The sequence below is a fragment of the Sus scrofa genome, chromosome 1 (assembly GCF_000003025.6).
Source record: "Sus scrofa isolate TJ Tabasco breed Duroc chromosome 1, Sscrofa11.1, whole genome shotgun sequence".
Taxonomy (NCBI): domain Eukaryota; kingdom Metazoa; phylum Chordata; class Mammalia; order Artiodactyla; family Suidae; genus Sus; species Sus scrofa.
In genome coordinates this window covers 188,703,528-188,951,318 of record NC_010443.5, presented here as the reverse complement: position 1 = coordinate 188,951,318, position 247,791 = coordinate 188,703,528, and the positions used below count along the sequence as shown (strand labels likewise).

General features: G+C 38.5%; 1 protein-coding gene across 2 annotated transcripts; it reads left to right on the top strand.

Annotated features, from left to right (window-relative positions):
• On the top strand, window positions 25,464-247,059 carry RTN1 (reticulon 1). Of its 2 annotated transcripts, NM_001244640.1 has the most exon segments (9): window positions 25,464-25,704; window positions 127,534-128,307; window positions 138,111-138,842; window positions 236,088-236,295; window positions 239,096-239,234; window positions 240,637-240,706; window positions 241,218-241,264; window positions 241,350-241,408; window positions 246,185-247,059. In NM_001244640.1, coding segments are annotated over 9 exon segments (2,313 nt in total). In that variant the 3' UTR covers window positions 246,228-247,059.

Sequence of the window (247,791 nt, the reverse complement as noted above, 5' to 3'; positions counted from 1 at the left end):
TTCCCAATCCATGAACATGGAATATCTTTCCATTTCTTTACATCTTCTTTGATTTCTTTGATTAAAGTTTTATAGTTCTCGGCATATAGGTCCTTTACCTCTTTGGTCAGGTGTATTCCGAGGTATTTGATTTTGTGAGGTACAATTTTAAAAGGTATCGTATTTTTGTATTCCTTTTCTAATGTTTCATTGCTGGTATACAGAAATGCAACTGACTTCTGAATGTTAATCTTATATCCTGCCACTTTGGTGAGTTTATTAATCAGTTGAAGTAGTTTTGGGGTTGAGTCCTTAGGGTTTTCTAGGTATAGTATCATGTCATCTGCATACAGTGACAGTTTGATCTCTTCTCTTCCTATATGGATGCCTTTGATTTCTTTTGTTTGTCTAATTGCTGTGGCTAAGACTTCCAAAACTATGTTGAAGAGCAGTGGTGAGAGTGGGCATCCCTGTCTTGTTCCAGATTGGAGTGAGAAGGCTTTCAGTTTTTCCCCATTGAGTATTATATTTGCTGTGGGTTTATCCTAAATGGCTTTGATTATATTCAGGAATGTTCCCTCTATACCCACTTTGGCGAGGGTCTTGATCATGAATGGATGTTGGACTTTGTCAAATGCTTTTTCTGCGTCCATTGAGATGATCATATGATTTTTGACTTTTCTTTTGTTAATGTGGTGTATGATGCTGATTGATTTGCGTATGTTGAACCATCCTTGTGAACCTGGGATGAACCCAACCTGGTCATGGTGTATAATTTTTTTGGTATGTTGTTGGATTCAGTTGGCTAAGATTTTCTTGAGAATTTTTGCATCTATATTCATCAATGATATTGGCCGATAGTTTTCTTTTTTGGTGGTATCTCTGTCTGGTTTTGGAATGAGGGTGATGGTGGCCTCATAGAATGTCTTTGGGAGTATTCCTTCTTCTTCAACCTTTTGAAAGAGTTTAAGGAGGATGGGCACCAATTCCTCTTTATATGTTTGATAAAATTCACCTGTGAAGCCATCTGGTCCTGGACTTTTATTTGTAGGGAGTGATTTTATGACCTCTTCAATTTCATTTCTAGTGATCAGTCTGTTCAGTTGGTCTGTTTCTACTTGATTCAGTTTTGGCAGGCTGTAAGATTCTAGAAAATTGTCCATTTCTTCCAGATTGTCAAACTTGTTGCTGTATAGTTGTTCATAGTATTCTCTTATGGTTTTTTGTATTTCTGCTGTATCCGTTGTGATTTCTCCTTTTTCATTTATAATTTTGGTGATTTGGGTTCTTTCTCTCCTCTTTTTAGTGAGTCTGGCCAGGGGTTTGTCAATTTTGTTTACCTTTTCAAAGAACCAGCTCTTGGTTTTATTAATTTTCTCTATTGTTTTTTGAGTCTCTATTTTATTGATTTCTTCTTTGATCTCTATAATTTCCTTCCTTCTGCTGACTTTAGGACTTTTTTGTTCTTCTTTTTCTAATTCATTTAGGTGGAGGGTTAAGTTGTCTATTTGGGATCTTTCTTCTTTTTTGAGAAAGGCCTGGATTGCTATAAATTTCCCTCTGAGCACTGCTTTCGCAGCATCCCATAGATTTTGAGAGGTTGTGTCTTCATTATCATTTGTTTCAAGGTAGTTTTTAATTTCCTTCTTGATTTCCTCATTAACCCATTGGTTTTTTAGTAGCATGTTGTTTAGTCTCCATGTAGTAGGTTTTTTCTCTTTCCTTTTCCCATGGTTGGTTTCTAATTTCATGGCATTGTGGTCAGAGAAGATACTTGAGATAATTTCTATGCTCCTAAATTTATTGAGATTAGCTTTGTGTCCCAATATGTGGTCGCTTCTTGAGAATGTTCCATGAGCATTTGAGAAGAATGTGTATTCTGATTTTTTTGGATGTAGTGTCCTGAAGATATCAATTAAGTCTAACTTTTCTATTGTTTCCTTTAGGATCTCTGTTGCTTTATTGGTTTTCTGTCTAGAGGATCTGTCCATTGATGTGAGGGGGGTATTAAGGTCTCCTACTATGATTGTATTCTCATCAATATCTCCCTTTATGTCTGTTAATATTTGTTGTATGTATCTGGGTGCTCCTGTATTTGGGACATATATGTTGACGATAGTAACATCCTCTCCTTGGATGGATCCCTTAATCATTAAATAGTGTCCTTCTTTGTCTTTCTTTATGTCTTTTGTTTTAAAGTCTATTTTGTCTGATATGAGCGTTGCGACTCCTGCTTTTCTGTCATGTCTATTGGCGTGAAATATTTTCCCCCACCCTTTCATTTTCAATCTATATGTATCTTTTGTCCTAAGGTGAGTTTCTTATAGGCAGCATATTGAAGGTTTTTGCCTTTTTATCCACTCAGCCACTCTGTGTCTTTTGATTGGGGCAGTCAGTCCATTGACATTTAAGGTGATAATTGATAGATGATTATTTATTGCCATTTGAACCTCATGTTCCAGTTGATTCTATGGTTCTCCATTCTCCCTTTCTTTCTTTCTTTTTTTTTTTTTTTTTTTTTTTTTTTTTGGTTGGATGGTCTCCTGTTATTATCTGCTTGAGTGTATTTTTTTTTCATTTTTTGCAAATGCAATATTTGGTTTTGGCTTGTGGTTTCCCTGTTTTTTAAGTATGCTAACCCCTTCCCATAATTGTGTGTTTTAGCCATTTACTTCCTAACATATCTTGCCCACATTTTATGGTTTTGATGTCTCTTTTTTATTTTTTTCTTTTTAATTTTATTTTGTTTGAGGCATGTTCATGATTAAATCTGTATGCTGGCTTATTTGAGTGACTGCTCTCTGATTGCGGTTTCCTCAGTCCTAGTTCTTCGTTTTCTTCTTTTTTTTTTCTTTTCTTTTTTCTTCCCTTTCCTTCCTTTCTTTTTGGTTTAGAGAAGCCCTTTCAATATTTCCTTTAACCTGGGTTTTGTGTTGCTGTATTCTTTAAGTTTTTGTTTTTGGAAAAAATTTTTATTTCCCCTGCTATTTTAAATGATATTCTTGCTGGATAGAGTATTATAAGTTGCATATTTTTTCCTTTTAGCACTTTAAGTATCTCTTGCCGTTCCCTCCTGGCATGTAGTGTTTCTGTAGAGAAATCAGCTGATATTCTTACGGGGATTCCCTTGTAGGTAACATTCTGTTTTTCTCTTGCTGCCTTTAGGATCCTCTCTTTATCACTAACTTTTGCCATTTTTATTATGATGTGTCTTGGTGTGGGTCTATTTGGGTTCAGTTTGTTTGGGGCCCTCTGTGCTTCTTGTATCTTGAACCCAGTATCCTTTAGATTTGGGAAGTTTCCATCGATAATTTCTTCAAATATATTTTCCATCCCCTTATCTTTTTCTACTCCTTCTGGAATTCCTATTATGGGTAGATTGGCCTGCTTTATATTATCCCATAGGTGTCTTATAGTGCTTTCCAGTTTTTTGATTCGGTTTTCTGTCTGTTGACCAGATTGAGTGATTTCCATTATTCTATCTTCCATATCACTGATTCATTCTTCTGCATTATTCATTCTGGTTTTTACTGCCCCTCGTTCAGTTTGCATCTCTGCAAATGAATGTTCTAGTTTTTCTTGGCTCCTCCTTATATTTTCTAGTTCCTTTCTGAGGGTATCTGCATTACTGTTCATATCTTCTCTTAATTCCTTCAGTATTTTCACTATTTCTCTTTTGAACTCCAGGTCTGTCTGACTGCAGAGATCTGTTTCATTGTTGGCTGTTTTAGGTGAGTTCTCCTGTTGGTTTGACTGGGGGTGGTTTCTCAGCTTCTTCATCTTGCTTGTTGTTTTCTTTCTCCTGAGGGAGTTGTACTCTCCGTGATCGGGCAGTGTTTGCCTTGTCACTGCCGTGGAATATTTCCTGAGGGCTGGCGTTGTTGGTCAATCTGTTTTGAGGCAGTGTGGCTTTTCTGGAGTGTTGATGGGGCTAACAGTGTTTCTTTGAAGCAAAGGAGGACTTCCTGAGGGCAGACAGGACTGGGAGGTCCACCCCACGATGGTAGCAGATTTCACTTGGCCATGCAGAGCTTGCTCTGGTGTTTTTAGGCTGTGGGGTTCTTGCAGGGGGTTGGCGGTGTTGGGAAGCTGCTCTTCAGGAGTGCATCACCCCCTGGGGGCTGGAGAAACTATCTGGGTCACTGAGAACCTAAGAAGCTCTTCCCTAGGGCAGCCCAACATAGAAGGACGGCCTGAGAATATAGGCAGATCTTTTCACAGTCTGGCCGAGCTTGTTGCAGCTTTTCTGGGCCGCAGGGGGTCCTCCAGGGGGCTGGTGGTGCTGAGCAGCTATTCCGCGGGAGTGGGGCACCCCCTGGGGGCTTGGGCGGATAGCAGGGCTGCTGAAAACCCAAGAGGCTCCTCCCCGGGGCAGCCTCTGGAGCCGAGGATTTGGTGCCCAGCCCCCACCCAGGCATCTCAATTTTTGGTGACTGTGCCCGTAGTTCAGATGGTCCATTCGGTTCTTGATTGGCTTTTCCGTACTCCAACTTACTGCTACACTCTTCTCTGCATCTGGAGATTCCTCCGGTTCGTTTGATCTTTCCCCCGTGTAGGTGACTTTCCAGGGTGCGGGATCCCTTTCTCCTCCGCAGTTCCCTTTCAGGAGCGCCCGTCCCACTCAGATTCACCTTCTCTCACTCTCCTCTTTTCTCCCGTTCTGCCCAGTAATGTCACGAACTTCTTGCCGTTATTGGAGTTTCGGTTCCTCTGCCAGCGATTGGTTGCTGTTCTGTGCGAGTCATTTATTCTGTAGGTGTGCTTTTTTTGTTGTGTTTGTGGGAGAGGGCGAGTGTGTCCCCCTACTCCTCTGCCATCTTGTCCTCTCTCACATCTTAATATTGTTATGAAATCAGTTTTGACCTCACAAACCCTGAGAGTCACTGGCCACACATTGAGAACCACTAGTTTAGAACAATATTTGGCCCAGGAAGAAAAAAATCTGTAATATTCATAATTGAAAGTAAATGAATTTAGAAATCTAAGCCTAGATGTTACTCCATTAGTTACTGGGAAACAATTTTACAATAATTTCTTTACTACTTAAGTTGTAGAGGTAGAGATTAGTTTTAAAATTCTGAAAAATTCCACATGTGTTTGATATTGTTGAAATCAAGTAATATAAGGATAGATACACACATTGAGCAGAACCTTAAATAAACAGTCTTTGGAAATTGTCATTTGTGATGTTACAATTTCAACTAGTTACCATTGTCATCTCGCTTATAGAGTCAGCACTGTACCGCAGAAATAGCTCAAGGTTTGAATTCTAACTTCAGAATTGACTTGCTCTGTGAATTTGGGCCAGTTACTTCACTCCTCTACTAAGCCTCTAAGCCACAGTTTCCTCATTCATGAAAAGGGAATAAAAGTGCCTGTACTGCAGAATTGTGAGGATCAGAAGATGTGTGTGTATGTGGGTGTGGGTGTGTGTGTGTGAAGTCAGAGAGCTAATATCTCTGACTATAACGATTAAGCCCCCATCTCACAGTGTGGGGCAGATGTTGATGGACAGCTACATTGAATTCCACGTGAAAACGGGTGAGGGCAGTGGTGAACTGCATGAGTTGGGAGGCTTTGACAAACCTTAGCTGGAAATGGACTTACAAAGATCCTGCTGAAAGAACATCAGGCCAAATCCAAGCAAGGTGCAGCAGTGGCATCAAAGGAGCATGCATATCAAAATTACTATGAGTACAGTGACACAGAAGCCAGACCAAGGTGAGCCCAGGGATGAAGGCCAAAGAGTAAGGTACCACATCACCAGAGAGGGGAGTCAGATGAAGTCTGGGAACTGGAAATAAGTAAGGACCTGGAGAGGGTGCAAAGAATCGTGGGAGAGAAACATCAGGTCCTGGTTGAATTTAGTGGGGGATGAAACCCTTTGAGGTAGTGGCTTGGCCAGTCACACAGCCCCATCCTGATCTGAAAGACAACCTGCCCCAAAGTTGCCATAGAGAAAGGGAACAGGTGGGGGGCTTTAACCATGCTTGCACCCAGGAACCAGACGGATCCGGCCTGTGTGAAGTGAACATTTCCCCTACTTCAGGCTGTCTTCCCTCTTCATTTTGTAACAGAAGTGCTCTTTCCTGTGGAGAACTCATTCCATATAAAAAAGTAAGGCTGACCCCACCTAAGGTGACCAGTCTTCCAGGTTTGCCTGGAACTAAGGGAATTCCCTCGTACATAGACTCTCAGCTTTAAAATTGGAAGAATTCCAGGCAAACTGGGACAAGTCGGTTGCCCTGCCTTACATTATAACTAACTCTCATTCTAAAGGATCTCACACATTATCCAAGTCAGACTGGTGAAAGTCCTCCCCAGGGCATTCTCCTCAGAGAATCATCAAAGATGAGTCTGTTGCTCCTGGCTGGACTAAGTTGGTGGGATGAATGTTATGATCTGCCAATGGTCATTTCACCCACTACGGGGAGAATTTCTGTCTGAGGGATAAAGATGAATCCTGATCCATGATGATCATCTCAATTTAGTTGAGCCTGAAGCAAGTCTAACCGGTGGCATGAACTTATAAATTCTCTCTTCAGTACAGGAGAGATGTAGAACCAGTGAACGGACCTTTGGCTTAATCTTTGGACAATTGGATGCTATTCGTTGTTGCAACAACCTGTTTTTTTTCATTAATGGAAACATAGCCCTCTTCCAGGTAATGCTTTCAGGCTTTCTGTGTTTTAGTGGGTAAGAACTTCATTTCCTGTATCATATAACTTTGGGTGGTTGGATGGGGCAAGGTATTAGGAGTGGTAAATTTGTGGATTAGGTTTGCGAAAATGCTGAATCAGGGCTAAGTTAGGAAAGATGCTGTTACAACTATAATTTTCAAGTTTTAGTGGATGCAGTGTCCATTAGGATGCTGGTTTGATCTCTGGCCTCTCTTAGTGGGTTAAGGATCTGATATTGCTCTGAGCTGTGGTATAGATCACAGGTGCGGCTTAGATTTGGTGTTGCTGTGGCTGTGCCATAGGCCAGCAGCTGCAGCTCTGATTCAACTCTCTAGCCCAGAAACTTCTGTATGCCACAGTACAGCCCTAAAAAAAGAAAAGAAGAAGAAGAAGAAGAAGAAGAAGAAGAAGAAGAAGAAGAAGAAGAAGAGGAAGAGGAAGAGGAAGAGGAAGAGGAAGAGGAAGAGGAAGAAGAAGAAGAAGAAGAAGAATTTGAGGTGATTCTTCTTCTTCTTCTTCTTTTTTTTTTTTTTTTTTTTTTGACATACCCATGACATATGAAAGTTCCCTGGGCCAGGAATCAAAACCAAGCCACAGCTGCAACCTAGGCCATAGCTGCTACAATGCCGAATCCTTAACCCACTGCCAAACCTGTGCCACTGCAAAGACAACACTGGATTCTTTTTTTAATATATATATATATACATAAATATATATATATACATAAATATATATACATAAATATATATATATACATAAATATATATATAATGATTTTTTTTATTATAGCTGATTTACAGTGTTCTGTTGATTTTCTACTTTAAACACTGGATTCTTAATCCACTGCACTGCAGCAGACACTCATGAGGTACTTCTTAAACTGCATATTCCTGAGTCTATTTTCAGTAAATCCAGCTCTGTAGGTCTGGGGTAGGGCCCGGGAATAAACATGTTAAGCAAGAGTGTCAAGTGATTCTGACGTAGTTGGTCTCTAGAACATGTTTTGAGAAACATTCCTCTATAGCATGTTCAGAACAATATGCTGTGGGGAGGGAAGGCCCTGATAGTAGTGGATGAATTAGAATTGACTCAGTGTGGAACATCCTTGTGATTTTCAAATGCCTTTCAGCCTTGATTGATGCTTGGCTTATGTTTCTTAAGCAGCTTGGGAAGCTTGGAAGTCAGGATGGAAAAATATGGCAGGAAGAATATTTATACATATATCCCTCCCACATCTATCCCATAATAGTCCATAAATCCCAAAAGTACTAGAAACTGTTAGAGCTTGGTGGTCTGCCCCAATCATGCATATGATGGAATGTCTTGTGGGAAGATGATTCTGGAGAATTGACTTTTACAGTCTCATATTTGGGTTGATTCAACTCATAAAAGCCAATGTTACCAGCAGTAATTCAAAGTCATATGAGAGAATGGACCAGAACTCCCTGGAATTGTGTGACAATCATCCAGAATATTATTAAATACCAATCCATCATGTAAAGAATGGTGTTTCTCAGTTGGGGCACTGTCACAAACTGGTTGGAAGGAAATCTCAGAACACCTGAATTTGTACTTTCAGAGGGATAAACATACCCCAGCAGAAGTGGGGCTCCCAGCACCAGGATGGTAGCTCCCATGGTACTCTAAGTATACTGAAGTGTCGATACTTCTAGCATATCTCCGGAATACTTTGCTTGGTTGTTGGTTTTTGGACAGAGTTCAGGAGAGCCATAAACCTTACTGAGGAAGCAAAATGCCAGCTCTGAGACCACAAATTATGAGACCTATAAGAAAAAGTGCAATATATATATTACATGGGATTACAGTCTTTTTTTTGTTTGTTTTGGGGTTTTTTTTTGTTTTTTGTTTTTCAAGGCCACTCCTATGGCATATGGAAGTTCCCAGGCTAGGGGCTGAATAGGAGCTATAGCTGCCGGCCTACACCACAGCCACAGCAACACAGGATCTTTAACCGACTGAATGAGGCCAAGGATCAAACCCACATCTTCATGGATCCTAGTCAGGTTTGTTAACCTCTGAGCTATGAAGGGAACTCCTGCGATTACAGTCTTCTAACAGTAGTTATCAGGAGTAGGTAGTTCTCAAGGTTGGCCTCTCATGTTTTCAGTTCTAGAGGGGCAACCGAGTCTGCTGCAGTGTTTGGCTCCTGGGGATGCCATTCACACAGAATGCAGTGGGCATTCAGCTCCATGGAATTTTCAAAGTATAATAACATTTGGAGCAATATTGGGTAGAAATAGATGTGGTCTTTAGTTATCAGTCAAAATGTATAGTTTTCAAAACTTCTTAGGTTGGTAGAATTTGTTGAGGAACTATGGAGTGACTGAGGCAGGTGCTGGATTCCTTCCTGATGAGATTCGTCCTTTGGTAGGGGCCTTATTATATCAGAGCTAGATTTTTCCGCTCTCTCTCTCCAATGGGGGCTTATAAATGGCATAGTGGCTTCCCAGACCAAATTCAAAGTGGAGGGAAAGATGGAGTCAGTTTAGCCTAAGTATATCATTTAAGATGGTGCTCAAGAAGGCCAACAGGTTTGAAAAAAATTGTAGAGACATCTGAGCTGGTATTTAAGGGGCATTGAATCAGCTTCAACCTGTAGGCACAGTAATATGGATAGAATCACAGCTATATCCTCTTAGGTAGCAGCCCAAATGGACTGATTATTCAGACTTTCCTTAAACTCGTTATCTAGAGTGGCTTTATTCCAATCCAAATGAGTGAGTTAATTTAAATGAGCAATCTAGTCCAAGATTAAGCTATGGCTTTAATATTGCCACCAAAGCTTTCAGACCTAGCCACCACCTCTAGGTGTCCTTCAAAAACCACCCCAATTAAGCTATGGCTTCTCCCTAGCAGCCAAGAAGGAGACTGTATTAATAACTGGGGATTTTAATCTCTATCCCTCCCGGAGAGATGATTTATGAGGAAGCACAAATTTCAAGGCAGCTGTGCTGAAGTCTTTGGGTCAAAGATTTTAGATAAATCTAGAGCCATGCCAAGAGGTTGGAGGGAGTCTTCTGTTTCTTTCCATTTTCTTTGGAAGGCTGAGGAGGAAAATTATAGAAGAAACAAGAGAAAACGGTGGTAGATTTCAGTCTTCAAAATATTTAGGTATGCTGTGACCTTTTACAGGGCCATGGGCTGGGGGTGGTATTCTTCTGTGTATCTTAGGGGTTAATAGGCAGAGTAGGCATGGACTTACAGAACCTAAGAGGTTAACTTTATTTTTAAAATATTTTTTATTGAAGTGTAGTTGGTTTACAATGTTCCTTCAATTTTTGCTGTGTAGCAAAGTGATCTGGCCACCCATACACACCTATTCTTTTTTTTTTTTCCTTTTCTGTTTCCATCATGTTCTAACCCAAGAGAATGGACACAGGTCCCTGTGCTGTACAGCAGGAACCCATCACCCATCTGTTCTAAATGTAAAAGTCTGCATCTACCAACCCCAACTCCCAGTCCATCCCCCCCTCTCTCTGCTCCCCACTAGCAAACACAAGTCTGCTCTCTATGTCCATGATCTTTTTCTGTTTTGTAGATAGATAGATCATTTGTGCCAGATTTTAGACTCCACATATAAGTGATATTATATGATGTTTGTCTTTTTCTTTTTGACTCACTTCACTTAGCATGAGAGTCTCTAGTTCCATCTATGTTGCTGCAAATGGCATTAGTTTTTCCTTTTTATGTCCAAGTAGTATTCCACTGTATTTATGCACCATATCTTCTTAATCCATTCATCTGTCCTTGGATATTTAGGTTGTTTCCATGTTTTGGCTATTGTGAATAGTGATGCAGTGAGCATAGGGGTGAATGTCTCTTTTTCAATGAAGGATTTGTCTGGGTATATGCCCAGGAGTGGGATTGCTGGGTCATATGGTAGTTCTATATTTAGTTTTCTGGGGTGCCTCCATATTGCTTTCTATAATGGTTGTACCAATTTACATTCCCATCAACAGTGAAGGAGAGTTCCCTTTTCTCCACATCCTCTCCAGCATTTGTTTTTTGTTGACTTGTTAAAGATGGCCATTCTAACTGGTGTGAAGTGGTACCTCATTGTAGTTTCAATTTGTATTTCTCTAATAATTAGTGTTGAACATTTTTTCATGTGCCTGTTAGCCATCTGTGTATCTTCTTTGGATAAATGTCTATTTAGTTTTCTGCCTATTTTTCAGTTGGGTTGCTTGTTTTTTGTTGTTGCTGAGTTGTATGAGTTGTTTATATATTTTGGATATTAAACCTTTGTTGGTTGCATCATTTGCAAAGATTTTCTCCCATTCTGTGTGTTTTATTTTCATTTTTTAAATGGTTTCTTTTGCTGTGCAGAAGCTTTTGAGTTTAATTAGGTCCCATTGTTTTATTTTTGTCTTTATTGTCATTATTCTAGGAGGTGGATCAAAGATGATGTTGCTGTGATTTATGTCAAAGGGCATTCTGCTTATGTTTTCCTCTAGGAGTTTTATAGTATCTGGCCTTACGTTTAGGTCTTTAATCCATTTTGAGTTTATTTTTGTGTATGGTATTAGAGAATGTTCTAATTTCATTGATTTACATTCAGCTGTCCAGTTTTCCCAGCACCACTCACTGAAGAGACTATCTTTCCTCCACTGTACTTGCCTCCTTCATCATAGATTAGTTGACCATAGGTGCTTGGGTTTATTTCTGGGCTTTCTATCTTGTTCCACTGATTTATATTTTTGTGCAAGTACCATACTGTTCTGAAGACTATAGCTTTGTAGTATATTGACGTCAGGAAAACTGATTCTTCCAGTTTTGTTTTTTTCTTTTTAATATTGCTTTGGCTATTCGAGGTCTTTTGTGTTTCCATACAAATTTTAAGTATTTTGTTCTAGTTCTGTAAAGAATACTACTGGTAATTTGATAGAGATTGCATTGAATCTGTAGATTGCCTTAGGTTGTGTTGTATTTTGACTATATTCATTTTCCAATCCAAGATCGTGGTATATCTTTCCAAGAGGTTAACTTTAGAGCCTACAGGTGCCACAGCTGCATAAAGGCTTCTATCCCAGGGCTGACAGACATAGAGAACATAAATCCAAAGACTGGAAAGCTAGTACTCTGGTTCATCTGGGAAGTAAGGTGGAGACTTGCAAGGTGAAAGAGGCTGAAGTGAAACGACGGAAGGCTGAGTCCCCAGAAAGGGAGCCATATCTGAGGGAGACACCAGAACAAGCAGGGATGGAAAGCTGAAGTCTCAGCCACTTTATCTCCAGAAGGAAAGTGTGCATCAATGCCAGGACCCAGGGTATCAGAGCATCTAGAGGTGCCTGGTGGAGACCTTAGGTGGATATCTCAGGACTTATGTGGAGATGTGTCTCATGGAGGTGACAGCCTTGCTTATTCTAAATAATCCCCAATGTGTCTTCTTCTAGTGGGAATCTTCACACTTCATTTGTTTGTTTAGCCATAATATATTCATTATCTACTACATGAGAGGCAATTCTATAAAATATGCATATAAATAAATGAGAAAAAAATAGCTCAAGAACTTAATGATTGCCTCTTTAACACAATATATTGGAAAAAGTTCATTTTTACAGGACCAAAATAACTTTTAGTCAACACGTATCAGTCTTTACAATGCTCTTTCACAACGGCACTCTTGGCAGCAGGAGTCAGCCCAGTAATGTTGTTTCTCAGCATTTCATAACCAAGCAGGGGCATTTTTGCCTGTGGCTCTGCATCCTTTGATTTTTTTGTTTGTTTTTTTATTCAGCTTGTGATTATTTCACTTTTTTTGTTTGTGTCAGAGCACCTACTTAAAATCTTGGAGCTATTCGTGCTTTATATGTGTCTTGCTCAGGTGCAGTGTTATATGCACCCTTATTTCTAGGATAATTTAGTTTTCAGAAGCCCAACTTTCTACAACTGTGTGAAAAATGTATCCCATTAATGGTAGTTGGAATGCTGGCATTTAGACTTTAGATAAACCAGTATTTATTATTGGATCAAAGTAGTCATTTTTTTTTTTTTGCCTTTTTAGAGTCATACCTGCAGCAACATGGGATCTGAGCCATGTATGAGACCTACACCACAGCTCACGGCAATGCTGGATCCTTAGCCCACTGAGTGAGGCCAGGGATCGAACACATGTCCTCATGCCTACTTAGTTGGGTGTATTACCACTGAGCAGGAATTCTTGTATCAAAGTAGTCTTGAAGAGACACTAAAAACTTTCCCATTAGAATAATTTATAGCCATTTGTTGAGTGCTGACTATATGTCAGGCATTGTGCTGAAAACAAAATAATAGATAGTATTTATTAAGAACTCACTATACATCAGACACTATGCTAAATTCTTTATATTATCATGTCATTCAATCTTCACAACAGTTCTGTAGAAAATATACTATTATTCCAATTTTCCAGATAAGGAAGCTGAGGCACAGCTTACCTAAGGTTTCACAACTAGGCTATGGCAGAGCCAGTATCCAAATTCAAGGAGCAAGACTGCAGAGATCATGCTCTTAACCCTGAATGTATGATCCACTTCATGCAATCTTCACAGTAGTACTATGAGGTCTTCATTATGACTGCACTTGTACAGGTTATTATTTTTAATACAGGTATTAGAAAGTGAGGTTCTGGGGGAGTTATTTTCCTGAATTGGGTAGATTGGATAGTCACATATTGAACCCAGGAAGTCTGATGCCTCAAGGCCCTTATGCTTTTTCTTATTATACTGTGCTCCTAGTAAGTGATGCAATAGATATTCAAATCTGGCCTAATGTGAGAATCCCTAACCAATCCATTACTGTCCATCTGGAAATTCAGTCTCATGTGGTTTTGTTTGTTTGTCTGTTGATTTTGGTTAAGATTTGTACTAAGTGGGATAACTATTGTGGCCATTTAACATTTAGCTCTACCAGAGATATTGAAAAACTTTTAGAAATAGAATACTTTAAAATGCTTTGATGAAAGTTCAAGTTGATTATTCATTTGACAGTATTGCCTTCCAGAGAGAGAGAGCACATTAGGATGCTTTCAATAAAGAGCAGTCAGAAAGCTCTTTGTTAATTTTTGAATTCTCCATCTGAAGAATTAGAGTCTAGAAAAGCAATACAAATTGCAAATATTAGGCATACATGCAATCTTTCTTCTTCTGAAACCCTACTGTTGCCATCTTCATGCTTTGCAGATGACTCTGCCTTACACTTTACCACCTGACATGAACCCCCCTCATCTCCAGCTCCAACTTTTTCTCAATCGTCATTTCCCTTGTACCCTTTTTTTCCTATATCTGAAATAGAATTAGTTTCCTTACATTCTAATTTTTTTTTTGGCTGTGCCTATGGCAGGAGAAAATTCCTGGGCCAGGGATCAAACCTGAACCACTGCAGTGACAACACCAAGTCCTTAACTGCTAGGCCACCAGGGAAGTCTGCCTACATTCCAGATTTAACTCTTTCCTCCAGGGCCTATACCTTGTGTGGGGTCCTATGGAGAGACTAGACTGGCTATGGTATTTTTCTAGGCCATATGGAAGCTGGCAAAATTTAGATGTGGGTGTGAACTGTGGACCAAGAGGGAGGCCAGTGTATCAGAGGTTGGCATCAAGCATCTGCTTCAAGGAGAATCTTCAGGGCTCCAGGGAATCAGTCAGGATCCAAGGTAGTTGGGAACAGACCAGAAAGTGATGTTCTGCTCATCCAGAGGAAATGGCTTAGTATATAGGCAAGACAAAGAGAGGGGGCGGCTAGCTGTCTCTTTTGTGGCAGTAGGTACGGTAGGTAAGGAGAGTCAGGTGCTGATGCCATCTTAATGCACTGGCTGTCTTTCTTCAGTCTGCAGTTTTTTCCCTTCCCATTGTATCCTCCCCCTTAGCCTATACACTTTTTCCTGGGCTTTTCTAAAAGCCCGCACTTTCCTTTAATCCCTTTACTTCTTTAAGCAAGTATCACCTTTCTTCCCCATCACTCCTAGTGGTCAAATTTAGTGGCTGTTTCAGTTGTCATCATCGTCAGGCTCTCTGTGGGATTAAACACTGCTGAAGGTGCCCACACTTGAAACTCCTCCCTTGGATGTGATTCTCCCCCACTTTCCTAGATATTCTTTCTTTCTTCTTCTTAAATAAATATGTATTTCTTAAGGATGTGTTCTTGGCTGGCTTCTCAGCTCTCTATATACTGGCAGACTCATCCAACCCTATGACTTGGGTTGTTCTCTTTACCTAGATAACCCCTGAATCTCAATCACTAGCTTTGAACTGACATCCTTTTCAAATTTCTGTTTCTTAGATACCTTCACCTAAGTGTCACATCTGCACATTAAATTCTACTTGGCCAAACATTAACTAGGTATTTTTTTTTATAATCAGCTTTTCTTCCTGTGTTTAAAATTTTTCATTAGTGACATTTTGAATTATCTGTCCCCCCAAATTCTAGACCTTTTGGATCAATGTTTATTTTTCCTGCATTCAGTCAGGTACAAAATTCAGGTGACTGAAATATTTTTAATGCTTGTCTCCCCCATTTATATTATTATTTCATCTTTCCCTGTGCCTTTCATCAGAACAACTTTGATAGCCTGCTAGCCGGCCTTTTTACCATTAATTTTCTTCACTTCAAATCCATTTTAATTGATTATATTTTTTCCTGAATGATGTGTATTCCTATTGCATGTCTCATTAAAACTCTTATCTACAAAAAATAATAATCCAAACACCCTAACCTGGCATTCTAGGTCCTTCACAATCTGAGCTCAACCAATTTTTTATTTCTATTTCCCACTTTATGTACCTTTGCTCTAGAAATATATACTTAATAACTCTTCTCTGTAAGTGCCCTATAATTTCTTTCTTCCATGCCCTGGTTGTTCCTTAGAATAAAATAATATCTATTCATCAGCTCCTCATGTACAAATCCTATAACTTCCAAAGCCTACCTCAAATATCTCTTTTCCCAGGAAGCTTTTCTTAATATCTCCAGATGGCAATAGTGTTTATATCTTCTGATTGCCATAACACTTTATAAGAGACCTTTTCCTAATGCTAATCATCTTCTACTTTGGATTTTGATTATTCACAGGCACATTTTATTATCTCCATGCTGTGATTAGGAACATCTTGAAAAGCTGATTTAGAGAATTCTCTTGTGGTGCAGTGGGTTAAGGATCTGGCATTGTCACTGAAGAGGCTCAGGTTGCTGCTGTGGCTCTGGTTTGATTCTTTCCTGGTTCAGAAAAAAAATTGATGTATCTTTGTATTCCCAAAGTGTCTGGTACAAATATTTGAACAAAATTTATGGGACTAACCAAATATTTCATGTACTTCTTTATATTTCCCAGTATCCTCTGCCATTAGACTTGGAGCATATGACTAGTTCTGACCAATGTTTTATAAGAAGAAATATGTTAAACTTTCAGTATGAAGTATGTTGGAACAGATGAGAGTACTGCACTCTTTCTTCCCTTTTCCCCTTCTATGACAATTTGCAAGGACTGTGTTCCAAATGGTCTAGTGGCAAGTTGATGGAATTTCCATAAGCCTGAGCAATTATGTGAATCAGAGCTCCCCCTGAACTGAACTAGATGTGAGTCTAAGTAAGAGTTCTTTTGTGTTAAGCCACTGAAATTTCAGAGTTAATGTTACTGTAGCATAGCCTATCCTAACCTGACAAACAGAGGATGTGTTCAATAAATTTATAAATGAACAAATGAAGAGGATATCTACTGAATAAATTGTGTTACCAGAACTGTTCAAGAAGCTTGATTCACATTCTATAGGATATTCCAGTATCACGGTTGTCTGCACAGATTATAAGCAATCTACCATCTGATTACATTTTTTTCCTATGAGTATCTTAAAAATCCAGTTGGTAATTTACTATGTATGTAGTTTCATTTTTTTTTCAAGTATCAGAATTTGAAAAAAGGCATTAGACCTGCATTGCTCATTAAAGGGTATACATGAGGTTTTTCTGAGCAGTGAAGTATATAATCCTTACCTTCCTCTGGCTTACTGACAGCCTGTGGTGCTCCTTTAGGAACTGATCCCTAACATCTAAGACAAACTTGTATGTATAATTTACAAACAAAACTTAGTTGTATCTAAAGGATGCTGAAACTTTTAATATAACTTCTTTCTCAGATAATTTAGAAAAGAATAAAAAGTTTAAAGTGGAAAATAAGCATTTTCAAAATTGTAGAGATAACTCTGCTGCAATATTACAATGTACAGGGATTGTTGAGCATGTCCATAATTTGCGAAAATGTATTCAACCCTGGGGAAGTTAAAACATCTTCCTCTCTCTCTCTCTCTTTTTTCGTTTGGCTGCCCCTGCATCATGTGAAAGTTTCTGGGCCAGAGACTGAACTTATACCACAGCAGCGACCCAAGCTGCTGCAGTAACAATGCTTAATCCCTAACCCCCTGTGCCACAGGAGATCTCCCCTCTGACTCTTAACCCTGTGCAATTGCAACCCTGTGAGCTTTTCTCCCTAGGCAGTGTGACGTTTAGGCTCTAGTGTCTTCCTCTTATCAAAATCTAAGCTCAGCTTAATAAAGCTGTCTGACTACTCACTGTAAGATATTAATAATGTAAATACTGAGTTGCTTTTTGGGGGGATGCTGCCATTTACAGCAATATTAACCTTCCAAATTTATGAAGTCAAAATGTTGAATTTCCAGCACCAGTGACAAACTTGAGTAGGAGGAACATTTGGCAGTAAGATCTTTCTAAAGTCTCCAAAGTAAAGTTGCACAGGAAGCTACAATTCTGTTGAAGAATTATATTATTCCAGAGTATCATCTAGATGTTTCTGTTGATCAACTCTTTCTCTACATGAGATAGTTGGCTTATCATTTTAACAACAGAAAGCTAACCCCCTTGACTGATATTCTATAATGCTAAGTCTGTTTTAAAGAGACAGAGACCAGTGTTCTTTTTTTTTTTTTTGCTTATTTACTCAAATGAAGTAAGTGTTTCTGTCTCTTTACTATGCGTAGGTATCCTTGACCATATTTACACTAGAGACTTTTGTTTGGAACCTTCTACTTTCATCAGGGCCTTCACTTAGATTATATTCCCAGGTATGATAGGATTATCTTGATTTTTCACTGTCTTGTACCTGTAACCAAACAGGGCTTAGTGAGATAGATGACCAATGACAGAACAATTCATAAGTGCATATAAGCCACAGAGTTTGTATGGTGCTATCTGCTCTGTGACACCAGTGGTCAAACTTGTATCATGGTGTATATGGAATTATAAATACAACTTGGCTCTGAGCCCTTTTATCTCAGTATTCCTCTTAATTCCCTTGGCACTCTTTTTTTTTTCTTTTTACAGCCACACCTGTAGCATATGGAAGTTCCTGGGCTAGGGTCCAATCAGAACTGTAGCTACAGCTTACACCACAGCTATAGCAACACCAGATCCAAGCTGCGTCTGTGACCTACACCACAGCTCACGGCAATGTAGGATCCTTAACCCACTGAGTGAGGCCAGGGATTGAACCTGTCCTCACAGAGACAACATTAGGGTCCTTAACCCACTTAGCCACAATAGGAACTCATCCTGTGGCACTCTTATGGAAAAGTAAGTTTTAGGTCCCCACTTATAGTGGAGTATCTATCTAGTTTCTAAATTTGATAGAAAGACAGCTTTATGGATAAAGAGCTCCAATAAAAGAGAGAAAGAAAATAATTTCTCCTCAGACCAGGCCAGCCCCAAAGAAGCCCCAGGAACCAGGGATTTCCTAACATATTTGTCAGGGCCAAAGATGAAGACCTACCATCTGACAAGACTACAGACTCTTGGAAGATGGTATGACCCTCTTCCCCAAGAGAGCTTGGTACCATATAAATAAGGACAGAGCCCCTTAAATGGGAACTAACTCCATAAAGTATGAGTCAACCACTAATATGGGGTTGCAGTGATTAGTCTAAAGTTAGAGGAAAACTGGTTTTTGGCTAATGCTTATACTGAGCTGTCCAGGGTTCTGACTTAAGCATGGTACCTCAGTAACTTTCCAACCGTTGGGCTTGATGCTGGTGATTTTGCTTTAAATTCTGAATACTTTGGATGTAGTTTGTGATCACTAATCTTGACTGCCTCTGTAGTTTACTTTGAGCTCTATTGATCTGGGCTATTGTTAATGACATACTGCATACAAACTCAAAAATTGACTTTATTGTGTCAGGACTTTTGAGTTGGAGAGCATTAGGTATAGTATCAGAAGATTTAGACTTTAATAACAGATGCATTAGCCATGTGATTTTGAGGAAGTCTCTGAAGATTTTTCAGGACCTCTATTTTCTCATCATTCTTGAAAAATAAAATGTGAAAATTATCTGCAACACAAATGAAAAGAGTACAATTCAAAGAGCATTTACAAATATTTGAGGAGTTCCCATTGTGGATCAGTGGTAACAAGGCTGACTAGTATCCATGAGGATGCTGTTTCCATCCCTGGCCTCACTCAGTGGGCTAAGGATCCAGCGTTGCTGTGAGCTGTGGTGTAGGTTGCAGACGTGGCTCAGATCCCAGGTTGTTGTGTCTGTGGTATAGGCCGGCAGCTACAGCTCCAATTCAACCCCTAGCCTGGGAACTTCCATATGTCTGCCACAGGTGCAGCCCTAAGTAGATAAGTAAATAAATAAATAAATAAAATTAAAATATTTGAGAAAAAAATACCTGATTAGAAAAGTAAACATGGGACACAAAAGGAAATTCACAAAACAAGAAAGATGAATTATCCACAAGGTATGTAAAAATTGATTCAGAATGGACCAAAGACCTAAATATAAGATCCAAAACTGTAAAATCATTAGACAAAAATATAGCTGTAGATGTTTTATATTGAGTAAGCAATGGTTTCTTAGGTATGATACCAAAATCACAAGTAACAAAAGATAAAATAGATGAATTGAATATCATAAAAATTAAGCAATTTTGTTGTACAAAGAACACCATCAAGAAAATGAAGTTACAGTTCAAAGAATGGAAGAAAAGTATTTGCAAATCATAGATCTGATAAAGGACTTGTATCCAGAACATATAAAGAACTTTTACAACTCAATATTAAAAGAAGAATAACCCAGTTTAAAGATGGGCATGGGGAGTTCTCTTGTGGTGCGATGGGTTAAGCATTCAACGTTGCCAGTGCTGTAGCTTGTGTCACTGCTGTGGAGAGGGTTCCATCCCTGGCCTAGAAACTTCCACATGCCATGGGTGTGGCCAACTCCCTCCCTACCCCCAAACCAACCAACCAACAAAAAAACCCCACAGTGTGATACTACTTCACACCCATTAAGACAGCGTAATAAAAAAAGACAGATAATAACAAGTGTTGGCAAAGATGTGAAGAAATTGAAGCCCTCACACTGCTGGTGAGATTTTTAAATGGGGAAGTTGATTTTTGAAAACAATATAACAGTTCCTCAAATAATTAAACACAGAGTTCCCATATTACCCAGGATTCTAGTCCTAGTTATATATCCAAGATAAAAGAAAAACTGCCTACAAAAACTTATATGCAAACATTTATAGCAGCATTATTTATAATAACCCCAAAGTATTGATACATAGTATAACATGGATGAACCTTGAAAATCTTATGCTAAGGGGCACAGATTATATGATTTCATTCATAGGAAGTGTCTAGAATAGGCAAATTTATGGAATCAGAAAGCAGATTAGTGATTACCAAAGACTGGATATAAGATGATGGAGGTGGAGAGCGACTGTGAAAGGGGTATGAGGTTTCTTTTTCGAGTGATGAAAATGTTTTAAAATTGATTGCGGTGGAATTCCTGTTGTGGTGCAGTGGAAATGAATCTGACTAGTATCCATGAGGATGCAGGTTCGATCTCTGGCCTCGCTCAGTGGGTCAGGGATCCAGCATTGCCATGAGCTGTAGTGTAGGTTGCAGATGTGGCTCAGATCCCAGGTTGTTGTGGTTGTGGTGTAGGCTGTCAGCTGCAACTCTGATTCCACCCCTAGCCTGGGAACTTCCATATGCCACAGGTGTGGCCCTAAAAAGCAAAAACAAACCAACAAACAAATTTTGATTAATTAAATATTGATTGTACAAGCATGTGAAGATACTTACAACCATTTAATTATCTACTTTAAATTGTACCATTTGGAAATTATACCTCAATAAAGGTGTTACTTCAAAAAGAAATACAAATTATCAAGAAGCACATGGAAAAACTCCAAATTCACTCGTCATTAAATAATGAAAAATTAGTAATTACAATGAGATACCATATCTTTTATCAAATTTTGGAAATTAAAAGTTGTGTGTGTGTATTAAATGTGATTGTAAACTGAAAAGAACTATTTGAAGAAAACTTACCTTTATCATATATATATTTCAGTTTGCTTCTCAAGCTCAGAATTCTTAAAAGATGCTTTGTGAGTCCAAAACATGGAGAATTCAAGTTACGGATCTCTGAATTCATGTTTTTGCCCAAAGAAATTAAAAAAATAATCAGTTTCCTCAGATGTGCAAATTAAGTAAGAAAACCAAAACTGGGTTCAATGTAAAGTAATCAGCTCTTCTTCCCACCCCTACTGGAGGACATTAGAAGCATCTATGTTTTATCCCCTTGGATGGCAGATTAAGTAAGAGCAGCCACTCCCCATGGACAGAAGGAGCCTGGTGTGTTTCAAATGTGCTATGCGACATTTGTGAATGCATAGTGGGCTTCTGGAGAAAACACGGCTGTCTCAGGCACCAGCCTGTAGCCTCTATAAATCAGTTTTAATCTAAACATTCTTTCACTGCATTGTAAATTGGCGAACTCTTCCTTCTCAAACTCAAGAGCTTCTATACATTGTGGAAGAGTGAAAACTGTGTTGCAGAATGAGCTGGATGCTCCATAGACAAGTTAAGTCCTGAACCAACCCCACACATAATGATTTAGGAAAAATTTCAGGCTCCAGTGTGTCTCGCCTTGAGCCAAATACTTATCTTACTAAGTTAATGGGAGTATTTCCACAATAGCATTCTTTCCTAAAAAGGTTCAAAAGTGGAGCCTTGGCTTGGGTGCTATAAGTTTTTAAATAAACCAGAGGAGGAAAATAATTGGCATATTCTCCCAAGCCCCCTTCACTTTCCTGAATGTAGCCATTGCTTATCTTTCTGGACACTCTTTTTTTTTTTTTTTTAAACTGAATCTGAATGTGATATAAGACTCTTTCTCAACATAGTGCCCAAGCATTCATTGTTAATCTATCATCGAACTCTATTTGCCATTCCTGATTGAGGCTATTCCAAGTTGAACTATGTGTGCTTGCTTACATGTGTGTTTTACTACTACTACTTAGAAGAACTTTTGAAGTATATTTATCTTTATGTAAAGCTCGCCTTTCAGAATATAAGAACAACTAGTAGAAACAGATCATTAGTCACTCAATATAGGGAATCACTCCTTATCTAATTTGCTTTGAATGCCTGAAGTGGTTACTGTTGACTTTTGGCCTTTACAAATATAAATACCCAGGTAAAGCTCTTGCCACTAGAAACCACTTTCTAGAAATAATTTTGCATGTGCTACTATTTCTTAATTAATAACATGCATTACCTATGTCAGTTCATTTACTGCTCCCCACATCCTTTGCAGAAGATACTATGAAAATATGAAGTTTACAGTTGAGGAAATTGAAGCACAGAACAATTAAGTAACTTTCATATTGAGGCTGGGAAGGACTTCATGTTGGTTAAAGTTTTACTTGTGGTATTCTTTCTGCTTGTCCCCACACCCTTTTCCCCATGGTACAAGGTTTGGTCTAAGTTAAAAAGCTAGTGTTAAAATAAAGGCTCCTCACCACATTCCTTCTTTTGAAAAAATGAACAAAAACTTCTTTTCCAAAAAACAATAGCTTCAGACAAAACCTGACAGTTCTTTTGTCTCAACTCTTCTTGCTGTGAATCCTTTAAAAGTGCCAACCCCATTTTTCTTTGTCTCAAAAGCATTTTAGAGCAACTCATAACTTAGAGCATTTATGCAAGCCCGAATCCCATTACTGACTGTGTACCTATACTTCTTCTAATTGGTCAAGCTTTTTCAGTTCACAGGGGTGCAAGTGTAAAATAAATGATACTGGTATACACTGATAATTTCAAACCATAGCATAAACTTGAAATTTCTTCACCCAAATAGGTAATTATTTGTATAATACAGTGGTAAACATAATGAATAAAGATAGTTGTGAAAGTTACTAAAACTAAACAGTATGAACACCTCTTTTCAGCAGAGCAAAATAGAATCATTTATCAAAATAGAATTTAAATGGGAAATGGAAATTAAAATTTTCAATCAAAATAGAAAATTTCAGTTTTCTCTAACAATTAAAACTTAAGTATACTTAACTGGCTATTTCTTCCACACATTCACAATTAGAATATTTGATCAGTATCTGACAAAATAAGAAAAAGAAGTAGAATCATATCCCCAGACTCCTTATCAATTTAGGCATAAGGAAGCTGTGATGCCTTCATAGTTACTCTGGTTTTTTTTTTTTTAATGATGACTTTCAATAGTGTTTCTCAGAGAAACAAAGTAACATTCTCCGTATTATTCTGTAGGTAATTCCCTTACCATAACAATTCTCAAGTGTTCAGTACCCACTGATAACCACTTAATATTATATCATTAGTTTTCTATGTTCTTGGCATGTTATCAATAATGAAACTTGGGAGAAATTTCCATCTGGTGTTTCTGATGCTTTGAGGTGTTCTAAACAATAAATTTGAAAAAAAAAAAACCCCAAAACCTCACAAATGTTATGTTTTGAGTAAGCTCCATGGAAAGACATCAGTGTAATAGCTTTTCACCTTAAAGGTTTCTTAGACACTCTCATTTTCCCCATGGAAAGACTTTGAAAACCAATGATTCATGATAATCAAGAATTTTTTTTTTATTGTTGAAAGAGTTAATTTTACAAAATAGCTTTATTTGGAGTTCCGCCTGTGGCAAAGTGGAAATGAATCCGAATAGTATCCATGAGGATGCAGGTTCAATCCTGGCCTTGCTCAGCAGGTTGGGGATGTGGCTTCGCGATGAGCTGTGGTGTAGGTTGCAGATGTGGCTCTGATCCCGAGTTGCTGTGGTTGTGGGGTAGGCTGGCAGCTGTAGCTCTGTTTTGATCCCTAGCCTTGGAACTTTCATATGCTGTGGGTGCAGCCCTAAAAAGCAGAAAAAAAAAAGGCTTTATTTAAGTATAATAGAGGTACACTAAATTGCACATATTTACAATAAATGATTAGATGAATTTTGACATATGTATACACCTGTGAAGCTGTCACCACAATCAAGCCAATGAACATGTCCATCATAATTTTTGAAGATATCAATAATATAAAATTTTAGTGAACATCATATCCTCAGGGGTATCTGTTACTAGTAGGCCATATTTATTGAGCCTACACATTTCCTCTAATTTATTGTCACTGAACTTCAAAGGATTGGGCAAAATTAGGCTTTTAACTTTAAGCATTTTTGAGGAGCATCTGCATGGTGCTGAGGTTAATCTTTGACTATATAAATAATAGGTACAAAACTCTCAGTATGCTTGTGATAGCTTAGCAGTTCCACAAAGCCTCACAGTTATCTTACCCCTTTGCCCTACCTTTTCTAGAGAAGGAGCAGTGGATGGGCCTATTCCTCCACCCTGTACGTTGGACTATGTGTTATTTTTTTCCAACCACATTGTCTTATAGACAGTTTAGGAACCAATAAATACAAATCTTGTTTGAAAAAAATTCATCTAAATAAAGGAATAATGAATTATATAAGCCAATTCACTTCCCTCCTCTGAGTTTGTTATCTGTGAAATATATTCCATCTTATCAGAGAGAGCTGTAAAAGAAAGTAGGGTGAAAAAAGCAGCAAGCTTCCTGGAATGTCCATCTGCTCAAATAGAATAGACTACACAGACAGTTTATAATATGGATTTGGCTCAGGGTTTCTGAAAGGAAACCTATGATAGCCTATTCGCCCTGAATGCTGGTAGGAATGAAGTTTTTGTTTTTTTGTTTTTTGTGGAACCTCTCCTAATTGCTCTTTCCTGTACTCCATTATTTTCAGCTGTTTTGGGAACAGTTTAAGGATGCAGCATTTAACCTTGGGGTTGCAGATTCTCTTGTCTCCATCTGTCAACACCCATCTCCTCCCCTGCCCGCGAAGACCAGGACCCTCCACAGATAATACTGATCACCCTCAGAACTGTGGGCTTGAGGACTCCAGCTTCCTTTCTTATCCTCAGGTCCCAGGACACCAGTCCGGGTTTAACTTTATGAGTTGGGAGGGCAGCTTGTCTAATCAGTCACGCTTCAGCTGGGAACTGCTTCTCTCCGCTCAGCCGCTCTGATTCCTCCCCAAATAAGAGGAAGGTTCAAGCGTATTTAGCACATCCTCCAATCTGGGCCTACTATTACAGCCCGGCGGCTGGCGTGAGCCAAGGAAGACTCGGACCAAGCAGGCCTTTTTCACCTGCGTAATAACAGCTTTGGGAGTAGCGAAGCGACAGCAAGAGCGGCGGCGCCGCGGGGAGTAGGAGGAGGAGCGCAGGCAGCGGCCGCGGTGGGGCCGGGAGGAAGAGGAGGGGGGAGGAGGAGGAGCTGAAGCGCAGAGAGAGACAGGCAGCAGCTCTGCCAGAGTTGCAGCAGCGGCGGCGGCGGCACTGACACCGCAGCTTCCCCAAGCCCCGAGTCTCAACGGGAACAACAGTAGGGAGCGCCTGCCCGCCGGTCCAGCCACCGCACCTCGGCTCCGCCAAGCCGCCGTCGCCCAGCCGGGGGAACTGCCAGCCATGGCCGCGCCGCCCGATTCCCAAGACGAGTTGCTGCCTCTGACCAGCCCCGGGTCCCAGTGGCTCGGGGACCGGGGGGAGGGGGAGGACGAAGCTGTGACGCCGAAAGGGGCCCAGCCGGCGCCGCAAGCAGGGGAGCCTGGCTCTGGGTTGGGCGCCGGAGCCAGGGAAGCGTCGCAGCTGGAACTGGGCTCGGGCCCCGCCCGGCCGCCGCCCGTTGCCATGGAAACTGCATCCACAGGTAAGGCGGGCGGGTGAGGCTGCCCCGCTAATGGCGTCGGGGGCTCGGGTCCCCCAGCTAGTGTCCCTCTCTGCAGCTCGTCTGTGCACCTACCTCACGCTCTCTATGTTGAGCACCAACCTTAATTCTTCGCCAACCAGCGACTGTAAATATTAGCGGACTGGTAGGGGACAGAAATTTTTTTTCCAGAGGCTCGAAAGAAAACAAAATACTATTGATTTTTTATTTCATTATGATTATTTTTCTGGCTTTCAAAATTGTCTTCAGAAGCAAACCACAGCATCCTGGCTGCTGGCGCGCCCGTGTACAAGTTCCTTCCTTCTGGCAAGGGATTGGGGGCTGTAGGACCCGCATGGCCAGTGGCAATGATTTTGGGGGGGCGTGTTTGCGCACAAGGCGCGCGCCAGCGACTGAGGACGCTGACAACAAAGCGACCGGCAGGCCCGCTGCCCCTACACCTGGCCCCTAGACCAGAGCAGAGACGTGGCTTTATAGCTCTCTTAGCCTTTCCCTCCACAAATCGCCACACCCTACTCCCTCCCATTACCCTTCTCTTCCTCTAGCTCCCCTTCTCTCCCCGAACTAAATAGAAACTCCAAGGTGTGTCTAATTCAGGAGGGACAGTGTTGCAAAAGGGTTGGGAGTTGTGGTGGCCTCCGCCCAGAACCTTTCTTTTCTAATCGCCCGGAGGCTCCATTTCGCAGGGAGCTTTGAAACTTGCATCTAAAGAGTGGCCGGTCTGGCTGAGGTGTTAGCGGACTTAAGTGGTGGAGAGTGTAAGAGGCAGAGTTTACCATCAGTCTGAACCTGCTCGGGCGTTTGGAAATTGCCCTGAGGTGGTCCTCCCTTTGCCTGACTTTCCCTTTTGAGCTGGAGCGCGCGGGTGTCCAGCAGGAACCAGGAATCCTGGAGCATCCCGTCCATAGGATGCCTGAGGAGAGCTTTGGGGGAAGGGCTGCCGGCTTGGGTAGCTTTGTAATTCCAGGGGATGGAGTAGATGGTGCTGTGTTGTGCTGTTTCCCCAAGAAAGCTTTGCTGTGGTAGAATGAGAGTTGTGTAGTTTTGGAAATGTAGCTGTTGAAGGCAGGGTGCTAGTTGTTCCTGAAGAAGGGGAAGGGGTGCAGGACCTGGCATGCTGCTTTTGGCAACTGATTGGCTTTCCTAAGCCACTGCCTCTCTTAAGGGTCATGAGGAGTGCCTTAGGTAGTCTTATTTATGCTCTAGTACAAAAGATTTGAGCTGAGGAAGGAGGTTTAGGAAATGCATTAAATAAAACACATCAAAATTCTGAAGGAAAGAGAAAACGAAGGAACATATACAAGAAAAAAAAAAGACTCAACATCAGAAAACCAAATTTGTCATGTATTCGTTACTGTATGGGAGAGGGGAGGATTTAAGACTAAGAATGGCTGCCTAATCTCTCTCTCAACTTCACCTAAATGAAAACAAAACTCTTTATAATTGCAAAAGAAGATGACATAAGCTAATAGACAAAAGAAGGAGGTACTTTTTTTCCCGTTGGTTTACAATTACTATTCCTCACTGAGAATGTCGCATAGTACAGAACCTTTCATCACCATCACGGTAAATTATTTCTTTATAAACATTGTTCATCTCCCATGGGTGTCAACTAGGTGAACTAGGGAGTGGAAATTAAGTGCCCTCTGTTCAGTAACATACTGTCCATTAAAATGAGCTGTTATATATAAAATGCTTAGACAAACTGTGGCAAAATAGGCATTTGTAATGTTTAATGTTATTATCACTATTATTGTAGGAGTATTTTACTTTATTTAATAGGGATTTCCTATTCTAGGCAACAAATACAATACTAAGTTTGGATAGAAGGAGAATGAAGGGAGGGGAAAGGAATTTTTAAGTTTATAATTGCTATTGATGGAATTTCTCATATAGTTGTTGATTAATGTTTTAAATTTGTATGTTTCTTATTTTGTAGACTGGATGGCTGTTCTAAGAGGCCCAGATACCAGAAATGATATCTAAAGAAATAACTAGATCTTGAAAAATCCAAATAAAATCTAGGCCAGCTTCCTTGTCTGTTATTTTGGCAGTTCTGTTGCAATAAGCAGAGTTAGCAGGTGCATCTTCAACTTAATCAGAGACAAAATCCAGAGGAAGCTTATTAAGTGCAGGGCTTTACTTTTAAAAAGAATGGTGCTCTTTGGGATTCAAATCAGTCTAAGAAATACTTTAGACTTTGAGTGTGATACACTGTAAACAGGTTTTGTTTCTTCTTCAAATGGAATTATAAAATGTAAGACATATATTAATGTTTTAAAAACTTTTTTTTCTTCTGAAAAACACCACCAATCATGCCATCTGTAAAGAAATTCTGTTATTTATTTTTATACATCGATGATAATTAAAGTTCCTGAAGAAAGGTTTCCAAAATTATTTCTCAGTCATGTCCTGGAATGAATATATGTTTATACTTTATTAAATTTGTGCTGTAAAACTCCTTCAGTACTGTATTTCCAGGTATTCTCATTGCTTCTCTTGCTTTTGTGGAATGGAAATGTTCCTAACAGAAAGTAGCACTTTCTTCTAAAACCTGAATTTTTCATGTCTAAAGTTGATAATGGGCATGTGATATGATGTCTGTTGACAGGGGAACATTTAATACATCATGTGCAGGCTACAACATGTTAGATTGTTAGTCATGAATCAGTGCCATCATCTAATAACTTTATACAAAGGATGTTAAGAGAAACAGTTTTGTTTTTTCATGATCAGTTATTTTATTCCTGGAGACTATTCAAAAGGAACATACAATAACACAAGGATAGAAGAATGGCCCTTTGTTTAAAGGAAGAATTTAAAATAGAACATTTGAACAAAATGTAGTGGTAAAATGTTAACTCACTGGCCACTTTCGAAATTAGCTCATTGGAAGTTAACTCATTCATGCATGGAAGGCAAAATGAGAGAGTGGAGAATGATCTGGAGAAATTGGTCTATGTGATTTGCTTTAGTGATAGTGACTTATAATAATTTCATTAAATTTCTAGGTGATTGTGGAGAGGTATTTTCCCACTTTACTTGACCATAGTGCTCATAAATATATATTTTTCAAATGCTGAAGTTACTCTATTGGGAAAAAACTATTTTTAATTTATCGTGATTTAAATGCCTATCAGAATGTTTATATAATACTGTGTTTATTCTGTTTGATGTAATAAATGGTACCATCCACATTACCAATCTTCATCTAAAATCCATGGAGACAGGATTAACTCTCTAAAAATTTAAAAAAATTTTTAAAAATTTTGAGTCCTTCTGAGCAAGTCCCTTCAGAAGGTATAAATTTCAATCTTCTGTTTTCTTTCATCTTTTAAGAAAGCTACAGTTCTCTCAAAATGGGAAGGAACACTACTCTTGATTTTATAATATTTTACAGAATTTATAAGAAAAAATAGTTTCTAATGCACTTTATTTCTCTAGACATAGCCTGTGAATATAATCAGAAACATTTCTGGCAGTAACTGTAGTATGTGTCTTTTCATATAGGGAATTTAAATTAGGTTAAAATAAAATTTAGAAACACATACTCTAAAAATACATTGATAAATAAATTTTATCAAAGCTTTCAGCATAACTTCCTCTTCATGAGCTCACTGTTCCAGGAAACCCATCCTACTCATTGTCCAAATACACCCTAGACCTTCCTGCTCCCATCTCTTTTCTAGGATGTTCATCTAATTCTGACTCAGAGTTTGGAATAGAGTTGTGGATTATTTTGCTCATTATACTGTCTATCTTGCATAACCTGGATTATGGAAAGTTTTTATTATCTTGTGATTCAATTCAGTTTAGCAAACATTTACTGAATGCCTTCTTTGTGTAAGGATCTCTGCTAAACACAGGTTGTGATTTCCTAGAACATGTGCACTTTCTGTTTCACATTATGATTTAGTTTAGTTGAACAGTTCCTTTTGTGTCATTTTTCATTGTCCTCATTCCCAAGTCATTGCTGGAAGCTTGATGAGAAAGGTATTATAATGATCTAACTACATGGGCATAAGTTAGTTTTCTGAGGTCAACATCGGATAAATAAATACCAGCATAGCTTGCTCAAAGTGCATAGCTGGGGGAAACAAAATCTGTCTGTCTGTCTATCTATCTCTCTATCTGTCTGTCTAACTCATTCTGTCTTCTTCATAAAAATAATTGTGACTGAATAGTACTCAGTGATCCTTGGATTAGTTATTTGTGCTTTTATTTTAAAGTTAAAGGAAATTATTATTTCAGTGGTGACTAAGGGACATTTGAAAAGGCACTGTAAAATATAGGTGGCAGTGAAAATAAAAGACATATTTCAAAAGACTAAAATATCCACCCAGGGATGCACTCAATAAAAATCAAGAATATGGTCAAAAGATGAAGGACAAACAACCAGTTTTATTTGTTTAAATAACATTCAAGGGCAAAAAGAATAAAAAGAGCATGAACTGGAGAGACTCACTGCTTGTGGAAGATGCTCTAGTGACGGTAATGGAAAGAGAGGAAAGAGCTTCTCAATTCACATTTAACCTGTGTTATTTAAAATATACTGTGATCACTTTGAAATGTGTAGAAATATAAAATCACTGCGTTGTGTAACAGGAACTTACATAGTATTGTAGGTCAATTATACTTCAAAAAACAAATGTATAGGAAAAGAGATCAGATTTGTGGTTATCAGAGGGGAGTGGGGGAGAGGAGGGGAATTGGATGAAGGCAGTTAAAAGGTACATACTTCCTTTTAAGTAAGTACTCAGGTTGTAATGTATGATAGGATAAATATAATTAACTGTTGTATGTTATATATGAAAGTTGTTAAGAGGGTAAATCTTCAAGAGTTCTCATCACAAGGAAAACATTTTTCCTATTTCTTTAATTTAGTATCTAAATGAGATGATGAAAGTTCACTAAAGTTATTGTGGTAATCATTTTAAAATAAATAATTAAAATGGACAGTGATTCTTAAGTTGGAAGATCTAAGACATATAGGATGAGAGACTGGAAGCCTAGGATAGGTCAATAGTGGGTAAAATCCCATTTCACTTCTCTGATAAGATTGGCTCTTTGAAGCCAACTTTATTTTATTTTATTTTCTTATTTTTTGTGTGTGTTCTTGCCATTTCTTGGGCTGCTCCCGTGGCATATGGAGGTTCCCAGGCTAGGGGTCGAATCGGAGCTATAGCCGCCAGCGTACACCACAGCCATAGCAACTCGGGATCCGAGCCTCATCTGCAACCTACACACCACAGCTCAAGGCAACACCAGATCCTTAACCCACTGAGCAAGGCCAGGGATGGAACCCACAACCTCATGGATCCTAGTCGGATTTGTTAACCACTGAGCCACGACGGGAGCTCCTGAAGCCAACTTTATATCTTATGGTATAGAATGTATATGGTGAGCATTTTACATATGATTCCTAGTATCTCTTGAGAATAAGACTAATTCTAGAAAAGTTGAAATGAGGCATGATTTTCAAAAACAGGAAAATAATGGATATTTAAAACTTATAAGCCAATATATTTGTTGCTGAGTGCTGGTAGAATTTAAGAATGCATTATTATGCCAAATACCTATAAACCCTTAGAAAAGAATAAATTCCCATTGGTTAACTAAAAAATAATGCCCATAAAACACATTTTACTGTTTTTCATGTTCTGAATCACCAACATATGCACAGCACTTACTATGCCCAGGAACTCTAGAAGGCAGTCAACTCTAATTTTGCAAATGGCACAACGTTTCAAAAGGTGGTTGATAATGGTAGAGAGTAGCCTGCTATTTAAAAACCTTTATTTTAATGTTAACCCCAAAGTGAACTCTTTTCATTAAAATCATTTTTTACTTTAATTTAAAAAATTTTGTTTTGGGTACATGCACATGATATTACATTTTTAAAGGTACAAAAGGGTATACAGAGAAAAGGAAGTCTTCTTCACATACAGCCTTCCAACCAACCATTGTCTCTCTTCAGTGGCAACCATTGTTATCAAATTCAGAAAGAGAACACTATTTAATTCATTCGTGATTGTATTATTATTATTGAACCCCTGCTATATGCAAGGTATTATTCTAAGTCCTAAGGATACAGTATGGAAAAGGACAAATGAAAGGCTATCTTCCATAATATATCTATCTGTGTGTGTGTGTGTGTGTGTGTGTTTAGAAAGGGAAATAAAGAAGAGGGAGGGGAGACAGAGAATAAAGAATATATGTCAAGTTATGATAAATCCTATGGAGAAATTTAAAACAGCATAGTGGAGTGAGAGGGGTAGTCAAAAAAGACCTCTTTGATTAGGTAGCATTAAAGCAAAGACTTGGAGAAGTGACAGGTCATGCAGATGTCTGGGAGAAGATCAGTTTAGGTAGAAGATATAGTCTGTGCAAAGGCCCTGGGTAAGAGTAATCCCTGAAACAGAGGGAAGTGAAGTGGAGTGAGCAAGGGAAGAAGGGTAGGAGATGGGCTCAGAGTGCAGGGTGAGGGCTGATGGGCATATTAGGTCCTGTAAGCTATTTCAAGAATTTTGGATATTATTCTGAGTTTGATGGGAGCCACTGGAAGGTTTACAGTAGAGGAGAAACTTGTTTAGAGTACAGTTTTATTTTAAATTTAATGACTCACTGTGTTGAGAATCTAAAAAGGAGGGGTAGAGGGGGAGGGATGTGGAACAAGAATGGCCAACTAGGAAGCTATTGCAACAATCAAGCAAGAGATGAGAGTGGCTTGCACTGGGGTGATAGCATTGGAGGAGGTGAAAGTGGGTGGATTCTAGATTAAGTGTAAAGCTAACAGTGTATCCCTAATGGGTTTTTTATGGTTTGTGATAGAAAGGAGTCAAGGATGACACCATTTTTGGCTGAGCAAATGTTAAGAATGGAGTTCCTATTAGCTGGGAGTGGGAAGACTTTGGCAGGGGCCGGTTTTAGGGAGAAGCCGGGAGTTTGGTTTTGGGAATGTTAAGTCTGAAATGCTTGTGATATAGCTGAGCAGAGATATCAATTAGGCAGAGTAGACATTGTAAATTTTAGAGTTGTTGGCTTAGATATAAGATCACCAAGAAAGAAAGGGTTTTTTGACAGCAAAGAAGTCAAAGAGTCCTGAGATACTCAAATATTTAGAGTTTTAGGAGTTCCTGTCATGGCTCAGTGGTAACAAACCTTACTAGGATCCATGAGGACGCAGGTTTGATCCTGGTCTTACTCAGTGGTTTAAGGATCTGGTGTTGCTGTGAACTGTGGTGTAGGCTGGCAGTTGCAGCTCTGATTCTTCCCCTAGCCTGGGAGCCTGGGAACTTCCGTATGCTGCTGGTATGGCCCTTAAAACCAAAAAAAAAAAAAAAAAAAATTAGAGTTTTAGTGAAGGAAACTGAATAAAAGTGGCCTAGTGATGTAGAGAGAGTTGAAAACATGTGATTCTGGAAGGCAGAGAAATATATGTTAAGAGGGATGGGTTGCCTCTGTCAAATGCTGCTTACAGGTTGGTTAAGATGAGGACTGAGAATCAACCATTGGGTACAATGAGAAAGCCATGAATTTGATGAGACTGTTTCATTATGAAATGTTGGGGGGAAAACTTTGGTTGGAATGGGGTTTTAGGGAAAGTAGGAAAGGAAAAAAATAAGAGACTGTCTTTAGATATAACTCTTTTGAAGGAGGAAACTAGAAAAATAGGACATAACTATCTGGGGTTGGAATCAAGAGAAAGTTTTATGTATTTTTTACTATTGGGGAAATTAAAGCATGTTTGTATGGTGACACAAATGATTTAATAGGGATGGAAAATGGATGGTACAGGAGAGAGAAGGGGCATTTCCTGCAACTATGTCCCTGAGTAGGTGAGGGGAAATGGATGAGAACACAGTGGAGGATTGATGTGAGATAGACAAAAGGACAGTTCATGGATATGACTGAAGAAAAGACAGAGAAGGGGACACAGATGCAGGGGTGGGGCTGAGTAGGGGTGTAAGTTCAGTGAGAGAGGAAACAAGGTCAATAGCAGAGTGAAGGCAGGAGTGGAGTTAGGAGGGGAGAAGGTATACAAGTTTTATGTAGGAGATTGGAAGAGTGAAAGGTCTAGGGGAAATTGTAAGAATTCTGAGCATCCCTAGTGCTCATGCTTGGGACTGATGGCCATGAGCTTAAAGTGAGACCAGTTATCATGCATGTGATCTTTTTTTTCCATCCGTGTTGATTTGGAGTAGGTGGACAGTTGGATTGGTTTTTGTTTTTGTTTTTCTAGCAGGCATGACAAGTTGAGCAATGGAGTTAAGAATGAGTGCATAAATGAGTGAGAATACAGACGGGTCATGGAATCTGGGGAGGAGGGAAGGACAGAGGGGGATGAAGCACAGTGAAAAGGTGATGTGAGCAGTGGGTTGTACGTGCTGACAGGTTGAAGAACAGGAGCCAGGGTATTAGAGGAAGGGAGCTGGAAGGAGAGGATTCTAGATAGAGCATTTGAAATGGAGATTAAGGAAGGGGTACAGTTATTGAGGGCATTGGGAGACTGAGATAGAGTGGAGGACAAGGTCATAAGAGGAGTGGTGTGCAGAGAATGACAAGGCCAGCTGTGAAATAATCACCTGCATGGTCACTGAAATCATGAAGAAGAACCATAGTAGAGATTGAAGAGTACAGTGAACCAGTGCTGATGTGTTTAGGAAAGGGCATAGTGACCTGGGCCTCAAAGCTAGGTGATTTTAGAGGGGAGGGAAGAATAGGAGCCTGTGAAATGATAAATTTCTGACCATAGGTTCTGCATATTCTTTTTAATATGTTCATAACTTAGAAGATGCAACTTAAAATAGTTCATTGTGGGGAATGGGAACTTTGAGGGTTTGTACTGAACTAAATATAAGCTAGAGGTATAGTGAAATTACTAAAATATTTCATGTAGTTTTAGGACATATTAATAGACGTCTTGGGCACACATTGTATAAAGTAATAGTTCCCTAGATTCTGTTCTAGGCAGACCAAATTTGGAGTCTTGTACTAAGCAATGGGTGCCATGATTTGAGAGATACTATGGTGTGGTGAGCAAAAGGAGACTAGATCCATGTGGCTTCTAGAAAAAGTTTGTATTTGAGAAATGGTTGGAAAAAAAAGAATTTTGTCCGGAAGAGAATTAAAGGATATCTGAAAGTTAAATTCAAATATTAGAGAAAATGCTGATGAAGTAAAGACTTGACTGAGGTGATTTCACAGGGAAAAATTGAGACTGGTGGGTAAGTCAGAGAAACAGGTTTAGACTTAATGGAGAAAGTTCTAATAATTCAAATTGCCCAAAAAAGAGATAGATTGTCTCTCGGTTACTGATACTTAGGCAAAAGTGAGGTTGCTATTTATTGGAGGGGGGAACCAAGAAAGTATTTGTTGTACCAAGATCTTCATTCTTTCATAAGAGAAAGTAATACTCTTAACCTTATCTGTGGTTGTTAAAGTATATTTCTCAAAAGTAAATATCACACAAATGAAGCCAGAAAGTGTTCACCACAAAAATCACAGTTAGCTTCAGATTGGCTTCCTATAAAAATGAAGTCTCCGCAGAATTGCAGACTTCTTTAAATTCTTCTCTAATTCTCCATTGTTGAGAAAAACTCCATAATGTAACACACTTGCTTCTTGAGAACTACAAATTTTATCCAACTTGACGTTATTAACAAAAGTGTGAAACATGGTATTTGTAGGCATCTGTTTTATTTATTCTTTTTTCCTGAATTATATTTTCTATTTTTTACTGCAGACTCTAATTATATAAATTTTCAATATATTCTAAAATGTTTGGGAAAATCATTAACTAATTCTCTAATGCTCACATCATCATATGATTCTGCCCTTAGTCCTCTGCCTCACTCTCTGTATATTTATGTCAAATTATTCATTGTAAAACTATGTTTGCTGAGTTACTCAATGATTTACATTTTTAGCTGAAAGGTTCTGCATCCTAACTTCCATAACCAATCCCCAAATGGATTTTTTAATTCATCTACTGCATGAGATTGTTATAAAACCATCTAGAGACCAAATTCTTGCTTCCTGAATGTGGGGAATTTGTTGAGTATCTTGCATCCTTAAAAGTACCAAGAATTTTGTTTTATGCATAGCAAGTCTTCATTCTAAAAAACAAATCTTGGGAGTTCCCATTTTGGTTCAGTGGAAATGAATCTGACTAGGAACCATGATGTTGCAGGTTGCTCCTTGGCTTCGATCAGTGGGTTAAGGATCCAGTGTTGCCATGAACTGTGGTGTAGATCGCAGATGCGGCTCAGATCCTGTGTTGCTGTGGCTCTGGCTCTGGGCTCTGTAGGCTACAGCTCCAATTAGACCCCTAGCCTGGAAACCTCCATATGCCGTGGGTGCGGCCCTAAAAAGACAAAAAATAAAAATAAAATAAAATTAAAAAAACAACTCTTGGACAACAGAAAAGTGTGTGTATTCAAGTTACTGCTGATCTAGTTGATGTGCATAAGAATAAAAAGCAATGTCATATGAACAGTCTTGTGGTTGTCTAGGGGGAGGGGGAGCGAGTGGCATGGACTGGGAGTTTGGGGTTAGTAGATGCAAACTATTACACTTAGAGTGAATAAGCAATGAGGTCCTGCTGTAGAGCACAGGGCACTATATCCAACTCTTGGGATAGACCATGATGGAAGATATTGTAAGAAAGGGAATGTATATATATGTATGACTGGATTACTTTGCTGTATAGCAGAAATTGGCACAACATTGTAAATCAAGTATAATTTAATTAAAGACAAAAAATTTAAAAGAAACAAAAAAAGCAATGTTACATCTTCCTTTGACATGAATTTTTTTAACGGATCCTGAAAAAAATCAGGGCTTCTCAAAATATGGTTTGTAAACTACCTGCTTCACATGAAGCAATCCACAGACAACATGAAGCAAGCCACAGACTTAACTCAAAGCAAGAAGCCTGCCAAATGCATGTTAAAACTTTAAGAATCACTGATTTACTGACTGTCCTCCTAATGTTCAGCATTTTGTTGGGATCTATAGGGAATGGAAGAGCATGAGCTTTGTCCCCTTTCTCCATGCCTCCAAGCTTACTGTCTACTTGGGATATGTGACTAATTCACATAAAACAAAGGTAAACAACTCAAGCCAGAATACAACCTGATGCTTAGATAGATGGTATAAGCTAAAAGCGCTGTAGGGATTTCATAATTTTATGGGTTCCAGAGTACCTGGTCTCTTGAAAGAGGTAGAATATAACTTATAAGGATGGACAGAATAGAAAGAAGCAGAAGTGGCAAAAAGGCAGTTTTAGGAGAGGGGAGAGACATGGTGGTGATATGGAGATGAGCAATGACTAGGTCATTTTAACCCATCTCTTTGGGTGGGAGGAGACAGATTCAGGGCTTTGAAAGCTGTTCATGGGACTCTAGACTCCTTTTATATGGATTCTGGGACCTTTGAAGGAAAGTCCCAGAATCCATGTAAGAGGAGTGAGGAAAGTCATACAGGTGTCCCTCTCTATCTTTGGGTTCCATATCCACTGATATAAAGGGCCATTTTATATAAATGAGCAATCCATGGGTATTGGTATCCACACAGGGTCCCGAGACCAATTCCCAGAGAATACTGAGGAATGACTGTGTAAACCGTGTTAAGGAAGATTAGTCCAACAGTGACATACATGATGAACTCAACAGGGATGATCCTGAAACCTGCACTTTTGGTAAAAGCAGGCTGACTCTGTAACATCAGTTTCAGGACCTTGAGTAAATATCCTTGAGAATAAAGAGGAAGGTATCTGGGAAGAAAGAGGAGGAAAGATGAGCAGTTCACAGGAACATTCGATAGGACTTTGTGACAGGACAAGGGCGATGAAGGAAGGTATGAATTAGCTCTAAGGTTCTGTTCCTTTGGCTGGGAGAAGGATGTTTCTCTAGAGGGATGGGAGGGGAAACTGGTGGGAGAGGTGAGGATAATGCATTTGTATTTGTCATGTGAGGCTCAAAATGATGAAAAGCCATTTGAGTGAAATCTCCACTTGGCACTGTGGATAAAGGAATGGATTTTGGAGATGAACACAGGATTGTAGATACAGATTTAGAAAATTAGAAGAGAAGCCATAGAATAAATTAGTTTTTTGGAAAGATATTATATAGTATGGGAAGAACGAAAGGCCAAGAATAGAGCAAGTGCTCCTTATCTCTTACTAGCTGAAAGGCATTAGGCCAGTTATTGAACCTCCCTGAGCCTCAAATTCTGTGTAGGTGGAACTAGGTCTTGTAGAGTGCCTGGCCATCAGATGATAACTACCCTCATTATTATAGGATCATGATGGCATGGTATAGAATGAGCCTAGATGGAGAAAGCACATTTGTCTAGTCATGGTTTTGGCACCTAATATCCTGTCAACGAGGGCAAATCTGCTTTATGTCTCAGTGTCTTCATATATAAAATGAGCACGATACCCTTGTCCTGGCTACCTTACAAGGCTGTTAAGATAAAATGAGATAACATGAGGAGGTACGTGCAAGTTGCAAATGGCTATGCATCTGTAAGGAACTGCCAAGAGGAAGCCTGGTCAGCTGTGTCAGATGCAGGAGAGAGGCCTAGGAGAACAAAAAATGAGAAACTAGAAGTTCCTGTTGTGGCTCAGCGGTTAACGAACCCGACTAGCATCCATGACGAAGTGAGTTTGATCCCTGCCTTCGCTCAGTAGGCTAGGGATCCAGTGTTGCTGTGGTATAGGCCGGCGGCTACAGCTCCCATTGGAGCCTTGGCCTGGGAACCTCCATATGCCACAGGCGTGGCCCTAAAAATACAGGGAAAAGAAAGAGAAAATATTATGTCTCCTGGGCCCTAGGTGTTTTTTTAATAGAAAATGCGGTACTTAGCCAAATCTCAGTCAGACAGCAGCAGGGAATGGCAGGAGAGCAAGGGAGAATGGGGCTGGGGAGAAGTCGGTTCTGGCAAGCCACACTGAAAGACATTTGGCTACGAAGACTGCAGTGGGAGTGGTAACCCCCCTCTGTTCTACTTGTCCTAAAGAGTGATCTGTGACTGGAGCAGGGCTGAGGTGTTCTCACGGGGGCCAGCTGGAGTGAGGGAGGGCAGCAGGTGGGGTCTATTCTGAATCTCCTGATCTGTGGAAAGGCAGTGATCCTAGGAAGCTGCCCCCTGAATGTGTGGAAGTCTGGAAGAGGAAGCTTCTCTCACAAAGAGGCTATCACAGTGAAAGGCAGCACCTGTACCCTATCCTCACCTTTCACCCCAAGGTTAAATTAATGGCCCTCTGGGTTTGTAGGCTAGCTCTATATGTTTAAAAGTCTTCTGTAAGTAGGAGTTCTCCTTGTGGCTCAGCGGGAATGAACCTGACTAGAATGCATGAGGACACAGGTTCGATCCCTGACCTTGCTCAGTGGGTTAAGGATCTGGCATTCATTGCTGTGAGCTGTGGTGTAGGTCTCAGACACGGCTCGAATCATACATGGCTGTGGTGTAGGCCAGCAGCTACAGCTCTGATTCTACCCCTAGCCTGGGAACCTCCATATGCTGTGGGTATGACTCTAAAAAGACAAAAAAAAAAAAAGTTTTCCATAAATAGATTAACGGTTTTGGAAAGATGGAGTAGATGGCCATCTAAAATCATAGTAAATAAAATATTCTCTGATGTGAAAAATTAGTGTTTCTCAATTTCATAAAATGTAATACAATGTTTTAAAAAAGTACACTACTTTTATTATTTATTTATACACATCATCAAAGTAAAAACAAGGAGCTTCCTGTGCAAATGCAGCTTCAAAATCCTAAATCAACTGGTTTCTACTCCAACCAGATTGTAGCCCCTAAACACCATCATATATGGCAACTTTGGAGGTACTACTATTAATGTTATTAATTTGCTTAGCAAACCTTTTATTGAAGATAATACAAAGCTAAGTTCATTCCAGCATGTTTGCATTATCAGAATTGAACTTGTGTGAGTTTATTTTTAGATTGAATCCATGGCATTAGGGAAGTGTTCCTATTTCATTTTACCATAAATATGAGAAAGAATAAATGCCCAGTATTGTTTCTTAGAAATTGTATGATCTTTTAAAGGCCAAGAGTTCCCATTTATAATTTGGATGTCTGTATATCAGAAGTCTCAGAAATAAGAATTGATTTAATTTCTGTGAGTAATGTGGAGGAATTTTAAAATATTTTCTTTAAAGTAAGGTAATGCACTTTCTAGAAAAATGAGTCCCAGAAATATCCCTTCCTTAAGGTAAACATATATTAAGAGTAGGGATGATTTGCAGTGGGCAATCAAGACCATCTGTGTTACTTTTTTTAGTGTAGTAATCTCTGTGCTCAGTAGTTATCTAACTACTTTAATTTCCAGAAACATTGATTCTTAAAAGGATTCTTTATCAAAAGCTTTGCCATTATGCCAGATAGAGGACATCAAGGTCAACCTTTCACTGTCTAACTTAACACATAATGACTACCTTTGCACTGCGGTGGTTTGTGTGAAGATGTTTTTTGAATATTGAATTGATGTTGATATGTTCCATCATATAATCATATTGCTATGAATCTCGTGAAACATTATTTTCAGTTCATAAAAGGGAGAGTTGGTAATCAGTTGATCATAAGAGCCTAGAACTTCTTCTTTGTTTTTTTTTTTCCCCTTAAGAAGGGCCCTGTTCTGCAAGGAAGAAAAAATCAGTAGATGACTATGTATAAGTAAAATGGGATTTAATTTAGTTGATTTTCGTAGTGAAATGAAAATGGTCAACCTCATAGCCTTGTTTTAAAGTTGTAACAATAATAGTAAAGGAAATGTTTGCAAGAGGAAAAAATTACTTATGAGCTCACTTTCTTGTAAAATCTCACTCTTTCTGCACAACTCTTAGTGCCATCCTTTTATAGTAGTTTAAGAACTGAATGAGCTAGTATTTGCAGTTTTTGACACATAGGGAGGGCTGTATAAATGTTTGCTATTCTTCTTACTGTTAATAATTCCTTATCAATTTTCTTTATTTGCATAATTACTACTAACATTCCTTAAGTACTTTAGAATGGATGAAACACTAATGTCCTTTATGGAGTGATCCTCATTTTACAAATGTGGATTCTGAACAAGGCCAAAGCCTCATCTCTGGCTCCCAAATCTCATGCCCTCTTGTTGTACCACACTACCCTTCTGCCTTTGAAATCTAGTGAGAGGAAAAATAACACTTTTATAAAACAGTAAAGCCAGGACATGAGATTCAGCTTTATTTTTTCAGGGAGAGAAGAAAATAATAGGAGTCTCAGCTGGAAAGACTAGAGAAGAGAGGGGGCAACAGGGTTGGGAGGGGATGGTGATGGAGGAAGGAAGCTTGACTCCTAGAATGAACAGAGTTAGACAAAAGGGAAGGGAGTTGAGATGACATGAAAAAGGGAGAGAATTAAGGAACAGAGAAATACAAAAAAAACAACAACTGTATTTCTATTTCCATCTCTTTCTCTCTGTAAAGGAATGGATTTGTAAAAAAGGGGAAAAGAGAAGTAGGTAAGAAAGGTTTCCTAAATTCTAGAATCTGGAGTGAGTCCTGGTACTTGGTTTCACTCCCTTTGAAATTATAATTCACATCTTTTCAGTTGCTTAGACCCTTGACTCTCTAGTGACTTGTCTAAATGAGGAGACCCCAGCAGGCCTCTGGAGTTCAGGGGTAGGAGCTGTTCTCAGGGTGTTCTGTACAGGGCTGTCCAGAGCTTTCTCAGGCCCAGACCAGATGAAATCAGGCAGTGGACTGAGGCAGGCCTATGGGCCAAATGTTCCTTCCTCTGTCTGGGGATTTTCCCATGCACTCACGTTAACTTTATCTTATTTAGAGAAGAATTTAGCTCTGGGTTTTCCCTTAGATATGAGATTATTTGTACACTTTTTTTCCTATGCACAAAGAGACTGTGATTTGCAAATGCACTGGTCTGGATATGGATATCAAATGGTTAGTTGGTTTTTCTTTTACCATGCTCAAGTATAAAAATGTAAAAAGAGGAAATAGAGAAAAGTGAAGGAAGATAACATTTATTTAGCACCTAGTGCTAAGCAGGCAGGAACTATGACAAATACTTTATATACTTAGATTAGCTTAGGATCCACTGGCCTATTAATAGGTAGCAGAAGACTGCACTAATATTTAGTTAATCTGAGTAGTGGTGACAACTAACTTGCATAATTTTCCTTATTTGCTTCCAGCCAAGACCAGAAACCAGACATAGCTAAGGAGTCTTCTGGTGAGATCCTGCTAAGTTGATCAGAATTGGGGACCAGATATTGGGGTTCAAGTCCTGGTTGGTAACGCGTATGCATTTTCAGGAACGTTTATTTAAACCACACTCTTCTTGGGGCCTATTGAAGTAGTAAGCTATGAATCTGGGGGTCCTTCCTATCCTTGCATCAGTGATGATTTGCATACACATACTTTTTTGTATTGTATCAAGTATAAGAATGTTTCTTTCCCCTTGTCTAGTCTGCAGGTCCCTTGGTATAGGTGTTATGTCCCCAGTAGTCTCTACAATCCCTAGCAGAAAGTCAAGTGTATCAGCGTCAGAATTTCATTGTTTCATTTTTTTTTCTTTTTACGGCCACACCTGCAGCATTTGCAAGTTCCTGGGCTAGGGCTCATATCAGAGCTGCAGTTGCCTGCCTACACCACAGCCACAGCAAAACCTGATCTGAGCCTCATCTGTGACCTATGCTTCAGCTTGTGGCAACACAGGAGCCTTAACCCACTGAGCAAGGCCAGGAATTGAACCCTCATCATCACAGAGACATTGTGGGGTCCTTAACCCACTGAACCATAGCGGAAACTCCTGATAATTTATTTTGTCTTTGATTACATAAATGGTCATAACACCATATTGGGATCATAGAACATTTTCATAAACTTTCAAAGTTCACAGAATCAATGACTTCATAGACATTAGAAGTAGGATTTGGATTTTTTGTGCATAATCCATGTGACCAATATTAAATCAATGACAGTGTAAGTTCTTGCTCCTGTTTTTATAAATTATAAAAAATAATCAGGAGTTCCCGTCGTGGTGCAGTGGTTAACGAATCCGACTAGGAACCAGGAGGTTGCGGGTTCGGTCCCTGCCCTTGCTCAGTGGGTTAACGATCCGGCGTTGCCGTGAGCTGTGGTGTAGGTTGCAGACGCGGCTCGGATCCCATGTTGCTGTGGCTCTGGCGTAGGCCAGTGGCTACAGCTCCGATTCGACCCCTAGCCTGGGAACCTCCATATGCCGTGGGAGCGGCCCAAAGAAATAGCAAAAAGACAAAAAAAAAAAAAAAAAAAAAATCAGAAAAAAATTGTCTTATGTCATACCACTTTGAATTTCTTTTAAAAACTCTAGAGGAGTTCCTGTTGTGGCACAGTGGAAATGAATATGACTAGGAACCATGAGGTTTCGGGTTCAATCCCTGGCTTTGCTCAGTGGGTTAAGGATCCTGCATTGCTGTGAACTGTGGGATAGATCACAGACATGGCTCGGATCCCATGTTGCTGTGTCTGTGGTATAGACTGGCAGCAACAGTTCCCATTAGACCCCTAGCCTGGGAACCTCCATATGCCATGGGTGCAGCCCTAAAAGAAGACAAAAGACAAAAAACAATAAAAAATAAAATAAAAACTCTAGAATGTTAACTTAAAAAATAAAAACAATTCTTAACAGATTTGATTAAAACTATCTGATGATAATGAATTCTGTTAGCATTTTAAAAAGTTAATTGGATAGATGTCCTTAATAAGGCATTCAATTATCCTGAGAATTTACATAATATTATGCACTAGTTTGACATAATTGCCACTAGCAGTTCTTCCTTTTTAGCACCTGGCAACTCACCTGGCAGCTCTGCCCCCAAAAGTAGATGCTGCATTGAGGTGCAGACCATTACAAATTGGATCTTCATTTTCTGTTAGTAATAGGAATATTAATGGTGAATTAATTTTTCATTACTTTGTAGAGAACAAGACATTACAGTCTTTCCATTCAACTGTAGTCTCTTAAAGTCTGAGCAGTTACTTAAGATGAAAGAGGATCCAATGAAATGGAACTTAAAAGCAGGTTTGGGCCTGGTTAAAAATTTATTTCAGTAGCTCCCTGCAAAGACGGCCTGGCTAAAAGTCTTCATATGGGATTTGTAAATGAATTCAGGCACTGGGCCCACTTCCTGACTGCTGGGCTGGATGATCTGTGCCAGCTTCCTCCATCTCTACTCAGCCCTGCCTATGTATGTTGTTCTCTTTTCATATGGCAGGGAAGCCTGTGGTTCTTGAGTTAGAGCTGCTTGAAAGGGAATGTAGCATGAAATAGGGTATTCTCTGTTCCTGGAATGGTTCAGGGAGAGACTGCATGATTGCTTATCAGGGATGTTTAAAAGTAGGCTTATTCTTTTTTTTTTTTTTTTTTTTTTTTAATTTTCCCACTGTACAGCAAGGGGGTCATGTTATCCTTACATGTAACATTACAATTACAGTTTTTCCCCCACCCTTTCTTCTGTTGCAACATGAGTATCTAGACAAAGTTCTCAATGCTACTCAGCAGGATCTCCTTGTAAATCTATTCTAAGTTGTGTCTGATAAGCCCAAGCTCCTGATCCCTCCCACTCCCTCCCCCTCCCATCAGGCAACCACAAGTCTCTTCTCCAAAAGACAAAGACAAATACCATATGATATCACTTATAACTGGAATCTAATATCCAGCACAAATGAACATCTCCTCAGAAAAGAAAATCATGGACTTGGATAAAAGTAGGCTTATTCTTTAAATGAGAAGTTGGACTAGATTACTTCAAATAGCCTTTATACTCCTTTTGACTCAGGACTCCATGATTTTATGATAAAATCAGGGAAATGTTATATACTAAGCCCTGTGAATAACATTGTTAGGACACCTACATTTTTATGTTGGGGCTTTATACCTTTGGCTAAATCTTGTATTTGAGCAAAACACTTGCAATCCAAATTAGTAAGTAATTTTAACAAAACATTTTCCATTTATTATTTTTATGGCATGCTTAGGTAAAATGCCATTGATTAATAAAATGGAAACATTGATTAATCATTATGTTCTATAAAACACTATTGGTAGACAAAAATATTTTACAATGTAGTGTTTATGGAGGACAACGGTAAAGAGACAGGAACTGATTATCCATTATTATATATGACATGCCAGGTATTATGCTAAATAAAGCATCAATTATATTTTATTGTGAAATATGATGGAAGGAATGTACATGATGCTATGTTAAGCATCTTACTGGAAGGGAAGGTTAGAAAATTTTTTTACTGGAAGCAGTTCTGAAACTGAGATTTAAAGAATAAGACATGGGGAAGACTATTCAGAGAGAACAGCCCAACTTAAAACCATATTTCTCCCTTCTTGCTTTTTCAAAGAGGAACCCTTTACTTTTTGCCTCTCAGATTCTGGGTTTCTAGAACAATGATGAAGGGGTCCAGAGCTGTTTATTTGCATTTGTCTTTAAGCCTCTATTTGATTTCTGGTTCATAAGCAAAATTAGACTATGCAAAGTGGCTGCTCCTCTGAGAGTACATATGGCTTTCAGAACTGGACAAACTGTGCTTCTCATATAGGTATGCAGACACTTGGCTAAGGATCAAGGGCACTCAGAGATGGACTAGACAAAATCAATTTCCTCCAGTAGTAAGCCTTTTAAAACACTATTTTTGTTGTAAAATAAATGGCTGCACTGAGGAGAAAATTCACATGCAGTTTTCAAAATTGCGACTTTATTTATTTAGTTTTGCTTTCTAGGGCTGCACCTGAAGCACATGGAAGTTCCCAGACCAGGGGTCAAATTGGAACTGCAGCTGCTGGCCTACACCGCAGCCACAGCAATGCCAGATCAGAGCCGGGTCTTCGACCTACACTGCAGCTCATGGCAACACTGGATCCTTAACTCACTGCACGAGACCAGGGATCAAACCTGCATCCTTATGGATACTAGTCAGGTTCATTACCACTGAGCTACGACGGGAACTCCCAAAATTGAGACTTTAAATAAACTTCCTGCATCATATACCTAGGCTTCATCTATGAGCCCTTAGGATACATACTTGCTTTTCTTTTCCTATTGTGTGTACTTAGTTGGAAATATTTGAGAACTACTTGGCAGAAAGGTGCCTGAGTAGCTGTTCTTAGGTGAGTACTGAAACCCTCAGGAACAGGTAGCAGATGAATGGGGTGTGTGTGTGTGTGTGTGCGTGCATGTACCTGTGTATGTGCATGCACTGACTCCTGGAAATAGGTACCGAGATGAGAAGAATGTTGGGATTGGTGAGTAATGTCTGCTATGGGTGAAAAATGGGGAGGAAGAGAAGCGAAGTTGGGCCAGGATTTATGCTTTAGATCATTCTATTTTCTTCCTCATAAAAGCACCAGGGAACCATGAAGGTTAGGGGAGACATCACAGTTCTGATCCCAGTTCTTTCCTTCCATCATCCTTGTTATGCAATACTGCTGACCTTCTATTATATCCTAACCTAGTTAATGGCTTGTAGTAACCCACCCCGGCTGGTTATGTACTGACATCTTATTACAGAGAGTTATCAGTGTTTTTGCAGTTGTTCCAAGTTCAGATGTTTAAATATATAGGCTTCGTCAATGGTATGGTTATAGTTCCAATTGCTGTTCCTAATCTACAGCTTTGTATGATGCTGGAATTTAGGAGATTTTTTTTTTCTTCTCTGTTTTCTTTAGAATTGTCCATGGCAGTTGCCTGAACTAGCTTCTTTTTCTGGGTTTTGAAGGATGTCATAGGCTGGGAAATTGTGCAGGAGGACCTCTTAGGGAGAGAGTCCAGTGTTGTAAAGTTGACATGATGGGATAATGAGGGGTGGTTCCACCTGTGCCTGACCCTAATGGAGAAGGGAAGGGAGAATGGAGTGGTAGATAAGACTGGACTGTGAGAAACTTAAAGCTGTTGGATAGCATAGTAAGAGCCATAGATTTTATTCTTTTGACTGTAGAGAGTCATTTGAGGTTTTTTTCAGCGAGATAGGAGCTCTCTCAGATTGGTGTTAAGAAAGCACTCTGGCATGTGGAAGGTTGGAGTGGGAACAGGCAAGGAGTGGGAAGTGAGTTGAGAGGCTTCCACAGCAGTCCCGTGAGATATGGTAGGGCAGAAACTGTGGCGGTGGAGAGCAAGTTATGAAGTACAGATAGAACTTAGAGATGAAAAAGACTTAGGAATTATTTGTTTCTGGCTTGGACATGTGGGTGCATAGTAATGCTCTTAAGTGAAATATGGATACAGGAAGAGAGAATCAATGTAAAACACTTTCAAAGATAATAGCACTTCATTGCAAATGTAATGTACTAATATTAAAATTGTACATCACTGAGCTTATATTTAAGGTAATGGTCATCTGTAGGATTGATGATACACGTATGGAGAAACCCATTAGGAATCACAAAGCAAATGCTTTTATGAATACTATAAAAATGCAAACTAGGGATGCTTTGAATTTTTAGTTCTTAATTGATACAGGGAATCCACAGTGTCAAGGTCATGTATTAGGTGTTTACATTTAACTTGGGTTATAGATTTTACTTTATTAGAGCTTTATGATGTGGAGAAATGTTGACTAGTTCTACTGATTTTTTTTTTTTTTTTGGTCTGTGTAGGGCTGCACCAGGTGGCATATGGAGGTTCCCAAGCTAGGGGTCAAATCAGAGCTGTAGCCACTGGCCTACGCCAGAGCCATAGCAATGCCAGATCTGAGCTGCGTCTGCGACCTACACCACAGCTCATGGCAATGCTGGATCCTTAACCCACTGAGCAAAGCCAGGGATCGAACCTGCATCCTTATGGTTCCTAGTCAGATTCGTTTCCGCTGAGCCAAGATGGAATCTCCTCTACTGGTTGAATATAACTGGTTTGTACAATTGCATTCTTATAACCTCATTATCTAGCATCCATACAAAGTAACTGAAATTGTTAAGTCTTAGGAAACAAATGAAAGTTTGACAAGTTTTAATAAGATGCAAAAGAAACATCTTTGATAATATATTAACATATTTGATGATTTACTAAATAAAACAAAGAGGATTGGTTATTTATTCAATTTCCCCCGTGACTATCTTTTTGAAAATATTATTTATAATTGTGGAAAAATATACATAATATTTACCATCTTAACTATTTTTAAGTGTACAGTTCAATGGTATTAAGTACATTCACATTATTGTATAGTCATCACTACCATTTCTCTTTAGAACTCACTCTACCCAATAAATTCTAACTTCCTTTCCCCTCCTCTCCCCAGTCCCTGGCAACCACCATTCTATTTTCTATCTCTATAAATTTGACTATGCTAGGAGAGCTTATTACTTTTTGAGCAAGAGAAAATAACATAGTTTTCCTATAACCTGTTACTGGTTCTCTGGTTTGGCTCATATGTAAATGACTCATGATAAGAATAACCTTGGACAGGTTTTAAAGCATCATCGTGTATTGGGTTAAGAAAGTACCCAACACTGGTGATCTTTAGACAAGTCGTTCAGAGGCTGCCCAGCCTCAGTCAGGAGCTAAGGAAGAGTCAGCAGTCTCTTCTGAGAGGCTGCAGTCTCAGGAGCATAGTATCTGGGGTAGCTTTGCCTGAGTTTGAATCCTGGTTTAATACTTTCTAATCGTGCAATGTTGGCCAAGTCGATTGAACTCTGAGAGTCTCAGTTTCCTTCTTGGTAAATCAGTAGAACATGCCTTACAGTGTGTTGTTACAAGTAAAAGCATTTAGAGCAAAGCCTGGCATACAATAAGCATTTACTCGCTGTTAACTACTATCATTTCTCACGTGAGCTGTCACTCCAGATACCCTGTATTGTCAGTCTGAGCTGACCATGGATATGACTGAACCATGATTGTGGAACATTTTAAGACATTGCCAGTTTTTAAAGTCAGCTAAAACTGTTATATAAAATATAGTCTTGGTTAGTAAAGTTTCTAACGTTCTACTTTGGCCCTAATGTGTTTCTCCAGTCATGATAGTGGAAATATGAAGTAATGAACATTCTTGGCCTTAATATGGTGGCTTACAAAATTGAATATACTGTGCAGTCTTCAAAGACTGTGAATAAATGCATCACATACTAGAAGGATTGCTCAGGTTCCTCCATATCACAATAGAAACTGGGTATGAGAGAGAGAGAGTTGCTTTGTGTAAGGATTTTCCCCCTTCATTAGCTAGAATTTCCCTCGTCTTTCCCCAGAGCTTAAGTGGGAGAAACTAATTGCTCTAGTTGAAATATCAAGAGGTCTTCTCACCCCCTACCCCACTCTGTTAGAATTTCTCTTCCATTTTATATTCACAGATTCAGGGTTGTACTTTCTCTAAAAACAGAGGTTTTGACCTTTACTTACTCCCAGTATGTTCTAACTGACATGGTGAGGCAAGCAAGAATTGTATTAGCAACTCTGTATTCAGAACCTGGGGATAACAACTCACAAGTGAATACTTGATTCATTTTTCATGTTTGGAAGCTTTATGTTCCCTGAAGTCTCGCTATTATATCTCCATGGTCTAGAACAATGCTTGGCATATAAGAGTGTTCAGAACATGTACATTGAATGAATGAGGGAGGGAGGGAGTGAAAGAATGGCTAGTTCTCTTCTGTGGAGTCCTGGAGAGATTACAGGGAGACATCTAGAAGCAAAAAAAGTCTAAGCCCTAAAATTTCCAGGCACTTCAGTTAGTTCTTCTGTATTCAGAAGGTGTCATGTGCTTCATCACTGCACCTTGCTTCTTTCACTTCAGTGTTTTTCCATTTTAAAGCATGTTTTCTACATAATAATCACAAACTCCTCTTTTTCTTCTCAAATGAATAGCAAGTCCACTATTACAATCTCATTCACTTTCCTTCCCTAAAATTCTGTTTCTAAGACCTGCCTGATTGTGTTGTGAGAACACCCACAGGCTTTTTTTGTTCTTTTGCCCAGACAGGACTCACTCCTCCTTTGCTGAACCAGCCTGTATTCTTGCAGAGGCAGGGAGTAAGGGTGTCCCAGGAGGAGGCTGAGATTCTCAAAGCAGCTTTTTTTCATGGAGCAAATTAAGGACAAACACAAATCATTTTGGGATTTCGACCTAAATCTTAACCCATTTATTTTCTTAAAATAAATCTCTTTTTTTTCCCTAGTGCCTTTAAAATGTTTGTAAAAACAGCACTCTCCTGTAATCATTGCTTTCTAAATTGAAGACTTGAAAATAAATGACACTAGTGGCAAAACACCGATGTTATGCAGTTTATGAACGTTTTATGAAGTTTATCTAACCATTTATAGAACATAGATTCTACAAGTTTTGTGTTTCTTCCAATATCTTTAGTGACGTTTCACTCAGAATCTCTCTGCTCAAATCACGCATGCCTTCCTTTTTCAATCTGTTTTAGCTTGTCCTTCCAAGGGTGTGTAGAAACATTTGCTTAGTAGGCACTGAATAACAATAATAGCTATATTTATTAAACATCATCCAAGAGTCAGGCTCATTCAGTAATTTAACTTAATGATATCATTTAACCTCTCAAAAATACTGAAATGTAATTTATGCAGAAAAATAAACAAGTGTTATTTGTACAACTTAATGTATACACATCCGTGTAACCATCATGCAGATCAAGAGAGAATATTTCCATCATGCAGAAGGTTCTTTCATGCCTCTTCTCCCAGCCAACCCCCCTTTCTCAGAGGCAACCATTATTCTGGTTTTTATCAACACAAAATAGTTTTACCTGTCTTTGGACATCTGTGAAGGGAATGATGCTGTATCTGGCTTTTTTTGCTTGATAAGATGCTTTTGAGATTCATCCATGTTATCATCTGTAAGAGAGTTTGCTGTTTTTTTGCATTATTGTACAATAATCTGTAATATGAATAGATCACAATTTCTTCATTTGCTTGTTGATTGACATTTGGGTTCTGCCCTTGTTATTTGGCTATTATGAATACCTGCTCTGACCATTCTTGAAACATATCATTTTATGGATCTGTGGAAATATTTCTCCTGAGTGTGAACCTAGAAGTACATACTTCCAGGTATAGGGTAGGCCTGTATGCCTATATTTGGTTTTATTGGAAATTCCTAAACAGTTTTCCAAGGTAGTTATATCATTTTGCACTCTTATATGGATATGTGGAAGTTTTAGTTGTTCCACATCCTCAATCAGCATTTTTTTTCTTTTTTCTTTTTTGCTTTTTAGGGGCACAGTTGTGGCATATGGAAGTTCCCAGGCTAGGGGTTGGATCAGAGCTGCAGCTTTCGCCTACACCACAGCCACAGCAATGCCAGATCTGAGCTGCATCTGTAGCCTACACTGCAGCTCACAGCAATGCTGGATCCTTAACCCACTGAGAAAGGCCAGGGATCGAACCCACATTCTCGTGGATACTAGTTGGGTTTGCCCACTGAGTCACAATGGGAACTCTGTCAATCAGCATTTGTTCTGATCAGATTCTTTAACTTTAGACATTTTAGTAAATGTGTAGTAGAATCTTATTGTGGCTTTTTTTTTTTCACTGAAATGTATCAAGATATAATTTACATATAACAGAATACCCTCATTTTAAATATATAGTTTGATGAGTAAAACCTTATGACCACCACCCCAATCCATTTTTAAGTATAAATGTCTGTTGTTGCCAGTTATGTCAAGACATTTAATATGTTTCATATCATCTCTATCAACCCTTTGTAACTAATTCTGATTCTGTAGATAACTAAGCCCTAATGCCTTAAGATATTCATTGTTTGGATTTAGAATAGTGCAGGTTATGTACTATCTTTTGGAAATTTGAAAAAAAATATTGTTATTCAAATCATTTTTAAGTACTTAAATTTCTTGCACAGCTCTGGTTCTGAAAGGCTGTTCTGTATTTTTTTTTTTTTTTGGTCTACTTATTTTAATCATTCCTGAAAGAGGGATTTTAAAGTCTTCAATTATGATTGTAGATTTTTCTGTTTATTCCTAAAGTTTTCTCAGATTTTGCTTCATATAGTTGAAGCTTTGTTATTAGATGCATACACACTTATGATAAATTGACCCTTGCATAATTTTAAAACTATGCTGATACTCCTTATTTTGAAGGGTGCCTCCTCTACTTGCTTTCTTATGCTTATTGTTAGCATGTCTATCTTTGTCTACTCAACTTTTAATGTATCTTTATAAAGTATGTTTCTTATAGACAGTGTACCATTGAATCTGTTTTATCCAGTCTGACAATCTTATTTTTAACTAGAGTGTTTAGACACTTACTATTATGGTATTATTGATGTGGTTAGCCTTGTATCTGACACATTTTTTGGTTTGCTGTTTATTGGTCTCATCTGTTTTTTTTTTCTTTTGTTATTTTGTTTCTGCCTTTTTTTTGCATTAATAAAAATTTTATTACTGTCCGTTTTATTTCTCTTATTGTTTTTTTAGCTATTATTTTAATGGTTACTATCTAGCTAATCTCCTTAATTTATCAGATTCTACGTAGCATTTTAACCATTTAATCTTCTCATTTGCTCTATGATATATACATTATTATCCAGACATTTTAGATAGTTGAGGAAATAGGCCTCAAAAGAGTAACGAATAACCTATTTAAGGTCACATATAGGAAGAGGTAGATCAAAGACACCATATGAAGAATGCTAAATATAGTACTTAAATGGCTCTGATGATGGTTAGTTCAATGGGTCTATCTTTCCATATAGTTATTGTTTGTGCAAATTTTATTTATGAATGGCATTAAACAACTATTTGTGCTTATGACTTAGTGAAAGTTCCATGTGATTTGTCATCAGGTGTTTCTAATGAAAGAGATTAGTATTTGGGGCTGTAAGATTGGCTGCTTACTCATTAAAAATTTTCCTCAATCATGTGGAAATATTCTTAAGTTTCCGCTAGAGAGTAAGTCCATGGAAGAGGAATTACAGAAGAAAAATGGTGAATGTTCTGAAGGCCGGGCATGAAGACTATTTCAGTTTTTGGATTTGTTACAAGAGTGAAAGGCTGAGGAATTCCCTTCATGGTGCAGTGGTTAATGAACCCAACTAGGAACCATGAGGATGCGGGTTCAATCCCTGGCCTCGTTCAGTGGGTTAAAGAACTGGTGTTGCAGTGAGCTGTGGTGTAGGTTGCAGACGAAGCTCGGATCCTGCGTTGCTGTGGCTCTGGCATAGGCTGGCAGCTGTAGCTCCGATTGGACCCCTAGCCTGGGAACTTCCACGTGCCACAGGTGTGGCTCTTAAAAAAAAAAAAAAAAAAGAGTGAAAGGCTGAAGTAACATAAAAATTAATAGTACTAAGTGCTTTTCATATATTATCACATTTTTTGTTTCTTTTTATTACTTTGTATCCATTATTTGAACCTCTTCCCTTTTCTCACATTCTCTAGCTCCTGATAACCACTTTTCTACTCTCTGTTTCTATGAGTTTGTCTTTTTCAGATTCTGTGTATAAGTGAGATCCTGCAGTAATTGTCTTTCTGTGTCTGGCTTTTTTCACCTAGCATATTGTCCTCTGAGTTCATTCATGTTGTCACAAATGGCAGGTTTTCCTTATTTTTTAAGGCTGAATGATACTCCATTGTGTATATATGCCAAATCTTCTGAATCCATTTATCTCAGAGGACACGTTTTTCTATATCTTGGCTCCTGTGAATAATGCTGCAGTGAACATGAGAGTGCAGTTTTTTTTTTTTTTTTGAGATAGTATTATTTTCTCTGAGTATGGACCCAGAAATGAGATTGCTGTATCCAAGTATTATCACATTTAATCCTTACAGCCATCCATGGTAGGTACTTTTTAATCTTCAGGTCGCAGATGAAGAAATGAAGGCACAGAGAGGATAAGATGTGCCCAAGATCACACCTCTGGAAAAAGATAGAGCTAATCAGGCTGCCTTGAAAGCCTGTGTTCTTAACCACTAAGAAAGTTGAAGGTGGCAAGGAGAGAGAATGGTAGGTTTTCGGTTTGTGGCTCTTTTGGATTCTATTTTATGTAAGCCTCACAGCTTTTTGAAGTCAATAAATGCAGTTATTACTTTAACGATAGGGAAGTGGAGACAGTGGTTAGGTAAGCTCAGCAACATCCAACATTGTTGTCAGTGAGGTCTGATGAGTCCAGATTTACTCCTGTGATGAGGCTGGACCCATCCTGGAGTGGAGCAGTGTCAGAAGAAACAGAACCATATCACATGAAGCACAAAGCAAGCAGTGATTTTCAAAGGCTGAAAGTGGTAAAGTTTGGAAATGATTCTGGATAGCTATTTTGAAAAATTTGAGACAATTAAATAAAAGATTAATTGTAGAATACTAAGAATTCAGATAAGGAGAGATAATAGAGAGGAAAAGCTAAGCTTACAAGGGAGTGAAAAACCAGTTAAGAGGGTTTTTTTTTCCCTCCATTTCGAACACCAAAATCAGATTCTCAGTTATTATTTGTATGAATTGAGAATTCTACAGGGGAAATTCATTGTGTAAAATGAACTGTATGTATTAGGGAGGAAAAAAAGCTGAATTTTTCCTGTGAGTCAGATTGAATTTGTTAAATTTTTAGCCTTAATTTATGGAAAAAAATTCCTGTTGCAGGATTGGAATTAATAAAGGTTGAGTCACTGGGTTTATTTCCATTGATTTTCTTGTAATTATGTAAATTGATACTTTGCAAAACTACAATACATTTTGCTGTAGGTCTGAACTTCTGCCTTTTTTAATCTTGTAAAACCAAAGTAAAACAAGTGTTTTAGAAGGTGCTAAAGAATAACAGGTAGTTGATCTGTGTTCCTCAGGTAAATTGAATTTGGGTGGAAGGAGGAAGATTATCAACTCTTTGTATTTCTCTGAGTTGTTTCACAGGTTACATTAAGCATGTATTACTTTGGAATAGCAATAGTTACAGTAAAATGAAAGGAAATCATAATGTATTTTATGAGCTGAAGCTAAAGACAAACTAATACATGTTTTAAATATTTTTAGAGGATGAACAGGGTTCCTGTAGTGAAAATACTTTTGTAGTAATAGATACACAGAATGTTGGTTTCCAGTGTAGACCTAGTTTTGTCTGCATGTATTTGTTAGGAATGTGAAAATATGGTAGAAATCAAAAACAAAAACAAACCCCAAATATTATCTATTCAAATGAATTCACTTGATAATCTAATTCTATTGATCATTTTCAGTCTTTCTTTTTGAATCATATGAGGAATTTCAATGAGCAGTCTGGCAGATTTTGCCACTAAAAAAAAAAAGAGAGAGAGGGAGAGAGAGAAAGCCTCTCTTTATTTTTGTTGGGTGCTGTTTCCTTCTTTAGTAATATCTACTACACTACAAAATTGGTGGGAAGGGCTAAATAAATAAAACTGAACCATCGTAGAGGGTAATAGCAATATTTGTGACCGAGACAAGATTCACAGGCAATTTTCTATGTCAGAAGCACAGCTATGTTTTAGTGATCTCAATAAACTCAATCATATATGTCTGTAATGGCCAAAATGCTACATGTAATTTTTTTATGCACCCTCACAATTTTCACATGAAATCAAATCTTATTGTTCTGGTGACCAGTTATGTGCCCTGGAGAACTTTGATAAAAGAAGTAATCAATAGTTGTTTACACCCACACACATGACAAAATATTCATCATCATCTACTGTATACCAACTTATTTTTTCACTTTACTGGATATTTTTAACATCTTATGATAGTGCTAATTATTCTTCATCAGCATAAAGTCTACCTAGTATTCCATCCTATTCATGTCCTATAATACCAGGTTCATTATCATTGTAGATTTAGGATTTTTCCCTACTAAAATAAATATTCCTGGAATTTGAACATTATTGTATTTAAATCTTTGTGCACTTTTTTGGTTATTTCCTTTGAATGAGTTCTTGGAAGTGGAAGTTCTGAGCCAGAAGATGTGAATATCCTTAAGGCTTTTGATATAAATTGCCAAAGTTCCTTTCCGAAGGGTTGAACTAATGGGTATTTCCAACAGCACTATATGAGATTGTCTATTTATTCTTAAAGATTAGGTATAAGGTATTATCATTAAAATAATTTTATCAATTTATAGGTAAAAATGCAGCTATTTAATTTCTATTACCAATAAAGCCATATTTTTTGTTATGTTTATTGCCATCTGCATTTATTTATATATTCTTAGTTCAGACCTCTTTCTTGTATTTCTACTGAAGTGTTTCTCTTTATAAAAAAATCTTTATGTGTTAAGGACATTGACTTTTTCTGTTGCCTATATTTTATTAATATTTATCAGCTTTTTATTTGATGTTTTTATTTGATATTTGATATTTTACTGGTGATTTTGACATAAAGAAGTGTTATTCTGTGTGTGATCAAATCTATCATTTTCTTTATTTTTACGTTTAAAAATAATTTCTTTACCTTGAGATTAAATATATTCAATTTTTTTGTTTCTTTTAATGTTTCATTTTGTATGTTTCACCATTTAATCAATTTTGAATTTGTTTTGGTTAAGAAAACAAGTGGATGTAGAAACCCACCTTTATATCCAAGTTAAGCAGTTATCTCAGCATCATTTACTGATTATTTATTATCATCTTTTGATTTGAATTACTACCTTTACAATCTACGAATACTTGTTTTTTACTTCTATGAGTTTCTAAGCTTTCTGCTCTGTTATATTGATCTGCTTATTAGCACCTTAGTTCTGCACTATTTTAATTATTATAGCTTGGTTATGTATTATTATAAAATATAGTAAGGTGGTGTGATTTCCCCCTCAATTTTCTTTAATGTATACCTGGTCACATTGCCCTCTTATTCTTCTACATGACCCTTGGCATTTTTTTTCTTAGACTATAGATCATCCTTGATTTACGGAGGAGTTATATTGCAATAAACCCATAGTAAGTTGAAAATGACATGTCAAGAATTCATTTAACCTACTAAATATGGCAGCTTAGCCTCGCCTACTGTAAATGGGCTCAGAACACTAACATTAGCCTACAGTTGGGCAAAATCATCTAGCACAAGGCGCATTTTATAATAAAGCGTGGAATATCTCATTTAATTTATTGAATACTGTACTGAAAGTGGAGAACAGAGCAATTATATGGGCTCAGAATGGTTTTAAGTGTAGCGATAGTTTACCCTTGTGATCGCATTGCTGACCTGGAGCTGCGGCTCACTGCCCCGCCCAGCAAAACAAGAGAGGATTGTACTGCACATTGCTAGCCCAGGAAGAGATCAAAATTCAAAATCTGAAGTATGGTTTTTACTGAATGTGTTTCGCATCATTGTAAGTTTGAAAAATCGTTAAATTGCACCCTCCTAAGTCAGGGATAACCCATCCAAAAAAAAAAAGTCAATGAAAATTTTTTGATTGAAGTGGATATGTCTCTATTCAAATATTTTTTATGGTTTGTCAAGAGAATTTGACTTTCCTCCTTCTGTATATTCTGTACATTTCTGTGTGTTTTCCCTCTTCGCTTTCCTCTTTTTCATTTAGTACCTTTAAAGCTCTCCTATGATTGTGTCATCCCTGGGTTCACATTGACTTCTTGTCTCTGTAACCCACCTTTACCTAAATCCAAATGCTTATCCTCTTCCAATCCAGCTTTCAACCCCCGTTCTAATTTTATCACTCACGCTCCCCCAATACACCCCCTTTGCTCTGGATATACTGGACTTCTTGGCTTTCTTCAATGAGGAATTTGCCTTTCCTGTCTCCACCTCTTTATTCATATCATTTTCTCTGTCTGGAATGTCAACACTCCTGGTTTCATCAGTTTTTCCTGGTAGCAACAGATTGTAGCACACCCGGAGATGAAAACAAGAGAGTAAAACCCCTGGAAACCATGACTTAGGAAGAGTTCTAAGAGCTGACAAACTTTGGTGTGTTTCTTCTTGGAAGGTTTCTTAATGTCCCTAAGCCTCAGAGTCCTTATCTGTACAATGGGGACAACAATAGGACCCACCTCATAGGATTGTTGGAATGATTAAATGGGATGATGCCTATAACGTATTTGGCAGCATGCTTGGTACATGGTGAATGCAGAGAATGCTAAAAAAAAAAAAAAAAAGTTAAAGTTCTGATGTATGGGCAGAATAATGAATAACACCCATCCCTGAGGATGTCCACGTTCTAATGCATGAAAACTGTGAATGTTACCTTCTATGGCAAAAGGGACTTTGCAGATGTGATTAATAAGGACTTTGAGAGGGGAAGATGATCCTGTATTATACAAGTGGCCTAGTGGAATTGAAAGGGTCATTAGGGAGTCAGAGGCAGAGAAGATGTGATTATAGAAGCAGAGGTCAAAGTGATGGGATGAAGGAATTGAGGCAAGGATATGATTCTCTCCCAGAGCCTCCAGAAGGAACATGACCCCTGATGACACCTTGATTTTAGCCCAGTGAGACCCCTATCATAATAAAATGTATCATTTTATATTTGTGGTAATTTGTTGCTGCATTAATAGGAAACTAATACAATGCTGTGTAATTAATTTTGTCATCATCATCATCATCATAATTAAACCTTGAAAAAAACAATAGGATGTGAAGTTCCCATAGTGGCTCAGCAGAAACGAATCTGACTAGTATCCATGAGGACACATGTTTGATCCCTGGCCTCTCTTAGTGGGTTAAGGATCCAGCATTCCCTGAGCTGTGATGTAGATCAGAGGCGTGGCTCAGATCTGGCATTGCTGTGGCTGTGGTGTAGGCTGGTGGCCACAGCTCCGATTCAATCCCTAGCCTGGGAACCTCCATATGCTGTGAGTGCAGCCTTAAAGACACACACACAAAAAGTAATAGGGTGTGATCCAGTCTTGACATAACTAAAGAATTTTCATATGGGAGAGTTATTCATATGGGGGCAGAAGCAATGTCAATGGTTGGAAGTTCTAAGGACATTTTGAGACAGTTATAAAAAAGAAAACTTCCTAAGGTACAGTAAAAGCAAATTACTGATGTATTGGAGAAGTTCAAGCAGCCAAGACCTCTGTTGAGTTAGTTGTATGTGTATCCTGCAAAGGGTGGAATGACATTCTTTCATGCCTTCCCTTTCAGTTTATTTTCCATTATCTTGTCAGCAAAAGTAATCTCTCATGCACATTCTCTCAGCTTCATTCCCATTACTTTTGACTCAGGGTAATTATAAAATTCATTCATACTATGTGTATACTTATTTCACTCCTTTTTATTGCTGAGTCCATGTATGGATATACAATTTTTTTATCCATCTACTTTTTGATAGCCACTTAAATTGTTTCCAGTTTTTGGCTACTACAAATAAAGCTGCTATGAACATTACGAACAAGGCTTCATACAGATGTAAGCTTTCATTCTCTTGGGTAAATACCTGAGAGTAGACTGGCTGAATCATAAGGTAAGTACAATTTTAAGTTGTGATAAACTGACAAAATGTTTTTACAAAGTGTACTATTTTGCATTCCCACCATCTACGTATAAGAGTTCCAGTTCCTCTATGTCCTCATAATACTTGGCACTGTCAGTCTTTTTAATTTTGGTTATTCTAACATATGTGTAGTGGTATTTTATTGTGCTTTTAATTTTAATTTCCTTAGTGACTTCTGATGTTTAGCATCTTTTCTGTGCCTATTTTTCCATCCTCATATCTTCTTTTGTGAAGTATTTATTCAAATCTTCGCTCATATTATTATTTTTCTTATTGAGTTTTGAGTGTACTTTATATATTCTGCATGCAGTTCTTTCATCAGATATGATTTGTTTCTCACAGACTGTGGCTATCTTTTTACTTCTTCTTTTATTTTTGTTGTCTTTTGTCTTTTTTTAGGGCCATACCTGCAGCATATGGAGTTTCCCAGGCTAGCGGTCTAATCGGAGCTGTTGCTGCTGGCCTACGCCAGAGCCACAGCACCATGGGATCCGAGCCACGTCTGTGACCTACACCTTTACTATGTACCAGGTCTGATTCTAAGGGCCTTATATATATTAACTTATTTATTCATTACAGCCACTCTGTGAGCAGGGCCCATTACTATCCATTTGAACACTAAGGCACGGAGAGGTTAAGTACTTGCTGAGGTCACACCGCTAGTTAGGGACAGAGCTGCTGTTCAAATACAAGTGATCCAGCTCTGAATTAGAAAGGGGCTCAGAGATGATCTGGTGCATTCCTCTGATTTTAAAGATGAAGGAAAGGAGCCTGGAAGAGGGTAAATGATTTGCTCAGAGGCAGACAATCTCTAGGAGGGAGAGCTGAGGTTTGTCCTCAGGCACCTGTCACCCCATCCTGGGTTCTTTCCTGTGATGCTACCCCTGCTACCCTCTGTTGCCCAACTTGGGCTCCATAGTCCTCATTCAGCACTTTGCATTATAGCTGCCTGAGCCAGAGAACTCTCCAAGCTTCCTTGACTTTATGAGCAGACTCCATGGGTAAGAGAATTGGGTTGGTCTCATTGCAGCTTTCTGTTTGATCATTTCCTTAACAGCATACACTGAAGTCAGCACAAAACATCTTTAATGTTGGCACTGAAGATGTTAGGCTACTTTAAAATTCAGACTCTGATCCGATGTAGCTGAGAGTGCTTTCCAGCCAGCATTACTCACATTGATCCAGATTCCCTCTAATGCCTTCAGGAAGTCCTTCTCGTAAGAGCAGTCTGCTCTTGGCAGGCAGGCAGCTGAACCCGCAGAGAGGACCTCACACTTGCTCATTCTGTGGCTGACCAGTTTGGGTGACTGTATTCCTGTTAAATTCCTTTTAGAATTCCTCTGTTATAAGAAAATCACCTTAAGACCAAACATGTGCCCCAAATACCTGTAATTATCTTTCATAGAAAACTTTTCAAAAACCGGTGCCCAGTGATACAGTCTGTATTCTTGAGGACAGTTGTCATTACTGCTATTTGCCAATATGGTTGGTTTTCCTCTGGGCACATCTCTGCCCCTTAGAAGCTAAATATGGCTGCGTGATTTGCTTTGGCCAATTAAGCAAAGAGTTGTGTGTCTCTGCAGGGTGGAAGTTTTAAGAGCCAGGGCGTGGTTCACCACCTGTTATTTGTCCTGCTTCCTGGAGGCACAGAGGTGGAGCCTCCCTAAGCTTCTTGCTGGGTGAGGACCCCCAGAGCATAGCTAGCCTGCCTGAACATGTGGCATGAGCAAGAAATGAAATATTGGCTACCCCCTCACTCACATGTCTGCTTGTTTACTTGTTCTTTTCATACTGCAGTAACTTTAGATTTATAGAAGGTTACAAAAATTGTACCAAGAGGTTCCTTATACCCTTCACCCAGTTTTCTCCAATGATCCTATCTTACATAACTGTGAAGTGCTGCTATAAGTCATGTAGATTTGGGGGTTACCTCAGCATTATCTAATCTCAATGATAGTGTTTTTTTTTGTTTGTTTGTTTGTTTTTTTTGTCTTTTGTCCTTTTAGGGCCGCACCCACGGCATATGGAGGTTTCCAGGCTAGGGGTCCAATCAGAGCTGTAGCCGTCGGCCTACGCCAGAGCCACAGCAACACCAGATCCGAGCTGCGTCTGCGACCTACACCACAGCTCATGGCAACCCTGGATCCTTAACCCACTGAGCAAGGCCAGGGATCAAACCTGCAACCTCATGGTTCCTAGTTGGATTCGTTTCTGCTGTGCCACGACGGGAACTCCCAGATTTTTTTCTTTTATTTTTAAATGCCTACCATAACTGCAAGGACATGAAACTCTACCAAGCTCATATCACATTTTGATGGCCTCTCTTTTACCAAAGAGAATGCCTTCCTTTGTATTATAGTCAATCATGTATAATCTTATTCTCCTTCTGCCAGATCATAAGCTCCCTAAGAAAGCACATCTGATTTATCTTTGAATCCCTCCCAAACAGTACTCTCTGTATAAAAGACACTCTAAAATGTTTACTCATGAATGAATGATGGATTGCTGTGTAGTTGCTAGCCTCTTGAGGAGAAAGGATAGGAAATAAGAAGCTCACCTGGGGATCTACAAAGGACCAAATATGCTAAAATTCACCATCATTCATCTGCTTCAATATAGAGCTATGAGATCAACAGAGATATGGTGAAAGCCTAAGAGGTTGATGGAATGGGGTGAGCAGAGATAAGGCACTTACCATCCATCTGTACTCTGTTAGGCATAGGATTCCACTTGGTCCCTTTTTTAGGCCACCTGCTTCCTTATTGCTTATAGACTTTTAGTGCTTCAGAAAATTAATTTAGTACCATAGGTTTGTTTGTTTATTTATTTATTGGCTTTTTAGGGCCACACAAGTGGCATATGGAAGTTTCCAGGCTAGGGGTTGAATCAGAGCTGCAGCTGCTGGCCTACATCATAGCCACAGCAATGTGGGATCTGAGCCGTGTCTGTGACCTACACCACAGCTCATGGCAATGCTGGATCCTTAACCCACTGAGTCAGGCCAGGGATGGAACCCATGTCCTCATGGATAATGGTCAAGTTCATTACCACTGAGCCACAACAAGAACTCCCATACATCTCTTTAGAGCCAAGATTTTCATCCTGAAATCATAGTACTTCACCTCCCCCCACCAACTTTTAGATTTTTGTAACCAGCTACCTTTGGGCCATGGGGGTGAAAAATTACCTATCACTTGCAGTCAGCAGTGCATTTACTCCTGTAGTGTAGCAGCAAGCAGCTGGCCATGTGTTTCATGGCAAGGACCCTTCTGTAGCTGCATCTGTAGTAAGCCATTGCCTGAGACCGAAACTGGGAATAATTAGACCATTGGCATCTGATTTTAAGGCAGTTTTCAGTTACTCTGCTGCTGATATGTAAGTAGATGTTCTGTAGTCTTCCCTCGAGGCCACATAATACCTGCTCATCCTCACCAGTCTCTTCTTCTAGACTCTGTCATCTTCCCTCTGTGCTCCTATCCAGTGCCCTCCACAATTCTCTTAAGGTGGGCTTTGTTCAACCCAGAAATAAGCACAGCACTCCCAGGAGACTCAGACTAGTCAGAACATACTCTCTGCCTTCTGTTTAGGTACGACAGCTGGCCCTCTCTTTCCTTTCTAATGATACTTCAAAACTGAGAAAATGATTTGATCTTGGGCTAGACTTGATCATATTTGTTTAATTCTTTAGCTCTCCTTTTAGAATAAAAACCAAGGACAAATATTTGAAGATCTTCAGGACACGGTGGCAAAGATACAAAAAGAATGTCTGTGTCAGGAGAAATGATTCTGAATTATCGTTAAAGATGTAAGTTTACACTTGCTGGGCTACGTTCCAACGTGAGGGGAACAACGTAAACCTTGAACTCAAGAGCCCCCCTTGAACTCATTTACTGTAAGATAAATAGGGTGGTAACTTATTTTGGTCCTACATGGCTTATTAAACATGGAAATATCCTGTTCATTTACTTGTATGGGAAAACTTAAATTAGTTACCACATATGAGTGGAAGTAAACCATACATAGCCTGAAACTTTTAGGAGTATATCTTACAGAAATATTTGAAATCAAAAGACTAATTTCAAATGCAAATATATCCAGAGGGAGAGCACAGGGAATATTGAGTACAGAGGTGTCCTCAAAACAGTGTTGGGTATCAGACAGGGCTTTTATGGGTCATTTGGGTTGGCTGACCCTCGCTCTTTGTTGAAAGCAAGGTAGCAACTGGTTTAAGAAGGCCAAGCTTATTATTTGTGAAGGATAGGCAATGACTGAAGATTTCTCTTGAGGCAAGTCTGCCTGATTTATTTTCAGTTACAGCTGAATAGTCCTTGGAGCTGATGTAAGGAGTTATGGAGTCTATTGTGTTCTCAATAATGTTTCCATGACTAGTTGCTAGGATTGGGTATGCACTAAGTGTAGGCTGATGAGTGACTGGGTGGGCAAAATAAAATAGTCTGCCCAGGTTGCTATGGCAGCCAACTGGAGGGCAAGTCCAGTGAGAAAATGAACGCAAGTGATGCAAAGAAAACAACTGCAGTAAGAGCCACACACATGCATGTCCTTGTTAGCTGTAGACCCATTTAGTACCTCTAAACCTTTATTTGGCTAAGATGCATCTCACCAAGCATATAGCAGCTGGAACACTACTTCTTAAGAGGGGGCCCTCCCTGACCATCCACTCTAAATACCAACACCACCTCCTGTTACTACCTATCAGTCAAGTCTGTTTTATTTTATTCTTTGCACTCACCACTAGCTGGTTTTGTGTTTTGTGTTTTGTTTTTTTTTTTCCGTTTTGTTTTTTGTCTTTTGTCCTTTTAGGGCTGCACCCGTGGCATATGGAGGTTCCCAGGCTAGGGGGTCCAATCAGAGCTACACCATAGCTCACAGCAACGCTGGATCCTTAACCCACTGAATGAGGCCAGGGATCAAACCTGCCACTCATCGTTCCTAGTTGGATTTGTTTCTGCTGTGCCACGATGGGAACTCCATGATTTTGTGTTTTTGCTTATTTGTTTATTGCCCTTAGAATCTAAAAACAATGAAGTCAGGAGCCTATCCTTCCTCCCTGGGATCCTCAGATCCCAGATCCCAGTACAGAGTAGGAGTTCAAGAAACACTTGCTAGATGAAAAATTCTGTGTTGCTTGTGGGGGACCCTAATATTTTATCTATCTCTAAATTTTGAATTTCTGGCTTAGAAGCATTTATTGAGCAATTGTGGGCCACTGTGAGCAAGGAAATTATCCCTGTGACCTTTGTCTTCCTTGTCACTTACTCCTAGGAGCCATTAGCCAATGCAAACTCTCAAAGGAACTCAGGGGCTTCTAATTAGGGGCTTAGAATTGTGGTCTTATGGCCAGACTGGGAATAGATACATGGCAGACTGAATGTGGAGTTGAAAAAGACACAGCTTGCTAGAATACAAAACAGTTGTTATTAAGAGTTATGAAATTCTTACTATGTGCCAGCCACTATGCTGAACACTGTGTATACACTGTGTCATTTAATCTCACACTATTTAGAGAGGTAGATTCTATTATTATATCTGTTTTACAGGTGAGGAACCTGGGCACAGAGAGCTTAAGTAACTTACTAAAGGTCACCATCACAACAGCAGGGTGCTCTTGGCAGGCTGATGGCAGAACTGGCAGAGAAGGCCTCACACTTGATCATTCTATGGCTGACCAGTTTGGGTGACTGTGTTCTTTTAGAATTTATCTGTTGTTATAAGAAAATCATACTTAAGACTCAACATGTACCAAAAAATACCTGTGATTATTTTTCGTAGAAAACGCTTCAAAAATCAGTGTCTGATGATGCATGTGGCATTATAGATACTCACAAAAGAAACAGGAGACAAGGATCTCACATCAAGCATCAGGAAGAAATTGTGCTTCTGTGTATTGGGAAGGTTGGGTAAAATACATGGTGTGCTTACTGATTGGAGAAGTACATGGAGGTACTTCATGTTTCTCTCTAAGGACAGGTAGCACAAATGACCGCACAGTGGCAGGACAGGGGGCACTGCTAGAAGTAGTGCCTCAAGGAAGGGCATGAAGGTGGGAGATGGGAATTGGTACACATCACAGAATATGGAGAGCAGATTGCCTAGGTGGCTGGGGAAGAAAGCGGATAGGCAAGGGGCCCCTGGGGTCCTTCCAGGGGTGGGAATCAGCATGAAGGAAATGAAGACAAAAGGGAGACTCTAAGAAGGGAAGTAGGGTATTGAACAGGCTGACCACAGGATCAGACCTGGGAAGGGAGGAGTGTGAAGTCATTATGGGCTGAGAGGAGGGCTGAACATTAGAGAATTGATGAGGAAAGAGAGCAACAGTGGAGCACCTTTGTGTTCCTGCAAGGGCACAGAGAGGGTAGGTGTCCACAGGTGCCTTCTGCAGAAATGGAGGCGTTGGTTGATGGACCAGGAACTGGTGGAGAGAGTGGGAGTCAAGAGGTGAAGACAGTATAGATTACTAGCTAAGAATTTTGGCTTGAAGAGAATGAGGTAGAGAGACCTAGGCCATTATAGGAGTATCCAGGGTTCAGGAGGAGATTTTTGAAGTCAGATGAGAGATTTAATTTTTTTAAGAGTCCTTTATTTATTTATTTTTTATATAATAATAATTATTTTTTCCATTATAGCTGGTTTACAGTGTTCTGTCAATTTTACACTGTACAGCATGGTGACCCAGTTACAAATACATGTGTACATTCTTTTCTCTCACATTATGATGCTCCATCATTAGTGACTAGACATAGTTCCCAGTGCTTCACAGCAGGATCTCATTGCTAATCCATTTCAAAAGCAGTAGTCTGCATCTATTAACCCCAAGCTCCCAATCCATCCCACTCCCTGCCCCTTGGCAACCACAAGTCTATTCTCCAAGTCCATGATTTTCTTTTCTGTGGAAAAGTTCACTTGTGCCAAATATTGGATTCCAGATACAAGTAATATCATATGTTATTTGTATTTCTCTTTTTGACTTACTTCATTCAGCATGAGAGTCTCTAGTTCCATCCAAGTTGCTGCAAATGGCATTATTTTGTTCTTTTTATGGCTGAGTAGTATTTCATTTTGTATATATACTACATATTCCTAATCCAATCATCCGTTGATGGACATTTGGGTTGTTTCCATGTCTTGGCTATTGTGAATAGTGCTGCAGTGAACATGTGGATACATGTGTCTTTTTTAAGGAAAGTTTTGTTTGGATATATACCCAAGAGTGGGATTGCTGGGTCATATGGTAGTTCAATGTATAGTTTTCTAAGGTACCTCCATACTGTTCTCCATAGTGGTTGTGCCAGCTTACATTCCCGCCAACAGTGCAGGAGGGTTCCCTTTTCTCCATACCCTCTCCAGCATTTGTTATTTGTGGACTTCTTAATGATGGCCATTCTGACTGGTGTGAGGTGGTATCTCATGGTAGTTTTGATTTGCATTTCTCTAATAGTCAGTGATATTGAGCATTTTTTCATGTGCTTGTTGGCCATCTGTACATCTCCCTTGGAGAAATGTCTACTCAGGTCTTTTGCCCATTTATCAATTGGGTTGTTGGCTTTTTTGCTGTTGAGTTGTATAAGTTGCTTGTATATTTTAGAGATTAAGCCCTTGTCAGTTGCTTCATTTGAAACTATCTTCTGCTATTCTGTAAGTTTTCTTGTTTTTTTTTTTTTTTTTTTTCTTTTTGGTTTCCTTTGCTGTGCCAAAGCTTGTCAGTTTGATTAGATCCCATTGGTTTATTTTTGCTCTTATTTCTGTGGCTTTGGGAGACAGATCTGAGAAAACATTTGTAAGGTTGATGTCAGAGAATGTTTTGCCCATGTTCTCTTCTAGGTGTTTGATGGTGTCTTGTCTTACATTTAAGTCTTTCAGCCATTTTGAGTTTGTTTTTGTGCATGGTGTGAGGGTGTGTTCCAGTTTCATTGATTTACATGTGGCTGTCCAGTTTTCTCAGGAACACTTACTGAAAAGACTATCTTTTCCCCATTTTATATTCTTGGCTGCTTTGTCAAAGATTAACTGACCATAGGTGTCTGGGTTTATTTCTGGGTTCTCTATTCTGTTCCATTGGTCCGTCTGTCTGTTTTGGTACCAGTACCACACTGTCTTGATGACTGTGGCTTTGTAATATTTCCTGAAGGCTGGGAGAGTTATGCTTCCTGCTTGGTTTTTGTTCCTCAGAATTGCTTTGGCAATTTTTTTGGGGTCTTTTGTGGTTGCATATAAATTTTTGGATTCTTTGTTCTAGTTCTCCAAAAAATGTCATGGGCAATTTGATAGGGATTGCATTGAATCTGTGGATTGCTTTGGGTAGTATGGCCATTTTTACAATATTAATTCTTCCAACCCAGGTGCATAGACTATCTTTCCATTTCTTTACATCTTCTTTAATTTTCTTGATTAATGTTTAATAGTTCTCAGCATATAAGTCTTTTACCTCCTTGGTCTGGTGTATTTCCAGGTATTTGATTTTTTGAGGGTGTAATTTTAAAAGGTATTGTATTTCTATATTCCTTTTCTAATATTTCATTGTTAGTATACAGAAATGTGACCGATTTCTGAATATTAATCTCATATCCTGCTACTTTGCTGAATTTGTTGATCAGTGCAAGTGGTTTTTGGGTTGATTACTTAGGGTTTTCTATATATGGTATCATGTCATCTGCATTCAGTGACAGTTTTACCACTTCTCTTCCTATTTGGATGCCTTTTATTTCTTTTGTTTGTCTGATTGCTGTGGCTAGGACTTCCAGTACTATGTTGAATAACAGTGGTGAGAGTGGGCATCCTTGTCTTGTTGAGAGATTTAATTTTGAAAGGGAGAAGGCGATGAGCAATGCAGTGCATCTCCAAGGAAGCAGCAGGGAGGGCTTCTGTGAGCTGGAGGGAGACTTGTGCTCTGTAATGGGGGAACCCCAAAGACACCTCTTTAGTTATTCCAGAGCTATCACCTTGTGAAGGGAAAGTCCAAGACAGGAAATTCTGTTTCTGTTTCAAGTTGTGGAATGGAGCTTTACACAGTGCAGTGTGCAGCAGGATAAAGAATAAACATTATTAGTGCCTGTGACAATGACCTTAAAGAAAAAAGCTCTTGAGAAGAAATCATTTCTCAGAGTAAATATGAGCTGTCTTGCTCTAAGTGGTTGCATCTTAGCAGTAATTTATTACATGCTCTGTTTGGAGTAAATGAATAATGCACAAGAGTTTTGAGTCTTGAGCAATAAAAAATAGTCCGGATACACTATTGCAAGGGATGTATAATCTTGGCCTTGAAAGTTACTATTTCTGCTATTTAAAAAAGTAGCCAATTCTAACCATTGCAGAGCAAAAACTTCAAAAATACTGTATATGAGAAAATCAGACACAAGACAAATAAGGATAACTTTTCCTATCAGGATAAAATTATCCCAGAGAGAACTTGGCTGCCATTCTAAACTGTGGATTTTCTATATTTATTTCTTTGTTTGGGTGGACTGCCGTTATCCTAAAATCACTGAGTTTGCTTTACACAGTGAATGACGCCATTCATGGAATAACTTTCAGCATTTCCAGTCAGGGTTTTGCCAAAGAATATTTTCAAGTAGGCCCCAATCTGGCTTGCTAAAGCCATAGATGCTCTGATGTACTGTTGGTTGCAAAAAAATGAGTTAATAGGTTAAAAAATATGAGATGGAGTAGGACACTAGAGATGTTTATTTAGCTAGCCCTTGCTATAGCCTTGCTATAGTTACCATGTTGCGCATTGTGTTATACTTATTCACATCTGGTGTTATAATTTTCCATCTAATTACAGATAATCCTTCTTTACCACTGGACAATAACCCCAAAACTGAAACACACATTTCCATGAAGTTTCAGGCCTTTTTCAAGGGACAATGCCAAATCTATTATATATTTATATATGTCTTAGCCGCAAAACTGTGCTTCTTGTTTTATTAAATTTTTATCTCTTAAAAAAATCTAGCACTGACAGTTTTGAGTTCTGGGATCTTGCTCCATTTTCTCCATAAACCCTGTGATTTTTATCGGAATTTTGCATAGCGTGGTGCCATGGAGGGGTTTTGTTGTTGTTCGTTGTATTTTTTTTGGGGGGGGGCAAGGGCTATGCCCATGGCATGGGGAAGTTTCCTGGCCAGGAAGCAAACCAGGGATTGAACTCACACCACAGTGGCGACCTGAACCAAGTCAGTGGCAATGTTGGATCCTTAACCTTCTGAGCCACTGGGGACTTTGTGGGGGGAGGGGGCTGCTGTGATTTTTAAGGTGGTGGTGCTATGATTTTTCAGAATGCATGTCATGTTATAGCAGAACTGATTATGCATTGATGACCTCTAGTAGCGGTTTGTGCAATCCTGGCTTTAACTTCTTTGTATCAATGGTTGGCTTGTGAATGATTTAAGAATGGGTTTCGCAGTGAGATGCTGTTGCTGCAAGCTTCCTTCCTTTTCTCTTTCCTAACAAAGAAGTATTTATAGTGATTCTGATTTAATTGGTCTGAGAAGAGACCTGGCTATAGGTATTTTTTAAAACATACCCAGTTAACTCTGATGTGCAGTTTGGGTTGAGAATCACTGCTTCAGACTTTACCAAAAGTAACTCTTTGTGTATTTTATCCTTGAAATATATGCTGGCAAATGCCATAAGCTGAGACATGTTGAAACTCCAGTACTTTCATTCAACTGTGTAGCAAACCTCCCACATTGTATAATTTGTACTAATATACGTCTCTTAAAATATGCAGCAATAGTTTTCATGCATCTTCCAACAACATTTTCTGGCATGAGGCACATATAGCATTGAGCAGCCCTAAAAAAACTTTAACAATTGCCCCATGTTTAGGATGCTCCTATTTTAAATATCTTGTAAATTGTGGTGACTTGACACCAACATTAGCTAATATATCAAGAATTATTAGACACTCATAATGACGTTCATCTTTACCAATGGTGGATATAGATCCATATTGCAATTAACAAGGAAACGAATTCTTATGGTCAAAGCTGATTAAATTGTCATTGATTTTAGCTTGCATCATGGCTGCTGAAAAGATGGACTAGAAATGTCAGCCCATTTTCAGGTCATTTGTTTGTGTCATTACTGCTATTGTCAGCCTGTGTTTTCTTTTCTGGAATCTTTTTAAGCCAGTTGTTCACATTGTAAGGATTAGCCTAATAAAACAAGGTAGTATAATATGCACATGTTCTTAACCTGTGTTCATAGATTGTAATATTATAGCATGCTAAAAGCCCGCTACTGATTGAGGAGCATAGCACTTTTCCCTTAGGAATCCACGTATTCTGTGTGACACAGGAGAATCAAAAATACAGATCAAGTGAGATAGGCAGTGTTGATCTATATATTAGATATTAATAAAGTTAAATTATGTTTTCAATAAAACTTACATATTTATATATTCCAGTATATTTTTCTGGTGCCACAATGGATTGCCTTGTGTGCCTTTCTTTGGAGACCTGAGTACAAATAAAATTCAGGCTCTTGGAGTTCCCATCATTGCTCAGTGGTTAACGAATCTGACTAGGAACCATGAGGTTGTGGGTTCAATCCCTGGCCTTGCTCAGTGGGTTAAGGATCTGGCGTTGTTGTGAGCTGTGGTATAGGTTGCAAACGTGGCTTGGATTCCACGTTGCTATGGCTCTGGTGTAGACCTGCAGCTACAGCTCCAATTGGACCCCTAGCCTGGGAACCTCCATATGCCGCAGGAGCGGCCCAAGAAATGGCAAAAAGACAAAAAAAAAATTCAGGCTCCTGTCAGGAGATATAAGGGTCTCTATCTTTTGGCCTCTACCTCCTGGTCCAGTTGCAGTCTGGGTCAATCCCAGGTTGACGCTTGGCACTCCAGCATCAGTAAATCATTTGCTTCTCTGTGCATGCCATGTTTTGCTACCATGTCTCTGCTTATGCTTGTCCTCTTCTTCACCTGGCTGACTCCTAGGAACACTTAAGTATTCTGTTTCAAGTGTGATCGCCTCCCAGAAACCTTGCCTCCCTTATTTTTCAGGGTACCTGTAACATCTGAAGCATATGTCTAATGCTTCCTGTACATGTTAGTTTAGAATATGTCTTATGTTTTTACTTCCTCCAGAGACCATGGGTTCCTTGAGAAGCTTCTATCCTGCTTTCAAGCTCACAAGCTAGCCTGCCATAGTTTTATAGGAGCTGGCAGAGGACTGGGGACTCCTGAGTCAGGGACAAAGGATGTTTTTACTCACAGCACAGCAGGCAGCGTGTGCTTCGTGTTTGCATCAGTTCCCCAGTCCCCAGAGCAACCCAGGTGGATGCTGCATACAGTGGTTTGTGTCACAGCCCAGGAGCTTCAAGCTTAGGAAATCCTCCAGTCTTCTAAGGGACTGCCAGCAAACCTGCCCCACTTTTGCTCCCCAAGTGGGACATCATGTCCTAGATGGAAAACAAGCCCGCTCCTGCCTGGGGGGTAGCCTCTCCCTGTCTTCCAAGACTGCTACACAGGCATTCTTGAAAGAATAGCCAACAAGCTGCCAGTTCCTCATTGTAAGACATGAGGGGTTATGAAGAGACCCATGGAGAATTATCTCCCAATATTAATCTTTTCTCACCTATCACAGGGTTGGGAATGGACTGGGTACTCAGTAAATGTTTGTTGAAGAATGAGTGAAAGCAGCTGGAAATTTTTTAAAAAAATCTTTGAGAGGAAATGAAAAGGTCTCCATTTCAGAAGGTTTCCTTTCAGACTCCTCGGATAACATCCCATTTCTTTTAATATTAAAAAAAGTGTGAAATTCAAACATTCTTACTACCTTATTAGGGGCATCTGAGGCCTTTGTTATGCCCTCTGCACTGAGTCCACAGTCTTAGTTCAGCTGCTTTGATGGTTGGGCCCAAAGTGGGGAGACCTTCATAGGAAAACCTCTGGCCCAACTGCTAGGCAGCTTGAGAAACCATTCTTTCCTGTCCATTAGATAGGTTAAAGCTAAGTGCTGAATACTGATGCTCACAACAAGGAAAGACAATTAGCAGATTCATTAATTAGGCTCCTGTTTCCCCTTATATCCCACTAAGCCATTAATTTGTATAATTATGGGCTTTTGCTTTGGCTCAGTGATATCAACATAAGAAAGTATTAGCCAAATCTGATTCCCTAGTGTAAAATGTTGAGAAATTCGAACTTGTTTATAGACATGAAAACACACTTTTATTTATTACAAGCAAGAACCAATTAATAATGTACTTTAGGGTATATTGAAGCAGCAGTGCTCACAGGCTTTAAGCAAAACCTTTATTCTTTTCTCCTTACCCCCTTCCAGTCTGCTTTGTGGGGCTGGTTCTTCCTTGCTTTTTTAGATGAATGATTCCATAACTTGTCTGGTCACTCTGGGAAAACAAAATGTCTTCAGCTACCTCAAGTGGCAAAAAACATAATCACATATTTCAATCAAAATGTCATGTCCTTGTAAACTTCACCCCGGTTTCCTTTAAAGTTAACGCTGCCACAACTCAGGGCTATTCCTTTTGGGAGGCTGCAGTGGAAAAGGGGGCCAGTCAGTTTTTCTATTAATTCTGCCAGGTCCTAGAACAGCTTGTGACTTTTCAGGGTGAAAGGGAGACTGGAGAGAGGACGGATCAGGAAAGATTTCGCTTGAAGGGCACTGATATAAAAGTTGTGTTGGCTTCCTCTGAGTGTGGCAGGTGTTTATACTTTTATGGCAGATTATGGGTTCTTTGTAGATCACCCCTATCCCTAAAGATCTCTCATCTGCAGTTCCTTTGCATCTCTAGTGGATTTTCATATCCTCAGGACAAGCTTTGGCCTCATTTTGCCAGTCTCCTAGAAGTTCTAGGCTGACCTCTAGGGCTGAACCCAAGATAACCCTGGGCCTTCTTTCCTTTGGCTGGAGAAAGAGAATGCATTTACTTCCCAAACTGAACTCTGCACTCCGCAGCCATGTACCTCCTCACCAGCCACCACCCCTCAGTGCTCTGGGCACTAGAACATACACCAAGCTCGGATATGTTCTCCAGAAGACCCTCTCCTTTGACTTGAAATCACACCTTCATTGAAACATTCCCTTCAGTTGCTCATTCTCTCAGCCTCTCCAACTTTTATTGTGTTGAATGAGTTAGGGACAAAGAGTTACAAAGCTGGTTTTCCCATTTCCTTTGGAATATGGGAGTGCTAGTCACCTATTCTGTTCTCAGCCTTTGGGAGGCCTAGCCAAATCTGAAATAAAGAAATCTCGTATAATAATCTCATTTATCATTGAAAGGTAAAATATCAAAATATCAATATTGAAATTTATGTCAACTCAATTTTTTCTGCTAAATTATAGTCAGATTTTGAAAAATAAACATTGTATCTCCACAGATCAACTCTGAGGAGAAATATACATGATAATGAAAAAAGAAAAAATACAATTTTATGGGCTATAACTCATAATTTTATTAAATCAACATATATATTTACATATGTTTGTTGTTCATATTGTCCTCAGTAGACATCCTCTAATCTCAATTATGAAAGCCTCTCAAATAGGATTGAATTCAGTCAACAAAATGAAAGGTGTTATGCATTCTTTGTCTATGTTTTGTGCTTTTTCCTTCCTGAGTCTTCTTTGATTTCTTTGAGAAAGTACCTGATAATGTAGAAATAATAATGTCTCCTTTAGCTTTAAAAATCTGGAGGTATCATCTTGGAATCCTAACTGATGAAGAATAAAAGGCTTTCATGGAAAAAATATTTTGGATAGTATTTTTAGGCCAAACTTTCTTTTTTTTTTGTCATAATCAAGGTTTATGACACTGTAGGCCTTCTAGGAAAAGATTCATTTAGGGTTGTGATCAATTGGAGCGTCAGTGTTTAGTTCTAAGCTGTTGCATGATCTTCAGGTTTCATCATTTGCTATAAATCAGGGCCTTATGGGGAGATAGATGTGTGACTGTGGTTCGGTCCCAATCAGAATGTTCACAAAGAGAACTGGCCGCAAACAGGTAGGTTCTTAGGTGCTCCATGCTTAGGGGCCTGCCCTCTTCCCCTACCTTTCTTAAGCCTGTGAGCTGTGTGCCAGAAACTATTTTGGAATTTGGGGATAGGGTAGTGGGAAAAGGGAAGTCCTTGCTGTTATGGAGTTTACATTCTAGTGGGGGTTGGGCGGGATAGTACAATAAACAAGGAAACAGTGTGAGAGAGTGTAAGTATCAGAAAGAAAAATGACCAGAAAAGGAGATAGAGTCTAGGACTTGGGAGTGCTGTTTCAGATGCAGCGGATGAAGGAAGGCCTCCCAGTGGATGCGTTCTTTGAATAGATGACACTATATATTTATGAAAAGATATAATATTCTTTGAAGATAGATTGCAATAATATATCTTAAATATAGCTATATAAATATATCTAGCATCTGTGGATTTCCTATTGTGGTGCAGCTGAAACGAATCCATCAAACAAGGAACCATGAGGTTGTGGGTTTGATCCCTGGCCTTGCTTAGTGGGTTAAGGATCCGGTGTTGCTGTGAGCTGTGGTGTAGGTCACAGATGTGGCTTGGATCCAGTGTTGGAATGGCTGTGGCATAGTCTGGCAGCTGTAGCTCCAATTATACCCTCAGCCTGGGACCCTCCATATGCCACAGGTGCAGACCTAAAAAGCGAAAGAAAAAAAAAAGGAAAAAAATCTATATCTATCTATATCTAATATCTACACTTAGATATTAGAGAAAATCTCACTATTTTCAGTTCTTCCCGTACTGTTCCAAGGAACATCTCAGTAATTCATGAGTAGCAGATGAAAAAAAGTAGCCCTTAATCGAATATTTTTGGAGTTAGACGCTGTTTAGTAAACTTCTGAGGCCCATAACATGCTATTCCATCTTCTGCAGTATTCCCCAAGTGTATCTGAGTACGGAAGCGTCTCCCAACTCACTCATATTCTAAGGAAAGAGATTTAGGAAACAGTGTCTGGACATGTCATGGACAACTGAAGTTTTTGAAGCAACTGGAAAAGGTACTAATGTTGAATGAAATCTACAAAAAATGATATTTTTTTTCCTCTTTGGTTTCATTTATTTACCAGTAAAGTCAGAAAAATTAATTAAAATCTTAATAAACAGAACTGTGCCTTTTTCTGACGGAGAGGCTAGAACATTGCTAGGGAAAATGTAGACCATGGTCTAGCAGTGTCAGCATCACTTGGGAATTTGAAATACAGCATATGGGGCCAAGTCAAAGACCTCTTGAATCCCGGTCTGTAGGCTGCTAGAAAAATACATGGCACTAGGCTGCAATAGGATGGAAAATGATTTTGTGCATATCATTTTACAGTGGAGGATGCAATTTAAATCTATCTGAATTTAAATCTATCAGAATCTGAGCTGTAAGAGCACCTGAGTTTGTATTTGCTTCAATGACTATTAGAAAACACAATCTGAATTCTGATTGTTAATACACACTCTTTACACATAATGTTTATATATAATTTCAGATGAGATAAGCATTTAGAGTTCAGTAATGCATTTAGAATTTACACATTTAGCATTTAAGATTTCCTTTAGTTACCATTTCCTATATCCAAGCAGCCAAAGCTAAAAATGAGGCTTCTAGTTTGTCCAAGAATTTCACCACTGGGGTGGCTTCACAAGTTTTGCCCTCCCCACATCTGACCATAACCTATACCAAAATCTCACTTCCTAAAATGGCAGCTAATTTCAATTGTGTCAACAAATCTCTTTTCTTAATTCAGAATGATGTTGCCTTCTTGCTAAGATAGGTCACTTTTACAAGGAGGAGAAATGGAGTTGGGAATTTCCAGGTGACATTTAATTCTCTCAGTTTTCACTGTTTAAAAAGAGAACCCACACAGCAACCCACCACCCTCTCAGTGAAACTGATAAAGATAACATGTCATTTACTCTGGGATAAACACACAGGCTAGGGAGAAAATAGCTGTTTGTCTAGGTGAAATCAGGAGGACAGGAAGCCTCCTATTCTCATTTGACTAAAAACAGCTGGAGAGAGGACACCTGTAATCAGAGTCACCTGGAGCTGTGCTTCTGGCAGCTCACCTGCTGCCTGTGGAAGGGGGAGGAGGGGGAGTCCATTCCACACAATTTGCTGTGCTGTGCATGACTTGCCTCTGATCTAAAGGACTTTACCATGGAGTGAATCCTCTATGAGCTCATAATTCAATCCAAGTGGGAAGTTTCCAGACTTTTCAGTAAGTTTTCATCCTCTAAGAAGGGAATGTGTATCTCAGGGAATGAATGGCCTATTTCCCTCAAATGCCAGGTCTCCACAGTCAAAGCAAAGAATTAGGGCAACTATCCAGATAATTCAGGCCACCCAAATCTACTCTGGCCTGAATCATTTAAGTTAAAAGGCAAACTTCTTTGAAGGATCTGCTCCCCCATATAATTCAGAGGGGTCGAGATCCCATAGCATTTTCTGACCTGGAAAATTTGCATTATTGACTGCCTCAGACATGTAAGAAGTAAGAATATTAATGTGACCCACTTATATCAGTCTTCTGGTTCTTTCTGCCTGGATATATTATCCTTTTCACTCCATTCTAAAGAGCACTTTGCTTTCCTGAGCTTTCCTCCCTGTGACCGGGGGAAGACACAATAGTAAATAGCAGACAAGGTAGTAAGCAGGCAGGTGGTTTGGGGCTCTTGGAGAGTCAGAAATTTGAGGCCCCAGGAGTCAGTACTTTGTTGTCTGTATGTGATAGGGACTCTGTTTTCACACTGAGGGTTTTATGTATTTATTTATTTATGATTATTTAAATGCTGTTTTACGATAGTTTGGGCTTCACAGAAAAGTTGTCTCAGGTTTCAAATTCTTCTCACTGTGGGTCACTGTTACCTTGTGCTTACTGTGGTCCCATAGTGCCAAAGGGTTTTCCTCAGTTTTCCTGCTTCACTCTCAGCTTGCAGCAGGAGCTGCAGGTCTGTTGCAGAGAGGGAGTCTCCCCCCACCCCAGCCCCCCACCTTTGCCTCTCCCACATCATTAGACTTCTTTTGCTTATTACTTGGAGCAATGCTTGTGGTGGTGGTGGAGGTGGGAATTCTGCGGGTACAGCTTTAGTTTCCAGCAGGTCGTCTGTGTTTAGAGGTGAAGTGAGGCTTTCCCAGTGCTCTTACTCCTGTCCTCCTTAGGCTGTCAGACTCTGCCTGTGTCTCTGGCAGCCTTGGGAAGAATAGCCTTGTGTCTCCTCCTGCCATGCTCTACCATGCCCATGACAGTAGACCTTGGCTTTTTCTTGGTGCAAGATCCTGGTCCGCAAAGGCTTTCCCGCCCTTTTCCCAGGGGAAGGAGGCTCTTATTTCTACCTTTTTCCCAGAGGCAGTAGAGTTTTGCTTGAGCCTGGCAGTGGGAGCATTTCCTTCCTTCCCCTTCCCCAGTGGTATAAAGCATTTGCTTTGTAGAAGAGAAGAGTCTGTTGATGTGGTGGGTATTTCATGCCTGCCCTACCCTGACAGCCAAGCACCACCTGCAAATCTGTGCCAAGTGGGACTCTCATGATCTCCTTCCCTTTTCACATCTTTCTTGTGAGTACTCAGTGAGTGTCCATGGAGAAGAATGTCAACTCGCTGAATGTCTGGGACTCCTGCTTATTCTAAACTTGGGCACTAGCCTATATTCGGCCTCTACAAATTTGCTAAAACTCTAGTTTATTTATTCTTTATGGTGTCCATCTTTTCTTCCCGTGCTCTGTCAGAGGTAAAAGAATTTGGGTATCCTCTGTCTCCTGGGGGAGAACTTGTTCCTGCCGAAATTCAGCATAGTTCATTCATTGACTTAGAACCTATGCTTTCTGATGGCCTTGAGAAAATTGACGATTTTATAGATGATCCATATTTTTCTCAGTGTTAGAATGGGAATGATGTTTTCTGGAAGCTTTCTTAAGAAGAGCAGAATTCCCTCCTTCACAGTTATTATGATGAGTGAATTTTGATGAGTATGGCTCACCAACTTATTCTCATTCCATAGTCAATTTTTTTTTATTCAGTCTGAGTGTGCCGTCCTTGTCCTCTTCTATGAGTGCCATTTTGAAAGAACTTTTAATTCTTCTCTATCATCTCAGATCATGAGGTAATATCCTGAATTATATAAAGCAGATTCTATGTTTAGAGAAATAGTACATTTGTTTGTGCAGGCAAGTCATAATTCACTTGATCTCATTGGATAGAAGTGAATTATTTTACTTATAGAAAATTCAGACACATCAGTTGCCTGAAAAGTCTGGGAATTGTTTTTCAAGTGACCTTGGCAAGTCGCTGGCTATTATTGGGGAACTAAGAATCATCTGCTGTTACCATTTTGTTTGAGTCATTTTTTAAGACCTCAGTGTCAAATGTTTTATCTGTAAATGTATTAATTTCAACACTGTTGAAGGCAGAATAATGCCTTCCCTCAGGGTGCCCTAGTCCCTGAAACGTGTAAATAAGTTACCTTATATGGCAAAAAGGACTTTCCAGATGTGATTCAGTTGTGCACATTAAATTGGAGAGATTATCCAGGTGAGCCCAAGGTAATCACAAAAGTCCTGTTAAGAGGGAAGCAAGAGCATCAGAGTCAGGAAAGGAGAAGTCGTGATGGAAGCAGGGTCATCATCAGAGGAAGAGCCTGGAAGGTGTTACACTGCTACCTGTGAAGGTGGAGGATGGGGCCATGAGCTGAGGAGTGTGGGCAGCCACCTCTAGAAGGTAGAAAAGGCAGGGAAGCCGATTCTTCCCTAGAGTCTCCAGAAAGAACCCATCTCTGCTGACATCTTGATTTTAGGATTTTGACATCCATAACCATAAGGTGATACATTTATGTTGTTTAATCCACTGATGTGGTAACTTGTTACAGCAGTAATAGGAAACTAGTATAAACTTTGTAAGGCTAAAAGCCAATTTGCCTTTATAGCATATGTAAAGGAATTACCCAGCGGATGTGACCTTTTAAAGAACAATCAAGTGAGCATTTAGCTGGTAATCTTGAAATGGATCCTTTATAATATTACTTGAGCTGTTTAATGAATTTTGTCCTATGATTTTAGCAGATATAAATTAATGACAAATGATCCATTTAAACAGAAGAACAAGAGTCATTTTTAGTGGCCTCTTATCTTGGGATATTAAGCTTTTCCAGAGATTTACTGAGGTGTCCTGTTTTATCAGGGATAATAATAGATGACATCTTATCCTTATAATGGGGAACATGTTTCCTTTTTTTCTGGCTTAATATTTAATACACTGTCTCTTCACTTTGGACGTGATAGCCATGATGAGTGAATGCCTCTCTCAAACTAAGCCATTATTATTTATAGTGGCTTTTAATAATAACAACAGCAGTGGCAGCAGCAATAACAATAATGATGATAGTAATTTCCAATTACTATGAACCATATTAGACACTTACATTTATCTCATATAATCTTTATAACTTTAGAATTTTTCTTATCCCTATTTTGCAAGTAATTGAAGCTCAGAAACCTGATGTAACTTGTCCAATGCCCTGCAAGTAATCTGTGGAAGAGACAGATATGAACTAAGAGGCATACCTCCAAGTCTTGTGACCCTCATCGCTATAAAACATGGCTCCTTGATAGTGTTCTCAGGGATGGCACTAGGCAAAAGTAATGAAAAGGCAGAATTTTGTCTTTAATAAGACTCTAGTGCCTCTGCTTCCACATAAGGATAAGGTTGACCTAACATCTTAGACCAACGAAATGGCTCTAATAATGGGCAGACAGTTGGCAGCTTTCAGACCTTTTGATGTATCTCTCTTTTCATGGTGCTGAGAAGCATCCGTGGGTTATTCTTCTTACTAAATAGTAGGTTCTGGTTACTGGTTGCACAATGGGCTCTTGAAGTTCTGAAAAGAAAGTTCTCTCTACAGCTTCACAGGAGATGACTGCCGGATGTTGCACAGCCTTTTCTGAGTCAGAATCTACTGGGTCTCACCTTAATGCTTTCCAGTGTTGATTTTTTTTAAGTGGCACAGTAGATTGTGTTGCCAGTACAAATAGCCCGTTTGTAATAGGGAACTCAAGGTGGTTGTTGGGCAAGGGGATCTTCCTCCTATACTGTCATGTACTCTCTGTGCTTATAAAGCTGCTCAGAAAAGGGTGCGGGGTGATGGTGATGAAGATTTATTTCATGTCTAGCAATGGTTTGTTATGAGGATTTTGAACAGTTTCATCCACAATAAATCTTCCAAAATAATCTTCTGTGGAAGCCAAAAGCTTGTGTTACTCCAAACAGTAATGGGGGAAATGTTCTGAGTATTCAGGTGATTCCCTTGGAATGTCAAGGATTCATGCATTACAATAACTTTCATTGAGTTCATTGACAGTCTTAACACATCTGATCTTTTACTCATTCAACAGCATATTTTTTGGACTTTTATCTTAGACAAGGTACTATTCTAGGCACAGAAGATAGGAAAATGGATAGGATAAAATCACTGCCCCCCAGGATCCCACATTCTTGTGGGTGAAAGAGGTCAGCAAATTAACAGTGAGAAATAATGCAATGAATACAACCATAGATAGAGAAGGACTTCTTTGGAGAAAATTAGGAGTAACTACTACTATTTGAAGAGACTGGGGAAACTTCCCTTGTATGAGAGATGAAACCTCAGCTGAATCTTGAAGAATAAGTGTTAAACAATGAGATCAGGCTGAAGCTTATGTAAAGCCACAGAAATGTGAAACAGCATAGAATGTTCCTGCAGCTCCAAGAACTGATGTAAGGTTAGGATGTGATGTGTTACAGAGATGAGCCAAGTGACAAGAGCCAGAACATTATTAAAGTGCCATGTATCTTGCCAAGAAGTAGGGTATTTTCCTGTAAGCAGTGAGGACATTGAAGATTTTAAACAACAATCCAAAAATGAAATGAGCAGTGTTTTATTGATACCCAGCTTTGACTATAATACCAGACTGAACACATCACAGGGGCATAGATGTCTTAACTTATTATTCTTTACCTTCCCAGTCTTTAATACAGTATTTGGAACATAGTTGTGAGATTAATCCATGATTTTTGGATTGATACAGATTTTTTTTTTAACAATTGTGTTTATTTGAAAGCTCAATTCTGCTTTCATCTTATGTTCCTGAGTAAAGTTCCTCCTGGGGCATTGGGATAAAAACAAATGTATCTTCTGTGATGTTAGTCAGCAACATGAATGTGTATCTAAATCTTTCAGTCCAGGTAAACTTTATGCTGCATGTGTACCAAATATAAGTGTTACAATTGGCCATCTTTTAGCCAACTCCTTAATGAGATATTTATTTTAAAACTCTACAGGTGAATGCAGCTTCCTAGGCACTGGGGAGTTATTCACAATAAACCATGTAGATGAACCCCAACAGATAATACAGATGAATTTTATGTACTGGAACAAGTTCAGAGTTTTGGCTAAGGTTGCCACTGTCTATAACATTTAGCATGAATCTAGGTATTTCTAATTGTTCAAAAAAACAACCATCTTCCCATTAACTGGCCTTAGAGAGTAAATCCCCATATTTGTTATGCTACTACTTAAAAAAAATTTTTATTGTCACCAAGTGGAAACAATTTAGTGTAGTTCCAGTTTGTCCTATCAAAAATTAAAATTAGTCACAGAATATTGAAATTAGCCAGAGTTTGAACTTTAGTTGGTATGCACACAAACATACGCACAATATGGAATTATTTTCATGTAGAACTCAGCAGATGGGACTGAGATTCTGCTAGATTGGAGTGGGTATTAAGGTTTAAAAGAACAAGTGGAAATGATTTTGTAGATCGTAAGAGATAGATTATTGTACGCATAAGGGACAAACTGAGTTAAAGTTTGTGCAGGGTGCAGAACTGCTGGTTTTCCTTCAATATTCATTCTTTTCTTGCCTCATAGTGGAAGATATTTTAACTGCTGGTTTTCCTTCAATATTCATTCTTTTCTTGCCTCATAGTGGAAGATATTTTAGCTGGACATATGGCTGCCCAGATAAGGTGTACATATCTCAGTCTTTGTTTTGGCTAAATGTGGCTATACGACCATCTCCTGGTCAATAGAATATGACTTCAAGTGGTATATACTACTGTTATTGACCCTCCTGGGTCTGGCCCCAACAAAGGTGCTCCTGCCTGGGGGTGTCACGGTGTCAATCAATGCAATAGAATGAGATCTACCTTTGATCAGAAGTAAAGGAAAGCTTTATTTTTTGATCTAAGAATGGCAAGGTGGGAGCTCCCACCCTAGAACACAAGCCCTCCCTGACAGGTCATGGGTGGGGCTACTTTATAGGGGTCTCAGCAAAGAGTGGAGGCACTGGGGGGAAAGGAGAGGATGGGGATCTCTCAACAGCAGGCTGTGGGCTTAGCTGCCCTGCTCAGGCTCTAGCTCACAGTGTGCGGCACACTGTCTCTGCACATGGCCTGCCTCCAACATCTTGAATTGAATGTGGAGGCAGGGCTTCTGCTCAGAGCCTGAGCTGAGGTGTACACCTGGGGCCATTTGGCACCAGGAATTCTGGTCCTAAGGACCAGGCGCGAGGCTTCTGCAAGCAGCAGACCATGAGCAAGGGAAACTAGATGAAGGACAAAGGAAAAGGGGGAAAAAAAGGTCAGATTTCATTTTATTGCCCAAATCCTATTTTTTTATTTCTCAGAACTTGTTAATGGGCCTGCTGGTGGCACTACCTCCGAATTATGCCCTTAGAAAAGACAGTATGCCCCTTCTTTTCTCTTTTTTATTTTCCTCATCCTTTATCTAGAAACACGGGCTCGTTGGTAAGTCACCTTCACCATACAGATGATACCACATGCAGGGTGTACAGGGCATTAAGTTAGAAAGAACCTGGGTCCCAACATTATGGAGCTGCCATATTGGTTGTGGACTAAGTCACTGTTATTTTGAATTGTTGATGTAATGACCCGAACTTTATTCTAATACAGTTGGGAAGCAGGAGGAATATGTATTAGTCAAGTGCTTTTGTGTTGCAAATAACAACTCAATCCAGAATAAGGAAATCTATTGGCTAATGAAACTGGAAACTAGAAATAGGCTTCAGGGGTGATTTGGTACAGTGGCTTACAGTACCTTCAAGGCTGTGATGCTTTTTGTCCACGATTCTTTCCATCTGCCTTCCTCTGTAAGTCAACAAGCTATTGTCAGCAGATCCTAGGGTTACATGCATTTGTGTTAACATCCAAAAGGCGAGGTGGAGTGTGGTGGGATGAGGAAAGCTTCTTGTTCGCCCACCATTGAACAAAGAAATTGAGTTTTGTTTTGCCTGGAACAATTCACGTCTACACCTGAATTAGTCACTATAGCTAAGATAATGCTATATACTTAGTGACTTATCTTTGAGTTATCAATAATTGTGGTAAAGGGTATATATCATCCTGGATAGCTTCAGTCAATGAGCATCCATGGGACTGGAGAAAGGGTCAGTCTGACTTGACATTCATGGCTATTAGTGCTGCTCTAAGGAGACATCTAGATAGTATCCACTGTTGAAGATGAGCAGACTTGAGGAGAGTATGGGGCTTACACAGCTGGGAGTGGAGTTTACACACTGTGGGGTAGGGCAATGTGTGTATACTTGGGTGAGGGCTGCTACAGAAAGTGTTTGAAAATTATGGTCAGAATTTTGCATATAACTTCGGCATGTGGGTTAAGGCTAAAAGCAGGCCTTGAAGAAGGCGGTTTTTGTCAGGAGCACAACAAATATAAATCAGTATAGTGGCCCCTAAGAGCATCTAAGAGAATGTATGTCTGGGTAGATTTTTGATCTTATTACACTGTGTGTGTGTCTGTGTAATCCTGAAAAGGTAATGGTGTTTTTGTGAATTCTCTACTAAAAAATCCTGGGCATAGGAAGTGAAACATATATAATCAGAGACATACCCACACACTTAGAAACAGTAATAAGTCTCTTACTAGATTTCTAAGGTTATAAATTGGGTATTTTGTTGTTGTTCCTCTTGTTTTGATTTTGCCTAAATTATGCAGACAGTCAACACAATCACCTACTTTGGCAAAACAGGCTTGGAATACAGCCAAGTGCTTCTGCACATGAGAAAAAAAAAAAGGTTGCATATAATAGTTTAACTTCACCTTTGATTCTAAGGGCAGCTGAAAGTAAAGGTGGAGATGTGGTTCAGCTGTCTCCATTGTAGAGTTCTGCTGTCACTTGGTAGGACTGATAAAACTTGGCAATCAAGTTTCTGTAGAAAAACAAAAAAAATCTTAATTTTGTCTAGAACAAAGTAAAACAATACAAATTGGTTAAAAATGTGTAATCTATGTTAGTTAATACTTAGCACCTTTGCTAATGTTAAGTTTTGTTTCTTAGTAAAATGGCTATGACGTGCATTATTCAGATTTTGCCAGTTTCAGTAATTTCTCCGTAGTATTGTCATGGCTTTGGGGCCAAAGTAGATCACTTGCTTAAAGCATTATTTTTAGAGCCTTTTTTTTTTTTTTTTTTAAAGTCAGACTAAAATTGTCACATGATTTCAGTTAGGTTTTCTTTGTCTTGTGACTTTGCCATTGGCACATGAAGTAATATAGATCATTTCAATCCTGCTTGACACAGAATAAAAAAGGAGCTTTGGTGTTCATCCTGGAGGCTAGAAAAGAAAATCTTTTAACGATTCTCTTCATTCATAGAAATACATTTATTAGAACTCCCAGGAAATCTAGAAGGCATTACTGACCATTTCTTGCTTCCTATTAGTACTTTCTGAAGGATTCTGCCTTTAAATTCTATTTTGAGATCATGATACTCATCATTAAGTGTGACTGTGTTAGAAATATGTTGATAATATCTTGACATTCTTAATGAAATTAGACTGACAGTAAATACAAAGAAAGCACAAAATGGGGAATTTTTATTCTCCTTTTCAGAATTGAGCCTTAAAGAGTGTTGCTGATCCTGGTTTAAATTTCCTGGCGAAATTTAAGACAGTTGTTATCTTGTCATCTTTTTTGTAAATACCTGAAGCTTACCCAGTTAATTAAGTCCAGTTCTCTATTTGGCTTCCATGTTTACTTACACTTGCACACACTTACATGCATGTATCTCAAAGATCTGTTACCTCAGAGCCTTTTTTTTTTTTTTCCCTTGAGTTGAACTGAGGGTCTTATGTTTTCAAAAACTGTTGAAGAATAAAACTTACTTAATGTTACCTTGGGAAGGAAAGATCCTGATACCTATATAACCTCAACTTGACTCCCAGGAGAAGATGGTAGAATGACACCAAATCACAGAATCTCCTTCTCCCAAAAGCTACTGGCATGCCCCAAATTGAATACCTTAAAAACCAGCAAAAAGGTATGCTGGCTGCCACCAAACAAAAGCAGAAGTACAGCTTCCTGCATTGTAACTAACAGCTGGGGAGAGAAAGGGGCATAAGACTCCAGGAAATGTCATGTCTCTTAATTTCATTCTTTTACTTCCTATTTTCTTGATGGAATAGAATGTGAATGGACAAAGTCCTAAGAAGTCTCTCCAGTACCCCTCAGTTTAGTTAGAAGCCCTGGAGAAGAATCTGAAAAGCCCTTCCTGTGTCCTCAGTGTCTAAGCAAAGGAAGAAACTGACCAGGTGTAAAGAAAGCTGAGAGGGAATGAAGAGTGATGGTAATTAGCCTGAACAAATTATCTCCAGCATTAATAGTGGTTTAGCCAGTTGGAAGATGAAGGGTAAAGTAAGTGAGAAAAGCAGGTTCCCAGAGGAAGAGGTACATGGAGTGTCCAAATGTTAGACCACAGTAGATGTTAATGGGGCCAAAATGGTTTTCTTTGGCCTCTGCTGGCTATGAAGAGGGTGGTATCCATTTTTGGGAAGAGGAGGGTCACACAGGGAAAGTAGACAATGGATCTGCCTAAATGAAGCTCTGTCTTTTTGTCTTTTGGGGAAATTGTCAGCTCTTTATTTATTAGAAGCAGAGATGAGAGCATTGGGCAGGTTGATTAACCATAGTCCCAGCTGAATTCACCCTGGATAGAACCTGGACTTCCTAACTCTCAGTCTGAAAATAAAAGGAGAAGGTAAAGAATGGTCAGATAATAAGGAGGAGAGCCAAGAAGCAATTATACTGTCTTAACAGAGGGCTGTTCAAGTTCAACATAAGCAAGGTGAAAGGAGACACATGGAAAATAGGCAAGGGTAAAAGCGAAAAGGAAAACAAAGGAGAAGAAGATGAAATAACAACAGGAGGGGAAAAATGTGTTAAGCTATGAAATGGAAACACATGATAATAATGTTTTTTGTCTAAAGAACTTTAAAGAGCATAAATCCAATAAAAAGGGAAAAAAAGACAAGATAATACAGCTATAAAATGAAATAAAAAGGGAAATGCCAGAGTCAAGGAAATTGAGGACCAATGCAATGTTGTTACCCCAGTGACAAATGACGTAGAAATAGGATGAGTAGGATAGTCATGGATAAAACCTGCAGTCAGATGACATGATACTATACCTAGAAAACCCTAAGGACTCAACCCCAAAACTCCTTGAACTGATTAATAAATTCAGCAAAGTAGCAGGATATAAGATTAACATTCAGAAGTCAGTTGCATTTCTGTATACCAGCAATGAAATATTAGAAAAGGAATACAAAAATACGATACCTTTTAAAATTGCACCTCACAAAATCAAATACCTCGGAATACATACGCCGAGAACTATAAAACTTTAATCAAAGAAATCAAAGAAGATGTAAAGAAATGGAAAGATATTCCATGTTCCTGGATTGGGAAAATCAATATTGTAAAAATGGCCATACTACCCAAAGCAATCTACAGATTCAATGCAATCCCTATCAAATTACCCATGACATTTTTCACAGAACTAGAACAAACAATCCAAACATTTATATGGAACCACAAAAGACCCAGAATCGCCAAAGCAATCCTGAGAAACAAAAACCAAGCAGGAGGCATCACTCTCCCAGACTTCAAGAAATACTACAAAGCCACAGTCATCAAAACAGTGTGGTACTGGTATCAAAACAGACAGACAGACCAATGGAACAGAATAGAGAATCCGGAAATAAACCCTGACACCTATGGTCAATTAATCTTTGACAAGGGAGGCAAGAACATAAAATGGGAAAAAGAAAGTCTATTCAGCAAGCATTGCTGGGAAACCTGGACAGCTGCATGCAAAGCAATGAAACTAGAACACACCCTCACACCATGCACAAAAATAAACTCCAAATGGCTGAAAGACTTAAATATAGGACAGGACACCATCAAACTCCTAGAAGAAAACATAGGCAAAACACTCTCTGACATCAACCTCATGAATATTTTCTCAGGTCAGTCTCCCAAAGCAATAGAAATTAGAGCAAAAATAAACCCATGGGACCTCATCAAACTGAAAAGCTTTTGCACAGCAAAGGAAACCAAAAAGAAAACAAAAAGACAACTTACAGAATGGGAGAAAACAGTTTCGAATGATGCAACTGACAAGGGCTTAATCTCTAGAATATATAAACAACTTATACAACCCAACAGCAAAAAAGCCAATCAATCAATGGAAAAATGGGCAAAAGACCTGAATAGACATTTCTCCAAAGAAGATATACAGATGGCCAGCAAACACATGAAAAAATGCTCAACATCGCTGATTAGAAGAGAAATGCAAATCAAAACTACCATGAGCTATCACCTCACACCAGTCAGAATGGCCATCATTAATAAATCCACAAATAACAAGTGCTGGAGGGGCTGTGGAGAAAAGGGAACCCTCCTGCACTGTTGGTGGGAATGTAAACTGGTACAGCCACTATGGAGAACAGTTTGGAGATACCTTAGAAATCTATACATAGAACTTCCATATGACCCCACAATCCCACTCTTGGGCATCTATCCAGACAAAACTCTACTTAGAAGAGACACGTGCACCCGCATGTTCATTGCAGCCCTATTCACAATAGCCAGGACATGGAAACAACCCAAATGTCCATCGACAGATGATTGGATTCGGAAGAGGTGGTATATATACACAATGGAATACTCCTCAGCCATAAAAAAGAATGATGACATCATGCCATTTGCAGCAACATGGATGGAACTAGAGAATCTCATCCTGAGTGAAATGAGCCAGAAAGACAAAGACAAATGCCATATGATATCACTTATAACTGGAATCTAATATCCAGCACAAATGAACATCTCTGAAAAGAAAATCATGGACTTGGAGAAGAGACTTGTGGCTGCCTGATGGGAGGGGGAGGGAGTGGGAGGGATTGGGAGCTTGGGCTTATCATACACAACCTAGGATAGATTTACAAGGAGATCCTGCTGACTAGCATTGAGAACTTTTTCTAGATACTCATGTTGCAACAGAAGAAAGGGTGGGGGAAAAAATGTAATTGTAATGTATACATGTAAGGATAACCTGACCCCCTTGCTGTACAGTGGGAAAATAAATAAAAAAATAAATAAATAAAAAAAACTGCAGTCATGGTTTTACTGAAGAAAGGTTTGAAATAATTAGTAGGTGTAAAAGGGAAAGATCGAGACTTACACATTAGAGGATAACAATTGTGGAACTTAAAGATGACATAGCAAAAAGAAAATTGGTATATATGAGTTAGAAAATAGAACACTTGGAACAGAAAAAAATACTAAAAGAAATTACTCCCCCCCCCCCGAATAAATCTGAAATAACTGATTCTCTAGATCGAAATTACATATTCTGTTCCAGGAAAAACTGATACAGAAGCCTCAATGCCAAGACGTATTCTTCCATTAAGCTTTGAAGCTAGAGAATGAATTCTGCAAGCATCTTCTTCACACATTAAAAAAAAAAAAATTACATGGAGCTCCTTGGTGGTTCAGTAGGTTAAAAACCTGGCATTATCACTGCTATGGCTCAGTTTGCTGCTGTGGCGCAGATTGGATCCCTGGCCCCAGAAGTTTCACATGCCTACCATGCAGCCAAAAAAAGCAAAATAAAACAAATTACATATAAGGAAAAATCAAATTCATCAAGGCACCATTCTCCAAGGCAACAATCAAAGCCAAAGGATAGTGGAGCGAAGTATGCAAAGTTCTGAAGAAAAAGAATGATTTGAGAATTTAATATAGTTATTAGTTTAAAATTTCAATGTAAATAAGCAAAAAAGAACTAAATCCCTATTTTGACCACTCAGATATAACTACTGTTATTGTTTTGTCACATTCCAATTACTTTTTCCTAAGTATGTATGTATCAGATGTAATGAAAAACTACATTGTTAGCATTTTAAAAGTTACATGATTACAGAGAAGTTAAATGTTCCAAGATACACATCTAGACTCTTAAGTTTAGTATGGGTAGCCTTCCAACCTTCATTTTTATATTTTTAATGTATGCATCTTCAAAAAACATTTTTGTGTATTTTATTTAATGTATATAAATAGTATTTCTGTGTATGCATCACTTTGCAACTTTATTTTTTGGACAAAAATATTTAAATCTGTCCTCATCAACACTATTAATATTCCTTCTTCTTTTTGACTTCTGTATTTTACAATATTGTTGTAGATATTAGGTTGTTTCTAATTTTGTTAGTTTTACAAATAAAGCAGCACAGGACATCCTTAGGTTTCACTTTAAGCACCAATGTGAACATTTGTCTAGGGTAAACATTAGAATTTCTGAATTGCAGAATTGGTACATTTTTTAGTTTGTCCCAACTGGGCATGTTATACCCAGCCAAATTGTTCCTGATGTCTAAGCCAATGGAATATTTTTAAAAATGTGGGATCTCCAGCATATACTTCCAAGAGAAACATCTATTTCAACCAAGTTTTCAAACTTATTTGCATAAAATTTTTCAAAGTATTCTCTTATAGCTCATTTTGTTTCCCTTTGCTAAATTTTCTTAAAGGATAAAAAGCATCTGATCATTTCAATATATGCCAAAAATGCACTTGATAAAATTCAATTCTTAAATAAAAGAATTTTTGGCAAAATAGAAATGAACGGCTTTCTTAACATTGGTTTGAAAAAACATAAATCGTACATTAAAAGTTTTCCCATTAAAATCATGAGTAGATGACACCTATCCTTATTATTTAGTATTTTCCTGTTTTGGTAAATTCATTTAGACCAAAGAAATAGACAATGCTAGAAAGGAGGAGGTAAAATACTGTACATCAGGAAAACCTGAGAGATAAATTAAGAGTTTGGGATTAACATATAATACTACTCTATATAAAATAACTGACAAGACCTGCTCTATAGCACAGGGAACTCTGATCATTATTCTGTAATAACCTATATGGAAAAAGAATCAGAAAAAGTTTACATTACAAGTACACTTTGCTGTAAACCTGAAACTGACACAACGTTTTAAAGCAACTATACTCCAATGAAATAAATAAAAAGAAAACCTGAGAGAATCACATTAAAGAACTACAGATGTTAACAGAGTATAGTAAGATGCCACATTACATAATTGTTAAATACATAAATAATAGAAATCATGAAGGAAGAAGAGATTCTATTTATAATAATAACCAAATGATAAAAATTTTTAGGAAAAAATTAACAATATTACATAATATGCAAAAGGCTGGTATAAAATTAACATTAAAAACTTACCAAAGGACATACAAGAAGACTTATGTAACTTTGTACTTTATTCTTGAATAGGAAAACTCTGAAAGATGCTATTTTTCTCTAAATTAATCTCTAAATAAATGTGAACTAGAAATCAAGGTATCCATTTTGGAATGTGACAAAATCAAGTCCATCTGGAAAAGAAAATCTGTAAGAACAACCAAAAGATTGCATGGAAAAGAGGATGATAACCTGTCAAAATATGAAAATAAATGATAAAGCTCTAATAACCAGAACTCCTTAGGGCTGAAAAAGAAATAGGTCAGTGGAAATGAATACAGATTCTACAAGGAAACTCAAATTCCTATAAACACTTGGCATTAAAAAAATGAAGCATTTGAAATTAATATTAGAAAAGATGATAAACGGCCAATTTACTTAGCTGACAGAAGAAAACCTTTAAAAATAAAGAACTGGACAAATAATATGAACAGGAATTTCATAGAAAAAAATATATAAATGGCACAAATGTAAAACAAATACTGTGATTATATCCTTCAAAATAAAAAAGTCAAGTAAAATGAGATGTTACTTTTCATGTTCTAGTGACATGCTTTGGGAGTTTGCTGTCAGTGTTGGTCAGGATGAGTGGAAGCAGGAACTCTTGTGCTGTGGCTAGGTGTGCAGATTAATACATTATTATTATTTTATTTTTATTTTTATTTTTTGTCTTTTTCCTTTTCTAGGACTGCTCTTGTGGCATATGGAGGTTCCCAGGCTAGGGGTCTAATCGGAGCTGTGGCTGCCAGCCTACATCAGAGCCACAGCAACGTGGGATCCGAGCCGTATCTGCAACCTACACCACAGCTCACTGCAACACCGGATCCTCAACGCACTGAGCAAGGGCAGGGATCGAACCCGCAACCTCATGGTTCCTAGTCGGATTCATTAACCACTGCGCCATGACGGGAACTCCTTAATACATTATTTTTAAAGGAAATTTTTGCAGTATTTCCCACAGAAAAAAAATGCACATACCTTTCAATTTAGCAACCCTATAACTGGAAATTTACCTGCTGAATAAATTTGCAAAAATATGTAAAGTTATGTGTATAAGGATGTTTATTGAAGTACTGTTATTATAACATGCTGACAAAAATGAAATGTCCACTGATAGGGGTACATTTATTCATTCAATAGAATACCTCTGAATCCATTAGAGAATGAGGCAGATCTATAATTGCATATGTGGAAAGAGCTCTGAGATGAATTATTTAATGAAAAAAGAAAGCAGTGAGAAAGATCACATGTAGCACAATTCCTCTGTGTAATTAAAGAGTAAAAAGTTTTGGCATAGGTATAGGGATAGAAAAAGGAATAGAGATTGTTTTAGGAATAGATTGTATATAAGAATTTCCTGGAGGGCACACAAGAATATGCAGTGATGGGGTATCAGAAGAAGAGCAGGCATTTTCCCCCATTGTATGCCTTTTCCTGTTTGCATTTTTAACCATCAGCTAGACTTGCATAAGGGTTATACAAATGACCCAGCCTACATGGGACCCCAGCCACACCAGTCCTGCCATCAGCCCTTCTCTTTCTCCCTGTTAGGGGAGTACTATCTACCGCTCTCATGGCTTTTTCTTTACTTCTACTTCAGTGACAGGTGAAAGTTGCATAGAAGGAGAAGATCAGGCCTCACTTCTGTTACTAATACTAGTGGTCACTGACATTTTACTGAGTGCTGATTATGCTGAGTGCTTCCCAGACACAGACTCAGTTCCTGCTTACATAGCCCCATGAGACTGGTACTATTTCCTGTCCACTTGACAAAAGACGTATCACTTGAGACCAAGTGGATGGACCTGGAAGACATTATGGTAAGTTAGTCAGACACAGAGGATGAGTACTCTTTGGTTCCTCTTTGAGACATCTGAAATAGTCAAAGTTATAGGAGTACAATATAGAACGATGGTTACCAGGGGATGGGGGGGTGGAGATAATGGGGAGCTATTGTTCAGTGGGTATAAACTTATGGTTATATAAGAGGAATAAGTTTCAGAGCTCTGCTATGTCCAATAGTTAATAATATGGGGTTGTGGACTTAAAAATTTGTTAGGAGGGTAGGTTTGATGTTAAGTGTTTTTACCACCAAAAGAAGAAAAAGAAAAAGGAACACAGGAAATGTGTGAATGTGTGGAGGCAGTGGATGTGTTTAGTACCTGGATTGTGGTGTATACACATGTATACACATGTCCAAACTCATCAAATTACATACATTAATTATGTGTAATTTTTCTTTACCAATTATATGTCAATAAATCTGGAAAAAAACAGCACTCTCAAGATTATAGACATGTGATTACTTGCCTAGGCCTCTCCTATCTAATAAAAGGCAGGTCAAGGGTTCAAACCCTGATATGCTTAAACTCTGCTAGAGCCTTCAATGCTATTCCACTACCTCTGTTGCACTCTTCAGAAGCTAGCTTGGCTCCAGGGAGAGTCAGAATTCCCTGGGCCCAGGAAAAACCACCATTTAAGACTTCTTTTTTTCTTGATGGGCATATGTTTTTCAGGTTCCAAACACTGACTCATACGGACTTTGGGAACTGCAACTCCTTTATAAGCAGAGGACCATCTGCACTGAGTGCTCTTTTTATGATATATGTACAATGGGAGTTCCTTAAGCACTTTTTTTGCCCCTCGATTGCTTTCTCCAAATAATTTCTGATTGCTCAGTTTTATAGTTGTCAGTATATTTTTGGCACTTCAGAAGCATATTTTCAGAATTACTTATTTTGCTTCAGTTCAGTGACTAGCTTCTGACATAACTCTTATCATTAAACACAGTCCCAGGCAAGTCACTTTTTCTCTGTCAATGGTTCTGTTGCTCAGACAGCAAAGGTGAAATAATTGGCTTGAAGTTTATGCTGACAATAGAATTTTAGCCTACATATTCATCAGACTCTTTGAACAGAAATTAAAGGGAAGTTTTCCGCAGGCTATAACTTCTTGCCTTTTTATGTTCTTCCCTCTTCTTTATCCTATACTCTTACCCTTTCTCATAACTCTGTGTGCCCTTCTCCTAAAATCTAGAAGCTGAGAGGGACCTCAACAAGACCAGTTGTAATCTTCCATATTAATAGTAATAGTGATGATGATGATGATGACAGTGCCTATTGGGTGCCCATTATGGACCAGTCATCATTGTAAGTACTTTATATACAATATTTTTTTTCTGCATATAAGAAAGAGAAACTCAGGCCTATACTTCTGCTACTGATAATCCTAATTGTAACTGCAGTTTACTGAGTTCTGTGTAGTGGGTCTTTTCACTCCATTTTGTAGTTAAATGGAGGCTCTAAAACGTTGCACCCAGAGTCACATAAATAGTGTCACTAGAATTCAAGCCTAGGCTTCTCTTACTGAAAATCCTTGGTTCTTCCCAGGGATTTATGTTCAAGATAGGATTTCAGCTGGGCCATTGTAGACACACACATTGGTTTAGTAATATCTACCAAGAAACTTGTCCCTTTTTCTTTTGTCTGTGGTCCTCATTGGGCCATTGACTTCTGTGGACTATTGATGGGATCTTCTACCTTCTAGATGGTGAGGCAAAGACCTTCTCTCTCTCTACCCTCCTTTTTGCAGATTGGAGAGGAAATTCTAGCTTATATGGTCAATGAGAGAAAGTACAGGAAAGACTTTTGGAAGAAAGACGAAAAGACTGCTTCCATGGGTGGCCTAGTTTTGTCCATACCTGTGGGACCCTAAGAACTCCCTCATATATATGCTTTCCTAGAAGATACCATTAAGAACTCCAACCCTGGAGTCCTGGTCAAACAACACAGACTGACCTTCATGGATGAAGTGAAAGGTAGAAGTGTCATGTATTGGAATAAATAGGGGATGTGAAACTAGACAAGACCAGTTCAAATTCCAGTTATACCACTTGTATAACTTTAAGCAATTTACTTAACCTTTTCAGACTTAGTTTCTTTATCTGTATAAGGGGGATAATAATAGTTATGGCATAGGGTGTATGATAGGGACTGAATAATAAAGTATGCAATGTTTCTTCAAATAGAGAGTATTTGTCATTTGATATGGAAGTCAGATTATTTGGAGAGAAATGTTAATTTACTTAAATAAATTTCCAAACAGATGGGAATGAAACAAATGCACTTAGGTAGAGACAAAGCACCAGATGATAAAATTTATCTTGGCACATAGATCTTATGTGTTTTACTTTTGTTATGATTTTTCATATGAGTCTTAGAAATGTACTTATATCATTAGGCACTAAAATTAACTTCTATAATGCAAGATGATACAGTTTTAAGAAGAAAAATGAAATTAGTGTTGTGGGAAGAATTAAGATGAAATAGCTTGAGCATTGATCAGTTTTATTGATTAGATTAAAACAATGATTGGAAAATACATTATTTTGTCAATGGAAAAGATGTCCAAGGCAATACCTCTGCATTAGGGCTGATAAAAACTCAGCTATCTAGGAATTCATGCTGTGGTGCAGTGGGTTAAGTATCTGACCACAGCAGCCCTGTGGAGGCATGGGTTCGATCCCCAGCCTCGCGGAGTGGGTTAAAGGATCAGGCATTGTCTCAGCTATGGCAGAGGTTGTAGCTGTGACTCAGATTTAGTTCCTGGCCTGGGAACTTCCTCAGATGTGGCCATTAAAAAACAAACAAACAACTCAGCCATCTAGAACATAAGCCAACATTGTTACAATTGTAAGACATAGACACCTCTGTGTTTGAAGCAGTTACTGCAGGATTCATCCAGTGAGGTAACCCTGGATCAAGTTTTGCAGGGCTGTTGGATCAGTAAAAATAGGTAAAATTTGAAACAAAAGTGATGAAAATATGTACTTAATCAATTAGAAGATTCGGGAAGACTTTCTGATATTAAAATCTATCAATTAATAAGTCTAAGAAGTTTACCAGTTCCCACTCCAGTTTCTGTTCTGTTTGTCCCGAATAGTTGCAGCATCAAAAGTACCACTAATTACAGCCAAAGATACCATAATTAAAGTTGGAAATAATGAGAATGGAGATTTTTGAGACATATATAAAGAGATCAATAATCAAAATATATTGAATTCCAACAAAGTAATATAAAAAAGGCAAATCACCTAATAAAAAGCATGCAAAGGATATGAAAAGTCATTGTACACATTGCAGAGGAAGAAATGACAAATAGCTAATAAACATTTGTGAAGATTCATATCCTTTCTGGAAACCAGGAATGCAAATGCAAATTCAAATCATGAACATGAAATTTTTTTTTTTTTGGCCACTCAATTGGAAAATTTTAATATTGTAGGATTTTATTACCTATATATTTTTTAATGTAATTGTCTATACCACATTGTTTTCATTACTAGAGGTTTATAGTATATTTTGTTGGCTGGTGAAGAAAATGCCCTTCCATTATCTTTCCTCAAGGAAAGGAATAGCATCCTTCCTGATACCCCCTATTATTTCTATGAGTATATTTGTCTCTGTCTTATTGCGAATACAGTGGAAATTTGCAGATATTTGTGATTGACTGACCAAAAACACATATTCATAATCATGTAGGGTGGTAACATAGCATAGAGATCAAGAGATAGGTCTGGATTAGAAACTTAGCTACAGGAGTTCCCATTGTGGCTCAGTGGAAATGAATCCAACTAGAAACCATGAGGTTGTGGGTTTGATCCCTGGCCTCGCTCAATGGGTTAAGGATCTGGCGTTGCTGTGAATTGTGGTGTAGGTTGCAGATGCGGCTCAGATCTGGCATGGCTGTGGCTGTGGTGTAGGCCAGTGGCTACACCTCTGATTAGACCCCTAGCCTGGAAGCCTCCATATGCTGGGAGTGAGGCCCTCAAAAGACAAAATAAATAAATAAATAAAAAAGAAACTTAACTACAGTGTTCTTCTGTTGTTGGTGGTGGTGGTAGACAACTGATTTTATTAATGCCCAGAAAATATGTTCACAATGTAGTTTTATTATTTTTTATTTTTTTAATTGTTAGTTCCCCAACACAATTTTTTTTTCCAGTGTACAGCATGGTGACCCAGTTACATATACATGTGTACATTCTTTTTTCTCCCATTATCATGCTCCGTCGTAAGTAACTAGACATAGTTCCAAGTGCTACACAGCAGGATCTCATTGCTAATCCATTCCAAAGGCAACAGTTTGCATCCATTAACCCCAAGCTCCCAATCCATCCCACTCCCTCCCCTCCCCACAGGCAACCACAAGTCTATTCTCCAAGTCCCTGATTTTCTTTTCTGTGGAAAGGTTCATTTGTGCTGTATATTAGATACCAGATATAAATGATGTCATATGATATTTGTCTTTCTCTTTCTGACTTACTTCACTTAGCATGAGAGTCTCTAGTTCCATCCATGTTGCTGCGAATGGCATTTACAGTGTTCTTCCCTTCTCTATCTTGCTTCCTTCATCTGTACAATCAGGTTGACAGAGCTTTCCTTCTATTGTTGTTGAGGATCATAAATGCAATAATATACGAAAAGTGTGCCAAGTGCTTAGCACGGCACAGGGGTGATGGTAGTTTGGGCCACTGCAGCCATCACTGAACCATCACTCAATGTAGCCCACAGGGTAGACTTGGCTCTGACCCTTTCCACCTCCCCTTTTTATATAATGATCAAACACTCATTCTTCTCTCTAAAAAGAGGATGCTCACAGCATAGTGAGGAAAGAGAAAAATTGCACTGACAAATAACTGTTGCAGTTCTACAACATTCTATAGCAGCTCCTTGTAAAAGGTACTGGTGAAGTTCATGCTTCTTCTTGAAGTAAGAGGGCAGCTATAAATGAGGGCCTCAACCTGAAGAAAAAAACCATTATAGAGCCTCTCAGGAAATCAGGATCCCATATTATTCTACCTCATCCATTTGGTTGTATTTTGACTCTTTATTGGCTCTTAATCATTAATTTAGGTAAGAAATTTGGGATAAAAAGCTGCCTTAACGCCTTTCCATTTCTGCACTGGTGTGCAGTGAAGTCCTGTTGGTGGTTTAAGATCGTTCTAGCTCTTCTAAGCCAGGAGAAAATTGCAATCTCTAAACTGACAGAGTTATTTAATCATTTCAACTTTAATTCTTGTTCCTGGCTACTTCTCATTATAGAAGAGAAGTCCCAAACCAGGGGATTAAAGTGCAAATGTATTTTCTCCTTCCCAGACATAGATTATTTGATAGTACTTCTGGATAGCTATCTTCTAAAAACAAGATCTGCGTGACCCACCTTTCTGTATTGTGAATCTATATTTTTTTATCATATCTTCATGAAATGTCTGTCTTTACAGAGATGTTTAAAAAGATATCTGTTATTTTATCATTTAAGTAATTTTTATCTTATCTACTCAATTAGCATTTTCACAGTTTTAATCAAGTCGGGTATCCAAGGAACTCAATGCAGAAAAGTAAATCGTATTTATTTATTTAAAATTTTATTGGAATATAGCTGACTTACTAAGTTGTGTTAATTTCAGGCACACAGAAAAATAAATCAGTTATTCATATAATACATCCATTCTTTTTTAGATGCTCAGAAAAATAGATTTTAAATGATAGGTACTTTAGAAATCCTATAATAGAAGTAGGGAGAAAAGGCACATGAAAATGATCCATGGTTATTTGGAAGGAAACTAAATAGTGACCAGAATGGAATATTTTATGGCTATTAAAATAACAAGTGGTTATGAACCATGTCAGAAGATGGGGCCAGATTTTGAAATAACATTGAGTAGGAAAAAGAGAGACTCAAGATTGTATCCTGATTACAACTAAGTAAAACCAGCATATATAGTAACAACAACTAGAACAGAACAGTAGCAAGAACATAAAACAGTTATTGACTGAAATTCTGGAGATTTTTATTTTTATAATGACATTAGAGCATATAATACAATTATTTTTAAAAGAAAGAAAATAGTCCAAGAGGTCTACTCTGGTTTTTGTTCTGGACTGCTCTGAAAAAGTAGAAAGGAGATAGCTAGGGATGGAGAGCCTGCGCTCTGGTGTCAGCGAGACCTAGATTCAGATCCCAGCCATCACCCCTCCCACTGTCCATATGACCTTGGTCCAGATAGTTCCATTTTCTTATCCACACAGGGAGGATAAGACACCAATTCCACAGGGTTGTTGAGGGACTAAATGAGGTGGTAGAAGTAAAAGGTGTTTTGCATGGTCAGCTCATTATTACGATGTACTTAGTACTTATTATATATTATTATAGAAATTCTACCTTCCATGAAGATTCCATGCCCAGAGTAGCATCCAGTAATCATGCTACAAGGAAAAAGGCATGTGAAATCAGAATTTGAGAGGCTTTTACCCTACCTCTCAGACAAATGCCTCCACATCTAACATCATATCTATTGCTGTTACAAGTTGCAAGTAAAGTGAATGAATATTTGTGGAACTAATGATTTTGCAGCACTTTCTTGTGTTTACCTTGTTCTCTATGATATAATTGAATTCATTGCTACCAAAATGAGCTTATGTTATAATTCACAGTCTCCTCAGTCCCTTACTTGCTAGAAGCAATGAGAAGAAGCAAATAGAAATGGAGTTGCCCTAAATAGTTAAAGAACAAGAGAAAAGGAAAAACTGGTGAAGTTGTATGAGAGCTGAGATCTTCAGTAGAGTTTGGTTCTTTACTTTCTGTAGCTGCTTCATTCAGTTAAAATGGTTCTGGTCCAGATTTTCTCTCGAATTTGATAACCACCAGTTTTGATTGCCTCCTGTGTGGTTGGCATCGTTAGGTAACACTTGATTCTATTATGGTTCTTCTTCCCCCAACTTCCTTTTGATTTCATGACAGTTGGACATAAATCCAAGATGGCATTAAGTTTTGTTAATAAACTCTCTTTAATTAATTGAATTTCTTTGCTTTTGTGGTTATGTTTATAGCCAAGAAAGGTAGATTTCAATACAAGCATTATGTCTCTCTCTAGACCTGAGGATATAATCCAGCACCCTTTTCTACAGCTGATGGCACCTGCAAGTCCTCTTTCACAGCACAAATCAGTGTCTTCTGTCAGCTGGTTCAGCCCCCAGCAGCCAGAAAGCTTCTTGAGGACTAGGAGCATGCATTTTTATTTTTTTCCCTAGTACTTAAGCAGTGCATGGCGAAAGAGTGGTGAATGAAAGACCAAGGCCAGAATGTGCAAGGAATACCAATTAGAGCAGAGTTATGTACAGATTTTTCTTTCAAGACCTGTAGAATTTAAGGGTGGAAGGGAAACAACCATTGTGAATTTAAATCCCTGCCCTGCTATTGATTAGTGACGTAATCCTTGCTGAATCATTTAACATCTTTGCCTTAATGTTCTCCTCTGAGATTGCAGGGTGGAAGTAAGGGGAAGAAGAAAAGCAATGAGGTTGTGAGCATTAATTAAAGAACTTAGCAATATGGGGACAATTTAAATGTGTATGCAGAGAGCTGAACTAGGTTCTCTGAAGATCAGGCACATTCTCAGAATCACTAAGCAGATTGGTTGGAATGTGCCCAAACACCATGAAAACGCCCCCTACCATGAGCATAATATATCAGGAGGAGAGTATGATTTTCTTGATATGATTGGAACCTTTTTCTGTTCTCTGTTGTTCAGAATAAAACTGTTGGGAATCATTGCTTGCTTTGCTGACTCCTGCTCCTCAGTCCACACCAGAAATGTAGGTTTGGATCCTTGGGATTCTGTCTTCTGGCTCTGCAGCCTTCCCCATGACCTCATTCACAACCATTAAGCTGAGGTTCCCCCCATTCATTTCTCTAGCCCAGTAGGCAGCTACTCATATGTTTTCTAGGCAGTTTAATTTCAGTGGACCCCAGAAGAATTTATTTTCTGTTTCCACAAGTCTCTTTCTGCCATTCCTATGTGGGAAAGTTGTATTACTATCCACCCAATTAGCCATGCCCCAAACTTGAGGATCACCCTAGACTCCCCTGTCACTCTCAGCTTGTTATACTCAAGGGGTATCAGATCCTGTTGATTTCTCTTCCTTTAATATCTCCTTTATTTACTGCCCTCCATTTCCACTGCTATTGCCCTAATTCTGGTCTTTATTACCACTGTCCTGGACCACTGCTGTATCCTTGATTCTGAGCCTCCATTTTCCAGACTCACCTACTCCTAATCTGCCTATCTCTCTCCACTTCCAGATGACTTCTCTAAAATCTGGTCAGATTTCTCTTGCTTAAGACCCTTCAGTGACTCCCTATAGCCACAGCATAATGTCCAAGGTCCTTATAAGACATATGAAGCCATCTCTTACTTGACCCTGGCCACTCACTCCAGACTCATGGACTATGTTCCTGTATCTTCCAATTGTTTCCTATGTCTCAGGAGGCCTCACTCTCATGGTCTTCTATGTCTTCTCTTCCAGGACACACTCTACCCTAATGCCCTTATTACTAATCTGATAAGCATGCACTTGCTTATATTTCAAGATATGCTGCCTTTTCAATAGATCAGACCACCCTCTCCTGCTGCATGCCTGCTGTATGCTAAACAAATATCCTAACCTGTATAACATTTTATTTGACGTATTTGTTTACAAACCTCTCTTGTTCAGGAGCTCTTTGGGGCACAGTGGGTTAAGGATCTGGTGTTGTCACTGCAGTGGCTGGGTCACTGCTGTGGCATGGATTTGATCCCTGGTCCGGGAACTTCCTTATGCTCCAGGCATAGCCAAAAAACCAAACCAAAACAAATAAACAAACAAAACCCCCCAAACCTTCTCTTGTTCAAATAGACTAGCAGCTGCTTCAAGAATCATGACTTGTCATTTTATTCCACTGTCTGGCACAGAGCAGAGCATGTGGTGGGCACTCCATAAATATTGGATGAATGCATGGATAAATATGGCCCCAGGCTCTCCTAACTTACTGTAACTTGGACAAATCATTTACTCCAGCAAACAGTGCCTTTTTATCTTTAAAAAGTTGCATCTAAAATATCTGTAGCTCAAAATTTTCTGAAAATTAAAAAAAAAAAAGCTGGAATTCCTGTCGTGGCGCAGTGGTTAACGAATCCGACTGGGAACCATGAGGTTGCAGGTTCAATCCCTGACCTTGCTCAGTGGGTTGGGGATCCAGCTTTGCCGTGAGCTGTGGTGTAGGTTGCAGACGCGGCTCAGATCCCACGTTGCTGTGGCTCTGGTGTAGGCTGGCAGCTACAGCTCCGATTGGACCCCTAGCCTGGGAACCTCCATATGCCGCGGGAGCGGCCCAAGAAATGGCAAAAAGACAAAAAAAAAAAAAAAGCCACTCATTCATTAATTCAATACATGGCTTAAACTACCATGATGAGCAAAAACATACATCATCCCTGCTGTCATGGAGCATAGGATCTAGTTAGAAAAGAAATTAGAAAACCACAAAAATAAATGTAAAATTACAACTGTGATCAGTACTTCAAAACAGCCACATGGGGCTGGAAAGCCTGTGATAGAAAGACTGACCTGTTCAGAGAAGTCAGGGAAGCCTTCCTGGAGGAGGGGATGAGTGAGAAGAGTTCTGAAGGATGGGAAGTTGTGTGAAGAGGAAGGACAGTTTTCTAGGCAGAGGACATCAGAGCACAGCATGTGCAAGGAACTAAAGCCAGCATGGCTGGGATGCAGAGAGCAAGGGATGACTGTGGAGCAGGGAACAGAGGTAAGTGGAGGTTGCACTGTGCAGCCCTGACTTGGCTCAGGAACAAGATAAATATTAGTTTTCCTAGTTTTGATTTTCTTTCATCTTTGATTTCTAAAGGCTTAGAAGAAAACTGGAGGGAAAAGATCTTTATTGCTTAAAATATACTGTCAATCTCATTAGACACCCACTCATTCCCCATGGAAGGGAGTACAACCCTTTGGTCCCAAGGCTACTCCTGAAAAAGGGCAAGAGGCCTTGGATTCAGAGTCCAGAATTAAAGCATCCTTCAGCTGAGCCAAAACATGCCATCATTGACTTTCATTTTATTCCAGAAAGTGATAGCTTGCAAGAAGTGCCACCAAGTTAATGGTCAAGGGAAGAAAGACCCAGTGGGAAGTACCAGTCACAATAGAAGGGCATTTAGACAGCAAAAGCACAGGGTTGGCACAAATTTAACAGGAAGTTACTTACTAGGAAAAGAGGAAGTGTTGAGGGGTAAAAAGTCTGTGAGCCATGATGAAAGACAAACAGGAAAAATGCAAGCAGACTCCCTGTGATTTTAGGATATGCCTCTAAACCAAGGGAAGATGGAAGACCCATCATGCTTACGATGATGATGTGCAGAGTCAGCTCTCCTCTGATAAGGGGGCATCAGAGAAATAAGAGAGCAAGGCAGAGAGTCCCCCTGCTTCTCTGTGATAGGGACAGAATTCTGATGCTGAGGTTCCCCTGCTGAGGGATCACGTTTGGTCATATTGACACCTTCAGTCTTCTTAGGTGAGGGACAGGTGGCCCTGAGATGAACACTGGGCATTGTCGCCTGAAGCTATGGCAGGTGGATTATTTTTAGTTTGGTAACTATGACTCAATAAATAATTTAGGATATCTGTGGGAGTTTCAGAGTGCCAATTAATCTCACTCCTTCCCCTGAGTTCTGAACTAATCCAGTCAGATTCAAGCCAACATAGTTGCCTTATTTCTGGAAAACCTGGATTGGAAGGCATAGCCTGGACCTGTGATGATAAAATGGGCTTCTTACTCTTCTTCCTGCACTGAACTTTCCATCCAGTCCACAGCAGAGCTTCCTACTGGGTGAAGGAGAGGAGCCATATGCAGCTCAAAAGAAGTATCAGAGAGGGTGAGAGGCAGCTTGGGGTAGGCTCTTGATTGAAGATCTTAGTTCCATCCAGCATAGGAAGGCTTGGCTTCTTCTCTTGGGCAGGGCAAATGAAGTGGAGAGTGGGGCTTAAGAGGTTGTGTCTCTTTTCCCCAATCCCACACTTCCAAGATGAAGAAAGTTCCTATTTTGTGAACATGTTCAGAAATGAGGAGGAAGAGCAATGGCTTAGGAATGTTTCCACACAAGTGTTGGTGCAAAGCATTTATTCTCCAAAATGCAATAGGCTTTTGGCTGCAGAGTAAAAAGTAAGGTAATGGAAATGAGCTAAACTTGATTATAATATGGCATCTTATTGAAGCAAATTTTATTTAATTTTTTTATTATTGTGTCTTATTTATACTGATTGATCTCTGCAACTCCCCAATTTAAAAACTCTTGTTCATGGTTGTGAGAAGAACAGTTCAGACTTCAAAAGGGTTCTCTTCTTTATTTCGGTTATTAGAGACAACTTGTTCCATGGATTAATAGTCTTTTTAATAAACTAGGCTACCAGTCCACCATTTTTATTGTGTATCTGTGGGATGTATTAAAATATACATTGAAATAGAGGACCTTGATATTTGTCATAAAATACAGAGCACAGAGTGTCTTATTGTTGGTCTGGAGATGCATCATCTGGTATTTCAACTCAGTTTCTGTTTCTGTGTTTTCTTAACCTCACGGTGCCTCAATTTGTTCATCTGTAAAATAGGATTAATGAATAATACCTACCTATTATAAAGGCTGTTATAAGAATCAAGTGAGTTGATACCTGTAGAGGATTTAGAACAATGCTCGACACAGAATAAACAATTCATGAGTGTTAGCTATCATCATCATCATTTAGTGAAAAAAAAAAGCCTCCTAGAGAGATACATCATGTTTGAAACAGTGTGATATAATTTAGACTAGTGCTAGCTGCTACATAAAAAAAAAAAAACAAAGCCAAACACATGCAGTTGGTCAAACACAGTAGAGGTTTATTTCTCACTTACATAAAGCCTAAAATGTGTGTTTCTAATCAGTGTGCAGATGGCTCTCAAATGCTGATTCATGAACCCAGATTCGTGTCATATTTTGATTCTACCATCTTTAATATAAGGTTTTTCAAGGTTATGTGGGACAGAGACATTCAGCCAATAGACAGAAGAGAGGTGGCTGAGATATTCCCTTCTTAACCACCTCTGCTTAGAGGTGACACACATTTCTGCCTACATTCTGTCACATGGTCTGACCTAGGGAGGGAGCTTGGAAATGCGGTCCCTGGCTGGGCAACTACATCCCAGCAATTCCTGTTCAGTATAGAAGGATAGCATGAATAAGTGGACAGGCAGTCATTGTTGCCATAGCTTCTAAGGAGGTTTCTGTTTATTATTGCAGCATTTCCATTTGAAAGGTCCATTCAGTGAAGTAGCACAGAAGTGGTTACTTGGCCATCATTGCCTCTTCAAGTAATGAGAAAAACATAGTTCTTTAATGATCAGGAAGATTTTCTGGAGGAGTCTTTCTGATCATGCAGTCTCCCTGTGGGGATATTTGTGAATGTTTTGTGAGTTGACTCTTGGCTGACTACCGCGTCACTCCTAGACTACACTGTGCTGGCGGGGAAGTATTGTGACCAGGTCTGTGCACATTGATTGCAGCTTCCTCAGAAGGAAACATTAAGAATGCATGTGTAACAACCAGATTCAAGATGAAAGTTATTTGAATTTCATTGACTTCACATGCTTTCTTTCAAGGCCTTTGGGGAGTGGGTAGAAACAAAGTAAAGAATTGGACTGTTATGAACTGATTTTGATCAGTGTAGAGGATACTGCCAAATACCTTTTTTCTCAGTCATATTTTTGGCTTGAATTATTTCCCTAATTACTTCAGCTCTCAATTTTGCCCATGTTGACACAGCTAAAACAGTAGGTGACACAATTAAAACTGCAGAGGTTGAAAGAAACCAACCCTTCAGAGCCAAATTATAATAATCTGTACAGTGTTTTGTAGATTGTAAATCACTTTCATACACTTTTTATTGAGTTGATTCCACATTCTACCAAGTGGGATGTGGAATGCTTTGGGGGAAAATTCAGCAATTTTAAAAGTCAGTTTAGTAAGAAACTCAAAAAACGTTGTTTGCCATAGAAAAATAAAGAGCTGTGCTATCATTAACTCAGCAGTTGCATTATGTTTTAATTCTGCTTCTTAAGGCATTTAAAGTTTTCTTTTAATTTAAGTTTACCTGGCAGCTCACTACAGATACTCTTTTACCCATAGCATAGATACTAGCCCTAGATTTGTAAATCTGATGTTCTAGTTAGCAAATATGTATGCAGTCTTATCCCGATCTTTTAATAATAGAGAATAACAGCAACTCTCCCTTATTAGCACAAAAGAAAGAAAGGCATAAGTGGATAAAACCTTCAGCTAATCTAAAATCCTATTTCAGTCACGATATTCCATTTTCCTATTTTTTTTTCCTGAAAAATGTAAAAAATAAAGTACCAAAGGATGGGCTGAATATACATTCCTTTTCTTTTCTTTAAAATTTTTTTTGGGGAGCTCCTGTTGTGGCTCAGAGGAAACAATCCTGACTAGGAACCATGAGGTTTCAGGTTCAATCCCTGGCCTTGCTCATTGGGTTAAGGGTCTGGCATTGCTGTGAGCTGTGGCATAGGCCAGCAGCTGTGTCTCAAATTAAATCCCTAGCCTGGGAACATCCGTATGTCAGAGGTGCAGCCCTAAAAAGCCAAAAGACAAAAAAATTTTTTTGGAATATAGTTGACTTACAAAGTTGTGTTAATTTTAGGCATACAGCAAAGTAAATCAGCTATATATATGTAACTATATATATCAGTTATATATATGTATGTGTGTGTGTGGATGTATATATCTTCTTTCCTTTTTAGATTCTTTTCCCATTCATTTCTTTTCTTGTCTCTTGTCCTTTTCTTTTAGTTTCTTGGGTGAGATAATGAGATGGTCAAAAGCAGGAGAGAAGAAAAACATTTAATGAAAATCCAAAATAAATCAGTTCCTGAACACCTGAGAAACGACAGTGCTCCCACCTACTTTTACTTTCATAGGCTTGTCCCATTAAGTCTTAGACATAGAGGTATGAGCTGACAATTCAGGTGGGGACACTGCAGTGTCTTCAAGAGACTCTTCATTTGATGGAAAAACTACGTCTGATATGCAATTATGAAAAAAATGTCTTTCATGAGCTAAAGTCTTAATCCAAAATGATAATAAGTATCATTGGTTTAAAATTAGTTTGTTTTGTGCTGGTTTATTTAGCATCAGAAAATACGTTATAGATATATAATAATTCGTCATTTATTGAAATAGATGCAGAAAGTTACATGATATAGTACTGTATTTCACTTTTTTCTTAATTGGATTTAATAAGATTGTTTTACCTATAACAAGAAATCAATGATGAGAATATTTTTCTAATATAACTAACTAGGTAATGAGACAATTTATAGCTAATGAGATAGAATGCCCTTACATCTAATAGATTTATGTTTTACTGTCTTTGGGTTTCTTACCTAAGAAGCCAGTTAAAATACCTAAGGAAAGGTTAATACAGGGAAAGCCTAATTTACGAACTCCTTTAAGCTAAGGAATTATATTCTTAATTAACAAATCCACCATTACATTAATTTATAGCAAACCGTCTTAACTTTATTGCTTTAAAATTTTACTGTAACATTATTCATTAAAGATAGAATGCAGGATAAGTTGGCCATAACTTGAGCCTCATCCAAGAGAGTGCAATGACTGATTCCCCAAGGAGCTCCATTATCAGACTGGGCCACTTACCTGGAGTTCATTCACAGGGATTCTAGAGACTAAGCCACAGTGTTTCATAAGTAATATATCTTTTCATTTTTTATAAGCCCTAAAACTTCCATCTCTAAATGGGCAAAAGACTCCTTTATTGATTAATAAGGATATTATTAGTAGGTTGTCCGCATTCTTTGAGAACTGAGATGGTAAATAATGAAGGACAAGGGCTGTGTCTCAGTCTCATTTATCTTGGGGAATGATTCTTTTTTCAGTCTGGGAGCTCCCTAGAGCAGAAAAGCAGTAAACTAAAAGATGCATAGTCATAGCTGCATGATTTAGCATCAGGTTAGCAGAGGAATCAGCCAGCAGCAAAGATTTCCTTTTATTGTACCTTTTTTCCCCCTCTCTCTTGGCAAAGGAGAAGAAGGAATTAGACTGTCATGGAACTTAATTTGAAAAGGTGTATACTGTTATTTTGACCTTCTTTTGCTTCTTCATTAACATTCAAATTGCCTAGTAAAGTGCTGAGCATACTGAAGGTATGTTAAATGTCCTTGTTGCTAAATTGAACAATGGAATTGGCATGTAATGAGCACATTTGTAAACAAAAGTGACTAAGGAGTCAAAAAAAAAAATCTATGAGGAATAACACAGATTTAAAATCATCTCAGGATCTTTCTAAAAAATGTGGAAGCAGCAGGTTGATTCACACAGTCTGATTTTTTTAAAAGTCAGTTACATGATATAAAAACCAACAGATTTTTAAAAATGTTCTGTAGACAAAACAGTTGATTAAAAATTTTATTTTTCCAGCATTTGTGTATGTCCTCAGCCTCCAGATATAAAAAAATGATTTCAGTGCTGTCATCTTCAAATGTTCTATTTGTTCATATTTTGTGAAATTTTTTTTTAGTCTATGTATTCTCAGAAGTAATTACAAAAGGCAATAGCAATAAATGATTAATAATGTACTCAAGCCTAAAATAAAGTGGTTCTTCAGCAGTTTAAATGTAGGCATTCCTTCTCACTGTGTTTTTTATTGTGTCATAATTTTAAAAAGCACAGTACAAAATGACATGAATCCATACACGAGTAATTCTTCTGAGAATGTCTTGTCATATCCACAAGAAGTATACTGCTTATAAGCCTTTTCTTTACTGATAAGGGTAATTGAACAGCACTTCAGTGAAAATTTCGCCAGATGGCATAAATTACCCCATTCCACTGTTTATTTGAAGTTTACAATGGGAATATTCACAGTAAAAGAATAATCTTTATGACCTCTAGCAACAGTTTGGCATTTTATTATGAAACATTTTCATGGCTTAAGGTACAGTGTTCTGTTGCTAAAGTGCCTTGCGCGCTGCCATGTGTATGCAGCATGTGGGAGTTTAATAAATACTATTTGACGATAAGGCTTAATTTAGGCGTGACATTTTATGAATGCTTATGATTCACATACCTCCATGGTGATCACAGATGCATTTGGGTTTTAATTTTGTAAAAGTTAAGGAGCCACTTGGCACCTTACAAAGCAATGCCTGCACTTCTTGCACAGTTCAGACTGACGGGTTTACTAGCAACTCTTACTTATTCTTAGTCCACTGGATTGGTAAGAAGCCTGCTGAAGACAGGTGGAGGCCTGTGGTGTTTTTGGATTCCATGACCACAGGAGGTTCTCTGCTCTACCCAGCCATTTTGCAAACAATAGGCCAAAATATCAGTTGAAGAATGAGAATGTAATTGGGTTATCTTAAGTGCATCAGGCTATTAGAAAAATAATTCAAAATATAGACCTTGTTGATGATGGATGACTTCGGTATAGGAGGGAGCTCATGTCGCTATACAATTCTTTGTTTTTGTTTTGTTTTTTCCTCTTTTTTCCCAGTTACGCATACATGTATACATTCTTTTTTCTCCCATTATCTCGCTCCATCATAAGTGACTAGACATACTTCTCAGTGCTACACAGCAGGATCTGTATTGCTAATCCATTCCAAAAGCAATAGTTTGCATCTATTAACCCCAAGCTCCCAATCCATCCCACTCCCTCCCCCTCCCTGTTGGCAACCACAAGTCTAACTACACAATTCTTAAATAAAATATTTAAGGCTGCAAGTCTTTGGGGAAATAAACCTGCTTTGAAAATTTAAGTGTTTATTTTCATTTCTGAATACCTGTGCTGGAGCTAATCACTATTAATTTCCATGAGTTTCTAGCTTATGAAAAATAAATCTTTATGCATATATATATGAATAAATCCTAACATTAAAGTTTTAGATGATAAATTCTGGGAAAGAACCATAGAAATGAGTAGAGTTCTGAAACTATTGAACTGGCCTTAATGCAAACTTGATACATGTCTAGATCCCAGCTATCTAAATAAAAGGAAATCATGCATTAATCCTTGAAATCCCAAGTGCTATGTTGTTTTTGGCTTTGCTTTGTTTATTTGTTCTATTGTGTTTCCCATATGTGGCGTCCGCTGTACCGGACAGTCTTTTTCTTAAAACTAGGACATTCCCATGGCTTTGCCTATTCTGTGCTCTCTTGCTGGGGAAGATGGGACTTCTGACTCCTATTGCCATCCTGTCCATCCACCCAAACACCAGCTCCTCCATGTCCCACACATCAGAAAGGACCACTTTGTCCTCTGTGTTTCCACAGCACATTGTCCTTCCTGTACCTTCTGTTCATTACCTTTCATCATCACTGTAGCCAGTATAGTGTAAAGTCCTGGAGGGCAACAGACTACGTCTTAACTAGGTCTCATGTGACCTGCTTATTGATGTAGTGTCCTTTGCAGAATGGGTTCATAGAGACCACATGATGAATCAAAGTGGATTTTTTCCCCCCCAAATCAGCTAAGAGGTGCCTAGGCCTTTGATGTTGTCAGGGATTGTGTAGACTCTTGTGTAATAAAGGCAAAGAGAAATAATCATTTTTATTTTAATTTTTTTTTTACAAAACAAAATCTGCATGGCCAGTCTTATGAGACGGCAATTCAGGTGTTCTACTTTCTCAGCTTCATGCATGGTGGGATGGGTTCTGCAGGGAGTAGGGCTTGCTCCTTCCGCGTTCCCAGCAGAGTTCTCATCAATTATTCTGGAATTCTAGAGGAAAAACACTCTGGGAAAAGTGTCCATGAAACGTTGTTTCATTTATAATGAGGTTTAATGGTGAATCTTTTTATATTTCTGTTCATGTTGTAGAGCCTCAGAAACACTTGCTATGGGGAGTTCCTGTTGTGGCTCAGTGGTAAGGAACATGACTAGTATCCATGAGGATGAGGGTTCAGTCTCTGGCCTTGCTCAGTGGGTTGGGGACATGAGATGTAGTGTAGGTCACAGATGCAGCTAGGATCCTGCATTGCTGTGGCGGTGGCATAGACCAGCATCTACAGCTCCAATTTGACCCCAACCTGGAAACTTCCATATGCTGCAGGTGAGGCCCAAAAAAGACAAAAAGGGGGGGGGGGAGAGAAACACTTGGTATATATTGATACTGACTTTATTCAGGTGCCAAATCAAAAAAACATCTTTCTTAAAGTGCATGTATTAATAGTGTTTTGAAAAACAACCTAGTGGAGGTTACATGACTTCATGTTAAAGAATTCCCAGCTGTCACTCTTTCCATTTAACATTTTCTAAATATCCTAGAGAGAACTTCCATCCCTTTTAGTCATTGTCTGCATCAGCTCAGGCTGTTATAACAAAACACCATAAAATAGGATGCCTATAAACAACAGTAATTTATTTCTCACAGTTCTGGAGGTAGATGACACCTCTGGTGAGGGCCATATTCCAGGATGCAGACGTCTTGCTGCCTCCTGACCTGAGACAGAGCAGAGAGCAGCTAGCTCTTTAGTGACTTCTAAAGGGCACTGATCTCATTTTTTTCATCCATGGGGGCACCACCCTCATGATCTCATATTATTCTAGTCACTTCCTTAAAGCTCCACCCCCAATACCATCACATTGAGGGGTAGGGTTTCAACATATGAATTTGGAGGGGACCCAGTCTATAATAACAATGAATACTTACAAAATTATCAAGCAGGATAACATCATGATTAAGAGTAACTGCTTTTAGGAGTCCAACTACCTAGGTTCAAATTCTTCTTCACTACTCATAGGGTGACCAGCTTGTCTTGGTTTGGCCACGACACTCCCAGTTTTAGCAGAAAATTCCTTGATCCTGGGCGAACTAAAGTGATTGGGACCTTAGAAATTTGATGCCTTGCTCAAGTCATGTACTTTCTCTAATTCTCAGTTTTCCTATCTATAAAATGGGAATAGCAGTAGTGCCTGCCTCAGAAGGTTGTTAAAAAGCTTAAATGAGTTAATGTATGTATAGCAATAGCACAGTGCTTAGCACCTAGGAAAGTTAAATAAGTCCAGCTATGGTCATCCTTACTAGTAGCTTGTATAATTTCTTTAATAATGAGACACACAGAATCAAATAAAAGGAAAGGAAGAAAATGGTTTTAACACATTAGTGATTAAGCTCAAGGCCATGACACAATCATTTCATGGGTGAGCCTCCTCTGCTGGGAAGCTGGGGTTGGGGTGAGGGTAAGGAGATATGAAGCCCTCTCAACACAGTACAGGGCTCTGTGGCCTACGGGCAAAGATAGCAAAAATAGACCAGATCAAGAGCCATGATGCATCCACCATTCTGAGGTAGAGCCGCACCTTAGTTTGCCTCTCTAGCCCTTGTGAGGACAGGAAAGATGAACTAAATCCTGATTTTAGTCATTGGACCATGACCACATTTTTGGAAGAGCTGTTTTTAAAGATGCAGTTGTTCTGAGGTCCTTTTTTTTGTGTTGCCAGAGAAATAAGTTCACGTTACTGAACTCATTACGTGAGAAGCACCATGCTAGAGATACAGAGACCATAGGACCATTCTTGCCTACAAATATCTCCCAGTATAATGTGACTATAAGGTAGAAAGCCATTCAGTAAGGTGTGTCACTGGCTGGTTAACTGACATATGTGACTTTTCATATATAAGTGACAACTGTGGTACATTCTGAGAGATAAAGCACCCGGATAATGGTCCTATCCTAGGGCTTTTATGCAAATATATAGTATTTGCACTCTGGCCTATGTGCAGGAGTAAGAAGAACAAAGCAGTAGAAATAGGAAAAACTGAAGGATGCCGTTATGTTTCCTTTTGTTTACCAAAGGAAAACAAAAAGTTGTATATTGCCTCTTTTCATCCTTTAGTTCCCAGCTTAAGTGCTACCTCCTTAGAGTAGCCTGAGCAATTATCTAAAGTAACCCATCCCTCCCCACTAACTTTTTTTTTTTCTTATCCAGTTGTTTGTTTCTTTCAGAGCACTTGTTATAATGGATTAGTTATTTTACTTATCTACTGTATTAGTTAGGATATAGGCTAAGCTTCTATAACAGATTTAAAAAAAAAAGTGGCTCAAGCAAGTTAGAAGTTTATTTCTCTTTTATTTGACAGTCCAGAGGCAGGTGAAGAGTCAGGCGAGGGTCTGCTCCGGGGCTCCCAGTTCTGTCTTGTAATCTCGAGCGTGTTGCCTTCACCTGCATTGTTGAAGCTGGTTCAAAGAGACCATGTTCATGGACCAAATCATGCAAAGGGCAAAAAAAGTGGAGGGCAAGCAGCTTCTTCTTGAAGGACGTGATCCAGAGGTACACAGCTCACTTCTGTTCACATCCCAGTCACATGTCCACACCTAGAGGGAGGTTGGAAAATGTAGTCTTTACTGGGTGGCCATGTGCTGAAGTTCCTTGGGGGGAGGTCTGTTGCTAAAGAGAAGAGGGACAGGATAAACATTGGCAGACAACTAGCAGTCCTTGCCATGCCTGCATAGTTGTGGGTTTTTGTTGTTGTTGTTTACTGTCTGTTTGGGTCCAGGGACTATAAATCTGTTTTATTCGCTGTTATTTCCCCAGAAACTGGGATAAGTGCCTAGCATATAGTAGGCACTCAGTATATATTGGATGAATGAAGTGAAATAACTGAACACTGACAACTATCATCTGTTAGACCATAATTGGGTTTGGCTTATCTTCATAATACTCATGGTATTACTAAATAGCTACTTTACAATGTTCATGTAGTTATTGATTGGCAAGATTATAACATGGTGATTGGCAGGCACATAGCAAGTATTCAACAAATGCTGTTTCCTTACATTTCTTTTAGTTAGGAAGGAAAGATCCATGTGTAGGACATAAATATATATGTTAAGAAATAATATTGAGAGTTTCCTTGTGGCTCAGCAGGTTGGGGATCTGGCATTGTTGCTGCTATTAGCTTTGGTTACAGCTGTGATGCAGGTTTGATCCTTGGCACAGGAACTTCCATGTGCCATGGACACAACCAAAAAAAAAAAAAAAGAAAGAAAGAACATATAACATTGAAATAATCTTTACATTCAGAGAAGAAATGTGAAATATTAAAGAATTTATCGATCAGATAGCTAAGAGGAGCAAAATGAATACCGTCATCTTTCTTCTCTTTCTCCCTGATTAGTACAGCTACTTCTGGGCTCCATTTTCTGTACATTTTAGGGGAATAAATTTTCTATATATATTTTGATTATGACTACATGTGGGTGTGTGCTTGTATCTGTGCGTTAAAGTCAAATGGTTTGCCTTTGTGTTTACCAAACATCTTAAATTCCAGGTTTATGCTAATTTGTCCCAAGATGTCATTTACCTGTTTCTATTTTTATAACCCGCATTCCACATGAGATTATGTTTAAAACTAGGAATGCTCAAAACCCCAAATTAAATTTCAAATATTCCATGACTAGAGGAACATAGGAGTTAGATTTTGAAAACTTGGGGAAGAGAGCATACTATATAAATGCAGAATGGTAGCTAATGATAATCACATTATCAACCCTTCCCAGTCCAACCCCAAAAAGTGTCCTCCTGCCCCGGGTCACTCAGCCAATAGAATGAGACCGAGTTCTGTGGGTGGGAAGCAAAGGAAAGCTTTATTCTTTGATAAAGAAAGGAGGGGTGAGAGCTCCGTTTTAGAGCACATGCTCCCCCCACATGGAGGTCGGCGGGGCTTCTTTATGGGGATCTGGGGAGAGGGACAGAGTTGGGGGCCGAAGCAGCTCCAGCTGCGTAACCTCAACTTCCCAGTGCTGGGCTCAGCATCTCTGTGCACGGCCCTGTCACCGCTACCGCTGCCGCCGCCACACTTGAATTGAGTGTGGTTTGCAGAGCTTTTGCTCAGGCCCTGAGCTGACGAGTGAGCACAGCCATTGTGCACCAGGAATTTTGGTCGAAAGGGCCTGGCGTCAGGCCTCTGCACATAGCCCCTGAGAGCAAGGGAAACTAGATGAAGCCCAAAGGAAAAGAAAAAAAAAAAGGTTAGACTTTCTTACCCAGATTCTATTTTTATTTCCTGGTAATTGTTAATGGGCTTCGCCAGCGACAAAACCATTTGGTCTCCTTTAATCCTCAAGGCAGTTCTGAGAATAGTGCTAATAGCATCTGCTTTGGAGTCAGATTGCCCTAAATCCAAGCTCTGAGCCTGTCATTTCTGGCTGTGTTCCTCACGGTCAGTGCCTGAACCTCTTTAAGCTTCAGTTTCTTCATGATAGTATGGGTGTGGTTTTCAAAAAAAAGCCTCCTGGACTGTTTAAGCTTAACATGAGATAATCCATTTTTAGCTCCTAGTAAGCATGCAGTTTAAATGTTAGTTGTTATTATCTTCCTTTTGCAACAGGTTTCCTCAGAGATTAATGACTTAGGAAAAGTCAATAACATGATGGAGATGGAACTTCAAGTCCTCTGACCCCTAAGACTTTCCTGTCACAGAGTGCCACACTCAGAGCACCCTCATACAACACACCACTCAGTGTCCTGCTCACTCTGTCATGTCAGGCTACTATACAATACCTTGCAGCACACATCATGTCCTGCCACACCATGGCATGCCGTAACATACTTCATACCATGTCCTGCCGCATCACGTGTCATGTCATCTTTCTAACAGAACTGTCCCTTACTTATCCTCATTTGTCCTTCCTTATGCACTTCCCCAAGCCCGTCACTTTACATGACATCATTTTAGATCCCAGTGACCTATGTTCAGTGCTCAACACTGGCACAAAATCCAAGACTTTCAGCAGAAGATGCATGTCTCAGGCACAGGTCTGTGTTCATCAGACAAAGGACTCTTTTTTTTCAGGCAAGATACAGTAAGGGCTGGGGGCAGCCCTACAAGGGTAGCCTTATGCTGTGTGAACATAGATTTCCCTTATAAAGCACATTCTTGTGAGAAACCCTAATTCTAGCTTCATCTTGATTTTGTGGATTATTGCAGACTGAGGTAAATTCCCTTTCTAGAGTCTTCTTCAATCATTTATAAGTGGTAAATGCAGGTTAAATGAAGGTAGTTATGAAAATTCTTTGCATCTGACTTTATTTTTTAATTTTTTTCTTTTTTTTAATTAAAAAATTGTTTTTATTAGAGTATAGCACACTGGGAGTTCCCGTCGTGGCTCAGCGGAGACGGATCTGACTGGGAACCATGAGGTTTCAGGTTCGATCTCTGGCCTCCCTCAGTGGGTTAAGGAAGCAGCATTATTATGAGCTGTGGTGTAGGTTGCAGATGCGGCTTGGATCCTGCATTGCTGTGGCTGTGGCGTAAACTGGCAGCTGTAGCTCCAATTCAGTGCCTAGTCTGGGAACTTCCATATACCATGGCTGCAGCCCTAAAAAGAAAAAAAAATAATAATATAGTATACCACTGATCCTGTTGCACCACAGTGGGAACTCCTTGCATCTGACTTTAATGTCTTTCAAACTTATGAAATGAAACTTATAACACCCAGTGCTATGGCTAAAATTGCAATTTGAAATTATGAATTATTTTTTTTAAAGCTTATATGCTCACATATCTTAGTTGGCTACAAATACAACATTAGCACAGAGAGTACAGGGCAGAAAATGTAAAGGTTTATGAATGAAAATAGGAAGTTTAAGTCAAGGGAATCAAATCTTGGAGTGGATTGCTGTTTTGCTGTCCATCTCTATCCTCATCTGCTTCTAGTCAGTTCCAGGTCAGATTTTAGAGGGACAGTGACAAACTATAATATCCCCTGGTTTTAATGACGAGTCTGGAAACATTGATTTACTCCAAGTATTGATCAAACAAAACCTATGTGCCAGCAAATATGCTTCACATGAGGGAAACAGTGACACACAAGGTGCAGTTCACGTCTTCTAGGAGCTCCCAATGTGAAAACAACAGAACACGTGAAAGAGAGAATGAAGAAGGTTCTAGCCTGAACCACAAAACCCAAGAGAGGGCATTTCTGCTTTAAATCCTTGAACATCTGTCATGTGGAAGAAGGAAGCTGGAATCATAGTTTGTGCAACACTATTGCTGTCATCCCACATTGTTTTTTTCCTTTGCTTTTAAATGAAATTAAAAATTTTAAGAATAATACATTCATTTGGTTGAAAGAAGAAAATAATTTTTTAAAAGAAGTACATAATGAAAAATATCCCTTCCACTTTCGTTACTCTCTATTTTCTCACTCCCTTGGGTAATTAGTTTCTTGTGTATACTCCCAGGGTTTCTTTATGCAGATACAAACAAATGTAAACATATTCTTATTTTTAGGTTTTCTTACATGAGAGTTAACATGCTATACATCTGTGTCTGTATGTCTGTATCTATAACACACACTGCATCTTTAACAATATTTATTTGAAAATCTTTCTATATCAGTACATTGAGGTCGTCTTCATTCTTTTGTACAACTACTCAGTATTCTATGTGTAGAAGTACATAGTTTGTTTAACCAGGCCCTGATGATGATTACTTGAGCTGGTTCCAAATTTTGTTATTTCAAACTATACTGCAATAAATAGCTTTGTTCATATTCATTTTATACATGCGCAGGTATGTCTAGAGAATAATTCCTGTAAGATTGCTGGTTCAGAGAGTAAATGCATTTGTAATTTGGATGGCCTCTGCCAAATTGCCCTCCATAGGGACTGTATCATAGTCCACTCCTACCAGACTCCTTTCAGTATGCAAGTGCCAGTTTTCCTTCAGCCTCGCCGAAGAGTGTATTGCCAAACTTTTTTGAATTTTTCCCTATCTCATAAGGGATAAATGTCCTTTTAAGTTTCTTTTAACTTATATTTTTATGCTCCAGTGACATTTATATTGCTTTTTTTTTTTTTTTTTTTGTCTTTTGTTGTTGTTGTTGTTGTTGCTATTTCTTGGGCCGCTCCAGCGGCATATGGAGGTTCCCAGGCTAGGGGTTGAATCGGAGCTGTAGCCACCGGCCTACGCCAGAGCCACAGCAACGCTGGATCCGAGCCGCGTCTGCAACCTACACCACAGCTCACGGCAACGCCGGATCCTTAACCCACTGAGCAAGGGCAGGGACCGAACCCGCAACCTCATGGTTCCTAGTCGGATTCGTTAACCACTGCGCCACGACGGGAACTCCTATATTGCTTTTTAATGTAAATGTTTATTCTTATCCTTTGCTCATTATCTGAAAAAAATGGATTGATAATCTTTTTCTTCTTGTTTCTTGCACCTCTTTATGTATTAGGGAGATTAGCCCTTTATGTGCTGTATTGTTTTCTGATTATTTGAGTTATATATTTCTACTAATAGACTCTGAAGACAAACTTGGACTAAAGGCTGGAAGCAACAGTGAAGTATAAAGTTCAATTTTAAAAATAATAATGAACTCAATATATATCAGGCATGATTCTTAGTGCTTTGATTCCACTATCTCATTTAGTCTTCACAACAATGCTATGAAGTGATAATCATTTATTAACAGATGAGATGGAAACACAAAGGCATTAGGAAATCTGCCTTAGGTCACACAACTAGTAAGTGTTGGAGTCTGTATTAAAAGTCATGCATTCGACCCCACGACCTATGCTCTTAACTACAAACATTTGTTAATTACTAATTTGGTTTGTGTAGCAACCAGTGAGATCCTGTGAATGAAAATATCCAAACTAAGGTGATGGCCAATCCAGAATTTTGTTGAGGGGAAGAGTTTGCACAAAGGCACAGAAGTTGAAAATCTTCTGTTCATGGGCTTGAATAGGTGTGTTTCTTGAGCAGGCTCAGAAATAAAAACCATAAAGGCATTCTGGGGTCTCATTGATGATCCTGAATTATAAGCCAAGGGATGGACAAAGATGTGCACCAAAGGCTTTGGAGTAAAGTCATGACATGGTGTTTTAGGGTGCTTGTGAATGTTTCAGCTGTGTACAAGGTGGTATAAGGAAGAGATGTGGCTGGAAACCATAGAACATTGAAAAACCTAAGTAGAGGGTAAAAGGGTCCAGCTGGGGAGGAGCCATGGGTGGGAAGTAAGGGAGAAATTTCATGTAAGAAGGATTATGAAGGAGTTCCTGTCATGGCTCAGTGGAAACGAATCTGACTCTTCTCTCTGAGGACGCAGGTTCGATCCCTGGCCTTGCTCAGTGGGTTAAGAATCCTGCATTGCCATGAGCTATGGTGTAGGTTGCAGATGTGGCTTGGATCTGGCGTTGCTGTGGCTCTGGGGTGGGCCAGCAGCTGCAGCTCTGATTCAGCCCCTCGCCTGGGAACTTCCATATGCCACGGGTGGGGCTCTAAAAAGCCAAAAGCCAAAAAAAAAAAAAAAAAAAAAAAGAAGAAAGAAAAAGGATTATGAAGATTAGCTAGATGATTCTATGTGGTGGGAAGGACCAAAAGAACCATTAAAGTATAAACAGAAATTTATAGTACACATTATTTTTTTTTGTTACTACCAATGTATACATATAGCATTAAGGAAACGTGACCAAGAACAATTGTTTTTTCTCTTTGGAAATCGAAGAGCAAAGTTCTTCAACGAATGATAAAAAGATTGAGATTTTTTCTTTTTTTGTTGTTCCAAAGGTAATTCTTTGCATGGTGAAGATAGCTTAAAGCTTCTTCTGTATTGAAAACGTAAAGAGTAGGATATATCTGAATTAGGTGGGTGGATTAGATAATGGCAATGGTTGTATAATTCTGTGAATATACAAAGACTGCTGAGTTGTACAGTTTAAGGGTGAATTTTGAGGTTGTGAATTTTAAGTCAGTAAAGCTTTTATTTAAAAAAAAAAAATAAGCAATGGGAAGTCTAGGTAGGGTTTTCTTTCTTTTTTTCTTTTTTTCTTTTATGGCTGCACCCATGGCATATGGCAGTTCCTGGGCCAGGGATTGAATCCAAGCCAGAGCTGCAACCTACACCACAGCTCCAGCAATGCTGCATCCTTAACCTCTGTGCTAGCCCAGGGATTTAACCAGCCCACAGAGACAAGCCAGATCATTAACCCACTGTGCCACAGGACCTTTTCTTAAAATTTAAGTAAATTATAAATAAATATTAACTCCCCCTCTTCGACCCCTTCCTTCCCCCCCCAAAAAATTGGCATCCCCCACCCCCAGAAGGCTGCAGATTCACATTTCCACCTTTGGACACAGGCAAAAAAAAAATCCCTACATTTTGAAGCTCATTGGAACTTACACTTCCATTGCATCTCAGGACTTGCTAGCTTTATTCTTTCCAAGGTCCTGCCAAGAACTCTCAGGAACTTAGACAGTGGTTTGCTGCTGGGCTAGGTATTTTTCCTCTAACAGAATTTTCTGATGAATTGAAAATTCTACAGGCAGTGTAAGCCCTGACTCTTCATAAGGGAAAATCCCCAAAACTTGCTGAATCATTTTATAATAAACATTAATTTTACAATCTTGACAGCTAAATCTGTTATTCTGGCAGGGAAGCTTTAAATAAGGTAGTGAGTTGGGGAAAGAAAGAGTAGTTACTCATATTCTTAAACCCAGAGTATGTCATCAGCGTTGGCTTTGATTCTTTTGCTGGATAATGCAGGCTCACCTTTTCATTTTTACTTGATTAACCAATTAGATAGACAAAATCTTAAAGAATGGGTGTGCTTGAATTTCCCAGCACCCATTTGTCATGTTAAATCAGAGGGTACTTAATTTAATTTAATTTAATTTTTATTTTTTGGTGTTTTTTATTGATTATATATGCATCTATATTAATATACAATTAAGAACATATTAATTCTACACAACATCTAAGGCAATTACACCTTCTTTTCTGTGTGCTGCTTATCTACTTTGCCTATGTTTCTGTCAGATCTTTGGTCTTTTCCATTCTTGAACATTAAGAGTTCTTTACATGTTGGGAAGATCTGTCCTTTTTTTTTTTAACTCTGAAATTTTATTTTTATTTTTTACAGAATAAAATATATACATTTAAACACAATTACATTCACACAGATTATTATATCATGGATCTTAAGAAACAGATTAAGTGACTCCCTCTGGAGAAGTGGAATGGAAAATATGCTGAGACAAATAGGAAGTTTATTCTATACTTTATCCCATTTTGTATGGCTGTCATCCTTACTATTTAGTATTATCTATTACATTTCAATTTCTCTTTAAAAATTAGCATTATATTAAAATTGTTATATATGCAACTAAAATTTATAAAGAAAACCTTATATACCATTAAATATTTTATATAGAATAATAAAAATAATAACTTAACTGGTAAAAATAACAAAAATAATATACAGAGGGTACTTAATTTTAGAAGGAGAATGTTTTCTAGGTGACACAGAGGCTCTGGGAGCCTCCCTGGCATATCCATCCCTCATAGATGGCTCTGCTGTCAAATGTGTCACAACCTCCATACTGTGGGCCTTCTGATTTCTTAGCACTTAGACAAGATGAGTGGGAGTTTCAGGGAAAAAGCCTCACAGCCTAACCTTTGTTCAGGCTACTACCATCCATCACATGGGCAGTCTAAGGGCAAACATTCTGGGGAGAATGAATACAGATTCACTTTGGGTCACTTTTCCTAGTCTTTGTTTCTTGAATTTTAACATACATCTTTTATCCTACTCCCACTATCATTCCAGTTTTTTATATGCCCCCCCTTTAAGAAATTTCTCAATTTAATGGGACTCTTGTCCCCTATACCTGTTAATGTTGGCTCTATTCAAACAATAATTGGTGTTTTTGTTTTGTTTTTATTTTTAATCCAGATGTTTCTCTAGTGAAGCATATCTATCTCTGTGCTCATAAAACCTTTCATATAATCATTCTTTCTTTCTGACATTCTCTCTGTTTCTGTGTCAGTAGAGTTAAGAGGGTCTTTATTGAGTTACAGAAGTATCATCTTAAACCATAGACCCTTATCTTCATGCTGAGGAGTCAGCATGAGCTCCAGGCACAAGGGAGAAACCTCATCCATGGGCACTGAACACCCTCTTTCCTTTTCCGTCTATTGTCTTGGTAAATGTTAAGTTTTCTTGCTTAAGTCAGTCATCACCACGTTCATAAAGGATCTATCAGTTGCATCACTAGAAAGTACCTAACCCACAACTGCTTGCTCATGGAGCTGTGCAGATAGCCCTGGCCTTGCACACTTGGGACTTCAGCATCTAAGACTGACCCCAGAGGGTAACATGAGTGTGGATTTGCTGTATTTAACTCCTTCGACCCAAATGACCTTGATCACATGTCACTAGATAAGATAAAGTTCCAGATGGACAGATGGTGCATATTGCAAATGCAGGTGTCCACAGCTAAAATACAGGTGATTGTAAAACCAACATCTCTCATGTATTGAGTGTGTAGTATGTGCCAGGAGTAGGACTAAGTGAATTATTTTATTTAATCCCCATCACAGCCCAATAAGATGGGAACTATTATCTCCCCAGCTAAACAGAAACTCAGAGAGGCTACCTTGCCCAGAGTCTCACAATTGATAGTAATAGAGCCAGAATACAAACCTAAGCTGTAGACCAGCAACTGAATGAGCTTGACTCAGTGAGAATGAGTCAGATTCAAGAATGCAGATTATGTGATCAAAACTTTCCTTGAGAAAAGCCAAACCGTTGTTGGTAAGTAAGTCATCATTCCTTAGTATTGCCAGAGAATTATAAAAAATAAAATCAAACACCCACCATTTAGGAGATTAATTTGTCTAGCTTGTGATTAGTATTTCTGACCTAGGGCATTGATGGATACAAAAGCCTGATTTTATCAGCACATGTGATTTAATGGCAATTGTTTTAGCTTATTTTTATTCTTTCTTCCACTTAGCTTTTGACTAGAGATAGTGACCTATGGATCCTTCAGCTTTTATTGTAAGTACTTTCCTGAAAATTACTTGTAAAATGAAAATTTGAAAATCAATCTCATTTTAAATTTGCCATGCCCTTCTGTCCAGCCACCTCCCGTGAGGCCATATGTGAGCCCATACATTAACTGTCGTGTGCATCTGCCTCCACATGAATCAGATTTCTAGATGGCCAAGGAAAGAGAGACTGAGGAAGTCAGATGTTCCAGGAATCTTTGGTTACATAAAGAAAGTAGTAATTTCTAGGCTAGACAAGGAAAGCCCTTTTATTTAAGGGGATTTGTCTCTAACAATGTAACAATATTGGTTCCTGCCTGGGGCAACCAGCCTGTGCTCACTGCCTCAGTCCCCACAGCTGCCAGCTCTGCAGGAAGCGCTGACAAGGATTAATTGGCTTTCCTGAGCCTCAAGGCTCAGTTATGCTTCCCAGTTCCAAGGATCCCACAGGACTCTGCTCTCATATAATTTGCTATCTAGAAGGACTTTCTGTTTTCAAGAGTTCTATCTAATAGGCCCCATGTAATGTATACACATTTTCAAATTCAGTTAACTAAACCTTGAGAATCTTTCAGGGTATCTAGCTCAATTTAAGATATGGGACATGACCACATTCAAAATATTTAGATTATTGGTTACTTTTATGAGGGCTCTGACATGGTCCCATTTAAAATGTCTGATTTGCGCAAAAGCCATTGTTCTTCTAGTTGGTAGTGTTTGTGGACTGTAACAAAGGAGTCCTTCCAATTTCATGCTGGGTTCTTTGAGCAAGACAAAGCTAGTAAGATGAGAATTTCATGAGTGGGAGTTCTTCCCAATTATTGATTCTATTTAGAGTCTCTTGAATAATGTAGATGAGATCTAGTCTATTCCCTCAATTATTACCATATATATGGGAAGCTGCTATTCTCTGTGACATCACCTAGAGGAGAAATACATGATTCTGTCGTACAGGTAAGGAAGAAGTAAAGGATTGTGTCCCGCTATGGTGGCAGCCAGTGGGTTTAAAAATCATAGACATTTGGAAGAGTCTTCTGCTGTTGTCCCATCCAGTTTTCTACTAAATTCCGGTTCCTGCCTAGACAGATGCTGGGCCTCTTTCTATCTGTGTGCCCACTGGGATCAGAACACTCTTGTTCCCCAGAGGCAGCTCCATCCCATTGTTAGATAACTTGAATTCCAGATCATTCTTTCATATAATAGATTTTAAAAGTCCTCCTTGTAACTTGTATCAGTCAGTCTTAGTTTGTTCTCAGTAGCTGCATGGAATATCTGCTCATTGATTAATTGATTGGTCCATTCATTCATTTATTCATTTTGTGTTGGGTGCCTACCATGTTCAATATAGTGTGAAAAACATGAGTCTCAAACTCCAGGAACTGACAGGTTAGCAGGAGATAACATGGGATATAGAAATTGTATGTCACATATGTGACACAAACAGTATAATTAAGCGCTACAGGAAAGGTGAGGGAGAACACTAGAAAGGAGTCAGGTCTCGACAGCTGTGGTCAGCAAATTCATCTTGGAGGAGGTAGCATTTAAAGCTGTTTACCGGAGTTCCTGTTGTGGCTCAGTGGTAACGAACCCAACTAGTATATCCATGAGAATGTGGGTTCAATCCCTGGCCCTGCTCAGTGGGTTTAAGGATCCGGCATTGCTGTGAGCTATGGTGTAGGTCACAGTCATGGCTCAGATCCTGCATTGCTGTGGCTGTGGTGTAGGCTGGCACCTACAGCTGCTATTTGACCCCATCCTAGGAACTTCCATATGCCACAGGTGCAGCCCTAAGAAGAAAAATAAATAAATAAAACTGTTTACCTTTAATAGCTTGAGGTTGAAAGGTGGGGATTTGGATGTGGAGACTGTAAGGATTAAGTTTTGGAGAAGTGATGGGTAGTTTGTATTGGCCAGAGCTCAGAGTTTGAATTGGAGGATGAAAGACAAGGCTAAAAAGGCTGGCAGAGTGTGAGATTGTGAAGGGCTCTGTATGTGTTGAATGGAGGGTAAATGAGATGAGTAGTGGAGATGGGGCTATGAGGCCAGTTGACATTTACACTGTCTCAGATGCCAGACTGCAGAGTTTAAGGATTATCCAGTGAAGCAAGGCAGAGCCCTCGGGCCAACTGCTGAGCAGGTGGCAGTTGTGTTTAGTGTGATAGCTGGTGACAAGAGACATTGGGCTGTGAGGGCTATGTAACATGCCTAGTATAGGTGTTAAGGGTCAGGGACCCTGTGGTGGCCCCTGCATTCGAAGCACCAAGTGAAAGTTGAATGCTAATGACTGTGACACAGCCCTGGAAACTATGCTGTCTATTCTCCAGGAGAGCATCCCCTCCCCATTCCTCACACCTCCAGACTATTTATATCCAGCGACAAACCCTTCCTTACTCTCTGATGAAAAATTACTTATTAACATGTAGAAGTGGTTCCAGGTAATTGTGGAAAAGAGTCCCAGGATCCAAATGTCTGAAGTGAAATATTTCAGCATTCACTTCCCTGCCTCCAGTGAGGTCTCCATGTAGGCTAAGCCGATATAACGAAAGAAACTTTAAATATCCTTTAGAATAAATATGTGTGTGCACACATGAATTTAAATGTAATAGCTTTTTCGTTGGTCATCTGTATGTGGTAGACAGTAAGACCCATCATTACTACTATTACTGCTGTTATTGAGTTTGTTTTTGTTTTTGTCAAACTTGAAAAGCAAGGCTGCCATATGCAAAAGAAGTATAATTAGAAGACAAACCGAAATGAACCGCTTTGAACTGGTCACTTTGAACTTTTTTGTTGCTTACAAAGTTAGGCTACTTGCTGAATAAAGTGAACGTCACTAGCAATTAGGGGAATGTTTCAACCTGTCTTCTCCCACATTCCGTTATTTATTCTTCATTCTACACTTAAAAATTACTCCTTTAATTTTGCAAATATTTATTTATTGAGTACTTACTATGTGCCAGGCCCTGTTCTAGGTTTTTTGGGCTATGTTAGTGAATCAAACTATCAAAGATTCCTGCCTTCATGGAGCATACCTACCAAGGGGGGACAGTCAACAAATAATGAATAAATAAGTTAATCATATAGTATATTAGAAGGAGACACGTGCCACAGGAAAAAGAGAAAGTAGAGAAAAGTAGGAGGGAACAGGGTTGCCAGGCAGTGTGGGGCAGGTTGCAGTCTAAGATAGAGGGGTCAGGGTCACCTTTCTCACAGTGACATTTGAGCAAGGACTTTATGGTTGGGAGGTTAGATCTGCAGGTATCTGCATGGAGAGACTGCAGTGGTGCTGAGGCAGAAGAGTGCTGGAAGTGAAGAGGCTCTGTGCTTTGCCATCCCCCTTGTACTAACAATGGCTCATGCAACCAGGAATAAAGCTAGGAAAAGGCAATAGCTAAGTTTATTTGTAATAAGATTGATTCAAGATTACTTTAAAAAAAAAACCTCGTAACCTGATTTAAGGAGGTACAAAGGACATGAGGGGAAGTTTTCTGACTCTTAGACTGCTTGGGTTTGATCGCTGGCTCTACTACCACTGTCTACCTGGGCAGTCTTGGGTGTGTCCTTCAGCCCCCTGTTCCTCAGCTTCCTCATCTGTAAAATGAGGCTAATTATAGTACCTAGTTTCTAGGACTGCTTTGATGATTAAATGAATCTTATTATTTAAAACTTGGAATTATTCTGACACAAAGTAAGCTATTAATATTATTATCAAATATTAGCTATTAATGTGATTATGCTACTGTTACTACTTTTATTGCTTTTATAAATTAGTGCCCTAGGCTGGAATATTCTTTGATTGCCTCTTAAGAGCTGAGTCTATGTGTGTGTTTGTGTGTGTGTGTGTGTGTGTGTGTGTGTGTGTGTGAGATCTCCTGAGAGTGTGGGGCTTAATTTAGAAAATAGTTTATCTTACTGCTTAGCACGTGATAAGGCATCAATAAATGTTAGTTTTCTTCCTCTCTGGTAGTATTTTACAGCACAGAAAAATAATAGAGTGTTTCCTTCTTCTGCATTCTATTAATGGATTTTTTGCTGGCCTATGAGTAAAATGAAGACCAGGTGAAAACATTCTATAGACTCAAACTTGGAAACTTGTTTTGCCCTAGTCACCACCAGTGGAACCATGAAATTCCCAGTGGGTCATTTGAATATCACTGGAAGGCGAAGGATGGGCAGTGGTGGGTAACTGAGGAAGAAGACAAAATGAGGGGAAAACTGAAGAAATAGGGAAGGGGTCCATTAAGGTGATTCCACTTTGCAGTAAGGCCATCAGAACACTAGGACTTTCTTTCTCTGAGGACCTTTAACAAGAGAAGGGATGACATCAGTCCAGGAAGAGCAGGAGTGCCTGAATGAAAGGGCTGCACCAGAGGGTCTCTTGAGCAGCTCTTATTCCCAATACAAATCTGAATTAGTCTGTATTTACATCTCTGTTTAAAGAGTCATTAATACTTTATTGTTATTATTATTATTGTCTTTTTAGGACCACACCCGCTGCATATGAAAGTTCTCAGGCTAGGGGTCGAATTGGAGCTGTAGCCGCTGGCCTATACCACAGCCACAGCAACGCTAGATCTGAGCTGCATCTGCGACCTACACCACAGCTCACAGCAGTGCTGGATGGATCCCTAACGCACTGAGCAAGGCCAGGGATCAAACCTGCATCCTCATAGTTGCTAGTCAGATTTGCTTCTGCTGAGTCATGATGGGAACTCCCTAATACTTTAGCTGTAAAGAAGGCTTCTGTTGAATAATACCAAGTAAGAACGAGTAGCTGTTTTTTGAGGTAGTAGATATTGAGAAGGAACTTTCTAGTCCTCTGAGGTCTGTCCCCAGCTTCTCTGGGTGTGGCAGCTTATGTGAACCTTTGTAGTCTGCTGCCAGGAAGATACTAGTGCTGTTCTCTATCAGGGAGACAAAAAAAGCAACCTGAGAGTGTTCTGGGGGAGCTCTGAGGTCCTGAGGAGAAGGGATGCTGTGTCAGCAAAGGCCAGGGTGGGCAGTGAGTGAAGCAGGAGAGAGTGAAGCCAGGCACCCACTCACTGTCTGCTGCTTTGACTCATAGGTATGGCAGATGTCTCCAGGGCCACGGATCATACCTTTGCAACAGCAGCAAGAGATGGGGGAGGAGTGTGTTACACGTCTCTGATTTCTGACATTTGTTACCCACCTCGGGAGGATTCTACATATTTCACTGGAATTCTTCAGAAGGAAAATGGCCACATCGCCACTTCAGAGAGCCCTGAGGAGGTGCGTACCACTAGACCATCCTTCCCAGATGTGCCTGTGACAGAGCCTCGTGGCTTCTTTAGTTCTGATTCTGGGATAGAAATGACTCCCGCAGAGTCCACCAAAGTGAGCAAGATCTTAGCAGACCCCATAGACCAGATGAAAGCAGAAGCCTGTAAATACATTGACATAACTAGGCCAGAGGAGGTGAGAGATCAGGAGCAATGTCACCCCAAGGCAGAAGAGAAAGACTTGGACCTTAAGAATAAGGACACTGAAATCTCAGACCAATCCGAAGAGGCCCGGGAAGCAGAGAAACCAACTCCTGTGGAGGGAAAAATCCTCAAGGACCATTTATTTGAAGAATCAACATTTGCACTGTATGTAGACGATATCTCTGAAGAACAGCACAGTGCTCCTGTGGTCACTGCCCCTGTCAAAATCACGCTGACTGAGATTGAGCCTTCTGTCGACACTGCTACCCCAGAGAAGACCCCTGAGAAACAAGATATCTGCCTGAAACCAAGCCCTGACACAGTCCCCACAGTCACCGTCTCAGAGCCTGAGGATGACAGCCCAGGATCCGTCACTCCTCCGTCTTCTGGGACAGGTAAGGGAGTGGGCGTTCCCGACCCTGGGACAACCCAGCATATGGAAATGTAAACATTAAGAAATGGAGATTTGCTTTCCTAAATCTCAAATTTAACATGTAACTTTTTCAGTCTGGTGTCCATTGTACAAAGATTGACATCTGGGATCTTTTTGAAAAAGTCCTATCTGGATCTTTTTAAAAAAGTCCTATCAGATTTGTTTTGTAAAGTGTTTCTTTCTTCCTTTGAGGGAAGAAGTTAAGATAACACACACTGGAGACATTAAAATCCTCCTGTGGCTCTACTGTCCAGACAGAGACCGACCAGACTGACCAGACAACCAGACCTGGGTTAGCTCTCCTTCCTGACCTCCAGGCATCGTGGAGAGAGCACCTTGACTGTTCTCAGACTGGCTGGGCTACCTTGGATGGGCCATTTAACATTCCTGGCCCCAGTTCCAAGTTCGAAGAGGGGTAGGGTGGATTTTAGGTCCTTTTTTGGGGAGAGGGGATGGGCAGTGGGAGTAAACCTAAACAAGGGGTCCCCCCCTTCAATCTCAGCACTGCCATTTTCATCTTTTTACTTTATCGAAGTTCTACATACAATTTTATTTTTTAAACTGAAGATTCTGTTTGGTTAGAATATGAAACGTTCCGAATTCACTAGGCTATGATCTTTTGCACTTGAACCTTCTACTCTGACTCAAGGCAGGGTGTTGTTAAACCACGTCAACATGTCCTCTCAAACACAAAAGAGACCTCCCATACCTGAGTGAAAGGTCAGAGCTTCCCCACCCATGCTGTGCCACCATCCTGGGTGGGGTGGTAGGAGTGGAGTCCCTGTACCTCTACAACTCTCACATGCGCACAAGGCATTAGGATGAAGAGGACAGTGAGAGGTCCTTGCATCTTCCTCTGCCTCCTATGACGCTACCCAAAAGTAATGTAGAAACCTTTTGATTTTCAAAAAGCAGTTTTCAGTGCCTCAGGTTAAAAAGCATCTACTAAATTCTTAAAACAGAGCTAAAACTTTATAATTAGGAGTGATTGGTCTAAATCCTGATGATGCAGTAAGTCCAGGTGTTAGAACAGAGTGTATTTAATGGTGGTCCTTCCTGTCCTGTTTCCCTAAAGATTTGAGCATCAGTTCCCCCTCCCTGAGCTTCCCCAACCTTACCTCACACTCATTAAACTATAAATACAGCTCCAAGGACCTTAAAAGATTCACTGCACCAAGTTCCTGATTTTCAAATTCATTTCTTCACTTAAAGACTATCTACACACTTTCTTTTGGTCAGGCACTCAAATAGGCACTGGGGATGCTGGAGTTGAAAAGCAAACAAAAACCAGTCCCTTGGAGTTCCCGTCATGGTGCAGTGGTTAATGAATCTGACTAGGAACCATGAGGTTGTGGGCTCGATCCCTGGCCTTGCTAAGTGGGTTGAGGATCCGGCATTGCCGTGAGCTGTGGTGTAGGTTGCAGACGCGGCTCGGATCCCGTGTTGCTGTGGCTGTGGCTTAGGCTGGTGGCTACAGCTCAGGCTGGTGGCTACAGCTCTGATTAAACCCCTAGCCTGGGAACCTCCATGTGCCATGGGAAGCGGCCCTAGAAAAGGCAAAAAGACAAAACAAAACAAAACAAAACAAAACCCTCGAAAAAACCCCCCAAAAAACAGTCACTGCCTTCCAGTGGGACAGATGACCAGGGAAACAGTCACACTCCAGTGTGACTTATCCCAGCTGACATGGTAGGGACATATCTGTGTCTCAGAATATTCTTGTGGTCTTTCTGGCAAGTATGTAAAACACTTGTGTTATTCCATGTCATAAAGGTACTGACACTCTGAAGATATAAGCTACATTATCCACTCTGTTTACAGAGTTGTCTGTTGGTCAGCACAGAAGAACTTCAGCCAGACTTCAGGAAGAATGAAAGACCTCAGCATGTTTCAGGCCATTTACATGATACATATCTTATGTGAAAATTACAGTTTACAGAGCTGATAATAAAAACTTAATACAAGGTTCATTAATTATGAGGTAATTTTCTTTTGTCTTTCTTCAGTAGTCATGGCTCTTTGGGGTTCTGGAGCATCTTCAGAAGATGATAGAGTCATATTGACATTCATGATCTTGGAGTTTAATGATCTTTGGGTGCCCACTTCATGGCATGGGGTTAAGAAAATGGTTTTCTCTGCAATTCCTCCAAATAAACATTCTAAGCCAGATTTGTTTAAGAAAGAGACAGTCCCCTGTCCCATTACACAATTACCTCCCATGTTCAGCTCCTCTCTCCACTACACCCCACATCATAACACCTGAGTCATAAGATGACACATAAGAATAAAATTAACGGGAGAGATAGGAGGAATCAACTTGCCATTGAGACTTTTCTCCTTGTTCTTTTTATCCCAAGAGGTTACCCTAACCCCCTCCCCATCTTGTGTGTTCTTGGCACCATATGATACTCCACCATAGACAGTGGAGGATTTGGGCTTTATCACTTCTGTTGGGTCTTGATTCATGCTGCTATTTCCAATAGGTGAGATATACACCAGGAGTTACATATAAACCTACATAGAAACTGAGGGAAAAGAAAACAAACTAAACAAAAGGAATTCAGTTTATTATTGTTTGATAAGTAAGGAAATTATCAACTAACTCTGGGAAATTCCAGTTATATGAATTATGCAGCAGTAGGAATTTTAATTTAGAACAGTTTTAGCCACAGATCCTAAAGCTTAAGCAAAGAGGCTAATATATAAGCTTCCTTCAATTCTAATAGATTATTCCATTTTGTAACTTTCTCCAACATAATTATTTTCATTATGTTAAATAATATACTCTGAGGTACAGAGACAAAAATTCTTACACCTTAAATATTGGAAGTTTCTCCTAAGCAAAGATCAGTCATGATTACTACAAGTGTTCTAGGAACATACGGTAAGTGCCCTGATGCACCAGACTGTTAACCTATCAGCAACATGTTGTTTCTGACGCAAACACCCAGAAGTGTGTTATGGTGGTCATGGATATTCTTTGAGGTGTTATCCTCAGGAAGGTCATCATAAACCTCAGCTTCCCTTAAAGAGAAATAAACACTAAAAGGTAAATCAATTTAAACCCTTTGAAAACTACTGTTGCTATTTCCTTACATTGATGTGATTCTCTGACCCATTTTGAAAATTTATTCTTTTATTCAAAAGTACTCACTGAGGAACTTCTGTATGTCAGGCGTGTGCTGGACATCAGCGACATTATAGTAAGCCAGATGTCTAAAGTCCCTGACCTCATGAAGCTCACCGCTGGTGAGAGAAGATGATCAAAGGAAACACAAATAAATAGTGTAATTTCATGGCGTGTGAATACTGTAAGAATGTTGAGTGTGAGAGGGTCAGTGATAGCCTCTCTGAGGTGACACGTGATTTGAGATCTGAATGAGAAGAAGCCCACAGTTCGAAGAAGGGGGTTAAGAGGAGCCCCAGGATGGTACAAAGGATCTGGGAGAAGTATGGCAGAGAACAGAGTTGGAGAGGTAAACAGGGACCATATCACTAGGGCTTTACATGCAAGAATAAGGAATTTGAATTTTGTTCCAGATGCAATGTTGGAAACCATTGGAGGGTTTTAATCTGAGAAGTGATGTTGTTCACTCATTATCCTTTCACTTAACAAATATGTACTAACCATTTCATCTACGCCAGTCATTGCTCCATCATTTCTGGAGATGCAATGATGAAACACAACAAGGCTCCTGCCTGCATGGAATTTGCCTTTTAGTTAGGAAGACTTACATACAAATAAACAAATATGTAATATAATATCAGGTAGTTACAATGATTATGAAGAAAAATAAAGCAAGATAGAGTATAAGAGAGTGATGGGGTGGTACTGAGGAAATGATGGTTTTCAGCAGAGACCTGAGTGGAGTGAGGGAGCAAGCTGCATAGACAGTTGAGGAAAAAGTGCCAGGCTGAGAGGATAGCCAGTGCAGACCCAGAGGAGGAAATGTTCTGTGTGTTCAAGGAGCAGCTGAAAGGTCAGTGTGGCAGGAGTGGGGAGAAGGAAGGGAAGAGTGACAGGATCAGATTAGTGTTTTCAAATGATCCCTCTGGATGATGGGTGGAGTGAAGGGGAGACCTGAATGGCAGCTTGGTTCACAGTTAGACACTGGCATCTGTGACTTGGTAGACTGGCCCATGTTCATCTTCCGTTTTATCCTTCCGGATTATATCATCATAATTAGCAGCAGCAACAAATGCATCTCCCCATGTGGGGTGTTCTAACCTTCTCAGTTTCTATATTCTATTTAATTTTTTTTGTCTTGTTTTAGGGCTGTGCCTGAGGCAAATGGAGGTTCCCAGGCTAAGGGTTGAATCATTTTCAATGACTGTTTCTAGCTTTGCTGTGTTAGTCCTGACACATAACCAGTATCTTTGCTAGAGGCCCATAAGTTTTTAACAAGGGTAGGAGAACTTCTGTTTTGTTCCAGATGTTTTCCTGATTCCTCCTAGCACTTTGTTCAACTTTTAGTTCCCTTTAAGAATTGAGAGCAATGTCTACAATATCTGCTGAGTCCCTTTTTATTCATAATAAGGATGATGATTTTTAAAGTAGTACCTTTACTTGCCCAAGTTGAAACTTATGAGGCCCTCTTCTCTCATCCCCTACAACTGTCCAATACCATCCTTACTCCTGAGTAAATAAAGCAAGATCCTCATACTTTTTGTTTCTGAATATTCTAACACAGTGACTTTCAGCTAGAAGTAGGGTTGCCAGATAAAATATGGGTATTTCATGGGGTATATTTATACTAAAAACAATTCATTATTTATCAGAGATTCCTTTTAACTGGGTACCCTATATTTTTATTTGCTAAATTTGTCAACCTTAACTGAAGGAAACCTTTAGAGTCACCCTTGGAGTTACAAAATACAGATACCTAAGCCTTATCCAGACTTATTTTTACTAAGTCAGAATTTCTGAGGGCAGTTCTGAGCCATATACCTGATTAAGAACTGCTGTCCTAAATATTTGAGCTAGTCCTTACTTTTAGTCAAGTACTTGCTGTGTGCCAGGCACTGCACTAGGTTCTGGGGATATGATAGCAAACAAATGCCTTGCCTGCCCTTTGCCCTGATGATGCTTTCAGTCTGGGGTCAAGGAGGATGGGAGAGGGTAAAGAGACACGTTAATAAAATCATCACACAAACAGATACAAGCTGCCCACAGGCACCTGGTTGTGCATAATGTGTGGGTACCACTGTGCCTCCTGAATGAAACAGCATCAGGCTGGTTTGCACACAAGGTGGGCCACCCTGCAGGGTCATTTGTGACCTTATTAGCCCAATATCCTGCCTGTCAGCTTTGTGGTCTCCTAGGAATGACGTACAAGTAGGAGTTTGGTCAGTCCAAGAGGTTTAGGTGGTTAGACAGAAGCTGCCAGCATGAGAAGTTGGAAGGATGTTATAGAAAGGGAAGAAATACCCAAGATAAGTATTTTCTTCTCCCATCCCATCAAAACAGCTCATTGTTCTGACTTCCATGTTTCTGTAGATGGAATTCCTATTCGCTATACTCACCCAGACTCACCATTTCTGAGTGATCTCTGGCACACCATTTCTTTCTCACTTACCACCTGAAGTAGACCCAAAGTCTGTGGTTTCTCTCTCTTCAGTGTCTCTTGAATTCTCCTGTCTTTTCCATCTGTGTGGCTACCATAACTCATTAGATTGTCATAATTCCTCCTCTCAGCTATTGAAGTATCCTCTTAGTAGGTCATCCTCCTTCTAGTCTTTATTTTATAAGTTCATCCTAACCCTTTGAGGACCCACCAGAGCCTACCTAATAGAATGTTGACTTTAAACTAGCTTCCAGGGCTTTCGATGATCAGGGGCTTGCTTAACTTTCCAGTCATACGTGGTCTTTTGTTACCAGCTTATTTCACTTAGCATACAGTTTTTGAGGTTTAGCCATGTAGTAGCATGAATGAGTATCTCATTCCTTTTTATGGCCAAATAATATTCCATTGTATGGATATATCATATTTTATTTATTCATCCATCAATTAAGGGACATTGGATTGTTTTACTTTTTTGGCTGTTCTGGATAACTCTATTATTAACATTGTATATAAGTTTTTGTATAGATGTAGGTTTTGAATTCTCTACTTAATGCATGGACTTTCTGGGTCATATGGTAGTGCTAAATAGTTGAGTAACTGCCAGACTGTTTTCCAAAGCAGTTGTTCCATTTTCCATTCCCACCAGCAGTGGACGAAGGTTACAGTTTCTCTATATCTTTTCCAACACTGTTACTCTCTGATTTTTTTGATTCTAGCAGTCCTAATGGGTTCAAAGTAGTAACTCATTGTGGTTTAGATTTGTACTTTCTGGTGAATTATGATGTTGAACATACTTTCATATGCTTTTGATCATGTATAAATCTTCTTTGGAAAAATTCTATTCAAGTCTTTTGCCTATTTTGAACTGGGTTATGTGTCTTTTTATAATTGTGTTGTAATAATTTTTAATATAGTCTAGATATAAGTCCCTTATAAAGTATATGATTTGTAAAATTTTCTCCCATTCTTCAGATTGTGCTTCCATTTTCTTGACGGTGTCCTCTAAAGCACAAAAGTGTTTAATTTTGATGAAGTCCCATTTATAGATTTTTATTTTGTTGCTTATATTTTTGATGTCATGTCTAAGAAACTGTTATATATAGTTCAACATTACAAATATTATTTCTATGTTTTTTTCTAGGGTTTCTGGTTTTAGCTCTTCTATTTAGTTTGGATCCACACAGAGTTCATTGTTACATGTGACATGCAGTAGGGATCCAGCTTCATCCTTTTCCATGTAGTTATCTATTTCACTTTTCCTCTCCCTCTCATTCTCCAAAATATAATTTACCCTATCTCAGAGCCCACCACCTTTTTGAACAGATCTAGCACAATATAGTGATAAACATATGGAACATGAAGACTTGAATTCAAATTTAAGTCAAATCATTTCTAGCCATGTGGTTATATCATTCAGAATCCTGTCAGGAAGCAAAGGGACACACTCAAAGGTTGTAACCGGAGAAGGTTTAAGAAGTGGCTACTTACAGATGTGTAAGACAGTTAAGAGAACCAACAAAAGATGGTAAATCACTCAAGGACTGGGGACATTAGGGATCTATTAACACCCACCCCCAGAGGAGGAAGGGGAGGGAACAGCACTCCCAAATCCTGCCAAAACCTACAGCTTCAAAAGCAGCAAGATGTATAAATACCCAACATTTCCCTCCTCCCACCCCTTCTGTTATTCCTATTGGCTGAAAACAACCAGAAACCATAGGGGAAAGTACTCCAGGCAATACCTTCCATGTAGGTCAGCCTCTCAGAACAGAGAACAGGATAAAGAAGGACAGGACTTAATCCAATGCAAAGATAGAAAAACCAGTACAGGGGTCTTGGACAAGTCACTTAACCTATTGCCATTAGACTTGAAGCGCCATATATGAAGTGCCTGTGAGCAGATGCTCAACAAATGGAGCTGTGACGATGCTGCCACTGGTAGTATATAGACCATTCCTCCATCCCCTCTACTCCTTGTCTTTTCCCTCCTCCATATGAACTACCATTGAGAAGTAATGTGGCTTCTACACTTTCATGCTATTTGAAATCAAAGAACTATGTGTACCAATTATTAAGAAACTAACATATTAAAATAGTGTTTAGGGTCATGCAGTTAATCTTTTTACACATGAATTGTGTGAGAGATAATGAGGGAGCTATTGGTTTAAGTTACTAAGAAACCCAACATAAATCATATTTCTCCGCTCAAAACCCTCCAATGGCTTCTTATTTCACTTAGAATAAAAACCCTATGAGATTCAATATGATGATTCTCTCTTCCCTGCTTGTGTTTGACCTCTTTTCCTATTATTCTCCCCCTTATTCTCTTTGCCCCAGACATAATTGCCTCCTTGTGATACCTAGAAATCATTGCAGCTCCCTCCTCCAGGCTTTTGCACTATCTGTTCCCTCTGCTTGGAATGCTTTTCCTCCAGATAGCTTCATGAGTCACTCACTCACCTTCTCAAGTGTTGAGTATAGGTTATCTTCTCAGTAAGGCTATCTTGACTACTCTATTTAAAACTGCAGGAGTTCTCACTGTGGCTTAGCAGAAACGAATCTGACTAGTATCCATGAGAATGCAGGTTCAATCCCTGGCCTCACTCAGTGGGTTAAGGATCCGGCCCTGCTGTGAGTTGTGGTGTAGGTCGCAGCCACAGCTCCGAGTTGCTGTGGCTGTGGTGTAGGCTGGCAGCTCTAGCTTCAATTCAACTCCTAGCCTGGGAACATCCACATGCCACGGGTGCAACCCTAAAAGACAATAAATAAATAAATTAAATTAAATTAAACTACAAACTCATCCCCACCCTGTCATAGCCCTCTTGATCCCTTTACCCTACACTACTTTTTTTTTCATAGCATTTAACATTGTCTATGTATTTTAATTATTTATTACAATTATTTATGTATTGTGTTCTTCTCCCACTGGAATATAAGCAAAGATTTTGTCTCCTGTTTCATTCACTAATACATCCCAAGTGCCTGCAAGAGAGCCCAACATATAGTAAGTTCTCAATTAATAATAGATGAATGAATGATATGGATAAAGGATAAAATCAGTCTGCTTTATGGAGAATTAGAGAAATCTAAGATGTTTTATCCACTGGGGGGTTCTCACACAATCCTAAAGTGACAAATTACCTAGCCATAGTTAGTCTTATCCTCCCTAAATCCCTCCCAGTGACTTCAAAGCTTTGAAGAATTACACGTGGTTCTTGCTCACAAAAGAGCCATAAACCACACTGTCTAGGATATTCTGAAACAAGGCCCTGTTTGTATGGGCAAGGGAAAAACCAAGCTCCTGAAAACTGTTGTAATGGCAATCCTGGGTAGTTTCATGTAAGACAGAACGACCAGCAAGATTGCTGATGAGATTTGGCAACCATATGGATAAACAACAGGCAGAAAGCAGGCATTCACCCAGGGGACTGGGGTGACTCTTGGGTTTCATTGGTCTCAAGAAGAGGTGAAGAGAGGAAAAGGAAAGATAGTGGGTTCTACCATTAGAGGCCCTGTGGGATTATGTGGTATGGTAATCTGCACAGCCAGTTTGGTGGGACTGGCAAAAGCGATGTCTTATATTGCTCCATGTTGTTACACTTTTCACTAAAAAAAAAGAGTAGAAGTATCGATTCTTATGGGATATGTAAACTCGTAAGTCAAGATATATACAAGGATCCAAGTTAGCTTTCTTTGTCTTATTGAAGGAGGGAACATGAACAGAAATAGATAAGGATAGTGGATGATTTCAGCTTTCTTGACATTGTTGGGCCAAATTAGGGAGTCACATACATCAGATTATCTGATGAAATGTGTGAAATTGAAAACTTCCCTGAGAGAATGGATTAGAAATTAAAACCATGACTTCTAGAATCTTTGCCACATTGAAACAGAAAAAAAAACTAGGTGCTATTGCTAAGAAATTCCTGGGTCATTTTTAAAAATAGCTAGATTGAGATGGATAGGTATATCAAACACTGATTAATTGGGCCATAACAGTAATTAGCCTTTTAGTTCAGGTGGCCTGTCTTTCTAGCATAGCCCTGGAAACAGACTATTTTTGTGTTAATGAGATATGTGTTTTTTAAGAAGCTAGAAAATATCTCCTCTAATGGAATTTTGTTTTATTTCTTCTCTTTCTGTCCATTTGTCTGTCCTTATGTGTGCCTCTTTGGCTCTTCTTGGCTCTGTGGGACGACAGAACCATCTGCCGCAGAATCCCAGGGGAAATGCAGCATCTCTGAGGATGAGCTGATCACTGCAATTAAGGAAGCAAAGGGGTTATCCTATGAAACAACGGAGAGCCCACGGTCAGCGGGCCAGGTGGTGGACAGGCCTGAGGCTAAGGCCAGGTCTGGGCTACCCACTATTCCCAGCCCCCTGGACCACGAGGCCAGCAGCGCGGAATCCGGGGACTCAGAGATCGAGCTGGTATCTGAGGACCCGCTGGCTGCAGAGGACGCGCTGCCCTCGGGGTACGTGACCTTTGGTCACGTGGGTGGCCCGCCACCGTCTCCAGCCTCGCCGTCCATCCAGTACAGCATCCTGAGGGAGGAGCGTGAGGCTGAGCTGGACAGCGAGCTCATCATCGAGTCGTGTGATGCCTCCTCTGCCTCGGAAGAGAGTCCCAAACGGGAGCAGGACTCGCCGCTGATGAAGCCGGGTGCCCTGGACGCCATCCGGGAAGAGCCAGGCGCCCGGGCAGAAGAGCACGCCCCCAGTCAGCGGGGCCTGGTGGAGTTTCCCTCGGCTATCCCCCAGACAGGCCCCAAGCTGCCCCCTGGAGACGGAGCCCCTGCGTCCGAGGAGCCGTCCCTGCCGCCGAAACCTGTGGAAACCGCAAGTTCCGACCAAAGCTCCCCGGCCACAGGGGTCCCTGGGCCTCTAGGTCCTGGTGTCGCGCCCCCTCTGTTGTTTCTGAATAAGCAGAAAGGTAAGATGATGGCTCTCTTGAGTAGAGCAGGCTGTCTGCTTACTCTTCTCTGCCAATGCTCTGAGGTTTCCAGTACCACGGTGGTTCTGGCTCAGCTCTGTACTCATAGTCCACCTAGTCAAATAGCTGAGCAGAGAGCAGTTCAAGGGGAGTGGGGAGGAGGTGAGAAGACTCAGATTTGCAGCTGGGACTTTTGTGGCAAAACTACGTGCTCTGTGGGAGTTCCCTTGTGGCCCAGCGGGTTAAATATCCTGTGTTGTCACTGCCGTGGCTCGGTTGGCCTCTGTGGTGCAGGTTTAGTCCCTGGCCTGGGAACTTCCACAAGCCACAGGAGACGCCAGACACAACCAACCAACCAACCACATGCTCCGAGCTGCCCTGGGCTGGCTAAACCTGAGCATCCCAATAATGAGTGGTTTTGTATGCACTCCAAGATCTCCTGAGTGGAGTGAATGTGTACCTCCTTTCATTCCAGGGCTAGGTTTCCTCACTTGAGAAGGGATAAAGTTTTGTTATTGTCCCTAAGCAATATCTAAAACTAATTTGGATTCTTTTGCCAACACTCTGACTGTGGTAGGAGAGGACCCTGCAGCTTTCAGAGAGCCTTGGGAAGCAGCATTAGCCTGAACAACCTGTGGTTCCTTGTGGTCTTGAAGCAAGAGAGCTTGAGTCATTCAGAGTATGGGTTCATATCACTATATTGTAACAGGCATGGGTTTCTGTTTTATCCTGTAACTAATGTCCTCATAGTGAAATAGTCATCATGTGCACAGTGCTGTTCAAATATATTTATCCTCAAAAGTAAGTAATAAAGAGAAAATGGTTAATAAAGAGAAAATGGTTATGGGCAGGGTCCTTTCCTTCGTTAGTGAATTTGAGAGACAGGTATGACAGCTGGGACTGACTGAGTGACCAGACATCTGATGAAGAGCTAAGGCAATGGAAAACTGAAGCTGTAAATGCAAAGTCTTCAGAGCGTATTTTATAGCTGAGTCTAGTGTCATTCTAATCTCTGTGCAAGTTGCTCCATATAGCTTGGACCCTCTGCCGCCAAGTTCAGACTTAGAAAGGAGAAAGTGGCAGTCTTTTCGAACATTTAAGGCATGCCAGAGTGAATAGCCTCTGCTCTCCTCTGCACTGAGGGGCCCTTTGAAATCCAGTCTCCTACTGAAACTCAGTGCTTAGCTTCATTATTTATGAAGAGAGTCTAAAAGGCCATTCTGGGGCAACCAAGCACTGGAGGTGCTGGGTAGATGACTCAGTGCTGCCAGCAAGATATTTGAGCCCTGAGGTTCTTCTGCAGCTCCACCTCAGCAGGTGGGAGGATTGGTAGCGGCCAGCCTCCCTCAGGCTGTTCTTAATCACTGTCAAAGGACAGTAGGATTGTGCTCAAGTCAAGTGTGACTCTCCTCAGCAGTGAGGTCAGGTCAGCTTCTGAGGTTTCCTGCTTTTGTTCACTGAAGCCTCTGGCAGTGTGAAAGCACTCAGTTTCATGTATTCACAAATATGCTCATCTCCCTGGCTTTGGAGTTATCCTGCTGATGCTGGGCTAAGTTTTAGGAAGGTCTAGAAGTATTTAGAATAAGTTTTGGCACATATCTGATGGCATCATAGCACATATTGTCAGGGAGCATCAGGCTTTACTGGCATGTACATGCCCTAACCTGGTCTATTTTTCGGAGATTTCACACCTTTTGGAGACCTATTCTGCTCTTACCCTGAAAACAAAATGTGGCTCATCAGATTCCAGTTTTTCTCTGACCTCCTGCGACCTTGTCATTCTGCTCCCCCATCCCCTCCAGGTTGGCGTGTTGTGAACATTAGACTCTAACAGGATACGTGAGTTTTTTTGTTGTTGCAAGGTTAGCCGTGCTAGTAATGTCTAGGTGAAAAGCCAATTAAAAGTCTCAATAAAACACTAATACCCAGTGTAACTCATTAGGATGAGTTTGGTATTTTTTTTTTTTTTTTTTTTTTTTTTTTTTAGCTTTTAGGACTGCACCTGTGGCATGTGCAAGTTCTCAGGCTAGGGGTCAGTTTGGAGCTGTAGCTGCCGGCCTACACCACAGTCAGCAACACAGGATCCAAGCCACCTCTGCGACCTACACCACAGCTCACAGCAATGCTGGATCCCTGACCCACTGACCAGGGGAGGGATCCAGCCTGCATCCTCATGGATACTAGTCGAATTCATTTCCTCTGCGCCCCAACGGGGGCTCTGATTGCAGAATCTTTTATTAGGGCGTGCTGTAGGGTTCATCTTCTAGGCAGCATTCTTCAGGAAATAGTGGTCTCTGGGACCTTATCTCCATTCTCTGCATTCTGATTACTTTTCCTTTCAATTCAAAAGCATAACTTTGGACCAGCTACATGATGCATATTGCGTGGGAGCCTTTTAGGAATGTCAGGCTCCTTCCCAGACTTACCTACCACATCAAAATCTGCGTTTTACCATGATCCCCCAGTGATTCCTAGTCATATTAAAGCTGGAAAAATGGTGTTTTAGACTGTGAAAGTCAGCTTTCACATTCCAGCCTGAAGCTGTTCTGATAAAGGTCACCACCAACAACCTTCTTACCCCACAAAAGGACCTCTTTTCTGACTCATCTTTCTTGTCCTCCCTGGTACTTTAATGTCACACTGTTGAACAATCCTTAAAATATAAGTGATTAAATAATGTATGTTCAAAATAATAAATTTAAATTGTAAGAAATGGTGTCTCCCACCCCCCAAAAAAGGTTTTTCTACTCAAGCCTCATATTCCCAAGTCTCAGAGATAATCACAGGCTTCTGTTTTGTCTTATTTTGTTGTTCTTCTTCCTTCCAGAAGTGTTCTTTATGTATTTGGGCATACACAGTTTTTTGTTTTTTGTTTTTATTGCACAAATGGTATCATACTGAACAGACTTTTGTAACTTATTTCTTCTAGCAGTAAAATCATGGGTAATACCTGCTAACATGGAGACTACGCTCATCTTCTGAAAACGTTTTCTCCCTTACTTCCTGATGTTTCTCCTTCCTGGTTGGCCCTTCAGTCCCTGACCTCTTTCCAGTCTCTTTTGCTACCTTCCTTCCAATTCCTCTGTCCTTCTTACCTCGTTTCTTTGCTCTTACCCACACGGTTTTCCAGCCACTCCCTCATCTACTGTAGCACTTCCCAGATTTCTGGCTTCGAAGAAGTTTTCTGTTATGGGCTCCAAGCCCATTTCCTCTCTCTTTATTGGACATCCTATAGACCACCCTGCTCCCCCTCCCTGGCCCCATCAGCCTCCAATTTAGTACATTGAGGTTATTTATGAAAATCTGCTCCTTTCCTTCTTCTGTCCCTTTTCTGAGTAAACAAAGAGATATCATTCAGGCTTCACTTTGGTGTGAACATTCAAATCATGTCTAGACCTAAGTAATGACTCACGGGCCTGAGAAAAAGTTAGAAGTACAATCTGGTTGTAAAACTTCAGTGGAAGTCTTGCAGTAGTCTTTAGTTATAAAAATTACCATCCAAATAATCCAGTATGTCCTTAATATCTGAAAAATTATCAAAAAAGAAAGTACAAAATGTAAAAATTCTCTATTTGGATCTTTCAACAAGGCATCCAGTGACTCCAGTTTGAGAAATACTGGTTTAAGCTAGTGGTTCCCAAAGTGTTGCCTGTGCACCAGGTACCCCACAGTCTCCTGGAGTGCTGACTGAAAATGCAGGTTCTCACTCCGCCTCTGCCCCCAAACAATAGAATCAGACCAAATGGGTTTAACTTTACACTTTAAATAAGCATCTAAAGAAAATTTGGTTGTAAGCAGATGAGCTAAGCAGCCTAGACCTGTAGTGAAAAACATGTCAGTGAGCATGCCTGGGCATATGGTGATTTTTAATGAGAGAGACTGAGAGGCTCTCAGCTGTTTCCATCCCTTCCTGTGCCCTGGGAGGCAGGCCTCTGCACCTTCCCTCTGGGCACCAGCTGTAGCAGCCAGAACTTGTAGGGCTTAGCCCCCCATGGAAGGGAAACACTTATCTCCTTGGGGAGTAATTTACAAGAAGGCTCCCAGATAGAGGGCTTATCAAAGAGACCTAGCATTTATGATGTTTATTATCACTTTTCATTTATTATACCAGATACTGCTTCTGTCCTAGAGTATTTTGGAGAGAACCAAAATAAGTGTGACTCATTTACTTTTCTTCCTGAAATTCTATAAGAAAAAAGTTATACTCCAGACCCATATTTGTTTGCTTCCATGAGACTGATTTCATGAATCAAGCCATAAAGATTTTGGACAGATTCTTTCTTTCACAATGCAGATTTCAGAATTGGCCTGAGGACTTATGCCCCTTCTGTCGTAGCTGCTCCCCCTGTCCCAGCTTTCAGCAGGATGGACCAGTAAGACTAGATAAAGCCTGGTTTCTGTGAGGATGTATGCCATGTAAATATTTAGATGGAGATACTGAACCTTCCGTTTATTCAGAGATACCAAGCTACTTTTTGGACTTTGCCCAGTGATAGAAGGTTCTCTTCTTGTCTAGGCATCACAGAATGAGGCTGCCAGTAGCCAGTCCACCTCATTGGCTTTTCCTTCTGAGTCACAAGACTAGTGTTGTTCCAGATTGCATGTTGATCTTATTAATTTTTTTTGTCTTTTTTAGGATACCCCTGTAGCATATGGAAGTTCCCAGACTAGGGGTTGAATTGGAGCTGCAGCTTCTGGCTTACACCACAGCCATAGCAGCGCCAGATCTGAGCTATGACTGTGACACACCACAGCTTATGGCAACGCTGGATCCTTAACCCACTGAGCCGGGCCAGGGATTGAACCTACGTCCTCATGGATACTAGTCGGGTTTGTTACTTCTGGGCCACAGGGAAGTTTTTGATCAGATTTTTAAATGGTGGCTTCAGGACACTGGCAAGATTTCTTAGTCTTGAAGAGAGTTGCTCCAAATCTTGGTGACCTGAGCGCTTACTATTTCTAGGGACAGATATTTTTGACACTTTATCCACAGGATATATATCTAGATACAAAATGGTTGTTGTAGTATTTTGATGCTACTTCTCTGGGATACAGTGTATCCTAACTCCCTAGTAAATTTTACCTGGGAAGACAATGAGGCATAGAATAGCTCCTAAGATGGATCCAAGTCAAACGTGCCTGTAGAGATAGAGTTCACAGGTGGCAAACATTTTGGTGCCTCTAAGAAATAATGACCCTATTTAGATAGTGATCCTGATTCACTCTCTAGTCCCTTTATCCCTCATATAAATCATCCTTGCTGACTGATGCCGTTCTGGGGCTTGGAGGATACAATTTACATACCTCTAAATTCAGCACCAAGATTGGCTTCAGGGGATTCTCCATCCCTTCTAAATGCAAATCTCACTTTCCTCTAAAGTCTGGGTGGAATACTCACAGTTGTGGTCTTTGCACTTTTGGATTTTATCTCTGCAACCTCAAAAAACACGCTGTAATACAGATGAAATAAATTTTACCCAAGGTTCTGCCAGCTCCACCAAAGCAAGACTTTACCAGTTCATCTGTTCATCCTTTCTTTGATTCAATCAGTATGGCATACTGCCTGCCCAGCACTAGCAATATTGTGACAACCAAGGCAGACCTGAATTCACTTGTAGGACTTACATTTCGGTGGGTGGGGTGGGGGGACTGACATTAAATAGGAAATCAACAGAGTCATGTGTTCTCTGAGAGAAAACCTGACAGTAGTGGAACTTAGGTAAGAGGATCAGAGGAGGAGGGAACTGAGGAATCAGCTTGGCAAGAGATAATTAAAATTCTGGATAATAGAAAATGCAAAAGCCACAGGCAGGAAAGTTATGGGAGCATTCTAGAAACTGAAGAAAACAAGTCTATATTTAGAGTGTGGTAGGCCAAGGGGGAAAAAAACAGGGGTAGGAGGTTGACTGTACCCTTTCAAACACAAACTATGGTACAGAGTTTGGTTTTTATCCTAATCATCATAAGAAGCCATTTTAGTAGTTTAGGTATGAGATGACAGTGACTGGGAGAGGGTGGTAGCAATGGAGATGGAGAGGAATGAATGGGTTTGAAGTGTATTTTGGAGATTGACCTAATGGGACTTACTGATACATTGGATTGGCATTGGGGTGACGTTATTCCCACCGTCTCTCAAATTATATATTAGTTTTTGTCACCATAATGATTACAAATAGATGCAAAAATATTTAAAATAGGAAAAATACCACAAACTTTCATGCTGTTTTATTAGTCATTGAAGCCAGTTTTTTATGTTTGCTATTGGAAAATCATCCATTTGGTTTCTGATGGCACTGCAGTATTCTCTCACAGGTTGAGCTATATATCCGGTATATCCCATGGCCAAGCATCTGGGGCCATAATGTTCATCCATGTATTTTGGTGACATTGATGTTCAAGTGGCCAACCCTGGAATGACGGTCAAAGATAGTATCTGTTGGGGTTAAATAAGATATATAGTGGAGTAGGTAGGGATGGTGGGCAGCAAGTTGGTTCTTTAAAAAGAATTAGATATAAGTTTGCCTAAGGCCAGGAACTCACAAAAACTTCAGAAAGGACAAAGTTCAGTCCAAAATATGAATCAAAATTGTACTAACAGGCAAAGAAAGAGTAGAGGTTAAAGTCAGAGAAAAGGTAATTTAAGGCAGACACTCAAACTGGGGTCTGAAGTGGGGACAGACATACCACTGGGTCTAGTTAACTTCTGCTCAAGCCTAGAGGTGACCATAGTCTTTCTCTGTGGTTACTCAGTGCTTTCTGACTCAACCCTATTACTATAATGATCCTTCTGGGTTTTAAATGACCTATGCCTGAGAAAGTGGTCCTCTTCCGCCAGGTAAAGTATTGATCCAGGAATCTTCTTTCTTCCTGTGGAAACTGGGAGTGTGTGGCAGGGAGAGTATAATGGGGGCTCCGTGGAACCATTTATTTTTCTAGACCATGTTTCTCAAAGTGCGTTTGGTGGGCCATGTACCTCCTAAGCCATTTGTTAAAATACAGATTCCTTGGCTCTCCCCAGAGTCTCCAAGGAAGGGGCTAAGGAATATGCTGCATTAAGGGGCTCCCTGGTGAATCCTAGGCACACCAGAATCTGAGAATTGTTATTCTAGGGCTGATTTCTCAGAGCCCTCAGAGTTATCTTAGGCAGGTTTCTCCATCTAGTGTCCCATCTTTTTCCAGGGCCTAAGCCAGAATCCTGCAAGATGAGTTTTCTGATTGACCTTAGATGTTAGTTAAAGTGGTTTGTGTGTGGGGTTTAGAATGAAATTTATACTGTTAACTCTGAAACTTCCAGTTCCTCATGGGAGAAATGGAGGGAAGATAATGTGAGCACATTCTGGCCTTGCCAGCTCACTTTGAAAGATGCCACTGCTATGTCCTCACCCCAGAAATCTTCCAGAACAGAGACCTTAAAAGGACTAGTAGGGACACAGATAGTTAACCATTCATATTCCCAGCATTATGGGGCCTTCTAGGTTATAGGAGTCCTCTAGGTGGCCTTTGTCCATAGCTTGGAAAATGCATGGGAGAGGGAGAAGGCCTGAGGGTGGGGTTGAACTGTACACTTCTACTCACAAATGGGGAGCAGCAAGCTTGACTTTCTTATACAAGATCAAAAAATTTCATGACTATTAATAATAATTCAGTTCAAGGCTGCGTACTCTGGTGAATACAGCATTCTGTTTTAACTCTTCCCTTCTGGCCGGTACCTCATTTTCTTACAACTTTTAGCTGAACACTGAAATCTTGGATGATTTATCTATACACAGAGCACTTGCAAAAGCAGAATATGTTTTCCAAAAATGACTTTTTTTTTTAAACTTTTCAAACTTACTTTTGTTTACCTTCCCCTATCATCTCTAGGAGATTTGATGCTGCACAGAGGAAGTCACGTAAAGTAGAAGAATGGCTTTCATAATGATATTTCCCATTCACTGTTAATGTCTGTTGCCATCCAGTGGTTGTGATGGAAATATTCAATCTCTACTTTTTAACCTCATCTCAAACCACCAGGGTTTGAAATTCACAGATCTCCTGAGTTAAAGTGTAAAAAAATAAGTATTTGAATGATTTTATAGTGTCCACATGGCTGGACCATTTACATGGTGATTGATCATTTAAATTATTATCTGTATTTTCCTTGGGACAACCATAAGTACAGAGTCCAAAATATATTCCTAAATTGGTAACTTGTTTTTTAATCAGAATTAATTTTAAGCTAGGCCATCTGGGCTGTGCCAAAAAAATATAACATCATATAGAATTTATGAACCAGAGTTTTGTACTAACTGGAGTTTTTGTACCAATGCTCTTCTTTTCAATTGAAGTCAAGGTTTGAGGTACAGCAGTTGTTCTAGGTAATGTTGCATAAATAGAAGAACCAGAATTTGAGATGAGATCTCCTGACTCTCATCCAGTGTCCTTTTCCAAATTGATTTCCAGGTAGTTGACTTGTTTATAAGCAAACCTAAATGTGTTTCTGTGGTAAATTGCTTCAGAATTTGGAGAGTAAAGATTTACTGTTTTGAACATATATTGCTGTGAATGCAATGGTACACTAAGCGCAGCTAGTTCAAGCGGTAGTGTGATCAATCAGGTGGAAATTCAATTCAGTCACCTGAAAAGGATTTAATTTTTTTAATATTTTGGGTTAGCCAAGTGATGGTTGAATCGTTTTACACAGAGTGATAGTTTTCTCAAACATTAGATATAAATAAAATTATAAGTAACTTGGTTCTAGATAATTTGATATAAGTGAAATGGCCTTGTTGCCAGCTTGTCCCTTTGATTTTCTTTCCCTTCCCTTTGTTGGGGTCCACATTTTACAGGTCTTTCTTATTCCTCTGAAAACAGAATTTTGAAATTTGGGGCAGATTTTATATATCCCACAAATCTGTGCTCTAATTACAAAGCCAAACATTTTGGCTTTAACTTTGATTTCTAAATCCCCTGGTTTCTGTGGAGACCACATTTTCCCCTCAGATCCTGGTAGTATGGCTAAAAACATCAGAGGCCATGCCGATGGAGAAATACCAGAGACTGATGGCAAAGTCTTCTTTGAAGGAGACACTTTTCAGATTTCAACTTTACTGTTCGTCTTTCAAATCTGGGCTGATTTGCTTCCAAGATGAGATGTAAGATCATTCACCTAACTGTAAGTTTTGCCTCTCCCGTTGTATATGTATATAATATTTACTGTTGTGATGTATATAATGCCCATTTTGTAACAGGTAAAGATGGGTCACTTTTCACCACATCAATTCTTCGTCTTCTATGGTGTAGAGTTGTTGCTGGGCAATGACTGCTCTGTCAGGGACTGCATTTTCTAGCCCTCTTTGTATGTAGTTGAAGCTTAAAGCCTGATTGCTATCAAGGGAATGTAAGTGAAGTGATATGGGTCATATCTGGAGCAAACCGATTAAGATGCAATTGTGCCTTTTCTTCCTTCAAGGCTTTCTTTAAAAGATGACAAAAGGGAAGAAACCTGGGCCCCTGATCACTGCTTGGAAGAAGGCTGCCTTCTAGTGAACACTAACATTGATGTATTAAGTTAGCCCCCAAATAAATTTCTTCCATGTTAAGCCACAAAATTTGGGTTTTTTTTTTTTTTGTTACCATAGCCAGCCTCATCCTGACTAGTATGATAACCCATGATATAATGGTGAGGCTGAGAGAGAAGATCTACAGTTAGACTGTGTGTTGGGACAAATGCCTCATAGTTGTATCATTTTGTGTCTTGCCTCTCCTTCTCTGTACCTTTCTCCTTTGACTCTCTCTTGCTGGTGCTAATTGGCCCTACTGTTAGAAATACTGGTAGAGAAATTCTGAGCAAATTAGAAAACCTCAAGATGTTTTATTGCTCATCAAAATCTTAACATATCTTTAATAACCATAAGATGAGTAGCTGGTATCCTCTGGAGTTATGCAAAGAAGCAGCTATGGTGGCGACCATCAGGTCCACCAGAACAGAGGCACAAAAAGTTTGTGTGTGATAGACCAGTGATGGAACTGGAGACGTCCCATTGTCAAGTGCTAGACACAGGCGAAATTGGGAAATAGGCACAGTATCTTGGGGTCCTCCCATCACTAGTGTATTCCTGTCCCACAGCTACTCAAGACCCCCTGTAGCCCAGTGCTCCTGAGTTCCCCCATTTCCTTTTCAAGAATAAATCTCCTGTGTCCTATTTCCTTGGGGTCCTTCATGCTCTTCATTTTTTTTAGAGTGCACAAGGGAGGTTTAATTTAGCAAACCAATTCTTTTTTATGTGTTAGTGAGCTAGTGTGTAATCCCTTCTATGTAACAGATCTCCAGAAGGCTCTGAAAGAATGAGTCACCCTAGGGTAACTGGTCTGCTCTAGGGAGTAGTTTCCTCAGTTCAAGACTCTGTTCTCAGTAGCAAGTGTTCTGAAACACAAATATATCTGAATCTGATATAAACCACAATGCCCATATACAGTTTACCTGGGGATGTACCAAGGGAACTATACCCTAGTGTGGAGATCCACCTCATTGTTGCCTGGTGAGCATGGAATTGTGTGAGAAGAGTGGATTGTTTCGTTGGAAATTTCCATCACACTTTGGGGGTCTGTGGACTGTTCTATTCTATAAGAACTTTTTTTTTTAATTTCCCCAATACATTACTTTTTTTCCTGCTGTACAGCATGGTGACCCAGTTACACATACATGTATATATTCTTTTTTCTCATATTATCATGCTCCATCATAAGTGACTATACATAGTTCCCAGTGCTACACAGCAGGATCTCATGGGTAATACATCCCAAAGGCAATAGTTTGCATCTATTAACCCCAAGCTCCCAGTACATCCCACTCTCTCCCCTCCCCCTTGGCAACCACATGTCTGTTCTCCAAGTCCATGATTTTCTTTTCTGTGGAAAGGTTCATTTGTGCCTTACATTAGATTCCAGATATAAGTGATAGCATATGGTATTTGTCTTTCTCTTTCTGACTCTCTTCACTCAGTATGAGAGTCTCTAGTGGACTTCCTGTGTGGCTTACAACATAACTACTTGGTGTTGCTTCTGCAGTGGCTGTGGCTTGACCCCTGGCTCGGTAACTTCTCTTTTCTAAGATCATGAATCCCTGACTAGAATCAGAACAGCTACTCTCAGAGCCCATTCCTAAGGTACTTCCCTTCTGGTGGCTCCTTGTCTAGAGTCCCTTTCTCCAAACTCCATTATTTTGACTGTATATCCCCCTCTTCACGGAGGCTAGGAATCATGAGCCAGCTGAATTTGGATCCTAGTTCTACTATTTATTGCAAGCTGTGTGATGTAGGGCAGTTACCCTGCCTGCACTTCAATTTTTACATCTGTTCAAAGGAGATATACTTGCATCAGAGGATTCTTGTGATGATTAAATTATATAATTTAGATTAATTATATTCTCATTTTATTACTATTTAAATATTTATGTTAATAATAATTAAACAATGAGATGGAGCTTTGGAAAAATCTAGTTCAGTTACTCATTTAGTTCAAGAATTCTTTCATAGTATTTCGACAAGCTTACAGATTTTCTTCATATGTTACAATTTAATGGACTGCTTTCCAATGGTTTATACAGAGTTGACTTGATCTCACTAATAAGCTATTTCTCAAGCTAATTGTTGGACAAGTTGACTCTGGGGAGGTTTCTTAAAGCCAGTGGACCCAATTTATCATCTTCTGTTGAGTATTTTTTTTCCAAAATGTATATGCTTCGGCCCCACCCTAAATACCCCAGATTATAAGCCATGGGTATAATGTCTTTGGATTAGTAATTTTAGTATTCCTCGGGTGATTTAAAATGTCCATCAGCAGTTTACAGCCACTGAGTTGATGCAACCCATGATGTATGGCTTCCTGTTAGTCCTGTTCATTGTCTCTCCCCAAGCTCCAGCATTTGTACTTTTTTGATTTAATTGGTTTGAATTAGGCCATACTGTAATGAGAAACCCTCAAATCTCAATGCCTTAGCTCAACAAAATGCTTATTTCTAGCTCACACAAAATCTAATGCTAGTTGATGGGGGTTCTTTTATGCAAGTGGATCCAAACCCACTCTCTCTTGTGCCACCAAATACCAATATATGGCTTCCCAGGTCGCCATGCCTGGAGGAGAGAGAGCTGGAAGAGCATATTAGCACTTCAAAGCCTCCTCCTGGAAATGACACATGATCACACACTTTGTTTCAATGTTGCATCTCAAGTGCTTACAGTGGTGCCTGGTAAATTTGTAGAGACTCAGTGAACATTTGATGACTAAATGAATCGTGACTCCAAACACATAGATGAAGCCACTGAAGTATGTTATGGGATTTTATTGTATGTCACTGTGTTTTATAGCTTGTGCTCTTTCCCAAGAGATCATTTAAATTGTATTGAACCCAGTGAAAGTTTTAAAATTATAGGCCAATTAAGAAGAGCGTATTGTGTGTGGCTCCCCTGTTGTTACTCATGAAGGTCATCTGTTTCTTGGCTATGCTCTCCTAAAGTGATCAGCCCAGCAAAGGGCAAATGGAGTCAGCAGAGAAAGATGCTTTCTGAGGTTGAGCTGACATAGCCAATAATAGATTTGAGTTGACAAAGCAAAGGTGATATCACCGTAGGCCAGGGTTCAGCCTTTCTTTGCTGAGCCCGTGGAATTTGTACCAGATCAGTCTATTGAAACTTTATAACCCTTACAAAATGGGAAAACTTTCTGCAGTAAATGCTGCTTATTATTTTGAATACAGTAGAGCTTAACTGAAAACAAAGCTTGTTATTAAGTTTGGTATAGAGACAGACAGTATTATATGGTGATTAAGGCATGAGCTCTAGAGTAAGGCATATTTGGGTTTGAACCCTGGTGCACCATTTATGGCCTAAAACTTCCCAGGCTTCATCTGTAAAGTATGACTAGTAATTCCTACTCCCTTGAATTGTAATGATATTTAAATTGACTGCATTGAATACTGTTTTTATGCTGCTTAGATTAGTAGAAGACCTGGCTCATTATAAATGGCAGCAATTATTATCACATTCTATGATTGGATCATGTTTTCTGCACTAGATAAGGCTCCTGGGCTACAGTTAGTAATGGTAGTTACCAAGAATACGGGGGACTGTTGAGGCAACAGGAGGGATTCTTAATGGATCAGCCCCTTGGCCTTCCAAGGCTGGCTGTATGGCAGGCCTACAGAGCACAGCCATGGCAGCCCAGCCATACACCTGAGCTCCATCAGCAGCTTGCCCTCCTTCTGTGTGCTTAGCATTCCTGTTCTCTGAAATGGAGAGGATCTGAGTGGGCAGCTTTATCACCATCTGATGCTCTCCTTCACACCTCATCTCATCAATATTTAGCTCACCCCCCAACACTAATCTACTCAGGCTAGCTATGGATTTCTCTCAACACAGAATGACCAGGGGAGCAGCAGCTTAAGCTGAAAAAAGCATTAGGGCTACTTCGGTTTAAAAGGGATTGAGGAGTTCCCATCATGGCGCAGTGGTTAACGAATCCGACTAGGAACCATGAGGTTGCAGGTTCGGTCCCTCCCCCTGCTCAGTGGGTTAAATGATCTGGCGTTGCCGCGAGCTGTGGTGTAGGTTGCAGATAAGGCTCGGATCCCACGTTGCTGTGGCTCTGGCGTAGGCTGGTGGCTACAGTTCTGATTGGACCCCTAGCCTGGGAATCTCCATATGCCGCGGGAGCGGCCCAGGAAATAGCAAAAAGACAAATAATAATAATAATAATAATAATAATAATAAAATAAAAAATAAAAAATAAAATAAAATAAAAGGGATTGAATTCATGGCAAACTTGGAATGTTGCAGACTTCTCTTCCCCATTTCCCAAGGCATGACTTAGAAAATTCACCCTTCTTATCTATTTTTAAGGGCAAATTACTTTCTAAAAATCAGATTCTTTAGGAATATTTGAAATAATACTTAGGGGCAAGGATTAGCCACATTCTTGTGATGATAAACATGGAATCACCCCTTTAGAGGGGATAGACAAATCCTTGAGGGTTTATTGGTTTCTTATATAAAACGCTTCAGATGACTGCCATTTCTCTAAAAAAAAAAACTCTTCCATTTTTGTTTTATGCTTTCACTTATCCTGAGTAGGAAGGAAGCTTTGGTATGCTTCATATTCAGGGCAGTCTCCTGTTTGCCTGGTCCCCTATAGGCTGGCAGACTGGCACCAGGCAGGGAGCAGGATTTATGCAGTATTTCTGTCTCCATCTAGGGAGGTTTCTTGCAATATCTGGCTTGTTTGGTGCCCTTTCTTCTTCGTTGTCTACCATTTTCATGATTTCAAAAATAATTGTGCATCAGCTTATTCCAAAAATTCATACAAGGTATTTCGCAAGCTCTGACAAAGACTTGTCATCCTTAAAACAGTATGTATTTTAATCGTCCTTTAAGGAAGACAAGGTTAGGTTGATTCTTCAAATACTCTTATTTATGATTTAAGTGAGCACTAATGCTTCTATTTTTTAAAGATATTTAAAATAGATTATTATGGAGTCATACATACGTTGAGGAGAATAATGAACTTCCAAATATAGATCTACAAAATTTAACATTTTTTTCATGTTTGTTTTATCTACTTTTGGGGGAGCATTTGAAAATTAAGTCACCACCATCAGAATATTTCAGAGTACATCTCTAAACATAGGAACATTTTCTTATGTAACCACAGGAGTAATGCCCAGTTTGCATTCATATTCCCTCAAGAATCCTATAATTCTTTTCAGTTGGTCACTTTTAATTAGCCAATGAGAGAACTCTCTTCTGTTTTCCACTGTATTAACTTTAATGAGAACATGGAACAGTGGAAGTTTCCCTTGGCTTGTATTTTATGATGATCAGATGTATTTCCTCCCCCCCCCCCAGTATTTAATTATGAAAATTTTCAAGGATGCAGAATAGTTGAAAGAATTCTTCAGTGCACACCTGTATACATGGTTTTGTTTAAACTCTCTGCCTTTTGGGGGTGTCTGGGATGTGGTATTCTTTATATCTCAGATTCAGTGAGAAAGTGAGTATTCAATGACTTCTTTTTAGGTGGAAGACTTTAAATAATATTGCAAAGCAGATGGATAATATGCTGATTACTTTGTATGGTTTATAAATCTTGAGCGTATCTTCTCCAATTGGGTAGCCCATGCCAGTCTATAAATATTATTAAGACTGACTTTCAGTTGACAGTATTTTTCTGGGACGTCCCCAGAGAGCCAGGTGCTGCACTGTAACAGCGGCATCACCGTTGTAGGTTAAGTGAGAAAATGATGAGCTGTTTCATCTAATAATGAAGCAGTTGGAACAGGCAATGTGTTTACACCTTATGCAATGTCAGTTGTATTTCAACATTATCCAAAAATACCATGCAAAGGTACTTGGAAAAGAGAAAAACAAATCTGGTTTTTAAAATGTCTGTCTGAGGGTTTCTGCTGTTGCTATGGAGATCAGAGAAGCAGATTTTCACGGCTTTACCACACTGAGCTTGCTTTTGAACAGATTCATGAGACTGTGGACTTTTTCCCCCCTCCTATTCTGGGTGGTTTTGTTAGACATAACCTTTCCTGGATAATATTAACATATCACTGTGTGAAAGCACATTAGATGCTAATGCTTGGAGTTGTTTTTAGCAGAACGGTTTAACAATACCGGATTCGTTTTTCCTTTGCATGTTTTTAAATAGAGTGACTCCCCTAATCAGTGTTAACATAGAGCTCAGCTTGGAGCATAAGGAAATGTTAGTTTAATATTTTAGTGCCATCTGCTGTAAGTTTCATGGCATTCTACTCCATCTGGTTTATTTGCAGCTATTCCTCCCCCTTTTTTTAGTTTTAGTAGAACAAGGCCTGTTTCTTCCTATGAGGCATTTGTCAGAGGAATATGTTCCCTTGGCTCTAGGTGTTCATTTCCTGAAGACTTCTATTTCGGCTTAGTGCAGTGTGCGCGTGCGTGCGTGCATGCATATATGTGTGAGAATTAAGAAGCAGTTAACACATTCCTAGACCTCTGCTTTATCTCAAATCACAGCCTGGTTCTTGGTAAGTGAACATTTATAAATTCAGCAACATCATTAAATAAGTAATTATTGAAAACCTGTTACATGCCAGGCTCTTTCCTAGGCACAATAGAGGTTAAGGAGAGCATGGAGAACAAAGGAGATGCCCTGCTCCCATATACGTTCAGTAAGTGCAGGAGACTAACATATATGCAGGGAAACACGTATTACAGTATTACGTAGCGGTAAGTGCTATGAAGTAAAAATTGAGCAGGTTAAGGGGAGCTATTTTAAATAAGATGGTCAGATATAGAAGATAGAATTAAACTATTGCCCTGGACGCCTCTAATGTTAAGGTTGCTAACAAAGACAACAAATGTGCCTTCTAACCTGAACCTTGAGGTTCCTATTAAAGATAGAGTCATCTTATTGTTAATCAGTTGCCTTTCAACATTAAGCAGAAACATTACACAAATGAAAAATCTGTTTTTTTGAGAGCTGTCAGACAGTTTCTACCATTGCTATGGAACCAGGTGGACCTTGGAATTTAACTCAGGTAAGCATTTCTGTAATTCCCCACATGATTGGAACACTTCTCTGTGTCTAGTTCTTTGCTAAGTTTCATGGAGGTCACCAGAGGATTTTAAGTCAGAAGCTGCTCTCTAAAAGTTGCTTTTGAGTGAATGCTTCACCAGCTCTCAACCCATCCAGGGTGTAGAATAAATGCAAATGGAAATTTAAATAATAACACTAGGTACCATGGTGATTAACTCTCACTACACATGTTGTCAGTCTTAAGTACAGTCATACTGGGTTTCAGAGGAGAGAAAAGTGTTAAGATGCCCAGTGAATTTCTCTTTCCCACACTCTTTAAAGATCAGTTTGAGCTGAACATTGAGTTCATGGAGATTACTAACATGCTTATCATTAGAAACAAAAGAGAATCTAAATTATGCAATTAGAACTATGACCTATCCATGTGGAGTCCTCTGTGTGTGTATGTATGTGTATGTTCACGTGGATTCATCCACTTACATGTGGACATGCTCATTCATTCATTCATGAATCAAGTCTCTAGCACCCACTGCATATAATCGATGGGGTTGTGTGAGGAAGCAAAGAGGATACGATATAGTCCTTGCCCACAAGGCATTTGTAAGGACAGGCATATAAACAAATTAATGCAATAACGTGTTGGAGTGATAAGAGTCCTAGTTTTCCTAGCTCTGTCTATATGACTGATTTACATTGCAATGGCTGAAATTTTGTATGAGTATTTTGATCTTTCTGGGCAAATTTTCTCATATCTTAAAAAAAATCTGGGACAGAGAGAAGTATTAGCAGGGTAATTATTACTGTTCCTTTCTTACTTTGAGGAGAAAGATTGAATTGTTCTGAAGTGATGACAGTATTTGTTTCGGCTTACTGTGAAATGAGCCACAGAAATTGAATCATTGCTTTAACAGCTTGAGTGCCATCATCAGATGCTGTAGTGATAGTACACCAATGGGAAATAAGCAAATGGTAAAAATGTATTTTTTCCCTGTTTTCCTGTTTATATAATGCACTTGGTTGGAGTCAGTAGATAACTTTAGAGACTCATTAGCTCTCTGTATAATTAGATATAAATGTTCACCTCAGTAGAGACTGATCACAGGGTAGCTGTCAAGTGAGAGGGGTGAGTGCTGTACTTACTCCTAAGTGTGCAAAGCTCCTATGCCCTGTGCCTAGGAGCTTGGGGTAGCCTGCATAGAAGCAAAAGAAAAAATGGGTTTGGGAATAGGGGGAAGCTGCTGAATGTCTTATTTATCCTCTACTCACTGGAGTGCTTTTCACAAGGCTCTTCTGGATATAAAGGAGAGATTTAAGTCCATCATACTACCCTTACTGTATATAAAATTTCCATCCAGTTGAGTAGCACTTTCAAAGCTGTAAATGTTGCTTTTTATTGAGTGTTTATATTGATGATCCAGCTCTCTGATTACCTACTTCTCCTCCCTCCCCCCAATCCAATATGCTCAGTTGGCAACAAAATGATATTTTTATGGTCTCTGGTACAGGCTTTGTAGAGGTCACTTTTCCTCCTGATCATGTGTCGGGAAAAATCAGTAAGTAGCAGCAGCAGCATGTCAGACTTCAGGATTAACACTGGCTCTTCCCAGATGCTTTCTCTGAATTTCCATATCTTTTCTCCTGTCTTCTCTCTCACTAGCTGACTGTTTGATCATTTCTACAATTTCCTTTACTTCTGTACTGTCTGCACAGACAGCGCTAAATTCAGAAAAGAAAAACCCAGCCATCATTTCATTCTGTTATAGGGACACCCTGTCAATGGAAACAAGGACTAGTGTGTAGATTCTGTTGACTGTAGCCCTTTGGAGCTCTGAAAGCTGACTTTTAGGTGCCAGCAGGTTTTCAAAACTCTGACTATTTCTGTTTCTCTTTCTCCTGATGGCAGACCATATTGTACCCACTGCTCTTTCATTCCATCTTCACAAAGGCATAAGGAGTAGTTTGCTGAGAGGGAACATTGTTACATACTGGATGGGATTTCTGAGCAATGTTGTACAGTCTTCTTAGTAGATCTTTGAACTACCCAGAGATTTGACTATTTGAGGGTTGTTCATAAAAGAATTTGAATTCTGGGATTTTTATGGTAAGACTGTGATATAGCCAGAATATTTACATTCCCCCCTCCCCTGCGAAATTCATATGTTGAAATACTAATTCTCAGAGATAACAGTATTAGAAGGTATGGCCTTTGGGAGATGCTTAAGAAACCTTTGCCTTTCCAAGGCTGCAAAATGACTCCTGTGTTTTCTTCTAAGAGTTTTATAGTTTTAATTCTTACATTTAGGTCTTTGATCAATTTTGAGTTAATTTTTTAATTTAGTGTGAGATAGGAGTCCAACTTCAGTCTTTTCTATGTGGATATCCACTTGTTCCAGAATCATTTGTTAAAAAGACTATTTTTCACTGAAGTATCTTGTCATCCTGGTCCAAAAAAAAAAAAAAAAAAAAAAAAAGATGACCATAAATGTGAGAGTTTATTTCTAGTTTATCAGTTCTAGTCTATTGATCTATATTTCTAGCCTTATGCTAGTACGATACTGTTTTGTTTAACGTAGCCCTGTAGTAAGTGAAATCCGTAAGTGTAAGTCTTCCAGCCTAGTTCTTCTTTTTCAATAATGTTTTAGCTATTCTGGGTCTTTTGCATTCCATATATATTTTAGAATCAACTGAAAAACAAATTAATAGATTGCTTGGACCTTGATAGGGATTACTTGAAAGGGACTATATTGAATCTGTAGTTTGGGGAATATTATCATGTTAACAATATTAAGACTTTTAAATCACAAACATGGGCTACCTTTCCATTTAATTATTTAATTTATTTCAACACTGTTTTGTAGTTACCTTTGTATAAGTCTTGCACTTATTTTATTAAATTTATTTCTAATTACTTTATTCTTTTTGATGCTTATCATACCATCACCTGTTTTTTTAAAATATGGTTTTATTGGAATATAGCCACATTCATTTGGTTACAAATTGTCTTTGGCCCTTTTTTTTTTTTTTTGCTGCAAGGGCAGAGTTGAACAGGTGCAACTTAGACCATATAGCCCACACTCTCTGTTTCTTTACTGGAAGAATTTGCTAATCTTTGTTTTAGAATATAATTTATTTTTGGAAAATGCTGATCTCTTGTTTTTCTCCTCTAGAGATGCTATGTTTTAAGATGGAAGAAGAATCAGAGTTATCTTATTTGATGTTGAGAGATCCAAATTACATAGGATAAGATGGGTTTTGGAATTAGTGAAACCTAGGTCCAATCCTAGGCCATCACCCTCTATTTGATGTCTTTGAAATTCTGTCTCTTCTCTTTGAAATTTTAGTTTCCTTTTCATAAGAAGGCAGAAGGTGACTTGCTAAAGTGATTTGTAAGAGCAAATGTCAAGAACTGGGCCCAGAACTCAAAACTTCCACATATTTGTCCATTTTCGTTTCCACCCCTTGAGAGTTAAATTCTGACCAGGAGATATAAATTAAAAGTTGCTTTTCCCCTATTTCCCTCTCTAAATTCTTAATATCAGCTTGTTAGATGTGCCTTTATTACTTATTTATGCCATTTCTTCTTCATAAAAATTTAAGTGCAGAAAAATATGTTGGTTACCCAATATTAGATGATATTGGAACAAGTTTTATTTTCCCTTTAAGAAAAATATCATACCTCCATTCCTTAGTAATGACATTCTGGTTTGGCTCATAAACATTTGTGGTAGCCCTAATGAGATGAAAAACATAGTTGTTATAGCCACCAAAAGCATATCTCCTGCAGTATCTATTTTGTTTGTATAGATGACAACAGTCTTCCAGCTGGAACAGATTCAGATGGGTTTTCTCTCGCTCCATGACTTGAATCTACTCCAGAAGAATGTTGACTATACCAAATGGATCAAAATATTACTCAAAAGCACTGCTTTTAAAGGTAAAATATAGACTTCCACTCACAACTGAAAGTTTCAAAATGCTTCAGAAAGGTAACCCAATGGTTATCTAAAAACAAAGATTATGTGAGAAACAAACCTTAAATCTAGTGCCTACAGAAAAATAGATGGCTTTCTTAGTCACAGTATTTTTTACCTTGATTCTTAATGCTTTACAGAAATTAAGTGTTGTAATCTATTAATAAAATGGCAGGATGTTATGACTGCTCATCCTTTAAGTGGGATGTAATATTAGAAATGATTACCGTTGAGACAATGTTATCTTTTTCTGTAAATCAGGGAACCGCCATTTTTTAAAATATGACTGATCAAAGAGCTCAGAATCAGAATTTCTGGGTTAGAAGGAACCACTGGAAAAATGAAACAAAACTTTATGAACATTCTCTGTGACAGGGGACTCATTGCTTCCAATCTGACTTTCTATCCTTGGTCAGTTCTGAAATTTATCTCACATGTTGATGCTACTTATCCATTAATCCTATTATGTCATGTCAGGACATAAAATAAAAAAAAATAATGACTGTCATAATAACCTTGAACTCTTGCTTTTCCAGATTCTAAATTTCCATTGCTGTCAGCCAAGACAGATTGGTTTCAAGTCTGTACCATTTATCCCCTTTTGTATGTTCCCTAGTTTTTCCAACCCCCTTTTCTGAGTGTTATGCAGAACATCTTTCTGAGTAGTATATGAGCTGGATAGATCATTCTGTAGCAGGACACTATGGACACTTAATTTCTACCAGTTCAACCTAAAGGCACATTGCCTCTTTGTCAGCCGCATCACACTGTTGACTTTTGTTGAGTTCACATTATCTAATACACATACATCTTTACTTATATATGCTAGTAAAAAAACTACATTTCCTCTATCTAGTATTATTATGGTTGACACTTTGAGTGGAAGTACTAGACCTTGCATTTTATTGCTACTAAACTTGGTCTTGTGAGGTTAACTGTATTTTTCTAGACTGTCAAAATTTTGGAGTATTCTTTCACTCCAGTGCATTTGCCATCTCTGACAACTTCTGCATTATCTATGTGTATGATCACTAGCTTCCTACCTAACATGGATAAAAGGTTTGATAGTCTAAATCCTGTTAATGGGCTATTAAAATCTTCTCTTCAGATTTAAATTCAATTCCATAAGCATTTATTCAGCATGTACTTGGTAACAGACAGGAGTCACAGCTGAGAATTTTTTTGCTTAACATTCTCAATAAGAATTTTTTTTTTATGATTTTTGTTTTTTCCTTTATAGTCGGTTTACTGTGTTCTGTCAATTTCTACTGCCCAGCAAAGTGATCCAATTGTATCATATATATATACACACACTCTTTTTCTCACATTATTATTCTCCACCATGTTCCTTCACAAGTGACTAGCTATAGTTCCCTGTGCTATACAGCAGGATCTCTTTCTTATCCACTCCAAATGCAGTAGTTTGCATCTGTTAACCCTAGACTGCCAGTCCATCCCACTCCCTCCCCATCCTCCTTGGCAACCACATGTCTGTTCTCCAAGTCCATGATTTTCTTTTCTGCGGAAAGGTTCATTTGTGTTGTATCTGAGATTCCAGATATTAGTAATATCTTGTGGTTTTTGTCTTTGTCTTTCTGACTTACTTCACTTAGTATGAGAGTCTCTAGTTGCTGCAAATGACATTATTTTGTTCTTTTTGTGGTTGAGTAGTATTCCATTGTATATTTATACCACCTCTTCTTAATCCATTCACCTGTCAATGGACATTTGGGTTGTTTCCATGTCTTGACTATTGTGAATAGTGCTACAGTGAACATATGGGTGCATGTATCATTTTCAAGGAAAAATTTTTCCAGATATATGCCCAAGAGTGGGATTGATGGGTCATATGGTAGTTCTATATTTACTTTTCTGAGCTACTTCTGTGCTATTTTCCATAGTGGTTGTACCAATTTACATTCCCACCAACAGTGTAGGAGGGTACCCCTTTCTTCACACCCTCTATCCAGCACTTGTTATCTGTGGACTTATTAATGATGACCATTCTGACTGGTGTGGGGGTGGTACCTCATAGTAGTTTTGATTTGCATTTCTCTAATAACCAGTGATATTGAGCATTTTTTCATGTACTCGTTGACCATCTGTATATCTTCTTTGGAGAATTGTCTGTTCAGGTCTTTTGCCCATTTTTCAGTTGAGTTTTTTTTTTTGCTGTTGAGTTCAAAAGGTGTTGGTATATTTTAGAGATTAAGCCCTTGTCAGGTGCATCATTTGAAACTATTTTCTCCCATTCCATAGGTTGTCTTTGTGTGTGTGTGTGTTTTTTTTTTAATGGTTTCCTTTGCTGTGCAAAAGCTTGTCAGTTTGATTAGGTCCCATTGGTTTATTTTTGCTTTTATTTCTGTTGACTTGGGAGACTGACATAAGAACGCATTTGTAAGGTTGATGTCAGAAAACATTTTGCTTATGTTCTCTTCTAGGAGTTTGAAGGTGTCTTATCTAACATTTAAGTCTTTCTGAGTTTATTTTCTTGCATGGTGTGAGGGTGTGTTCCAATTTCATTGATTTACATGCGACTGTCCAGTTTTCCCAGCACCAATTGCTGAAAAGACTGTCTTTTTCCTGTTTTATATTCTTGCCTCCTTTGTTGAAGATTAATTGACCATAGCTGTCTGGCTTTATTTCTGGGTTCTCTATTCTGTTCCATTGGTCTGTATGTCTGTTTTGGTACTAGTACCACACTGTCTTGATGACTGTGGCTTTGTAATAGTGCCTGAATTCTGGGAGAGTTATGCCTCCTGCTTGGTTTTTATTCCTCAGGATTGCTTTTGCAATTCTGGGTCTTCCATGGTTCCATATAAATTTTTGGATTGTTTGTTGTAGTTGTCTGAAAAATGTCATGGGTAATAGGGATTGCATCGAATCTGTATATTGCTTTGGGTAGCTGGCCATTTTTACAATATTAATTCTTCCAACTCAGGAGCATGGGATATCTTTCCATTTCTTTGAATCCTCTTTAATGAGAATTTATTTTTTTATGGCTGCACCCATGGCATATGGAAATTTCCCAGCCAGGGACTAAATCTAAGCCACAGCTATGTCCTACACTAGAGCTGTAGGAGTGAATTCCTTTAACCCCTGAACTAGATCAGGGATGAAACCTACTCCTCTGCAGCAACCTGAGCTGCTGCAGCTGAATTCTTAACACACTGCACCACAAAAGGAACTCCCACAGTGGAGAATTTAATGATAAACAAGATAGGATGGTAGTCTCAAACAAATCATCACTATATGTAGAGAAGGACATCTAAACAAATAACCATAGTATACAGTAATGGCACAGTAACAAAGATGTGAACAGGGGACACAGAGGAGAGGCCAGGAATTACCTGAGGAGGTTCATGATGAGGTGATATTTGAACCAATCTTGAAAGAGGATGAGGTGTTTGTGAGAGGAAGGGAGAAGAGAGTCTGAGTGTTATTCATTAATTGACATTTATTCACAGCAAAGCAAAATGTTGTTTTCCTGAGAGTTCTTCCTTTGGGGAGCAAGTAGACCATATGAGATTCTACCACAATAAATAATGTTAGCCAACCTCACCTAAACTTGAGGATATCCAGTGGTTACTTCACAAAATTGTAGCAATCATATTCTTTGAGAATGGGCAATTCCATTTAAAAATTCTCTACATCTTGGAGTTCCCATCATGGTGTAGTGGTTAATGAATCTGACTAGGAACCATGAGGTTGTGGGTTCGATCCCTGGCCTTGCTCAGTGGGTTAAGGATCTGGCATTTCCGTGAGCTGTGGTGTAGGTCACAGACACAGCTCAGATCCTGCGTTGCTGTGGCTGTGGCGTAGGCCGGCGGCTACAGCTCTAATTAGACCCCTAGCCTGGGAACCTCCATATGCCCCAGGAAGCGGCCCTAGAAAAGGCAAAAAGACAAAAAAAAAAGAAAAGAAAAGAAAAGAAAAATCTCTAGATCTTGTGTTCTCCTGATATTTGCTCCTTGAAGTTGATTAGGAGGCTCTAACTAATTTACTGTACCTTAAATTTAAGGTTTAGGGTCCAAGAATAGGAAAAACTCTTTCTTTTAATTTTTTTTTTTCTTTTTATGGCTACACCAGTGGTCTACGGAAGTTCCCAGGTTAGGTGTTGAATTGGAGCTACAGGACTACACCACAGCCACTGCAACACCAGAACTAAGCCACATCTGTGACCTACACTGCAGCTTGTGGCGATGTAGGATCCTTAACCCACTGATCAAGAGTAGGGACCAAACCCACATCCTCATGGAGACTCTGTCGGGTTCTTAATCCACTAAGCCACAATAGCAACTCTAAAAAAACTCTTTCTTTCTTTTTTTTTTTTTTTTTTGATAGAATCACTTGCTTTTTTTTTTTTTTTTATTTTCCCACTGTACAGCAAGGGGGTCAGGTTATCCTTACATGTATACATTACAATTACATTTTCCCCCACCCTTTGTTCTGTTGCAACATGAGTATCTAGACATAGTTCTCAATGCTATTCAGCAGGATCTCCTTGTAAATCTATTCTAAGTTGTGTCTGATAAGCCCAAGCTCCCGATCCCTCCCACTCCCTCCCCCTCCCATCAGGCAGCCACAAGTCTCTTCTCCAAGTCCATGATTTTCTTTTCTGAGGAGATGTTCATTTGTGCTATCTATTAGATTCCAGTTATAAGTGATATCATATGGTATTTGTCTTCTTGATGGCCTATTTTTATTGACCTAAATCTCTGATTTGTGACAGACTCATCTATCTTGGAGGAACAACTCTTGTCCAGATTACATCCTTCAAGAGCTAGGGTATAATAGCTTCAAGCTTCTTCTACCATTATTTAGGACCCCTGAGAATCATAGTCAGCTGTCAACTCTACATCTTGATAGAAATTCAGAAATTTGTTGCTGGCAACATATGGATTTGTCACCAGACCTTCCATCCCTAGCCCCATGATTAGGTAATGGAACTGTAGTCAATTGCATTTTCCATTTAGTATCTCTACAAGGACGATCAATGCAGCAAAATATTTTCTCCTTTAAAAGCCACAACAAAAATTAAAACAGCTTTTCTTCTTTTGCAACAAAACCTAAGGATGCAAAAGAACTTGTCCTTCTATTAATCTATGCTACTGACCTTTTAAGTGGTGTTTTGGCCCTAAGAATGATGAGTGACTTGGGCAGAAAGCCATCTGAAAACATCAAGGTAATTCTGCAGTGGTCCAGTCATTCAATTAGTTGGAAGTGACCATGCCATTTAGCAATGATCCTGCAACCTTAAAAGCAAAGTCATTCCACCTGCTGCCTCAGCAAAAAGGAACATGACCTTGTCCTCTGCCAGGCAGGTAAATGCAGGTATTAAATTGCCATTGAGAGTGGAGAAGTATAGAAGTTTATTTTTTTCAGGTTGATGCCTAAATCTTTTTTTTAACTTTTTTATTTTATAATGATTTTAATTTTTTCCATTATAACTGGTTTACAGTGTTCTGTCAATTTTCTACTGTACACCAAGGTGACCCAGTCACACATACATGTATACATTCTTTTTTCTCACATTATCATGCTCTACCATAAGTGACTAGATACAGTCCCCAGTGCTACACAGCAGGATCTCATTGCTTATCCATTCCAAAGATGCCTAAATCTTTTTAAAAATTTTTTATTGGGTATAGTTAGCTTACAGTGTTCTGTTAGTTTCAGGTATATAGCAAAGCAAATCAATTATACATATAAATATGTTAAAACATAGATAAATTTTTGGAACCTATCTAAATAGTTGTTCTAATGTCAACTTCACCTGCTAAATTTGTCTAAATCTCCAGGGAAGCCAAGAATAAAATGAGGGCCCTAAGAAATAATATTTTTAAACCTACTCTAAATTTCTGATAGTTTGCTATTCTTTGTCATTTTTGTCATGGTTTTAAATTATAGGTTTATCCCTCTATTCATTCATTAATGATTATGTTCCTGAAAGAGTATAAGCTGGTGGAGGGCATGGGCCATGTTTTGTTTGTCATTGTTCATATGCTCACTACCTATCACAGTATCTTCCTTGACCTGAAGGAACTCAGAGTCCAGTAGAAAAAAAGTGATGATTACTTGTTGCTTCTTCTTCCTCTGCTTCTTGAGCCCGTAATCTTGTTGGTATTGCATACATCAGCCTAGGGCTGAATATTCCTGGAGTGTAGTTCTTAAGGCAAGGTGAGTGCCAGAGAAGAATCTCCTTTCGTGATCCCTTTCCTCTGGTCAACCCCTATTCAAAGGCAAAAGTGGAAGCAGCATTCATAGACACATGTCTGAGATGAGAAATAGTGAATGTAACACATGTATTTTCCCTCAATCTCTTCTTTGTCTGTAATTTAAATGATTGATAGGAATTCCATTATGTGTACATTTATTATTTCACTCATTTAATAAACATTATGAAATGCCTATATTTTGCAAACCAGGGACCACATTAAAATAATGAATAAATAAAAAATACAACAAACATATCAGCATTCCTTTCAGTGTGGTTCCCTATAAGGCTAGGGGATAGTGTATTAGCAGATAGCAAACTGGAAGGATGACTGGGGTAACTGAGGATTTACCTGCTTGAAGAGGTATACATGGTAGCAACTGAGAGTACCTTTGGGTTCTGTTTCACCACTAGTCTGACATCCCTTTGGCTCTTCCACATAAAGGCTGCTTAAGATCACCACTCCCTTTCATCATTTTCAAGTGTGATCTCGATCTCTCTCTCTTTCTTTCTCTGTGTATAAATAAATAAATAAGATCGGGGGCCACATCAACATATCATTTGAATGTTTTTCTATAAACTCAATCTGTGAAGTGTTAGAATTTTTCTGATATAGATAGGTAAGTGGATAGCTAGATAGATAATATCCAGCTAAACTGAAACTGTGCTGAGATAATCAAAAGTAGATTTAGAAACCAATAGTTAAAGTCATAGACAAAAGGAAAGAATTATTCTTAATGTGTATGAGCAAAAAAGATGGCAGATTCTTTGTCACCTACCAAGTCATTGAATTCTTCAGCCTTATCTAGTTTCTAACAAAGAATTCCTGGATCTCAGTGGTTTACAAACAAAAAATAGTTTCTCTTCTGAACATTGTCAGGATTTGGCTCTGATAATCTCTTTTAGGCTTGGCCCCATGTGTTTTTTTTTCATTTTGGAACCCAGACTAAAAGAGCAGCCCCAACCTAGGACATGCTATTCTCTTGGTGCAAGGGTGGAGTGAGTGGGCCCAGCCAAGCCACACAGTCACAAGAAGTTTCTACTCAGATGTGGAAAATGAGTGTTCCCTCACATCCCGTCAGTGGAAGCATGGGACATAACCAAGACTGAAGTCAATGTGTGGGAAGTCAGTGAATAGGAAGACAGTGATAAGCAGGATGAAAGAAAGGAGGAGCAGATAAAGTACACAAATAATTATGCAGTCTGCCAGTCAGCATTAAAACTCCTTGGACTCTATGGCCCTCAGCTACATTGCTATAAAAAAATGATGTTCTGTTTTGAAAACAACTGAAAATAAAAACCTTTAGTTCACTGTATACTGGGGAGATTTGTGAGGCTTTAACTTATATACAGTACTATACTTGAAACCTTAAAGAATAGACATTCCTATAATCAGGATTCTTTTCATCCACATGGCAAAACTTTTGGGTTAAGTTCTTTTACAGTTACTAGGAGTGATAATTTTATAACAAAGCAGAAACCTTCTGATGTGCCTTTAGGTAAAAACTAGGATGACCAGCTAAGAACCATCCCAAAATGTAATATGCTGTTTAAGTAGACATTCAAGCGGAATATTGTCAGTGTTGCCCAAAATAGTAAAAATGGAAATTATCCAAGAAACCATTTGTGTCTTGAGCATTATTTGAATAATGTCCACATTAGTGACTAGTGTTGACATTAGGGTAAAATACTTTTTTAAAATCTATAATTTTGGAATTTTATAAGTTTAAGTCAGCATTAATCCAAGTATCTTTTTGACCATGATGAATATTATCTAGAAAATGCAGAAATGTCTCATTTCAAAGTAAACATTGATTGCAGAAAAGTCAACTATAGGACCTTGCAACAATGCATAAATAATTTAGTTATTCCAAATGAAGGATTGAATTCAAGGTCTGAGAAAATATATTGCCAATGAGAGTATTCCATATTATTTAAAATATTTTTAATATACTGTTTTATATGTCAGGGTGACCAGTTAGAAGAGATAAATCCAGTCAGGTCTTGAGACATGAGACACTTTGCAGTCTACAGTGATACTTGTTGACTGAACCTAAGGGCTTACAAAGAGCACACAAATGGATTCAATTATGTCTACAAGTGTGAACAAGCTAAATCTTTCAGTCTGGAAACCTCAGTTTCTTCTTAGGTATACAGATAAAATAATTGACTGTTGGTATATGGCAGTCGTTTTTTATTCATGATGAGTGGGAAGACACTCCTCAGATGCAGAGATACAAATTAATCATGTTCTTTATTATGATGATCTGTATCCTAATCAGTCAGTGAAAAGCCCCTCTCTTATTTTGTATTATTTGATTTCACCTCTTCTTTCTCCTTACTCACTCCCATTCCTGTCCTTCACAATATCCATTCTGATGGGAGTGATATCCTTGGGTTTGTATGTATAAACTGGCTGTTTGGTATAGGTGTTTTTAATTTTAAAAAGTGATAGTGTGCTGTAATTCGCATTCTGCTTCTTATATTTTCCACTTCAAATGTATTACCAAACAGTGGTATATTTTCACCTAGTTCCTTGCTTCCAACTACTACATAATATTTCATTGTATGCATCCATCAGATTTTACTTATGCACTCCTTGATTCTTGATGATGGATTCCTAGGAGGCTTCCAACCCCCCACTACCATTCATATACAGCAGTGTCACAAATATCTCACATGTGTCTTCTTATAGATCTATGGCAGAGGTTCTATAGTTATACATTATATAATGGGATTGCTACTTCATAGGTATTTGCATACGTAATTTAACTAAAGACTGCTAGGTTTTTCGCCAGATGGCTTGAGTGAGTGTACATTCCTGCCAGCCAGGAATGGAAAGGTATTATTTTCTCTTCCTCTTTGGTCTTGCTAGCATTTGGTATTATCTGAATTTCTAATTCTGATCAATCTGACAGCAATAAAAAATCTCTCTCTTTTTCTTAGTTACAAGTGTGGTTGGCATTCTCTCTCTCTCTCTTTTCATTCTTTTTGTTTGTTTGTTTATATCATGATTTTTATTTTTTTCCATTATAGCTGGTTTACAGTGTTTTGTCAATTTTCTACTGTACAGCAGGGTGACTCAGTTACACATACATGTATACACTCTTTTTCCTCACATTATCATGCTCCATCATAAGTGACCAGACATAGCTCCCAGTGCTACATAGCAGGATCTCATTGCTAATCCATTCCAAAGGCAATAGTCTGCATCTATTACCCCAAAGCACACCATTCATCCCACTCCCTCCCCATCCTGCTTTGGACACCACAAGTCTATTCCGCAAGTCCATGATTTTCTTTTCTGTGGAAAGGTTCCTTTGTGCCATATGTTGGATTCTAGATGTAAATAATATCATATGGTATTTGTCTTTCTCTTTCTGACTTACTTCACTCAGTATGAGAGTCTCTAGTTCCATCCATGTTGCTGCAAATGGCATCATTTTGTTCTTTTTTATGGCTGAGTAGTAGTGCATTGTGTCTGTATACCACATCTTCCTAATCCAGTCATCTGTCAGTGGACATTTGGGTTGTTTCCATGTCTTGGCTGTTGTGGATAGTGCTGCAATGAACATGTGTGTGCATGTGTATTTTTCAAGGAAAGTTTTGCCTGAATATATGCCCAAGAGTGGGATTGCTGGGTCATATGGTAGTTCAATGTATAGTTTTCTAAGGTACCTCCATACTGTTCTCCATAGTGCTTGTACCAGTTTACATTCCCACCAACAGTGCGGGAGGGTTCCCTTTTCTCCACACTCCCTCCAGCATTTGTTATTTGTGGACTTCTTAATGATGGCCATTCTGACTGGTGTGAGGTGGTATCTCGTGGTAGTTTTGATTTGCATTTCTCTAACAATCAGTGATGCTGAGCAGTTTTTCACGTGCTTGTTGGCCATCTGGTATATCTTCCACCCTGAACGTGCCCAATCTCATCTGATCTCTCTCTTTTCTTAATGGCCACACTCATGGCATATGGAAATTCCCAGGCCAGGGATTGAATCCAAGCTGCAGCTGCTATCAGCACTGCAAACCTGCACCTTGCAGCAACCCAAGCCATTGCAGTTGGATTCTTAACCCACTGTGCCACAGTGGGAACTCTGAACATCTCTTTTTATACTTATTAGCTGTTCAGGCTTCCTTATATGTGAATTGGCTAGTTATATTTGGTTTTCCATCTTTTTCTTGTTTATTCTCTGATGGTTTATACTTCCTTCTAGTTTGTTCATCTGCTACTTAGTTCTCTTGGGCAGTTTGCAGAACATAAATCCTAATTCTGATGTAGTCAAATATACAAAATTTTTACCTTGTGATTTTTGCTTTTTGCATCATGTTTTAAAGAAACATGTTTGCAAGCACAAAGTGTTATTTTTTAATTTAATTTTTATTTTGTATTGTAGTATACTTGATTTAAAATGTGTTAGTTTTGGGTGTATAGCAAAGTGATTCAGTTATACATACATCCATTCTTTTTCAGATTCTTTTCCTATATAGATTATTGTATTGAATAGAGTCCCTCATGCTATATAGTGGGTCTTTGTTGATTATCTGTTTTATATATAGAAGTATGTTACGTGTTAATCCCAAAATTCCTAATTTATCCCTCCTCCCCTCCTCACCTTTCTACTTTGGTAACCATGAGGTTGTTTTTAAACTCTGTGAGTGAGTCTATTTCCATTTTGCAAATAAGCTCATTTGGGAGTTCCCGCTGTGGTGCAGTGGGTTAATGATTGGCCTGTTTCTGTGGCATTGCCAGTTCAGTCCCCAGCCTGGTGCAGTGGGTTAAGGATCCAGTGTTGCTGCAGCTATGGTGTAGGTTGCAGGCTTGGATTGGATCCCTGGTCTGGGAACTTCCATATGCTACAGGTGCAGCTGAAAAAGGAAAAAAAAAGTTAATTTGCATCATTTTTTAGATTCCACATAATAAGTGATACCATATATTTGTTTTTCTCTGATTTACTTCACTTAGTTTACTAATCTTTAGATCTATCGATGTTGCTGCAAATGGCATTATTTCATTCTTTTTTATGACTAACATTCCATTGAATATATGTATCAGTATATCCGATGAAATATTTATCCATTCCTCTGCAATGGACATTTAGGTTGCTTCCATGTCTTAGCTATTGTAAATAGTGCTACAGTGATCATTGGAGTGCATGAGTCTTTTCAAATTATGTTTGTTTGTTTTTTTTTCCTAGACATATGCTCAGGAGGGGAATGGCTGGATCTTATAGTAGTTCTATTTTTAGTTTTTTTGTTTGTTTGTTTTTGTTTTGTTCTTTTTTGTCTTTTGTCCTTTTAGGGCCTCACCGGTGGCATATGGAGGTTCCCAGCTAGGGATCTAATCAGACCTATAGCTGCCGGCCTACACCAGAGCCACAGCAACACCAGATCCGAGCCGCATCTGCGACCTACACTACAGCTCAAGGCAACGCCAGATCCTTAACCCACTGAGCGAGACCAGGGAACCTCGTGGTTCCTAGTCAGATTTGTTTGTGCTGCTTCTCCACAGGAACTCCTATTTCTAGTTTTTTTAAGGAACTTCCATACTATTCTCCATAGTGGTTGTACCAATTTACATTCCCACCACTATTCCAGAGAGTAGGATAGTTTCCTTTTCTCCACATTCTCTTTAGCATTTATTGTTTGTAGACTTTTTGATGATGGCCATTCTGACTGGTATGAAGTGATAGCTTATTGTAGTTTTGATTTGCATTTCTTTAATAATTGGTTATGTTGAGCATCTTTTCAAGCACTTTTTGGCCATCTGTCTTCTTTGGAGAAATGTCTATTAGATTTTCTGCCCATTTTTTATTGGATTGTTTGCTTTTTTGATATTGAGCTGTATGAGCTATTTGTATATTTTGGAGATCAGTCTCTTGTTGGTCACTTATTTGCAAAAATCTTTTCCCATTCTGTGGGTCGTCTTTTCATTTTGTTTATGGTTTCCTTTGCTGTGCAAAAGATTTTAAGTTTTCTTAGATCCTATTTGTTTATTTTTGCTTTTATTTTCACTACTCTAGGAGGTGGATCCAAAAAGAGTTACTGTGATTTATGCCAAAGAGTGTTCTGCCTTTGTTTTCCTCTTAGAATTTTATACTATTTGGGAGTTCCTGTCGTGGCTCAGTGGTTAATGAGTCTGACTATGAACCACGAGGTTGCGGGTTTGATCCCTGGCCTTGCTCAGTGGGTTAAGGATCTGGCATTGCTGTGGGCTGTGGTGTAAATTGCAGACTCAGCTCGGATCCTGTGTTGCTGTGGCTCTGGTGTAGGCCAGTGGCTAGAGCTCTGATTAGATCCCTAGCCTGGGAATCTCCATATGCCATAGGAGTGGCCCTAGAAAAGACAAAAACCAAAAAAAAAAAAAGAATTTTATACTATTTGGCCTTACTTTTATGTCTTTAATCCATTTCGAGTTTATTTGTGTTTGTGGTGTAAGGGAATGTTCTAATTTCATTCTTTTACATGCAGCTGTCCAGTTTTCCTAGCACCACTTATTGAAAATACTACCTTTTCTCCATTGTATATTCTTTGCTCCTTTGTCATAGATTAATTTACCATATGTGCATGGGCTTATTTCGGGGCTTTCTGTCTTGTTCCATTGAGCTGTATTTCTGTTTTTGTGCCTGCCAAACTGTTTTGATGACTGTAGCTTTGTAATACAGTGTGAAGTCAGGATACCTGGATCCTCCAGCTCCATTTTTCCTTCTCAGGATTGATTTGGCTATTTAGGTCTTTTGTGTTTTCATGCAAATTTAAAATTTTTTTGTTCCAGTTCTGTGAAAAATGTCATTGGTAATTTAATAGAGATTGCATTAATTGTGTAGATTGCCTTGGATAGCAGAGTCATTTTGATAATATTGATTCTTCTAATCCAAGAATATGGTACACACGCGTGCACACACACACACACACAAGATCATTTTAAGTTGGTGGTCTCTTAATTTCAAATGCATTTCCAGTACCCTGCATTTGTACTCTCCTCTTCTCATGATTGCTGGTTTTGATATCATATTTGTGTGTGTATGATTTCCTACCTTTGCTTTATGTTTTCCTTTACTGGTGAGCTTTCCCATTTCTAGTTTTGTCATTTCTAGTTATGGCCTTTTCTTTTCTACCTAGAGAAGTTCCTTTAGTATTTTTTTTGTAAAGCTGGTTTGGTAATGCAGAAATCAGCTTGTCTGAAAAGCTTTTATTTTTTTCCATCTAATCTGAATGAGAGCCCTGCTAGGAAGTGTACTCCTGGTTGTAGATTTTTTCCTTTCTTCACTTTTTAAAATATATTATTCTACTCCTTTCTGGTCTGCAGAGTTTTTGCTGAAAAATCACCTGGCAACCTTATGGAGATTCCCTTGTGTGTTATTTGTTGCTTTTCCATTGTTATTTTTTTAATATTTTCAAGTTCTTAAAAAATCATAATATAATTTTTATTACAGTTGCATTAAATTTATATGTTTAATTAGGAGAAAATTGACACGATAATCTTAAGCTGTTCATTTATTCACACAGTATATATCTCCACTCAGTTGAGTCCTTTATTTATTTGTTTATTTATTGGATTATTCAATGACTTTTAAAGTTTTTGTATATAAAGATCATGTACCTTTTTAGACTAATCCAGTAGTTTTCATTGTTATTGTAAATGCAACAACGTATTTTTTGTTGGCTATTTTTGGTTCAGAGGAATGCTCTTTATGTTTGTATCCACACACATATATACATACATATTTTATATCTGACAAGTTTGCCAAACTCATGTATTAGTTCCATAGCATGTCTCTTACATTTAAACTTTCTCCATTAAGTATGATGTCTGTAATTTGATTTTGACATACAGTTTAATCAAAAAGGTTTCCTACTATTTTAGCTCCTCCAGTATTTTTCAGTCAAAAATAGGAATTTAACTTTAAATACTTTATCTGCATCTAAGGTAAGCATGTGATTTTTCTCTTTTGGTAAACTAATGTAGTAAATTAAACTGATAAATTTTCAAAAGTTAAATGATACATTCCTGAAATCAACTCTAGTTTGATTTATTACTCTTTTATATAGCATTTTTAATATATGTCGATTAGCTGATATTTGTTTATAACTTTGATATGCATGTCACCATTAACACTTACAGAACATTTACTCCATATCAGATACTGGCCAAGGACTACATATATTGACTCATTTGATCTTTACAATTTATGACATATGTACTAACATTTGTCATTCTCATTTTGCTGACGAGGGGACCAAAGCACAAAGAAGTTAAGTAAAATTCCAAAGATCACACAGGTAGTCAATGGTGAAGCTGCAGTTGGAACTCAGAGAGCCTGGTCCTGGAATCTGTGTTCCTGCATACTGTGCTTTACTGATTTTCGTAAATGAATGGAACCTGTAATCTTTTTTTCTTATACTACCCTCATCTCATTTTGGAATCAAGATTATACTTGCAACATAAAATGTTGTGGATAGCCTTCCCTCTTTGTAACAACTTACATAAAATAGGCATCATCTAGTCTTTGAAAATATGGCAGAACTGAAATGCAAAACTATCTGACCATCTGGAATATATGTGTTTTTTTTTACAGACGAAGTCTTTAATTGCTATTTAAGTTCTTTGAACAATATTGTTTAGGGTAAGATTTCAAATTTTTTTTTTTTGGTCTTTTCTAGGGCTATACCTGTGGCATACAGAGGTTCCCAGGCTAGAGGTCTAACTGGAGCTGTAGCTGCTGGCCTATACCACAACCATAGCAATGCCAGATCCGAGCCACATCTGCAACCTACACCACAGCACACAGCAACACCAGATTCTTGACCCACTGAGTGAGGCCAGGGATCGAACCCACAATCTCATGGTTCCTAGTTGGGTTTGTTTCCACTGCACGATGATGGGAATTCCACAATCTTTATCTTTTAATTGGAGTCTATATGCAATAGACTATATCCAGTAGATTAGGAATCTCCATCCCAGTCTTTCCCCTGTGGATGCCTATCCTCTCACTCTGTATTGCTGTCTGCTGTGCACACTGGAACTCAGACATTGCTCTCCTTTGAAGGATTTATCCGTCTCTATGTGACCTTCCAAGATCTGGCAGCCTCCTTTTTCTTTCTGTGGCATCTCCAGAATTGGGCTTGGAGGAGAGAACAAGCAGCTAGTATAAATTCACAATCTTATTAGGTTACTTTGTGTTATATAACCAATAGTTGGCATATATAACTATAAATTTATTCATAATGTTGGGAACTTGACACTCAGTTTTGAGATTGTAGAAGGTGTAAGAATATAACAAAATTTTCTTTTCAACTTGAAGCTTTGAGGTTCTAAGTCGTCATATGGCATTTTCTCAGTTTTGTAATTGATGCACTTTAATGTTTTTGCACCATGCAGATCTTCCAAATTATTTTCAGAAACTTGAAATTAATGTTCCTTGAAAAAGATATTTAAGTATTCTTTGTCACATGAAATATCTTGTGATGCAATTCTGACTCTCAAAAGAAGAGTGCTCTGTATAAATAAGTACACACACATTTACATGTATTATTTCTTCCTTTTATTCTTGTGGTGTTTGTCAATATTTTATGCCCACTGAGAGTGAGTTCCCCCTCTTTCCCACCTGTCCTTTCCCACCTGTTCCACCTCTCTGTTTCCATATAGGTAGTCTACTACATGTAACTGTCATGCTAGCATTACCTTTATTGACTGTGATCAGTTTTTTATTGAAGTAAAAAATTTCCTGGTTTCTGAAACAAGAGAGTGAGGAATAAAAGCCAGGTAATAAAACAGCTGACTAAAGAAGACAAATGCAATGAAGGCCCTATGCTGAAAGGTGGTATTTAGAATTAAAGTAAGGTTTCAGAACCAAAAGGACCATTTTCTTTGAGATGCATCTCCTTAAACCAAACTGAGGTGTGAGAAAAGGTAAAAGGATCTAGAAAGTCATTGTTCTGAGCATATTCTGAGTTCATCTTTGGATGTATTGCTATGAAGCAGACTGATTTCCTTTTTGGCTGAGCTCATTTATGGAATAGACTAGCCTTTGTTTGGATTCTCAGTGATTCTTTTATTATATGTATTTTTCTGTGGTAGCATTGTCTAAATGCCTTACAGGCAAAAAGTAAGGCATAGGTAGAAAAACAACTTTGCTTGGCAGCATTCATATTGAATTGGACTACAAGAGATAAAGCATACTTTGTGAAAAACAGTAAAAATCAGGAGCCATATTCAATTAAATGAACATAGAAATGTTTAATAATATTCTAGTAAATGCCACACAAAGTGAATTGTTCAAATACTGATCTTCAAGGTTGCTCATTATTTCTTTCTGGTCCTTTGTTTTGGTGCTTGCCTCTATAGGCTGTTCTCCACACGGCGGCTACAGAGGTATGATTCAGAGGATGGCCTAGTGATCAGTTAAAAACCTTCCATTCATTATCTTTCCAGTGTTCTCAGAGTAAAATCTGAACTCCTTACTGTGACTTAAAAGATCCTGCAAGATCTGATTTCTGCTTGCTTCATACCATTCTCCTTCTCATACACCATTTTCCAACCACACTGACCTTCTTCACATTTCTCTAGCACACCAAGTTTGTTCCTGCCTCAAGGCATTTGCAGTAACTTTTCTCTTTGCCCAGCATTTTCTCCTTTCCTGATTTTTTTAATGGCTGTTTCTGTCTTTTTACTCTGTTCTCAGCCTATATGACACCTTCTCAGAGAGGCCTTCTATGACCGCTAAATCTAAAGTAGCCACTGAGTTAGTTGCTTATGCTTTATCTTATTTTACTTCTTTCTCTGAAGTGGATTTACTAAATTCTGGGGGAGGCAGCAGAGTTCTAGTTATGTAATATCCATAGGTTCTAACTCTGTTAAAGAGGCGTTAGACATTTTATGCAGGACACCCTGATTTTCAGATGGTGGCAGAATGCTATGGTACTAAAGATAACCTCAGAATCCTTATGTGTTAATACTGGTTAGAAACTTAGAAAATCATTATTAGCCCTCTTCACTTTAAAAATGAGGAAAGGCAAATACCATATGATATCACTTATATCTGGAATCTAATGTAAAAGCACAAATGAACCTTCCCACAGAAAAGAAAATCATGGACTTGCAGAATAGACTTGTAGTTGCCAAGGGGGAGAAGGAGGGAGGGGGGTGGTTGGGGAGCTTGGGGTTCATAGATACAAACTATTGCCTTTAGAATGGATTAGCAATGAGATCCTGCTGTGTAGCGCTGGGAACTATGTCTGGTTACTTATGATGAAGCATGATAATGTGAGAAAATAGAATGTGTACATGTGTGTGTAACTGGATCACCATGCTGTACAGTAGAAAAAAATTGTATTGGGGAAATAACTATTAAAAAATAATAATAACAAAAATAAATAAAAATAAATAAATCATAAAAATAAAAATGAGGAAAACTACACAAAGATGTTAAGTGAATTTCTGAATCATTATAACTGACTTATAGCAAGGCCAGGAAGAGATATCTATTAATAAAACAATGGTTACATATTCAGAGCAGACTTTGACAATAGAGTTAAGCTTTTAGCAGGTTTTAAAAGATATTCATAATGGTTTGAGGGACTCTCAGTTCAAGATGGCAAATCAAGCAATTGTGTCCACCTCCCCTCCTTCCCATTTTCCCACTGAAATGACAGAACATATTTTAAAAGTAGTAAATTTGTATAAGCACTGGATAATACAAACTACTGATATCAGTGGATAAGAGGTTTTGAAGAATTTTGAAAAATAGGAAGCAGATCAGATTGGATTGGTAAAGGAATTGCAGAGTAAACCATAGTACAGACACCAGCTCTTTGTGCAGTTTATGCCAAGAAAACCCAGAGAGGCTCCCAACTTAACAAATACCACAGGCAAGATAGCTGGGGTGAGGTGGGGGGGCTCTCTGTGTACATCAGAGTTTAGTGAGGGAGCAGGACTCACACTCACCCCTAAGCAGGGTTGGTAATGGGGCTTGAGCCCTTTGACTATATAGCTAGAGAACACCTTTCTAAGGAAAGTACTCCTTCCTGCTGGGAAGGGCATTTTTAAAGAGAACTATGTTTTCAGAGAGTTGGAACAAAGCTAAAGCAATTCCAAACCTCCACAACAGATGCAGAGGGAGGAGAAAAGAGAGGATAAGCATTTCCCTTCAGAAACACTGAACACTTCCATTCCAAGGCTATAGTCGTCTTGTCTGGTAATTGGGAATCCTGAGTCTATGAGTCTGTTTCTTGCACACATACTTAATAGCAGTGCTTCTTAATGCCAGTGCATATTAAAATACCTGAGGAGCTTAAAAAGAATACTGATGACAAAGCCCCACCCTTGATTTAATTGGCCTAGGGCAGGGCCTGGGCATCTGCATCGCTAAAAATATCCTGATGATGCCAAGATGTACTCAAGGTTAAAAATTACTTCCTAACTGGGAAAGCTTGCCTACTAGAAAAACATGCCTATCAATAATATATAAGCTGTCTTATTAATAGTGTCCTTCATTCATAAGTAAGAATCACAAGATCATCACATTTCAGTAAACTTAACTTCATGTAAGCTACACCTCAATGCTGTTTTAAAAAGGATAAAAAGGAAAAGAAATCACTAGTGACAGTGTACAGGATACATACTACCCTAAAATATGGCACTTGGGCATGCTGAATATTCCCAAGCTGAAGGTATGTGAGAAATGGCATGTGCTGGGTGGACTTTCTGACTTTCACCAGAAGTGGGTCCTAAGACCTTATCCATACCTGGAGGGAAGGCTCATTCTTATCTCCAAGGACCAAGGGATATAGAGAAGAGTCTGAATGAATAGGCCTTGCTAAGTTTCCCCCAGGTTACACTTACCTCATTCTACTTTCCATAACTTTCCACTCTTCATCAAACCTAACATAAAAGAACTCAGGTTTAACCATTTCTTAGGGTCTTCATTTCCTTATGAAGGCTTTGTGTCAAATGGAACTTTTTTAAAGTGTGTGCTTTTCTCATGACTTTGTCAGTTTTAATTTAATTTTCAGACCCAGCCAGAGACTCTAAGAGAATTGAGGAAATCTTTTTCCACTTCCATAGCAGATTTTGAGGAAAACCAAGAACATACAAGAAAACCAAGATGGGAAACAAGCTTTTTTAAAGGACAGGTGGATAAGTGATCAAAAGGAAATAGAGATAAATCAAATAAAATGGATAGAAGAGGTGGGAGAATCTTTAAAAATCTATAATTAGTATCCTTACAGTGACTTGAGCAAAGCATTTTAACCACAGAATGAAAGCAAGCTGCTGTGAATGAGGGATGAGGAACAAAGGAGAATGAGTTCCTAGAAATTATAAATATGATGTTTAAAAATTCAGTAGATTAGATTGAAGAGTAGAATAATAAATAACGGCTACTGACCAAGCTGGTGATCTGAATTTGATATCAAATAACTCCCCCTGAAAGGTAAAACAAAAAAACTTAAAAGATGAAAAATCACCAAAAATATAAAAGGCCTGGAGGCTACACTTGGAGGTCTGTCATCTAATCAGAGTTTCAGAACAATGGAAAGGAAGGAGTAGTAATAACCAAATTACTGATAATAACAGAGCAAGAAAATTTCCTTTAGCTTTAGAAAGATAGGACTCTTCAAGCTGAAAATATATGTAGGAGATACACAGCTACACATGATCTGATGAAAGTATAGAACTGTAAGAATAAAGTACTTTTTAATATTCCAGAGTGGGGAGATTAAAGGAAGAATAAAGAATGAAAGAAAAAAATCTGTCATACAGTATATTTCTCATCAGCAACACTGTACATGAGAAGACAGAAGAACAGTAATTTCAATTTTGTGTGCAGAAATGATTTTGAGCCAGACTTCTATACCCACCCAAACTATTATTCATGTAAAAATGCAAAATCAAGATATTATGACTTGCAGAGTTGGAAAGTTTTTCAACTCAAGTATGCCATATGAAAAAAAAATTCTCAAGGAGAAAATCTTAACATAAGTAAATTCAAGGAAGAGGAAAGAGTAAAATATAAGAAAGAGTGGTAGCTGAATATGACCTATAAAAGCGTAGAAAGTTGAAAAGGAGTTAGCAGAAAATGTATTGGATCTTAATGTTTGAGCCCTTTTCCTGTTGAGCAGTAGGGAATTTAGTGATATAGATCCTCCTGCTCTTTCTTTGAGCCTAAACACATCACTTATTTCTGCATAAATATTATTTAAATAGTTATAAAACAATAACTCTATATATGCCATAAGTTTTAGAATCACATCCATGGTTAAGACAGAAAAGCCCTAATTATAGCTCTTTAAAAATAGTATAAATTTTATGAACCTTGTCACTAAAAACAAAGTAAGTTCCCGTTGTGTCTCAGCAGGTTAAGGAACCTACATTGTCTCTGTGGGGATGCCAGTTCAATCCCTGGCCTGGGCTCAGTGGGTTTAGGATCCAGTGTTGCCCCAAGCTGTGGTGTAGGTCGTATATTTGGTTCTGAACCGGTATTGCTGTCTGTGGCTGTGGTGTAGGGAACTTCCTAGCCCAGGAACTGCCACATGCTGCATGTGGGAGGAGGGGGGAAATAAAGTGAAAAATCTGTAACTGGAAAGGAAATGAGTAGTAGTGGAGGTACACTAAATTTAAATTTTTTTGTGTTATAGATATCACCTGAAATTAGTAAATCAAGAAATAATTGCAGAAAGGTCATTTAAACAAATCATAGTAACCACCATAAGTAAAAGTACCAGAAACTAAGTAAGAAGAATGAGTGGAGTGAGGAAGATTTAAAGTTTTTTTTTAAAAAGCCTTATTCTAATAAAATTCAGAGTCTTTCTCAGAGGCAATTGCAAACTAAATATCCACTCTATATATTTAACCTGACTCACTACGAAACTCCAAATGCAGAAGCTTTCTGAGCCTGTGAAAGTTAATCATTAAAATGATTACTTTTGAGAAACTACCCAAGGTACAATACTTGATAATCAGTATGGCACAAAGACTATCAAAACACTGGGGTACTATTCATAGTAAAGGGAGTTGGCTTTGACAAGAATAGAAAAACCAAAGAAGAGTAAATTAGATGGGTCATCAGTTTTCTTTCATGGCAGACAAAAGCCACAAACACTTTTCTGACTAATAAGGTCAACTACCTGAAACCAAAGAGATTAAGGAAATAAAGAGTAATTCTACAGCAAGAGAAAGGAGCCCTTCAAGGTCCCTGCTATTGAGCTAGAGTATCTAATCTTTCAGGAAATAAAAATGAATAAACAGATTTGTAACTTGGCTCACCTGGTTTGAGGAACAAAGAAAGTTTTCAGAAGTTGTGGTAAACCCCATCATTTGCAACATTCAATCCTACAGTGAATGGATCTTAGGAAAGTATATCAGTATATTGAAAAGTGTTCTGGGACTGGCCAGAGATATACTCTAACCAAACTTCTTTCAGTTTTCTAAAAAAAAAGTTAAAAAAAATACTAGTCTTAAATGGTTAATAGATTGACAGATAAAGATTTATATTGAATCTACATCATTTCAAATCTGAAAGACATATTTTCTGTCTCAACCATATTGTAAATGTGCAGCTTTTCACTTCCCCTATCTGAGGATGAGTTGGAAATATTTAGATTTTTAAAAAGTCATAGTGATAACTCATGAAAATTTATACCATCTTTGTACATTTTTAAACTAATTAATGTATTTATTCAGTGAATAAAAGCAAAACATGGATGTCAGTTAGTGACTTCAAATAGAAACAGAATATGAGATTGAGTTTGGAATAGGCCTCAGTATAAAACTCAGAGAATGCCTTAGTGAGAGAGGATAGGATTGACAGATTGATACATCAACCACAGGTGAATATCAACAAATATTTTGGGTCATTTGACTTTTTAAATATTAATCAAGAACTGAAATGTTACTTCTCTAGCTATAAATCAGATTTCTACTCCTTTCTCTTGCCTGTATCCTTAAGCACTGAATAAGCCTACAAGTAAGACTTCTATCAGGCAAATCAGTGCAGCATCAATTAGAAATCAATATCTGGAAGTGGACTATAATGAGACTAAATATTCCCTACTATCAGTCATTTTAAGTATGGATTAGGAACTCAGAAATTATCCACTCATATCTCAAAGCATCTTTAAGGACTTTTAAACCATGTGCTCTCTGAATATGGTTGATCTTGCTCCATGGAAACATAGAGTTGTGTTTCTTATGAAGTAGCATGCACTACTTGGTGGAAATTATGAGTTACTTTTACTGTTGTAAAATTTCATCATTCAAATCACTGTAGTCAAAACACTGCAATTTTAATTGGTTCAAAACATACTTACTAAGTACCTACTTTTGCTACGTTCTGAAGATACAAGGATGATTATGATCTAATCCCTGCCCTCTAGCAGTTCAGGGGAGACAGAGGTATAAATAAGCAAGGGCAGTAAAAGTGATGGGAATCCCTCTGTGGAGGCAGAAATGTCTGTATACCAAGCATCAAGCACAGTGAATGGCATGGTATTGGATGTTTAATAAATTTGATTGAATAAATAAAATATCATGAAGATACACACACACACACACACACACACACACACACATATAAGAAATGGTCATGCCACTGAGGAAGGGAAATAAGAGGAGTTGAACTTTGAATTAAGTTTTAGAAAAAGTGTAGCTTGGAGAGAGATGGAGAAGATGAAAGGATTCCAGTTGAAGAGAAAAGTATGTGAGAAGTCCCCAAAGGAGGAAATAGCATGTGGCTTCAGAGAACCAGATTAGTTGTGTGTTCTTGGAGTGTTGGATGTTAGGGTGAAGCCATGGAGATGTAGTTGGGCAAATGGGAGGGAGCCTGATCAGGTAGGTCATGCATGCTAAGCAGACTTCTAACTCCTTTTAAAGAGGAGTACCAAGATCAGATTTACATTTTAGAAAGATTTCTCCATGGTGAAGGATAGACTGGCAACCAGAAAGATGGTTAGAAGATCATAACAGAAATCCTCTGAGAGGTGATGAGGCTCTAAACTCTAAACTAAAATAGGAACAGATTACGGGATAAATTTAAAAGATTTGGGAAGTAGAAATCAAGGTGTGAGGGTGGGCAGGAAGGGGACAATAGGTGAGAACAAAGAATCGGAGGTGATCCTTGTGTTCTGACTTGATTGACTATGTGAACAGGAGTGCTAGTTACCAAAACAGAGTCTGAGGAGAAGGTGATGCAGGCAGGATGAGTTCACAGATGTCTATGAGACATTCAGGCAGATATATTTAGTAAGTAGTTAATGACAGAGTCTGGGACTTGGAACGAGATCCAGGCTAGAGATGCAGAATTGGGTGTGCATGTTTCTGGTAGTAACCATGAACATGGATGAGATAGTTCAAGGGGAAACTATAGAATGAATAACCCAGAGTCATTATTTCCCAGTGCCTCCTGCAGTGTATGGTTGAGATTTGGGGATGGAAATGATATGACCCTCATTTTCAATAATCATTGGAGCTAGAAAAAAGAGCTGGAAGAAAATAGAATGGAGAAGTAGAATTTAGTATTATCAAATTATCATTAAGGTTTGAAGGTTTTTTTCTACTGAGAGGTAGTAACTCCTAGAGAGAAAAAATCTATTTAGAACCCAGTAATTCAAAAGCAAAGAAACTGATGTTTATTAGTCTGTTCATATGTAAAATCAAGAATTGTCCCTAGAACATAATTTTCAATGTGTTTGATGAATGGGTACATGTAGAATTCTAAATTGTATTCAATAAACATGTGATGAATAAAATAACTTTTAGGGGACTCAGGTGCAATCCCTGGCCTCGCTCATTGGGTTAAGGATCTGGCATTGCTCTGAGCTGTGGTTCAGGTTGCACATGTGGCTCAGATCCAGTATTGCTATGGCTGTGGCATAGGTCAGCAGCTATACCTCCAATTCTACCCCTAGCCTGGGAACCTCCATATGCCACAGGTGCGGCCCTAAAAAGACAAATAAATAAATAAATTTTAGTTTTATTTTTATGAACACTAAGAATGAAAGGAGAGACAGAGAAAAGAAGAATGAGAAAGATAGTGATATACAATCTATTACTATGTCTATTAGATACAATGCTATTAATTAAGAAATGTATGAAGGGCAAAAATAACTATCATCCACAATACAACCATCTAGGTAACCATTACCAATTTCAACATATTTCCAGTACTTTTCTATATATAGTTTTAAACACTTTTACATATCATCCTCTATAATTTTGTATGCTGCTTTTTTAACATCTTATGGTAAACATTTTCCTAAGTTATTAAAAACTCTTCATAAACATGATTTTTTTTCTTTTAAGGCACACCTGTGGCATATGGTGGTTCTCTGGCTAGGGGTAGAATCAGAGCTGCAGCTGCCAACCTATATCGCAGACACAGAAACACAGCTTGCAGCAATGCCAGATCCTCAATCTACTGAGCGAGGCCCTAGATTGAACCCACATCCTCATGGACACTGTCAGGTTTTCAACCTACTGAGCCACACAGCAGCTCCATAAACATGATTTTTTATTCTTTAAATCATATATTTGTTGTGCTAAAGAAAAAAATGTATTATATTAAACACGCAACTATAAATTTTTTTCTGCAGCAAAGTGATTCGGTTATGCATATATTTTTTTCAGTTATTTTCCATTATAGGTTATTATGAGATATTGAATAGAGTTCCCTGTAGTATACAGTAAATCTTTATTGCTTATCTGTTTCATTTATAGTAGTTTGTTAATCCCATACTCCTAGTTATCCCTCCAACACTTTCTTTTCCCTTTAGTAACTGTAAATTTGTTTTCTATGCCTGTCAGTCTGTTTTCTATGCCTGTGAGTCTGTTTCTGCTTTGTATATAGAGTCATTGTATTATTTTTTAGATTCTACATGTAAGTGATATCATATGGCATTTGTCTTTCCCTGACTTACTTCACTTAGTATGATATTCTCTAGGTCCATCCATGTTGCTATAAATGGCATTGTTTCATTCTTTTTCATGGTTGAGTAACATTCCATTGTATATACCACATCTTCTTAAACCAGTTATCTGTTGATAGGGACCTGGGTTCTTTCTGCGTCTTGGCTATTGTAAATAATGCTGCTATGAACATTGAGGTACTTGTATCTTTTCAAATTATAGTTTTTGTCTTTTCTGTATATATGCCCAGGAGTGGGATTGATCATATAGTAGTTCTATTTTTAGCTTTTAAGGAACCTCCATGCTGTTCTCCAAGTGGTTGTACCAATTTACATTCCTACCAACAGTGTATGAGGGTTCTCATTTCTGTACACCCTCTCCAGCATTTGTTTGTAGACTTTGATGATAGCCATTCTGACCAGTGAGAGGTGGTTAATAATTAGCAAAGTTGAGCATTTTTTCATTGCCTGTTGGCCATCTGTATGTCTTCTTTGGAGAAATGTCTGTTTAATTGATTGTGTTATTTGGTTTTTTTGATATTGAGTTATGTGAGCTCTCTGTATATATTGGATATTAACCCCTTGTCAGTTGCATTGTTTGCAAATATTTTCTGCTGTTCCATAGGTTGTCTTTTCATTTTGTTGACAGTTTCCTTTGCTGTCAGAAGCTTTCAAGTTTTATTAGGTCCCATTTGTTTATTTTTGCTTTTATTTCTTTTGCCTTGGGAGACTGATCTAAGAAAATATTGCTATAATTTATATGTAAGAATGTTTTGCCTGTGTTCTCTTCTAGGAGTTTTATTGTGTTATGTCTTATATTTAGGTCTTCAAACCATTTTGAGTTGATTTTTGTACATGATGAGGGAGTGTTCTAATTTCTTTGATTTACATGTGCTGTCTGACTTTCCAACACCACTTGCTGAAGAGACTGTCTTTTCTCCATTGTATATTCTTGCCTCCTTTGTCATAGATTAATTGACTGGTGTGGGTTTATTTCTGGGTTCTCTATTCTGTTCCATTAATCTATGTGTCTGTTTTTGTGCCAGTACTATGCTTCATTAACATGATTTTTAATGACAGCATGAAGATGCCCATACCTTCCAATTATTTGCTTACATATTCTTTTATTATTTAACATTTAGGTTTTTGTTTTTTCTATATTAAATAATTTTCTTGGGATAGACTCCTGGAAATGGAATTGCCATATTGAAAGGTGCTATGGTCTGAAAGTTTGTGTTTCCTTCAAATTCATATACTGAAATCTTGATGCTGGACATGGAGCTATTGAGGGAGAAGCGGGGGTGTGGGAGGTGCTTATTAGGGAGTCAGGGTGAGGCTCTCAGAAATGGGATTAATATTCTTATAAAAGGGACCACGCAGAGATCCTTCACCCCTTTTACCATGTAGAGACACAGCAAAAATACACTGGCTATGAACCAGGAAGAAGGCCCTTAACAGAACGTGACCGTGCTGGCAACTTAATCTTGGACTTCCAGACTATAAGAAATAAATTTCTGTTGTTTATAACCTGCCCAGTTTATGGTATTTTGTTAATAGAATAAGATAAAAGATATGAGGAGTTCCCACCATGGCTCAGTAGAAACGAATCTGACTAGTATCCACGAGGATGCAGGTTTGATCCCTGGCCTTGATCAGTGGGTTAAGGATCCGGCGTTGTGAGCTGTGGTGTGGGCTGCAGGTGCAGCTTGGATCTGGCGTTGCTGTGGCTGTGGCACAGGCCAGCGGCTACAGCTCTGATTCGACCCGGAGCCTGGGAACCTCCATATGCGTGGAAGCCACCCTAAAAAAGACAAAAGGAATAAAAAAGATAAAAGATATGAAATTTTTAGGCATTGCCAAAATGTTTTTTAGGGAAAGGATTTCAATTTACACTTGTCAGCTTTATTTGGCAATGCCATGAAACATATTATAAAGCCTATGTTTGGGATAACTGGGAATTGGCACTATCCTTGCACTTTATTGATTCAAATATTCAATATACAACATACCAATATTATGATCAGTTCAAATTAGTGTAAAGGTGACTTTATTGTAAACAATCACTGCATCAGTATTCTTTTTTTCTTTTTCTTTTAAGTAAAGTTAATTCATAATGTATTAGTTTCAGGTGTACAGCAAAGTGATTCAGATATATATATCTATATATAGGTATATAGACATATATATATATATATATATATATATATATATATATATGTTCATATATATATATATATGTTCTTTTTTAGATTCTTTTCCACAACATGTTATTACAAGATATTGAGTATAGTTTTCTGTGTTAACAGTAGGTCTTTATTGTTTATCTGTTTTATCTATAGTAGTGTGTATATGTTAATTCCCAAATCCTAATTTATCCCTCTTTATTCTTTTCTTAACATTTATGCAAAGAATCTTAAAATGTAATTCAAAGTACAGTATAGTCCACATTTTACATGGTCATTAAGCTTGGAAATGCCTCTCTAAATGAAAGAAACAAGAAATATTTCTCTAACTGGTATAGATAGGAAGAGGATTTTATTATTTTTTAGTGAAATTAAAAAGTACTTAGCAACAGTTGTTTATTTTTGAGGGGTTTTATGGTTTCTTTTTTAAAAAAGAAAGTATCCCATTTATTTATTCAAGAGCAAAGCTTTTAGGAAGCAGTAGCCAAAGGCTATATTACTGACTTGATTGTTCCAAAAGAAGTGCTGCTCAGCTGCCATGGTGATAGGTACCATGGAAATAGACAGACTTTGTCAGATGTATTGTAAATGCTTTGGGGTATGAGGGCAGCATTTGCAGTGAATGTTTTATTATTGTTACATTGTGGAGGTTGTACAACATACCAAGGCTTATTTAGATTCTGTTGATAGGTCTGACCTAGTTAAAAAGAAATGTTCTATTTAAGAAAAAATGTACAAAAACAAACTCCAACCTATTAGACCTAAAATAAAATGAGAGCAATTTGCAAGACTCACAGCCTTCTTTTATGAGAATAAGCAGATCTGTGTGGAAACGCTAGAAAATTATATATTATACCAAAGAGCTGTGAACTCTGAGGTGTCTGTGGCGATAGGTGATAGGTAGCATGTGAATAATTTAAATCCATAAATAGTCCTCAGACTTTAGCTAAACAGTTCACCTTCTCCTCATTGATCAATGCAGTGTTAATTTTTATAATGGCAATGTGAAATTACTAACAGTGGTTACTAGTGTTAATATCTATTTTGTGTCCTGCTTTTTTCCACTGCTCAGCCCTCTTTAACAGCCCACCGTAAAGGTACAAATGACTGGTACCATAAGCATATACATTTCATAATGGGGGAACTAGAGAAGAATTAAAGATTGCATGGCCTCAGCTGACAGGGGTGGAGTTTGAATTGAGAAAAGTTAGAGCCCCAGCTTATTTACAAACAACCTTATTTACAAACATTGATACAATGGAAGACAAAACCTAAGTCAAAGAGTGTGTGGGTTATCATCATAGCTGTTTAATAGATAATGCAGTTTAGCAGAGAACACTACACTGCCATTTACTTTTGGAGCACCTACGCAACCATGATACTTAAGAGGGAAATCCAGGCTACTTCCCTGGTTTATACACAGGTCATCTTTACAATTACACTAACACATGTTCCTCAATACAGCTGAGTGAGGAAATATGTTGGCCATTTTCTACTAGGTTCTTACCTGTCCCCCGTCCTTCCCAAATAGAGTTATCCTTTGCAAGCCAATCTCTCACTTTCTAAATCCTAGGAAACAAGAGCTAGATTCTGTTCCTTGCCTTTTGAATTTACCGCTGGACTCAAGAACAAAATATATTTAGATATTAAGACTTTGCAACTATGGTTATGGTTCTTAAACCTATACATGCAGAATAACCTGGGGAGCCTGTTAAAAATGCAGATTTCCAGCCTCCCCATTCTGATTTAGGAGACCATATTTTAACAGTCTTTTCTGATGCTTCTGAAGCAGGTGGTCTGTGTGTTGCACTTTGAGACACTGAGAAGCAGCCTGTCCATCTGTTAGAGCCTCATCCATACCTGCGGTCATAAGCTTAATGGCAGCAGTAGGGAGGTTAGAGAGGTGGCACTAGTGAGAAGGGAGGCCTGGGCCTCTGGGCCTGGGAACCCAACAAGGAGCCTTCTGCCCTTGAGGTCCCAGCATGTGCCGTGACCCAGACTGGACTCGTCTATGTGTGAAAGAGCAACAAACTCTGGGTTTTCACAGAGGAAGGAGCACAAGAGAGAAAAACAGGGATGCCATGCAGTGATCTGCAATTTGAGTAATTGGCCCCTGAGTTGGTGAGAGTCAACTGTAATTACCTAAGTGTTGAAATCAATTTTATTCTCAAATGTATTGAATACCAGAACATATATTAAACAAAGACCAGGCCTCAGCCTTTTAGAGAAATGAAGGGTTTTATAACTGTGGGTGGCTTCTTTCTTGTTGTTAGGAAGGCCTGGCCAGAGTAGCTGAAATAATGGAGTAGGCCACTTGAGCATTAACATGCAGCCCTTGAATAAAATTTGCAGAAAAGCCCCCTTTTCTCACCACCCCCCCACCCCGGCACCACCATAGCCCCTAAGCTTTGGCAGCCTTTCAAATACTCTCTGAGCCCACAGCAGGGCTTGTCCTCTTAGCTTGTTTTTCGGGGCTTATATGACACCCTTGTTCCCTTCTTGGCAATTCAAGCAAAGCTCTCTATCTGTGGCCACAGCAGTGGTAGTCATTGTCATAAATAGCTTGGACCAATTTATCTTTCTAGAATGTCTAGAATAGCATTTAGATGCCAAGATACTTGGAGTGGGAAAAGAATGCTATTTTTATAAGAAATCCTATTTTAGGGGATTGTTCTAACATTAAAAAACAGAAATGGGCCATATGGTTTGTTAGGAATATACTTGCAAAACTAAAATCCATATTACTGCCTATGTGAGTGGGGTAGTTAGCCATTTCCCCACTTTCTCTTAAATCAGGTTATGATTCTTGAGTTACAGCCACCTCTTGAAGCTAGAAGGATGTGTGAGCCTGGCCAGGTACTTTGCGGTGACTCAAGGGAAAGCCAGCACAGTCCTCATTTGTTTCCATCTACCTGTGGAAGCCACGTCCATATCTTCCTTTGGCTGAGTGATTATAACCCCCTGCATCATCTCCTTCCACATGGCCAGATTGTTTTGTTTGATAGTTTTATTTTGGTAATTAAGAACTCCAGGGAGTTCCCGTCGTGGCGCAGTGGTTAACGAATCCGACTAGGAACCATGAGGTCGCGGGTTCGGTCCCTGCCCTTGCTCAGTGGGTTAACGATCTGGCGTTGCCGTGAGCTGTGGTGTAGGTTGCAGACGCGGCTCGGATCCCGTGTTGCTGTGGCTCTGGCGTAGGCCGGTGGCTACAGCTCCGATTGGACCCCTAGCCTGGGAACCTCCATATGCCGCGGGAGCGGCCCAAGAAATAGCAACAACAACAACAACAAAAAGACAAAAGACAAAAATAAATAAATAAATAAAGAACTCCAGTATTAATGTTGTTTAGTTTGATTTCCTTTTCCTACTCTAGCCACCTAATGCCGTATTTGGCCCCGTGACCTACATTTTAAACTGTAAACCTCTGTTCATGCCTCCTAAAAAGAGTGGATTTTTTTTGGTTTCTTTATTTCCTGCTTTCATCCCCAAACTATAACTACTATTTACTCATTGACCAGAGTGATGAGGTACCATCAACCCTGGGAAAAGATGTTCTGAATAACCTTCAGTGAAAAACAAATGAAAAGAGCCTTTGCCTGTTTAGAAACTCAAAATCTGAGGAAAATCAAACTGATATATTTTTTTAAATTCAGCGAGGTAGCAATTCTGACTACATCAAATCAATATAACTTCAGTATCAACACATATGGGTATGTTCTTTATAGAAGGACTCAAAAGTCTGGGACTCTGGGGGAAGTGGGGTAGCACTTCAGAAGGAAGAAAGAGCAATATCTAGAGACAACCCTTTGGTAGCAGCCAGCCCCTCTACCCTCGAGAAAACTGGAGAGCAGTGGAGTGGGGCACGTGTGTAGATGGGTGGTGAGATCTGCCTTCCTAAGCCGTATAGATGAATATGATGAATCTCCTTCCACCATCTGAATTCATAATGCCTTTCCAAAATACCTCTTTGGACTGCTCATTTTACCTCTTAGAGAATAAGCGTGTCTGACCCTCATTACTTTTCTGTGCTGTGGTTATTTATCACGTTTCATGGATTTAAGAACTAGTGGTTCACTTTTTTCAGTGCTTGAAAATGACCTGAGAAACCTGGTAAAAGGCAAATTCTAGGATTTCATTCCCATTGATTCTAATTTGGTTGATCAGGATGGATCGAGAAATTTTCATTTTTGGTGAATACACCAAGTGATTTTAAAACTGATGGTTAAGTCAACAGATATACACTGCCCTATCATTTGCTTCCTTTTACATTCATCTTTCACAGTCCTGACTCTTTGGGGGGGCATTTTTCCAACACACAGCATATTTGTGCATGTGTCCTTGGCCCTCAGATGTCTTTTCCAGTCATCAGTCAGCCAGGTAGACCACTTAAACTTTAGCTTCTCTCTTGGGCTTCTCACAGAATCCCATTATTGGTTTTTTGTGTCAGACTGACTCCTCTCTCAGGCCATAAAACTACTGGTAATTAATTGAACCTGTTCCCTAATTGCTGCCACAGTAATTATAAATAATGATGATATTCTCAAGGTCATTTATGTACCACAGAAAATGAACAGTAGCATTTGCTTTATACACAAGAGCTTCTAAGGACCTAGTATACAGAAGATGTTGACTCACTAATCTCTATAGTCCATCTGCAAAAACTAGATAGAATTACTCCTTCCAGGTGTTCCCTGGTAGCTCAGTGGGTTAAGGATCTGGTGTTGTACTCCTGTGACTTAGGTTGCTGCTGTGGTGCAGGTTTGACCCCTGGCGCTGGAAATTCCACAAAAAAAAATTGTAAAAAGTTTTAAAAAGCTGAATAATATTCCATTATTGGTATAAAACACACACACACACACACACACACACAGAGAATTACTCCTTCCACTTTCCAGTTGACAACTGGTCCTAGTGTACATTCCAATTTCATTTTTTTTCCATTAATCTTGATTTAGAAAATTCGTTTAATGGATGTTTATAGACTACCATATATCAAGCACTATGCTAGGTGCTAATGATACAGTGATGAAAACTGCCCTCATGAGGCTTACAATCTAGTTGGAAAGCAGACAAGAAGACAAAAGTAATTATGAACACACATATGGTGGCACCTAACCCAGTATTGAATGGAAGGGGCAGGGCTATCAAGGAGGCATCTTGAAGATTGAGGTTGGACTAAACTTTGAATATGTAGACCCTAGATCATGTTCTTGATTGTTGGTTTCATTTAAGACCAAATTCCAAATTTTTCTTATGATTTTTATCTTAATTATAAAATTGCAATGGAAAATAGGTAATAAAAATAACACAGTTAACTGAAGACCTGGGGTATTGGAGGTGGACCCCTCTGAGTTTAAATCTGAGCCCCACCACTTACACATGGTGTGATTCTGGACAAGTTACTTAGCCTCTCCAGATCTTAGACTCCTAATGTATAAAGCATAATCAATCATCTCTAAATTACAGAGTTGTTGAGAAAATTAAATGAGATGACATATGAAAAGCATCTAGAGGAGTGTCTGGAACACAGTAAATACTCAATAAATGTTGGAGTTATCTGTACTCTAACTATTGTAGGTCTCAAGTAATTAATTTTTAAACCTTAATGAGCCTCTTGATTCACAAATTAGCATTCTGGATTCCTGCTGAGCACTCTGACTTTTGATCCAAACTTTGTGGCCTCTAGGACTTTGCACATGGCATCCCATTTTCCCTTTCCTTTCTTACCCTCCTCCCATGCCATGTGTGGTACGACTTAGTTTACTAATCCTTAAAGACTCAGCTTACTCACTTACTCCAAGTTACCTCCCCTGACCTTCTTGACTGTATCTTGATTAGCTACCCCTCTTGTGGGCATCATAACTCACTGCCTTTCTCCATAATGGTGTCTCTCACACGTTTTGATAATTGTATTTGTGCTCATCTACATACCCCACCAGCCTACCTGGCTTAATGTGTGACTTGCCTTTTTATATCTGGCCCTGGAAGAAAGCCTGGCCCTTGATAGGTTTTCAGTAAAGTATTTTTGAATAGATGGATAGGTAGATGGATAGGTAGATAATTTCCCCCAAATTTTATTTATTTATTTATTTATTTATTTATTTATTTATGTATTTATTTTGCTTTTTAGGGCTGTACCTGCAGCACATGGAAGTTCCCAGGTGTGAGAATTAACATGTCTTTTCTATCAAAGTCTTGGTTATTCCACTTTGTTCCTACTTCATCTGAGACACCCTCCTCCACCCCCCTCTTTCCCTCTTCTCCCAATAACAATTTGTTTCAAATTAGCCAACTGAGAAGAATGTGCACCCTGACCTGACCAATGGGAAGGGGACAGATATACCACCTATTAGGGATAAATAGGGAGGGTCTTTTCTTCTTCACATGCGCTTTTTGAGTACCTGCGCCCTTCTGCAGAAGTAAAGAGCCTTGTTGAGGTCGCCGTGTGTTCATGTGTCTCACTCTCTGACACTGACAGTCTGAGCCAGAGCCATTTTAATCCTCCAACACAGGCTAGGTGTCGAATTGGAGCTACAGTTCTGGCCTATGCCACAGCCACATCAACGTGGGATCCAAGCCATGTGTTCGACCTACACCAAAGCTCATGGCAACATCAGATCCCTGACCTACTGCGAGGCCAGAGATTGAACCTGCGCCCTTATGGATACTAATCAGATTCGTTTCTGATGTGCCACAATGGAAGCTCCCAATATCCCCCTAATTTTAAATGAAGAATGTATTTAGTGCGTATACTCTAGCCTTATTGGACTCCCCATTATAATTTTTTACAGATCACTTATCTTTTCACTCTTTGCTATTTGCAAGTTTTTAAGTACTTCTTATTTATCTCTTTTTCCAGTTTTCATCTTTTTTGCCCAGGCGTCCTGTCATTTGCATCTTTCAAATTAGAATCATTCATGTTCACTATGAAGCTATAAACTCCCTTCATCATGAAAAGAACTTTTTTTCACTGTGGAAAATGAAAATCTTTCACTATTTTTAATACCACACACACACACACACACACACACACACACACACTCACGTACTGTGAATACAAGTAATATTAGGTAAATCTTAATAAGATTGGGGGATTGAATCAATGTCTCTACCCTGGTATGCTATTTTATTATGGTTTTGCGAAATACTGTTACCAATGGAAGAAACTGCACAAAGCATACAAGGGATCTTTTTATTTCTTGCAACTGCAAATGAATCTACAAGTGTTTCAGTAAAAATCCCAAAGAAAACAAAAACACTAATTCAAAAACATATCTACACCCCTGTGTTCTTAGCAGCATTATTTACAGTGTCTAAGCAACCTAAGTTCCCATCAGTAGATGAATGAGTAGAGATGTAATATAGAAATATATATAAAGATAGACATAGATATATGCATACAAGGAATATTAGCTTCACAAAAAAATGAAATCTTGCCATTTGTGACAACATGGGTGGACCTAGAAAATATTATGCTGAGTGAAATAAGTCAGATAGAGAAAGATAATTACCATATGATTCCACCATTTCTTACATGTGGAATCTAAGAAACAAAGCAAATGAACAAATATAACAAAATAGAAACAGAGTCATAAATACAGAGAACAAACAAGTGGTTGTCAGAGAGGTGATGACTGAAGTAGGTGAGGGAGATTAAGAGGTATAGACTTCTAGTTATAAAATAAATGTCTAGAGATGAAATGTACAGGGTAGGAAATATAGTTAATAATAATGTAACATCTTTGTATAGTAACAGATGTTAACTAGGCTTATGGTGGTACATCTTGAAATGTTTAGAAACTTCGAATCATTGTGTTGTGTATCTGGAACTAAATAGTGTTGTAGGTCAATTATATTTTAAAAAAAGAACCAAATAGAAAAAGAGATTAGATTTGTAGTTACCAGAGGCAGGGGTAGGAGGAGGGAGAATTGGATAAAGGTGGTCAAAAGGTATAAACTTTCAGTTATAGGATAAATAAGTACTAGGGATGTAATATACAACATGATTAATATAATTAGCACTACTGTATGTTATGAAAGTTGATAAGAGAATAAATCTTGACCTCTCATCACAAGGGAAAAACATTTTTCCTTTTATTTTGTATTCATAGGAGATGGTAGACATTCCCTAAACTTCCTATGGTAATCATTTCATGATATATGTAAGTCAAATCATTATGCTACATACCCTAAACCTATAGAGTGCAATATGTCAATTATATCTCAATAAAACTGGAAGGGAAGAAAAGCTAAAGGTAAAAAAATAAATTAAATAAATAAATAAATTGAAAATGAAAGTAAACAAAACAAAACAGGAATTCCTGTCATGGCTCAGTGGGAACAAATCTGACTAGTATCCATGAAGACACAGGTTGGATCCCTGGCCTTGCTCAGTGAGTTAAGGATCCCACGTTGCTGTGGCTGTGGTGTAGGCCAGCGGCAACAGCTCTGATTGGATCCCTAGCCTAGAAATCTCCATATGCTGTGGGTGCGGCCCTAAAGAGACAAAAAGATAAATAAATAAATAATAAAATAAAATAAAAAAGAAATCAAAGCCGTAAAGAAAAACCAGTGAAGTAAATGTGCCATGACAAATATTAGTATTGTTTCTCTGATTTTATTTTTTTTATTTATTTTTTTTTAATGTTTTTTTTTTTTTTTAGGGCTGCAACCTTGACATATGGAGGTTCCCAGGCTAGGGGTCAAATCAAAGCTGTAGCTGCTGGCCTACACCACAGCTACAGCAATGCTGGATCTGAGCCGCATCTGTGACCTACACCACAGCTCATAGCAATGCCAGATCCTTAACCCACTGAGTGAGGCCAGGGATCAAACCTGTGTCCTCATGGTTGCTAGTCAGATTCGATAGCTGCTGAGCCGCAACAGGAACTCCTGATTTTATATTAAATTTGTCTTTGAGCTTTTCCTGATTCGGCAGGAAAGTCAAGCAAAAAGATGTGCTTTGTATTTATTCATTCAACAAATAATCATCTCTTAAATAACTATCATTAATAAAATGTAATTTATTTGAGAAGAGTTACACATACCTTGATATTAATTTGAAAAATAATTTTCCACATAGTGTGTCCTTTAGGTGGATTATGTGAAACTCAAAGCACCATAACAGAAAGGTAATAATTCTCCTTGGAATATAACATTGTTTTAAAATAGCATCCTTTAAGGTCCTGCACTGGCTTAGTTCAAGCAGAGGCAACTCAATTGCGCTTTACTTTCTACCAGAGAGTGGCTGTTTATGTTGAGGTCCTCTGTCTGATTTCACAGTCTTCTGAATTGACCCCTAGCTGCTAGCTACTGACCACTGTAAGTGCTGGCCTATTTGCATATGTGTGGTGATTATTATCCTTTTCCTGCCCTTGACTCTGAGCTCAAGGAAGTCAAACAACCTGAAGTAGTCAGACCAGTAAGTGTCAGAGACAGAACTCTTTCCACTGCAGTTGCTGCATCTTAACCAGACTGGTGTAGAATCCCAAAGCCTAGAGGCAAAGTGAGACTGGAGACTCCCCAGAATCACGCTTCCAACTAATCACTCCTAATCCCTGCAGCATGAGTTTATCTGGTATCCATTTCAAGAAAAAGACAGGAGCTAGTGTCAGAAATATAGTATCTAAGCTTTCTTATTTTTATTTTGTGGGCAGAACAAAACATTAAACATATCTTATCTTCTCCTTCATTGAATTATGAGCCCACATCCAGCTCCATAGAACAGACACTTGGGGCAAGCTGGGAACTGTCCCTTACCTCATGATTGGCTTTTTCAAGTTCAGAAACTTAAGACTCTTTGCCCAGCACATGGCATCTCTTGTGCAGACAGTGGGTGATTGTTAGAATACATCAATAGGCATACAGTATTCCGAATCATAGCCGGTGTTCTAAAGTGGGGCAAACCCAGGGTTGAACTTGACTCTGCCTGCTGCTTACAGGTTCTGGGGCTGAAGTCAAGTTCCCTGATCTGAGCCTCAGTTCCCCCTTAGGTAAAAGGGGTGTATTAGCAGCCTTTCTTTATAAATTTGTGGTGAGGATTGAACGAGAGAATCCATGCGAAACACTTAGCCCGGTGTATCTCACTTGGTATATGTTAATAAACGTGTATTCTTAGTGGTATTTTTCTTATTCTTTTAAGTGTGGAGGTTTTTCTCTCACTTTTGATTTATGTATGAGTTACATATAATCTTCATTCCATGTTTTCTGACAGATGCAAAAGGGGAATAAGGAGAACTTTTTTCACAAACTCCTGATAGTTTGTCTTTAACTACTGGAGATTTTAAAAAACGAGAAGTAAAAATCCTCTTACACAAATCTTATAGAACTATATAAAGAAGGATGTTTAAATAGGGAAGACTTTGACCCTTGACATTTTCTCCTTTCGTTTTTACAAATTTGACTCTTTGACATGTATCTTTGCAAAACAAATATCTCTTTAAAAACTTAAATTACAACCTTCTCTCCTCCCCATGTACTCTTCCAACAACACCCAAGCACAGACTGAGCCAGTGTGTACTTCTGCAGAATCCACCACTTAGAAAATGATAGGATGGAGTGATGTGTGCTCATTGTCAAAGCAGTGACTGGCATTGGTATTTCTTTGTGTGGTGGCCTAGTTAGAAACTCCTGAAGGAATCATGCAGGCATAACTTGCCCAGTTTGCCTTCATTTTCATAGGAATTGCATAAGAAGACTTGGTCAGTAATCACACTGATATTATATAATCATTCTAAGGAAGCCACTTCTTGGTTATAGGACACACCTTTGCATGCTTAAAATACGCATACAAAAATATGCTAGATATTATATATAGCATAATAAATTGGATGTCATTTACCTTTTTTTCCATAATAGCTTAGTATATGATCACTTATTTATCATATACTAGCACATATTTTTTTATAGTCAAGCAAATGAACAGGTTGAAAGATGACTGTGTTCCTATGGAGGCATCGAAACACAATGAAAGAGATTGGGCAAAACATGCCAGAGTTCTTTTCACTTCAAGTTTAACATCAGATATCAGTTTTGCTGAGTTATCATTAAGTCACTGTCTCTAAACTTGAAGACTATTTAAAACTATTAACATTTGGAATATTAAGTTAAAGGAAAAATAATTGAAGCATAGCTCTATCATTATTTTATACTCAAAGAATAAGCTTTTGCTAAGAATACTGAAACTGAATCAAGAAGTGGCCCTAACTCTGTCACTGAGACCAGCAGACCTGTGAGAGGACTCATCTGTCTAGATCTCCAGTTAGCCAACTTTAAAAGCATTCCTCCAGGGTCACCGGAAAACAACTGAGTCATTCTAGGCGTCTTTTAATACTTATCTTACGTTAATTTTTAGCCTGAGACTTGCTATAGCCCTATTATAAAAGAATGAATGCCTTTCTGGTCCCTGAAACTTCTAGACTCACTGTAATACAGATAACATCTCACACATTTTTTTTGCTTGTTAGGGCCACACCTGTGGCATATGAAGTTCCCAGGCTAGGAATCAAATCAGAGCTGCAGTTGTCAGCCTACACCACAGCCACAGTAACACAGGATCCGACCCATGTCTGTAACCTACACCACAGCTCACGGCAGCAGCTCACGGTAACGCTGGATCCTTAACCCACTGAGTGAGGCCAGGGATCAAATACTCATCCTCATGGATACTATTTGGGTTTCTTACTGCTGAGCCACAATAGGAACTCCAACATCTTACACATTTTTGAAAAAAGAGGTTAAATGATTATTAGGTTAGCTAAGAGGGGAGAGGTTTTCATATTTTAGGAAGCATATTGATTCAGTCTAAATGTTTTTATTCCTTTGAGCTTCTGTGGTTGTGTGCTTTAGAATTTTGCTATGGGTTTGTCATAACACATTTCTTCATTATAACTGACTATTCTTGTCCTTTGCTTATTTTTTTTCATAATACAAAGGGCTCCTCTGAAATTTCAAATGTAGATAGTGAGACTCTGGTTTTGTGGATTCAGGTTGTCTCTTGCTGAGAAAAAAATTCAGTATTGCTTCAACAGCCTAGACTTTCAAATTAATATTTTTAAAATTTCCTTCTAGATATGTTACAAGTGGTTTGTAAGATTGCAACTGTTTGCAGAAATTTACTGCTGTGCTGTAAATGTTTAATGAGATCATTATTTTTAATCCAGTTTCTGGTCCTTGTTCACTAATGCACATTCAGCAGAGGAAACTTTTTTTTAGTGACTTTATACTAATGATGCACTATTGCAAAATCATCAGTATCTTCCATCTATGATGATTTATTAAGAAGGTTTCTTTTACCTTGACTGTATAAGGTAAATTTTTACAAAAAGCATCCCATGCATTCAGTTCTTTCATTTGGTGTATCTTTCTGTCAAAGTGGTCAGTGATGACCTTCAGAGAAAATATCAAGCTCATTAATGGTGAGAGGAATAAGCAGAAAATGGAAGCAGAAGGTGGTGGTGTTCTTCCCTTACAAGGAGTCTGTAAAATGAAGAATGGACCAGAAAAAACTGCTAACCCTAATACTGAATTTGTCCATGAGTTTATCCATAGGAATGCTTTTGGCTACAATGATAGAAAATCCAACTAGCATCAGTGTAAATCGTAAGGATATTGATTGTTTTACTTAATAAGTTTAGAGGTAAGAGATTCTAGAGATGTATATAGCTCAATAATGTCAGGGTGCTAGACCCTTCACAGTTATTATGACCTTCTCCTCATGACCTGAAGATGACCACAGTAGTTCCAATCATCATGCCCTGATAGAAAGCTTGGGGGCAGCCAGGGTCACAAAAGAGTTCACCATATTTTTCATCAGGGAAAAAAAATCTTTCATAGAGCTCTCCAGCAGACTTTTCTTTCTATTTCATTGGCTAAAACCTGACTCCATTGCCATTCCTATGTGCAAGGCATTTTGGAAGAACTATGTTCATGTCATATAGCTCTATGTTACTATATGTTTTTTTATAGGCTCCCTGGTAGAAGGAGAACACCAGAGAAGAGGGTTTAGAATGATTGTGGCATCTACCACAGTGGGGCCAACCAAAATGTTACAGTATTCAGTACATTCAGTCTTCTCAGTTACAACCTCAGCTAGCATGCTCCACATTTCCCTTTCAGGCCTTGTCAGTTTTCTTAGAGTAAATTTGGCCATTATTTATTTTCCTGAAAATATCAGAACATTCCTTTACAAAAACAAAATAAAACAAAGATGTTATGTTGTTATACCTTTCACCCCAGCCCTTTCTTTCCCCCTATATGCAAGATTCCCGTTCATGTCCCAGCACCAATTCAAATTCAGCATGCTGAAACTAAAACTTAACATGAACCTGTGTTGAATTAATTAGCAGTAGAAACATAGAGAATAAAATAAAACATTGCTGGTAATGATGGTAGTGAGAAGAAGGAGGTTGTGGAAGACCATAATTTCAGTGATCATCAGTTTTATTTAATTTAAAAAACAATTAATGGAACTTCTGGTGTGGACAAGATAGCATAGACCTATTTCTCCCCATTCATTTCCACTAAGCACAGTTATTAACCCTGGAGATAATAGAAGAGACAACCAAAGGAGAATTCTGAAGGGTGAAAAGAGGCAAGCTGCTTTGGACCCAGGACTGGAGGAACAATGCCAAGGCAGGATGTTACATGTCCCCCACTCAACAGAAGGCTACCCATACCTGGTATTTTCTGATTCTCAACCTGGCAACAGTAGGAGGCCTAGGTAGGTTAATTCTCCCTCAGATTCAATGGGAATCTTTCTGATAACACCAGGCTAGGCTGGCAAAGCTGACAAAGTAAGGTCAGTCAGGAACCCTGACAGTAATAAACATCTAGGGGAAATAATCTCTTTCCTTTCTAGGCCTGAGAGTCTCCCTTTCTGCCAAGAGATACTGAGGTGGGCAGGCAGAACCACCAAGAAGAATCCAGCTACAGCAAGTGACCCAGTTCTGGAAGCCTCATTGTTCTGTGGGCTTGAGATTTTTCCTCCCTGGTAGTAGATACCAGGGCAGCTGGGAGGCACCAGTGGGGGGATCTCATCATACCACTTCCTTACTGAGACACTGGTTGGCCCCATCTGGTGAAACCTTCTTTGCTGCCTCTGGAAGCACCAGCAGAGGCAGTGGGAGCCCCAGCAGAAACAAATTAAAAAAAAAATTGCAGACCAAAATACTCTGCTAGGGCTTTAAACTATCTTGAGAACTATAGTTAACAAACATTGATCAAGATCCAATGCTAAACATAAAAAAGAGTACCTGCCTACTAAAATAAAAGATTTAAATAGGAAATAAAGACTCCTGACATAATAGATAAATGTCTAAGGCACAATAGAATATTATCCATCATACCAAGAACCAATAAAATAACAATTTGAATGAGAGAAAACAAGCAACTGATGCCAATACCAAGATGAAAAATATGTCGAAATTGTCTGGAAAGTATTTTGAAGCAGCCATCATAACAATGCTTCAACAATCAATTACATGTCCTCTTGAAACAAAGGAAAAATAATCTTAGAAAAAAATAGAATATAAAAATAGCCAAATGGATGTGATATAACTAAAAATAGAAAATTTTTAAAAATTGCCAGATAGCTCAATACTAAAGTGGAGATGACCTAGAACAGAATCAGTGAGAGTTCAGACAGAACAATAGACTTCACTTAGTGTGAACAATTAAAAGAACATATTTTGGAATAAACTATATGAACAGAGCATCAGGGACCAGGAAATAACAAAAGACCTGTGGTTTGTATTATCATAGACCCAAAAGGAGAGCCAAAGGAGTAGGACTAAAAGAACATTTGGAAATAATGGCTAAAAACTAACCATATATAACAAAATATAAGCCTAGAGATTTAGCAAGCTGAGAAAGCCCCCAAAAGGATAGCCCCTCCAAATCTGTGTCAAGACACATCATAATTAAACTTTTGATGATTGAAGACAAAATCTTGAAAACAATTAGAAATGACATCTTTGGGGGCAGTAATTCAAATGACAGCAGATTTCTCACCTAAAATTATGGAGGCCATAAGGAAGTGGCACAATATTTTAAAGTGCTGAAAGAACTGTCAACTATAAATTCTGTACCCAGTAAAACTATCCTTCAGGAATCAAAGAGACATAAATACATTCCAGATAAAGGAGATAGCCCTAAAAATCTTCCATGCTTTGCCTAATCGTTTCCCCTACCCCACCCTTGGCAACCACTGATCATTTTATTTTCTCCATTTCAAATGGTTTTCCCTTTTCAAGAATGTCATATACTCAGATTCATAGTGCACAGTTAATGGTTTCTTAATCAGATTATTATTTTTTCAAGTACAATCAATACAAAAATTAATGTTGGCCTCCTCAGATGCATTTAATTTTATTGTACTCTGGTTGATTTTGTGACTTTTTATTCATTTGTTACTTATTATTCACAAACTCCCCTCTTTCCAAATACATGTGAATTATGTGTCTTTTTTTGCTCTAAGCATGAAATGTTTTGTGTGTGCTTGAGAAAAATTAAAATGAGGGTCATGCTAATTCTTGTGAGTCAACCACTACTGACTGATGGGTAGTGAGACAAGAAACAGAAAATCTAGTCACTTGTGGTTAGAGGACAGAACCATTTGGAAAGCAAGACTCAGGAACTAATCCCTCGTAAAAGAAAATAAACCTTCAAATACAATCATGCCTGGATTTTGTGGAAATGTATAGATTGCAGAAACCAATTCAAGTTATGTGTTTAAAAAGTCTAGCATGGGAGATTCTGAGAAATGTGATGGGAAGGGAAGACCAAGCGAGGGATAGCGATAAACTAAGGTTGTCAAGTAGCTCTAGGGAGCAGTTTTGGCCAGAGCCAAGGAGTGTTACTGTCAGTAGAAGCTGAGACAGAGAACAAAGCTGGCCTGGAGGGTGGGCTAAAAATCAGTCCAGGCTACCATGTAAAGTTGTCAGGTTGTGCCCTTTGCAGAAGTGCCTGGCTATAATGGCAAATGAAGCTTGATTCCAGCTCACACTGTTCACTTAGCCTCATGCCAAGGTGCAGCTTTGCAGCCACCTGGAAGAATACACTTATTGTAATTTTTTCCCCAAATTTCTGTTTTTAAATCACAGTATAATTCACATACTACAAAACACACCCTTTTAAGGTATAGAGTTTGGTAATTTTCATTATATTCACAAAATTGTGCAACTATCACCACTAATTTTAAAACATTTTCATCACCCCCCAAAGAAACTTTGTACCCATTAGTAGTCACTCCTCATTCCCCCCTTCCTTCAGCTCCTAATTGACTTCCTATCTATAGACTTGCCTAATCTGGACATTTCACATAAATGAAATTATACAACATGGGCCTCTATATGCATCTTTCTTTCTCTTAGAATAATTTTTTCAAGTTTCATCCATGTTTTAGTGGATATCATTACTTCATTCCTTTGAATGGCTGAATAATGTTCCATAGAATGGATTTGCCATTTTAGTTTATCCATTCATTAATTGATATGTATTTTATTGTTTCTGTTTTTTGAGCTGTTATGAATAATGCTGCTATGAATATTTACATACAGGTTTTTGTGTGGAGATATGTTCTGTTCCCTCAGGTATGAACTTAAGGAGTGTGGTTGCTGAGTCATATTGTAACTCTATGTTTAACTTTTTCTGGGACTGCCAAAAAATTTCCAAAGTGCCTTCACCTTTACATTCCCAACAGCAATGTGCAAATGGTTCCAATTTCTCAGTATCCTCACTGACACTTGTTATTTTTCATCTTTCTTATTAAATATGTTGTAGTGGGTATGAAGTGACACTCCATTGTAGCCAGATTTGTCTTGACCTAATGACTATCAGCATCTTTTTATGTGGTAATTGGTCATTTTTATACGATTTTTTTTTCATGGATGATTGGTCATATTTTTTTCAATAAATATCTATCCAAATCCATTGGACATTTTTAAATTAAGTTGCCTTTAAGTTGTTGAGTTTTAAGAGTCCTTTTTATGTTTTAGACGTACTTTTCTTGTTGGATACTTGATTTACAAATATTCTCTCAGTCTATGAATTGTCTTTTTACTTTCCTGATAATATCCTTTATGCAAAAACTCTTTTTGTTATTTTCTTTTGGCCACATCTGCAGCATGTGAAAGTTCTTGGGCCAGGGATTGAACACACACCATAGCTGTCAGAGCCACAGCAATGACAATGCTGATACTTAACCTGCTGAGCCATGAGGGAACTCCACAAACTTTTTACTTGAAGTAAAAAAAAAAAAAAAAATTCATCAAAATTGATGAAGTCCAGTTTTACATGTTTTTTTTCTTTTATTCCTTGTGTTTTTGGTGTCTTATCTAAGAAACCCCTGCCTAATCCAAGGTTGTGAAGATTTATGCCTGTGTTTTCTTCTGAAAGATTTCTGGTTTTATCTCTGATCTATTTTGAGTTGTATTTTCATATATAAACTAAGGTAGGGTCCAACTTTTTTATTTTGCTTATCCATTTGTCCCAGAACCATTCTTGAAAATACTACTCTTTTCCCCATTGAATGCTCTTGGCACCCTTTTCAAAAATCAGTCAACCATATATGTAAGTGTTTGTTTCTGGACTCTTAATTCTATTCCATTGATTTATATGTCTAGTCTTATAGTACCACACTGTTTTGATTCCTATAGCTTTGTAGTAGTAAGTTTTGAAATCATGAAGTTTGTTTTTCACCAACTTTTTCTTTTTCAAGATTGTCTTGTCTATTCTGTCCCTTGCATTTCTGTATGAATTTTAGGATCGAGTTGTCAATTTCTGCAAAAAAGCTACATGCGCACACACACAGCCTTCCTGGGACTTTGACAGAAATTGTATTGAATCTGTAGATTGATTTAGAGATTATTTCTAGCTTAACAATATTAAGCCATTCAACTTATTGACAAAAATATCTTTCTGTATGTCTTTCTATTTAATCCAACAATAAAATTTTTTAATTTCTTTCAACAATGTTTGTAGTTTTCAGAGTACAAATTTTGCACTTCTTTTGTCAAATTTGTTCTTAAGTATTTTATTATTTTTATATTACTGTAAGTGGAATTGCTTTCTTGATTCACTTTTGGGTTGTTCACTACTAGTGTATAGAAATACAATTGACTTTTTTATACTGATGTCATATCCTGCAAACTACTAGGCTTGTTTATTACCGCTAAGTTTTTGTGATTCCTTAGAATTTTCTGTATACAAGATCATGTTGTCAGAAAACAGATAATTTTACTTCTTCATCTCCAATTTATATTACTTTTGCTCCTTTTTCTTGTGACTGGCTAGAAGTTCCAGTACAATATTGAATAGAAGTTGCCTTGTCTTGTTCCATATCTTCAGGGGAAAGCTTTTAGGTTTTTTGCCACTAAGTATCATGTTAGCTCTGAGTTTTTTAGCAATTACTTTTATCAGGGTAAAGAAGTTTCCTTCTATTTTTAGTTACTTTTTTTTAAAACCATAAAATGGTATTGTAGTTCTCAAATGCTTATTTCTGCATTAATTGAGATGACATCATGAGGTTTTGCCTTTACTATTTTAATATGATTTATTGTTTTGCTGTATTAAATTGCTTGTTTTAACCCTGGGATAAATCCCACTTAATCAGGACTTATCCTTTTTATATGTTGCTGATTCAGTTTATCATTATTTTGTTGGAGAGTTTTGCATTTATAATCATAAGGGATATGGATCTATCATTCTCTTTTCTCATGATGCTTTGTTTGGCTTAGCATTAGGACAACACTGACCTCATAGACCAAAATGGAAAGTTTTCCTATACCTTCGTCTTTTTGGAAAAGTTGTGAAGGATTGGTGATAAGTCATCTTTAAATTCACCAGTGAAACCATCTGAACCTGGGCTTTTCTTTGTAAAAGTTTGAAAATTACTAATTCAGTGTGTTTTCATCTCAATCTATTGATATTTTCTGTTTCTCTTTGGGTCAGTTTTGGTAGTTCTAAAAATTTATCCTTTTCATCTGGGTTATCTAATATATTCATCTGCAGTTGTTCACAGTATTTTTGTTTTTAATTCTGTAAGTTTGGTAGGAATGTCTCCTCCTTCATTCCTGATTTTAGTAATATCTGAGACCTCTCTGGATATTTTTTTCCAGCTAAAAGTTCCCTAATTTTGTTGGGTCTTTCAAAGAACTCATTTTTAGTTTCATTTATTTTCTTTCTTGTTTTTCTCTATTTCATTAATTTCCACTCTAATCACTATCACTTTTTTTTGTTTTGTTTTGTTTTTTGTTGTTGTTGTTGTTGTTATTGAGGGTGCAGCATATGGAAGTTCCCAGGTTAGGGGTCAAATCGGACAGAGCTACAGCTGCCAGCCTCTGCCACAGTCACAGCAACATGGCATCCAAGCCGTGTCTGCAACCTACACCACAGTTCAGGGCAGTGCTGGATCCCTGACCCACTGAGCAAGGCTGGGGATCAAACCGGCATCCTCATGTATTCTAGTCAGATTTGTTTCTGCTGTGACACAGTGGGAACTCCTAATCTCTATTACTTCTTTCATCTGTTTGCTTTGGGTTTGTTTTGTGCTGCTTTTCTAGTTTTTTAAGGTAAAAGATTAGGTTATTGATATGTTCTTTCTAAAAAAGCTATACATTTCTATCTAATTATTCTTTAGCTATACCCTTAACTTTTTGTTTTTCACTTGTTTTGAAGTGTTTCCTAATTTCTCTGTGATGTCTTCTTTGACCCATTAGAAGTACTTATTTACAAGTGTATTAATTAAATTCAACATATTTGTGAATTTTCAAATTTCCTTATGTTATTAATTCCCTTCTGGTTAGACAATATATTTTGTCTTTTTCTTTTCTTTCTTTTTTTTTTTTAGGGCCACACCCACAGCATATGGAGCTTCCCAGGCTAGGGGTCAAATCGGAGCTATAACTGCTGGCCTACACCACAGCTCACGGCAACACCTGATCCTTAAACCACTGAGGGAGGCCAGGAATCAAACTTGCATCCTCATGAATGCTAGTCAGATTTGTTTCCACTGAGCCATGACAGGAACTCCAGACAACATATTTTGTATGGTTTCTATCTTCTTAAAATGTTTCGAGTCTTGCTTTATGGCCTAATGTATATTCTATCTTGGAGAATGTTCCATGTGCACTTGACAAGAATATGTATTTTGCTGTTGTTGTGTGGTGTGTTCTACAGATGTCAGTTAGCTCTAGTTATATTATAGTGTTATTCATTTTATAGTGTTATTATAGTGATATTCTGTATAATTCTATCGATTGTTGAAAGTAGGGTGTTGATGTTTCTAACGATTGTTGTTTAATTGTCTATTTCTCTCTAGTTCTTTGAGTTTTTGTTATATTTAGTTTGGAGTTCTGTTGTTGGGTGCATATATATTTATATTTTTGTCTTCTTGATAAGTTGAAATGCATATATGTTACTAACTCAATAATACATTGTTAGGATTATTGCCTCTCACTCGTGTCTTTTAAATAAATGAATAGAAAAAAGAGAAAAGATTAATTTATACAATTTATTTTATTCATCCATGTATTTACTCTTTCTAGAACTCTTTCTGTGGATTTTAGTTGCTGCCTTGGGTAATTTCCTTTCTACCTGAAAGACTTTCCTTAGCATTTTTTCTAAAGCAAGTCTGCTAGCAATGAATTCTCTCTTTGTTCATCTAGGAATATCTTTATTTCACCTTCGTTTTCACAAAATAATTTTGTTATATATAAAATTCTTGGATGATAGTGTGTGTTTCAGCATTTGAATGTCATTCAACTTCTTTCTCATCTTCATTGTTTCTGAGAAGTCAGTCATTATTAATATTGATACTTTTATGTAACGAATCATTCTTCACTTGCTGTTTCAGTGTTTTCTTTCTTTAACAGTTTGGAAAATGTATGTCTAGATATAGGTCACTTTATATTTAAATTACTTGAAGTTTGCTGAGCTTCTTAAATGTTTTAGAGTTTTTGAAATCAAATTTGGAGATTTTTCAATGATTACCTCTTAAAACATTCTTCTGTCACTTTCTCCTCTCTCTTTCTGAACTCCTGTTATATGTATGTTGATACACTTGATATTATACCATAATCTCTGTGGTGTTGTTCATTTTCTTTAAGATTTTTCTTCTGTTCTTCAGATTAGATCATTCCTATTTATGTATCTTCACATTCAGTACTCTATTATGCTAAATTACTTACATCTGCTATTGAGTACACCTAGTGAATTTTAATTTTTATTTATTGTACTTTTAATCTCCAAAATTTCCAGTTGGCTCCTTTTAGAGTTTCTGTATCTTCATCAGTATTTGCTTTTTGTTGACTCATTGTGATTCTATTTTTTTTTTTTTGCAAATTCTTTAAATGTTATTTCCTTTTAGTCTTTAAATATATTCATAGTAGCTTCTTTGTAGTTTTTGTCTACTAAATCAATATTTGTTCTCATTCAAATTTTATTGATTGCTTTTTTTCTAAATTATGGATCATAATTTCCTGTTTCTTACATATCTAGTAATTTTTTAATTGAAAACTAGTCATTTTGATTCTGACTTTTTAATTGAGAATTTGTGCCATTATTTGGATTTTTCTTTTGTTTTTGTTTTTAGTAATTTTCCTGGACTTAATATGAGTTTCCTGACATGATATTTCTGCTCAGTATTATTTTAATTTTCAGAAAAAAAAATCCTGGCTCCCTAAGTTTCCCCCTTGTGTTTACAGAGTTTAGCAGACAGCTAATGATTGCTCTGTGCTTTCACATTTCAAGTCATCAGTAAAGCTTCAGTCTGAAACCAATGGATTTGTATATGATCTGAGAAACACATTTGAAGTTCAGTCAGTTTTCAAGTCTTTTATTGAGAACACCTCTGAGTGTGGATTTTTCAACTCCAATCTAAATCAGGAGCTGTGTGTTTTCACAGAGAATCTAACCTTGGTAACAGTAGGGTGGGATGGGGATGAAAGAAGTCCTGATCGAACACACAACAAATTCCTACTTTTCTTACCGAAATATTAGCAGTTTTTTAAGTGTAAATGCTTCTCGGTTTGATTTTGTGTTTAGTTGATTTCTAGAGCTGTGAAATGGTTGTCTTTGGCAAGTTTGTCCAGTTTCATAGTTGGTTTTCAGAGATAATTTGGCGGCTTCTTTACTATTGCCAGAAGTTATGTTACATATATTCTTTTTCAAGTTGCATTTTTTTTAACTTATTCTATTTTCAGAGTTAGGTATATTAATTTGTGAAATCCTAGTTAATTCTTTTTAACTGCTATATAGACTTCCATTATATGAATAATGCAGTTCTTCAATTTCCCTACTGAAAGTTTAGTGACATTGCTGTAGTGGGCAACTTTCTCATATCTCCTTGTGCACAAGTTTGAGATTTTTTTAGAGTAGATACCCAGAAGTGGAATTGCTAGGCCACAAGGTATGCATTTCAGCTTTACTAGAAATTACTAAATTGTTCTACAGATCTAGCATTATCTGTTTTGCTGTTTCTGCGTCTTCACCAACACTTAGTAAAATCAAACATTTAATTTTTTCTAGTTTCAGCAATGAAAATATTTCATAGTGGTATTTATTTTTATTTCCCTGATTAGTCAAAAAGCACATTTTTATTGTGTTTACTGGCTCAAAGTATTTCCAGTTATAGGAATTGTCTATTGTATTTTTTCTTGTTCTCCTGTTGGATTTCTTTTGGTATTAATTTGAAGACATTCTTTCCCTATGTCTTCTTGTGGCTTTTCTTTTCCCTTTGTTTATATTCTCAATTATCAAACTTGAGGGGTTTAATGTAATCCAAGTAACCACAATTTTCCTTTTAAATTTGTGACATTTCTGGAATTCCTGTTGTGGCTTCGCAGGTTAAGAACTCAACTGGTGTTCATGAGGATTTGGGTTCTATCCCTGGCCTCACTCAGTGGATTAAAAGACCTGGTGCTGCCACAAGCTGCAGTGGAGGTCACGGATGCAGCTTAGATCTGGCATTGGTGTGCTCTGGTGTAGACAGGCAGCTATGGCTGTGATTCAACCCCTAGCCTGGGAACCTCCATATGCTATGGGTGTGGACCTAAAAAGACCCAAAAAAGAGTGAAACTTCTACCCTTTGGTATTATGAAGCTATATACTTTCATTTTTCTAAAACTTTTATTTTCAGACTAAATCATTAAACCATTTGTTATTTTTTTTTATTTTTTTATTTTATTTTTTTGTCTTTTTAGTTATTTCTTGGGCCGCTCCCATGGCATATGGAGGTTCCCAGGCTAGGGGTCGAATTGGAGCTGTAGCCACTGGCCTACGCCAGAGCCACAGCAACATGGGATCCGAGCCACGTCTGCGACCTACACCACAGCTCACGGCAACGCCAGATCCTTAACTCACTGAGCAAGGGCAGGGTCCGAACCCACAACCTCATGGTTCCTAGTCGGATTCGTTAACCACTGCGCCACGACGGGAATTCCTGTTATTTATTTTTATATACAGTATGAGTTAGAAACTTAACTCTTATAATTTTTTCTTATTCCAGATAGTTAGCCAATTATTCTAGCAATTTTTTTTTTTTTGGTCTTTTTAGGGCAGCACCCATTGGCACATGGAAATTCCCAGGCTATGGGTCGAATCAGAACCACAGCTGCCGGCCTATGCCACAGCCATAGCACCACCAGATCTGAGCCACGTCTGTGACCTACCACAGCTTATGGCAATGACAGATCCTTAACCCACTGATCAAGGCCAGGGATGAAATCTGCATCCTCATGGATACTAGTCAGATTTGTTACCACTGAGCCACAATGGGAACTCCCTCCAGCACCTTTTATTGACTAAGTCTTCCTTTACCACTGAATTATGTCACCATTTCAAATGAATTAATATATGTAAATTACTGAAAACACTGCCAAAGTGTTTTATAGGTAGTAGTAACAGTAATACTTCTACTACTATACCCATACCAAAATTTTTTATATAATTGGTTCATTTATAGGTTTCTAGTTGGTTCCATGAGCCTGTTTAACTATTGTTTATCAATATTATATTTTTTAAATTATAATACTTTTTAATTTTTGATACCCAAAAGATGGGAATCTTTTTTTTTTCATTTGTCTTCTTTCTCTTCCCCTCCTTCATCATTTTCTCTTTCAAAATTGTGCTGTTTTTGGCATTTCCTTCCTCTACTTGAATTTTAGTATTAGTTTGTCAAGAACTATGAAAAAGTTTGTTTTGATTGAATTTTTTTCTTTTTTTACTACTCAAATGAATTTATCACATCTGTAGTTGTATAATGATCATCACAATCCAGTTTCACAGGATTTCCATCCCACAACACAAGCACATCCCCCCACTGCCCAAACTGTCTCTTCTGGAGACCACAAGTTTTTCAATGTCTGTGAGTCAGCATCTGTTCTGCAAAGAAGTTCAGTCTGTCCTTTTTTCAGATTCCACATGTCAGTGAAAGCATTTGATGTTGGTGTCTCATTGTATGACTGACTTCACTTAGCATGATAGTTTCTAGGTCCATCCATGTTGTTAAAAATGCCGGTATTTCGTTCTTCTTAATGGCTGAGTAATATTCCATTGTGTACATGTACCACATCTTCTTTATCCACTCCTCTTTTGATGGACATTTAGGTTGTTTCCATGTTTTGGCTGTTGCAAATAGTGTTGCAATGAATATCGGAGTACATGTGTCTTTGTGAGTTGTGGTTTTCTCTGGGTAGATGCCCAGGAGTGGGGTTGCTGGATCAAATGGTAGTTCTATTTTTAGTTTTCTGAGGCATCTCCATACTGTTTTCCACAGTGGTTGCACCAATTTCCAATCCCACCAACAGTGTAATAGGGTTCTTTTTTCTCCATACCCTCTCCAGCAGTTATTGTTTGTAGACTTTTTGATGCTGGCCATTCTGGCTGGTGTAAGTTGGTACCTCATAGTGGTTTGGATTTGCACTTCTCTAATAATGAGTGATGTTGAACATCTTTTCATGTTTTTTTGGGCCATCCATATGTCTTCTTTGGAGAACTGTCTGTTTAGATCTTCTGCCCATTTTTTTGATGGAGTTGTTTGTTTTTTTGGTATGGAGCTGCAGAAGGTGTTTATAAATTTTGGAGATTAATCCCTTGTCAGTTGATTCACTTTATTTTGAATTTACAAAATGATTTTAGGGAGAATTTTCATCTCTGTAACAGTAGGTCTTCCTAGCATCTAATATTTTTTTATTTAAGATTCCTTTATATCCTTTTTAAAAGGTTTTATACTTTTTTCCTTACGTTTCTACAGAATTACATGTATTCCTAGTATCCTTATATATTTGTTACTCTTATGATAGGTAATCTAGCTGTTATATTTTACAAATAACTTTCCTATTTTATGTGAGTACAGTTTTTGTATATTGAAATGTGTCCAGCAATACACCATGACTCAGTTTAGTTCCTGATTGAAAAGATGTGATCAACCTATCTTTTTAACGAAGGAAAGGTTAACCCGTTCTGTGGGAAATTAGCATCAGCTATCAGTTTTCATGGTGGTTGTATACAAAATACCCATTATACTATAAAAAATTCTTGGTATGTAAGGCAAGAATATGTGACTGATAAACAAAAAAGAAGCAGACCCACAGATCCTATCAATATGTGGATATTGGAGTGAGATAATATTTTAAAATAACTATTATGGTAGTTCCCTGGTGGCCTAGTGTTTAAGGATCCAGCTTCATTACTGATATGTCTTAGCGAATGCTGTGCTGTGGGTTTGATCCCTGGCCTGGGAACTTCTACATGCCGCAGGAGTAGCCAAAAAATAAAATAACTATTATAAATATGTGAAACAAGATGGAGAATTTAAACCAAGAAATGGAATTATTAAAAGAAAATCAAGTGAATTTCTTAGAACTGAAAAATGAAATTTCTGAAATTAAAACCTAATTGGATACATTTAATAGGTCTTTGGACACAGAATAAGAGAGTTAATGAACTTAGCTCAATAGAAATATTCAAAATGGTGACTGAACAGAATAAAATATGAAAATAACATAACAGATTATAAAAATGTATGCTGTTTATAAAAACATATAAAGATACAGATGGTTTGAAGAGTGAAGAATGGAAATGATATATGCAGACACTAATCAAAAGAAAGGTTTTGAGGGTATCTCCATATCAGCCAAACTAGACTTTAAGTCAGGGAGTATTACTAACGATAAAGGTGGAACATTTCATAGTGATAAAAGGATTGATTTCACTGTAAGACGTGAGAATCTTAAATCTATAAGTGCCCAATAACAAGCTTCAAAATATAAAAAGTAAAAATTGACAAAATTGAAGGGAAAATAGACAAATCAACTTCAAAGTTAGAAGTTGTGATGTATTTCTTTTAATATCTGACAGATACACAGACAAAAAATTAGTAAGGAGCTAGATTATTTGAATAATACTGTTAACTAGAAGAGATGCTGCTTTCATAGTCAGAGCCATTGCTGTGGCCTGGAGCTGCAGAGACCCTCCGCCTGGCTGCCCTGCCCAGCCTGTAGCACCATGCCACCAGAAAAAACCTTCAAACAACGTCCAGCCTTTGAACAAAGAGTAGAAGATGTCCTCCTTATCCAAGAGCAGCATCCTACCAAAATCCTAGTAATAGTAGAACTATACAAAGGTGAGAAGCTGCTTCTAGTCCTGGATAAAACAGAGTTCCTGGTGCCTGATCATGTCAACATGAGTGAGATCATCAGGATAATTAGAAGGCCTTATAGCTCAACACTAATCAGCTAATCAAGCCTTCTTCCCTTTAGTGAATGGACAGAGCATGGTGAGTGTGTCCACACTTATTTGTGAAGTGTATGACAGTGAAAAGGCTGAAGATGGATTCCTATATGTGGTGTATGCCTCTCAGGAGACTTTCAGAATGAAATTGTCTGTGTAAGACTAGAAAAATGCATCTGTTCTAGAATTTTAAACCCTTACCAAGGATGTTACCAACTGAAGTTGATTAGTTCATCTAATCACAAATCATCAGAAGAGTAATGTTCCTGCCTAGGAGTTTTAGAAAGTTGTTTTTGTACTTCACGCAGAAAAACTGAGCTCCAAAGGAGCCCATTCAGCTTTAGAAAACTTTAATATTTAACCTAGCCTGTCTTGTTTTCAAATTTAGAAGTTTAAAAATAAAATACTTTGCATTCTAAGCTGCCAATGAAATAGACCCTGAAGGTATTTTAATATCCTCTCCCCAAAAGGAACTTGCAATTTGAGCATTCAAAAAGACATTTAAGTCTTCTCTTGCGGTTCATAAATCCTGCCAACTTTTTAGGAAAGATTTCTACTCAACCAGAAAGCTCTCCTTAAGAGGATCTAAAAGCATAAGTTGTCAGGCCTAACCAATGCCCCCCCCCCACGCATTTGCCATAATAATTAGCAAAAAATGGGGTGAATGGGTGTATAGAGGAAATACAAAAACTGAGCAGCTGTCCAGGGCTCTTGATTGTTAATAAGTGTATTTCACATCAACCTTCTCATTATGAAGTTCTCATTTGGTCTGTTCTCTGAACAGTTAGTTACATAGAAAAACACCAGTGCTCAACAGGAACTTTGAATAATTTATAATTTTGGTCAAGTTTCTCAAAAGACCCAGAGAAAGAGAATGACATTTCTTCTGTTTTGGATATTCTCTTAAGAGCTCAATATAGTGTCTGATTTAGTAAGTAGCAAGCAGTTACATCAGTTTCATTCTTTAGCACAAAGGTAGAAAACCACAGAATACTGAAACTAAAAGCAATAAAAGATGCACTTCTTCTGCCTTTTGGCTTAAAACTGTAGATGATCTATGTTTTATGTTAAGTGTGTGACTAAAATATGTTATCAAAAAGTATTTTAGAGTATTTTAGTTATCACTGTTAGTTCAAGAAACCGTCTGAATTTCCCCACTCTAATGTGCATGTCAGCTTGAAAACAGCAAAAGGAAATATATGTGCTTCACAGATATTTATGTCAAAAGTTAAACATTTTCAAAGTCCAACTAGAATAAATAACCAGTACTTCCTACTACCTGCATGGGGTTCACTATTTACTATTTTTGTGGGAGCTGTCTCAGAAAGGTCACAGACCTACTCTAGACTACAGAGTAGCAGATCACCTTGTGTATTTAGATGTGTGTGGAATACCTGTTCCTGTAGTGGTAGTTATTTACTATAATGGAGGAAGGAAAAGCAGTATTACTGCATATGGGCCCTCAACCCCAATCAACTACTCTTCCCACTGCATGCATCTATCTCCATGACTAATTTTTAATGATATATATCTATTTAAAATAGTAAATATTTTTACATTTACATTTAAAGTATTAAATATTAAAAATAGATACATAATATAAATTCTTAATCAACCTGCCATGTTTAGACTGTACATATAATTATATCTGACATTCTTATAGAAAATATTGTTAATTAATATGACCTAATTGACATTTATAAAACACTTCCCCTTAAAACTTCAGAATATACTTTCAAGTCCACTAGACATATATATCAAAATACATCATATTCTAGGCCCTCAAGCAATTCTCAACAAATTTTAATGGATTAAAGTTATACAGAATTTGTTACCTGACTACAGAATAATTAATCTGAAAATAAACAATAAGGATAGTTAGAACAATCCTCAAAATCTTACAGTGTTATATAATCAGTGGTCCAAAGAAAAAACTCAGAATGCCTATTGGAAAATAATTTTGAACAATAGCACTGACATAATGAATCAAAACTTGTAGGATGCAGTTACAGTGTTTAGAGGGCTTTTTATACTTTGAAGTATCAGAAAAGAAGAGACAATGAAAATAATATAAGCTTCCATTTTAGGGAGCTAATAAAAGAATAGCAAGTGAAAGTAAAAGAAGAAAATAAGAATAAAAATAATAGAATAAAATAGAGAGCAGATATACAAAAGAGAAAAAACAACAAATAAAATTTTATTCTTTACAACCAATTAATTATATGATAAACCTCCAACAAAATGATTAAGAAAGAAGATAAAGCAAAACAAATATCATAAATGAAAAGAAACATGTACATGGCTGAATTCTTGCAAACATTCTAAAAAGAATATCGTCTTACATGATCTTCTTTGGAAAATATTGGAGGGATTAATGCTTTTCAACTCATTTTGTGTGACCAATATAACCTTGATGCAACAACTTAAGCAAGATATTACAAGACAAGAAAGAGGACAGTATATCCTCATGAATACAGATACAAAATCTTTATTTAAAACATTAACAAATTGAATCCAAATTGAACAGCAGTGTATAAAAAGGATGTCACATCAGGGCCATATGAAGTTTATCCTAGGAATGAAAGTTTGATTTAACATTCAAAATGCAATCCATGTAATTTATATATTAATAAAACTGAGAAAACCCATGTGATCATCTCACTAGCTTCAATAAAAGCATTTGATAGAATTCAATATCTGTTCATGACAAAAACTTAGAAAAATGGTGACGGAAGGAATTTGTCTTATTCTGATAAAGAAGAGCTAAAAAATTCACAGCCTGTATTATACTTAATGGCAAAATTTTGAGCACACTTTCCCCCCTTAATTTAAGAATAAGACAAAGGATAGTCCCTGTTATCACTTCTATTCAACATCATAGTAGAAATCCTAGCCAATGCAGTAAGTCAAGCTAAAGAAATCAAAGTATAGATTGGAAGGGAAGCAATAAAGCCATTTTTATTCAAGAGAAGATATGCATATATACAGTTTAAAAGAATATACATACAATTAAAATCAGTAAGTAAATTTAGCAAAGTCACTATTATAAAAATTTATTAATCTGGTATAGCTTTTTCCATTTCTACTTAGAACTTTTCTGTCAGTATGTTTTAGGGTTTTCTTTTGTAAACATCCTCTGGCTAGATCTTTTTCATCCAGTCTAAGAGCTTTCATCTTTTTTTAATTTAGATATATTTAGAAGTATTTTTAATACTTTGTGCTTTTTGTTTATTAGTTATTTTCCTTGCTTATCATTTTCCCTTTTTCTGACTAATGTGATTGTATTAATTACCTCATTTATACATGTTATTCATTTAGAAGTTATATGTTCTAGTTATTTTCTTTTAGTGGTGACCCTTAAATATTTAACACATAAATTCGACCTTTTCATAGCCCAAATATCTCTATCTTCCTCCTGAGCAATAATAGGATCTTAGAGTGCTTTTACTCTTATCACTCCCTAATACCTGTGTTCTATTTTGTTAACGTTTGTTTCGCCTTTCTTTTTATAACCCTCCCCCCAGATTAGTCATCATTGATGTTTATGCTCAGCACTCTTTCATGCATTTCACTTCTTCCTTTTAACTGATTTTAGGTTCAGTTTTCTTCTTTCTGGAGTTCTATCTTTGGTAGATTTTTCTGCAGAGTCTGCCACTAGTAAATTCTCTTATTTCTTATGTATTTGAATATGCCTATATTAGTCTTCTTGTGTACAGAATTCTAGACAACTTTTATTCTTCCTCACTACTTTGAGGACATTATTTCATTGTCTTCTGGCTTCTGTTAATGAAAAGATTGCTGTTGGTCTAACAATTTCTCTGTGGTAATCTGTCTTTTTTTATACCTGCTTTTAAGATTTCACTTTATTTTTGGTGCCTTGCAGTTTCGCTGTGATATGGGTCAGCATATTGATTTCTTTCTTGTCTTGCTCAGGGCTAGAATTTGTCTTTTATCAATTCTGGAAAATTCTCAGCCAAATATGGATGAATTATTCAACTTCTCATGTTACTCTTCTTAAAACCCTGCAGTGTCCCCCTCATTTATTGATAGTATTACTATCACAGTCTGGCCTCTGCACATTTCTGTAATTAATTTTCCACATCTGTCTGCCAAGAAAGCCCTTCACTCAAACTGACGATCCTATTTCTTATTCATAACTCAGCTTAATTACCCCTATTCATAAGCCTTTCCTGAAACCTCTGCCCCTAAACATCCTCTGTTTTGTGTATCCACTCTTTCCTACTCAAATGATTTGCTGATTGCACTTACCCATTTATGTGTAAATCTTCCCCCAGTAGACTCATATTTTCAGTGGGCACTTCCCTTTGCATTTACAGCCAGGTGCTTTATGTGGACTCTATAAACATTTGTAGATTGACTGACTAAATGAATCAAGAAGATGAAGGTAAACACTATCTACCTCATAGGGATCTTGTAACAATGAAACAAATATCACATGAAAAGGCAGCTGGCAAGTAACAAGTGCTAATCTTTTGTTTGTATTGAAGATAATTTGTGCATGGTTTTGGTACAGTAGGTCATGTATCAAATTGCTTGTTCCTTTAAATTTCCTTATTCCATATGGCATAAAGCAGAGTTCTTAGTGTTCTTTGATCATAATAATACTTTGATAATATGGCATAAAGCAGAGTTCTTAGTGTTCTTTGATAATAATACTTTTTTTGGAGGGGGGCTTCTGTGCCTTTCCTTCCAATTGCTATACTTACCAGAACATTAAAAACAAACAAACAAACAAACCAAGGAGTTCCGTGAGAGTGTTTGATGTAGTTTACCAGCTGTTATTTCTGTCCTGAAAACTCAGTGCATCTGTAAGTGCTCTTCTTCCATACATCTTAATGGTTTTCTCCTCTCTTCCATTGGGTGTCTGCTCTAATTTTATCTTAGGCCTTCACTGACTCTCCTTATAAAACAGCAAATATCCACCCACCCCCTTCTCTATCCCCTTTTACCCGCTTTATTTTCCCCATTACACTTTTCCACAAGTGAAATATATATATATATATATATATATATACATATATATATACACATGTCTTTTATTATTATTTGCCCCTCATACACTCTTCTTCTTAAAGATAGGAACTTTGCTTTATGCTTAGAGCAGTGTCTAGAATACAGTGGATGCTTAGTAAGTATTTATTAATAAATGTAGGTGCCACCGAATCCATCAGTAAAAGTACTGATGCTATAGTAGACAAAACACAATACAGCCACTCTGGACATGGTAGCCTTCAATATTCATCTTCATCTAGGATGAGATTATAAAATTTGACTATTTTACTTCTCTTTAGGAGAAACTAATGCATAGTTTCATCCTGAAAGCTAAAGAAATCGCTTCCTCTCCTGGCAGCACCTAAACCAACTTCTGAGCTTGCTGCATACAAAGCCTATCTGTTCTCTCCTGGTTTAAAGACAGTAGAGGTTCCTGCCCAATTTTAGCAAGCTTTATTTTGCTTTCTGTTTTCTTTCACTGCTTAAGGACAATTTACATATCTTTTCTACCCATTTTATCATTTTGATCTTGCCAAGAGCTTTCAATTAGTACTTTGTGGAAACTTGTGCAAGAAAGCACACCTGCCTACTATGGGAAATAAATTCTTACTATTTCATAGATATAGACATCTAAGCCTATAACTCATTTATATTATATGAGAGAGAGGTCCAGGGATGATAAATGATTGCTGAAAGCCATATCACTAAAGTTTGTAACACAGGTAGGCCTAATACCCACATCCGCAGCCAAGTTCCTCATACTCTTCTGCCTGATTGATTTTCCTTTATTATGGTTTTAATGCGTTTCTCTTACCTCCTGTGCATTAGTTTAAAGCCCCCCCAATTCTTATTTCACTAGTGTGTGTCTCTGTCTGTGGCATCAGACATTTCATCTCTTCAATCTTCAACTATCAAACTGCTATATTTCTGGGGGGTGCCATCAAGCTTCTCTCTCCAGATTTAGCATGACTGAAGAGAAGGTGGTCTTTCAGCTAAAATGACATTCCAAGGTCAACTGTGTGGCCAATGAAAACTTGTGTCAAGAATTCTGACACAGCTACCCTCCACCTGAGAGAGAGCTTGCCTCTGCCTCCTCTTCCTTGCTAGGGATGTACTGCTCCCAGTACTTACTATCAGATTAGTAACACACACACTGGCTTTAGCAACATGACACTAAATACTCACCGCTCAAGATACCTGGGGCACCTTCTGTACTGAAGCTGATGTCTGGGGCTATCATTGGATGGGCAGTGCCTCCTAGTGGCCAAGGCTCGAAAGGTTTCCGACTGAAAAGTGGCCAGAACAGCAACAGCCTACCTGGCAGCTCTTTCTCTCTCCATGCTTCTGAGTCTTGTCCCCACCAATTTGCAGCTTGTTCAACCCCACATTATGCGGTGAGAATTTGTAATTAAGTGCCAGTCTTTTCAGTATTTTGCTGACTGAATTCTCAACATGACCATGATGATGAAAAAAAATTGGGAGGTGGGAATAGATAGGGAATATAAATATAACAAAGTCGCTATCACCTTTAGAACAGGTCAGTTTGAAAAGTGCTTTGTAATGATGTGGTCACTGTTTTTCTTTCCCATCAGCCCCAATAGAAGCTCTGACAATCTCATTCCTATAGACTTCAGATGCCTAGAAGTGCCAAATCATCTTCCTGAAATCATTTATTAAGCTTTCTTAATTTCACATGTGTTACAAAGATATATAGAAGGGCTTAGCCGGTTTCTCTGGAAGCTTGTATTCTAAAAAAAAAATGCATGCCCCTAATGACCATATTTTAAAGTATATATGCTTCATAAAATGAAAGATAAGTCATGTCTGCAAGTATAACCTTGATATTGCTGTCCTTAGGCCCTTGCTGGCACAGGATGTACGAATGTAGATTTGAGTCTGGAAAGGAATACCTCTGGGAACTGCTGAGGAATTGTGAAGGCTACATTGATCCATGAGGGAGAGAGAAATTCTGTGTAATGAATAAGGCCCTGCTACAACAAATGAGGTGGGGACTCTTTCTTCTATATGCCCTTGCGGCTCCCAAGGCATCTTTTGTCCTCATGCTGTGTCTTGTCTCTTCAGGGATCCCCTTCACCAGGACTTTTCCAAGACAGTGCCCAACTTCCAGTCCTTCTCTGTGCTCTTCCTACTTTTTCCACATCAAAACACATCACCTATCCCCTGTCCATTTTCTCAACACCTTGGAATATAATCCGATAAAGTATTTCATGCTAAGAGTTGAAGAGTAGATCACTGTGACCCATTTTTCTCATTTCCCACTGACATTTGTGTTTAGCTGAGGACCACTGAAACCCTTGACCCACTGGGCTTGGAAACCAACTTTATCTCCCCAGTTATACACACCACCCACATCCATCATCCCTCAACACTCAATCCCAAATACGATGTTGCTGAGGAAAAATGCCCTTTGCTTCTCTGAATTCTCTGTGGATGTCCCCACAACTGACTACTCTTGGAGTATCACTGCAGTGACCAATAACTCCGTGTACCAGAGTCCAAGGGCTTTTGATCTGGAACCTAAAGGCACCACATTCTGATATTATTTATTCACCCCACAGACAAAGTTGGAGAAGATGGGCAACAGGAGAAAGACACAAGGCTAGGGTTTCTTTGTGGTGATTGGTGCATGCCAACAAAAGTTTTGGATAGCCATGGACTGTTGCAAAAGAGGAGAGAGAATCTCGCAGTTGTTTGGAAGATGGTAGGCAATTAAAATGAAGTGTGGCCGGAACATAAATGTTGGAGTGAGTGAGCGAAGCGGACAGCTAGGGGACATGATACTAAAAGCCTGAGATTTATACTGCCATCAACTATGTCTTATACAACAAGTTTCTTGGGTTTCTAAGACATTTCTAGAAAATGCACCATGCCATTCAGGAAGTCCCAGAAACAGCCTGTTGTACTCTCGTTGCTACCCTTGGCCCTTTCTCCTCTCTTCTCCCAAACCTCCCGGCGCCTGGCGGCTTTTGCGCCTTCCCAGTCAGAACCGGCGTAACCGTCTCCAGAGCAGCACCCCCAGGGCGGTGAGCCAACCTCTCCGGTCCAGCGGATCCCGCATCCCCTTGCGCGCTGGCAGCCAGGGCAGCCGGGGTTGCGCGGTGCTGATTCGCTGCCGCGGAGACTGCGGCGGCCGTGACGCGCCGCCCCTCGCCGCGCGCGCCGGCTGGTGCAGCCTCAGTCAGTCTGCAGCCGCGGCCACCGCGAGCACCGCTGCAGCCAGGGCACCGCCGCCTGAGTGCCCGCTCAGCGCCCCCGAGGACAGCTACGGCGAGCCCCCGAAGCCCGCACGATGCAGGCCACTGCCGATTCCACCAAGATGGACTGTGTGTGGAGCAACTGGAAAAGTCAGGGTATTCTCTTTATTTCAGTTGTGCATGCCTGCGGCACACGGGAACCCCGGGACCCGGACTCGGCCATTGTGCATCATTTCACCTGTGGGACCTATGCATGCTTTTATACCCAAGAGCTTTCTTTTGGGGGGAGTAAACTTGTTATGTCAAAAATCAAAGTGGATGGTGTTTGATTTTTTTTTTCTTTTCCTATCTTTTTTTTTTAAACCCCCACCCCATCCCTACCCCTTTGTTTTCTTGTTGTCATGCTAATATTTTAAATAATGCATCTTTTGCCTCCTCCTGGAGCTCTTTTGGGATCTGCTAACCATTCAGTACTTGTTTAATCTCTTCTCATTCCCAGAGTTAAAATGCTTTCTTATTGTTCCAAGCATCCCAGTGCATTTAATTCCTGCCAAAAGGTTAAAATCTCCTGATAGAACCATTAACCATTAACCGTGAAGGCAGAAGTGCATCCTTTTAAGAGGGACACACCCATTTCAAGGTTGTTATTTGTGGCCACACAAAGGAAACTGGAAATGGAGAGTAGCTCTTGAAATCCCGAAAATATGATGGCGTAGACACATATTAGGATGATTCACTTTGAAATATTTCGGGGTTTTTTGTCTGTCATTTGGGGTAACCTGTAACTACTGTTTAGTGATAATGGGTATATGTGGAACAAATGGAGGGAAATGAAAAAAAAAAAAAAAACAATGCCAGTTGCCCTCTGGTATAACAGATTTATTTTGAAACAGTCCATATTAGCACTGGGTGTGGCCACCCTCCAGCCTCGCTTGGATTGCTTTTCAGCCATTTTTATTCAGCCTCATACTTCACACATCTCCATCTCTCCTTTGTTACATTAAGATTCTCTTTTTCACCTCACTCAGTATGAGATTACTAGGAGAAAGAGAGACTTTGCAAGAATGAACTCTGTGTTGTAACCTTGGGTATTTGTAATATGAAGTGTCTTTTAATATTTAACAAATACGGTTCTGAAGAAGGCGCGTTTGACTTAACCTGCAGGGTTGCAGCATCCCTCAGGGGACCAAGAATACTCTGGAGCAGAAGATGATTAAAAAAGAAAAATCTGGCATCTTCCTCTGTATTGTTGCATCACAAAAAGAATAGGATGCCTTTTCATCTTTAATGCCCCATGGAGTTTTTCTTTGGTAAATTTTTTAAGCAAAGAAAAAGTAAATATGAACCTCAGAATTTGCCCTGCCTCTTATTTGTTGGTTGGGTGGCAACAACATAAAATACAATGGTCTAGTTCAAATTATGTGGGTCTATTGGAAATACAACTGTCAAAAGTAAATTAATGGACCTAATAAATTTAAAAGCCAGGTAGTTAGAAATGTGTGGCAATTTAGGGGCATAGTTTTACAGAATGCTGACAACTATGTGGACTAGTATATGTTTTGTACAGGAAACAGCTGTGAAAATCCTTGGTAACATTTCATTCTTATTCTGTAGATTCATCCAGTTTATTCTCTATAACACACTCAACAAACATCCACGTCTTGATAGAATACCAAGTTTAGGTGGACATAACAGAGTTGGTATTTAGACTATGCTTATGGATTTCCTCTATTCTTACCACAAATAGGTACCAAAAATGGCAGATTCTCTTTCTTATTTGTGTAGGATTTAAGACACGATTTCATCACAATCCTATCTGTTTTGCCTGAGTTGACATTCTTACAAGGGTTTTTTTTTTTAACATATGGACATTTGTAATCAGAAAATAATACAACATACCATAATTTGTCCATTGAAGATAATCATTTACACGTCCAGTATACAGCAGCTTATGAAGATTAATGCAGGATCATTGAGGGTCTTTTACACTCTATGACCTTTGGTAGTCTTCAGTACCATTGATTTTCTTTTGCCAGATAGAACAAAGCCATTATCCTAAAAATTGACTAAAAACTGGGGGTGGGGAAGGGTTTACAGGCATAAAAGAAAAATAATAATAAATGATTCCTTTTTCTTCCTAGGAGAACTTTCATCTAAACTAAAATCTACAATAAGATTCTTGTTCAACATTTTCAGCATGTCTTCTTCACTTGTTCCCTCATTATCAAAAACTGTTGTTTTTAACACTGGCTACATATTAGTTTCACCTGGGAAGCTTTAAAAAAACAAAGATTCCTGGGCCCCACCTCTGGAGGTTCTGATCCAGTTGAGCTAAGCATGAATATTTTTCAAAAGCTTCTCAAGTGAGTTTAATACTTAATCATGGTTGAAACCACTTCTGTGTAATAATTCATGTATTATGTCATGGTAGCCCAATCCATCACCAGCGGAGCAAGGTCTGATGTACAAATCATGAAGTGGGTATCATCAAGGAGTAGCTATGCATGTAGTTAAAAAAAGTCAGGGTAACACTGTTGATAATGCCCTCCATAAGTGTTAAGAAGTGAAAATTTTGCTTGGAAAAGAGAATTAAGAAAGTGAGCTTCAGATTTCACCCATATTATTAAACATTCCATGGAGAAACTGCAGCCTATTGAATATATCATGAACACTCTGCTGTCCCTGATACAATGTGTCCTAAAAACTGTAGCACACATACAAAAGGAACCTTATATTTATTTTGCTAATACATATGATTTTAGCTATAGACAAGAATGCGTAGAGAGAAAATAAAGTCCACCTTATACTAATTACACAGATTCTGTTCCCATTTTTTAAAAAAATGATACTCATACCCACTTGATTAATAGACCATAGCCTAGTCTACTCAGTAAGGCTGAAATGATAATAAGACAATAACCTAATAAAACATGGCAATATACATGGCAATCTTCACATTAATAATGGTTATTAAATACTATTATTTATTGGGCACTTTCATGGATTGTTTTACTAGCATCCTTGCATTTAATATTCACTAATCCTAAAATGTAAATTTTATTATTATCCCATTTTATAGGTGATGAACTGAGGCTTCTGCCAAGGCACACAGCAAGTGATGCCAAAGGCTGGATTCAAGCCTAGGCTCTCTGACCCCAGAGCCCCTTGATTCTTGTTGCTCTATCATCTTCCTCCTCAGTAGATGGTTTCTACCTCAATGGTTTTTCTAAAAATGCACATTATCTTGGTAATGGGGGTGGGGAATTAATAACCCCTCACACTTACATAGTTTTCATTTTGTCAGACATCTTCTCATTTGAACTTTCCATTTCCTCGTGAACAACATGAGGCTCAAAGAAGTTGAGTGACTTGCCCAGAGTTTTTTGATAAATGACAAATTGAGTAGTGGAAAGTGACTCTGGCCTCAAATGCAGAACCCGTCCCATCTCAGTGCTCACTGCCTCTTTCACTAATGCCAAGTTACAGAAAATGAACTTTCCTCTACTTCTTCAAAGATATTTTCACACAGGTCATCTCTTTAAAGACAAAGCAAAACTGAGCAATTGAGACAGTGATCTTGACCCATTTCTGCCTTTGTCATCATCATCTCCATCACTGTCAATTCATTAAAACTTCCCCATCAATATTATCCATGTGTTGGTCATTGTCCTACACTTTTGTTATGTGTCTTAATCTCATGTCTTCCTGAGATTGTGGAAACACTCTCGAGGGTAGTCTGTTCTGAAAGATGCTAGTTCAAAATGGCCAAGCTTCCCCCAAATACAGAGAAGGAATATCTGCTTTAGCCACAGGAATTGAAAGAAATGCTTGTGTTTTGAAAATGGCATGTAGTGAAGACAATTTTATACACAGGCATAAGGACAGATCAATCCCTCCTTTTACCAAAAACAGCTTTTTATTTGGTTCAGTATTATTAGAAGACTTGTGCAAACATTACAGCATAAATAATTTCATTTACAAACTCCCTCTCTGCAGATTCTAATGAGATCTATTGGGAAAACAGGCTTACTCTAAGGATCTGGGGATTTTTTTCTTAATGAAAGAAAACTCTCATTATACAGATAATATATCAAATGTGGGTAGTTATTACTCAATTGAAAAATAAAATCAGCTTTTTCACAGTGTATTATCACTTTCAAGAGAAACTTTATAAGAGAATATTTTAAAATTTGGGGAAATAATAATGGCTTTATTGTTTTTCTGAAGATAATACATGCACTTGTGAAACTTCCATTTCTGCAAAAAGAGGTTCAAGTGAATGAAAGCCACAGATCACCCGAAGTCCTACCACCTAGGATTAATTAATGTTAATATTTGCTGAAATTCTTACAGTATCTGTATACCATATAAAATGCATCTAGATGGCTAGGTAGGGAATCTAGATGGCTAGGTAGCTTTTATAAAACAAGATTGAACATATATTAAAAAGTATTTAAAATAATTTAATAGAAGAAACTGACATGAAAGAGTTGCTGAACTTCAAATACTTATTTCTTTACATTATGAGCTATTCCTTACTAAAATTAAGAAAAAGACTATGACGCACATCAGTAGGCTAGAATTATCTTTTAATTATATGTTTTTGTTTTAGATGATACAGATGGGCTCTCTGCAGAGTGTTTTTTTAAAGGAAGATTCACCATGGGTGAGACAGACTGACAAAAAATGCCAATCTATAAATCAACTATAATAAAAAAAATTTATAATTCTAAAAATGTCAGTCTAAATCCCCATCTTCAGGTCTATGATTTTTCTCACATTTCCATGAATTAACATTTCTTTCCTCAAAAAAACAAGACTATTCCTGATACTCCATCACTAAAGCATTATGATTTACTATATAGCAATAGAGATTGTGGATGAAATTTTCTGTCATAATCAGCAGTCGCTTCCTTCTTTATCATTTTTAAAAGGTTTCTCTCTCCTTGCCTCCCTCTCACTTTATATTTATATTATTTGAAGCAATATTCTTTACCCAGTTCTTTTTCATGTAGTAAATGCATTCAGGAACAGAATCTGTGAAGTAATTGATCTATTTTAAATTCACTTTAAGTAGAATTAAATTCTAAAAGCCACTGAATCCAGCAAACAAAAGCTAACATGGGTAGATAGCTTTCAGAGTATCACCTTTCTTTTTGGAAATAATTACATTTACATCGCCACCAAATTTCCCATCCTTTTCAACCTCATATAGTTTTGTGCCTGTTTGACCATGTACTATTTACATACTGTCACCTTTCCAGCTCTTATGAAGGTACACACAGCCTTTAAAAGAAACATGACTGCCTTATAATTAATCTCACAATTTGAAAGCTAAGAATTTGACATTAATAATTCCTTAAAAACCATCTTCTGCCTACATGACAGATAATAATAATAGCTACATTAAAATCTTGATAATTATATTCTAAATTTATAGCATATATCTCAAATGAGAAAATAAAATTGTTAAGAGTTTTAGAACTTAGAAGTGTAGAGTTCTATTTCCCCCCAAAATGTTCGAGCTACAAAGTTAAACTGGGACAATTATATTATTGTTTCAAAAGATTAACATCTTTAAATTCTTCCTTATTTCCTGTATTGCCAAAAGGTGGGGAGTGGGGGGAATAATTCAAGCATTACTTACAAGTTCTTTGCCCAAACTGGTATTAATTTTGAACAAAAGAAAAGTAGCAATGTAATAGGTTTTAATGTTTAGAATTTATTGTAGTTCTACCCATTTCACAGTGGGCATGCTTCAAATGTGGTCATATTTTATCTCCTGCCTTCAGAAACATTTCACCAAACCACAGATCAAATCTAGCGGTAATAGGGGTCAGGAAGGACATAATATTTTATCACAGAGCAAAGGTACAGTGAGAGAGCATTCTTTTTCTGTGTCCTATGTCTTAGTTCAAGAAATATTTTAGCCATTTTGGTCTCTGTCAAAAATCTTAAAATAAATTCTTAAAAAATAAAAGACCCAACAACAGTCTACCTCCAAGGTTCTCCTCTATTCAAATACATTGATGGATTCTAGGAAGGAATGGCCCAGACTTAATATTTTCTGGCTAATTATGACTGACAAACCAACCAGGGAACAGCTGTCTATTTTGATCCAGTCAGAAAGCTTATTAAAGAAAGAAAAACTACACAAAGACATTTATTAGTCAATACCTTGAAAATCTTTCTGTGTGCCTCCTGCAACTACCATGTGCCCAAAGCCTGTCTTTCTCTCCATGTGGCCATCTCTTCCTTTAATCCCAAATGAGCTCATTTGCTGGAGGTTTAGCAGGTGCAGCTGATGCACTGTCTTAAATACTGGGCCTTGCTGGTTCATTTCCTGTCAGGCCCACTCTACCAAGGTGCAAAGGCCCAAGCATCATTGTATTTACTTCCACGGCATGGAACGTAGTCCCAGTGGCTAGAACTAGCAAACAGGAATCACAATTAGCTGTTAAACCCAGGCCAATGTAAACCCTTTATGAGCGTAAAAGTAGTTTATGCCATAAGTCTAAGCTGAAGAGTAGTCATTAGAAGAACATGTTTGCTTTTGTCTCCCATGGAAGAAAAGTCCCAAAGATTGCTGCTGGCTGTAGTTTTGGCAATAAAATCTGTCACTTCCCATTGTTCTGCCAAAGCTCATTTAGAGTAGATCATCTCTGTGGGGCAAATGCTGTGGTCGTTACGTGGAACACCAGGCTTAACAGTCATGGAATTCTTTAAACATCTAGAAACAGTGTTGGCATTTTTCTCTTAACAGTCGTATTGGCTACATTTAAGAGATGCAAAGGAAGGACCTGGAAAATGGAATCATTGTCATGTCTGTATTTGTTAACGTGGCAAATGAAACTCATGAATTAGACCAGAAGATGTTATCTTTGAAGGTCTCTGAGTATGCTTAAAGTGTTCTGTCACGTCTGTTTCCATTATGTTTCTCTGGTTTGATGGAAAAATGAGGAAATAAAGTAGAAAAAGTTACTGCTGTTTCTTAACTTTTTGTGGTGATAATTTTGGTTGCCTCACAAAAAATGGGCTTTTCTATTACTGCCCTAGACAAGTAAAGAACTGAAGTCTTTCTAGCTTTCTAATCCTTTTCACAAGGTAGGCAATTGTAGTCAATTATTGGAACCTTGCTAAAAAATAAAATCAATGCGTATCATTTTTCAACAGTTCTTTTGTTGAAATGCTGATATAATTTGTGAACAGGAATTTCACATATTTTCTACCTGGCCTTTTAAAAAAGAGCATTAACTTGTCACATAACAAGTGGTGCAATGCTTTTTGAAATATTTTCTGGACCACGATGAAATATAAATAAATACATTTAAGAATATGGTGCAATAATGCAGATAATTGTGCACAATTTATTGCCATTTTCTATTATCCCTTTTTTGCCTTATAAAAAAATATGAATAGCTACACCACTGTCTTTTCAGTTCATACATTTTTAATAAACTTTGTAAATACTAGAGTCACTATTGGATCATTTAACTCAATACATTTAAAATAACATCCCATCCAAAAAACTGCAGATAAGGCTTTCTTTGTAGAAATTTGATATAGAATTTTATTTCCATATAGCTATTAATTCAAACCTTAGATCACTTCTCCTATTTTATTGTTCTGTTCTTGGTTGGATTATAGAAATGAGAGTAGCACTGATTTCAGCATTTAGGATAGGATTCTTCAAATCTGCTCTATCTGCCAGTCCACCCTTGGCTAAATTAATTCTAGGTTAGCCCTAGGCAGGCTGTAGCATGTGCTTCCACCTGTGGTTTGGGGACTAAGATGAGCTCACCAAGCCCATTCTGTTTATTAGATTAATAGAATTTACTAATCTCTCATTTCATTGCATTGCTCCTTGGTTTTTAGCAAAGTAATTTAATTTTTATAATTGGCAAAGCAGTACAGTGATTTACCTGTCCTGGTGAATATGCTTAGTGAATGAGTACTCAAATGTTTAAATTCTCACCTGGCCTTCCTGCAGAGGGAGGATATGGAAATAAAGAGACAAGCTATTGATATTTTGCTGTATCTAGAGGCTATGTGTGATAATTTGTTGCAGTTATAGAGATTTTTTTTTTCTTACTTGGAGTTTATTCAAATACTCATTTTTTTTTTTAATGGATAAGGTACTATAAAGCTTCCTACACAAGTTTACATCACTTTAAGCAAAATTAAAATGTGAAAAAATAGGCATTTGCACAGCAGCTTGGCAACACAGAAATTCTCTTCTGTGATCACACTTCATCACTTCCTCCCCTTCCTATCGTCAGAGCTTCAGGCTGTTCGCTGGCACTCTGGGCACACACAGCCATTGCTGTTCTTCCAGCCCATCAGTTCCCAAGGGTCTTAACTGCCTTTCATTCCCATCCTGAGCCCAAGACTGTTCATTTCAGTTCTGTCCTCTTGAATTGTTGACTCCTCTACCCATGCTCCTTGTGTCAGTTCACAAATCTGAGTCAGCCCCGCCATCCACAGATCAGAACACCCAACCTCTCTAACCCTGTTGATTGCATCCATAGAGATCCTCGACATTAACCAAACCCTCTTTACTTTCATTGATTTCTTTTCGAGTCCTTACTGTATTTTTCTAGATCAGTGCTGTGCAGTAGAAATATAATACAAGCCACGTATGTAATTAAATTTTTTCTATTAGCCACATTAGAAAGTAAAAAGAAACAGGTAAAATTAATGTTGCTAATATATTGTATTTAATCCAGCATATCTAGAGTATTAGCCTTTAAACCACAACAACAAAATCAATATAAAAAGCATTTAGATACTTTTTACATCCTTTTTTTGTACTAAGTTTTAAATCTGACATGTAGTATATATTTGCAGTATACTTTAATTGAGACTAGCCACGTTTCAAGTGCTTATCAGCCATTGTGGAATGCAGGTCTGGATCTCTCCTAACTTCTTCAAGCCCTACTCCCATCCTCCTCAGTTTCAGGAGGAACTCATGACTCTCTTTCCAGGGAAGACTTGAGTACATCTACTTCAAGCCACTACATGTTGTTCCCTTCCCACCTTAGCACATATTTCTAGCCATGCTGATACTTTGACAAATGTTCATCCATCTTTACCCAGCCTTTCATTCTTCTTCCTTCTTTGAAAAGAAAGAGCTGCGAATAATCCCATTCTTTCACCGCCTTCTCTGAGACTTTGCTCAAATATCTCCTCTTTCCAGGATCTTCACTCCTCACTAATACTCCCAGGTTTGCTCAACTTAAGTTTTTATTGTCGCTATTCCCCCAACTACCATTCTTTTTAACATCTTCTTTATTACTTTGAACTTGCCACTACCACCCCAACCCTTTACAATATGTCTTTCATCCCCACTAACACTTCATACCTCTCTCTGCCCACTTAGGAGTGACTTCTCAGTCTTCAAAACCAGTGGTCCTTTCTCATTTCACACTGTAGCCTACCCCTTCTGAAAGTTTCCTTCTTCTTGACTGCCTACCCCTTCCTTCTGGAAGTTTCCTTCTTCTTGACTGCCATAACCAACACTGTTTGGGGACCCTTTCCAGACAGGGCTCCTTTTAGAGCTTCACTCAATCCTTTGAATCCTAAACTATGGTTCATCCTCTCTTGCAACCCTTAGTCACTCCTCTCTTGGAGGTTCCCTTTACTTTCATGTCTTCAATCATTATTTCCACTCAGAATGCACACAAATAGAAATAGTCAGTTCTCTTAACCAAATGTCAGTTCTGCATTTCCAGTTGCATACTATATATATCCATGTGAATATCATTGGGTACATGATAATAAAGTCCACTTTAACTCAAGGCTACTATGACAGAGCCTATAAAAAGAAACCATTTTATTCCCAGGCCTCTAAAAAATTAGTTAGTATTGTGGGTAATTATTAGTCTTATCTCATTTGTGATCCCTATCCCCTCTCTGCCCCAGCTGTGTCAAAATGCTCTGCTTTAATGTCATCTCAGCAGAACCTAGAGGTATGAAAACCAGTGTCAGTTTTTTCCTAAAACAGTGCTCCCTCAGATTTCCTATTTTTGTCAGTGATACTAATCACTCTGTCACGTCACCCAGCTTTGAAATGTTGTTTTCACCCTTAATTAGTTCTTCCTCCTTTCTCCCACAGCTAATTACTCACCATTCTTGTCAATTAATCCTTCATAATATTTCCTTTTATCCGCCCATCTCCTTAACAAATTGTTCACCACATTCACAAACCATCCCACATCCTTTTTTTTTTTTTATCAATTCCAGTACTGTCCCTTCCTTGAACTCAACTTTTGCCATCTCTGATAATACAAGATATATTGGCATTGACGCAGTATTTCTAAAAATGATTATTCAATCTTCCCAGCTAAATCTTAAGTTCCTTAAAAACAGGAACAAAATTTTATGTTCTCTCCATTCCTATTCTTACTAAATAAACAGATAACCAATAACTGTTTACTGTGATTTCCCTGAAAGAAAAAAATTATTTTCACTATAAATATCTAGCTCAGAAAGCAGATTTAAATATAATCGAGTTGCCCAAAATTAATTTGGCATACTTTGGGGGACATCTAACATCCAACCACATGATGTGAAAGACACAACTGTTTTGTTTTGGAAAAGAGCATCCACCTTAGGGTTTGACCTTGCTTCTCCTATTAACTTGTCAGTATACTAGTCTCTTCTGGCTTCCTCACCTGTTACATACCTGTCTATTGGAGTTTATTGTGAGGTTTAAATGAAGTAGTATCTGAAAATGCTTTGAACATTTTGGAATCTGTGTAGAGACAGTCATGCCACAAAGTACCCAGAACCAACACACCACTGACGGTTTAAGACAAAACTTTTGGAGTTCCCGTAGTGGCTCAGTGGTTAACGAACCTGACTAATATCCATGAGGTTCGATCCCTACCCTTGCTCAGTGGGTTAAGGATCCAGCGTTGCCGTGACCTGTGGTCACAGACATAGCTCATATCCCACATTGCTGTCCCTGTGGCTTAGGCTGGCAGCTGTAGCTCCAATTTGACCCCCTAACACCTGGGAACCTTCATATGTTGTGGGTGCAGCCCTGGGGAAAAAAAAAAAAAAGTTTTGTTAACCTCCTAATTAGAAATCTCCAGTGATTTTAGCAAGTTGACTGAAAGATCTATTGTGCATTATATCATACTAATGTTACTTAGTTAACAGTTAATGTTCTCTGCCCACAGCTTCTTCAAGAAAAGCCCCTACCTGGTGCCTGCCATTCTCAGGCTGTTTGAACAGAGCTCTAGAGATGCAGAAGGCTTTTCTAGAGGTCACACTATTTTTAACAGGTGTTATGCAATTTGTTAAGTGGGGGTTCACTTGAAAATAGCAAATTCTGTCTCTTCTTTGTCTGAAAACTGCTTTCAGGGTCTCCTGTGCCCTTTACATCATCTCAGGGGTGGGTGAGCCTACTGTCCCTAGCACAGATCATGCTGTCCTATAATGTGTTTGTTCTAAATGTGTCTTTCATATGAATCTTGGGGCATCATAAAACAGAAGATTACAATTTATTTATTTACATGTACGTTTTCTTTTTTAAAAAAATATATTTATTTTGACATCCCTGGCATGTAGCACAAAGCATGACACTTAGTACTCGCTCAATAAATACTGAATAAATGAACAAATGTGAAAGAGCTAAACACTGCAGATAATAGTGATATTTTAGTCTCCTTTTTATTCTCCTTCCCCCATCCATTATGCTTAACAGAATAAATCCTAGGAAACTCCTAGGCCCCGGGGGCCTTTAGCCCTGCTGATCTAGACTTAGGCCTAGGCTTACCCCTATTTGTTGTCTCCAGATCCACTTAAACCTAAGGGAAACTAGACTTCCTTCAGGTGCCCAGGGATTTCTTGTGTCATGTCTTCCAAAAGATCCCTCTTCTCTGTCTGAAAAAGATTATTACTTTGATGCTCTATTCTCAATAGACTGTTCTAAGATGAAAATCATTTAGTGAAGTCATTCAAAAATTGTGTTAATTGACAATCCAGTGTTTAATGTTTTATCCCCTTCTGGGTCTTTGCATTAAAAAGAGATGAACAAGGAGTTCCCATCGTGGCGCAGTGGTTAACGAATCCAACTAGGAACCACGAGGTTGCGGGTTCGATCCCTGGCCTTGCTCAATGGGTTAAGGATCCAGTGTTGCCATGAGCTGTGGTGTAGGTCTCAGATTCGGCTCGGATCCCACATTGTTGTGGCTGTGGCGTAGGCTGGCGGCTACAGCTCCGATTAGACCCCTAGCCTGGGAACCTCCATATGCTGCAGGAAGCAGCCCTAGAAAAGGCAAAAAGACAAAAAAATTTTAAAAAATTTAAAAATAAATAAATATGACCAAGAAAAGAAAAAGACAACCAATACTTTGAAGATTAATCCAACAAATGAATTTCTAATAGTGGAATATCAGTGTGACTGGTGATTGGGCCTGGGAAAAGAGAGAGACTTTAGAGCAGCAGTGCTTTTCTTTTGGTCCTAGAAACCAACCTGCAAACTGGCACTACTCAAAAGAAAAAAAAAGAAAAACTTTGTTTCACCTCTTCGCTCCTTCCTACATTGTGGAAGTATCATAGGAGAAAATAAACAAATTTTTCCCCCAACAAACTATAGTAGCTGACTACTATAACCTTAGTGAGTTAATATCATTGGTGTATTAGGTAGTGGTGAGTAGGAAGTAGGTGGGAGTGAATGAGAGATCAGTTCAAAAGTGAATTCTCTCTCCAGCTTCAGATTGCTGGGGTATCCTCAGCATGTTATAAAAGATCTCCCCTCCCACATGAAGGCCCCGATTTACTCTCCAGCCAGCCTGAGGTAAGTCTGCTGCCAACATTCCTTGTATCCCCTCGATAGTGTTGGGATTGTCACTAGGCTGTGTGTCCTTTTCAGTTCTGTTCTCTTATCTAGTCATGAACCTGAGTATGATGAGAGCAATTCCCTGCTTTCTTCAAAGCAGTCATCTCCATTTTCCTTTGAGCAAATGACTGGCGCCTTAAAACAGGTGCCTCCAGGTATGCTACACATGAAGCTGGTAGTGTAAGCAACTGCCACTTTTATTTGGTTATGAGATAGGAATGTTGCATCTTACTTTTCGCTTTCTGAACATTTATTGACATATATTACATAAAAACCATTTGTCGTGACTATGTGGATAGATCTCGAGGGCCTTGTGATGAATGAGATAAATCAGAGAAAGACAAATACTATATGATCTCACTTATATGTGAGATTTAAAAAAGCTAAACTCATAGAAACAGAGTAGAATGGTGGTTACTAGGGCTGGGGGTGGGGGTGGCAAATTAGGGAGATGTTGATGAAAGGGTACAAACTTGCCACAAGTAGGTAAATAAGTCCTGGAGATCTCATGAACAGCAAAGTAAATATGGTCAATGGTACTGTATTATAGACTTCAAAGTTTCTAAGAGGCTGGATCTTAAATATTCTTACCACAAAAAAGAAATGATAATTATGTGAAGTTATGGAGGTATTAGCTAATGCAGTGGTGGTAATAATATTGCAATATACAAATATATCCAATCAATGTGTTGTACACCTTGTTATATCTCAAATGTATTTCTAAATTTAAAAAAATGTTACTTGCCTAATTAGAGAATAAATTTGCATTCATTCTTCAGTAAGTCCTCTATGCTTTTTTCATAATCTAGTGCCTGGAATACTCAAACTATTTCTGTTTTGTATCATATTTGAAGCACCATAGCTTTATTCTTTTAAATTTAATTTTTTGTTTCTAAGTAAAAAGAGGGAAATGACTGAATGATAGATGTGATATAGATCTTAAAGCTTGTATTCCAGATTTTTAAATCACAGAATGTAAGTGAACAAATCATATGGTCCAAAATGGTTTAATCCACATGTCAGCTCCAGGGATTCTTGAGATAGCTACTGACACTTCTGTTCTGCTCATTTTGGAGGCAAGTCATACATATCTCTTATTCAGAAGCCTTTGGCATTGGCTGGAGTCTCCTGGACCTGCTGCATTTGTCTCTGAAGACTCCACTCGTCCAGAACCTCTGTTTTCATTGTTGTTGCCCCTTCTCAGCAGGAGGGACATGTGTGTGACTGACATGCTTACCCGTAGGCACCACTGAGACACTGAATTGTACGCAGGGCATCAAGATGCTTCACAGTGTCCTCCGCATTTCAATCTTGTTAGAAAGTCACATAATTCAGGCCACTATACAGGTGACGTAGCCCACTGAGATTCACTCACAGAGATATTGTCACTAGAGATTCAATAGCCTTTTCTTATCTGTGAATTTATAAACTATTCTTGGGGCTGGAAAAGCAAAATGGAATGACAGTGGGTACCCTGGAATAGCACTGTGTCTACTCACCTGTTTAAGAGCCAAAAGCTGGTGAGAACCTGTAGCAATCACGGCTTTGTGGAATGAGCCATAGCAGCTCCCCCAGCGGCAGTGCCAGTGTTAAGTGGTGTGTGTGTCTCTCCCTACAGCTATTGACCTGCTGTACTGGAGGGACATCAAGCAGACAGGGATAGTGTTTGGGAGCTTCTTGCTGCTGCTCTTCTCCCTGACCCAGTTCAGCGTTGTGAGCGTCGTGGCCTACCTGGCCCTTGCTGCGCTCTCGGCCACCATCAGTTTCCGCATCTACAAGTCTGTTTTACAAGCTGTGCAGAAAACCGACGAGGGCCACCCTTTCAAGTGAGTGTCCCCCCTTGACAAGCCCTTGCCCCGCCTCTCACACGCTCTTTCCTCGGCCTCAAGTTCAGCTCCTGTGCACTTTGGGTCATGCTTCTCTGACACCTGACAGGTCTCATAGAGTCTCTAACATTCTCTCTTTTAATACCTAATATTTCTGGTAAATTTCTAAAACAAACTCAGTTATTCTATGAGTTTATAGAATATGCCTATTCTGACACTTACTGCTTTATTGAGCTTTATAAATTTTAATTACTACTAATTGAATATTAAATATTTATCTTTAATGTAAATATAATTTATATAACATAAATTCTTTTTGTGAATTTATGAAATGTGAAAAACATTACATTTATATTTAATATTAATTTTATACTTGTTAATAATAGTAATCCTACTTCATTATATGTATACAGTGTTTTATAATTTAAAGAGTGTTTCAAGAGTTTCCTGGTGGCTCAGCAGGTTAAGGATCTGGTGTTGTCATGGCTGTGGCTCAGTTGCTGCTGTGGCACAGGTTTGATCCTTGGCCCAGGAACTTCTACATGCCACAAGCACACCTAAAAAAAGATAAAATTAAAATTAAAAAATAAAGACTCTTTCAACAATTGCTACTCCCAACTCTGTGAAGAAGGCAAAATATTATAATCTCTATTCACAGATGGAAAAAAACCTCAGGTTCTATTATAAAGCAACTTGCTCAAAGTCACATGGCAGTAAACAGCACAGAGTCAGGTCCAGGGTGTTTGGATTTTTATTTCTATGCTTTTTGTGGAAGTTTAATATCAAAGGGCCAACCTTCTGAGGAATGCAAGCTTCATGAATAGTGCATCCTCTTGTATTTTTATATAGGGAAAATCTGACTAAATGAACACTGAAGAAGAGGACTTTTTGTTGCTTGTGTACATGTGTGCGTGTGTTGTTGTTGTTGTTGTTGTTTTTGTTGATGTTTTGGTTGCACCTGTGGCATATGGAAGTTCCCAGGCCAGGGATCAACCTATGCCATAGCTGTGGCAACACCAGATCCTTAACCCACTGTGCCACAGCAGAACTCAGAGGATTTTTTTTTTAAAGGCAATATATTAAGAGGATATATGAAATATTGCACAGGGAGATATTAGCACTGACAGCTGCATGCTACCTGACTCTACCCCACTTTACTCCTGATTCTAGCTTATAAGGCCCACGTATTTTAGCACTGACTCTCAGAGTCATCCCCTCGCCTGTTGCTGACCCCAGAGTATAGGTCCCACTCCTGCACTGAGTGGTGTCCTTACCTCCTGTAACTGAGAGGTATTTCTTCATCCTGGATGAGACTTGTGGATGCTGCTGCATAATAGCTTCTGAGCCAGCCTCAGAAATTCACGGGTGATGCCTCTGAATTCTTCTTGACTGACCGTCTCAACCAGTCAGTTGAATCAAGGCCTCAGAGAACCATGCTCTTAAAAAAGAGGGAAAAAATGCCTGTGTTACGGAGACTTGCTGACAAAAAGGCAAAGGCTGTGTATCAGATCTCCTTCCCAGCCTCTGGTTCTTGGCCTCAGTGTCAAACACAGTAATGGTCTGATCATTCTCACCCTTGGGAGGGATTCTGTATTCTAATGCAGACTTAGGGGTCTTCTGGGCTATAACTTGGCTGCACATGCTTGCATCCCAAAGGTGGGAATGTCATCTTACAAGGGTGAATGACATGCCTACTTCAGTGACTCTAGCCTGTGACCAGTATCCATACCTTAGAGTCCTGCCCTGCCCCAGCCTCTGCTCTCAGCCATCTAAGTAAGAGAGGCCGGTTTCTTCCACATTTTTCCCAAGGCTGGCAAGTTGCGCTGAGGACTTATCTCTCACTTGACTTATTTCTTCTGTAAACACTAGGACTAAGAGTCTAACTACAATTAGTTCAACTACTTTATCTTCCATTAGGAGACAAGATTTAAAATTTGAAGTAACAAATGAGATTTTCTGTTTTTTTTTCTAAAAAGGCACACAGGTAAACATAAACTCCTTACAACTCCTTCCAATTCTGTTTGACTCTTTTCCTCTCCATTCTCAGAATTAGGAGATCACTAGGAATATCCTCTAGGTGGACCGTATGGCAGAGGAAGGGAAGGAGAGAGAGAATAGACCTCTGGGTTGGGACATGGGACATGGCCAAAATAGGAAGGTGGATTGATTTTTATATATCTCAGGAGCCTAGTTCATCTACCCAAGAGTTCAGTTTAACCATTTGAACAAATGGAAAATGCAATGGCTAAAATACCACTCTTGCTAGAACCAGCGAGCATTTTAACACAGCCCAGGTCAACTTGCATCTTTCAGAGCTCTCTAGATGATCTTGAAAGTACTTTTCAGAATTTACATGTGAAATCTTAGAGTTTCGATGACAAATAATAATTGGCAGCTAGGATTTTCAGATATTTTAATTATTAAAAAAAGAATTCATTCATCTTCATGCAGCCAGGAGGAAATGAGGAATTTCACAATCGCCTGGTGGGTCAGAGACTTGAGCAAGTGAGCTGATTTGGGACTGACTTTTCTCTGCTCCCACCCAGTTGCTCTCAGTTATCAGTTCCCACTATAGTGTTGCCTATGGGAGACAGAAGCAATCGCAGTGCTCCACTAGGTGCCATGACTCTCCTGTTCCCCAGTGCACTGGCTGTGGGGGTAGGGGTGGTGCCCTGCAGCTGCTGGCTGGTATAAACCCTTCAGGATGACCTGGTAGTCATCCTCAGAATTGGAGGAGGAGAACCTACCTGTTTGATGATTCCCTGTGATGGAGTTCTCTGTGGGGGTGCTTTGTTGACAGGGCCTACTTGGAGCTGGAGATCACCCTGTCTCAGGAGCAGATTCAGAAGTACACAGACTGCCTGCAATTCTATGTGAACAGCACGCTTAAAGAACTGAGGAGGCTCTTCCTCGTCCAGGACCTGGTGGATTCCCTAAAAGTAGGATTGCTCAAGCCATCCCATTTCACAGTCTTGAGTTTTGTTTTCCCTAAATGTATAGTGTTATAAACTACCATGTGACGGAGAATAAAATAACAAGTGCTAATTGTATTCTAGAGTCAGGAAACCTGCAGCTGAATGGTACCATGGAGCTCATCCAGTCTAATCCCCTCATTTTACAGATGCTGGAACTGTGGCTCAGAGAGTTTAGGACACTTGCCTGAGGTTGCCCAGAGAGTCACTGACAGAGCTGGGATCAAACCCAGATCATACAACTTCTAGTCCTGTACTTTTTACAACACTCCAGATTGCTGCTTCTCCTTACCGCTTTCAATTCCCAAGTTAATTTCCTAAAATTAATTTTAAAATAAAAATTTAGTGTAGGGAATGTAAAAATTCTTTGAAAGAAATACCAAACTCTGCTAATAAGACGTGTAGGCTATGAGACAAGCACCTGAAGGTTCAAGGACCTTGCAGTGCTGAGTATTATTCCTGGTGTTTTCATTGAACTCGCTGGGTTTTTTTTAATAAGCTGCTGCGACCTCCCTTACATGTAAAACATCAGAGGGGCGGGGAGCCCAGGCGGGGTTGTTGTGAGTTCCCCGGTCTCCCAGAGCACTTTGTGCACAGCAGGCAGGGCTGCTCCATAACTGAGGAAGAAAGAACATAAGAAAAGTGAGTGATGAGGCCTTGACCTTCAAGGTGCTTTGCTGGAATAATTTCTTGGCAAGTAATGAGTAAAAAGAGACAGCAGGGAAATTGTAATTACTCACCGTAGGGCTTTTAAGGTGAAATTTCTCTTTATGATATCATTATATTATAATATAAAAATTGTGGACTAGAAGGGGGATCGGCAAACCTTATCTACAAAGAGCCGTATAGTAAATATTTTAGGCTTTATAGGTTACACAGACTCTGTTTCAGCTACTCAACTTTGCTATTATAGCAGGAAAGGAGCCAAAGACAATACATAAACGAATGACTGTGGCTATGTGCTAATGAAACATTGTTTGTGAACACTGAAAATTGAATTTCAAATCATTTTCACATATCATGAAATTTCACATATTATTCTTGTTTTGATTTTTTTCAACCACTGCAAAATGTAAAATCCATTCTTAACTCATGGGCCCATACAAAAACAAGCCAATGGCCAGTTTTCTTACCTCTACCCCAGATTATTATTTCACTGAGTCCCTCAAATCTTACAACAAAGAGGTCCAAAACGTTCTGAGAAAAGTAAAGATTAGATCATCTTTCTGTGAAGAGCTTTAAATGCTGTTATATTTCCCATTGAAATCGTGATGTAGTTTGCCTCAAATTTTAATATAAAGAAGTCAATGAAATGAGACTTCTCTGTCATGATGGTGTTAGAAGCTCTAATCATCATTTCATTCTTTAGTTTGCAGTCCTGATGTGGCTCCTAACCTATGTTGGCGCTCTCTTCAATGGCCTGACCCTGCTGCTCATGGGTGAGGACAGATAAGTGTGTTATGTCTCCCTTCATAAACTCTGAGAACATAAAGCTTCCTAGGCTGTTAGCTTGGTTGGATGGACTCCTAATAACAAATACCAGATTCTCGGAGTACAGAGCCTTTCCCTGACCATCATAGTTCAATTAAAGGGCACACTATATATGACACAATAATAATGAATTTCTTAATCTCAAGGGTTTTTTTCTTTAACCATAATTGGCTTATTTGGCTTCAAATATATATATCTGCTTCAGTGGCAATTATGTATAGAAATTCATATTCCTCATAGGAGGGCATTCCCTCCGTCCAGGAATAATGACTTAAACATCTGTGAAGGTCTTAGCCATATTTTTGTTTTCCTCATGGACTAGCCCTGCCATCTTTTAGCTAGGATGCTGACTACTGTAGACAATGTTGTGATATTATGTAACTATATAACTTGCATCTATAAGTTTATTCTTACTTATGGCTCTCAGAATTTTAATACTATATTTGTTTTTCATCCCAGCTGTAGTTTCAATGTTTACTCTACCTGTAGTGTATGTTAAGCACCAGGTAAGTTCTATGCGGTATTAGTCATTCTTGTTAAATTTTGACCTCGTTAATTTTGGATGTGCTCATGATTTCTTCCTCTTGGTAGGCACAGATTGACCAATATCTGGGACTGGTGAGGACTCACATAAATGCTGTCGTGGCAAAGTAAGTTACATCGTGCAGTTCTTAAAAAGGAGAGACATCTGAGTCAGGCATTTGAGTGGATTAGGGAGCAATAATAAGAGGGTAATAAAATAATGGGTTGATTTATGATCATTCACTTATGAGCCATATATTCACACCCTTCCCAAATACATCATTTCAGAAATTAAGTATTAATTTTAAAACTCCCAATTAAACAAAATTTTCAGTGGTTTATTTCAGAGATCATGATGAGTGAGTTTTAATGAATGAATGATATTAAGCTTTACCTGGGAACTGGCTCATGTCCAAGAATAAGATGGGTTGGAGGTAAGAAAGAAGTCTGTTTCAGAAAAGTAAAATTAATTTATAACAGCTTAATTGAAATAAAAACAGCAATTTAACATATTTTCAATATTTTAAACGATAAACATCATTAATTTTAAACCATTGAAATTATTTTTAAAACTTAAAGCTTTTTTTAATCTTTAGAACTTTTGTCACATTTTAAATTACATCATTTCAACTTAACATTAGTGTGCGTTTGCTTATTTTATTAACACTTTCCTTTTTAAACCTGTCTTAAATAAACTCTATTTTATGTCTGCTTTCTATATGAGATAAAGATTCCAGTTATAAGTAGCTACAGTTAATATGTTCATTAAACTTAGTAGTTTTCCTTAATCCTTAATTTAGTGTTTTTAGCTGTGTCTTCATCTAAAATGGTAGTTTTTATGTTGTCATTATTACTCAATATTTTGTTTTAATCAAAAGCTGACCTAGGCTTCAGCTACAATAAATATCTCAAAAAAGACCAGACTTTTTTTTTTTTTTTCTTTTTAGGGCCACACCCACGGCACATGGAGCCTCCCAGGCCAGGTGTCCAGTTGGAGCTGTAGCCGGTAGCCTATGCCACAACCACAGCAACACTAGATCTGAGCCACGTCTGCAACCCACACCACAGCTCACTGCAATGCTGTATTTTTAACCCACTGAGCAAGGCTAGGGATCGAACCCACATCCTCATGGATACTAGTCAGATTCGTTTCCACTGAGCCATGTCAGGAACTCCAAGACTAGACTTTTTTTGACATGAACTCTCTAGTAATCTTAGAGGTATGTGGCTAGACCTAGGTGATAGTCAGAATTAAAGGGAATTATTTTAGATAGTCAAAGTTGTATGAAACAAAACAAACAAATAAAAAAAAAACAAGCACTTAGTGTTCCTCTGCCATTTGATTTGTGTATAATCAGTTACAGTTCTCTCCTGAAATATATAAAGATTTTTGTTTTTTACTACGTATTGCTTATACTCTTTCTTCTTAAATTCATGGTAAATTTGGATCTGTATCAGATCTACAGCACATTTCAAAATGCCTGAAAATTATCATTTTAGACACAAATGCAAGTAATACCTAATAAAAAATCAACAAATTGAGGGTAAATATTTATTATTTTGTATTAAGAAATGGCAGCATGGTATACTATAAAACTTGGTGGTTGCCAAAACCTGGGGAACTGTTGAAAATATGAATTCCCAGACTCTACATCAGATTTGTGGAATAAGAATGTCTAGGATAAGGGGCCTGTGATCTCTGTTTTAATGAACTCCCTAGGTGACATTTTGGCAGTTAGAACTATCTTCAGAAACTACAGCAAAGAACATCAGAATAGGAGCTTGGAAACTGGATGACAAAAGATCTGGTCCTCAGCTATCCAATACTTAGTTTGGGGATCTGGAACAAATCACATTTTTCATTCGATCGATTGGTTGCTTGCTTCCAAAAAGAGACATACCTGTTATGTTCTAGGCACTGTGTGTAACAGGCACAGAGAATATAAAGTTCAATGAGATGATCCCATCCTAGCAGAGCTCTCAGCCTACAGGTGCAGATAAAACCATAAAGAAATAACTCTAAGACAGCATAAGAATGACGATAGAGTTGTACAAAATTATTAAGGCCAGGGAGATAAGGAAATTGCTGTTCCCACCTGGAGGGAATAATAGAAAGCCCCTACAATGAGAGTCCTTGCTAGCATAGGTGGGTCCTGTTGCCGATTTTTCTGTGTCCTCACATAGCAGAAGTGAAAGGAAAGACTCTCTGGGTTCTCCTACATAGGGCACTAATCCTATTCCTGAAGATTCCACCCTCATGACGTAATCACTTGCCAAAGGCTCCACCTCCTAAAACCAACACATTGGGGGTTAGGTTTCAAATGTGAATTCGAGGGTGGCAGTGGGAGGGTGAGACATTAACATCCATTCTGTAGCAGCCCTGAAGGATGGATAAACACTCATCAGGTGGATGATGAGGGGAAAGACATTGCAAGAAGAAGTAATACAGGTAGAAGCAGAAGCATGAAAATGTAGGACAAGTTCAAGAATCAGTGAGTCAACCAGCATGTATAAAGTTTAAATGAGTAGAAAGGTCAACTAAAAAGGGTCTAGAAAGAGAGACTGAGGTCAAGTATTGACTCCTCTAAGGAGTTACGACTGACTCAAAGGAAACAGCCTGTCTTTGATGTTCCTATGCAGAGGGTGATGTAATCAGACTTGAGTTTTGCACAGATTACTATGACAGTCTAGTGGGAGGAGAATTTTAGAGGAAATGTGATCAGCTAAGAGGCTATCAGAATTCAAACAAAAGTGATAAGGCTTAGGCCTGTTAAAATGGAGAGAAAGGAGAGATGGCAGAGAAATATGATGTATGAACATATGTATACAATGTCGTTGGTTAAATTAAAATTGGAAATCAGAGTTCCCGTCTTGTCTCAGAGGTAGCAAACCGAACTAATATCCATGAGGACATGGGTTTGATCCCTGATCTTGCTCAGTGGGTTAAGGATCTGGTGTTGCCATGAGCTGTGGTATAGGTTGCAGACACCGCTCAGATCCCACGTTGCTATGGCTATGGTGTAGGCCAGCAGCTGCAGCTCCAGTTCGAGCCCTAGCCTGGGAACTTCCATATGCCATGGGTGCATCCCTAAAAAGAAAAAAAAAATAGAAATCAAGGATGTGAAAACAAATGAAAAGTAAACATATTAACCATGAGGACTAGTATGGTTTCTGTAATTGAGCTTCATTCATATTTGGCTCTGAGCTTCATGGTAGCCAAGAATAAACAGAGAAACTGGGTAAGTTATATTGTTCTTGTTTATCAAAAAGGAGGAAACAGCAGTTCTTTAAGAGAATGTTTTGCCTAACACTAAATTTTGAAGATTTCTTGGTGGGCTCTAACCCCTAAGGCTCCTTCAGTCTCTGAAATTCTGATTCCATGTTAGAAAAATTACCAAAAGAACTCACACAATTTTAGTTAAACCATTAAAGACATGATCTTTGGAATCAGACAGACTAGTTTGAGTCCATTTCTGGCATTTTTTTTTTAGCTATATGAGTTCATCACAAGTGTTATTTGACTCCTTAGGCCTATTTCCTTATCTATATTTTGAAAAGATCGTGTCTATAAAATACTGTTACAGAGATAGGAAGCACTCAGTTAATATTAGATGATCATGACCATGGTCATCTTCCTCCTACTGCTTAGAGATTGGCAGGTGTGGAGACAGTCCCAGACTGGGTCAGGTGACCTTGGTGCCCTCCCTCCTCTATACTGAGTGGATGGATGACCAGGTCATTTAACCTTTCTATGTCACAATTTTCCAGCTCTAAGCAATAACATCTAATAATGCTTATTAGAGTTTTGAAAGTAAGGGAAAAGGGTGAAAAATTTTACAAGATAAAATAAATATTATAGAGGAAATAAATAAGGTTTAAATAACTGAAAATCTAATAATGAATCTGCCTCAGGTGAATACAACTCTCCATGTCCTGGTGAGTTATATTCTAGGATGATAAAATAGCCTGAAATTGGGCAGAAACTGTCTTTATTTTCAAGTGAAAAGAACAGATTCTATAAATCACTTTTGATGAATTGAATGCCTACTCTCAAGCAATTCTAGAATGAATTAGTAAAAATGTAGGTAAATACTCAGATCGTTCTATGATCACTAAACTGAGGAATCATACAGCCTGTTCTAGCCAGCAAGACTTTGGATTTCAGTAGAGTACTTGAAAAGTCTTCTTGGTGTCCTTGAGGAGAAAATGGAAATGGTCCAGGTAATAGCACAATTGGTAGAGTTCTAAAAAGTCGAAATAGCAGATTCTAAGGATGTTTGTTAATGCATCAAATATCTGTCCAGAGTGAGGTGTAATAATGTGACACAGGGCTCTGCTCTTGACTCCATTACTTTCCATCCCAGTACTTCACATGATTATGTGAAGAAATCAGTCAATAAATTGACATCTTTATATGCCTAAAATGCTATAATTTAAGGGATGTGGTGGAGTTCCCATCGTAGCATCCATGAGAACACAGGTTCGATCCCTGGCCTTGCTCAGTGGGTTAAGGATCCAATCTGGCATTGCCGTGAGCTGTGGTCTAGGTGGCAGATGCAGCTTGCATCCCAAGTTGCTGTGGCTGTGGTGTAGGCTGGCAGCTGTAGCTCCGATTCGACCCCTAGCTGGGAACCTCCATATGTCAAGGGTGTGGCCCTAAAAGAAAAAAAAAAGAAAAGAAAAAGACAAGGGATGTGGCTTCCTTGGGTTATTCATTAGCTAATTTATACTTTCTTATTTTTGCATAGAAATGTATTTATAGACACTCATACCTAAAAATCATCTTTTGGAATATTTAGCTATTTGGTCACTTAGCTAATTAAAGTAACAACACCTAATGATGTCATAAAATGATTTCATTAATAACACTTGTAATTTACTACCTTTTGACATTATCTTTTTAGGATTCAGGCTAAAATCCCAGGCGCTAAAAGGCACGCTGAGTAAATCGATATCCCACCGGGGACTGGACATCAAGAGGAATGTCTGAAGTGGTAACAGCTCTGTCTTACATGTTACTGCACATTGATTGTTTCTCCCCCCAGTACCATAATCTTAGAGACAAACTTTAAAACAGCTATTTTTAGGCTGTTCCTGTACTCTTAGAATATTTGAGTCACTTGTGTCAAGCACTAAAGTATAGAGAAAAGTGTATTAGATGTGGTTTTTAATTTTGTGTTGCTGAAAAAAAAAGTGCATGATGGCGAGAACCCAAGTTATCTTTCTTTTGTCGGTGTTCTTCTCCTCTCTGCAATGCTTCTGTAGCTTCTCATGTTTCCTGTGGCTAGGCCTTTCTTGCCCAGTGCACACTGATGCAGTAGTGGAAATCGCTTATCTGTCTTGGGTTGCTGGTTGGATTAATCTTTAATAACAATATATAGACTTGTAGACTAATGTTTAAGTTTTTCCAACACACACAACATGAAAATAAAAACAAGTCGACCGTACTTAGGATAATCAGTTTTGTATAACTTAAAATAATTAAATAAATGAATAAATCCAAAACAAACATGCAGTACTTTTGTTGTGTGAGACGGATGGACTGATTTACATGTATGGTAACTAAAAAGTACCAGCATGTTAACTTTATTACAATTTGTATTACTTTCTCTGTAGTTCCTAATGGACTTAATTATGGACTCTGGATATTTGCACTTATGTACTTGATACTGAATGCATAAATAAATGTTACTAAATGTAGAAACTTCTCCCTTTCTTCTCATGATCTTACCAGAAAATGCAAAAGCTCTAAGAAATAAAATCTCATGTGGACATGCTGGACCAAGCTCTACTCGTTTCTAAGACCATGTAATCCAGCTCCAACCTGATCCATGGCTCCTCTGTGTTATTAATAGAAATCCCTAAAGATTAGTAAAACTGGGAAACACTTCATATTGTCCTCTGTAAAGTTGATGCAGATAACATAAATAGTTTTTTAAGGCTTGAAAATGATATGAATCCTTCCGTAAACTTCTTATAATAGTATGCAATGCAACACTGGCACAAAGCAATTATAATTGCTATGAACTCACTCCGTAGTTATTTACTGAGCATCTACTCTGTGTCAAGCATGAAGAACAGGGCTCTAAATAATAGAGACAGTAGTTCCTGGCCTCATCAAACTAAGTCTTCTAATGATTCCATATTACTTTTTGCAGAAGTTTAGTTGCCTATATTATGTCACTGTTAAAGGCAAAAGTCAAACATGATGAGATAGAAGTGGATGAAATAAAAATGGAAGAGAAAAGGAATAGTTACTTACATAAAGCTGCCTTTGACCAGTTTGGACTTGGGTTCAATAAGTACTCATGGAGTAACCATTCTGTGCAAAGTGGTGGATGACAACACAGGCAACTACTGGACACTGTGTCAACAGCCGAGATGGAGGGACATGGGCGGCAGCTATATGGAAATTCTCACAAAGTAAAAGGCAGCATGAAATAAGAGCTGCACTATAAGATTAGAGTAACAGAAGGATTCTCAGAGGAAGTAGACTTTGGGGCTCTGGGTT

What these genes read in the sequence shown, in the direction of transcription:
- RTN1 (NM_001244641.1), top strand. Translation starts at nt 221,718, where the DNA reads ATGCAGGCCACTGCCGATTCCACCAAGATGGACTGTGTGTGGAGCAAC. An exon ending in GAGCAACTGGAAAAGTCAGG is followed by an intron (nt 221,779 to 236,087) that starts GTATTCTCTTTA and finishes CTCTCCCTACAG; the next exon opens with CTATTGACCTGCTGTACTGG. An exon ending in GACGAGGGCCACCCTTTCAA is followed by an intron (nt 236,296 to 239,095) that starts GTGAGTGTCCCC and finishes CTTTGTTGACAG; the next exon opens with GGCCTACTTGGAGCTGGAGA.